Consider the following 238,153-nt stretch of genomic DNA (forward strand, 5'->3'; position numbering starts at 1 on the left):
TTGATGCTATAGTAAATGGAATCAATTCTCTAATTTCTCTTCCTGTATTTTCATTGTTAGTGTATAAGAAAGCCACTGATTTCTGTACATTGACTTTGTATCCTGTCACATTTCTGAATTGTTGTATGAGTTCTAGTAGCTTGGGGGTGGAGTCTTTTGGGTTTTCAATATAAAGAATCATGTCATCTGTGAAGAGAGAGAGTGACTTCTTCCTTGCCAACTTGGATACCTTTTATTTCTCTTTGTTGTCTGATTACTGTTGCTAGGACTTCTAATACTATGTTGAACAAGAGTGGTGAAAGTGGGCATCCTTGTCCTGTTCCTGATCTCAACAGGAAGGCTGCAAGCTTTTTCCCATTGAGGATGATATTTGCTGTGGGTCTTTCATAGATAGATTTTATGAAGTTCAGGAATGTTCCCTCTATCCCTATACTTGAAAGCATTTTAATCAGAAATGGATGCTGGATTTTGTCAAATGCTTTTTCTGCATCAATTGAGAGGACCATGTGGTTCTTCTCTCTTCTCTTATTAATTTGTTCTATCACATTGATTGATTTGAGAATGTTGAACCATCCTTGTAGCCCAGGCATGAATCCCACCTGCTCATGGTGGATAATATTTTTAATGTGCTTTTGGATCCTGTTTGCTAGGATCTTGTTGAGAATCTTAGCATCCATATTCATCAGTGATATTGGTCTGAAAATCTCCTTTTTGGTAGGGTCTTAGCATCCATATTCATCAGTGATATTGGTCTGAAACTCTCCTTTTTGGTAGGGTCTTTGCCTGGTTTTGGGATTAGGGTAATGCTGGCTTCATAGAAAGAGTCTGGAAGTTTTCCTTCTGCTTCAATTTTTTGAAACAGCTTCAGGAGAATAGGTGTTATTTCTTCTTTAAAAATTTGGTAGAATTCCCCCAGGGAATCCATCAGGTCCTGGGCTCTTGTTTTTGTTTTTTTTTTAAGATTTTTATTTATTTATTTGATAGAGATCACAAGTAGGCAGAGAGGCAGGCAGAGAGAGAGGGGGAAGCAGTCTCCCCGCTGAGCAAAGAGCCTGATATGGGGCTCGATCCCAGGACCCTGAGATCATGACGTGAACTGAAGGCAGAGGCTTAAACCACTGAGCCACCCAGGTGCCCCCTGGGCTCTTGTTTTTTTGGGAGGTTTTTGGTCACTGCTTCAATCTCGTTACTAGATATCGGTCTATTCAGGTTGTCAATTTCTTCCTGGTTCAATTTTGAGAGTTTATAGTTTTCCAGGAATACATCCATTTCACCTAGGTTGCTTAGCTTATTGGCCTATAACTGTTGATAATAACTTCTGATGATTGTTTCTACTTCCTTGGTGTTAGTTGTATCTCTCCCTTTTCATTCATAATTTTATTAATTTGGGCTCTCTTTTCTTTTGGATTAGTGTGGCCAATGGTTTATCAATCTTATTGGTTCTTTCAAAAAACCAGCTTCTAGTTTCATTGATACATTCTATTGTATCTCTGGTTTCTACCTCATTGATCTCTGCTCTAATCTTGATTATTTCCCTTCTTATGTGTGGAGTTGGTTTGATTTGTTGTTGATTCTCCAGTTCTTTAAGATGTAGAGACAGCTGGTGTATTCTGGATTTTTCAATTTTTTTTGAGGGAGGCTTGGATGGCTATGTATTTCCCTCTTAGGGTGGCCTTTGTTGTATACCATAGGATTTGGACCAAAGTGTCTTCATTCTCATTGGTTTCCATGAATTGTTTCAGTTCTTCTTTGATCTCCTGGTTGATCCAAGCATTTTTAAGCAAGGTGGCCTTTAGCTTCCAGGTGTTTGAGTTCCTTCCAAACTTTTCCTTGTGATTGAGCTCCAGTTTCAAAGCATTGTGATCTGAGAATATGCAGGGAATAATCTCAGCCTTTTGGTATACGTTGAGACCTGATTTGTGACCCAGTATGTGGTCTATTCTTGAGAAGGTTCCATGTGCACTTGAGAAGAATGAATATTCTGTTGTTTTAGGGTGGAATGTTCTGTATATATCTATGAGGTCCATCTGGTCCAATGTGTCATTCAATGCTTTTATTTCTTTATTGATTTTCTGCTTCGATGATCTATTTCTGAGAGAGGCATGTTAAGATCTCCTACTATTAATGTATTCATATCAATATGACTCTTTATCTTGATTAACAGTTTTCTTATGTAATTGGCTGCTCCCATATTGGGGGCATAGATATTTACAATTGTTAGATCATCTTGGTGGATAGTTCCTTTAAGAATTATGTAGTGTCCTTCTGTATCTCTGACTACAGTCTTTAGTTTAAAATCTAATTTATCTGATATGAGAATCACTACCCCAGCCTTCTTTTGAGGCCCATTGGCATGAAAGATGCTTCTCCATCCCTTCACTTTCAGTCTGGGTGTATCTTTAGGTTCAAAATGGGTCTTTTATAGACAACATATGGATGGTTCCTGTTGTTTTATCCAATCTGGAACCCTGTGTCATTTTATGGGTGCATTTAGGTCATTCACATTGAGAGTGTTATTGATAGATACGTTTTTATTGACATCGTGTTACCTTTGAAGTCTTTCTTTCTGTAGATATCTCTATATTTCTGTTCAATGCTTTTCTTAGGATTTTTCCTCTTTTATAGAACCCCCCTTAATATTTCCTGCAGTGTCAGCTTGGTAGTTGCATAGTCTTTTAAGCCTTGCCGGCCTTGGAAACTCTATCTCTCCATCCATTTTGAATGTCAGTCTTGCTGGATAAAGTATTCTTGGCTGCATGTTCTTCTCATTTAGTGCCCTGAATATATCTTGCCAGCCCTTTCTGGCTTGCCAAATCTCTGTGGACAGGTCTGACGTTATTCTGATGGGCTTTCCTCTGTAAGTAAGGAGTCTCTTTGCCCTAGCAGTTTTCAAGAGATTGTATCTACAATTATGATTCCTCAATTTGACTATGAGGTGCCTTGATTTTTTTTGGAATCTATAATCTTGGGTGGAGATCGTTTGGCCTCTAGCACATGAACGCTGGTTCCAATCGCAAGATTGGGCAATTTCTCATGAAGAACTTGTTCCACTATATCTTCTAGACTTCTTTCTTTCTCCTCCCCTTCAGGGATTCCAATAATTCTGACATTGGAACGTTTCATGGCATCATTTATTTCCCTGATTCTGTTTTTGTGGCTTCTAAGCTGTTTGTTCTAGGCTTCCTCCTGATCCTTTCTCTCTATCTGTTTGTCTTCCAGATCACTAATTCTATCTTCTCTCTCAGTTACCCTAGCTTTTAGAGAATTTAGATTAGATTGGAACTCATTGAGAGCACTGTGAACCTCATCCCTGGTAGCTTTCAGCTCTGCCCTAACATTGTGAACTTCATCCCTGGTCGCTTTCAGTTCTGCCCTAATCAATTCCATTTGGTCATCCATGGCTTTCTCCAACCTTGCTATTGCCTGGATAATTGTTAGCCTGAATTCTCCTTCCGACATATTGTCTATGTTGATAGTCGTTAGCTCTGTTGCAGAAGGCCCATCGTCTGTATTTTTCTTCTGTTGAGCATTCCTCCTCCTAGTCATTTGTGTGAGAGATGACTGAATGGATGTAACTGGATGTATCAACTGTGGTGCAGTCAAGGTGCACCCTGGAACACTTCTGAGCAATCAGTGTTCCCCACCCAAACAAGAGAAAAAAGAAAAGAAAAAGAAAGAAATAAAAAAGAGAGAGAGAGAGAGAGAAAAACAGGGGAAAAAGGGGGAAGATAAAAGATAAGGTTCAGCCCAAATGGGCCCCAAGGTAAGAATGATGAAGTATACAAACAAAAACAGACAAACAAAAAGACTGATAAAAGTATATGACAAGAGAAATATACATATACATATATACATATATATATATATGTATATATATATATGCAAATAAAGGAAGAACCTCGTCAAAAAGAACCCCAAGTATAAGATCTATATACTATCAGGACAAACACAAAAACATAGAAACACTGGCAGAAGAAAAAGATGGGAGAGTGGTTATAAATTCTCAGTGTGGGCGAGGAAGGTTGTTTTGATTCTTCTTGGATGTATCTTGATATCTTTGATAAAGGACTCAACTTTCCTAAGATAAAGGGGGATTAAAAATTGGTTTACCTATAGGGGTAGCATTGATTGGGGAAAGGGGATTACCTTGAAGTTTAACTCTATATGAATATTAGAAAAAAAATGAATAAACTAGACTAAGCTAAACTAAAATTTAGGGAAAAAAAATTAAAAAATAGAAATGCAAAAGAAAACCACAGGTGTATGTATCAAAAAGTTCAGGTTAGAAAGATATTATGGAATTTGATGTACTGGACATCTCACTGTGATGGTAAATAGGTTAAAAAGTTATCTACATAAGAAAAAAAATGAACCAGAATAGTGGGAACGAGTTAAAAGTAAAAGTTGTCCTATGAAGTAGTGGTGGTTGTTCTCTTGCAGTCTTTTTTTTTTTTTTTTTTTTTTTGTCCTTTCCTGGTTGGTTTTCTGGGGGAGGGGCCTGCCACGTGGGTTTTCAGTCAATGATGTTCCCTGAGTTAAGTCCTCCCGCCCCCGTCGAGGGGGTGGGCTCTGAGGAAACCGGTTGTTTTCAGGCTTTTGTTTTCTGGAGGCTTTTAATGTTTGTTCACTTTTTTTTTTCTCTTGCCTTGACGGCTTTTGATGGTTTTTGTAGGTTTAGAGGAAAGCAAATTGCACCCTGACGCCCCCTCTCAGAGAGCAGCCTCAATCTGGTCCCCTGTGGGTGTTGCAGAGTCCATATAAATTCCCCCTTGGCCTCTGACAGAGCAGGTTCTGAGTTCCGGTCCCTGGGGATGCAGGATCATCTGCTTGTACCCAAAACCACAGCAGAAGCAGCTGTCTGGGCAGCTCCAGACCACCAGAGAGGTTCCAAGCAGCGATTGCACACAGATTTTCCCGCTGGCCCGGGCTGGGAGTGCCTGGTCTTTCTGGGTCTAAGAGTGAAGGGCTTGTGCGCACCTCTCTCAGGGGAGGCTGTGGGTTGCAGGCACATCTCAGGCTCTGAGACCAGGGAGCCCGTCCGAGAGCACCAGGCTGGGCCTTCACGCACCTCTCTCAGGGGAGGGTAAGTGGCACGTGCATCTCAGGCTCTGTACCATGGCTCCGCGTTCTGCCGTCTGGCAAGGCTCCCAGCCCCTCACAGGAGCCAGACCCCACGTGTTCTCGGGAGCACTGGCAGCTCAGGGGCCAAGACCTGGTTTCTCCACCGCACCCTCTCTGGTTCAGCACCAGGGGAGGCTGTCCTGGGTCTGGGGACTTAAGCCCCTGTCCCTAGCTGCCCCGATTCCCACAATTCCTCCCCCCACTCCCCGCAATCCTTTGCTCTTTCTGAGTGCTTTCAACCAGTCTCCAAGTTAATGCTGGTCCCCAGATGCAGGGAACTCTCGTATTAGGGGTATTACTTTCCAATCGGTCACCTCTGGTGGCTCCCTCTCCCTTTTGCTTTTCTTCCAATATCAGTCTGACGTTCCCACTTGGCTTTACTTGCCCATTGGCATCTTCTGCCCCTGTAGAGATGCAGACGTGTGTAATTCTGATCTCAGGATGATTTCATGAGTGATCGGAGTTCTTTGGTAGGTAATCAGCTCACTTTAGGGTTAAAACGGCGCCTCCTCCTAGTTTCCTGCCATCTTGTCTCTCTTGGTTGACTATTTTCAAACAAGCCTACTTCTACATTTATTTGGGGGCACTTAGCAAGTGTAAGCACTGTAAAAAATCTTTTATAGAGACCATTTTTTAAATACTCCTTTTTTCCAGGATTTGGTTTATTTTCAGAGTGATGAGATACTTAAAACATACAAATACCACTGAATTAGTGGTAATCTGGTCATATTTAAACCCAACCCACAATTCAATCACAATAATCCAAGTTCAGAATGGATAAATCAAGAACAGTTCTTGATATTACACACTTTGGGCTACTTAAAGTGACCATATTGGTACTTTATGAGAACTTCTGGAGTGTTGACCTAAATTGCCATTATTGTTTTGTAGTCAGAAAATGTCCTCTCAACAACACAGTAGGCTTGTTTAGTAGGAGGCTAACCTGAAAGAAAATGCCACCTTTTGTGATAGAATAGAACATTTATTTCTGGGTATGTGTGTTTACAAAGATATTTGAATAATCACTAGACTGGAATGCGTTTATCTGCTGAAGCACTATGTTACCATTATAATACTAAATATTCTATTTGAATGAGCAATGCCAAAAGACCCCTTTGAATATGTATGAATGAATAGCCCCACCTACAGAATTTTTAAATCTATAAACAAGGATACAAAAAAAGAAAAAAGGTAAACAAATAGGTACGGAGAATGTATGAAAATTTGCCACAATTCACTGTGGGAACTAAAGTGTACCATAAACACCATGCTAGGTAATTTCCAGCAACTAGTCTCATCTCCTTCACCATTCACCTAGGAAGTTCAACTCTAGAGACTGCATTAATATATGACAAAATCTCTAAATTGAACCAAATAAAATTATTGATATTTGACCATTTTTGACTTGCAGATGCAGCAATATCATATTATTTGGTCTTAATGTATGCTTGTTTTATTCATGAACTCGTGATCCTTTAATGCTTTTGCAAGAAAATAGGTAACATCCATATTCCCTCATTTATATTTTGGCACAGGCAGACACCCCTAGTAAGAGAGATGGATTCTGGAGTCGTGGTCTTGGAAGAATAACCGCAAGTCCAAACCGTTTCTGATCTAACGATTTAATTTAGACCATAATTGCATTAACCAGAGTGTTCTCTTCAATTTTGGTAGACATGACTCTGCTCATTTTGAAGAACAAATTTATAACACTAACTTCAAAGAAGGTGAGGAGAGGGAAACAACGAGTCGTTGTTAAGAGCAGAGAGAAAACAAAGTGATTGTTGATAGTTTGGCTTACTTGTTTTAGTCACAAAATATTTACTTGAGCACCTGCTGTGTCCTAGTGTCCTCACCTATGAAAAAGGGATGACTAATCCCTCAGGGCTGTTTTGACATGAACAGTGTTGGAATACAGAAGGCACTTAGAACGGTGTCCGGCACATAGTGAGTGCCATGTGTTTATTGTTATTAACGGCCAGAGCATGGTGCTTAACACCAGAAAGACAGGCCTTTTGGACACGACTATTTCAACTCAAAGCCCACATGCGCCTCACCTGGTTTTTCTTACCCAAAAGTACCATCGTACTTTACTTCTTACTTGATGCCTTCAAACTGAAATCGCCAATGGTTTTGGAAAAGAGAATCTAATTCTGAGTGGCTTTTACATCTCTTGTCATTCTAAGCATGGCAGGAGTATTGAGCATTTCAAAAGTTGTGTTGCTTCTACCTCTTCCACATTAGGTAGGGTTTCCTCGTGAAAGCATCAAATCGTCACCCCACTTCCGGACCCCACGAATTCTACATTGGGGGAATGAAAACACACCCACTACAAAGCGAGTGAAGCCTAGTGTCACATCATGTGCATGGGAAGGAGGGATGTGAAGACGGACACTGACCCCTACCAGCCTAGAAGTCCCCAGGCTGAGCCAACTCCCAGGAAATCGATACAGAGAAAAACTGTTTGTATATCCCGGAGTGCAAGTATGCCCAGCATGGTAAATCTGATGAGAACATTAAACAGAGGGCGCCATCAGCACAGATGAGTGAACCTGGATCATAAATCACATTGTTTCTGGCCCACCCATTACAGCCCTCACATCTTGATGGGAATCTTTGCTAACCTATATTGGAAGAACTGGTTTTCCCTGTTTTCTTTGTGGTTCTCTTCATGATATCTTCCAAAAACCTTCTATCTACTGGTGCTTTCTGTTTTTTCCAAGACTGTGCAAAAAAAGCACGTGCCTCTTTTTTTTTACCCAAGAGTTCTATGGTCATAGGTATTTTAATTGCTCTTAATTTTCAGTATAGGAAATAAATGTACACATATTCACTGCAGAGTAACTAAAAGTGAAGGTGTGGAGGATAAAAATTACCTGCCAGACCCCCTCCCAGGTTTAACCACAGCAAACATATTAGGGAGAGAAAAGCTTCTCAACAGGGAGTGATTTTTCTCCCCAGAAGACATCTGGCAATGGCTGGAGACATTTTTGATTGTCGTGACTCAGAGGAAAGGTGCTGCTAGTGTGGGGGCTGGCGGGAGAGCCAGGAATACTGCTAGACATCCTAACATGCACAGGGCAGCCCCTCATAACAAATAGTTCTCTTGTCCATAATGTCAGTACTGCCTAGACTGAGGGCACCTGGGTGACATAATACTTGAGCATCTGACTCTGATTTCAGCTCAGGTCATGGTCTTAGTGTCATGAAATCAAGCCCTACATCATGCTGGGCCCAGAGTGGATTCTGCTTAGGATTCTCTCTCTCTTCCTCTGCCCCTCCTCCACTGGCACTTGCACTCTCTATTAAATAAATAAAGACTTTTTTTTTTTTAAATTTATTTGACAGACAGAGACCACAAGTAGGCAGAGAGGCAGGCAGAGAGAGGGGAGGAAGTAGGCTCCCTGCTGAGCAGAGAGCCCGATGCGGGGCTCAATCCCAGGACCCCGAGATCATGACCCAAGTTGAAGGCAGAGGCTTTAATCCACTGAGCCACCCACGTGTCCCTAAACAAAGACTTTTTAAAAATAATGTCTCAGTTGACAAACATTGGTGTGGAAATTTCCACTATCAATGTATATATGTATATATATTTTTTTATTTTGTTTTGTTTTTTTGTTTTTTTAGACATCTTAATTTTATTTTTTTTCAGTGTTCTAAGATTCATTGTTTATGCACCACACCCAGTGCTCCATTCAATATGTGCTCTCCTTAATACCCATCACCAGGCTCACCCAACAGCCCCCCATCCAAACCCTCAGTTTGTTTCTCAGAGTCCAGAGTCTTTCATGGTTCTTCTCCACCCCCAATTTCCCACAATTCACCTTTCCTTCTCCTAATGTACTCCTCATTATTCCTTATGCTCCCCAAGTAAGTGAAACCATATGATAATTTACTTTCTCTGCTTGACTTGCTTCACTATATATTTTTTCCAAAAAGAGGAATCATATTGAACTCTTCTATAGATTGTCATTTTCACTCAAAAAATATAACTAATGGGTCTTAAGAGTTTACATGGCTGAAAATACAGGGACTCTAAGCTTGTTTTGATCCTCAAACCCAGGGAGGTATTTATCAAATCATTCTGAACACCTAAGAAATCAATCAGAGCTCTGAGAGAACAAAAACTACAAGTCTACAAGTAGAAAGACAACCACATCTTGGAAGGTAGGAGATGTGGAGAATTGACTTGGGGGAGATATACTGTGGGTGCCTTATAGGTAGGAAGCCCTGCTTATATAGGCTACTACAAAGTAGTATATGCAGCGGGGGGCAAAATCTGAACTTTGAAAAGCCTGCTATGGGGGGTGACATGCCTGGTTTAAAGGTGCTCAGGTGACAAAGAGTGCAGAGTGCCAGGAATGACAATGTGGTCTGAGGATCCCTTGGGTTGCAAGAAGAATGGGTACCAGCATGATGCCCCATTTCCAGGCATGGGCATGGGGAAGGCAGCTGAGAGCAGTGCATCTTGGTGCCAGATTTCTGCTCTGTTTTGCCATAAACTGCAAACCACTGTGCAGTCACAAGGAACTGTGCTCCCAGGGCCAGCTGGGAAATGGCAAAAGCACAGCAAGACCCTTCCCCAGAGGAACAGTGTGGGTCCTCACCACACCTCAGTGACCTGCCTGAGATATATTTAAAAAAAAAAAAAAAGCATGGAAACAGGCAGGGAGAACAGAGTGTTCAGACGAAACCAGGGACACAACAGGGGTGATTTATTACTCTTCTGTGAGGACTCAGTGAAGAAGTGGGGACATGAACTTTTGGCTCTGGAACTACAGAGAAGAGTGCCTCCATACTCATCCCACCCATCCATGCTGAAAAGCCTTCAGGGAGAAAAACTGTGCCATCTCATGTAGGCCAGAGCCTCTTAACCAAGCCCCACCTCCCTGCACACTAAAGACACATTTCCACTAGGGCAAAGCCACCTGAGAATCAGCACAGCAGGCCTCTCCTACAGAAGACCAGCACAAACTCCTTGCAGGTACCAATTCTACTGAGCATACAGTGTTGCAAAGTTTTAGCTCTAGAGGAAATAGGATCTGGCTTCCTTTCTACTTTTATTCTTCATGTCCTTAGTATTATTTTTTCCTATATTTTCTTAATTTTTCAATTCTTTTTTTATTTATTATTTTTAAATTTATATATATACATATATACACTTTGCATATATATTTTTTGTTTTGTTTATTTTCATTTCATTTTATTTTATTTTTGATTTTTGGATCTAGATTCTTTTAACAAACAGACCAAGACACACCCAGAATCTAGCTTTCTTGGGGTTGTTTGTTTGCTTTTTGTTTTTATTTTCTTTCTTCTTTTCTAGAAAAACAAATGGCAACATAGAGAAATTCACCCTAAAAGAAAGAATAAGAAGTAGAATTCACAAGGCAGGGATTTAATCAATACAGATATAGGTAAGATGTTCAAATTAGAATTTAAAACAATTATTATAAAGATACAAGCTGAGCTTGAAAAAACCATAGAGATATTAGAGAATATCTACTACTGCAGAGATAAAAGAACTAATGTCTAGTCAGGCTGAAATTAATCCTATAACCAGGATGTAAACCCAAATGGACTGGATGAAACAGAGGAGTGACTCAGTGACATCAAAGATAGCTTTAAGGAAAGTAATGCAACTGAAAAGAAGAGGGAAAGAAAAGTAATGAATCATGAAGGTAGAGTTAGAGAACTCAACAACTTATTAAAACATAATAACATTTGTATCAAAGGAGTCCCAGAAGATGAAGAGAGAGAAAAGGGGGCAGAAGTTTGATCCAAACAAATTATAGCTGAAAAGGTCTCTAATCTGGGGAAGGACATAGACATCAAAATCCAGGAAGCACAGAGACCTCCCATTAAACTCAACAAAAGCCAACCATCACCAAGGCATATCATAGTCAAATTCACAAAATACATGGACAAGGAAAGAATCCTGAAAGCAGAAAGGGGGTGGGGTGATCCTTAACTTAAAGGAGAGACAGATCATGTTCACAGAAGAACTGTCCACAGAACTCGGCAGTCCAGAAGAAAGTGGCAGGAAATAATAAATGAGCTGAATGGGGAAAATATGCAGTCATGAATACTCTATCCAGCAAGACTGTCATTCAGAATAGAAAGAAAAATAAAGAGCTTCCCAGGCAAACAAAAACTAAGGGAATTCATGAGCACTAAATTGGCTCTACACGAAATTTTAAGGGAGACTCTTTGAGAGGAGAAAAAGTCCAAAAGCAACAGACTAGAAAGGACCAGAGAACATCACCAGAAACACCAACTCTACAGGTAACACAGTAGCACTAAATTCATATCTTTCAACACTCATTCTGAATGTAAATGGACAAAATGCTCCAAACAAAAGACATAGGGTATCAGAAGGGATTTTTTAAAAAGACAGAAAGAAAGAAACTCATGATTGATCTACATGCTGCCTACAAGAGATTCATTTTACAACAAAAAACACCTACAGGGACGCCTGGGTGGCTCAGTTGGTTAAGCAGCTGCCTTCGGCTCAGGTCATGATCCCAGCGTCCTGGGATCAAGTCCCACATCGGGCTCCTTGCTCAGCAGGGAGTCTGCTTCTCCCTCTGCCTCTGCCTGCCATTCTGTCTGCCTGTGCTTGCTCTCTGCCCCCCCCCCCCTCTGATAAATAAATAAAATCTTAAAAAAAAAAAAAAAACCTACAGACAGAAAGTAAGGAAATGGAGAACAATTTCCCAGGAAATAAAGCTGGAGAAGCCATACTCATATCAGAAAAACTAGAGTTTAAAACAAAGAGTATATTGGGGCACCTGGGTGGCTCAGTGGGTTAAGCCTCTGCCTTCAGCTCAGATCGTGATCTCAGGGTCTGGGATGGAGTCCCTGCTCGGCAGGGACCCTACTTCCTCCTCTCTCTCTCTCTCTCTCTCTCTCTGCTTGCCTCTCTGCCTACTTGTGATCTCTCTCTGACAAATAATAAAATCTTAAAAAAAAAAAAAAGAGTATAACAAGAGAGGAAGGACATTATATCATCATTAAGGAGTCTATCCATCAAGAAGACATAATTATCATAAATATTTATGCCCCCAATTCAGGAGTACCCAAATACATAAATCAATTAATAATGAACATAAAGAAACTCATTGATAATAATGTAATAATAATAGGGGACTTTAACACCCCACTTACAACAACAGACAAATCAGCTAAGCAGAAAATCAACAAGGGAACAATGGCTTTGAATGACACATTGGACTGGATGGACTTAAAAGATATTCAGAATATTTCATCCTAAAGCAGCAGAATACACATTCCTTTTTGGGGCACAGGGAACATTCTCCAGCATAGGTCACATACTGGGCCACAAATCAGCCCTCAATAGTTATAAAAAGATCAAGATCATACTGTGTACACGTTCAGACCACAACACTATGAAACTTTAAGTCAACCACAAGAAAAATTTTGGAAAGACCTAAAGTAAATGTAGGTTAAAGAACATCCTACTAAAGAATGAATGGGTTAACTAGGAAATTAAGGAACACATTAAAAAAAAAAACATGGATGCAAATGAAAATGAAAACACAATAGTCCAAAACCTTTGGGATGCAACAAAGGCCGTCCTGAGAGGGAAGTATATTGCAATACAGGTCTACCTTAGGAAGCAAGAAAAGTCTCTACTACACAACCTAACCTACACCTAAAGAAGCTAGAAAAAGAACAGCAAATAAAGCCTACCCCAGCAGAAGAAGGAAAATAATTAAAATTAGAGGAGAAATGAACATTATAGAAACGAACCAAAAAAAGGTTGTAGAAAGGATTAGCAAAACTAAGAGCTGGTTCTTTGAAAGAATTAAGAAAATTGATAAAACACGAGTCAGATTTATCAGAAAGAAAAAAGAAAGGACTCAAATAGATAAAATCATGAATGAAAGAGGAGAGATCACAACCAAGACCCCCAAAATACAAACAATTGTAAGAGAATACTACGAAAAAGTATATTCCAACAAACTGGGCAACCTGGAAGAAATGAATTCCTAGAAATGTACAAATTACCAAACTGAAATAGGAAGAAATAGAAAATTTGAAGAGGCTCATAACTAACAAAGAAATTGAATCAGTAATCAAAAACCTCCCAGTAGTCTAAAGTTCTGGGCCAAATGATTTCCCAGGGGGAATTCTACCAGCCATTTAAAGAAGAGTTAATGCCTATTCTTCTCAAAATGTTCCAAAAAAATAGAAATGGAAGGAAAATTTCCAAATTCATTCTAGGAAGCCAGCCTTACCTTGATTGCAAAACCAGACAAACTCGCTACTAAAAAGGGGAATTGCAGGCTAATACTCATGATGAACATGGATGCAAAAATTCTCAATAAAATACTAGAACATTAAAAGAAGGGACATTAAGAGAACATTAAGAGAATTATTCACCACAATCAGGAGAGATTTATTCCTGGGCTACAGGGGGTAGTTCAATATCTGTAAATAAATCAATGTGATTCACCACATTAATAAAAGAAAGGATAAGAATCATATGATCTTGTCAACAGAAGCAGAAAAAGTATTTGACAAAAACCCTCAACAAAGTAGGAACTGACAGAACACACCTCAACCTCAACATCATAAAGGCCATATATGAAAGACCCACAGCTAGTTTCACCCACAAGAGGGAAAAATTGAGAGCTTTTCCCTATAGTTATAAACAAGACAAGGATGTCCACTCTCACAATTACTATTTAATATAGAGCTGGATGTCTTAACCTTAGCAATCAGACAACAAAAGGAAATAAAATGCATTTGAATCAGCAAGGAAGAAGTCAAATTTTCACTACTTGCAGGCAACATGATACTTTATGTAGAAAACCCAAAAGAATTCACAAAACTTATTGCTAGAACAAATACTCAGCGATAGTCACATTAATGTGCAGAAATCTGTTGCATTTCTCTACACCAATAATGAAGCAGCAGCAAAAGAAACCAATAAATCAATCCCATTTACAATTGCATCAAAAACAATAAAAGAGGCCTGGGAATAGACTTAACTAAAGAGGTAAAAGATCTGTACTCTGAAAACTATAGGACCCTTACGAAAGAAATTGAAGAGGGCACAAGGAAATGGAAAAGCATTCTATGCTCATGGATCAGAAGAAAAAACTTTGTCCAAATCTCTATACTACCCAAAGCAATCTACACATTTAATGCAATCCCTATCAAAATACCACCAACATTTTTCACAGAGCTAGAACAAACAATCCTAAAATGTGTTTGGAACCACAAAAGACCCTGAGTGGCCAAAGCAATCCTGAAAAAGAAAAACAAAACTGGAAGCATCACTATTCTGAATAAAGAGCTATATTACAAAGCTGTAGTCATCAAGACAATATGGTACTGGCCCCAAAACAGACACATAGATCAATGGAATGGAATAGAGAAGCCAGAAATGGACTCATAATTATTTGGTCACCCAATCTTTGACAAAGCAAGAAAGAATAGCCAAAGGGAATAAGGCAGTGTCTTCCACAAATGGTGGTGGGAAAACTGAGCAGCCACATGCAAAAGAATGAAACTGGACCACTTTCTTACACCATATACAAAAATCAATTCAAATAGAATGAAAGACCTGAATGTGAGATGGGAAACCTTCAAAATCCGAGAGAACATGTGCAGCAAGCCGTTTAAGCTCTGCTGAAGTGACTTCTTACTAGACATGTCACCAGAGACAAAGAAAACAAAAGCAAAAATAAACTATTGGGACTTCATCAAGATAAAAAGCTTCTGCAAAGCAAAGGAAATCAACAAAACTAAAAGGAATCCTATGGAATGGGAGATGATATTTGCAACATCATATCTGATAAAAAGTTAGTATCCAAAATCTATAATGAACTTATCGAACTCAACCACCAAAACCAAATAATCCAGTTAAGAAATGGGCAAAAGACAGAAAGAAGGCTTTTCCAAAGAAGATATACAGAGGGATAATAGACACATGAAAAGATGATCAACATCAAAATCATCAAGGAAATACAAATCAACACCACAATGAGTTACCACTTCACACCTGTCAGAATGGCTAAAATCAGTAACACAAGAAACAACAGGTACTGGTAAGGATGCACTGTTGTTGAGAAAATAGCATAGAGGTTCCCCAAAAAGTTAAAAGTAGAACTACTCTATGATCTAGCAGTTGCCTACTAGGCATTTACACAAAAGATACAAAAATACAGTATTGAAAGGGTACATGCACCCCAATGTTTATAGCAGGATTATTAACAATAACCAAAGTGTGGACAGAGTCCAAATGTCCATCATCTGATTAACAGAAAAAGAAGATATCATATATACATACAATGGAACATTACTCAGTCATCAAAAGAAAAAGAAATCTTGCCATTTGCAATGATGCAGATGGAGCTACAATGCATATGCTAAGTTAAATGAGAGAAAGAGAAATACCATACAATCTCACTCATATGTGGAATATAAGAGAGAAAACAGATGAACATATAGGAGCAGGGGAAAGGGAAAAAGGAGAAAGAGAAAAAAAACAATGAGAGACTCTTAACCATAGAAGAACAAACTGAAGGTGGGTAGAGGGAGGTTCGTAGGAGATGGGCTAGATAGGGGATGATATTTGCAAACATTAAATCTGATAAAGGGTTAGTAGCCAAATCTATAATGAACTTATATACTTATATTCACTATATATGTAATGAATATATATGTATTATATATTATACGCATAATGAATTTATAAACTCAACACCCAAAAACAAATAATCCAGTTAAGAAACGGACAGAAGAGAAGAATAGATATGTCATCTCCAAAAAAGACATCCACAGGGCAATTGCTGAGATGAGTTCTGGGCGTTGCAAGTGATAAACTGCTGAATTCTGCCAGAAACTCGTATTGCATTGTATGTTAACTAACTAAAATTTACATTGAAAAAAAAAAAGGAAAGGAAAACAAAAATTGCTCTGTGAGAACAAATAACTTATACAGTAAAACATCCCAAATGAATTAAGAAACTCACCATGTCGGAGGTCTGACATGTTCGTGCATGTCCAAGATGGACAGAAATACAGAGCAGTGTCTGTCACTGACAGGGCTCCAAGCTCAGCTCCAAGGCCAAACAATCCTTGGTTTGCAGCCAGGCTGTCATCCTAGCCAGGTAACCTTGGGAAACTTACATATTATGATTTTACACTTTAGAGTGAAGTTTGTTTCCAAGTAAAAGATGACATTTTAACAACAGTTTAAACTCTACCTGCCAAGAGAATTTAATGGAGAAAATATATAGTGCATCACTGAAAACACAAACTCTGGCATAAGCTCTGAAAAGTAGTTCAGAATCCAGAAAGTGCATTTTCTCCTCCATCAACCTCTGTCATGGGAAGCTGCCCTGCCCCTGGCAGGAGTGAGGAAAGTGAGGGAGAGGGGATCCAGTGGGTGATGGTCGTATTTTCCAAACGCTAAGTCAGGAGCTGTTGTTGGACCATGAAATCAGTTTTGACGGACATAGCTAGCATTATTTTCAATGGAAAGGACTTGAATGGTGTGAAGTAGACTGGAGTGGAAAATAACTGAACTGGCATGCACTACAGTTTAAATAGAATCTTGTGAAACCTTTGTTTTAATATGTTAAATATGTGTATGTTTCTGTGAGCTGGCTCACAAGGTAAAATGGATTACATCTTTCAGCTCACAGACAAAAAATGTATGAAAGCCCTTAGGCAATGGGGACAAGGTCTTAACTGAGTTTCTAACGTCTTCGGGCAGGTATGGTACCTACGAAACAGGAGACAGTAGCCTTCAGAGATCTGTTGCCATATTCTGAAAGGAGAAGATCCCCTTAAGCTTGAATAATACTTGATAAAGTCCACATTTCCTCATTCTCAAGACATGCTCTTGCCTTGACTTACGTGATGCCTGCTTCTCCTACTCCCACTCTAGCTGCCATTTCTTTTCTTTTTTATTTTTTAGGTAGGCTCCATTCCTAGTGAAGAGCCAGTACAAGGCTTGAACTCAGAACCCTGAGATCAAGACCTGAGCTGACACCAAGAGTCAGATGCTCAACTGAATGAGAACCCCAGGTGCCCCTTTAATTGCTATTTATAACTGTACTTTGCATCCAACCTTTAAATCTTGATGATCCTGGAATTTTATGCTAAGCTTTGCTCTGGCTCCAGGATCATTTCATTCATACCTAAGCCTTCAATGAACAGTTTTGTGCCCTTGATTTCAAAATCACTGCCTCCCACTCAGCCCTCTTCCCTGAGCCCCAGGACCTAGTGGGCATCCATGCAGCTGGATGTCTTTCACATACCTGAGGCTCAATGTGCAAAAAACTGAACTTGTTACCTTTCCTTCCTCCCCACTTCACCCCATTTCCCAGACGTACTCCTCGATATTCCTTCTCTTGGGAAACATTACCACTATCCCAGACAGAAAGAGACACCATCCTGAACACCCTCATCTCCCTCATCTCTTACCTCCACTCAGTCACCAAGTTCTGTTTCCCCTAATAGTTCTTCCTTTTGTCTTGCCATTTCTACCACCGTCCTTGTTCAAGCCACCGACATCTTCCCAGCTGGACCACCATAGTATCTCTCCAAGTGCCCCAGGACTGCCACCCCTACCTCTCTGCATTCTCCATGCTACACCTGTTAGCTTTCTAAAACCCTGCTTTTCTAAAACCTGCTTTAATGCCTTCCTAGCCTCCCACACAACCCTCTTTCACAGGCTCAGCCTGGGGCACTTCAACTCTCTATACTTCAGTGTTTCCCACATGAAAAGTGTTAAAAATATTTCCCCCCTCTACCGGCTAGAGGTGTGTGTCTTTAATAGAAGAAAGGAGAAATCAGTATCAATGACCTAGTTGCTATCATCACCATCACTATAATTACTGTGGCATGCACTCCAACTACTGAATTTTCCCTAGACACTTCAGAGCAAGTAGATTTTCAAATCTTATGAAAATGTCAAGGTACTTTTTTTTCCAAGAAAAAATATGACTAATATTTCTTAAAATAGCCCATCAAATTGACCTTCATAGGCATAGTGTACTAAAATCTTACATAAATAATTACTAGAAGTATTAATCACATGGTATGTAAAATTTTTACTGTAGACCAAGAATAATAAAAGCAATACACTCTTTCAAAATGTACTACCCACATTATAATTCACAAAAAGGAGAGGTGATTGCAGAAACTCTGACTCATGCTCCTGAGTGGTAATTAAAAATGTTGCGGGCAGCAAACATGGATTCTTTTTTAACTCAATGACAAGCACTTTTGTTGCTCTGCAGTGAAGGTCTGAACTTCCATTGACTTTTTTGTCATTGTTTGAGTTTATTTTTTTTATTTTATTTTATTTGTTTGTTTGTTTTGATGGAGGGAGCTGAGAATAGGAGGCAGAGGTTGGCAGAGGGAGAAAGACAATCTTAAGGACACTCCATGCCCAGTGTGAAGCCCTATGAGAGGCTCCATCTTAGGACCTTAAGATCATGACCTGAGCAAAAATCAGGAGTCAGACCCTTAACCATCCAAGTCTCTCAAGTGCCCACATTCAGTTTGTATAATAATCGTTGTTGTTTTTTTTTTCTTACTGGAAAGCATAGAGAGCACCTCATTATTAATTCAGTTTATTTCTCACCAGATATGGGCAAAAAAAATTTGGTTGAATAAATCCGATTGCAGAAATATCAATAGGACCTGCTCTGATCTCTCTGTGGAAACTTCTGATTACAAGCATCAAAATCATGCCAAAGGTAAGGCCATCTGGGAAATGAATTATTCCAAATGGGCAGAAACCAGATAAATCTATCTATTCTTAGAAAGTAACAGAACTGTCTGAAAACACAGAAAAATACCAAATTCTTCTGACTGTCGAGTAGACTCCTCGGCCTTATAGCCTCAGTATTCCCATAGACATATAGGAATATAATACATACAGACAGGCCTCCTGAGAAATCTGTTCTGCGCTCTGTCCCTCAGCCGCTGGGTGAACCAGCCCACGATGCTCCACCTCACTGAATCTCTGAGTTTCATCTTTACAAAGAGAGTTTCCTCTGATCAACACTAAGATCTCTGCCAGAGCCAAAATTAACAGTGGATGCCAATAGTATCAAAATTCATTTTTGTTTCATTATTTCCTAGAGACTATGTAATGAGTAACTGACAGATTTTTTTTTATTGATGTGGGTTTATAACCATGGATATAGGTGCACAAGATTGGTTCAAGATTACTGTGATTGTCAAACTAAGTGTCTTCTTGTTCTGAACATGGTAATGTGATGACGTATTTCTAGATGTAACTCAGAATTCAGGCAACACCTTCCTGATGTTTGCTTCTTTCACTTTTGCACCCCTTGTTCTGTGGCTGATTCAGCCATAGAGCACCCACTCAGAGCTGCCATAATGAACTTTACAAGAGCTTCTCACTAGAGCCAGAATCTCTCCAGTGGTGCCCTTCTAGATCAGACTTCAGCAAACTATGTCTTCAGATCAAATACACCGCGGCCCCCTCTCCATTTGTCTACCGGCCGAGAGCTAAGAATGCTTTTTCATTTACGTAAATAAGAGCTACAACAGAGATCATATGACCTGTAAAGCCTAAAGTACTTCTTGTCTGAACCTTTATAGCAAAAGTCTGCGAACCTCTGTTCTAGACCATTCTAAGTTATTTAACACTGTATCATTCCTCCATGGCTGATTTCCACCACACATCAAATCATGTTAATGTTATTTATCACCATCTTTTCAAGTCACAGGAGTGTTGTAAACACTTTTAGTTGTATTTACCACCAGTTTACCCATAAGATTAGGCACCAAGTAAATACAAGACTTGAATTTTCTGTTTTCATATTGTATCAGGGAGTATGAAATGATCGTTTCAAGATGTGGCATAACTCAGACTCACATGAGAACAATCTGAGTCATCTCAACTAAGAGGGGGGCTTTAGACTTTGATTCCAGTAGGGTTATATTGTAGTGTTATCCATGGTGATTTCTACATCTGAGTATGATAACTCCCTCTCCCCTCCCCTTTAAGCACAAATTGGCCCACCGGGGATCGCTTTGACGACAGATGAGAGATCCATTTCCATTGTTCTGACGGCCCCGGAAAAGTGGAAGAGAAATCCAGAAGACAGTTCTCTTTCCATGCAACAGATATACTCTAATCTGAAGTATAATGTGTCCGTATATAATACTCAATCTAATAGAACGGTGAGCCTGGGATGGAAGAGGGGCCTTGAATCTGTGCCCTTCCTTCAGCTAGTGCTGGAACGAGCAGCCCAGGGGCAGGGAATCTGGGAAGGTGTGATATTCAAAGACATGCCGGGCAAGGTATAGTGGAAGCTGATACATAGACATCTCAACAATGTCCTTCGGATTTCCCTTACAGACCCTCTCCGTCACTGGGGTCTGATGTTGCTGTTGGGTGTGGAACGACTGTCCACCTCACTCTGATGGAAAGCTTCGACTTGCATGACATCTGTCAATCATTCTCCAAGAGAGAAAAAATGTCAGCAAGGACACAGGGCAAGATGAGCAAGAAATCCGTCCTTATGTTCTTATTTAGAATTGTCCCCAGAATGGTCCCAATTCCTGATCATGCTCTGCTGAGCTAAAGGAAAAGGGTATTTTAAAGCTGTTGTTAGGGAAAAAAAATTAAAAATCTTAACTCAAATATCCATTTATTAATATGGAAAAAATGTTCATAATTCTACTTAAATTTTAAAAAATGCATGATAGTATATGTTAACTAAATTCAATTTAAATAAAACTTAAAAAAAAAAAAAAGCCCAGCTTGCAGCAATAAAGAAGGATTTAGTGGTATCTCAGTGTTCTACCTCCTTCTAGAGCTGTCAGTCTGGTACTGGAATTCCGTGGCTCTAACTGCTGTTTGCCATCCCCTGCCCTAGTGGTCCCAGTGTGTGACCAACCACACGCTGGTGCTGAGCTGGTTGGAGCCAGACACTCTGTACTGCGTCCACGTGGAGTCCTTTGTCCCAGGGCCTCCTCGCCTCGCTCGACCTTCTGAGAAGCTGTGTGTCCGTACTTTGAAAGGTAAGCTGAAAAAGTCTCAGCTGGTCTGCAGTGGGAACTCTAAGGAAACTAGGAGAAGTGTGGCAGTTAAAAACAAGGTTTGGGTAAATCCACACCTACCAGGAATAGGTTGAGACAAAGGCAGAAACAATCATCACCATAAATGCATTGAGCAGCCTGGGACTCTGCCGTTGAACTTGGCCACCATTAGAGAGTGTTTGCATCTTCTCAAGGAATTCTCAGCACCTGTCCTGATATCTGCAGCCAACAAGCTTCTTCCATGGGAAAAAAAGCAAGTAGAATTTTACACACATCTTTTTATTTCTTAATTGTAGTCCCTTTCATCAAGAGAAGTTCTGTGGTCTTCAAGAACGTCAAATGTTAGTGCTAGAAACAAAACACTATTCTAACAACACTTGCAGACAACAGACTTTTCTCACCCCCAGGAGTACAAATTAGAGCTCTGCAAGCTGCCTTCAGCTATCACTCATGGGCTGCACGAGCGTCTGGGATCAGCAAATCCACACTTACTTCCCCACTTACATTGCTTCTACATTGTTTTCTGAGCTTGGCTGAAGAGTCTCATTTCTGTTAGGAAACATAGGGTTAGGAGCTTGGCATTTGTGTATTTGTGCTTCCCCAAAGGTCAGAGGACTTTCCACTCAAAACCTGAACATGGAAAATTAACCCTAAAGTTGACCTTCCTCGAATGGCCCCTCATCCATTATTCTTCCATCTCCCTCTTCCAAACCTGCTGGCCCAAGACAAATGGAACCCCTCTTCCCCTAGCCAGCAATGGTTCCATCGCCAGCTATAGGATGGCCATGGTGACAGGAGCCCCACTTTCCTCTTCCCTCACGCTGCACAGAGCACAAGTTGAAATTGCCCTAAGGAATCCAAAGGGGATTTTGTGATTTTCATAAGTGAAAAGCTATATTTTTGAATCTCTGTTTTCATACCTTCCCCTAAAATGAAAGGTTCTCTGCCATATGTCAAATAAAACTGAAATGCAGAGCAAGCAAAAGGCAAAACAAAGCAGACTGAAGAAATTGTTTCTGTATTTGGAAAAGTGCTCTGTTTACAGCTTGATCAGTGGCCAAGTGGTAGGAATCAATTTCCAGTGGAGAACATTTAAGCAGTTGGCAGACTGAAAGCAACTCAAATACGGATTCCATTAAATACTTCCCAGTAAGAGATGCAGCCAACTTTCTCACTAGTCTAGGAGAGGTGACAAAATAAGGACATATATTTTGGGGTTCTGAACTTTTCCTTGATAGCCCAGCTGGGCCACCTCTTTTGGGACATCTTCGAGAAATATTCCTTCTCCCCACAGTCCCCCATTACCACAGTACAATTATAGTTTATTAGGCGTATGCAGACATGTCCTGCTGTATGCTGAGTGCCATCAGTTGTCATGGCATGTTTTAAGTAGGGCAAGTTCAGAGACCAGAGACTGTATTCAGAGGACTAGGCTGAATTGTGGCATTACATAGGTGCAGGTGATTTTCACCCAAGAAGACATTCCTGGAAGGAACATTCACTGTAGAATTGAGCACGTGAGACTTTCTGAAACCAAAATGTTATGGGAGAATGAGCCTGAAGAACATACCCTATTTTGTAAATGTTCATTGAACTCACATCATGGGGTGGACAATGAGGATTCAAATTTAAGTCATGACTGGGCATCACAAAAGACACCTTCCACATATCCCCAGCACCATTTTAATCTCAAACCTGACATGATTGAGAGTTTCTCTATCAACCATGAACAGGCAGGTGGATTTCCCTTTTTGGCCCCATTACAGTGGGATTAGATAGCTATGGGGGAAGTGAGGGAAACCATCCCTACTCATGTGCCTCCTTCCCTCTTTGCATCCAGTTTGCATGCCCATCCACATTTCATGTCCAGGGTAGGGTGTATCCCAGCCAGGCCTGGGAGTCCAGGAAACCACTGCTAGTTGACAAATATGTGGTCAACAGTAATTAACAAAGCGAATTCCGAACTCTCTCCCTCAGCCCTTGCCACTTCTCATGTGGCAGAAATTCTGATTTTACACAATTAAAAATTGAGGCTCAAGAAATTGAGTAAGTGCCCTGAATTCCCTGGGCCAGTTAGGGGAGGGAGCAGTCTACCCTGATCCTGGGACAGGATACCCCCACGCTCCCCCCCAGGGACCACTGTTCACTTCCATAAGCCTTTGTGTGTGCGGGTCTCAGGTCTCTTGCCTCCATGTGAATGAGGCTTTCTGTTTATTCCAAGAATAACTGTCACTTCCATGAGTTGGTAAGAATAGGCTTTTAGAACTATGTGATGACAGTATAAGTTCTACTTAACAGCTGTTTTTCATGTCTCTCTCAAGTGAAAAGGTGAAAACCATTCTCTTCTCTCTTTATAGATTTTGATTTATGGAAATGAATTTGACAAAAGATTCTTTGTACCTGCTGAAAAAATTGTGCTTAATTTTATCACCCTCAATATTGTGGAAGATTCTAACACTTCTCATCAGGATGTAAATGTAAGGTTAAAAAGCAACGATGTATGGGACCTGAATGAGCCCCTCATTCATTTAAGTATGACTATTTAAAGTGGTCATATTAATATTTTATGAGAACTTCTGGAGTGTTGACCTAAATTGACATTACTGTTTTGTAATCTGAAAATGTCCTCTCAATAACATAGTAGGCTCGTTTAGTAGGGGGGCTAACCTGAAAGAAAATGCCACCTTTTGTGATAGAATAGTACATTTATGTCTGGGTATGTGTGTTTAGAAAGATATTTGAATAGTCAATAGACTAGAATGCATTTATCTGCTGAAACACTATGTTACTATTATAATACTAAATATTCTATTTGAATGAGCAATGCGGAAAGACTCCATGGAATATATCTGAATAAATAGTCCCACCTACAAAATTTTTAAATCTATAAACAAGGATACAAAAAAGAAAGAAGTTAAACAAATAAGTACAGGAGAATGTATGAAAATTTGCCACAATTCACTGTGGGAACTAAAGTGTACCATAAACAACACCATCCTAGGTAATTTCCAGCAACTAATCTCATCTCCTTCACTATTCACCTAGAAAGGTCATCTCTACTGACTGCATGAATATATAACAAAATCTCTAAGTTAAACCACATAAAATTATTGATATTTGCTGAACTAGCAATATCATATTATTTGGCCTTAGTATATGTTTGTTTTAATCGTGTACTCATGATCCTTTCATACATTTGCAGGAAAACAGGTAACATTGGTCTTTCCTCATTTATATTTTGGCACAGGCAGACACCCCTGGTAGGAGAGATGGATTCTGGAGTCGTGGTCTTTAGAGAGTATCCACAAGTCCAAACCGTTTCTGATTTACAGACTTAATTTAGATCATAATTACATTAACCAGAGTGTTCTGTTCCTCTTAATCTTGGTAGACATGACTCTGCTCATTTTGAAGAACAAATTTATAACACTAACTTCAAAGAAGTTGAGAAGAGGGAAAGAACAAGTCGTTATTAAGAGCAGAGAGAAAACAAAGTGATTGCTGATAGTTTGGCTTACTTGTTTTAGTCATAAAATATTTACTTGAGCACCTGCTGTGTCCTAGTGTCCTCACCTATGAAAAAGGGATGACTAATCCCTCAGGGCTGTTTTGACATGAACAGTGTTGGAATACAGAAGGCACTTAGAACGGTGTCCGGCACATAGTGAGTGCCATGTGTTTATTGTTATTAATGGCCAGAGCATGGTGCTTAACACCAGAAAGACAGGCCTTTTGGACACGACTATTTCAACTCAAAGCCCACGTGCGCCTCACCTGGTTTTTCTTACCCAAAAGTACCATCCTACTTTACTTCTTACTTGATGCCTTCAAACTGAAATCGCCAATGGTTTTGGAAAAGGGAATCTAATTCTGAGTGGCTTTTACATCTCTTGTCATTCTAAGCATGGCAGGAGTATTGAGCATTTCAAAAGTTGTGTTGCTTCTACCTCTTCCACATTAGGTAGGGTTTCCTCGTGAAAGCATCAAATCGTCACCCCACTTCCGGACCCCACGAATTCTACATTGGGGGAATGAAAACACACCCACTACAAAGCGAGTGAAGCCTAGTGTCACATCATGTGCATGGGAAGGAGGGATGTGAAGAGAGACACTGACCCCTACCAGCCTACAAGCCCCCAGGCTGAGCCAACTCCTGGGAAATCGATACAGAGAAAAACTATTTGTACATCCCAGAGTGCAAGTATGCCCAGCATGGTAAATCTGATGAGAACATTAAACAGAGGGCGCCATCAGCACAGATGAGTGAACCTGGATCATAAATCACATTGTTTCTGGCCCACACATTACAGCCCTCACATCTTGATGGGAATCTTTGCTAACCTATATTGGAAGAAGTGGTTTTCCCTGTTTTCTTTGTGGTTCCCTTCATGATATCTTCCAAAAACCTTCTATCTACTGGTGTTTTGTTGTTTTTGTTTTTGTTTTTTTTCCTAAAACTGTGCAAAAAAGCACATGCCTCTTGTTCTTTTACTCAAGACTGCTACAGTCATAGGTATTTTAATTGCTCCTATTTTTAGTATAGGAGATAAATGTAGACATATTCATTGCAAAGTAACTAGAAGTGAAGGGGAGGAGGATAAAAATTACCTGCCAGACCCCCTCCCAGGTTTAACCACTGCAAACATATTAGGGAGAGAAATGCTTCTCAACAGGGAGTGATTTTTCACCCCAGCAGACATCTGGCAATGGCTGGAGACAATTTTGATTGTCATGACTCAGGGGAAAGGTGCTGCTAGTGTGGGGGTTGGTAGGTGAGGCCAGGAATACTGCTAGACATCCTAACATGCACAGGGAAGCCCCTCATAACTAATAGTTCTCTTGTCCATAATGTCAATAGTGCCTAGGTTGATTACTTGGTAGAATTTTCCAGATACTTTCAATGTGTATATGTGTATATTTTTCGCAAAAAGAGGGATCACACTGAACTCTTTCATAGCTTGCTCTTTTCACTCAAAAAACGTAACAAACTCTTATTTTAACTATACTTAGATTAACTTTATGAAGCCTCAGTTTTAATGAAACTAGAACTATTTAAATGGCAGATTATGTGTTATTTTTTCTAAATTTAATGATTTAAATTTTTTGTTGTTGTTGAATAGTGACCAAAATTGGAGTTATTAAGAGGAAAGAGCGGTCAGTCCTTTATGGATAACTGAACCTCTCCAAAATGTTATTTTTTTAGGTGGTCACTTATTTCCCTGTGAGATATTGTCCTCCTGTACTTAGTTCCTATTACTTTCCTCCTACAGTCTTTGGGATCTTCAGTGACAGGTGCTTGAAAGCAACATTGGCTTACACCATAAATCCTGGATAAACATTCATGTTTATCACTGATATTCCTCCAGACTCATTTACCTGCAGTAGCTGCAAGATTTCTTTCTTACTTTGTTAGTTTTAGTTTTTAACAGATTTTCCAGTTGGTGTTCATTTCTGAATGCCAGAGAAGATGCCAGGTTAATGTTCCTATTGCTACAACCCAAGCTCTGTTCAGAAAGAGGTGAGAACTAGTGTGTTATGTTGTGTTTGTGCAGATAGAGAGGGGTTCCTTCTATCTTCAGGGATGGCTCCCATCCATGTTTTTACCTAAAACCTATCTCTGATGTTTTGCTAAATTTGGTAGCAGATGAGGTATTTTCTCCCATACCCCTCATCAGATTTCTTTTGATTTCTCAATCTCTCATTCTCCGGATTAGGTAGTGGTTGGAGGCTTCCCACAAACTCAGAAAATGGACATATGCCTCATGTTTATGTTTTCATACACAGGTCACTGAGACAATGAATACTGAGGGGGATAAATACTATCCACCATTTGTCTGTCCTTGGAACTGATCTGTGGGACATACAAATTAGCCAGTGCTCTTGAAAGGCTCATATGGTTAAGATAGTTTACATAATATTCTTTCTTCTCATGAATTGCATTCCTCACCCTTTCTGAAATTGATTCAAAATGCAGATACTTCAGAATATTTGATGTAAGGGGGACCAGAAATCATGGGAATTTTAATCCTAATTCCCAAAAAGGAGGTATGGGATATTGGATATTTATTAGATTTATTGGCTTTGTGCTTCTAAAAGAATTTACTAACAAAATTAACTAACAATTAACTAACTTATTAACAATTTGACTAAAAAAGGTATATACTGACAAATGAATAAAAAGCCCTGGAACGTATCCTATTGACTGAGTGATTGGTTAACAGATCAATCAGGGTAGTATACTGACTGAAAGTACAAACTGAAGCTAAAAAGCTTGGTTCAAAGTCCAGCCCTGTCTCTTCTTAGGCTTGTCACCTTAGGCAATTTACTTAACCTCTTTGGACCAAATTCCCTCAACTGTGAAATGGGAATCATAATTGTACCTACCTCATAGGGTTGTGGGAAGTTTAAATGAATCAATACATTTAAAGTGATTAGAGGAGTACCTGCCACAAAACGAGTACTTGAAAATGTCAGCAATGGGAAAAGCACCAGGAGGCATATATAAGAATTTCCATAGAAGCATTATTGTTGGAACACAACCCAAATTCGCCAATGTGACTGGGGTCCTGTCGGATCCTGTGAGAAAACTCCAGGAGATGGAGGGCAAGAGTCTTCCTGGGCCAACGCCCAGAATAAAAATGGGAGGATCTCTGGAGTGCTTTCATATCCTCCTTTAGATAGATCTGCTAAGTGTGGAGAATCCTTAACTTGCTCTTGTTGCTTCAAGCTAAGAGATCATCATTGTTGTTCACTTGTCACACTTGATTGCCTACACTAGCCCATGACCTGCACGTAGCTCACATCTCCCATGCAGTTCACGTCCTGCACGTAAATCTATATCCTGTTTGTAACCGGATCTTGTGTAAAGTACCAAAGTGATTGTAAGAAATAAAGTCGTCTACTGATCATCAGCGGTAGCACCCCCCCATCATTCCTGCTCCAATCATGAAGATCCCCACCTCACAAAGGTGACAATTATTCATTGAAAAAAAGAGACCTCAAAAAAGCACCAATATTTATTGGCAGGAAAAAGCTATGAAAATGAATCAAGTTTACACCTATACCTGAAACATGAATGAGTCTCACAAACATGTTAAGCAAAAAGAGTGATTCCCTGAAGAATGCAGAGGATAATTCCATTTACATAAAGGCCCAAAACTTACAAAATTGAACACTATTTATATATATATATATATATATATATATATATATATATATATATCATCAGCCAGGTGCCCCTTCCTTGTTTATCAAATTGTTAGAGTTTTTTGGGACTGCAAGTTTAAGCCCCAGGTTGAGCAAAGAACTTACTTTAAAAAAAAGGAGGAGGAGGAGGGGGAGAGAGAGGAGAGGGAGGAGGAAGAGGAGGAGGAGGAGAAGGAAGAAGAGGGGTTTTCAGCAAAGCCAAGGTTTTCAGCACATGCCCTTCACTGTGTAAACCCAGGTTTAAAAAATTTGTCAGTGGTTCTTTCCAGGTTTGGATTTTGGACATAATCAAAACATTGGAAATTAAGAAGCTTTGTAAACAATAAGAAACACTTACTGACTGTACGTGTACCTGTTTCTGACTTCCAATCGATAATGTCTAATAGCTCTCAGATTCCAAATGCCTTGACCAAAGGTATGAAGCTGACACTGATTATGGAACCCATGAGCATGACACAGAATTCGGGGACTCTGGGGCTCAGTTATCGTTTTGTTTTTACTAAACATACACACATCAGGGCCTGTATAATACATTAGACAGGGATTTGTTGCTTCAGAGAATGGAATTAAAACACCTATCCGGGGTTTGCTAGGAGGCAGAGCTCAGCTCAGTGCTTTCTGTAATTAATGAGCAGCTCTTAATGCTTGACCGTATGAAGCACTTAGCTTACTTTAAAAAAGAGGAGGAGGAGAAGGAGAGGGAGGAGGAAGAGGAAGAGAAGAAGGAGGAGGAGGAGGAGGAGGAAGAAGAAAAGGAGGAGGAGAAGAAGTAGAAAGGGAAGGGAAGGGAAATAAAAAAAAAGAAAAGGAAAAGGAAAAGAAAGAAAAAGACAAAGAAATGATTAATATGAAAGTTCAGGATCATGGTTCCCCCAAGAATGGGAGGCTATGGGAACACAGGGGGCTCACTGGGGCTTTGGTTCAATATGCTCTTTAAACGTGGGAGAAACTGGGTATTGCCTTTTTTTTTTAATTTTTTCAATTTATTTATTTTCAGAAAAACAATATTGCCTTTTGATTATACTTCTTTAAAAGGAGTATATATATTACCTGAGACCTGGCAGGAAGTGAAAAGGACATGTGATTCACACAAGCTTTAGAAATGCTAGCACCTTCTCCTACTCATGGGGAAATCATGAATTAACAAGTAATGGGATCTCAGGCAGGCAGGCAGTCCCAATAACAAAAATTATATTGTGTAGACAAATCCCTTCCTTATGTAGCAGCTAATAGTTGATCTCTGCTAACTGACTTCAGCATGCAAGGAAGAACATTAGGATTTCTAAACGCTCTGCCTTTACCCTTGAGCTAACTGTTCCTTTCTGTAATAAGCTTACCTTGATTACAAATGCTTAGTGATCATTAGCAAATAGAATGTGTTTGCTTTCCCTAAGTCACCATATTTCCTGCCAGCTTGCTGCCACCTGCTTCCAAAATGAACGATTAATGAAATTACAGATTTAAACAACACTTTCAAGTGGAAACACCTTTCATTCAGGCATAATGATGAACCTTAAACATTTAACTTTACTCCCCAAAAAAGTACAAACAGAAGTACAATAAAGACGTTTGTCGATCTTTCTTCCTAGCAACCTACCTCTTTTGAACCCTTAAAATCTGGAACGTTTGTTCATTCTGAGCACTGTGCTTTAACAAAGGCTTTAAAAACAGAAAACACCTCAAAGAGAGTCTGGTAGGCAGGACATAAGGGGAAGTCTGGGGGGAATCCAGGCTTCAGTGAAGCCCAGAGCTCTACCATATGCAGAGGACTTCCTATGAATGAGGATATTAGACAGGTATTTGTTGCTTCAAAGAATGGAATTAAAACACGAACAGGGGTTTGCTAGAAGACAGAGCTCAGCTCAGTGCTTTCTGTAATTAATGGGCAGCTCTTAATGCTTAACCGTATGAAGCACTTAGCTCCCTATTTCAGGGAGGGTTCAAACATAAACTGGTTTCTGCTGAGACTTCTACAGAGGGGATCCCTCCGTGGACACAGAGATTGGAATAGATGGTCCCTAATGTCTCTTCCACCCCCAAATGTTTACTACAGAAAAACAATATTTAGAATAAGCTTTATTTGCACCCCTCTCTTTTTCCTCCTTTTTCTGCCAGGTAGTTCACTAGCTAGTAACTCTGTTTTTCAAAAATCGTCATACACCTACCCTTTCTGTGTAGCTAAGGGGAGCCTAACATTTGCTTCAGTGGGATATAAGGAGGTTAGAAATTCTCCGGTAGACAGACAGTTCTGAGCCCTCACCCCTGCTCCAAATTAGATTGAGCCTAGAAATGGCAACTTTTTTCGTTTTTTGTATTTACCATTTTAACTGCTATCCTGCTTAGCAAGTATCTTTTGTTACTTTTTTCCTTAAGTTTTTGGGTTGTCAGAAGAGAGAATACTGCACACGAATAAGGCTTAGAAGACAACTTGATTCTGTAAATCTCTTTCTGACTTCTGGACCAGGACCAGATATTACTACGACAAATACATATATCTATGAAATTCAAATAAGTGATAGGGAAAGAGCAATTCACATTTTGGAAACATTGTCCAGAGCACCTGGGTGACTCAATGGGTTAAGCGTCTGTCTTCAGCTCAGATCATGATCCTGGATTAAGTCTGGTCATTGGGCTCCCTGCAAGGACCCTGCTTCTCCCTCGTCCTCTGTTTCAGTGCTCACTCTCTTCCTGTTAGTGCTCACTCTCTTTCTCAAATAAGTAAATAAAATTTTTAAAAAAACACCATTGTCTATATCACTCTTTAATCTGAATAAATATTATCTGTTCTCCTCTCAGTTATTCAAAAAACCCCAAGGCCATTAAACATTGGAATGGAGTTTATGTTCTGGAACTATCAATGTGAGCTGTGAACTTGGCCTGTATCTCATTTCTTACCGCAACTCAAAATCTCAGATATGCCTCAGTCTAAAACTATACTACAGTTGATCCTTGAGCAACACAGGCTTGAACTGTATGGATCCACTCATATGCACATTTTTTCAATAAACACAGTACAGTCATGTAAAAGCATTTGCCTTATGAAATTAAGAGCATTTTCTTTCCTCTAGCTTACTTTATTGTAAGAATACAGTATATATAATGGACAAAATATAATACAGTATACAATACATATAATGGACAAAATATGTGTTCAACTGTTTATGTTATTGGCAAGCCCTCTGGTCAGCAGTAGGCCATTAGCAGTTAAGTGTTGAGGGAATCAAAAATTATATTTGGGGAAGAGGAGTCAAGATGGTGGAGGAGTAGCAGGCTGGGATGACATCAGGTAGCAGGAGATCAGCTAGATAGCTTATTAAACCATTGCGAACACCTACAAATCCAACAGGAGATCAAAGAGAAGAGCGGCAATTCTAGAAACAGAAAACCAACCACTTTCTGAAAGGTAAGACCAGCAAAGAAGTGAATCCAAAGCAATAGGAAGATAGTCCGCGGGGGGAGGGGCCAGCTCCTGGCAAGTGGCAGAGCAACGAAGCACTAAATCAGAACTTTTAAAAGTCTGCTCCACTGAGTGACATCGCTCCAGAGGCTAAGCCAGGGGAAGCCCACATGGGGACAGCGTGGTCTCAGGTCCCACAGGGTCACAGAAGGATCGGGGGTGTCTGAGTGTCGCAGAACTCACAGGTATTGGAGCAGGGAAGCCGGCTACAGAGACAGAGCTGAGGAGTGAGCTCTCAACTCGGGTTACCTTAAATTGGGATCCGTGACACAATTAGGCCACTGCTCTTTGAGAAGGGACCCCACAATATCTGGGGAGACACCTCTGGAAGAGCGCAGGGATATGCGGGGTTCGGAGATTCCAGACGGGGCTGTGTCCCAGAGACAGAGATGCTTGGTCATAGGCTGGGTGAGCCCAGAGCTCAGCTGGAAACCAGGGAGACCGGAGTCATTGAGCGCTTGTCTCCAAGGGCACACCGAGGAGTGGGGCCCTGAGCTCTCAGCTCCTCTGCCCCGGAGACTGGAAGGCCACCATTTTCATTCCCGACCTCAAGAACTCTATGGAGAATGTTCAGGGAATGAAAGCTCTTGAAAGCAAAACCGAGAGAATTCTTAGCCCAGCCCCTGGTAAGGGCAACGAAATTCCACCTCCAACAAAGACACTTGAGAATCACTACAACAGGCCCCTCCCCCAGAAAATCAGCAAGAAATCCAGCCAGGACCAAGTTCACTTACCAAGGAGAACAATGGAATTCCAGAGGAGGAAAAAGCAAAGCATGGAATTCAGGGCTTTCCACCCATGATTCCTTAGTCTTGTAAAGTTAATTTTTTTAAATTTTATTTCTTTCTTATGCTAAATTTTTTTCACTTTTATTCTTTCCTCTTTTAACATTTCTTAACTAGTTTATCTTAACAATATCTTTCATTAAAAAAAATCTTTTTTGAATTTCATTATTATAGTCATATTTCATCCTTCATGTGTCTAACTTTATTTTTTTTTTTGTATTCATATAGGGTTTTTTCTTATTAAAAAAATTTGGGATACAGCTTCTACTAATACATCAAAATATACCCTAAATCTAGCACAGGGCTTTGTTCTAGTCTTCAGCCAACCAAATTCTCTTGACTTTATTCTTCTTTATTCTCCCAACTAACTTATCTTATCAACTCTTTTTATAGAAATTTTTTAAAAATTTTTCATCTTTATAGTCATATTCCATCCCTTCATCATGTTTATCCTTATATATGTTTTCCATTCATTAAAATTTTAGGAGGTATTTTCTTCTAGGAGATCAAAATACTCCCAAAATTAAGTAAGTGACCCTGTTCTATTTACCAGTATAATACATATATTTCCTTTTTTATATTTTTTCTTTTTTTTAAATTAAAAAAATTTTTTTCTGACCTTTTTACCCCTTTTCCTACCCCCATGATTTGGGGTCTCTTCTGATTTGGTTAAAGCACATTTTCCTGGGGTCTTTGCCACCCTTTTAGTATTTTATTCTCTCATTCATATATTCTTATCTGGGTAAAATTACAAGGCGGAAAAACTCACCACACACACACACACACACACACACAAAACAAACAAACAAACAAACAAACAAAACAAAAAACAAGAGGCAGTACCAAAGGCTAGGGACCTAATCAAGACAGATTGATAATATGTCAGATATAGAGTTCAGAATGATGATTCTCAAGGTGCTAGCTGGGCTTTAAAAAGGCATGGAAGATATTAGAGAAACCATGTCTGGAGAAATAAAAGCCCTTTCTGGAGAAATAAAAGAACTGAAATCTAACCAAATTGAAATTTAAAAAGCTATTAATGAGGTATAATAAAAAATGGAGGATCTTACTGCTAGGATAAATGAGGCAGAAGAGAGAATTAGTGATATAGAAGACCAAATAACAGAGAATAAAGAAGCTGAGCAAAAGAGAGACAAACAAATACTGGACCATGAGGGGAGAATTTGAGAAATAAGTGATACCATAAGATGAAACAACATTAGAATAATTGAGATTCAGAAGAAGAAGAAAGAGAGAGGGGAGCAGAAGGTATATTAGAGCGAATTATTGTAGAGAATTTCCCTAATATGGCAAAGGGAAAAAGCATCAAAATCCAGGAGGTACAGAGAACACCCCTCAAAATCAGTAAGAATAGGTCCACACCCCGTCATCTAATAGTAAAATTTACAAGTCTTAGGGACAAAGAGAAAACCCTGAAAGCAGCCCGGGAAAAGAAGTCTGTAATATACAATGGTAAAAATACTAGATTGGCAGGAGACTTTTCCACAGAGACCTGGCAGGCCAGAAAAACTGGCATGATATATTCAGAGCATGAAATGAGAAAAACATGCAGCCAAAAATATTATATCCAGCTAGGCTATCATTGAGAATAGAAGGAGAGATAAAAAGCTTCCAGGACAAACAAAAACTAAAAGAATTTGTAAACAACAAACCAGCTCTACAAAAAATATTGAAAGTGGTCCTCTAAACAAAGAGAGAGACCAAAAGTAGTAGATCAGAAGGGAACAGAGACAATATACAGTAATAGTCACCTTACAGGCAATACAATGGCACTAAATTCATATCTCTAAATAGTTACCCTGAATATAAATGGACTAAATGCCCCCCAATCAAAAGACACTGGGTATCAGAATGGATAAAAAACCAAAACCCATCAATATGCTGTCTATAAGAAACTCATTTTAGACCCAAAGACACCTCCAGATTTAAAGTGAGGGGGTGGAAAACAATTTACCATGCTAATGGACATCAAAAGAAAGCTGGAGTGGCAATCTTTAGATCAGATCAACTAGATTTTAAGCCAAAAACTATTTTAAGAGATGAGGAAGGACACTATATCATACTCAAAGGGTCTGTCCAACAAGAAGATCTAACTAACAATTTTAAATATCTATGCCCCTAACGTGGGAGCAGCCAAATATATAAACCAATTAATAACAAAATCAAAGAAACACATTGACAATAATACAATAATAGTAGGGGACTTTAACACTGCCCTCAGGGAAATGGACAGATCATCCAAGCAAAAGATCAACAAGGAAATAAAGGCCTTAAATGACACTTGACCAGATGGACATCACAGATATATTCAGAACATTTCATCCCAAAGCAACAGAATACACTTTCTTCTCTAGTGCATATGAAACATTCTCCAGAATAGATCACATCCTGGGTCATAAATCAGGTCTCAACCAGTATCAAAAGATTGGGATCATTCCCTGGATATTTTCAGACCACAATGCTCTGAAGCTAGAACTCAATCACAAGAGGAAATTTGGAAAGAACCCAAATACATGGAGGCTAAACAGCACCCTTCTAAAGAATGAATGGGTCAACCAGGAAATTAAAGAAGAATTGAAAGAATTCATGGAAACAAATGATAATGAAAATACAACGGTTCAAAATCTGTGGGACACAACAAAGGCAGTCCTGAGAGGAAAATATATAGTGGTACAAGCCTTTCTCAAGAAACAAGAAAGGTCTCAGGTACACAACCTAACCCTACACCTAAAGGAGATGGAGAAAGAACAAAAAAGAAACCCTAATCCCAGCAGGAGAAGAGAAATCATAATGATCAGAGCAAAAATCAATGAAATAGAAACAAACAAACAAACAAAAACAATAGAACAAATCAATGAAACTAGGAGCTGGTTCTTTGAAATAATTAATAAGATTGATAAACCCCTGGCCAGACTTCTCAAAAAGAAAAGAGAAAGGACCAAAAAAAAAATCATGAATGAAAGAGGAGAGATCACAACCAACACCAAAGAAATATAAACAATTATAAGAACGTATTATGAGCAACTATATGCCAGAAAATTTGACAATCTGGAAGAAATGGATGCATTCCTAGAGACATATAAACTACCACAACTGAAACAGGAAGAAATAGAAACCCTGAACAGACCTATAACCAGTAAGGAGATTGAAGCAGTCATCAAAAATCTCCCAACAAACAAGAGCCCAGGGCCAGATGGTTTCCCAGGGGAATTTTACCAAACATTTAAAGAAGAATTAATTCCTATTCTCCTGAAACTGTTCCAAAAAATAGAAATGGAAGGAAAACTTCCAAATTCATTTTATGAGGCCAGCATCACCTTGATCCCAAAAACAGACAAGGATCCCATCAAAAAAAGAGAACTACAGACCAATATCCTTGATGAACACAGATGCAAAAATTCTCACCAAAATACGAGCCAATAGGATCCAACAGTAAATTAAAAGGATTATTCACCACAACCAAGTGGGATTTATTCTTGGGCTTCAAGGTTGGTTCAACATCTGCAAATCAATGTGATACAATAGCTTAATAAAAGAAAGAACAATAACCATATGATACTCTCAATAGATGCTAAAAATGCATTTGACAAAGTACAGCATCCCTTCCTGATCAAAACTCTTCAAAATGTAGCGATAGAGGGTACATACCTCAATATCATCAAAGCCATCTATGAAAAACCCACCACAAATATCATTCTCAATGGAGAAAAACTGAAAGCTTTTCCACTAAGGTCAGGAACACAACAGGGATGTCCACTATCACCACTGCTATTCAACATAGTACTAGAAGTCTTAGCTTCAGCAATCAGACAACTAAAAGAAATTTAAGGCATCCAAATCGGCAAAGAAGAAGTCAAACTATCACTCTTCCCAGATGATATGATACTTTATGTGGAAAGACCAAAAGACTCCACTCCAAATCTGCTAGAACTTGTACAGGAATTCAGTAATGTGTCAGGATATAAAATCAATGTGCAGAAATCAGTTACATCTCTATACAGCAAGAAAAGACAGACGAAAGAGAAATTAAGGAGTCAATCCCATTTACAATTGCACCCAAAACCATAAGATACCTAGTTTTAAACCTAACCAAAGAGGCAAAGAATCTATACCCAGAAAACTATAAAGTACTCATGAAAGAAATTAAGGAAGACACAAAGAAATGGAAAAATATTCCATGCTCATGGATTGAAAGAACAAATATTGTGAAAATGTCTATGCCATATAAAACAATCTACACATTTAATGCAATCCCTATCAAAATCCCACCCATTTTTTTTTAAAGAAGGAAAAAGTAATCCTAAAATTTATATGGAACCAGAAAAGACCTCAAATAGCCAGAGGAATATCAAAAAAGAAAGCCAATGTTAGTGGCATCACAATTCCAGACTTCAAAAGCTGTGTTACAAAGCTGTCATCATCAAGACAGTAAGGTACTGGCACAAAAACAGACACATAGATCAGTAGAACAGAATAGAGAGCCCAGAAATAGACCCTCAACTCTATGGTCAACTAATCTTCGACAAAGCAGGAAAGAATGTCCAATGGAAAAGAGAAGGTCTCTTCAACAAATGGTGTATGGAAAATTGGACAGCCACATGCAGAAATATGAAACTGGACCATTTCCTTACACCGCACACGAAAATAAACCCAAAATGGAAGAAGGACCTCAATGTGAGAAAGGAATCCATCAAAATCTTTGAGGAGAATACAGGCAGCAACCTCTTCAACCTCAGTCACAGCAACTTCTTCCTAGGAACATTGCCAAAGGCAAGGGAAGCAAGGGCAAAAATGAACTATTGGGACTTGATCAAGATCAAAAGCTTTTGCAAAACAAAGGAAACAGTTAAAAAAACCAAAAGACAGCTGACAGAATGGGAGAAGATATTTGCAAATGACATATCAGATAAAGGTCTAGTATCCAAAATCTATAAGAACTGATCAAACTCAACACCCAAAGAACAAATAATCCAATCAAGAAATGGGCAGAGGACATGAACAGACATTTCTGCAAAGAAGACATCCAGATGACCAACAGACACATGAAAAAGTGCTCCACATCACTCGGCATCAGGGAAATACAAATCAAAATCACAATGAGATATCACCTCACACCAGTCAGAATGGCTAAAATTAACAAGTCAGGAAATGACAGATGCTTGGCGAGGTTGTGGAGAAAGGGGAACCCTCCTATGCTGTTGGTGGGAATGCAAGCTGGTGCAACCACTCTGGAAAACAGCATGGAGGTTCCTCAAAAAGTTGAAAATAGATCTATCCTATGACCCAGCAATTGCACTACTGGGTATTTACCCTAAAGATACAAATGTAGTGATCTGAAGGGGCACGTGCACCCGAATGTTTATAGCAGCAATGTCCACAATACCCAAACTATGGAAAGAACATAGATATCCATCAACAGTTGAATGGATATAGAAGAAGTGGTATAGATATACAATGGAATACTATGCAGCCATCAAAAGAAATGAAATCTCTCCATTTGCAATGACATGGATGGAACTAGAGGGTATGATGCTGAGCAAAATAAGTCAATCAGAGAAAGACAATTATCAAATGATCTCCCTGATATGAGGAAATTGAGATGCACTGTGGAGGGTTTGAGGGTCAGGAAAAGAATAAATGAAACAAGATGGGATTGGGAGGGAGACAAACCATAAAAGACTCTTAATCTCACAAAACAAACTGAGTGTTGCTGGGAGGAGAGGGGTAGGGAGAGGGTGGTAGGGTTATGGACATTGGGGAACGTATGTGCTATGGTGAGTGCTTTGAAGTGTGTAAACCTGGCAATTCACAGACCTATACCGCTGGGGCTAATAATACGTTAATTAAATAATAACAAAAATAATTTTTTAAAAAGGAAAAAAATATCTTTCAGCCATCTAACATGTAAAATCAACAGTGCATCACCCTAGTGGGACATGTACCATTAACATGTTGACAAAATATTGTTAAATGTTGTTGGACTCTAGCCCTTTTTTTTTTCTTTAGTAGCAGAAATTCAGTGGTACAGGCACCTGGCTGCCTCAGTCAGTAGAGCATGTGACTCTTGAACTCAGGGTCATGAGTTCAAGCCCCACATTGTGTATAGAGATTACTAAAAATAAATAAAATAACTTTTTTTCAAAAAAAAAGTTATATTTGGATTTTCAACTGTGCAGGGGGCTAGTGCCCTTAAATTTCTCATAGTATTTAGCTTTTCCAATGACTAGAAAGAGTGAACACAGAATAAAAGATAGGATGGGAAGGAATATCTTCAAATTCCCAGCACTTCGCACAGTGGAGTAGCATTCAGCTCAAATCTGTGAGAGCAAATGCTTTGAAAAACATTAACAAAGACACAGGAATTTAAGTGCATGCTATACTTAGTTGTGAAGAACATCTAAAAACATATATATATGTTATATATTACTTCACTTCTAGAATATAAACTCCATGAAATCAGGGATGGGCTTTTAGTTCTAACACCAATAGCATGATCCAGAAAGGAGGTGTGGGCTGAGGCAAGGGCAAGGGTTAAGTCCCTGAGATGTGTGCAACCTTGAACTTGAAGGGAAGGTCAGAAAGAAGGCAGGCAAGGCATAATGAACCAGAAGGAGCCTGGAAGGAAATGAAGGTTGGGACAGGTAAAGACCAGGCCTCATGGTGGCTGCAAAGTGTTTGGGCTACACCTTAATGCCAGTGGAAAGTCACTAGAGAGTTTTAAGCATGAGATTGTTATGATTTGATTCCATCAATAAATGTCAACTGACTGGGTCTGAACAACTGCGTGATGGTGTATAAGGGACACCCTTACCTTAAAAGAGAGAGCATGGAAGCAGAAAGTGAGTTGTTTGGGTTTTGGGGGTAGGGTTGATTTTACTTCTTATTTTTGTATTTGTTTTTGTTTTGCTGGGAGTTTGGAGTAAAACACAGGAGTAGCCTGGTGAATACTAACTTAGAGACACCCGCACATGTGGAGATGCCAAGGTGGTGGTTGGGAGTATATGTTGAAGAATTGTGGGTTAGAATAGAACTCAAGAATTAACCATTCTCAGAAATTAGAGGGAGAATTGGCTATGGGGGGTGTATGGACTACAAAGGGAAACCAAGCACAGAATCTTGGCAAATGCTGCATTTAAAGAGAAAGAAGAGGAACAATGTTGAGAGATAGGAGTGAGCAGAAAAATTTTAAATATAACTTTTACCAAGCTCCTTATGATCTCAGGCAAAGGAATAATAAATCCCAAATGAGAATTTTCTGGAGATAAGGAAACTAAAATGAAGACTTAAGGTCAAGGAACTAATAGGAAAAATATAGTAGAGGCAATACTGTCTTTCGTGTTGGCAAAATCAGGTCCCATGGAAGGGGGGCAAGTTAATGCCATGAGCAGAGCTAGGGTCCAAATGAAAATTGGGGTCCAGAAAATTTATCTTACAAAAATATTTGAGCAAATGCACAAGAAAATAAGATGTTCATTTGCCACAGAAAATGTTTTTAAATAATTTGAATCTCCAGGGGCGCCTGGGTGGCTCAGTGGGTTAAAGCCTCTGCCTTTGGCTCAGGTCATGGTCCCAGGGTCCTGGGATTGAGCCCACATCAGGCTCTCCACTCGGTGAGGAGCTTGCTTCCTCCTCTCTCTCTGCCTGCTTCTCTGCCTACTTGTGATCTGTGTCTGTCAAATAAATAAAATCTTAAAAAAAAATAATAATTTGAATCTCAAAAATAAAAGTTTAATTAAATTAATTTTATTATATCCATACAAGGCCAAATTGGGCAGCCATTAGAATGAAGAAACATATTCATGTTATAATAAACCAGGAAAATCTTAAAGTGATGAAATGTATCATATTTTTACAAAGATCCATATATATTCTCATAAATATATCCCTATAAATACATATAAATGCATAGCTTTTCTTTCAGCTTACATATTTTTTTCATTTTCATCATGGACATGTATTGCTTGTGACATTTTAAAAAGAAAAGTGTGGAAATTTTATTATGAGCACATTTACTCTCTCTGTTATCAGCACCACTCTCAGGAACAGAGAGGCCTGTAGGCTATTGAATTTTTAAAGACACAGTCTCCTAGAAAAAGTATTCGGATGAAATGGTGAGAATTAAACGAATGATATCTTTCCAATAATGTAATAAGGACAAACCCAGTACATCAGCTCAGAAGAAACATTCAAAAAGATATTTGTATTTGAAATAAGGGAGTCAAACCAGGATGTCGCTAAAGATGTGACAGCCTGAAATTAGGAAATAGTAGAGACTAAGACTATAGAATTATGATAGCTCTTCAACTTAGTCACACACACACACACACACACACACAGAGTATACAACCTTGTGAACCTTTACATTTTATTTTTTTAATTTATTTTTATTTTTTTATAAATACATAATGTATTATTAGCCCCAGGGGTACAGGTCTGTGAATCGCCAGTTTACACACTTCACAGCACTCACCATAGCACATATGTGCTCCCCAACGTTTAAAGGAACCAAAGTAAACTCTAATTGTAAGTGGGATGAATTTTATGAATATTTTAATACTGATAGGTATAGAACAATGCTTACCACGTTTGGTTTGTATAGAATCTGAAATAAGAATTGCAATTGTATAAGCAATTGTATAATCTTCAATAAGTCTGCCTTTTAAATACATTTGAGGTAACGTGGTAGATATGACAGAAAAGAATTATTAATGTTTCAAAATTTATAAGGATTTAGTAAAGACCCCACATAAACTTAAGGGGATAGTTGGTAAGCATAAATAGCTCCGTGCTGGGTCTGTATTTCCAAAGGAAGTGGAGAAGGCAGGGCCTAAGGGTTAAATTTTGAGACCCGTTTCCTTTCCCCAACCACATTTCCAAGAAGCTCACGATTTAACTCAGAATGCACGAACTCAGCACATCTCTGACAGAGGCAGCTCCTGGCTTTACTTGATATGTTGCCCTCAATTCCAGACCTGCCTGAGCAGCCTTCACACCCATGGCAGATGGTCTGCCCTCTGCCTACTTGAGTTCCACTCTGCTCTCCTGGTCAGAATTCCAGAGAGTCAGAGACAGCAGCTGAGAGAGGGGGAAAGAACCAGCAGGTACAGCCTCGGCCTCCTTTCCCTCTGCTCAAGTCTGTGATCTGCTTCAAGGAGGGTGGGTGGCTCGTGAAGGAAGAGGGTGGAGGGAGGGAGCACAGAGCAATTATGTTTTCCTAGTGAGCTGCTGCAGGCGAAGCCACTGACATTTATAACCAAAAATGGCTTGTTCTGATGCCACGGGCTTCCCAGAGGAAAGTCTGTCATGTCTTCTCCCTTCTCCACTAAGGGCAGGGGTTGCTCCTAACAGGGGAGTACATTATCAGTGACCCCTATCTTGCATTCAAAAATGCAGTAAGGTCCGTCACTGTGCCCAGGATTGCCACCCTTATGCTGCTGTCCCCCGCACATCTCCTTTGCCTGCCTATTTCCAGGAGACACTGCTCCCAGGGTTGGCTTTGGGTTGACCGTGACTTCTCACAGTGACTGGATCCTGGTTGGGGGCAGCAAGTCCAGGGAGAAGTGACAAGTGCCCCCATTCCTTTATGGGGTCCCACTGCCCCCAGGAGCTAGGCTGTGCACCCTCTCCTTGATGGCCCCCTCCCAGCTAAATATGTTCAGAATGATCTTCCAACAAAGTAGCTGGAATGGGAGAGGCTTACCTGGGAGTCTGCTATCTATGCAACTAGTCAATAACACTTACTGAACAACTTTGAGGTTTGCAGAAAATCATGGCTGCTTTAAGAGTATTCGAAAGAAATTTTTAAAAACATGCATTCTCTGATTACTTCCTCTGACTGACTTATTTCACTCAGGGCAATACCCTGCAGTTCCATCTACATCGATGTAAACGACAAGTATTCATCCTTTCTAATGGCTGAGTAATAATGTTCCTCTGTAATCAGAGAGGGAGACAAACCATGAGAGACTCTGAATTCTAGGAAACAAACTGAGGGTTGCTGGAGGGAAGGTGAGTGGGGGGATGGGATAACTGGGTGGTGCACATTAAGGAGGGAACATGATGAGATGAGTACTGGGTGTTATCTGCAACTGATGTATATGAACTCTACACCTGAAACTAATGCTGTACCATATATTGGCTAATATATATATTTAAATAAATAATTTAGGGCACCTGGGTGGCTCAGTCAGTTAAGTGTCTGCCTATTGGCTCACAGTCCTGGAATCAAGCCTCGCATTAGGCTTCCTACTTTGTGGGAAAGCCTGCTTCTCCCTCTCCCACTCCCCCTGCTTATGTTCCCTCTCTCCCTATGTCTCTCTCTGTCAAATAAATAAATAAAATCTTTTAAAAAAATAATAATTTTTAAAAGATGCTTTCTACACCGAAATAAATAAATAACAAAAACTAAAAAAAAAAAAAAAAAAAAAAAAAAAAAAAAAAAAAAAAAAAAAACCACATGGCTCTGCAACCAAGAGAACTAAAATTGAACCAAGACCACCGATGGCCCAGTGTAGTTTTAGTTTAAATACAAGTACCTTTGCAACAGGATGCTCGTCCAACCAGAGATTTTATAATGAGAAAATCTGCTATGTAAGCACAAATTTGGCAATCTGATATAATGTTGTATTCTGTATGCAAGGATAAGCATTCTTGGAAGTGTTTTTGGAATCTGGTTTTCCTTTTGCAATTTGGTTCTTGTTTTATTTTGTTTTTGTTCTTGCTTCGAAGCCAACTGAGATTTTTTCCAGACATATCAACCATGACTCACGGCTATTTGATAAAGGATAAAAATGCTTCTATTTCTCAAGCTTAGCTTTCAAAATTAAATATTCAAATGAAAAAATAACATTGCTCCCGTAGATGTCAGTGATTAAAACCATGAAACCGTTCTTTTCCAGAGAAGCTCCATAATGCACCTGGACTGTTTCTTCCCTTCATCCAAACCTGACCTAATTCTGAGCTTTTCATTTAAGTGCATCTTGACTTCATTGTTTACAAAGTTGCCCCTCAGAGATGAGCTTCTTTTCTGAAGAGAAACCCCTAGGGAAGCTTCTAAGGGGTCAGGAAAGTTCTAGGGGACATTTTGTTCTCTAAGGTAGGTGGAATGTGACCTCCTTTCATTTAGGGAATAACAGGCTTCTGCTGCGCACCCGTCCCTGGGTCTGGAAACATGCAGTGCCTGTGTGTACACAGGGCCATTCTCCATGCCCTGAGGTGCCACTGTCTGCCTCCCTCCATACCCCACAGCATCAGCATTAGGGAGCCAACTAGTGTCCATGACTTTTGTAAAAGCCCAGAAACCTGAGGAGATGGGAAGGCTGCTTGTCAGGCTCTTCAGAAGATCTGATCCAGTAAGACAACACAGACCTTTTGATGCCCGTAAGGAAAATTCTGTTTGAAAGAGAAATATGTCTGGAGCCAAGAGCTATCTGCTCAAGGACAAAAGACATCTATAAATTTCCTCAGACTTATCTTACTCCCTAAAGGGAGTTGGTTAGAAAAGGTCAATGTGATTTTAATTGGTTTCTACAAGTCAAATAAATAAATTGCTCTTCAGCATCCACCATATTTGGGCACCGGGGACACAAGAAGAAATGGCATGGGCCCTGCCCTCAAGGAACTTACAAGGTCTTCTCCATATTATCATTCATTTAGAATGGGCTGTTTTACTCCCCAACAGAGAAAATCACTACTAAATGGATTTCACACTTCTCTGACCTTTTGCCAGTGAGTCCCAGGTCATCTTTAAAATGTCAGCCCCAATAAGATCATGCCCTCTGGAAACATGGGAGCCCCTGTTTCTTCACACCAGCTAGAAATCTGAGAGACATCCTTGACTTTTCCTTCTCCCTCACCCCTCACATCCCATCAGTCATCCTGAACTGGAAATTCTACCTTTCACATCTTACTCATTTCTGCTTTTCTATTGCCACTATCTTTAATTAGGAATTCATCACATTTGCCTGGAATATTTTAAATGCATTCTGGCTCATCAGCCCGGCTTCAGTCTTATTCAGCACTTAACCATTCTCCACATTGTATCGTAACTGCCTTTTTCTTCATCCACCTTTCTGCTTAGATCATAAACCCTTGAGGACAGGGGCTGAGTCTCTGTCTCCTGGGTGCCTAGCACAGCAACAGACTTTTAATAAACAGGACTTCAGCCCGTGCTTATTAAATGATGCATGCGAGAAGGGTAGACGGAATATGTGTGCGTTGCATGTCTCCAAACTAGCGGGATTTTACAGTTTCTCCTGTTTCTTCTCTGATGTCAATAATCATTCTGTATGTTTTGGCAGCATCTCTGCTTTTCACTCCCTTACTTCCTCTACCCTAATAAATTGTTGGTTTTAATCTGTTGAGGCTAGCAAACCAGATCATCAAAGTTATTTAGAAAGTGTATAAAGTAAGGTGAATAGGCTCTGACTGGGTCCCTCTCCCACAATTAAAGCAAATGAGCTTCAGTGCTCTGATTTTGTGGAGCTGTTTCAGCACCTCGGGGAACCTTGTTCCATTGCTGTGTTCCAGATTGTAGAAGCCGTGAATAAGCCTGAATTCCAAGTAACTAAGGTGTTGCTGCATAATTTTTTTTTTTTTTGTAATCAGTGATTTTAAATTGTCCTCTTATTTCAACAGGAATCTTTCAAGTTTGCTTCTGAAAATGTGTGGCAACTCTTGAGGTTACTATATTTTTTTAATGATAAATATGAATCTTACAAAATATGTTATTGAAATTTAGCTCACTGGAAAATACTTTTCTTGCTGCTTTTACTTATATATTTGCTGTTTGACCCTTCCAAACACAATTTAATGTTAAATGAGATAGCAAAACCCATGTACAAATGACTTTAGAGTATCCTCAACTGCAAATACGTGGGCATTGCATTATTCTGTTGAAAATCCCCACCCAATCCTATTCTTAATGTGTTCTTTGTCGTGTAGAGCTGAGCCACCCAGCCCTGAAATACTTCCCACCACAGAGCACTGGTTTCTGCTTTTCCTTTCTAAACTGTGGTTGGTTATATTTAGGAGTGGAGATGCTGAACACCCTTGGAAAAAGAAGTTGAGTTTGGAATTGAGGCTACATTATCTTCCATGTAAGCATTTTAATTGCCTCCACTGAGAACACAAGACCAGCCCACAGCACCTCCTTGGAAATCACCTGCTACCTAAGCCCTTGCAAAGAAGGCCTGGCCAGGTACACATGTGTATCTCCAGCCATGTGGGGCCAATGACATCCAATTCAGCCCAACAAATAGGCCGGACTAAGCCCATTCCATTCTTTTTCCCAGCAGAATGAATGGGTTGATGCTGAACACTTGAAAAAACATCCTGTAGTCAAGATGAAAATGGCCTTGTTAGGTTATATGTAACCGGGAAAAGCTGATATATATAGAAAGGAAACAGAGAGAAGAACCATTTGAAGCCCTAGAAGAGGCACAGAGTGTGACCTCAACTCAAAGAAAAGCCAGCTATATAATTCAGGGCCTAGTGCAAAATGAAAATGTGGAGCCCGTTGTTCAGAAGCAAGGGGGAAATGCCATTAAAGGTTCTAAAATATGAGGACTATTTCTTTAAAAATACTTCAGTATTATAAAATCTATAGGGGCGTATTAGCTCAGGCTGCCATAACAGAGTACTGCAGATTGGGTGGCTGAAACAACAGAAACTTATTTTCTCACAGTTCTGGAGGCTAGAAGTCCACGATCAAGGTGCTCTCAGAGCTCTGGTAAGACCTCTCTTCCTGGCTGGCACACAGCTGCCTTCTTGCCATATCTCACATAACCTCTCTTCTGTGCACATTACACACATGCCCATACACACAGATGTCTAGTGTCTTTTCTTCTTGTAAGGACAACAGTTCTCCAGGACCAGAGCCCAACCCTTATGACCTATTTAACTTTAATTACCTCTTTAATGGCCCTGTCTCCAAATACTATCACATGGAAGGTTAGACTTCAACATATGAATTTGGCAGCGGGATACAATACAATAGGGGGAAGACTGATACATAGGTAACAATATAAACTTACAAAGTGAAGAAGATATTTTTGGTGTCATATACTGTCTTTATAATACAATAACACTACATTAGTGTGATAGCTGGACTGATCATAAGACTTCAGGCTTACTTCTGCAAATATATTTATTTGATTTATAAGTCATCAAAAGTTACACTCTCAGTAACCTCATTTTCAATCAATTTCATTGAAAGCAATGCGAGTTGTTCTTGGAAAATTCAAGATTGCAGACAATTTTTGAGAATTTTTAACCTTTTAGGAGAATCTGCTGATGCTACAGTTACTGGAGCTGTTAGGGGATTTTATAGGCTATGAAAACATTGGGATAAATTTCTGATTCGTTACTTTCAAATACAAATATTAATATATCTAAAGCTTATGATTCCTGAAAACGATTTCTTTGAAAAATCGGTTTTCCTCCAATTCAGTTTCAACTAAGTCTGACTTTAACTTTAAATGTAAATTTATACTATGGCATTTAAATATTTCCTTTTACATTTCCTGTAACTTTTGGAGGTTGTACAAGAAACTGATTTCATGATTTATAATAATTCAAATACTTGCTTATGCATGCTATCACTGTATCTCCTATTATAAGATAAAATTAATTTAAAAATCATCTCCATTAATAATTATTCATCTGATGCTTCATAGGAAAATAGCGTTCTTTTCTGCGAAATGTGACAATTGTTAAATTTAATTTCTATTTCTAAGCTTATGGATATTTGTTTTGCAATGTTGCTGCAGTTTTCAAAACCAGAGATTTTAAATTATAAAGAATACTATTTACTTCCTAGTAGGCTTTATGGCCATGTCGATGGTACTTTTTTAATTTTGTAATAATTTTGTTGATGAAGTTTTACTACCTGAGCTTCAAGAATTCTTGGCCAAAGATTTAGGATCTGTGCCAAAGTCCCAGAGACGACCTCCATGTAGAGCAAGGCAAACCAGCCTCCAGCTAGGGATCCTGGCTTTGGGGACCCTCCTTTCTTGCGGGCTGTGGCCACTGTTGCCACTACTGTGGTTCTGTGGCTGCCCTCACATCACCACAACCAATCCCAGCCCAGGTCCTAGCCTTGGCGTGTGCAGCCAAGCTAACTGTGTGATTATAAGGCATGCAGGTTGCCCACAGCTCACCATTGCACAGATTTGTGTGAGCACTTGTTTTTTACCTGTCTTCTCTGCGCATGTGCATGTTCCATTGTCCAATCTAACTTAACTTACAAAACACAAGCTCCTTATTGATCATTTCTGGTACCATCCCTGGTGCTTGTATCTGTCCTGGGATGTCTTTAAGATGGTCCGTTGTATTTTTGCAAAAACAACGAACAAAAATCCTCTATTGGATAGACACTGCTGGATGTCATCATTGCCCATTCTCTTTTTACTGAAAGAAAAATTGTTCTTTTCAGGGGAACCGTGTGCCACCTTCCCAGAATTCCTTACGTCAAGAGATAATCATATAAATCAGAGCCAATGAAAAATCATCAGGATTCTGATTGCTGGGAACTGGTTGCTGGGAACAGGGAACTAATATACATGAGCTTTTCTTCTGTCCATCCCTCTTCTTCTTCCTGCCAGGAACGCAGGCGTGAGGCTGGATGTGGAAGAGCCCTCTGGCCAATCACACAGCAGCAAGAAGAGCAGGAACACTCATCACTGATAACATCAATCCTAGGTTGCCAATCTCTAAACTTCTCATATTAGAAACATAACCTCCTTCACTTAGCTTCTGAGTCAGGATTCTAATACATGCAGCCAAATGCAATCTTAACTGAGCTACCTTTTACTGAAGTTGTTTGAGTCAGTTTTCGTTTCTTGCAATTTGCTGTTTGTGCTCCACACATATTCTGCGGGATCCCTTTCCCGTACAAGGGCCTTCTCTCAAGTGGCTTTCATGCCTACCAACCAGTACCTATCACCTTTTGTTACAGGGCTGCCCTCTGATTTTCCAGCCTGTTGGTCTTTTCGTTGTTGTTGTTATTTGAATTCAATTAGCCAACATAGAGTACCACATCAGTTTCAGATGTAGAGTTCTGTAATTCCTCAGTTGCATATAACACCCAGTGCTCATCAGGTCATGTGCCCTCCTTCATGCCCATCACGCGGGTACCCAGCCCCCACCCACCTCCCTCCAGCCACCCTCAGTTTGTTTCCTATAGTTAAGAGTCTCTCATGGTTTGTCTCCCTCTCTGATTTCTTCCCAGTGTTCCCTCCTTTCCCCCATGATCCTCTGTGCTATTTCTTATTTTCCACATATGACCAGCGTGTTGGTCTTAAGATCCCTAATGACATAGGAATGTACATCCCCTGAGTGCTATTTGTAACTCTTGCTGTAATCAGAGTTTAGTAAGGATTTTACTGCAGGATTGAGTAAGGGTTATGCCCTGTGGGCCTTATATATGATTCTCTTACATATCCTCATTCCTCCACGAGTTTCTCCTGGGAACATTTCCTAATAAACTGTCACATGACTCCTCATCTCAAGGTCCACTTCTGGGAAACCCAAACTAAGATGCAGTCCAAAGACCACAGAATAGACTAGGTATTACCAGGTACGGACTGAATGCCTTCCAAATTCCTTTGTTGAAACCCTACCCCCCACCCCCATTCGATGGCATGTGGAGTTAGGGCCTTTGAGAGGTAGTTAGGTCATAGCGATGGACCTCCAAGATGGAATTGGTGCCCTTATTTTTAAAAAGGAAGGGAAATGCAGTCTCTCTCTCTCTCTCTCTCTCTCTCTCCTCTCTCTTCCTCTCTTTTTGTGCTTGTGCCAAGGAAAGGCCATGTAAGAACATAATCGGGAAAAGGGACCCTCACCAAGAACCTGGGCTTGCTGGCACTCTGATCTCAGACTTCCAGCCTCCAGAAGCATGAAAAATAAAGGTTCATTGTTTAAGTCACTCAGACTATAATAAGTTGGTAAAGCAGCCCAAATTGACTAAGATATTAGGGATCTAAAAGTAATTTAAAAGCCAATCAGTTCTGACATTTGTGGTACAGATAGTTCAAATATAATGTGATACTTCAAATAAACATAAATTTCTCAGTTTAAATGTAACACAAATATAATCACCATAAGAAGAGAGTACCACTATCTGGATACCAAAGAGATGAACAAAATATAAAACCTATGCCAGCCAAAGTGTTGAATTGGGGCTTTCAAATGTTCCCCTAGTGGGAGGACCATCCCAGTGTGGCACTGGCTCCAGGGGGACACAGTTTATCACCCCCCAACCCCCTCATCACTTCCCAACACTGAACTTCCCCCATCCTCAGGTCCTAATTAGCTTGCTGCTCTTTTCTGTTGGCTATTTCAGACATGCATTTCAGAGTTTTGTTTTGTGTGTGGAAAAAATTTTAACAGATTTATTCACAGCATGATTATCTTTTATCTTGATGCTATGTGTCATCTCTTGATGTCATCAGGGGGTTGAGAATTATTTTTAAAGGCCTAAATCAATACTTTCATTGAGAAAATTGGACCACACTGGCTTGTAAGCTCAAGATTAAAAGCTGAAACCCTTTCCAATAGCTCACTTCTGAAGGCTGAAATTAGGGCAGATGGCTCAGTGTCCCTTGATATGATTTGATTATGTGTCACTGCCAGATGCCCAGTCTGAGGTACGTGAGGAGAAGCACAGACAGCTATAGTTACACTGTTTAGGAAGCAGAGGTACCCTTTCAATTTAATGGCTGACAAGTAAAATTCTCCTTCAGGTTTTAAGGAAACACAATGTTTTGAAAATGGGAAATGTCTTCCTGTCTTAAGCAGTCTCTCTCAACATATTCCCTCTCGACCACTGGTCTTAACTGAATCTTTGTCATTCTAGAGTTCTACCAAGCTAGATTTAGAAAATGTCCCAATAAAAAGTAACATTAATTTCATAGACAGGTTGAACTACATGGCTAAAAGGAAACTACTGAATCTTTTAGTGCTGAGTTCAAGCCCTTTGTTTTTTAGGAGGCCAGTGACCTCCTGGCATTCTGGTACTACATAGTCATGAAATTCAACCCAGCAAGATGATGTATGCATGTTAGCTTTTGGTTGCATAAATCAAAAACCTCCAACTACCTTAAATAAAGGAGAAGATATATGACTGAAAGAACTCTGGAGGTTCTCACAGAAACAAGGAGCAGAGAGTGTATCTAAAACCCACTCGAAATTTGAGAAACTCAAGTGCCCTTGGGAATCCAACCTATGCCTTCTACCTCTCAGAAACCACATGGTTTCCTGAATATCTGCTTGTTCATCCAGCAAGTGACACAATGTACCTTCAGCTCACATACCCACCACTGACTGACTCAATCTCTCAAGTCCCCCCAAACAGGAAAACCTCATTGGTTCTATTCACAGACAGGCCAGCCTGGTCATTTGGAAGTATACTGAGGGAACTCTGACCAGTGTCTCATTCTAGTGCAGTCATCTGATGTTTGTAATTGGGAAGGCAGAGTCACCTGCTCAGTTGTGGAAGAATCCCCAAGTGGAAAACAATTGGTATCGCTAATAAACACGACATGATTTGTTCTCCTGAAAAGTACTGCCAAATTCAAAGAAATCACATCATGTCTGAGGAGAGTTTATGAAATACAAGGACAGTCCAGTGTATGGTTTATCTTTATTGCTACAATGTATCACACCTATAGACTTTAAGATAAGGAAAATTATCAATAGGTATCAATAGACATTTCATAAAATTCAATAGCTATCCATAATTTTTATGTTTAAAAATTGTTAAAGCATCATAAAAAAGGCAAATGATAAGCTAATATATAGTAGAAAAGGGGTTAGAAAGAGTTCTTATAAGATTTTTTAATTAGCTTTTCAATAAAAAGTAATGAACAAAGAATGTGAAAAGACAATTCATACCCACAAAACATTGTTTCATGAGAGATTAAAATACAAAGTAAAACAGAACTAGAGTATCATTTTTACTCATCAAGTAGTCAAAGATTGAAATACTGATTATACCTAAGGTGTTGTTCAGGAGTGGTAACATATACAGTCTCATGCAATGTTTTTGGAAGCAGATATTGGTGGAACTTTCTGGCATTATCCATCAAAAGCTTTAAAACTGGTTATGCAATTTTAGTAGGAATTTATCAGATGTATTCTGATACTTATGTAAGTAGATGCGCATCACAGCACCCCTTAAAATTTAGAACTGTAAACATTTAAAATGTATAACAATTAGGAATTTTAATAATGCATGATATTATAAAAACAGAGATAACCTGAGAAGACAGAGAAGAGCAGAGATGTCAGTGCAGGGCCTTATAGCAGTGTCTACACAGAAAATCCACTCAGAGTGTATGTGCTCTGATTGTCTTGCAGATATCACACATACAATATCCAAGGTCATTTCCAGCCCGCCCCCACCACAATGGGGGAGTAAGTGGTGTTGTTTTCTAGAGGCAGCAGAGACAAGGGGGGCTAGAAGACATAACAGGATAGAGATAAGAGTATCTCAATAGAAAGGGGCCTCTAAGAGGGTAGGGTGGGGCCCTGTCCTAAGGGCGAAGACTGAAGGGCCATTCCTCATTTAGGAGCTGAAAGATGAGTTGGACAGTGTATAAGAGACACCCCTAACACCCACCCCCCCCATCCTAACACCCTCCTCAGGCTCTGCATTGGTTGGAAGACAAAAATTCAAACCCAAAGTCAAGAACTGTTCTGTGCCTGAACTAACACATATACCAAATAAAAAAGCAATACTAAAACAGAGAATCAGTAACAAATTAATAAAACAGTATCTGAGAACGTATTCCCAAATGTATTTTACCTATCTATTATTCTCTCCTGCTTGTCCATCAACAACTGGTTAAAAACTCAATTCCCTTTATATTTCCTCTGATGTATGTACTAAAAGCCAAACTGCTAGGCTCAAACCCCAGCCCCACCCCTAACTGCGTGATTCCCAAGACTACTTAACTTCATGACTCATTTTCTTCATCTGAAAAATAAGGATTAGAACATTTATTTATAGAGTTGCCAGAAAAGTTAGTGAGATAAGTCAAGGAAATCACTTAGAGAGTGATCACTCAACACATAATAATTGCATCATAAATGGGGTGTGTGTGTGTTTCTTCTAAGTGAAATGATATTTTGTTTTTAACATTATGCTTTGCAAGTTCCATAACATCACTAACGGTTATAACATAAATGGGATAAGATAGAGAAACTTTTAATCGCTAAGATTAGCTTTGTGGAAGTGCTATATTTTTATTTGAAAAAATATTTTGATAAACTGATGAGGATTGAGGGTAGGATCTCAAGGGGATGCTTCCGGTGAGAAAAATCTTAAATGGAGATTCAAGAGGCAAGTTGAGCCATGTGTTTAGCTTCTGAGAGAGGAGGAAGAGAAAAGAAGAAAAGTGAAATGAGAGACAAAGAGGGAAAAAGAGAGAGAGAAAGATACTCCAGAATTCCATGCCCAGGTTAACTAACAAGGTAAACACAAGGAGAGGGTCTCCATGGTTGGACTATCCAGTCTAGGAGAAACCCATCCCCTTGGGGGATTTTTAGGAAGGATTTTTACATGGTTTTGTGCAGGTTACTCATTTTCCAGGAAGACAAATGCCAGAGACAAATGCACAAGTTCTTCTTGTCTGGAAGCCTAGCCAATCAACACAACCATGAGCCTGGAAAAACTGATAAGGCCATGTGAGCTATGAAGAGCTGGAATGAGGAGAGGTACTGGCTGCAGATACTCACTTCCAGGTAGAGATGGCCAGTATAATTTGACTCAGCACTTTCCTGACATTTTGTTTTCAGCCTCCCAGAGAGACCTGTCTCTTTAGAGAAATCGAAGCAATTCAACAGGTATATGGGCACATACCCCATTAGTCCAGGGTATACTTGGCTTGCTCCTGAGCCCCACTGAATCAGCTTCTCTACCCCAGAAGCCTGACTTGATTTCAGAACACAGGCTTACCTTTGGTCATTCCATTTCTCTTGCCAAAACAGCAGAGTCAGTTGGGGAAAATGAACCCTTGTTTATCAATTTGTATTTAACAATTTATAGGTTGTCAACTAGCCTTGTGATGCCATTTGACTATATTAATTATATTCTATCAAGGCAAGAACTATGAAACTCAAGAGACAAATATTAAGTAGACCATTTGCAAGTAAAATTAAGATCTGCCCCAACTCAGTCACAAATCAGAGACTGCAAACTGAAGACACAGGAAGCCCAGAGTGTATTTTATCTTGCATGTCAGAAGGCATGGGGATCAAGTTACTCCAGACCTGCTGCTCTCTAAAATACAGGCACTGTGTAGGCACTGTGATTCCAAGTGACAAGATTCCAAGAATTACCTACCTATTGGTTTGGTTTTGTTTTTTGTTGTTGTTACTAATTTTTGTTTTGTTTTGTTTAGAGAGGAAGGGAAGGAATGACAGAGGGGAAGGGAGAAAGAGAACCTTAAGCGGGCTCCATGCCCTGCATGGGTCTCGATCCCACAACCCTGAGATCAGGACCTGAGCAGAGTACAAGAGTCAGATGCTTAACCGACTCAGACACCCAGACACACTTTACATTTTTTGAGGAGTAAAATTAGTACAACAGCAATGAGTACTACCAGGAATTTTTTTCTCCTCCAAAAGAAAAAAAATCTACCCACCCTCTATACAACGAACACACACATAGCTTCACACAGCCAAATTCCTTAGCACTCATTTAAGATACTATCAGTGACCCACACCAGTGATTAGGTGACTAGTTGCTTTGCTTTTTAGACTCTAGCCATATGCTCTGGAAAGGCAGGAACTGAAATTTGAAGAAAAAGAGAGAAATGCCCTATGAAGTACAGGAAAGGTACTCCAAGTTGGGGGATGTTATCTAGAAGCCTAGTTCAGAATTCTGCCTTGTATCTCCATCTACATATTTTTGACACTCATTCCCATAATCTGAGATTCTCAAAGGGAATCTCTCCTCGGGAAGCTGAGCCACTTAAAGATCCCATTTCAGGCCTCAAAACTAAAGCTGGTATGTAATATTTGTTGTGAAAAGGAAATTCGGAACATTGAGATACGCAAAAGAACAAAAATAAATATTATACACATATATCTCCCACATGTAAACAGTCTCTTGAGTTCCCTAGGACATTTTTGGATTTGTGTTACATCCATCTGGAAAACTAATTTAGTGTAGATCTGAAAGAAAAAAAAAAATTGAAATGACTAAGATTTTTCTTTTAAATATTTATTTATTTATTTTAGAGAAAGAGCATGTGAGAGTTGCAGGGGGGAACAGAGGGAAAGGGACAAGCAGACCCCGTGCAGAGCCTGACTCGGGGTTCAATCCCAGGACCCTGAGATCATGACCTGAGCTGAAGGCAGACGCCAAACTGACTGAGCCGCCCAGGCATCCCAAAGATCACCCTTCTGTACAACTTTTACTCCCATCTCACTTAAAATGTCTCCTTGTGATAGATTACTAGACATGTATCCAAAGGATACATAAGTATTCATGTTCTTAACACATATTTTTGATTCATTTTCCAAGTTAAAAATGGTGCTAATCAATGATGTCCACCGGCAGCCCCTATCAGCACTGATATTTAACAATTTTTTAAACTTTAATTTTTGCCAATTTCATATGTGAAAATACCTTGTTTTCATTATTCCTTTCAGTTAGTATTTATCAAGTACACCAAGGATAGTTGTCGGCCCTGGACATGCCATAGTGAACAAAGTACCTTCCTTATAGATCTTTCATTCAAGGTAGGGGTAATAATTGAGTTAACATAATCTCACGATAGAAGAAGGTTCTGAAGACAAATGAAGGGACAGAGGTAAGGATGATATTTTAAATAAGGGATCAGGGAGAGCCTCTCTAGTAAAATCACATCTGAGCAGAAACCCCACTAAATGAAGGAGATGAAATGGGGAGAGAGCATCCCAAACATAGAGAGTAGAGGCTGGAGGGGAGAACTGGCCTACTTTGGTCAAAGAGCATCAAGAGAGCCAACGTGGTAGTATGAAGCCGGTAAGGTTAAGAGATGGGGTGACCCAGGGCCAAGGCATGTAGGGTGTTGTAGACCATGTGAATTTTGTTCCTAGTTTTAAGGAACTGATCATTAGGGAGCTTTTAAGCCTTAAATCATTAGGGAAATCATTAGGATTTTTAAGCATTAGAGTAACTGATCTGATTTAGATTCTTAGCAGCTCTAAAAAAAGAATGCAAGATGTATACAGTATTGTATATAGTATTCTGCCATCTGTGGAAAGAAATGAATATAATATTGCGATAATGCTGGAAGGAAATGCAAGAAACAGGTTGCTTCTGGAGAAAAGAACTGAATGGGAGGGGACCAGAGAGGGTAAGACTCAGCTTTCACCTTGAGGTCTTTTATCCATTTTGAGTTTATCTTTGTGTACAGTGTAAGAGAATGGTCGAGTTTCATTCTTCTACATATAGCTGCCCAGTTTTCCCAGCACCATTTATTGAAGAGACTGTCTTTTTTTCCACTGTATATTTTTTCCTGTTTTGTCGAAGATTATTTGACCATAGAGTTGAGGGTCCATATCTGGGCTCTCTACTCTGTTCCACTGGACTATGTGTCTGTTTTTATGTCAGCACCATGCTGTCTTGGTGATCACAGCTTTGTAGAAAAGCTTGAAATCAGGTAACGTGATGCCCCCAGTTTTATTTTTGTTTTTCAACAATTCCTTAGCGATTCAGGGTCTCTTCTGATTCCATACAAATTTTAGGATTATTTGCTCCAGCTCTTTGAAGAATACTGGTGGAATTTTGATTGGAATAGCATTAAAAGTATAGATTGCTCTAGGCAGTATAGACATTTTAACAATGTTTATTCTTCCAATCCAAGAGCATGGAATGGTCTTCCATCTTTTTGTGTCTTCTTCAATTTCTTTCATGAGTGTTCTGTAGTTCCTTGAATACAGATCCTTTACCTCTTTGGTTAGGTTTATTCCCAGGTATCTTATGGTTCTTGGTGCTGCCAAACTGTGGAAAGAACCAAGATGCCCTTCAACAGATGAATGGATAAGGAAGATGTGGTCCATATACACTATGGAATATTATGCCTCCATCAGAAAGGACGAATACCCAACTTTTGTAGCAACATGGACGGGACTGGAAGAGATTATGCTGAGTGAAATAAGTCAAGCAGAGAGAGTCAATTACCATATGGTTTCACTTATTTGTGGAGCATAACAAAAAGCATGGAGGACATGGGGAGTTAGAGAGAAGGGAGTTGGGGTAAATTGGAAGGGGAGGTGAATCATGAGAGACTATGGACTCTGAAAAACAATCTGAGGGGTTTGAAGTGGAGGGGGTGGGAGGTCGGGGTACCAGGTGGTGGGTATTATAGAGGGCACGGATTGCATGGAGCACTGGGTGTGGTGAAAAATAATGATACTGTTATGCTGAAAATAAATAAATGAAGAAAAAAAAAGACTCAGCTTTCACATTATTTATTCTCTTCAGATAATTTTTAAATTGAATTTTTTTAAAAGATTTTATTTATTTATTTGACAGAGAGAGATCACAAGTAGGCAGAGAGGCAGGCAGAGAGAGAGAGGGGGGAGGAAGCAGGATCCCTGCTGAGCAGAGAGCCCGATGCGGGACCCTGAGATCATGACCTGAGCCGAAGGCAGCGGCTTAACCCACTGAGCCACCCAGGCGCCCCTAAATTGAATTTTTTAAATTCAAATATTAAAATTTTATATTTTTAAATTGAAATTTTTAATTTAGTTTTTTTAAATTTTTCAATTAGAAAAAATTGTACCTTGTGTTTGTACACAAGGTACAACTTCCAGCTGCTCTGTGCAGACTTACCTGAGGGTAACAAGACAAAGAGGGAGATGAGATAGGAAGCTGTTACAGCAGCTCCAGAGAGAAGATGGAAACCTGACCTGGGGTAATGGTGGTGTAGGTGTGGAGAAGCGATGGGATTCAGGATATATTTTGAAGGCAGACATCTTGCCAACAGAATGGATATCCTGGTGCATAAAGTAAAGAAGTCAGCGATGACCCCCAGGTTTGGGGCCAGTATAAACCATGTAGAAGATGACACCATGTAGAGAGATAGGATAAGGGAAAATGGTTGGCCAGGGTACAAACTAGGAGAGTACAGAGTTCTAGAATCCAAGTGAAAAGATTACAGAGAAGAGCATGGGATTAACATCAGACAGGTTGTAGATAAGTCAAGTGAGGTGAGGCCCAAGAACTGATTTAGCCCTGATGAAGGGCACAGGTCATTTTGACAAGAGCAGTTTCAGTGGAGAGCTAGAAACACAAGTCTGAATGGATATGTTAACTGCTCATAATTTCATTCTCTTTTCTTCTATTGATGTTTTAGTATTTTCTTCTTATTGAGCATGAAGAATTCTGGATATGTTTGTCATATTTATGGTAAATATTTCCCTGATAAAAATGTTTTATCATTGATTTTGACATTTTAACTTTTAATGTTTTTTGGCAGATTTAGATGTTTATAAACATTTATGATTGTTTTTAGAGTTAAGATGTTTTGATTCTATGATGAGGTAAATATGCACCTATTTTTTCTTCTGTTTTTCTTTTACTTGTTCGTATTTCATGTTTAACTTAAATCCACATTAAGTTTATCTGAGGCTACATTAAGTTTATCAGTTTCTGTTGTTTTAAGATGGTACTTGGGTCCAGCAGCCTTAGAAAACTAATATACCCTCTTTATCATGTATAAAATCCTTTTCTCAATTAATATCTGCTTCTTGCTTCTATTGATTTACATGTTATTATACCACTGTCATGTTATTTGTTAAGATTTCTGAATTGACTTTAATTTAATACTTTCCCTCATTATTTGTCTTTTCTGAATTGTCTTAGTAATTCCCCTAAATGATTCTTCACAGTGTTTTATGTTTAGAATGAATGTGTCAAGTCTGTTTCCTCCAAAACACAAATCTAGTAATTTTTACATATGCAGTGATCTATTACTTAGCAACAACAAATATTCACAATACAATTACATTAAATAAAATTTAAAGATTTAAATTTTTAAATGTTAATCATTTAAAATACTATTTAGATATTTAAAATTGATTCACATTTAACAATGTATATTTATCCTAGAAAACTGGACTAATACTCTCAATCTTAAAGAATATTAAAAATTTCATATTCTATATAGTTGAAGGAAAATATTTTTAAATAATAATGATGTTATTATCATTGATAAAAATGCATGTGTCTTTGATTTCCACATTATTTAAAATGTTTTCCTATCATTTACTTCAAGTAAATGATATAACTGACATTCTGCCTCAAGGATACTTCCACAGTGGGGAGGAGTCAAGATGGCAGAGAAGTAGCAGGCTAAGACTACATCAGGTAGCAGGAGATCAGCTAGATAGCTTATCAAACCACTGCAAACACCTATAAATCCAACAGGAAATCAAAGAGAAGAAGAACAGCAATTCTAGAAACAGAAAAGCGACCACCTTCTGAAAGGTAGGACCGGTGGAGAAGTGACTCCAAAGTGACGGGAAGATAGACCACAGGGGGAGGGGCCGGTTCCTGGCAAACGGCGGAGCAATGGAGGACTAAAACAGGACTTTTAAAAGTCTGCTCCACTGAGGGACATCGCTCCAGAGGCTAAACCGGGGTGAAGCCCACGCAGGACAGTGTGGCCCTAGGTCCCACAGAATCACAGAAGGATCGGGGCTCTCTGAGTGTCACAGAGCTCGCAGGTATTAGACCAGGAAACCAGCTACAGAGACAGAGCTGAGAAGTGAGCTCTCAGTTCAGGGTTACCTTGAACCGGTCGCAGCCTGGGTGAGCTCAGAGCACAGCTGGAGGCCAGGGAGACAGGAGTGACTGGGCTCTTTTCTCTGAGGGCGCACTGAAGAGTGGGGCCCCGAGCTCTCAGCTCCTCCGGGCCGGAGACTGGGAGGCCACCATTTTCATTCTAGTCCTCCAGAACTCTACGGAAAACGTTCAGGGACAAAAGCTCCCGAAAGCGAACCCAAGCAGATTACTTAGCCTGGCCCCTGGTAAGGACGGTGCCATTCTGCCTTGGGCAAAGACACTTGAGAATCACTACAATAGACCTCTCCCCCAGAATATCAACAAGAAATCCGGCCAAGACAAAGTTCACCTACCAAGGAGAGCAGCAGAGTTCCATTGGAGGAGAAAGCAAAGCATGGAACTCATGGCTTTCTCCCCATGATTCCTTAGTCTTGTCGTTAATTTAATTTCCTTCTGCTAAGTTTTTTTTAACTTTTAGCCTTTTCTTTTTTAACGTTTTAAACTAGTTTATCTAATATATATATATTTTCTTTTTTATATTTTTTCTTAATTTGTTTTCTTTTTTTAATTTTTTTTTTCTAAACTTTATCCCCTTTCTCCCTCCCATGATTTTTGGTCTCTTCTAATTTGGTTAAAGTGTATTTTTCTGGGGTCTTTGCCACCCTTTCAGTCTTTTATTTGCTCCTTCATATACTCTTATCTGGACAAAATGACAAGGTATATGCCAGCAAACTTGACAATCTGGAATTTTGACATTGACATTGACAAAATGGATGCATTCCTAGAGACATATAAACTACCACAACTGAAACAGGAAGAAATAGAAAACCTGAACAGACCCATAACCAGTAAGGAGATTGAAACAGTCATCAAAAATCTCCAAACAAACAAAAGCCCAGGGCCAGATGGTTTCCCAGGGGAATTCTACCAAACATTTAAAGAAGAACTAATTCCTATTCTCCTGAAACTGTTCCAAAAAATAGAAATGGAAGGAAAACTTCCAAACTCATTTTATGAGGTCAGCATCACCTTGATCCCAAAACCAGACAAGGATCCCATCAAAAAAGAGAACTACAGACCAATATCCTTGATGAACACAGATGTGAAAATTCTCACCAAAATACTAGCCAATAGGATTCAACAGTACATTAAAATAGGATTCACCACAACGAAGTGAGATTTATTCCAGGGCTGCAAGGTTGGTTCAACATCCGCAAATCAATCAATGTGATACAACACATTAATAAAAGAAAGAACAAGAACCATATGATACTCTCAATAGATGCTGAAAAAACATTTGATAAAGTACAGCATCCCTTCCCGATCAAAACTCTTCGAAGTGTAGGGATAGAGGGCACATACCTCAATATTATCAAAGCCATCTATGAAAAACCCACTGCAAATATCATTCTCAATGGAGAAAAACTGAAAGCTTTTCCACTGAGGTCACAACACGGCAGGGATGTCCATTATCACCACTGCTATTCAACATAGTACTAGAAGACCTAGCCTCAACAATCAGACAACAAAAAGAAATTAAAGGCATCCAAATCAGCAAAGAAGAAGTCAAACTATCACTCTTCGCAGATGATATGATACTATAAGTGGAAAACCCAAAAGGCTCCACCGCCAAACTGCTAGAACTTGTACAGTAATTTAGTAAAGTGTCAGGAAAGAAAATCAATGCACAGAAATTAGTTGCATTTCTCTACACCAACAATAAGACAGAAGAAAGCGAAATTAAGGAGTCAATCCCATTTACAATTGCACCCAAAACTATAAGATACCTAGTTTTAAACCTAACCAAAGAGGCAAAGAATCTATACTGAGAAAACTATAAAGTACTCAGGAAAGAAATTGAGGAAGACACAAAGAAATGGAAAAATGTTCCATACTCCTGGATTGGAAGAACAAATATTGTTAAAATGTCTATGCTACCTAAAGCAATCTACACATTTAATGCAATCCCTATCAAAATCCCACCCATTTTTTTCAAAGAAATCGAACAAATAATCCTAAAATTTATATGGAACCAGAAAAGACCTTGACTAGCCAAAGGAATATTGAAAAAGAAAGCCAAAGTTGGTGGCATCATAATTCCAGACTTCAAGCTCTATTACAAAGCTGTCATCATCAACACAGCATGGTACTGTCACAAAAACAGACACCTAGATCAATGGAACAGAATAGAGAGCCCAGAAATAGACCCTCAACTCTATGGTCAACTAATCTTCGACAAAGCAGGAAAGAATGTCCAATCAAAAAAAGATAGCCTCTTTAATAAATGATGTTGTGAAAATTGAACAGCCACATGAAGAAAAATGAAATTGGACCATTTCCTTACACCACACATGAAAATAGACTCAATATGGATGAATACCTCAATGTGAGAAAGAAATTAATCAAAATCCTTGAGGAGAACACAGGCAGCAACCTCTTCGACCTCAGCTGCAGCAACTTCTTCCTGGGAACATTACCAAAGGCAAGGGAAGCAAGGGCAAAAATGAACTAATAGGATTTCATCAAGATCAAAAGCTTTTGCACAGCAAAGGAAACAGTTAACAAAAATCAAAAGACAACTGACAGAATGGGAGAAGATATTTGCAAACTACGTATCAGATAAAAGGACAGTGTCCAAAATCTATAAAGAACTGATCAAACTCAACACCTAAAGAACAAATAATCCAATCAAGAAGCAGGCAGAAGACATGAACAGACATTTCTGCAAAGAAGACATCCAGATGGCCAGCAGACACATGAAAAAGTGCTCCACATCACTCGGCATCAGGGAAATACAAATCAAAACCACAATGAGGTACCACCTCACACCAGTCAGAATGGCTAAAATCAACAAGTCAGGAAATGACAGGTGCTGGCGAGGATGCAGAGAAAGGGGAACCCTCCTACACTGTTGGTGGGAATGCAAGCTGGTGCAACCACTCTGGAAAACAGCATGGAAGTTCCTCAGAAAGTTGAAAATAGAACTACCCTATGACCCAGCAATTGCACTACTGGGTATTTACCCTAAAGATACAAATGTAGTGATCTGAAGGGGTAGTGCACCAGAATGTTTATAGCAGCAATGTCTACAATAGCCAAACTATGGAAAGAACCTAGATGTCCATAAACACATGAATGGATAAAGAAGAAGTGGTATAGATATACAATGGAAAACTATGCAGCCATCCAAAGAAATGAAATCTTGCCATTTGCGACAACGTGGATGGAACTAGAGGGTATTATGCTTAGTGAAATAAGTCAATCAGAGGGGGTTAGGGGGTAGGAGAAGAATAAATGAAACAAGATGGGATCGGGAGGGAGACAAACCATAAGTGACTCTTAATCTCACAAAACAAATTGAGGGTTCCTGGGGGGAGGGGGAGTTGGGAGAGGGGTTGGGGTTATGGACAGTGGAAAGGGTATGTGCTATGGTGAGTGCTGTGAAGTGTGTAAACCTGGCGATTCACAGACCTGTACCCCTGGGGATAAAAATACATTATATGTTTATAAAAAAATAAAAAATAAAAAATTTTTTTTAAAAAGGGATATTTCCACAGTCACCACCAGCAGCTCAGTGCCCCAGCTCCAACCATATATGTTTTCCCAAAATCCTTACCTACCTCAAAGGCCCCAAATCTTCCCCCTCCCTCTGTCAGGAGTGGTTGGACGGCACCAATCCTTCAAGGACCCCTCAAGGGCTCCTGACACCTTGGAGCCTTGAAGCCAATCTAGTCAGAAATAATTTCTTTCCCCCATCGAGCTTGCCACTTTCTGTCTATAGTTCCTCTTGCACTTACCATGTATTGTGTAATAATGTTATCTTTTATCTATGTTCAAGATTTGAATTGTGATTTATTAAATCACATTCATTTGAGCAATATATGATATGACATTGTGTCCTTAAAAACATTTTTTTTTAATCAGATGGGCTAACTCCATCTACTCCTCCTAAATTTGTACTTCCAAATTACCTGTTCTTTATGTAGAAACAAGTGATGAGAACTGGCCTCACCTAAGACATTTTTATAAAGGGAAACACCCAGCATTTAAAATGTTTCTTTATGTAGGCCAGGGTTGGTCCCTACCACCGCTTCTCTACATACAAGATACAGCATCAGAATTCCAGGGACACCTGGTTGGCTCAGTGGGTTAAAGCCTCTGCCTTTGGCTCAGGTCATGATCCCAGGGTCCTGGGATCTACAGCTCTCTGCTCAGCAGGGAGCCTGCTTCCTCTTCTCTCTCTCTCTGCCTGCCTCTCTGCCTACTTATGATCTTTGTATGTCAAATAAATAAATAAAATCTTAAAAAAAAATAAAAAAAGAATGACAATGGTGTTTTCCAACATCATTTTCTCAGCGCCATGACAGAGGCACTGGGCAATGGGTCAGAGAGACAGGATTCACGTTCTGACTTTGTTCTAATCTTTTACTTGTCTGGTCCCCAATTTCTTCATCATATTGTAACATTATTGCAGGAGATCACTGGGAGGTCTTTGTTTTGGTTTTGGGTTTTGGCTTTGTTGTTTCTTCTGCTTATTTTAATTGTGGTGGCTATAAAGACTTGTAAAAAACTAAAGTGGGAAGAAGGGCCAAACTAGATACAAGGGAGCTGCTATGGAAGGAGCTGGAAGAAGGGGCTGAAGCCAGCCTCCTGACCTTTCCAACCCTCACAGCAGCCCCACTCTGAAGCTCTTCTGTGGCTTGGATCCCAGGATAGTTCCTGAGGACACACTTTGAAATGGTTAAACTAGGTCAGGGCTTCTTAAGCATCAGGCGTTCTCATACCAACATAGGACTTTTTACCAGAATCAGCATCTACTTTACACTGTTTGTTCATGTATCCATCCTTTCAACAAAGACCTCCTGAGGCCCTACTCTGTGCTGGGCTTCTGCAGAAACAAAGCCGCTCTGTCAGGGGAAGGGTGGGAATAGCATTCTATAGAGCCCTATCTCTGGGGAATCCAGACGCTAAATTCACACATATCTGGGTTTGCTGGGATCTAGACAGACCTGCCCATTTCAACTGTTTGAATTCAGGCAAGTTATGCAAATTTTCTTTGCTTTACTTTGGTTTCATCTAAAATGGAGTTCAGCTCCTACAGTGGTTGTGAAGAGTAAACCAGGAACCACCTGGGAAGCTCTTAGTATGAGCCTCGGCACGTGACACTTCCTAAAAGCTGTTATTCTTCTAATCTACTTCCCTTTTAGCTTAAGTGATTTCTTTCCCCTCATCCTAAGCAAACAAATTTGATATACTAATTAGACATTTCTAACACATTTAAGGATATATACATAACTCCCTTGGAAATGTTCTTCTTTGCACCAAAAGTCATTTTGGTTCCCCTGGGGGACGTGTGATGCATTGGGGAGGCATAATTGCCCGATTCCTTTTGGTACCACCAGCTCATTCTCAGGAAAAATGCAGTAGAAGGACCTCATTTTCCTCTGTGTACCTGCTGCCACTCCCATCCATCTTATGACAGCAGTCATCAGGTGCTTACTTATTGTGTTTTATATCCAGGGAAAGGTCTGCCCCCATTTCTTCATCCTCCAAATAATAATCCAAGCCACACCAGGTGTGATGAAACCACATTCCCAGGACATGCAGGCACCTTGACAAAGACAAGAAACCAGTATAGGGAGAGGTGGTGAAAACATGTGTCTTCCTATACTGCTTATGAGTGATTTTTCAGGGGTGGAGACAAGAATGGAGTTTGTGAAGTGGGCAAAAGAAGATCCACCTTCAGATCACAAGTAACCCACTCCCTCCGCAAGGGCCCAGGTGCTGCCCAGAGAAGTTGCAGTGTCCTTTTCTTTCTCATTTCCCCCAAGATAGGGCCTTGCAGAGTCCTCTGCAAGGGCAGAGACAATAGGGAATCCCAGACCAAAGACCTTGCTAGGCTCCAGTTGTGCCATCGCATACAAGCAGTCTTTCTAGAAGCCAGACCTTTCCTAGGGCCTGTCTTTCCAACCTCCATCTCGTCCAACCACACACAAACTTTCTGCTGCCATGAGTTACCTGCCAGTTATTAAGAGTCTTGTAGCAACCAAACAGAAATAGAGAGTCTCAGAAGTAAACCCAGAAGTCTTCTAGTGACAGGGCTATGACCAGCTCTCTGAGGGATTCAGGACACTCTCCATGGACATCCAGTTTCTCCTTCAACACTAAATAGAGACCACCACCCTCCCCTCCCCCCATCACCAGTATCCCTTAACAACCTGATTGGTGACCATATTTGGGTATAGTCAAGGGTCTGTGTTGTAGTCCTTTGTTACCAGCCACTTGTGTGACACTGAGCAAGTGTCACCCTCTCAACCTTATTTCCCCCTTTTGGAAATGGAGGAGTGTGTTTGATGTGATTTCTAAGGTCCCTTCCATAGCTAGGATTTAACCAATCTATTCCAACCACCTGTCTTTTCTATGACAGCCCTTCAAATACTTGACTGCAGGTTTCGCATCATCTCTTCCTTAGCAAACACGTCCCTTCCCTTCCACACGTCCCTGTCATGCCTGGTTTCCAGATCCCTCTCTGCACTGGTCACCCTCCTCTGGAAGGGGGCCAACTCGTCAGCTCAGTTCAGATAAGGGGCGCAGCAGAGGCTGCCTGGGACTTCTTCCAGAGCACCTGCTCATTGCCAGAACCGAGACTGTCTGCCTCAATTAGAATATCTGGTCACCTTCCCCTGTCCCCTAATCCTGTCACAAAACCACTGGCTTCACAGACACCAGGAGTTTCAGATTTAAAATACTTACTGTTAGGAAAAGACAGAAAAGCTACCCACTAATGCATAACCTCATCTTTTCCCAGACATTAATTTAAGAAAGAAGACACATTAAGAAAACTCCTGTAATAAGTATAGTGGAGCTCGTAAACTTGTCAGAGAGCAGCTTGTCTCTAAATTATAAGCAGGGAGAAATCTATCTCCTCCGCAGTGGAAGAAAAAGGCTAGGTTAGTGAGCACAGCCAAGAAGATGCTGCTGCCACCTAGTGGTAGAAGCTATTTATATCACACCTCTGTCTGTGAGCAGGACTTACCTAATGAATCGCTGAATAAAATATATACTGGTTCGTTTTCCTAGTAGGAGTCCTGACCCAGAGAAAACTAATGGAGCTAGCACACTTGACCACTTCACCCAGACTCTCCATTCTTCTCATCTCTCAGACCACTCACCTTCCTCTCAGCCCTCCTCAATCGGGAAGCTAATAGGGCAGACAAGCCCCCGGAAGCATCGTGTGCACCCCTTCCATAGAGGGCAGCAGCACACGTGACCGCCCTCTTCGGACTCCAGAGTGTGCGGCGATTTCAGGACCACAGCGGCTTGTCCTCTCGCATCTCCTTGCCCATGCGTCTCCACATTCCTCAACCTGGTCCCGTGCCTCAAATAACGCTCCTGAAGAGCAAATGCCTTTGTCCCCAGTCCTAAGTGCGGTAAGGAAGCCTCTGAGGTCTGATTTCTATCTCTGCAGGGAAGATGAGCTGCCCGCCACCTTAGCATGATGGCCATGGGATCGGTGTCACGTAAGGTCTGTGCGCAGAGCACTACCTAGGGACCTGCATCCTGGATGGGGACTCTGAGACACACAACCACATATTCCTAGGTTGGGCACTGCAAATTCCAAGCCCCACATGCCTGTCTCCATGAGGATCAGCAACCCCAGCCACTCCCCTTACAAATATGTCCCTTTTCCTCCCAAGTATCCTACTGCAGGACTGCGGAGGGGCTGGAGAATCAGCATGCAGGGAGCAGGGGTAACAATGTATAGCTAGTTTAGTGATAATCCCCCAGGGCTGATTTCAGGAAGTTTGGCAACCTCAAAATAACCTATTTTCCCCCATCACTAGCTCACAAGTTCTATTAACTGAAGAAAAAGTTGAGGGAAAGGAGGTATAAATTAATCAGCAGTAGAAAAGTGCTAAATTAAGCTTAATTTATAGCACAAAGTGATATTTACCAAAGCACCTTCTACAAAGAGAACTGCTGCTGTCTTAAAGAGAGAAAGGGAACACATGTTCCCGTTAAAAGGTGATGAGGAGGAATCAGGTTGGGAGGCAGATCCCAAACCAAATGGATTGTACAGCATATTTGCAGCCTGCTCTGGAGCAGAGGATAGAACCCCCTGCACATTATAAACCTGTAGTTCATGAGAAGGATTTGCACACCAACCAGTCACCAAGCACAGCTAGTTGGCCACACGCAATGTGCTGGTGTATGTCATAGGGTCATCCCTGTGGTGGAGCCCGGGGCCTGAAGGCACTCTACTGGTCCCTCCAGCACAGTGGGACACCAACAGCTGTATGGAATACCTAGAATAAGTTTCAGAACCATCCATGCCACACTGTGACTCTGGCTATCTTTGGGGGATGGGGGCAAGGAGACTAGGAACAGAGAAGGATGATTAATGGGAATATCAACTTGTAATATATTTTTATTTTTTGCAAAGAGAATACACTCATTTATCACATGTATCATTTTAAAATGCATTAAAATATATTACAAAAATCCCATAGACAGAGCACCAGCATAGGTTGCCCCACCAGGTGCAGGGCTCATCTCTCTTTGTTTCTTCCCACTAGTGTCTAGCATTGGGCAAGCCACTAAAACCCTTGAGCCTCAGTTTTCTCGTCTGTAAAATGGAAGAGTTAATACCTAACTCCCAGGGCTGTTGTATTGATTGAGATTGTAATAGGAAGTCCTTGAAATTCAGTTGGTCCTAAATAAGTAATTTAAAAAATCGATGATTGCCCAGACCAGAGGCAATGCAGGCTTGGAGGATGGTGGTAAAGAAAATGAGAACAGAAAGACGGAAAGACATTTCAGAGACATGACAGAAAAAAAGATGATTTACCAATAAAACTGAGGCTCATGACCTCAGGCCTCCTTGTCTACTATACCTGCTCACCCTCCGTGGCTGCCTCCTTTCTCTTCTCAGGCTTCTAGAAGCTGCTGCCACAGGAGAATCTGAAGGGAAAAGAGAGAAACAAATGGAACAGAATGAATTTAAAACCAAATAAAGTCCATGGTGATTCTTTTAACTATTTCTGTGTCACAGTGGCTATTTTGTAAAGAATTTGCAAAGCCCCTGCTTTCTGTAAATGAGGAGATGTCCCCATCCTGGAGACATCCCACGCACGTCTCATTGTGATGGCCTCCTTCCATCTCTCCCTCTAAACCATATCACCCCCAAGGAGGCAATAATTGCTTCTTGAGGAACAGAATATATATAATATACACACAGATATAGAGTATGTCTGTGGTATTAAATTTTCATGAAACAGCATTAGAAAAATGTATCTAAAAATGCTCCTGAGAGGGGATGATAATGAAAAAACAAAAAAAAAAGTTGGAAAGCCTACTCTACCTGGTAAGCACTTTGGGGACAAGGATTCTCAACTTCACTGTGATATCCTCCACGCTGAGAAAAATGCCAGTGCATAATAAAGGGAGAGAGGGAGGGAAGGGGCAAGGAGGGAGGAGGGGAGGAGGGGGAGGAAGGGATATACCTGCATTTGCAGCCATCTTGAGCTACAAACAAGGGACAACATTCAATGGGCTTAAACAATAAACACCAATGGCCCACTTCACTGTCAGTTCATGGATAGGTAGTGAGATGCTTCAGAAATCTCAGCCCTGACAAAATAATCTCAGAAGAGAGGGCATCTTCTAGAAATTCCTCCAGAGCCTTTAACAATGTTCCCTTCTTGGCCAAGTTGCCTGAGTCCCATGACTTTTCCCGAACCACCTCAGGCAAGGGCATGGACTCCTCCTTAGCCCTGAAGCTGGTCCCTCACTCTCCCCCTCCCTCTCTTGCTCCCTCCAGTATATTATTAATCCAAAGGGGCAGAGGAGTGGAAAGAGCCCAAGTAAAATCAGGATTCCGGGAGGAAGGAAGAAGGAATGGACACTGGTTAGACAAACAATGGAGTCTGCTTAATCACTCAATGTTTCTGAGCAGTTTCATTAAGAGAAATGACCTTCCACAGTGTTCCATCCATAGTTTAATCAATCTTAACAAAGCAAACCATTTTTTAAATTAATTATTTTGATCATATTTATTCTGGCTGACTATTTAACTTAGACACATGAAATATGGTTGTACCTTTTCAGGGCATATGCACATTTTACATTATATTGTGGTCTTTTATTTAAGCAACCTTTTTAAAAAGATTTTATTTATTTGTTTGAGACATAGAGTGAGCAAGCATGAGTTGCAGAGGGACAGAGGGAGAGGGAGAAGCAGACTCCCTGACAAGCAGAGAGCCCGATGATGATACTGGGTTCAGTTCCAGGACACCTGCCCCGGCCGGGATCATGACCTGAGCTGAAGGCAGTTGCTTAACTGACTGAGCCACCCAGGTGCCCCATATTTAAGCTATCTTAAATAAATCCTGGCTTTTTTCTGCGGGAGGGTGTATGGTATCAGAAAAGGAACACCAATCTGAGAACCAAAGGATCAGTGTTACAGTCTTAGCTTTTCTGAGTTAAGTGGGTGACACTGGGCAAGTCACTTCCTCTCACCAAACGTTGGTTTTCTTGGAAATAAAGATTATTAGAGTCTCTCCATCTCTAAGATTCAGTATCTTGGAATATACTTCTACTATATTATAGATTATCATGGTTTGTGCGGTTTTACTTATATTGGTGCTTTTGCTAAGTATTTTGGGTCCTGTTTATAATTTTTTGACATTGTGAACAGAAGCAAGCTCTCCATTGTAATGGTGTTTTAACAGGAAAATATAATCCATTTGACCATAAACCATGTCACATCATGGCTTCCATAAGGGAATATTTGTAGCAACAGAAGAAGCCTGCTGGATACAGTTTTAAATGATGGCACTCAATTGTTTGGATGGATGGATGGATGGATGGATAGATAGATAACTGAATGAACAAATGTTCTTGCTATTTAATATTAGGCATAATTCCCTGGTGACACTGAGAAAATTAAGTGGCAGGTATATATCTTCCAGCAATTATAGCCACTGAATATTGACCCTATTCTAATAACAGGCCAATGGAGGGCTCTGCAGCCCATGTCCATATTCATAGCACACTTTTTTGATAGCTTCCCAAAGAGCTCACTAGCCTTTTCATTAGACTCTCTGCTTTCTCTCTATTAACACATCTCAACAGTGTGTTGCCCTTGCTGAGGGAAGCCAGTGTCCACACTGAGGTCTATAATGGCCAGGAAAATCTCTGATGGTAGTCACATTTCTCTGGTCACTTTCCCCTAAAGGGTTATGAGATTTGGCGGCTCTGGATGGCTCAGCTTAAGCCTCCAACTCCTGATGTCAGCTCAGGTCTTGATTTGGGGGTCATAAGTTCAAGCCTCATGTTGGACTCCATGTTGGGTGAGGAACATACTTTAAAAAAAGGGGGGGGGGGATTATGAGGTGTAGAAGTTGCTACCAATGAGTCTGAGTGGGTTTTATGCACTTTCCCACATGAGGATAATAAAAAAAAATACACAGGTACAATTGCCACACACACCTTGAGCCACTTACAAAGTCAGCAAAAATTTTAGATTAAGAGTAGTGACAAATTGTCAATATTTCTCACACGAAATTGCCATCTAGGATTATTTTGAAAGCAGCTTTCCATTTTAGCCTAATAAATTAACATAATCAAATAGCTGTTGTCTTACTGCTTAAATATTCCCAGCTAATACATAAAGCCTAACTGACAAAAGCGAATTCTAGCAGCCTAGGCTCAGAAACTCTAGGACATATGCCTCCTCGAGTCCCCGGTCAACCCTACCCTGTGATTGCTGCTTTCGTGGCCACTTCCTGCAGCTGCCATCTGGCTGATTAGAAGGGGTAAAGAACGATGGTGACAAGCCCTCAGGGCACTACTCCAACCCTTTGGGAAACAGAAGGAAATGCTTGGGACTCTAATTAGAGACCCAGGAACCACTAATAAATAGTTCAAGTAGTCTCAAAGATAAGAGGGTACAGGTCTGGAAGAAGAGACCCCTTCGTGTGCCGTATTCCACATTCTCCGTTAGCGTCCTCCTTTCATTTTTAGAAGAGTCTCTAGCTTTTCTGTTTGTTTTAATTACAAATCTGAGTGTTCAACCATGTCCCTATTATTAAGAACCTAAGAATATCTGCTCTGTGTCAGGCCTATGAGCTATTCGGGCATTCATTCATAGTGTCTGTTATGCACCAGGTATGGAATAAAATTCTAGGAATTTAAGACAAATAAGATAAAATTTTGCCCTGAAAATGCTTGTAACAGCTGATCCGATACTCCCTCCCTCCCTGTGACTCCATGTTTATCTGTCTTTCTTTTTTTCTCATTTGTTTATTTTGGAATTCTTTTTTTTTTTAATTTTTTATTTTTGATAAACATATATTTTTATCCCCAGGGGTACAGGTCTGTGAATCACCAGGTTTACACACTTCACAGCACTCACCAAAGCACATACCCTCCCCAATGTCCATAATCCCACCCCCTTCTCCCAAACCCCCTCCCCCCGGCAACCCTCAGTTTGTTTTGTGAGATTAAGAGTCACTTATGGTTTGTCTCCCTCCCAATCCCATCTTGTTTCATTTATTCTTCTACCCACTTAAGCCTCCATTCTTGATCACTGCAGCCTACAGATCACAGGCTCTGAGCTCAGACCGGATTCGAATCCCAGCTCTACTTTTTATTTGTATGTGACTTGGACAAGTTATTTAACATTTCTGGGCCTCAGTTTCCTTAAGTGCAAAGTGGGGGGAAATGACAGCTCCGACTTTTAGAGGTGCATAGAAGATGTTAAATGGGTGGGACATGTTAGCCACTCTTACTAATACACCATATTCTCTTGTGCCATCAACAAAGGCATTATATTTAACTTCATCTTCATTAAAAATGTATAACTGAGATCAAAAAGACAACATTAGAACTGTTGTACAATATCAGAAGGTGGCTGAAACACGTTAATTCAGATTCAGATTATTACTTCAATCAATAGAGAAGTTAAATGCTTCTTTACACATTTATTATCCCTTGTAATAGGGAAGATTTTCTGAGTCCTCCAATGTGGGTGTTTCTTAACCTACTTTTGTGGATATCCAGGCAACCTCATTTGGTCTTTTTTAGAAAAAGAGGAAGTTTGTGCTTTCTTAAAAAATGGGATTACCTTCATTGTTCCCTCTGATTACAAGAGCAAGTCATGTTCATCACAAGTTTTTGGAAAATACAGCCAAGAAAGTATATATAGCAAAGAAAAAAAGTTCCTCAACTCCCAACTGAAATAACAACTGGGAGCATTTCACATCTCTCTCTCTATGAGTTTTTATACATATACAATTAATAAAATGGTAAAATATAAGTTAACAATGGTTGAGAATTTATCACATGCCAGACACTACTCTAAGTGCTCTATATGTACTAATTTAATTTTCACAATACCTTTGTGATAGGCTGCCAAGAGTAGCTCATTTTACAGCTGAGGAAACCAAACCACAGAGATATTAAGTAATTTAATCATGGTCACACAGCTCTTTAGGGGCCATGCCAGGAAAGGGTAGAGCCACGATTCAAAGACAGTCAGTCTGGGGACGCCTGGGGGCTCAGTTGGTTAAGTGCTGCCTTCGGCTCAGGTCGTGATCTCAGAGTCCTGGGATCTTTGAGGCCTCTCTCAGGCTCCTTGCTTGGCAGGAAGCCTGCTTCTCTCTCTGCCTCTGCCTGCCACTTTGCCTGCTTGTGTGCTTGCTTGCTCTCTCTCTCTCTCTCACAAATAAATAAATAAAATCTTTAAAAAAAGAAAAGAAAAGACAGTCAGTCTGGCTTCAGAATTCACACATAAACCACTATGTTTTACTCCTTTTCTAAACTACATGTTATTTTCACCTAAAAATATAATGAAAAATTCTTTCCAGGTTCTTTTTTTTTTTTTTTAAGATTTTATTTATTTGAGAGAGAGAGAGATTGACAGACACGGCAACAGAGAGCACAAGCAGCTAGAAGAGGGAGAAGCAGGCTCCCCACCAAGCAGGCAGCCCGACGCAAAGCCAGATCCCAGGATGTTGGGACCATGACCTGAGCTAAAGGCAGACGCCCAACAGACTGAGCCACCCAAGTGCCCCAGGTTCTTAATATATATCTCTAATTTAATAATGTAATAATCCTAGTAATATTCCATTCATATATATGTGCTCATATTTCTTATTTATCATAGAACAGTAGTATTTATACCTTTATAAATATATATTTATATACTTAACAGCCTCCCGTTGCTGAATGTTTAGGCCATTTATCATTATAAACAGTAACAAACAGTGAAAATCATCCTTATACACACGGATACATCCACATCCAAATATTTCCTCAGGATAAATATCTGCAAGTAAAATGCCAGATCAAAGAATACTGACTTTTTAAAACTTTCAAAGGTTGGTGCAAAGTTGCTCTCCAGGAGACCTCTAGCCAGCAGAGTGTGTTTCTTTCACACTTCTGCCAACACTGATAAAATTTTCCTCAGGCTAACTGAAAGGAACATTGCTTTTCAAATTTCTATGTCTTTGATTAATAATTGACTGTTTCTTTATTAGTTAATTACTGTGTATAATTCTTTGATAATTGCCTTATCCTGCTTTTTTCTAACATAGTTTGTGACTTTTTCTTACTGATTATAATTTGTATTTGTGTATCAATATTAACATTTTGTCTGCTATTAGACATTGAAATATTTTCTTCAGTTTTAAAAAACTTTTATTTTCACTTTTTTTTTTTTTTTTTTTTTTTGGTCTTTACAGGAAGAGGCTTTTTAAAAATGAACATTTTCACACAACCACTTAGGTGTGGCTAAGAAGAGCTGATACCAATTAAGGAAAGAAGGCATTCTTTAACCGAACGAGATAAAAATACTAAGTTGAAGGCCCAGGACTTTTTTTTTTTTTAGGATATGTATTTATTAGAGAAAGAGAGAGACAGAGTGTGTGTGTGTGCACCCACATGGGTAGGGACAGAGGAAGAGGGAGAGAAATCCTCAAACCTACTCCCTGCTCAGGGAGGAGCAGGAGCTGAGGGTCCATCCCAGGACCCTGAGATCATGACCTGAGCACAAATTAAGAGGCAGAAAGTCAGCTGACTGAGCCACCCAGGTGCCCGGAAGATCCATGTTTTATAATAATTGTAAAGATACGGAGAAAGCAAAATATCAGCTTGATAGAGGAGCAAGTTCCCAGACGAGGAACTGGATGATCAGAATCACCGAGGGACTTGGCTTGAGTAACAGTATAATTAATTGATGGAACGAAATGGAGCCGGGACCACCTGGCTTTGGAGTCTGAGCTCTACATCGCACAAGTTCTCTGAAAAACCAAGGCCACGTCTTCCTGCCCCGCCCCTTCAGGGCGCCTGTCCAGTCTGCCGCTTTGGCTTAACGTCTGGATGACTTCCCCCTCTCCCTTACTGGGGCCAGGGGAACCGCACTCACCTGCGGATACCAGCCTCCTGACCAGAGCGCTTTGGTTGTTGCTTACTTAGGGTATTTTACTTTGGCTTTGGGAGGCGCAGTCGGCTCTGGTGGTGTCTCCGTGCCCTGGCTCAGAGCCAGCCGCCTAAGTTTTGGGGCTCAGGGCAAAACGAAAATGCGGGCCCCTTACTGAAAATGGGGGAGTAGTGAAAACTACGGGGCGGGGGGGGGGAGCTTTTCTCTTTTCCTCACAGGTTGTTCGTTGGCCTTTCGTGGTGTTTTTTGTTTTATTCTATTTACTACCGCCCTCCCAGAGCACAGGGCAACTCGCAGGGCGACCGCAGACCCGCGCTGGTGCCGGGGACCCCGCGGTGGGCTCCACGCACGCACGGAGCATGCGCGCCCCCTCCTAAGCGGCGCCCCAGGCCCCGCGCGGGGCGAGGGGAAGGGGAGACAGAAGGGCCCCCGAGGTGGGGGTGCCCGGGGCCCAGGCAGCTGGCAGCCGGCAGCTCCCGGTAGGGGAGGAGGCGAGATGCTCCCCAGGCTCCCAGGCTATGATCCATGGTCCCACTGGAGTTTCCTTAAAAAACGCAAGTTCAAAGATCAAATCCGAATTGCACGATGGCCACGAAGCCAGCCCTGCCCTGGTTCGTCGTTCTGTGGGAGCACCTCCTTCCTGCCTGAGCTCGGGTCTGCGTGCACTGGGCCGCATTTATCTTTTTTCCTCCTCCCCTCGCCGCGCCAGCCCATTACCACCAAGCTGCTTGAGATAAGCACAGGCAGCCACCAGGAAAGATGTGAGGTCGGTGAGAACGCCCCAAGTGCATTCCACTTAATTACCAGGAGAAATTCTCTACAACTGCTTTTTATACTATTCCTAGAACCGATTAGCCGGAACCTTTCATTTAGATGCAACTTAAAGAGGCAAAAAACAAATAACTACGGTACTGTATATTAGCAGCTTAACCGGCTCCATTTGTTAAGTTTAAACAGATGAATAGCTTTCCAGAAATACAGAACAACACTTGGGCCCCTTGAATGCATAAGCATGACAGCTGCGAAGTCACAAAGGAAGTACCATTTAGGTGGCATTTGCTAAAAAGTTGTATTTGGGAGAGAAAGAAAAAAGTTGTTAAAGTAATGACAATCAAAACCAAAATAGAAACCTTCTCCTCATCTACTTTATTTCATGGATTAACAGCCCGATTATCAGTTTGGAATATGATGTAGGTGGGTCAGTAAGGAGCAGGTTACAGCATTTCCTAAAGGAAGGCTCTGTCTCCCGACTTTTTTGACTTATTTTTCAAGTGGAAATCATATACACAGGCTGCTTTTATAATCGCGTGACTGTAACATTTGCTTTGTCTTTCCTAAGGACATGTTAACTTGATAAATATATATACTTAAGAGAAAACAGAATTTCTGCAGACAGGCAGACGAGTTGCACAATTCCAATGACCACAGTTTAAAGCAGTGCTAAAAAATATACTAATTTTAAATATGATACTAATTTTATTTTCTTCTGTTTTAAAATTACGTATCGAAATGTTAGCGAAAGAGTTTCATGAACTTTGAACTCAAGCAAAGATTTTTGACTTTCATTTTGTTATGTCTTCCTTTTCATCTGTTCATTCCAAGAGTTTTTTCTTGTTTTTTTGTTTTTTTTTTTAATTAGCTTCATTGGGGGCTCCTAGATGGCTCTACATCTGACTCTTAATCTCAGCTAGGGTCTTGATCTCAGTGTCCAGAGTTCAAGCCTGGCATGGAGCCTACTTAAAAATAAATGGATGAATGAATGAATGAAAGAGAGAGAGAGAAAGAAAGGAGGGAGGGAGATAATTAGCTTAATTGCTTTTCCACCGAAAGAGCCTAATCTTAGCATAGGTGATTTTGAATTGTGTTGATAATAATGTAAGCTCCATAGCAAAATGATTCATACAGATCTGTCAATTTGCTGATGAATAGACTGATTGAGGAGTGGCCTGTTGCTGAATGACACTTGATATGTTCGCGTGCTACACACAAAATAAAGACACTTAGCAGTTCTGAAAGTGTCGAGAGATTGTATGCTCTGGTTGAAAGATAACCGAACTGCATTATTCCAGCTCTAAGGACATTTTAATTTAATTTGAAACGAGAAAGCAACATCTGCTGTGAAAACAGTGCAAACAGAAACCAGGGACACAGAAGCAACCTGCCCAGTCTTTATCCTCAGTCCTTTCTCCTTCTTCCAAATGGTACCCTTTCTATCTTCTAATTTTGACCTATTTTGTAAACATCTCATTCTAATCTTAATCTTCATTCCTTTCTTGACTGAAACCCTGAATAAATCAGTCTGTCCAACACACACAAGCAAGACAAAACCACTAGGTTCTGAATGTTGAGTGGGTGAGAGTGAGTCAATGCCCAATGTATGATACAGTGGGGCCAGCCACTCTCAAAATGTGGATTAATCCTTTGGTGCCCTGCCATTTCTCCGATAGTGCACTACTTGATTGGTGCTGCCTTCCTCCCTCCACCCCGCCTGTCCTCGCTACCTCCCACTTGAACAACCTACACCCACCCTTGTTCATTTCATCCTTCCAAAGCTTTCTTACATTCATCATACCCATGCCAGCGGCTCTCCAAATGAGCACAGGTAGTATTGTGGGAATTAGTTCCCAGTTCCTCATATCATATGGGCTTTTTATTAAAAACTTTCTACCAGAAAAAGAACCTGTGGTCCAAGCGTCCTTCTGGTTCTCTGTTCCCATCTCCCCTTTATAGGCAACCTCTCTCCCTTAAAAGGATAAAAGTCCACCTCTCCTCTATCAGGACTCCATATAGTTTGGGTTTAACATTCTCTCAGGCAAAAAAGACAATATCAATTTGAAATTGGTAGCACTGGTGCTGAGACTTTAATCACCAGCTACCAAACCCTTTTTGCAAGTTAGATGACCTCTGATTCTTTTGCAAAAAAACAAACAAACAAAACAAAACTGATAAATCATTAAAAATCTTTTTTTTTTTTTTGACCCATCACTCTATGATTTTGTTAGAACACATTTTGGAGAATCAAGTGACTTTCCTGCAACAGAACTCTTTCCATTACCATCTATTTATTCAATGACCAAAATTTCTCAACACATCTATAAAAATAATAAATATAATGAGAATAGGAGCTGAACCCTATCTTTTCTACCATAAGTAATATTCATCTATAAACATGTGTAATAACTTTATAAGCACCCCACATATCTCACTGAGATACATCTCTAAATAGCATCTTATTTTTATATTTAGTAACTATTAATATAATTTGTAATATAATGATGTTGAGTACTCATTGAGTACTAATAATACTTGTAATAACTCAATTGCAGAAGAAAATCTTTACACTTAGGGTCCTGTGGTCAAAAAATTAATTTTAATTTTTATACATATTTTTGTTTCAAAAATATATTTAAAATTTTAAAGCATAGAAAACACTAGGATAAAATTTCTATGAGGGAATAGAATATACATGTGATTTCATAAGAAATAAGGAAAAAAAAGTGTTGTAAAATATCCCCCCACATATGTCCATGTCTTTCATATCACCATGGAATTTGGGTTCAGTCAAGTATATTGAAAATTACATATCAAGTTTATTTCCAATAAAATTAAAGTGGAAATTACATTCTTTGCAACAATGTAAACTTAAGTCGAAAGTTTTTAGATATCAACTTAAACAGGTGCAAAATAGACTTTGAAAATTCTCTTTGGGGATCTGAAGACCACTGGACTGCCCTATTCCAATCTACACCTCTTCCATCCCCAGGGTTACCATCCAGAATGTCCTGCTTTCAGCTATGGTACAGTGATCAAGAGCACAGGTTCTGCAGTTGGGAAGACCTAAGCATAATTCCTGGGCCATCCAGGGTGCAAAACGTTAAGATGCTCACTCCCAGGTTCAAGTGCATCGACCTGCACTTGCACAAACCTGAGAGTTTGCCTGCTTAAAGTCTTCTTCCTGTGTGCCTCATTGCTTCACACTAGTCTTTTCCACTTATTACTGAGTAATCACAATAAATTATTTTGTTTCTCTGAGCCTCAGTCCTCCCAGTAACAGTGAAAATAATGCTGCTTTACAGAGGTGCTCAGGTAGGTTAAAGTAGAGAATATGCAGAACACTTGGCAAAGGGGTCGCCAATCAGATCGCCGCTGCCGTTTTCTGAAACTGAGGCAGGTGTCTGATAAACCAATCCATGATAAGACAGTGGTCACCGAAAGATTTTAAGGATTATCAATCCAAGAGGTTTGATGTTAGAAGGCCCTTGGAGAGGCAGTATTTTCACACGCGCGCATGCCTTCTAGCACGCATGCACACACATGAACACACACGTGCAAGTGCACACAGCAGGGGTGGAGGTTTTACCCCTTCCCTCCTATCTGTCCTCTCCTGCCACCCTCTTGCCTCTGCTTACACTGAGCTGTGCCCTTTCTGTGCTCAGGAACGTCCTGATTTTTCAAAACCAATCTGTAAAGGGCAGGGAACTTCCGTTCCCGTTTTAAAAGCATAGATATAAGCACTTAGCCCACATAATACTTCAAACCGAGTACAATACCACCTAGCAGCATGTTCTCTACAAAGGCATCATTCATGAAGATATTAAAAGGTACAGAAAGGTTGGCTTCCCCATGAGCACGATAGATAATTCTACGAGAAACCCAGTGAGTTTGGTCATCTCCTTTTCCTCCTCTGCCTGTCTTAGTCCACTGGGGCTACTACAGCAAAAATACCACAGACTGGGCGGCTTGTGAACAATAGAAATGTATTTCTCACAGTTCGGGAGGCTGGAAAGTCCCAGATCAAGGCCACTGTAGATTTGATGTCTGCTGAGGACATGCTTCCTGGTTTATCGATGGCTGTCTCCTTGCTGTCACCTTACACGGCGAAAAGAGACAAGAAAGCAGACAGTTCTCTGTGGTCTCTTTTATGAGATCATTAATCCTGCTCATAGGGGCTCTACCCTTATGTCCTAAACACCTTCCCAAAGCTCCACCTCCTAGTACCACCGCACTGAGCATTAAGTTTCAACATACAAATCCTGGGGGGCACAAACATTCAGACCAGAGCCCTGCTCCCTGGTCGGGCCCCCTGCAAGATTTGCCTCCACCCTGCAAGCACCCGTTACTGACACTGAGTGGGCTACACAGAGCACAATTCTGTACAAGATGCAGACCCGAGTAAACACGATGCTTACCTTCGGTTAGCTTCAAATTAAGACGATATAATTGTTTTCTTCTCTTTGCTGCTTATTTTCTCTAGTCTCACAACACCAAAACAGGTATTTTTCGCAATGCTGTCCTGAGTCATGCCCAGAGTCACAGAGATGCTAAGTGTTTAGTCAAGCCCACTAAGGAAGAGAATTTTACTCACTCAAATATTCATCATTCACAAGTGTTTCAGAGTACCTACTGTATGCCAGGCAGCTAACTGTAGATGTAGAGAATAAAGCAGAAGCCAAATGGGGGGGGGGAGGGGGATCCCTACTCTCATGATTTTTTTTTTTTTAAGAAGGTTGGGATGGGGAGGTGTCTTTCTTAATAAAATTAAAACTCAAACCCTCAAAGCTCAGGCAGCCAGGGAGATCCCAGCCAATCTCATAAGCTATTCGGTCATACGCTTCTCTTCTGTTACTTCAAGCAGCACTACCCTGACCTCAGGGATGTGTCATACCCGCTTTATCTATCTACAGCATCCTAAGGCCAGTGAACCAAAGCCAGCCTGCTGCCTGCTTTTGCAAATAAAGTTTTATCGGAACCCAGGCACACTCATTCATTCATGTGTTGTCTGTGGCCGCTTTTGCACTAAAATAGCAAGGTTGAGTGGTTGTGACAGAAAATACTTTGACAGGCACACAAACCCTAAACTATTTACTATCTGATCCTTTAGGAGAAAAGACCAACTCTTAGTACAGAGGAGTAAACCATGCCAGCACCTTTCCTTAGCCGCCCCCCCCCAAGCTTATCTGAAAAAGGCTCAAATTTTCAAAAAGATTTTACTAAATATTTTCAGAAAACAAAATGAAAGTGAATACAGAGACTAAAATAAGCATACAAACACTGTGACCCTGGACTTCAGTATCTGACCCCGTCATAGCTGACTTAGCATAACATGCTCTGCATTTCTTTAGTCTCTATAGTCTAACCGAGCCCTAAAGGCAAACCCAGAGATGCAAACTCATGATTTCCTCTCCTCCCAGTCTGGTTCTGTGTGGACACCTCCATCTTGTGATCCAACATGTGGGAGCTACTTCCTGGACATCTTGAGACCTACGGGTTAAAACCCAAAAAAACTCTCATTGCACAATTTTCCTGGGACTATTTTCTCTCCACTTTCCATAGCATTCCATGCTGCAGGTTCTCCTCTAACAACTGACCCAGTCAACGATCCCAATCCCTCAGAAAATAGTGTTGTCCAGACTACAAAACCAATAGTATAAAAACTCAGGATAAATACAATATCCCAATGCCAAGGCCACTTTAACAGACAGAGAATGATGGTCAACCGAAGGATGATTTTATCCATTTCTCAATTCCCAACTTAAGAAACCCAATCTCCTAGAGAATATACAAATTACATGAGAAATCAAATATGTGGATGGCAATAATCTGAAAACTACATGAGAAAAGTCCATAAATAGGTGGAAACGTAAATGCAGTTGCTGAGAGTGTAGAACCGAAAAATGGTCAGAGGAGTTGGAGGGAGAGGTGAAGAAGGTCTCTTTGAAGGATTAAACCTCAGGCAAATGTGAAGGAACCAACAGGGAAGATCTGTATTACTGAGAGACCCTCTACTGGCACTTGGCCCAACCTCAATCCTCCTCAACATTATCTCCTCCCTGCTAAATTATCTCAACAGCAGCGGCCACAGTGGCAGGTGACAGAGGGCCTGGTCACGGCAGCTGAGGCATTAATCTCCATGTTTACTGAAACTGAAAGAGAGAGAGAGAGAAAATTTGAAAAGATCTTAACTCTGTAGAAAAAAGGATCTTTTGACAATCAGCTGTTAAATACATCTTGCTCAAATAATCATCTCCTCATTCCCATTTTATTAGTAAAACATCCGCTAAAAATGGAGGAATTCTGTGCAGTAATGCACAGAAGCTTTCTCTCATCTGGACAGAATGAACTTTATAATGGCAAGGGAGCTGCGTATAGATGCTGATTTCCAGAAAACTTACAGAATCTCCTCAGCACTGCGTGTTCATCCACCGGTAACTGTGCTTTCACTCAGTGAGTTCCTTCAGCACTGTCTCATGAAATAAAGAACATTGTCCTTGTAACTTAAATTGATCTAGACTTTGCTGTAAAACAACAATAAATAGACTTATGAATATAGATAAGATTAAGATTAGTCATTTGCCTTTGGATTTTTATCTTCTATCTAGTATTTGGAGGTCAAAAATGTATCATAACTAGTATTCAGTTTTCTTCAAAGGAACAAAAATCTGTTTCTGTGGAGTTTTAGCATCCCTGTTCAACATCATTTCGTTCTAATGGACACTGTCTTCTGTTTTACAATTTACGTTTAAATGCTAAATATTCTACTTTGATGCATTTCCAAAGGAAGATTCAAATGAGTTGTCTGATTTTATTTTAAGAGTAATATTAAAGCCTCATTCTATGTCACTCATTGAGGTGCCTCATTAAAATCTTTAAAAAGTCATCACCTTTGTTCTATCTGTGGAGGCTTATTGAGGGGAGGGTGGTTGGAACAAGATGAAGGGGATGTTTTCACCAGAGGAAAATTGTTCCAGGATGAAAAAGCTCGCAGGAATATATAACATGTTTCAGAAAAATTTAGGAGGAAAAAGCAAAGGGTAGGAGGAATCTGATCCTGTAAGTGTCAGACCCACCAGAGAGAGACTGCTCACGCATGACATGTTTCAGATCATTTGACGCGGTCACGCAAGCAACAGAAAGTTATATGGTTTTTAGTCTTCGGGTGGCAGGGAAATGATAATGTGGGTGGATAAGGGGGGGGGGAATGAACACCTCTTTTTTTATTTAAATTACTTTTGCGCTTGTTCTAGACTGCAGAGGAGTTGACAAGCCACCCAGTTCACACACGCTCACACCTCCCCACTTCTCCAGGGCTACAGCGAAGTTTTCCACAGACCTGCTGGAGCCGCTCATCATCTCCCAGATTGCATCTGAGGAGGGGTGGGTCCGTGTGGGCATCGTGCCATATGCCCTGGGAAAACAGAGGAAAGAACACATTTCCTGTCTCTGACGAAAAATTCAGACACGTGGGCAGACAACCACAACACAGAGCAGAACGTCTACAGAGACTATGAGCCAGGCACCCATCCCAACTGGGGATGGGGTGTGGAGGGGGAGGGAGACCTCCCCAGAGGAGGGGACAGTGGACTGTGTTCGGAAAGACGGATGGAAGTTGTGCAGGAAAGGGGAAGGACATTTCTGGCAATCCCAACTGTCCCACCTCAGGAAAGAAGATACAGAACAGAAAAGGTAAGTTTGGAAATTAAAGCAAGGCCAACCACAAACTGTCTTGGAGGCTACCTGAGTTTGAATTTCATTCTGAAAGAGATGGGAAATGAGTACTGGGCTCGTGAAGAAGGGAATAATCGGACTTGCACTCATGGCTTCAGTGTTGTGCATAGGCTGCCAACTCTTCTCTAAACGACTCAAGTCAGGAAAACCAACTAGGATAAAAGGTACAGCTGGAGCAGAGAGTGTGAGAACAAGAAAAACATGTAAGGCTCAAAAGTATTTTTAAGAAAGGAGGATACCAAACATTCTGGTGGATTGGATGCCGGAAGTGATTGAGAGCGAAGGCAGGAGTAGAGAGGCTGGTGCAACTCAGGGCTCAGGAATGGGGGGGCCGCCTGGAGGAGAAGGAGGGAGTGGTGGGAGCCACAATGGTGGGCACAGGTGAAATGATGTGAGTTTAGTCACCGGAAATATCCCATGAGCAACCGATCTAGAGTCAGAGCAAGGTAGAAAGACACATTCGGCTAGCATACAGCAGGTAACAGAAGTCAGGCATAGGTGAAATGCTGGGGGAGCGGGGGAGAGGGAACCCCAGAGAACACCTGAGGGGCCATAAGGAGGAGACTGAGAAGAAAGGGACAGATGGGCTGAAGGGAAACCAGGAGAGCCTCATAAAAGCCAACAGGAAGAGTGTGTTTAGAGAGTGACCAATAGGAATGAAAGGAGGGACTTGGCTTTTGTAAATCTGCCATCTCGGAGGATCCTTGTAGATCATCCTCAGTGGAATCCTCTGGGTAGAGCCCGGATCTCAACGGAGCACTCAGTGGGGGAAGGGAAAACAAAAACTGCAGTGCGGACTTGAGTTTCAAGAGGCTTGACATCAAAACCACATAGGAAGGAGGGACAGAAAATAGGAGAGTTCAAAGGAGTATGTGTGTGTGTGTGTGTGTGTGTGTGAGAGAGAGAGTCTTGAATTTTGCTTCAACAGTGTGCCTTCTAATTCCTGCCTAAGGAGAACTCTGGGAGTAACCTAATCCACTTCTCAGCTTTTAAATTAAAAGAAAGCTGTGTGTGGTATAGGAATTTATGGAACACTTACCAAATGTCAGAAATTGTGTTTTTTCTTTTATTACCCCAGAAGTTCCACAACACAGACACTCGTATTTTTTCTCTCTTAGAACAACTGAGGAAACTGAGTCAAATGTTCACTTGTTTACCCACGGCCCATAGTATGTAAATGGTAGAGCTGGAATTCGGTTCCAGGTCTATCAGATCTGAAACACCAAGACTCTGAGAGAGAGAGAAAGAGAGAGAGAGAGAGAGAGAGAGAGAGACAGCAATTCTCCAGGGATTTCACTTCTGGATACTGTTTCCTTCTCAGCAAAATGAAGGCTTTGGCCTGGGAGGTCAGAGTCACTGTTTACTTGTTTTCTCGGGAGCGCCATGCAGTCAGGACCCAGTGGTTCCTCGGAAGAAGCAACCCCCTTGGTAAATAAGTCATGCGAAAATCCATCTCCTTCTCTTGTTGCCACTTTAACTCTCATCGACACACCTGAACACACAATTCTATTATTTTCAAGCGCTTAGACATAGGAGGAGCTGAGTTAGTTTTAGAATCTTTAGTGCCTGGCTCAGCATGCCGAAGGCCCATTACACAAACGCCCTTTCCCAATGGTTCCAGAAGAGCTAGACCAGTAAGGAGATTTTTCTTCATTCCTTTTATACCAGGTTTCTTCATATATATGTTTTTGTCATTTTAAATATTTTGATATGCAACAGACATTCACAATAGGGCACACACCCTAAATATTTATCTTGATGAAATTCATAAGATGAATCCATCCATAAAACAAGCACCCAATGGTTGACTCCTTTTGGAAATTATTTGTTCTTTGTTTCCACAGTTATAAAGCTTACTTAGAAATTCAACTCTCTACCTTACAGTGAATATAGAAAGGCTAGCTAATTATAGCTTTAACTGTAAAACACTTTGACAAACTTGAAGTAGTTAAAGAGCTGCTTAAATTGATTATAATGTCACATGGTTTCGACTTAAATTATTTCACCTGAGAGAATGTCAAACTGTCCTCATTAACAGATCACAAAAGAGATGTGCTTGAAATTCAATTTAATGGAGACTTGTGAATTTTAAAACTGTTGGTGGCTTGTAACCTGGAATATTCCTGTGCAAGTTCTCTGATTCAGCCTCATTCCCTTCCCATAACTTTTTCTGCATTCCTTTTTTCTGTAGCAATGGGAAATCTTGTGTTTGAAAGTCATAGTGGTCCCGCAAACCTCCATGTGTTACATGTTGGTCAAATGGCTAGCTGCCATTGGCCCTCAGTCTCGATTCTTGGTTTGCAGACAGCCTTAATGATGTTTTGTACAAAGCCATATTCAGATTCTAACTTTCTCCAGGCAAAAACCCCTTTCAGAGTCTGATCTTGTTCTAGATCATTTCTAATCTGGAAGGGCATGGTTCAAAACAGCTCAGGTGGATCTCTTCTTGGGGCAAGAATGAATAGGAAAGCAACTGGCCCCTTTTGAGGACTATGAGTCTACCTCCTTAAGGGGAAGAGGGGAGGGAGAACACTCTACATGACTAGGGTTAGGTAGAATCTAGAGAATCTCTGAGTGAAGAGTAAGAAGAAAGTTTGACTAAACTGTGCAAGATTTTGGTCCCAAGATGTCTATAGCACATTGGCATTGTGGTTATTCCACAACGATATGAACCAATAATAATGCTTTTTTTTTTAGATTTTATTTATTTATTTGACAGAGAGAGAGCACAAGCAAGCAGAGCAGCAGGCAAAGGGAGAGAGAAAAGCAGGCTCTCTGCTGAGTAGGGAGCCCGATGTGGGGCTCAACTCCCGGACCCTGGAATCATGACCCGAGCCAAAGGCAACTGCTTAACCCACTGAGCCACCCAGGTTCCCCAGTAATAATGCTTCGTGAAGCATGTGAAAAGGGGTCTCATTTATATTATTTATATTGACTCACACTTTGTAACCAATCAGTCCAGCATGACTGGGAATTGCTAGAATGATTAGTTCTCTTTTCAATAGTTAATTTTGGTAAATCTAGTCATTATATGTAATCTCTGGGAAGTTAGTTTTTCTTCTACTTGCTACCTGCCTGAAAGATCTGACTCATAATCTAGATTTGTACTGTCTGTAGACAGATAATTCTCATTCCCAAATTATATGCCTCCAATCTTTCGAGCTTAGAGACTTACTGAGGAAGTGAAATTAGACCAGCTTTGGTAGTTACTAACTTTATCCTGCCCTGGAGCAAACATCTGTAGTTAGCAAATTAAGGGTCTGTATTGTTTTATTTTGCTTTTGATACTGGCTTATGTTAGTTCACTTGCCATGTACATATGTCTTACCTTCCCAAGATGGATATTAGCTCCTTGAAGGCAGGAACTACTTTCTTTATATTTCTTTATATATTTTCTTTATATATTTATTTATATACATTTCTTCATATAATTTATATATTTATTTATATATTTTATATATATTTTTTTCTATATATTTTCTTTATATATTTCTTTATATGTCCAAAATGTCTTAACACAACATATTGCAGAAGACATATTTATTAATTGGAAGTTTGGTCTGAGAAAAGGGAAAAGCCTAATAGACCATATTAATATTTTTTAAATTTAGGAATATACAACTTAATTTTTATCTGTCATAGTCATTATATGAATCCAAAGAGCCTTTTTTAAAATCTTATATAATCCTTAACAAATCACTGTATTTTCGCCTATTTTTACTACTTTTGTATTTTAACCGTTATAGTAGATTTGTAAGTGATTAACTCACCACCTTTACATCAGTAGATTATTCTGAATTTTACTCTACATTTATCAAAACTCAAATAGTCTTTTGTGAATGTAAACCAGTGTTGCAGACAATGAATGAATCAACCATTCTGTAAGGCTGACTATCTCAGAGAGATCAGCATCTTTTCCATAATAATTCTAATAGCTTCAGATGAGGACCACTTATAATCCATCTTTGAAAAGGTAAGACTTTTTGCCTCTGGGCAGCTAACAGAGCCATCACAACCAAGCCAAATGCTTCTACAGAATATTTTAGATCATATTCTTATTCTCAGCCTTACCAATTTGTAACGTCTCAGAAAAACGTCATTCTATATGACAATGAAATTCATTCTCTCACCGAAGAGCAACAGCTCTCCCAAGCAAACCCTCAAGCATGACATGAATAGAAGGAATAAGAAATGTACTTTGAGATGCATGCAGATGAACAATGGAGGGATCTTGTTGACCTTCTCAGAGAAGAAAGTCTTTCTAAATCTTGAACGATGGTATTATTAAGCTTTTCAGAGCAAAATACAGATATAGCTGTTTTTCTAATTAAGGTGTCTGTTCAACACAAGTATTGGCATCTCATTTAAATAATTATCTGGTAGGGTATACTGCAATTCCATGTGGTATATTCAGAGCGTCTAATCAGGAGAAATTCTAGCCTGCTTAGGAATGTTTGTTAATTAAAAGATTTGGAGATTTCAGTGGAGTACCTCCAGCTTTGGGAAAATCCTCAAAATAAAGCCAATAAAAATTACAGCCCTTACTGTTCATCCAGAACTAATAGCATGCTCTGGCAGGCATCTAAATGCATCCTCAGCTACATAGTAGTAGCTCCATCAAATAGGCCACTTTTAGGAAGCCACCTTTATTATCCTTCCATAGCTGGATTATCCCTACTGGTCCAGCTTGGCTAGTCTCCCCAAGTATCTTTTTTCATTACTGAACCTAAAAACAAAAGGAAGTTTTTGGTCCCTAAATGTCCAGCTTACAGAACAGTGACTTGCCCAGGTTTTGAAGACAACATTGCTTGTAAGTAATATATAAATGGTCAACTTCATAAAAGGAGAATTAACTGGATGTCTGTGGTATAATTTGGTTTTGATATTTTGGACAACAATACCATAACAGAAAGTTCAGGAAGGAATGTCAGTGCATTACCTTTTGGCAAGGTCTGCCATTAAAGGGTCTGTGAACTTCTTCATTACAGGTGTTTCTTTTATTTTCATAATAAATGTGTTGTTGAAATTTAGTTTGGTTTAAACTAAACTAAAATAGTTGTGGGACTCCTGGGTGGCTCAGTCAGTTAACCACCTGACTCCAGTTCAAGTCATAAATCCAAGATCCTGGGATAGAGCCCCATGCTGGGCTCCCTGCTCAGCATGGAGTCTGCTTCTCCCTCACCCTCTGCAGCTCCCCCTGCTTGTTCTCTTTCTCTCTCTGATAAATAAAATATTTTCACTGCACAAGAACGGATTCATGCATTAAGCAAGCGCTTACTAAATGTCCACCTAGAAATCATAGTTCCTAGAAATACAAAGACAGAAAAACCCACGCCCTGCTCTGTGACAGCTCAGTCTAGTGAGGATGCAAACATAAATAAAAATACAATGTAGAGTGAAAGTCTCATAACAGATGTTGAAGTAGACCCTTCTGGGATAAGCTTAGAGGCAGTTGGGCAGGCTTTTCAGATATGGTAACTTTCTACCTAAAGAAACTGTGTTCAGAACACTCCTATAAAGCAAATCATTTATTTATTTTGTTAATTATATTTCATATATTAAGCTTTAAAAAATTTAACAGTAGTTAGTGTACACATTAGTACACATTAGTAATTAGTGTACACATTATTCTTAAAACAAACAAAACAACCTTATTCTGGATCTCTTTGGTCATCCCAGTTTTCAAAGAGGAAACTGAGGTCAACTCTTCCCCTGCTCCCCTATCTCATGTGCTCTCTCTCTCTCAAATAAATAAATTAAATCTTTATAAAAAAGAATCCTCCTGCATCCAGAACTTCTTCTGGATTCTTAAATAACATCTTTAGCCATATTCACTTTTTGCCCCTTGCATTTGAGTTAATAACTACATATTTTTCTTTTTACCATTGTGTCTTAATCAGAGGTTCTCTTGGGTGTGACTTAGATGTGTTAGCTCTGGATACATGCCACATAGCCCTGATGCCCCTACTATGTATGTATCTGAGATATCTTTGAGGTCACTGGTTTACTCTCTACCCAGCAGTTTTTCGTGGTTCTTAAAAAAAAAAGTCTTCCTTCCCAACAATAAGAAAACAACCCTGCTACAAAATGGACTAAAGACCTTGACAGACACCAAGGAAGAGATGCAGATGGAAAATAAGTATATGAAAAATACTCCATATCATATGTTATCATGGAAATTCAAACTAAAATGAGATACCACCACACATCTATTAGAATGAACAAAATTTAGGACACTGACAACACAACATGCTAGCAAGGATATGGAGGCCAGAAACACTCAAACATTGTCAGTGGAAATCAAAATGCTACAGCCCCTTTGGAAGGTAATTCAACAGTTTCCTTAAAAATAAGCATACTCTTAACCACACAGTCCAGCAATTGCACTGCTCAGTATTTACCCAAAGAAGTTGAAAGCTCGTGTTCATACAAAAACCTACACAAAGATGTTTATAACTGCTTTATCCATATTGCCTAAATTTAGAAACAACCAAGATGTCCTCCAGTAGGTGATGGATAAACTGATACATCTAGACAATGGGATATTATTCAGCACTAAAAAGAAATGAGCTATCAAGACATGGAAACTTAGATACGTATGACTAAGTGAAAGAAGCCAATCTGCAGGGACTACATACCATATGTTTCCAATTATATGACATTCTGGAAAAAAGTAAAACTATGGAGACAATAAAAAGATCAGTGGTTGCCAGAGGTTGGGAGATGGGAGGCAGAGAGATGGATAATGAGACGACAGAGGATTTTTAGGGCCATGAAAATACTCTGCATGGGCGCCTGGGTGGCTCAGTGGGTTAAGCCTGCCTTCGGCTCAGGTCATGATCTCAGGGTCCTGGGATCGAGTCCCGCATCGGGCTCTCTGCTCAGCAGGGAGCCTGCTTCCTCCTCTCTCTCTCTCTCTCTCTGCCTGCCCCTCTGCCTATTTGTGATCTCTCTCTGTCAAATAAATAAATAAAATCTTTAAAAAAAAAGAAAAGAAAATACTCTGCATGATACCATAATGATGGACACCTGCCACTATACATTTGTACAAACCCACAGAATGTAGAACGACCAAGAGTGAACCCCAGTGTAAACTACAGACTTTGTGTGATAATGATGTGTCAGTGTTGGATCATCGGTTTTAACATCTGTGTGACTGGTGGGAGGTGTTGATAATGGGGAAGGATCTTCCTGTAGGGGTGCAGGGGGTACTTGAGAAATCTCTGTAACTTCCTCTCAGTTTCACTGCGTATCTAAAACAGCTCTAAAAAATAGTCTATAGAGCCTAAATAGTCTAGAAAGGGTTGTCTGTTCATTCACCCTCTTCTATGGCTCCTTCTTCCATGATTCACTTGGTTCACTTTCTTGCTGTCTCTTTCCTTCATGTTATCCTTGTGTGTTGCCTACCTTCACTAAGATAACTCAGTGCTAACTTAGTAGCTGCTAACTGTTCTGTTCAGAACCGCATTTCTTCAAACTCAGCATGACCAATATCCTGGGATGTTTTCTATTATGAGACCCCATCAGGGAGACTGCTGGCCTCCAGTGGGCCCCATCTAGTCATTTGCTATTTATTAGTTATATTGATCACCACCCCCAGAGGGATGACAGAAATCCTGGCACAGATAGTAACTCCACAATACAGAAAAAATTTGTTCATCTGCCAAGAGCTCTTTCAAACACTGTTCAAAAGATTAAAGAAAGGGCAGGACAACTTCACCTTCCATTTTTTGTCTGACCTATTTCTACCTTCCCTGTCTGAATTGTTAACAATGTTCTATATCATTTTTCAAGGCAAGCATCCTAGCCAAAACACACACACACACAGAAGAAAGTTTCTTTATGAACATTTTTATTGGCTTGAGCAGAGCAAGTGTCCTAAAGCCTGACTGCATGGAGCCTGGGGGCACCAAGAGCGCTGGCAAGAGCCCTTATCCTAGGCAAGTAGACTTCCGAACAGCCTACACCCAGCCATCCTGCCTCTCTGCCTTTTATTCCTTATCTGGCAGATTCAATTTGCAACATTTTATTTTCCAAGAATGGCACTATAGGGAAATGAGGCTTACCTATCAGGCCATCTTAAAAGGAGCTTATAATCCACTGTAGCTTCCAATTGAATGAGAAAACTGAAGTTATACTTTGATTTCATGACTTTGATTTCTTTTGTCAGTCAGTCAAAAAGTATTTGCTGAGTGCTAGTCCATGTTGCAGGCATCAATTGGGCAGAGGGAAAGAGCAGGACAGATAAGGCAAGGGAATGGCTGCCTTTGTGCTGTGAGTTCTCTGGTCTACCGTCTCCCTTTCAGCAATCATCTCTCCATATGGTTATGGAATTGTACTTGCCTAAAAAGTCATTCGGCAAATTAAAGAGGTAGCGCCATCCTATGATTACAGCAGCGCTCTGGAAAGCTTAGGTAATATTGGGCAAAGTGAATTTCCCTTTATACCATTGCAATGACAGTAATTGCCTATGGAAATGGCCGCTCACCAAGTCAGTAATATCATTTATAAAATATATTGCAGATTTTGGAAGACAGCCACTAGGTGAATTGTAAAATATAAAACGTTTCCCTATTTGCCTACCCAATTCATTTGAAAATTGAACATTATTCCTTAAAGAAAAGTAGGGAACTAGTAATTTGAATTGGGTTGCTTATTATAGGCTGTTTAAGGGTAAGTGGAACCAGAAATTGTCGATGAGAGAAAAATGGTAGACCTCCAGAGAATTGGGCAATCAGTATGTAAGCACTCTACAGATACCCAGGACTTTTGACTTACAGTATTAACTCCCACTAATCCAAGACAGGAGTGCTACACAGCAGAGATTTATAACTTGTGGTGTTTTATTATGTCACACAATAGATTAGCACTGTAGACTCATCATAATTGTGTGAAAAGCCAGCCCCAAGACCAACAGCATGTCTTATTCATTAAGAGATCTTTGATAACAAGAAAACATACACACATTCTAGATAAAGTCAAATAGCCAAACAAAAAAAGCAAGAAAAAGAAGGAGAAGAAGAAGAAAAATGGTCCACTGTCCAGATAACTCTAAATTAGGTGTTCTGCATCAAGGCACAATAACATCAAGATGATTGGGTTTTTTAAATTTTTCAACTGGGTGCCTTGGCATCAAATGAAGCCCAAAGCATCATTAGAATAGCCTTCTAATCCAGATTTTTTTATTTATTTATTTTCCAGAAAGACATGTGCTTATGTAATGGAGGGCAGCCTTGACCATGGTGGAGCTCATATATTTTCATGATAATAAAAATGAAACTCCCAGAGTTTGATTCTACCTCATAAATATAAACTGTTTTCCTTTTTTTTCTCCAAAGAATTACTGTATGTTTGTCCTCTGCCACACAACATTTTAAATGCCATGAAAAAAAGTAAAAATAAATATGCAAGTCAGTCTTTTCAATGGAGACGTGATAAGGTAATAAGAATCTGAGCACTGGGTGTGGTGAAAAAAATAATGAATACTGTTATGCTGAAAATAAATGAAAAATAAATAAATAAAAATAAAATTATTTTTTAAAAAATCAAGCTTTCTCTCTCCTATCATACCAAAGAGAAGGTTGATCCAGAGGCAGGAAAGGATCAAACACATTGGGAATTACGTCATGTGGTGGGACAAAATCAACCACATGCCCTTTGCTAGTAAGTAATTATTCTTTCTGTTGCATCATCTCATGAACTGTTTTTGGAACATATCACTGAGGTTAATCCATCGTTAAATTTTGCAAACCTCAAAGCTCTACTGAATTAGTTTACAATATAAAGGAGAGATTCGATGAACACGATGGCTTCTTTCTCCTTTTGCTTTCATGTTCTGAAATCTTTTCTCTAGCAAAATAAAAAACAAATGACAAATAGGCTATACTCAGGTAGAGAAAATTGTTTTTGCCCTTTGAACATAGTTGATATTATAAATTGACTGTTGGCATAAACCACAAAGAAATTCTCATTTGAGTTCTACTGTAGAATATTGTCCCCACGGAAATGCTCTCAGCTCTTAATGAAATCAATAAAAAAAATTGAATAGTGTAGTTTATTCTTATATATGGTACTGCGCCTTCAGCAGTTCTGGAAATTAAGAGTGAAGTTACATAGCAGGTACGGGATGTGCAGAGTCCTGGGGCATCACTGGTTAGAAGATGAGTATTGGTCAGGATGAGGGAGGAAGAAGTGGAAGAAAGAGGACTGGACGAGACCTTCAATCCTCCTCTCTTGTTTTTCAAAATTACTGTCTTTCTCCATGTGTGAAGTGGGGTGGCAATGGTTTGGTTAGAATACCACAGCAGCTAAGCTGCTAAACTACAAAGAGCTACAAAGAGTACAGAAGCTCAACAAACAAGGCTAGTCTCTTGCAGGGGTTTGAAGGAAGGGAAAGGGCTGTGGTGGCAGAAAGCCTCACTCATGGGACTATTCACGGTCCTCATTCTTGTCTGCACGTGCTCTGCCTCCCCTGAGTTTTGTCACAGCTGGGTTAGGGCCTCATCCACAGTGGAGCTGTGAGGCTGGAAAGAGAGGAAGGAAAGGACAAGCAGGTTTCTTTGTACTTTCTTCACATGCCACACAATTCACCCATTGAGCGCACATCTCAGTGGATTTTGGGATAACTCATTATTCATTATCGATCTTTAAAATCGTGATAAAGTATATTGCTATGAACTGTAAGTGTCCTTCCAAAATTTATACGTTGAGATCTTAATCCCCGATGTGGTAATGTTTGCAGGTGGGACTTTTGGGAGGTGACTGGATTTGGATGATGTCATGGGTGGAGGCCCCAAGTGGGATCAGTGCCCATACATAAGGATGAAGAGTCCAGAACTCTCCCTCTTGGCCTTGTAAGGACACAATGAGAAGGTGACTGTCTACAAGCCAGCAAGTGGGTTCTCATCATGCTGGCACCTTGATCTGGGACTCGCAGCCTCCAGGACTGAGAGATACATGTGTGCTGCCTAAGCCACTACTGTGGTATTTTGTTACAGCAGCCTGAGCAGACTAAGACATGTAGATATAACATAAAATTTGTATTTTAACAATTTTTAAGTAAAGTTCAATGGCACTAATCGCACTCACAATTTTGTGCAACCTTCACTACTATATTCCAAAACTTTTTCATCAATAAGCAAGTTTCTTATAACCAAGAGATGTGAGCCTTGTCCACACCCCTTCCCTTCACTTTCCATTGGCTGCAGCTGACCAGAAAGAGATAGGAGAGTAGTCCAAGGTCGGCAGCAGGTACCCAGCTAAAGCACTGGGCCCTCCAGTACTGAGAGGAAGAAGAGAGGAGGAATGCCTGGGGAAAACTGCAGTTCCCACTGAAGGTATTTATCTAAAACTTGGTCTTAGTCTCTCTGGGCTGTCATAATGAAATACCACAGACTGGGTAGCTTAAAAACAAAGGAAAACATTCACAGTTCTGGAGGCTGGAAGCCCAAGATCAAAGTCAGTGGGCAGATCCAGTGTCTGGCATGACCTGGATTCCTGGTTTGCAAATGGCCATCACCTCTTTGCATCCTTACGTGACAGAGAGCAGAGAGAGGAAGCTAGCTCGCCTGTCTCTTCTTTTAAAGATGCTAATCCCATTTATGAGGGCCCTCATCCTCCTGACCTATTTCTCAAAGACCCCAATCTCCAAACAATATCACATTGGGCATTAGGAATTCATATGAATAGGGGCAGGGGGACCTACACACATTCAGTCCATAACAAGTGCTCTGTTTTCTATAGAGGTCCTAGCGACATGCCCACTCATGAGCCACATGAGAGCAGGTCAATTTCCCTACACCCTCAAGTATTTTTATTGCAGTTTAATTTGTTTTTCTCCTATTTAAATGAGGTTCAGAATCTTCTCATGCATGTAAAAGTATTTGATCTTCTTTGCTAAAATTTTTCTTTTCATATCTTGTGACCATTTTTATGAGGTATCTGGTTCATTTTTTATGAATGGGGCACTTGGGTGGCTCAATGGGTTAAGCATCTGCCTTCGGCTCAGGTCATGATCTCAGGGTCCTGGGATCGAGTCCTGCATTGTGCTCTCTACTCAGCGGAAGCCTGCTTCCTCCTCTCTCTCTCTCTCTCTGCCTGCCTCTCTGCCCACTTGTGCTTTCTCTGTAAAATAAATAAATAGAATATTTAAAAACAAATTTAAAAAAAAATTTGGGGGGGATGATAGGAAGCACTGTCCATTTTGGTCTATCAGATAAACTCCAAAAGATAATCTTTAGGGTTTGTATTGTCCTTTTAAGGAATGTTTGATGAGTCTTTATTACCAAACTAGCCCTTTTGGATATAATTCTTCATGTATATAAAACCACCAGTTACATTTATTATACAGAAATATTAAAAAGGGGAAATAGACTGTTGAGAAATTAGTGTATAATATATCCTAAACACATGTTTGTTGAGTCACTGCATAGATAATGGATGGATGAAAACTAATTTACAATGGGGAGAAAAAAGTGTTGCTTATCAAGTCTATTTTCTTTTTGAAACAAAATTGATTATCAGATTGATATTATAACAGTTGGGAAGCTTTTGATTGAAAGAAAAAGAATGCCCAACTGAAAGTGAGTTTAGGATAGGAATTTTTTCTCTCCTATAGCAAGTGTGGGCATAGGCAGTTCCAGTGTTGTTAATGCAGCAGTGAAATGAAGACATCAGTGAACAGGCTCTTTCCTCATTCTTTTTTTCTTTTTTCAACCGTTTATTTATTTATTTTAGAGAGAGAGACAGAGAGCCAGCAAGCATACAGGGTCGGTAGGAACAGAGGAAGAGAATCTAAAAGCAGACTCCCCTCTGAGTATAGAGCCCAACACAGGACTTGATCCCAGGCCCCTGAGATCACGACCTGAGCAGAAATTGGGAGCTGCGCACTTAGTGGACTGAGCACACGAGCATCCTTCTTTCCCTGTCGTCTTGGTTCCTCAGCACATTGCCCTTCATCGTCCTTAAGACTGTGTCCACTCTGGTTATGAAATGACTACCTTTCAGACATCACATCCTCACCAATGGCATGAAAGACAGGAAAAAGGGAGTTTTATCGTATGGAGAACTTACCCAGAACCCTTCCCTAGCACAGTTACTTATTTATCTCATTCACTAGCTGGGTCACAGGCCCACCCCTGAACCAGTGATTGGCAAAGAGATGTGAGTCTGCCATGATGGCTTTAGAAAAATGATGGTTAATCTGCTAGGGGACTAACCTGCCTTCCCTGACCACACTGCTTCTTTCATCTGAACACATGTAGAGTTCTTTGTGTAAGGAAGAATAGGGGTAGGCAGGCAACCAACTTTGCATTAGTTATAGAATTTTCCAGAACTTTCTCTCTCTCTTTCTCTCCCTGGAGTGGAACAGGAGAGGGAGGATTTTCTAATAACTCTGGCTTTTTTACATTCTAGGAAGTGGTGAAGAACCATATTAGAGAATGATTGTTTTTTAGTTTTAATTTTATAGAACAGTGTTATTGTCCTTCCTGATTCTTCTTGAGAAAAATATTGTGAAAACAAGGAACTGGGGGACTTCAGTCTTTTCCTTTGGGAAAAGGTACTGTTCTGAGAAGGAGGGCCCTACCACCTAGCAGGAGGGGGCAGGAGAGAGAGGGGCACTCAGAGATTCCAAGAGCAGGGACCTCTGACAGTGACCTTCAAATGTTCCTTTTTACACTGAAATGCCCCTTTGACTTCAAGCGTTCAGTAACTCTTGTCAACTGCATCTTTTTTTTTTTAATATTTTGCAATTTTATTTTTGTCGATTATACCTTAGTAAAGCTGGAAAAAAGAGTTTTCCTTTAAAGTATTTTATTTTTTTATTTTTTTCCTTTTTTCTAATTTTTTTAATTAATTTTTTTATTATTTTTATTTTTTTATAAACATGTATTTTTATCCCCAGGGGTACAGGTCTATGAATTGCCAGGTTTACACACTTCCCAGCACTCACCTCTTGTCAACTGCATCTTAATGTCAATTTCATATTAGCCATACCTTGTGTAAGGACAGGAGTGTGGGAGCTGGTAAGGAAAAGCCGTCTGAATAAACACTCTCAGGCTAGCACGAAACATCCGTCCAGAATAGACAAATTCACAGAAGCTATAAGTAGATTCATGATTGCGGGGGGCTGCGGGAACTGGGGAGGAATGGCTAGTGACTTCTAATGGGGACAGGATTTCTTTATGGAATGATGAAAATGTTCTAATGGTAATAGTTGTATGATTCTAGAAACATACTAAGGACTATTGTAAACATAAAATAAGCAAATTTTATGGTATATAAATTATATTTCAATAAAGTTATTTGATTTTTTTTGTTGTTGTTGTTGCTGTTGTTGTTTAGTTGTGTTTTTTTGTTTTGTTTTTTGTTTTGTTTTGGTTTGGTTTTTTGGTGATCCACACAGCAGCTGGGAGCAAGAAGTAATGAGCTCCCTGAGCATATTCAGTGAATCCTCAGAAACACAAGCGAAGGTCTAGACTTCCCACGGTTATATTCAAGGTGAAGAATAAGTGATTTTATTTGAATGTTATGAGAGAGATTGACCCAAAGGCTGGGTAGCCTGGGGATTCTTCATACTTTGCTTTTCAACAGCTCTGTGGGTTCCTTAGGGCTCACAAACAGAAAAGGATTTATACATACACATACATACAGGTTGTTCTAGAAATAAAGTTGTATCTTCTTCCTTTTGGAGGACAGCAGGAAAGAATTAGGGACAGAGTCAGGGTCCCCACTGAGTCGCAGGATCAATAGACACCATAGCTGCTCCCCACTACTCCCACTACCACCAGTCCAGCCCCATGATGTCAGACTTGACGCTCCTCACCAAGAAGAGCACAACAGGAAACTTAGTGGTCCCGAAGCCAACTACCTGGGTTCACATGTGAATCAAGATCTGTAGGTTACCAGCTCAGGGCAAGTTACTCAGTATCTCCCTGCCTCAGTTCACCCCTTTATATGATTGGGATAATATCAATGCCAACCTCTAGGGGTGATGTGCAAATGAAATGGGTTGGTACTCGTAAGACACTTAGAACCTCACCTAGCAAATAGGAAGCACTAAAATAAAGGCATCAGTAGTAGTATTGTAACAGTAGGCAGTACGTGAATGCTTCCAATATCTGGTGAATTTGTGAAGCATGAATATGGGAATCCACTGAATGGTAAACTGAAGAGAAAGACGGAGGCAGCATAGGTGGTTTGAGACAGTGGGGGAGACACACGTGTTAGAGCATCATTTGCAAGAGATCAGGGATCCAATCCAATCCAATCCAATTTGCAAGAGATCATATCCAATCCTTAATGGCGTCAAGGATTGTGTGGTGAAAATTCAAAAACAAAACCAAAACCAACAAATGAAAAACCTCTCTCTTGGTCCTTACTCTCCCTGTTGGCTGAGAATCGTTAATTTATGTTTGTGTCACTTGGGACTCTTTGGGTGGCAAGTGGCAAAAATCCCAGCTTGAAATGACATAAGCAAATAATGACAGCAACAAAAGGCTTTGTTGCATGGAACCGACAATCTGAGGGACAGTGCTAACCTCAGTGAAATCTTAACTTCAGGGCCACTTGGGGTCACCAAAACTGTTTCTCTATCTCCTCTACCTGTCTCGTCTACTTGGACTCTGTATTGTTTGTTTTCCATTATACCTTTTCCTTGTGGTGAGATGGTGACAGCAAATGTGCCCCCATTCCACTCCATACTCCTAGGTTCAAGTCCAGTAAGAAACAAATATAAGTAAGTCTTGCCAAAAGTATCCTTGCACTGCATCAGCTCTGACTGGTCCCATCACCATCCTGAACGAATTGTGCTTCCAAATGGAGAAAATGCTTTGATTGGATTGGCGGGAGTCACACACCAAGGGTAGAAGGATGAGGTCAACACTATCTGAATTCCATAAACCAGAATTGAGGAGGGGATGGTTCCCCATGGGAGATTTGGAGGTTCATTTTACCAGCTGTACTGCCAGCTATTCTATGTTCTACTCTGTTTTGCTCACCAGCTTTCTTCCAACCCTTGCTGTATTCTCTTGGGAACAGGACAGAACAGATTCGGAGAGGAATATACCCAGAATCAGAAGTACTTGTTATGAGTGTAAAGGGTGGTGAGGGTGTGGCCAGGGAAAACATACCAGATGGGATAATGAAGTCCAGCCTGGCAGACTGACTGTGGTCTCTAGAGACAGAGGCAACAGATGATGAGTCAGATCCACAACTATCCCTTAGAGGTTAACATGAAAGTTATGGGTTCCATAGCAGGTAGTTGGAACAGGGTAGAATAAAACCGAGAAGTGGAAGAAGTTTCTGTTATACAGAAGGGAAGCACCCCCAAGGTGTTGAAGGGGGGATTGATACTAAAGACGGCTGTCACGACATACCAGTCCGAATGCACAGTGACTCTTTGCTCTTGGATGTTTGCATTTTCTTTTGGAACCTTCCTCAGAATGTCTAACTTCCCTTCAAAACTTCTGTCTTTACAGAAATGGAGCAGGCTTTTCAAAAGTCTTTAGACAGGACTTCTGGTTTCAGCTCTAACATGTAAAGAGTTTGAAAGTTGTAACTCTCATTTCTACAACAAGGAAAAAAAGATCAATCAATGGAAAATAAATGATTTTCTAGGACCCATGGGAAAGCTGAGGTTGCAGGGTGAGCTGCCAGCCCCAAATCTGGAGAGACAGGTGAATCCAGGAGTTACAGCAGATTTTACCTGGAGCAGAAGCCACTGGAAATGTAAACTGATAAAGCCACTTAAATAGTAAATATTATGAATTCCTACAGACTGAATATGAACTATCATGATAGTGAGAAACACCTGAGGGTCCAGTTGGGGGGGGGCACCCATATTCCAAGGATTTGACTTCCAGGAATCCTTGGCACTCTGGCAGAGGGAGGAAAAGGGTAATTGCGAAATAGGCCAGAGTGTTCTCGGAGCAAAGGCCTACTCACCAGAGGCAAAGACTTACCAGAGCCTTATCCCATCCCAGGGGAAGTTTTTCTCCTTTGTCACTCTGTAGGCCCCTCTGGCCTTCCTGTCTCATGTAAGGGCAGAAAAAGGAAAAGACTAAGAAACACTCAGGAAGGTCACAACCCGGGACCTAAACTACTAAGAGTCCAAGATGTAATAATAAGATTGTAGAACACTTTTCCTCTCCTACCATTTACCAGCACAGCAACAAGACTCCTGTATAAAGAGTGGATGAGATTTGAAAGGTCTGAGGTGCATCAAACTGTAAGGAGGAAACCCCAAAACAACAAGGAGATAAAAGCAAGGACACCAGACGAATTTGGAGCCTCTGACACCCACGGTTTCAGCAAACATTAAACAGAGCACCTTGTAGCCATATTAACATGAAATCTCACACTAGAAGTTGATTTACTTCAGGTCCTGCTACCCCATACATCATCAGGCTTTCAAAAAAAAAAAATCATAAGGCATATTAAACAGCCAGGACAAAAATGGGTCTCAACAGACAATGCAAGCATCAGAACCAGACTCAGATACCACACAGGCTTTGGAATGATTCAACAGGGAATGTAAAATAACTATGACTAATGTGCTAATGGAGCTAATAGTAAAAGTGGACAATATATGAGAGCACATGGGTAGGTTAAGCAGGGAGATGGAAACTCTTAGAGCCAAAAGGAAATTCTAGAAGTTTCTAAAAGCCAAACATTGTGACAGAAGTGAAGAATGAAGGGTGCCTAGGTGGCTCAGTCAATTGTGTCTGCCCTAGGTTCAGGTCATGATCCCAGGGTCCTGGGATCGAGACCCACATTGGGCTCCTTGCTCAGTGGAGAGCCTGCTTCTCTTTCTGTCTGCAGCTCCCCCTGTTTGTGCTAGTTCTCCCCCCACCCCCCGACCCGACAAGTATATAAACAAAATCTTAAAAAAAAAAGAAAGAAAGAAAGAAAGAAATGAAGAGTGCCTTTGATGGAAAAAAAAAAAAAAAAAAAAAGAATGCCTTTGATGGGCTCATCAGCAGTCTGGACACATCCCAAAAAAGAACCAGTGAGCTTGAAGATAGGTCAATAGAAACTTCCCAAACTAAACTGTCAGTTAGTCGAGGCCTTCTTAGTCTTACCCAGCTTTGTCTGCATGAAGTATTGCTGTTAATCACAGAGATGACAAGGCCCTCTGACAACACGGGACCACCTTTGTAGGATGGGTAATCTTGCAGAAGTTTAGGACCCTCATTGAGCAGCTCAGCCACTCACGGTAGTGTATACACACACACACACACACACACACTGGCACATTCTGGGCAATGACTCCCCCCAGTGTTTCCATCTATGACTCAATTAAGAATAGAGGGCTAGACAGCATTTAGAGTTGGCCAGCAAGGAAGGGAGCATTGAGGTCTGTGTGACATCATGCTGTGTTGCACAGGCAGGTTCCAGTCAATAACTGGCAAGTGAGTGTGTGAGGAGTTGATAGAGGAACAGATTGTCCAGGCAGGGATCAAACACCCAATTACATGCAGGGTGAGGGCATAAGCTCAGAGAAAAGGAGACTCCACCTCATCCAAAATGGGGCAAAATTCCAGGTCAGTCAAGCAACAGTGGTGACTTCTAGTTGAGTTCCTCCCACTGTAATATCTTGGAGTGCCTCAGAAATTCCCTTCCTGACTCAAGACCTTGGCAGAGCCCAAAAGTCAGAGTGGACCTGCATCTGTTAGGTGGACGTAAGTGCTACTGCCAATAGAAGAAGGATTTAGAAGCCAGGCAAGGCCTGCCTCTGCTCATGTCCTCCTGTGCCTGAGCTCCCTGCACTGACTCGCTTTCTGACCTGCCTTTGGACTTATTTTCTTTAACCATCAAGAGACTCCCAAGCTTGGCCCAAACCAATGGATGTGACAGAACTTCCACTTTTGATCTTCCTTGGCTTTTTCCATCCTTGCACACTCCCCACTGTCCCCTCACACTGTAAGTGTCTGTGATGGTTACTTTGATGTGAGAACCTGGCCAGGCTGTGGTGCCCAGGTATTTGCTCAGAGAGTAGTTTAGTTGTTACTATGAAGACATATTTTAGATGTGATTAACATTTACAAGGTGTAGATTTTGAATAAAGGAGAAAGTCCTCCAGGAAGTGAATGAGCCTTGTCTAATCAGTGGAAGGCCTTCAGCTCAAAGACTGGGGTTTGCAGAAGCAGCAATTCTGCCTCAAGACTGTGACATAAAAACCCAGAGTTTCCCACCTGCCAACCTGCCCTACAGATTTTAGACTTTCCAACCCCCACAGTTGCCAACTCCCTAATCTCCTTTTCTCTGAGATGATGATAGATAGATAGATAGATAGATAGATAATCTCTTTGGTTCTACTTATCTATCTATACACACACATCTTCTTGGTTCTGTTTCTCTGGAGAACTCTGATACAATGTCTCTACAGAGACAGGAAAGAGTTCACCTATTTTCAATAAATGCAAACCCACATTTTTGGCCTAAAAGGAATTTTTTTTTCCATGAAAAACAACCATGCTCTCCATTTCTCTGACGATGGTATTAACAAAAATATATATCCTTTATTTAACTTTGCTGCTTTTCATTCTCTGCTTCACAGAGGTGCAACAGGTTGTGGTTTCCTGGCATGTGGGTGTCAACATTAATTCTTATTTTTAAGGAAGACATTTTTAACTGCAGACACATGAGGGCTCCTACATCTCCAATGGCTTGGAGAGGTACCTGTGGAAATGAGAAACTGCCTGGACCACCCGTAACCCAGCACCAATCACGTTGCCACATCACACTTACTCACAGGCTTGTGGAGTCAAACTGATGAAGCTGAAACTTCCATTTTTGAAGCTGCCTTTTGTTTCATTTTTTGAAAAATGAAGAAAAATATAGGATACTACCATCTGAGCATCTCAGGAACATGCTGTCAAATAATAAAAGTGCCTTGTCTCAAGTTACCTCTCTGGAGGATTCCCTCTGGGTGCACTCTCCTATTACATCTCAGGCACCATGTTCACTGACGTCAGCAGTGGGAGGCTCTCATTGTGCCACCTGAGACAGTATTTTGTTTTACTATATAATGGTTTTCTTGACTGGAAAATGAGACTGTCCTTGTGGTGGTTGGTGTGGTTTTAAAGTAAACTGCCCTGTTAATTGAAGAACTTCTCCATGGGGTGGCCCCCTACATAGCAACAGTAGAACATAAATGTGCCTGAAACAAATTTATAACACTTTGTCTTTTAGCAGAGAGGCTCATACTTTATTTTGACAAATGTAAGATAGAAAAATATCATAAAGTGAATATAGCAGTTGCTGTTTTTGTAACAGGTTTGGGATGGGCAGTGTGACTCGAAAGAGCTAGTTTAACGGGACGGATTCACTTCTGTTTGGGCTTCAGTTAATACCGAATTATTGTTCAGCCTTTGCATTTGCTTGAAAGAATATTGGACACAGTAAAACTGGCTTTTCAAAAGGTTACGGCATTCAATAATAAATATTATAAAGCAATGAACCCAAACAACCTTTAAAATAATTTTATAATTACTAAAAACCAGCTTTAAACTTCGGGTTTAAAGCTAAGAACTCATATATTCAAAATACCTTTAACGTTTTCTACCAATATACAATAGAATAATAGAATACTTTTTTAAGTGAAGAAAAATCAGAGCAAACATATTTCAGATGACTACAAACAGTAAACATCAATCCAGTGTATATATATGTCTATATACAGATGTATATAGATGTCTACATGTATACAGATGTATATAGACATATATATGTATATATATATTATTTCAATAATATACTCTTGCCAGCTGGCTATAAAAACTGTAGCTCTACTATCACTGAAGATGTACCTGGGTCCTCTTTGAGCTTTTTAAATGTGGGCATCCTGTCTATGCTCCAACTTTGGAAGGGGTGGACTGAGGAATTCTAAGTACATGCAGATATTTGGTTACGGTTCTAAAGACATACAATTTGTGTGCCAGGAGTCTTCAGCCAGAACCGCTGCTTTCCCTCATTAAGCACCTTCACATGCTTTTGTCTCTGTGATGCCTCAGGTAAGCTCACGCTAAATAATTCACACGGTGCTTATGCTGTTACTGTCAGTCTGTTACAGCTTCCTTCTTTGCTTCCCTTCCCCACTCCTCAAAGAATAAAATCAGGCAGCCCCTCATTAAAATACAGTATCTCTAACATACAAAATAAGTGTATGTACATATATACATACATGCATTTCCTTTTCAAGGACTGGGTAACTCCTCATTTTCTATCAAATAATCCTTCTTCATGTACTTGGTTCCCCTAACTAACCTCCACACTTGGAGGTAAGCATCCTTCAGTGACCTCTTGCTCACTTCCTCTGGGCCGGCGGCTGTGTTGTGTGAGCTCCTAGCCACCAGCGGGCCTCCTCTGGGGCTGCCCCTTGCCTCTTGCCCACTCTTCTGAGTGGAGCCACCTGCTGCCTTGCCACCTTCTGACCCGCCATTTCCATCCTCCGCGGGCAGCTCCTCCATGACGAATGGCAGCTGATCTCCACTTGGCTGTGCCTCCTCTCCCGCCCGCTGCGTCTCTAGGTCCTCGTAGTTGCTTTGCTTTCTGGTCTCCAAGAATTTGGCCACGCAGTAAATGATGGAACCCAGGGTGTTCACCACCACCCCGGCAATGAACAGAGAGGTGGGCTCCACATCGCTGAAGGCCACCATGCCCACTGTGATGGTGGCGATGCTCTTCACCACACCCACGAAGCTGGTGGTCACCGCCGAGTTGATGTAGGTGCAGTGCAGCGTGGTGAAGTTCATGGCGCAGCCGATCAAGATGCAGGCCACGAAGATGCAGACCATGGCAGGGTCCTTCCAGCCAGGGAAGGTCCAGGCGTGGATAGAGTCGGTGCTGGCGAAGGAGCAGACGATCAGCAGTGGGGTGGCGGACACGGCGATGACGTACTGAGCGGTCAGCGGCCCGTGCTCTGTGTCGGCGCTGGCCTTCTGGATGAGCACCAGGTAGGCGGCATGCACCAGGACTGCCAGCACGCCCGTGACGTACCCGATGGGATCGCCGGTCAGATCGCCAGCTCCTGGAGCGCCCCAGGAGAACCGCGGAGCCAGGGCAGGAAGGAAAAAGAGAAGACAGCGGGTTGGCGAGGGTGGGTATTACTGGGACAACGCGTAGGGTTGGGGAGTAGACAGGGTTCGCGTCCCAGCTCTGCCCACGGGTATAAAAAGAGCCAAGTTCAGCCAATGCCCAGTTCCAGGTATAATCGGTGGCGCCTTCCGGGCCATATCCTGGGGCACCCTGTCTAGTTCTGTCCAAGAGAAAGGCCCAGGAGGGCACAAGTGCCCCCGGGGTAGGCATGGAGGTCACCCAGGCTCGTGGTACCCTGGCCTTCTCCGTGGTGTTCCGGAAGAAGAGGGAACGCCAGCTAGTCTCTTCTAACCCCGGGGCGGGCTGGGCGCCGAGCGAAAGTCTCTCTCTCTTTCTCTCTCTCTCTCTCTCTCTCTCGACCCTTCTCCCATTCCCGCTGGCTCCCTTTGGGTTCAGTCCTGCAAGCTCAGCTCTCAAGTGGGGCTCAATCCGCCTTCTCAGCACCTCACGCGGCGCCAGAGACCCCCAAATTAGCCTCCGCGGCTCAGGCTTGGTTTCCATTGTCCCTCGTCCCCCATCACTCCAGCACCGCGTGACCCAGGGAAGTTCACGGCCCCCCTTCTTCCGACTCAGCCTGGGGGCTCCAGTTCCCAGGCTCTGGAGGCTCCCCCACCCCTCCTGGAGGGAGCAAGGGAGATAGGGTGGAGGAGAGGGGAGATTGGGGGAGGGAGGGAAGGGAAGGCGGAGAGGGAGATACCGGTTTAGGCAGGGGCGGGGGTCGGAAGCCTGGACTGGGGGGAGGGGTGCGCTCTGAAGGAGGAGGTCGGAGTGCTGGGGAAGGCTCGGCTTGGTCTCAGAAGTCCCGTTAGCGAGCCGAGCACTCTCATTCAAGCCTTTCTCTGCCTTCCATCTGGAAGTGAGGGCCTTGCACTAAGTGATCCCCGCCATCTCTGTCGGGTGGGGTAGGTTGGGTCGGGGGTGGGCGCGGGTCCCGCTCACCTGCCAGGGCGGCGCCGCAGGTGGTGATGAGCACGGCCGCGAGCACCCCGGGCGAGGGCGCGCCGTTCTTGAGCACCAGAACGCCGATGAGCATGGTGACCAGGGGCAGGCAGCGCTTGAAGACCACGTACATGGGCAGGCTGAGGCCGCGTAGAGACCAGAGCGTGAGGCTGGACTGCAGCGTGGAGAGCACTGCGACCCCCGCGAAGGAGCGCGCCAGGCTCAGGCCGAAGGGGGGCACGGCGATGAGCCCCAGGCGCCGCAGCAGCTCCAGGCTCAGCGCCGCCGTGGAGCTGGTCAGGCACTGCACCAGGGTCAGGAAGGAGAACTGGTAGCGGCTGATGAGGAACTTGAGCAAGATGTTGAGGGAGCCCGAGAAGACCCCATGCGCGATAGCCACGGAGATGCCCAGCACGCGGCCCCGGCACAGATGCCGCATCGCGCCTGCCGCGCCGCACCCGGTGGTGGCGGAGCTCCGGGACCTGCGGGAGGAGAGCGGGGAAGAGAGCCGCGAGCGGCAGAGCGAGGGCGGCGGGGGTGACCGCCCAACCCCGCGGCGAAGGGCAAGGGGCGCCGGCTCGCTGCAGAGGGCACCTCCAGCCAGGCGTCCTCGCGGCTCCGCGGCTCCGCGTCCGAATGCCCCGCAGCTCCCGGGAGGCAGTGATGAGGGCGGGGGACTCCGAAAAGTGGCGGGGCGGGGGGGGCTGGTCTGAGAGGAGTGGCGGGAAACCTAGCGACAGCGATTTGTAAGTATGTGACGAGCTGCGATGGGTTGCGTCCCGCGCGGTTTCCCAGTCAGGGCGGACGCTGTGCACCTGGAAGCCCGGGCAGCTGCAGCTAGCGGGACCCCACTCGCACCTCTCCCGCACCCCAGCGCCCATCCAGGCGGGCTCTCCGGGCGCCCTCCCCTCTCCTACCGCAATGTCAGCCGCTCGCGCTGGCCTCTTCCTTCCAGCTCCGAGCCCAGGAGAGCGGGGTGGGGGATCCCGGGCACAGCTAAAGATTGTGGAAACAGCAGCGCTCCAGGGTCGAGCTTATTAGCGGCAACAAGTGACAGCACCCTCCGCCCCAACCTTGCCCCTCCCTTCTGGAGCTTCAGAGGCTTTTCTGTCCGCCGCCCCTACTGGCACAGCCGCAGGACCTTGTCCAGCTGCCCGATCGGAGAGGGGGAAAAGTCGGTGCCAGAGGGCTGCGGGGCTTCCTGATGCTTGGGCGCCCGTGCCCTCATATTGGAGAAACCAACAGCCCCAGGACGCCTCCCCGGCGTGCTTTAGGACGCCAAGGCTGGCCTCTTCCCTGACGCGGGCAACACGCTCCCCAGTCCGTGCGCTTTTCAGGGAGGCAACTGGGATGACTGGCGTGGCTCTGGGGGAGTTTCGGGGGTGGGGGCTCTGTGGCCCTGCCGGACTGCGGAGCCTGGGACACACGTTCCAAGTGGGGTAAGGATGTGAAATAAGCATAAAAGCAAAAGCTAAAGTCTCTGGAGGGAGAACCTTTCACTGATCTGGTGGATCGCGGGGGCGACAGTGCCCCAGAGGTGGGCGGGAGCGACTGGCCACGCTAAGACTTGCAGGGGGGTGCGTTGCCGGGAGGGGTGGGGGAGGGCGTAGCGTGGGCAGGAACTCCCGGGCAAGACCGCGCCGAGACTAGATGTAGCTTTCTCTGGAACCTCTGGAACCGACCGCAGCCTGCCGGGCTGTCGTTGGCGGCTTTGGGGAGCAAAGCCTAACTCTTACCCCCCGGAGCCCCTGCAGGACTTGAGAGCTGTTCACCTGCATCTGGCTAAAAGAAAAAGGAAATTCTTATTTTCTGCGTGCACAAAGCTTCTGTGACCCTTCGGTCTGAATTTCGTTCCCTGGAAAGTAAAGCCCGGACGCGGCAACTCAGCAAAGGGGTTCGCTCAGCCGAAGACGCAGCTAAAAGCCAGACACGTTCAGTTTTCGCGTTGCTTTAAAATTATGGACTTGGCCAGGGTTTGGGAGCGAGGAAGAGAGCTTGAAATTGCTGCGCACCACCGCTCCCTTCCGTTCACTTTTCCTAGCCACCCACTCCCAGGGGGATCCCAACCTCCTAACCCTTATCTGCTGCACGAACTAATATACACGAACAGTTTCTTTAGTGATTGTTTTGTTTTCTCTGCGACACTTCCAGCCTGGATACTGAAGCAGCGATTATTTTTACCAGAGCAGAAAAATAATTTCCATCAGGGACTAGCAGCATCACTGCAGTCCTTATTCAGGGCCAGCTTTGCATGTGCTGGGAGATCATGTTGGTGGGAGAGATCTAGGTTTCAACCAGTCTGGCCCATGGCCTAGTAGGGCCACCTCCCTGCCCCCCTCAGGTGGACACTCAAGAAAATGTTTGCAAATGGCTCAGTGTGTCAGCTTTCCAGGAATAACACTGGAAAGCAATCTACCAAAGCCCGGGCTTCTAGTTCCCTGGGAAATTCTTTGTTTTTGTTGCTAACAGCTATGGTTACACACTGTTGGCTGGTTCATGGACTCTGTTTTTCAAGTGATGTTCTCTCTTTAGGAAATGGGGTCTTAAGTAACGTTACATGTATGTGTGTAGTATAAGCATATAAACAAAGTATAATCAGATTATTAAGAAACTTGAAGATGAACTTTTCAAAGAAATCAGCAAATAACAGATCTCTGCTTCTGGGGACCATTCCAATAAAAGCCACCTTAAATGAACACAATAAAGAACTGTCTGCACAGACCTAGTTTTGGAATGATTCATTTCTGCCAGCAATATAATTGCTTCCATTTGTGATCCTAACATTAGGTAAAAGATTTGGGGCTGATTCAGCTATCTTACCCTTCTCATTTAGGCAAGAAAATTTAGCTTAATACTGGAAACCTACATTGGCATGAAACAATTAATTTTCTCCACTTTATTGCATATAATTCTTTTCCATTAGGGCTTTCATTTAAAAAAATTAGTACCATCTCCCACACCAATTACTAGATAAGCCCTTAAAGAAAAATGGGAAAAACAAGAATACTATGTTTAGCAAGGTTAATTGAACAAGAATGTAGATCTGAAGGTCAAAAAGCTATTTGACCTACTGGTATCAAGCTCCATTATCTTTGGAGCTACTTAATACATATTGATGGCATTAAGTAAATCCTTTAGTTCGTTCATTTGGCAAACATACAGTGAGTATTTGGGGCCAGGCTGGTGGTTAGCCATGGAGAATTCAAAGATGAGCACTCATCTCAGTTCTTAGGGGTTCACAGGTGGAGGTGAGGCAACACAATGATCCTTATGCTACAGTGGGGCCTCCTGTCAGAAACAGGGGAGCAACAAAGAGGACAATAAAATCAGCTTTCTCAAGACATCCTGGAGAAGGAAATATGGTCTTCTTTCATTATTTTTAATTGCAAACATAACCCATTCTTATTACAGTATGTAAAAAGAAACAAACTTTAGAACAGTAACTGAACATGCTAACTTCAAGATCCCTCACCCCCAACCCCACACCAACATTACTACACAGAGCTGGCTCCTGGTGCAAACCTTTAAGTTCTTCTTACATATCTATGTATACATAATAATCCCCCTTTTAGGAGCCCTCCTACACTGTTGGTGGGAATGCAAGCTGGTGCAGCCACTCTGGAAAACAGCATGGAGGTTCCTCAAAATGTTGAAAATAGAACTGCCCTATGACCAGCGATTGCACTACTGGGTATTTACCCTAAAGATACAAACATAGTGATCCAAAGGGGCACGTGCACCTGAATATTTATAGCAGCAATGACCACAATAGCCAAACTATGGAAAGAACCTAGATGTCCATCAACAGATGAATGGATCAAGAAGATGTGGTATATATACACAATGGAATACTATGCAGCCATCAAAAGAAATGAAATCTTGCCATTTGCGACAACATGGATGGAACTAGAGCGTATCATGCTTAGCGAAATAAGTCAAGCGGAGAAAGACAACTATCATATGATCTCCCTGATATGAGGAAGTGGTGATGCAACATGGGGGCTTAAGTGGGTAGGAGAAGAATAAATGAAACAAGATGGGATTGGGAGGGAGACAAACCATAAGTGACTCTTAATCTCACAAAACAAACTGAGGGTTGCTGGGGGGAGGGGGTTTGGGAGAAGGGGGTGGGATTATGGACATTGGGGAGGGTATGTGCTTTGGTGAGTGCTGTGAAGTGTGTAAACCTGGCAATTCACAGACCTGTACCCCTGGGGATAAAAATATATGTTTATAAAAAAATAAAAAATTTTTAAAAATCCCCCTTTTAAAAAATGATAAAATTAGGATATCTACCTAATTGTGTATAATTTACTATTTTAAAAAGCATATTGTGGTGGGTTAGCCTCCAAGATCCCTGCTTCCTCGTAGTCACACCTTTGGTCAATCCCTCCTACGTTGCACCAGGGCTGGTCTGTGTGACCAATAAGACAGCAGAAGTGATGGCGTCACTTGCTAACATTAGTTTATAAAAGACTGAAGCTTCCATCTTGAACTTTCTGTCAGCTCAGCCTGGAGGAAGCCAGATGCCATATTATAGAGACACTCACGCAACCTGTGTAGGGTCCCACATGGTGGACGCCTGCTAACAACCATGTGAATGACTTTGGAAGCTGATCCTTTAGCCCCAGTGGAGCTTCGGATACCTCCAGCCTCAGATGACAGCTTCCCTGTCCTGTTCATGAAAAAAGTGGAGTCAGAACCACTCAGCTAAGTCATCTTTGGGTTCCTGACCTATGGAAACTCTAAAGTAAATGTATGTTATTTTAAGCTGCTATGTTTTGGGGTGCTTGTTGTATAGAAATAGGTAAATCATACACCTATTGATAACAATGTATTTATTTTCATGTCAGGACACATAGTTCTCCCTTATTCTTTTTGATGATTATTCTATAGTATAACCTTTCTTCTGTAGACAGGCATCTGGATGTCACCAAACAATGATGTAATGAATACCCTTGGGCATTTGTTCTTACATTCTCTGTACCTATTTGGAGTGGGAGCATACAGACAGAGAATTCTAGAACTGGAACTGCTGAGTCATTTAAATCTTCACTGCCAAACTGCCTTCCAAACAGGTGTATAACAGTGCTCTCCCCGTGCTTTTTTAAAGATTTATTTATTCATTTTAGAGCAAAAGAGAGCATGAACATGGAGGGGGTGCTTTAGCAGGGTTGGGGGGGCACAAGGAGAGGGAGAGAGAAACTCAGGCAGGCTCCCCTCAAATGCAGAGCCTGCCCAGGGGATTCATCCTACCACCCTGAGATCATGACCTGAGCTGAAATCAAGAGTTGGACACTCAACCAACTGAGCCAGCCTGGCGCCCCAACAGTGCTCATGTTAACTTAATATTATCAGTATTTTAGTGTTTGCCAAACTGATAAGCAAAAGAACAAAAAACAAACAACCCCCCCTCAAAATGCCAAACCAAACAACAACAAAAACAATGGACTCTCATTTTAATTTGCATTTCTTTGTGGCCTATTAGACAAAGTCTGGGCACTATTTTTGAAGGGTTCTAAACATTTGCATTTTTACAGCTGTTAATTATCTATTGATATCCTTTGTCCACTTTTATGTTTGGTCATTTTAAGTGATTTTTAGAGAGCTCTTTATAAATTATGGCTATTAATTTGTTACATATGTTGCAAATATAGCTTCCAATCTATCTTAGCTTTGCTAATGGTATATTTTTCTATTTTAATTTTTGTATGTTGTAATCTTTTTCTTTAGTCATTTCTCATAACTTTCAAATGAGAGATAAGAATTTGTCAAAACAATGTATACCTGAAACCAATGTAACATTTTGCATCAACTATCCTTCAATCAAAAAGAAATAACAATTCAGTGAGTCAAGAGCAGGGCAAACCAGGAAGTGGACTACCTTGGACAAAGAAATGAACACTTGCATTATTTATACGGGGAGTCTGTGAACACAGCCATGTTGTGGACCACAAAGTTGGTCAAAACGTGGAGGGAAGCAATGCTGCTGAGAGAGGCAGGGGCTAGCCCCAAAGGACTGCAGCTGTCTGATTAAAGAGCTTGAACTTTTCCTATAGGTGATCCTATATGCAGAGTAAGGTTTTACACTCAAATTGATGTAATCAGATCGCATTTTTAGATCTGTCTCCAACAGGTGTGTTGGGGAGGATGGCTCCAAGGGCACAAAACTAGAAATAGACCCCTCATTTAGGAAGGGACTGTCTGCTGGGATCGTCCAGAAAAAACTTAATAATGGCTTGAACCAGGGCAGTGGTGGTTGGATTGAAGGGAGGAGACAGAATGGAGACATATCGGCCGGGGGGGGGGGGGGGAGGGTGGAGATGGGGGGAAGGGGGGAAGGGGGGAGGGTTCAAGGGGCAGGACTTATGTGATGCGTCTTGGAGTAGAGAGGTGGGCAAAAGGGAAGGAACAAGAATGGTATTTAAACCTTTAGCTTGAGCCCCTGGGTAGACAGTACTGGCAACGAATGAGAAAGCATTGGCCAGAGGAGTCCATTAGGGAGCAAGACCAGTGTGTTTTAGAAGAAAATGAGCACAAAGGCTATGGGAGAGCTGGGTGGGGGAGGCAGGAGATAGATATTTGGAAGTTTTCAGTAAATATATGGAAGTAAAAAATATGTCTCACTCAAGAAGAGGCCTGCTAAGAAATTAATGAGTTCTTTTTTGGGAAGAGCCAAATGATAGCCAAGTTGGTCAGTTATAAAGTGCAAGAGGTATAAAACACAGTGGGCTCCCAGCCTGGATCTTCTTGGGGTGACATACCTTGGTAGGGTCGCTCCACACCCAGGGTCAGCTTCTTAGCAATTTAGACTTCAGATCCAATCACAGCAGATTCATATTCCAGCTCTATATTTGTTGGCTCCTAGACTCCTGAGAGCCTTCTTCTTTGTCTGCAAAACTGGGAGGGCTTCCTTGCAGGGATGTTATATAAATCAAAAGGAGTAACATACAGAAATCATCTCCCATTGTGCCCAGATCACAGAAGAAGTTGGCGGAGGCAGGCAGGAGGAAAGCTAAGAGCTCACTGGCCAAGAGACCAATGATGTCCTGAAGCTGCTTGGCTTGGGAACTACGAAGAATTTAAAAATCTTCAGAATTCTCTTCCAGGAGAGAATCCAGCACCTTGCCTTCTAGTTTTCCAATCCTATCCCCAGGGAACCCACTGGATAAACATTCACCCACACTCTTTCATCCTGAGGAACTCCAAGAACCTGAGTTAAGTATTATGGAGTTAGGGTTCCAGACGTCTCTCACATCCTCAAAATTGAGGGGGGTAGTGGAAATCAAGTTTTTAAATCACAAGTATATGTTTCAAAAGATACATGATAGATTATTTTAATAAAATCTCTGGCATTCTCAAAGGAAAGTAAGTAATTTTGTTTCATTGTAAATGGGCCCTGGGTGAGGTCTTTTTAACAGTCTGTGATAAATCCAGCTGCTAAAAGACCCCCACTGGGAACCTGCTTTTACTGAACTGCGTTTGCTGTGATGCCTCTTGTTCTGGAAGGAACCGAGAAACAGCTCCATTGGCCTTATCATCATGACAGCCCTAAGGATGTCTCCGACCATGTGATCCTTACATTATACTCACGTTATGACAGTTGTATCCTCTCCCAAAACAGTTTGTATTGATTGGTCTAAGAACTAAAAAGAGTTGTACTTTTTCCCGAGTGCATTCACTCATGAAACAAAAATTTCTTGACCAGATGTGGTACTAGGGCCACGCCTGCAACAGGACAAAGTCCCTGCTGTTAGGTCTTGGGGGCTGAATTGTGTACTCAACCAGGCTTCCCATTTTTGCTGCTGGGAGCAACTTTCTAGGACTCTGGGGCACAGATGTTCAAGTCCCACTCATGGCTTCACTTTCTGCTCCTTTTGTTTTATCTCTTATGTAGTCCTGTTTTTGTATGTTGTAAGCTGTCAATTTTTCTTTTTCTGGGACAAATAGACAAATATGTAATGTAAATACATACATACAACAATATACATATATTCTAATTTTTGTTGCATTATTACAAATATACTTTGCTCTTTAAAATTCTCAAAAACTTGGGGCGCCTGGGTGGCTCAGTGGGTTAAGCCGCTGCCTTCGGCTCAGGTCATGATCTCAGAGTCCTGGGATCGAGTCCCGCATCGGGCTCTCTGCTCAAGTGGAGAGCCTGCTTCCCTCTCTCTCTCTCTGCCTGCCTCTCCATCTACTTGTGATTTCTCTCTGTCAAATAAATAAATAAAATCTTTTAAAAAAATAAATAAATAAATAAATAAAATTCTCAAAAACTTGTTAAAAATAACAATTTATGCCATTTATATTTTATTGTAATATTATATAAAAATATAAATGTTATGCAAAGTTGTTTTACTAATTTTTCCCTTTCCACATATTTGGCCTCCCCCCCCCCAACAGGTCATCTGCACTTAGGGATTTTTCTAGGAGATTAAGGGAGGTACTGACTGAGCAGGGTTTATGGCATTACTTAGGGATAGTTTCAAGGGTAACTGCTTGAAACTTATTAATAGGACCTAAGACTTTTTGCCCAGTGACCAGTTTTTGTTGTTGTTGTTGTTTCAATTGATAATAGAGAAGTAGGAAGAGAGAAATATAGGGTGAGGTTGTAACATCTAAAAAGATATGAATAAATGTAAAAAACATGGAAGCTTTTAACTCACAGCATTCCATGTTCTTTTTTTTTGTTTGTTTATTTGACAGACAGAGATCATTAATAGACAGAGAGGCAGGCAGAGACAGAGGGGAAAGCAGGCTCCCTGCCAAGCAGAGAGCCCGATGCAGGGCTCCATCTCAGGACCCTAAGATCATGACCTGAGCTGAAGGCAGAGGCTTAACCCACTGAGCCACCCAGGCACCCTGCATTCCATGTTCTGAAAACATGCTATCAGTCCTTAAGATAATCTCATTCAGAACATAGCAGATGCTCAGTAAATACTGCTGAATAAATCAAATCTATATTACAGCACTCTTACTGAATCACAGATACCTCTATATTATAAATAGTATTGTATTCATATATATATAAACTATATTAGAAAAAGCAATATTGCTAGGATGTCATAAAATCATAAGTAATCAAGAGATATAGTTTATTTTAATTTTTACCAACAGCAGTGATTATATTTTACATCAAAAATGACAAATTAAAAATGAAATATATCACTATCAATATAATCTAGAGCTCTCCCATATTTTAATCCATTTCACAATACAGAGATCACATTTCAATCGACACTACAAGAGGTACTAGAACATCAATTATTCCTTAGGATTTTAAGAAATATGGCTTATGTACCAGGCTTAAATTGTGAACCAAAGTCTTTATCAGCTGCCTCAAAATGATCCCAGGGTAAATTTTTAAAATTTGAAATCTGAATAGCTCATAAAAGCATAATATCTATATTATCAATAGTTAATTTATTTCCTGTTAAGTAGCCTTCAGCCTGAGTCTCCTTTGCTTCTGACTGGGGGCGTCCATCTCAAGCAGGCATAGTAAGGCAAGCAGGATCATATATCTTTATTGTTTCATCCCAAGCACAATCAGCCACCTAGAAAACAAAAAGGAAGTAAGAAGCATAATTTACAAACATTCAAGGTTGGCAGCAAAAGCTGAAGTCATTGAGAGTGGAAGCAGATCACACAGTGGTAAACATTACTTTCCCTCTTAAGGATACACTTCAGGGATTGTTTCCAATTGATGGAAATTGCCTGTAAGGATTTCCTGCCTCACCATTAGCTCACCACAGTCGCACCTCACCCCAGAAGTACATCATCCCTATATGTCTCGGGATAAATGAAAAAACTGGGAACTGAGGCACCATGTTAGATATAGTGGGGACAGAAAGGAGATAAAGTAGAGCGCCTGCCTTCACAGAATGGTTCTTTCAAGACCTGTGGTGGGAAGTGCTCTAATAGAGACTCTCAGAGGAGGGACTATCTGAATCCAAGTCGGGTGGTATCAGAAGTCTTTAGAAAAGCTATGGTATTCACCCTGGCCCTCTTTAGGGGCAGACATGGGCGATAAAGACATTCAAGTCTACACGTCGTAAAAACATGAAAAGAGGAAAGGCCATGGTGCTCAGGAACTGGGTGTTAAAAGGTTTGTGAGTATAGCAATGTCTCAGAGACTAAGATTAATATATAAAATCAATTGTAGGGGCACATGGGTGGCTCAGTTAGTTAAGGGTCTGCCTTCAGCTCAGGTCATGATCCCAGAGTCCTTCTTCCTCTCCCACTCCCTCTACCTATGCTCTCCTCCCTTCCCCCACCCCCATCAAATAAATAAATAAAATCTTAAAAAAATAAAATCAATTGTATTAAATAACAAAGTACTTAGTAACACATTTAATAAAAGACATGCAAAACAGCCACACTAAAACCAAAAACACTGCTCAGAGAAATTAAAGAGGCCTAAATAAATGAGGAAATATGTGCAAAGGTTCAATAATGTTCCAAATTTAATTCTCCCCACAAAATTTATAAATAATTCATTATCTCAGCAGGCTTTTTAATAAAAATGGACAAGGTGGCTTTTAAAGTTTATGTGGAAATGCCCAGGACCTAGAATAGCTAAAGAATCTTGAAAATGAACAGCAAAAATGTACTTATACTTACTACCTGATTCAAGACTAACCATAAAATTGTAGTAATCAAAACAGTGCAATGTTGGTATAAGGATATACAAGTAGATCAAGGAACAGAACAGAGTTCAGGAATAGACCCCACACTTTTCATCCAATGTACCAAAACAATTCAACAGGGAAAAGAAGGTCTTTACAACTAATAGTGCTAAAAATGGATATCTATATGGGGAAAAAAAATGATCCTCAGCCCCAACTTCACACCAGAAACAAAATGTAATTTCAGGCGGACGAGCCATGAACCTAAATCTAAAAGCTAAAGGTATAAAGCTTTGAGAAGAAAACACCTATCTTCAATCTGAAGATAGGTGAAGATTTTTTAGACAGGACACAGAAAGCATTACCCACAAAAATTTGCTAGGTGCAATTGAAAATAAAACTTTTGCTCATCAAAAGACACCATGAAGAAAATAAATAGGTAAGAGACAGAATGGGAAGAAATGCTCCCAAAACCAATGCATCTGATAACGTGTATCCAGAATAAAATATATAGAACTGTAACTCAATAATGAAAAGACAATGAAATTAAAAACAGGCAAAAGCCTTTACTAACAGACAGAAAAAGATATATGACCAATAAGTAGATAAAAAAATAAAATGTTCAACATCATTAGGCACCAGGGAAATACAAATAAAAACCATAATACAATATGGCCACAGACTCAGAAGAAGGGCTAAAATCAAGGACAGACAGCATCAAATGTCAGCTGCCAAGCAGCTGTAACTTGCACACGTGGCTGCTACAACCACTTTGGGAAACTGGCTGTTTCTACGAAGTTAACCATATACCTATCTTTAAACTCAGTAATTCCACTTCTAGAGGTTTATCCTAGACAAATGAAAATGGCTTTATGTAACAATGCATAGCAAGAATGCTCACAGCAACGTCATTCACCGTAGCACAACCCGGAAACAACCAAAATCTCTCTGGACAAGAGCAGGTAACAAACTGTAATAAATTCCCGCAGCGGAGAGTTACAGAGCAACACGCAGAGGGTGCTATCAATATGCTCAACAATGGGGATGACTCACAGACATTACATTGGTGAAAGAAGCCAAAAACAAGAGTAACTTACAGGCACTTCCACCGTATATGTTTGAAAACAGTCGAAACTTAATCTAAGATTAAAACAAACAAACAAACGGAAAAGTTTTGTCTTGTTTCTTCAGCTGGAGGTTGAGGTGGGACTGGGGGAGGCTGGACAGAGATAGAAGAGAAGTTTGGAGGAAGAGGCAAATGTTCTATATTGTGATGGGTGTAGATTGCACAGTGTACCTGTCTGTCAATACACAGATCTAAGACTTGTACATTTGGATTTATATAACTGATACCCAAATCTAGTAAGAATAATAAAGACACTAATGATAATAACTGAACGGAGGTGGGACATGAGTAGAGGGATAAATAAAACAAGGATGTTGATCATTGTTGAAGCTGGGTAAGGGAAGAAGTTCATTATCTTATTCTATTAACTTCTAATATGTGTGAAATTTTTCATAATAAAAAAAAAATCCAAAAATGTAGACAGTGACATGAAGGATGAAGTGGCATGAGAGAGATTTTGACTGAAGTTATTTGTACTCTATTTCCCACCTGTAATGGTTAAAAAGGCTCAGAGTTTCACAAAGGAATTCATAGTCTTAGTGCACAGTCAAATTACCGGGCTGTCACCGTGTACAAGAACCACTCATATTGATCTGAACACATTAACTCCTTATCACTCACTAACAGTATTTTAGATCACAATCCACACTGAGAGGGCAGTAGAGACATAAGCGTTAAACACCAGGCTCTTCAAGATCTGATTGCTACCTACTTCTTTGTTTCTTACTACACCAGGCTCACACACTCAATCCCTGCCTCTCGTTCATGCCTCTGTGCTCTTGTCCTTTCACCGATCCCTCCCGAGTCACCTCTCTTCTCCCTCCCTGCCTCTATCCCCCTCGCCTTGTTCTGCCTGGAGAGGATACCTCTCTCTCTGAAGAACTGGGCTAAGCATTACTCCCTCTATGAACTCATTCACAGCACCTAGGCTATTCGGCTGTACTTACTTATTGACATGTGTGTCTTCGGCTCCTTGAAGACATGGACCCTGTCTTGCTATAACATCTAATGACTCAATAAATATTAGCTCAAAGAATGTATTTTGCAGGCTAAGACTGCAGAGAAAAACGGTTTCTCAAATTTATACTGAAGTAGCAGAGCTGCAGCCAGAACCAGAATCTGTTGAGTCTGTCCACCAGAAAAAAGTACCTCATAAAAGGCAAACTGACATTCATTATCTGCCTAATCCTGCCATTGGAAGTGTTTATATCATGGGACACAAAGATTATATTAATTTACCCCTGTCTCATCTGTGTATATTTTTTTCAAGTGCTAGACCTTTCCATATGTTATTTACTCAGGACTTATTTACTCAGAACTTAAATAACTAACAAGTATCAAGGCCAATGAATCAACAACTGTTCAAAATCTATGAATTAATTGGTAAAACCAAGAAGACCTCAAACTGCAATGATATATAATTATGAATAGTTGATTCAAATTAATGTAAATAGTATTTTTTCATTAACTCATTAACTAAACTCTGGCTAGTGCCACAAGTTTAAAAAAGCTTATGATAAAAAAAAAATTAATAATAAGGTAAGAAGTAAAGCGCTCTACTAAACTAACAGAGAGGGGCCAGACTCTCCAAGATAGGCACAGTGGACTTCCTGGTAAGGAAAGATGGTGGTGTGGTCCCTGGCAGTGTGGGCAGGGCTCCATGGCCTCTGCAGGCTCTGCTTCCCACTTAATTCTGTGGCTGACAGTAAACACAAGGCTCTATCTTAATGTCCCCTACTACCCATCTGAGGCCAGTCTGAAAGACATTAAAAAAAAAAAAAAAAGACTTCAAAAATAAATGTCAACAAAAATACTGAACGAGAAGCACAGTGAATGACATGAAAATAAACAATCTCCTTTAAAGGATGAGACAGACTCATTCTTCAGCTGTGGTCAAACAAAGCGAGGAATCTTTCCTAGCTCCTCTCCTACTTCTTCACAACAAAGTGATCTTTCTGTCCCATCTGCAGGAATACACTCCTAGCTACGAAGACTCCTTCAAGGCCAGGCTCGGGATCGAGAAGAAGAGATAATAGAGTGTCTCCTTTCTCATCTATGGAAGATCCTCTTTCTCAGTTTCAGTATCCTACACAGGGACTCACTTCTTTGCCCATGACCTTGTTGTCAGGAAAAACTGAGACTGCCATCAGCAAAAAGACTGCTAGGTGTTGTATCAGTGAAATGCTGGCACTGTCCTAGGGCCCCACAGGGTTACCTCATTATGTGGGGGTCTATGCCTTTCCCTGTCTTTGACCAGATTATTTTACAACTCTGTAAGTTATAGAAAACTGATAGTAATCAAATGATTCTCACCCATTAAAGTTGCAAACGAATGTCATCCTGTTGAGATGCAACTAATGCTTCTCCTTGTCCCCCAGAAAACATTTCAAATATTACATTTTATTGCCCTGTGGCTATTGCCCAGTTTTGCCCCTATGAGGTAAGTTCATTTCAGCCTTCAGGGATTGTCTGTTTCTGTCTTTTCTTTGGTTCCTCAGAACTAGTTGCAAAATCTTTCATGAGTTACATAAATCCTGGATTTATGTTCATTTATGTTCATGACACACTTATGTGAGAGTCATGATCGCAATTTTGAAAATCATCCTTTAACATGGCTCCATCCAAGGATATAGCTTATTTGCTTCAACAGGGAAATCAGTACTTCTGTGGAACAAAATAACCCTTGCTTTCTTACAGGAGATGACACAGTAACAGAAAAGCCATTTCATTTAAAAGAACAAACACGAAATGGAGAGAATGGGTAGATAATTATACTAGGAAAGAAAGCAAAGAATAATTGTTAAAATTGGGCATGAAATTGAGCTCTACATCTCCTGGCAGCAAAGGTAAAAAAAAAAAAAAAAAAGGCAAATAATGTAAGAAATGCAAATATCACAATCAGTTTACCAGTTCATCAGAAGAGATCAAGTTTTTCCTAGCACATCCCTGGTTATAAAAGAAATATATAATATGCTTCTATTATAAAAGTCATTCAGTGCTAAAAGAGTGGTTTTACAAGAGATAAAAAGTCATTCTTCCTATGGCTGTTTTTAAAATAAACATCTCAAAATACATCTCAAAATATAGTAGGAGTCAAATATTCTTGAGGGAGAATTCTCTTCCTTTCTTGAGGAGAAAAAAGAGTTTCATTTGCAATTAATATAATGGAAAACATCTTGTGCCATAGTTTCACATTTATTTGAAAGAAAAGTTTCAAATCTGATGTGCCGACGTATGGTAGAAGATAGTGAGTTGAGGGGAGGACTCAGGAAAAAAAACAACAACAACATGACTGAACCATCTCCAGAGAACAACAGCAGCCCTCCCTGAAGCATTCCTGCCCCCAAAGCTTGTGTAGCTTCCTGATCCTGTTCTATGTGAGGCAGTAGCCAAAATTTCTACATAAAATACATAAGAAAATTTTATTAATCATGTAAGCTGTGTAAGCTATGGTTAAAACCAATAGTTGATTTATTTTTTTATTTGATATTTGTACCCTGCTGAGTTCTAAATGGGCTTAAGTGGTTTATAGATTAATGCACAGGGCCAAATAAATACAGATTCAGGGGAAAATATCTGTTTTAAAGGGAACAAATGGAGCAAAAGCTTTCAGGCATCGGAGCTGAGCACATCACAACACTTAGAGAATAAATCAGGCTCTGGGCTTTATGGTAACTAGGGAGAAAATGAGAGCATACTGGGTAATATGCTTTCTGTTCTCTAATAACACACACATATGGATGTAAACATTTTTGTGTAATTAAACCTGAATAGGATTTTCAGCAATTACACATCTTGGTTAAACCTGTATTCTCATGTTTTGTATAGTAAACCTTTAGTAAATACTGTTGAATTAATGAATGAGTGAGTGAGTGAATCCAGATATGAGTAGTGGTTTTCCTCCTCCAAAGAATTTCTGGAGTAGGGTCTCACCCATGGTAAGGAGCACCTGGTCAGGTGTGAGTCAGAGATCTAGGTGAGGGCAACAAGTTGTACGGGAATGCAGAATATATGCAATTATTGAGCATCATGAATGTTATTTAAAGAGATTTCACAGGGAGGCTTCTTTTCTATCCCAGAAGCTCTTAGTCCAACATTCCTCTGCACTACAAAGCTATCTAAAACACAATTCATATATATATTACATATTTATATTCATCCATTTATTTAACAAATATTTATTGAGTATGTCTTCTGTCAGAAGCATGAGGAGGACACCACAGTAAACAAGATGAGGCTGGTATCTGACCCCACAGATCTAGAGTCCAGCAAAGAGATGGATAAATAGACAGCCACAATGCAGAGAAATATGGACAAAGACAGAAGAATTATAAGGTCCAAAGAAGTAGGGGGTCACCATAACCAAATGTGAGGAAAGTGGATATCATCTAACCTGTGGCTTAAAGGAGAAGGATGCCTCGGCCAGACAGCATTTGGTGTTGCTATTGCTTGGTGGGGTGGGCAGGGGCGGGGGACAGACACTGGAGAGAAGCAAAGTGCTCTAAGCAATAGAAAAAATAAAAATAAGAATAAACAAATAAATAAGAATAAGAATAAACAAAGACCTAAAAGTTCTAGCTTTAAAACAACTAAATTGCACTATAACTCCTCAGGTGAAACTCTTAATCTTTGGAGACAGGCTTTTTCTCTGACTCGTGCCTAACTCCCATCTAGGGTTTCTTGAGGGCTGGCTGCCAAGGCCTACCTTGTTTGACCCTCTCCCCTGACTATGACTGTGCACGTGGATACCACAGAGCAGGACTCTCCAGGCTCTACTTCTTCTGCCCAAGGATATTCAAGTGGAAGGTGTATTCCATAACCTGCACGCTTCCGCTGCAGTACATCATTCCTGTGCTCTCTGAATTTCCTTTCATCTCACATCAAAATGCAAATCTTTTCATTAAAACTCAGAATTAAAGTTACCAACATCATAGGAAAAATGGTTTGTCAAAATGTTACGTTTCTTTACTTATAAATCGTGACAGAATCTTGTTACTATTTTTGAAATCTTCTATCGTCTAGGTAGTGAACAACAACTAATAGGATAAAATTCCATTTAAGTTCGATTTTTAGTTATTTCATTTTCACTTTTAGTAGCAAAACAAACATTCCTGTTTTAGAAAAAGTACACTAATTAGAAATATGAATTTCTCGCTATGTCAATTCTTTAAAAAATAGAATGAAGGTTTCTGGAAAAATGGAATAGAAATTTCTTATCACTCTCAATTTTGGGGACAATTGTTTTTGCCCTTGGAAAATTTGTTCAATTTACTGTAATTATCTGCATGACATATGGCCTTTTTAGTAAAAGTGAACAAGAGGAACAGGCAAAGGATGACGAGAGAATGAAAGAAATTCCTAACAGTCAACTCTAGATTTGGAAAAGGCAGCCCAGTTATTATGTTGCAGTGTATTAAATTACGGGCTAACGCAAGAGCAGGTTTTACCTATTCGACCAACTTCCAGGAGGAAGTGACTATAAAGAACATGGCTTATTGTGTTAATGATTATGGAGTTTTGAGTAAAAGTAAGGAAAGAGTTGACTGATATACTAAACATCCTTTTCATTCATTCATTCATTCATTCATTCAATATTTCTTGAGTACATATCTATCAGGTAGTTTACATTAATCTACTTTCTATATCCTGGCACAGAGCTGGCACTCAAATATTTACTGAAGCAAAAAATAAATGGAGAGAAGGAAGAGAAGAACTTGTACTGGACTCTGAAAGGCAGAAATACTTTGTCCAGGGAGAAGGGGGGAAGAGTGAAAGAAATAGTGGCAAACACATGCAGATGACAAACAACAAAATATAATTGGTATATAACAGAGGGATTACATGGGATGCTGGGAAATAAAACTAGATAGCAATACAGATTATAGTGAATCTTTTTTTTTTTTTTTTTTTTTATAAAACCTATTTTTTTTTTTAAAGATTTTATTTATTTATTTGACAGAGAGAAATTACAAGTAAGCAGAGAGGCAGGCAGAGAGAGGAGGAAGCAGGCTCCCTGCTGAGCAGAGAGCCCGATGCGGGACTCGATCCCAGGACCCTGAGATCATGACCTGAGCCGAAGGCAGCGGCTTAACCCACTGAGCCACCCAGGCGCCCCAGATTATAGTGAATCTTAAAAGCAACATTAAAAATTCAGACTCAGAGCACCTGGGTGGCTCAGTTAGTTAAGCATCTGATTCTTGATTTTGGCTCAGGTTATGATCTTGGGGTCCTGGGATGGCGTCCCACCTCTGGCTCCCTACTCAACAGGGAGTCTACTTGGGATTCTCTCCTCCTTCTGCCCCTTCTGCTTATTCTCTCTCAAATAAATTAATTTTTTAAAAGTCTCTTATTGAAATACAAATCAAAACCACAATGAAATACCACCTCACACCAGTCAGAATGGCTAAAATTAACAAGTCAGGAAATGACAGATGCTGGCAAGGATGTGGAGAAACGGGAACCCTCCTACACCTTTGGTGAGAATGCAAGCTGGTGCAACCACTCTGGAAAACAGCATGGAGGTTCCTCAAAAAGTTGAAAATAGAGCTACCCTTTGACCCAGCAATCGCACTACTGGGTATGTATCTTAAAGATACAAACGTAGTAATCCAATGGGGCATGTGCACCCGAATGTTTATAGCAGCAATGTCCACAACAGCCAAACTATGGAAAGAACATAGATGTCCATCAACACATGAATGGATAAAGAAGAAGTGGTATATATATACAGTGGAATACTATGCAGCCATCAAAAGAAATGAAATCTTGCCATTTGCGATGATGTGGATGGAACTAGAGGGCATGATGCTGAATGAAATAAGTCAATCATATCATATGATCTCCCTGATATGAAGAATTTGAGAGGCAACGTGGGGGGTTTAAGGGGTAAGGAAAGGAAAAATTAAACAAGATGGGATCGGGAGGGAGACAAATCATAGGAGACTCTTAATTTCACAAAACAAACTGAGGGTTGCTGGGGGAAGGGGGTTAGAGAGAGGGTGGTTGGCTTATGGACATTGGTGAGGGTATGTGGTATGGTGAGTGCTGTGAAGCGTGTAAACCTAACAATTCATAGACCTGTACCCCTGGGTCTAATAATACATTATATGTTAATAAAAATAATTTAAAAAATTTTTAAAAGTCTCTTATTAAAGACACATAATTTCTTTATCTAGAATTCTGCATATTAAAAATTATTTTTCCTCTGTATCACACAAAAATACTTACACAGTTGTTGCCATGCAAATATAATTGTTCCTGTTTTATTTTCTAACCTGATTACTGGCATCTACATGATTCATTCTTGCACATTTATTTTTACTGATCTTATTGAACTCATTATTTTTAATAGGTTTAAAGTTGATTTTCTGGTTTATAACACTGATAATCATATTGAGTTGATATGAATATCTTTGTCAGTATTTCTACCTTTTAAAGATATTTATGTATCATTTTATTTTCTTCTATTACTAATTGGCTATACCTTTTAGAACATGTTGATTATCCTAGTAAAGATGGTAATTCTCATCTTGTTCCTACCTTAAATGAAGCTACTGATAGATTTCAGGTCAAGGACTAACAAAATTAGATTTGTATTGTGGAAAGCTCTCCCCAGAAGCAGCGCTGAGAATGAGTGGAATCATGAAGAGGGTTTAGAGACCAGTTAGGAGACTACTGCAGCAACCATGGCAGAGATGCTAATAAATGTTTATCTAAGGCAGAGGAACTAGAAGGCAATGGTCCAGACTTCAGAGATACTGGTGAGGAGACATTTATAAACTTGATGCCCATTTGAATTTAGGAGACAAGTAAACTAGGATGACTCCTCAGGTCTGGTCCATCATACAATCAATTGAGCAGTTAGGAATACAGGAGGAAAAATAAGACATCTACTGCAACCACACAGTAAATGCAACTGGATAAATGGGACAAGGATTACTAGCATATAATTAAATGAACTGGATATTAAAGGATGTCTACTTCTGTATGGATGGTAAGGAAGAAACTTGGAGATGAAGACATTGTTAAAGGGGTAAAGAAGATGAGGTTAGTATAGTTAACATTAAAGCAGTAAAATGAGAAGACTTTTCCAGAACAAATCTGAATTCTATAGTTAAAGAAGAAGGAAGTCTGGGAAAAGGTTAATTTGGTTTTCAGGAGTTTTCTGGTGACTTTCTGGTCTTCACTTCAACTGAATGATGAAAGGGAGACAGATACAAGGGTGTAAAAAGAGAATGTTGATTCTGAGAGAGTAAAAACAAGAGGTAAACCTACTAATTCTTAGTGTCTAATAGTGGAAGAAAAGCCAAGTTTGCTGGTAGGGAGATATGACAATGAGGTCAAGTGAGTTTTGAAAATAGAGAACAGAACTTGCTGAACATCTAAAGCACAGTGTACATATGAGGAAGCAAAGACCTAGATGAGGAAGCCAGTGAGAAAATCAGGAACCCACTGGAAAAGGGAGAAACACAGATAGAACATAAATATTGTAAGGTGACAGAGATGGAAGAAAATATTCATTTTTATCTATTTTCACAATGAAATAGCGAATGAGGTTACATGTCCAGAGTGTTAATGATATTGTGGGAGGATGAGAAAAGTTGGTATGAAGAATGGGCTAGAAAATCAAAATGAATTCAAACATAAGTTGAGTAGGACCAAGAGCCCAGATGAAATTTTTGTGAAAAATTAATTTGTAGTGTGCCAGCTCAGCACTTTTGCTTGGTTTCTAAGAAGTAATGACAATAAGAAAGTGGGTGATTCAGGATTGGTAGCTGAGGCAGCAAAGACTAAGAAGTCAGTAATTCTGGAAGCTCTCACTGCAAGAGTTATCCATGAAGCACAGCAGGCAATAGGTTAATACATCTGCCTTAGGGACGCACCAAGGTCCTACCAATCTGGGCGTAGCTGGGGAAAAACAGGCCCTTGTTATATAATTTTCAGCTAAAAATCACACAATTCTAAAAGCATTGACAAGGAAACAACAGAGACCAATGTCTGAGGACACTGGATGCTTCTGGCACATGTTCTTTTCAGCTCTAAAGCTAGTCCGTGACAGATGCAGAAAATACCACCTCATGTAAAAGGTGAAAAGGATTTAGTTATCTTAACTAATAATAATGCTGTCTTCTTTTAAAATTGAATTTTCCAATTTCATACTACAAAATATTTTTCTCCACTGTCAACCCATAAAGCTGGTATCTAAGACTGTGGGAACAGAGATTTGAATCAAAACATGAGCTGAATTTTTAAATGATGCTTAATTTTTAAAAATTTCCTTTTGGGGCACCTGGGTGGCTCAGTGGGTTAAGCCTCTGCCTTTGGCTCAGGTCATGATCCCAGGGTCCTGGGATGGAGTCCCGAACGAGGCTCCTTGCTCAGCAGGGAGCCTGCTTCTCCCCCCCACCCAACCTGCCTCTCTGCCTACTTGTGATCTCTCTCTCTGTCAAATAAATAAATAAAGTCTTTAAAAAAGAATTTTCTTTTTAAATTTATTTTTTTAATTGAGATTAACTAACATATAACATTACATTAGTTTTAGGTGTGTAGCATAATGTTTCAATCACATATATATTGTCAACATTTTTTTCTACTAAAATGTCAACAAAGTCAAAGATACTTTTAAAAACACATCTGTGGAACTGGTTTAAATCAAAGCCAAATCTAAGCATCTTCAATTGAAACAAAATGAAAATACACAAAATTTTTTTTGCCCTATTTAAAAAAAATTTTTATAGTGCATATGTGTTCCTATCATGGATAGTCTAGGATATTCACACATTAAAGATTATATTTACCAAGAATTTTAGGAGTCCCAGAAGATAGATTTACATATGTAATACAACCACAACTATGAAAAATATGCATATATATGGGAAACTACTGAAAGAATAGTTACTTTTAGGAAGGTTAGGGGGCAAGATGTGGAAAGATGCATGAGAGAGCTTTCTGGGATTTGGTAGGTAGGGTTCTATACCTTAACCTGAACGGTGGTTACTCAGGTGTGGTCATTTTTTGATAACTTATTTAGCTGCTCACTTTAAAAATGTGTATTTTCCAACAAGGATGTTACACTTCAAATAAAATTTTTTTTTAAAAAAAGGACTGAAAAGAAACATATTACTGTGGTATAACAGAGATTCTTTCTGAAGTGGCAGGACCATGGGTAATCTTTTCTCTTTCTTCTGAATGTAATTTCCCAATTTCATCATGAGAAAAAAGAGCAACTTTATTAAACACACAGAGATTCTATTTCAGAATGAACTACTAGACTACTTTAAAAGAGTTTAAAAGAGAAATAACTGTATCCCAAAAGACATGTGTAACAATATGTAAACCTATATCCAGATTATAAATACTAAATTAAATATCAGTGAGCATTCAAAGGAGTAGAGTAGAGTTGATACCGCAGAACACAAAGTCAGGAATTCTAAAAATATATTTTACAGAAAATCCCAATTATACAAATGCGTATATTACAGGTCCAGAATCATACGCCTAAAAACAGGAAAATGGTATCTGATTTAGAAATAATAAGAACAAGAGAGAAAAGAGAAAATGCCAGGGCTGTACAAATCATGATCAGAGGGAAGAAAAATCAAAGAAATATTTTCTGAACTGAAAGGTAACTTCAGCCTGGTTAACAAGAGAGGGGATAGAGCATTTCTCAGCAATTATCCTCAAAGAATAACCCTAGATACTTATTTGTCAAGTTTTAAACCTTTAAAGACAAGATCTTACATCTGTCAAGAAGAAAGGAGGCATAAGAATGCTTTTGGATCTAATTTTTCAGATCTCTAAGAAAGAAGAAGCTAAAAAGAAAAAAGGAATTATAAATATAAGAACTCAGATAAATCTCTTTTAAGATAGAGGATATATTAAGACACAAAGACCTAAAGTAACACCAGCAAAGTCCAACAGCTGTTAAGATCACAAGAGACAACAAGTTTTTGAAAACAGATGGAAAGGTACTTTCTCAAAGGTGAGAGGAAGATACTTTCTAAGAGAATAAAATATGGACAAAGGGTGAAATCAAAATGTAATCAGCAAACTTAACCTCATATTGTGAAACTAAAGGATAAATATGTCAAAAATAACTTAAACTACCGACTACACCAACAAAAGGTTAATGTGATAAATTTTAAATGGTTACAAATTCTTTGCAGCTACTCCCATCAAAAAGTGGAGTCTATTTTTCTTACTCTTTGAATCTGAGTTGGCCTCATGACTTACTTTGCAACAGATGGACTGCTGCGTGAATTTCTAAGTCTAGTACTGGAGATCCAGGGCAGCTTTTACTCTTGCCCTATTGGAAACCTATAGCCGCTAAGTAAAGGAGCCTGGGCCCACCTGGAGACACATGACTCAAGACGACAACCAGCAATGCACCCTGGACACGTGAGTGAGGCCTTCTTAGACCACTCAGCTCTAGTTAAGTCACTAGATGACTGGCGTCACATGAAAGACCCCAGGGGAGACCAACAGAACTGCTTGGCTGAGCCCAGCACAAATTGCTAACTCACAGAATGGAAGGCAAAGAAAACTGATGTTTAAGCCATTAAGTTGTAGAAGAGTTTGTTCAGAATAGATAACAGAGATTAAGTAAGTGAGAGAAAAATAGGGACATGCATCAAAAACTTGATCTCTTGTATCTCCCTTCAAAAGAGTTTAATGCTACTTGGCAAAAACATAAATACTACAAACAATACAAATGTTTGTGTTAAAATGTGTTCATCATTGTAGATATGCAAAGAGAGTGGTTGAAGTCATCATCCTTGTTTAATAAAAAAAGGGGGTGTCTGGGGGTTCAGTTGGTTAAGTGTCTGCCTTGAGCTCAGGTCATTATCATCCCAGGTTCCTGGGATCAAGCCCCACACTAGGGTCCCTGCTTAGTGGGGGGGTTCTGCTTCTCCCTTGCCGTCTGCCCCTCCTCCTTACTTGTGCTCTCTCACTCTCTCTTTCAAATAAATAAAAAACTTTAAAAAAAGGAAAAAAGAAGAAGAAATTTTTAAAGATAAATTTATAGGGAGAAGAACAGACAAAATTGCAACTGAAAATATTATGTGGAAAGTAACAAGAACCTAGATCTTAGGAGTTAGAAAAGCCTCTTCTTTGAGGGTGCCTGGGTGGCTCAGTTGGTTGAGTAGCTGCCTTCAGTTCAGGTCATAATCCCAGGGTCTTGTGACCAAGTCCTGCATCTGGCTCCTTATTCAGCAGGGAGCCTGCTTCTCCCACTGCCTGCTCTGCCTGCCACCCCCACAGCTTCTGATCACTTGCAGGCACACTCTTTCTCTCTGACAAATGAAATCTTTAAGAGAAAAAGAAAAAAAGAAAGAAAAGCCTTTTCTTTGAATCCCAAATCCAACAGGTTATAAAATCTGGATATTTTAGTCCAGATTTTTTAAAGTGAGTTTTTTTTTAAAGTCTTTCACATATCTACCACATTTACTCTGTCTTCTAATTTGGAGGTTCAGACCATTTACATTTTTCCTTTCTTTTCCCTTTCATTTCTTTTTTCTTTTCTTTCTCTTCTCTCTCCTTCATCAAGCTCTACACCCAACATGGGGCTTGAATTCACGACCCTAATACCCAGTCACATGCTCTACCGACTGAGCTATCCAGGCACTCCTAGACCATTTATATTTAATATAATTGTTGAAATAGTTTTATTTAAAGGCTTCCCACATATAAGATCATGTCCTGGCAAAGAGAGATTAACTTTACTTCTTCTTTTCCAATTTAGGTGCTTTTCATTTCTTTTGAATGACTGCTCTAAAACTTCCAATATTATGTTTAATAGAAATGGTGGAAGCAAGCACCATGTCTTATTCATGATCTTAGAGGAAAAGCTTTCAGTTTTTCACCACTGATGATGATGTTGGCTATAGGTTTTTCTAGATGGGTTTTATTATGTTGAGGTAGTTATTTTTTATAATTATCTTCATGATTGACTTAATAGTTATAGCTCTCTTTCTAAAACTTCTTAAATGTTAACATAGAGTTTACAAAAAACACCTTGAATTTATCACAAACTACCTTCAAATACTGTATTACTTCACATGTAGTAGTAACTTCATAATAGTGTACTTCCAATTTTCCCCTCATTTTATTATTGCTCTCAAAATGTATTGTCATAGATTTTGCTTTTGTATATACTATGATATACTATGTATATAGTTTTTGTATATATGCTTTTGTATATACTATGATATACATTTTATTATTGTCATACATTTTGCTTTTGTATATACTATGATATAACTCCACAATATACTGTAAGCAATAGTATACATTGCATACAATATACATACATACATGTATTAGTATTGTATGCAATAGTATTGAATGCATGTATGTATATTGTATATATGTATACACATATATGCATGCATACATACATACATGTATATGCATACAATATACATACATGTATTAGTATTGTATGCAATAGCGTTGTATGCATGTATGTACATTGTATGCATATACATGTCTACATACAATGTACATACATACATGCATACAATACTATTGCATACAATACTATTTTTGCTTTAGGCAAAAATTTTCAGAATGAAAAAATTAAGTTAAAAAGTGTCTTGTATATTTACTTCATTTTTGCTATTTCCAATTATTTTATTATTTTTTTCTTTCCTTCCTCCCTTCCCTTCCTTTTTCTTTCTTCTTTCCTTCCTTTCATCTTACCTTCTTCCCTTCCTCCCTCTGTCTGCCTCTTTCTTTTCATTTTGGTCTGCGTGTATTTCTTCTGACATTTCTTGTAGCACAGATATGCTCTCAGCTTTTACTTGTCTGAAGTTTACTTATTTCCTCTTTTTAAAATGATTTTATTTATGTATTTGTGAGAAAGAGAGCAAAGCATGTGAGAGAGAGCATAAGCAATGGGAAGTGCAGAGGAAGAGGGAGAAGCAGACTCCCCACTGAGCAGGGAGCCTGACAGGGGGCTGGATCCCAGGACCCTGGGATCATGACCTGAGCCAAGAGCAGACGCTTTAGCAACTGAGCCATGAAGAAGCCCCCTTTATTTCCTCTTTATATTCAAAAAGTTCCACTTTATATTCTTCATTTAGTACTTTAAAAAGACATTCCTCTGTTCTATGGCCTGCATAGTTTCTGATAAGAAATCTTCTATAATTTTTATCTAGATGCTTCTGGGTGGTGTTTCTTTTTTCTATCTGTCTTCAACATTTTCTTTTTAATCTTTGGTTTCCAGTCTGAATATGGGTCTTGATGTGTCAGTTTTTTGTTTAAATCCTGTTTATTAGGCTTCTCTAGGATTCTCAAACCTGTGATTTGACATTCATTATTTTTGGAAAATTCTCTTTTAAATATTTCATCTTCCCTATTTACACTCTCTTCTTCAGGACTCCAATTACATATATGTTAAGAACACCTGATACTATTCCACAGATGCTACATGCTCTGTTCTCCTGTATTTCCCTCATTCTTGTTTTCTCCTATTTGTTCAGCTTGAGTAGTTTCTAGTGACCTATCTCTAACTTCACTGATGAGTCCTCTGATGGGCATATTGAAGGACTGCATCTCTGACACTATACTTTTAAAAAATTACTATTTTCCTTTGACTCTTTCTTATATTTTTATCTCCCAGATGAAATCCCTCATGTATTCACACATGTCCACCTTTTCTACTTGATCCCATGTGTATGGCAGCTGTGTCTTCTGCCTGTGCTCTGCCAGACGCTGAAAAAAATTAAAAAAAAAAAAAACACGGAGCTGGCATCCCATCTCTCCTTGGAAAGGGGCCTCTGTCCCCCTTGGATCGGGGGCTCCATGTTTGCCCTACTATTTCAGCTTTCTAATGGGTTTGCAGAAAGTCTGATTTTGTAGTTTATCTGACTTTCTCTTATTTTTATAGTGGGAATAATGCTTTTTCACCTTCTTACATTTTAGGGAAATTAGAATGTCCATTCCTTTATGTAAAAAACATCTTCACTGAGATGTAATTTAAATACCATAAAATTCACCCATTTTAAGTGTAAAATTCAGTGATTTTTAAGAATCTTCACAGGGTTGTTCAGCTACCCCCATAATCCAGTTTTAGAACATTTCTATCACTCCCAAAAGATCAATCTGCAAATAATCCCCATCCTCATCCCCTACTCCAGATAACCACTAATCTCCTTTCTATCTCTATAAACTTGCCTTTTCCTGGATACTTTATATAAATGAAATTATACATTATACAGTCTTTGCATCTAGTGTCTTTCATAAGCATAATGCACTGGACATTCATCCATGTTGTAGCATGTATCAAACTGTTCCTTTTTATTCTGAACAGTATTCCATTGTATTGCTACACCACATTTTGTTATCTATTCAGCAGTTGATTGACATTTGGATTGCTTTCACTTTCTGGCAATGAACATTCATGTGCAAGTCTTTGTGTCAATCTGTATTTTCACTTCTTTTGGTTAGATATCTACAAGTGTAATTGCTCAGATGTAGGGTAAATTTACTTTAACTTTTTAAGAAACTGTCAAACTGTTCCAAAGTGATTGCAATATTTTACATTTCCATCAGCAATACATGGGAATGTCTCCTTTCTTGGACCACTTTCTTCTTTGAACTTCAAAGATACTATATATACTTCAGTAGTTCTTCTTTTACCTCCCTGACCATTCCTTCTCAACCCACTTTGCTGGATTCTCTTCTTTCAGACTTCTAGAGTTTCTTCTGTGCCTCTTCCTCACTAAAATCCTCTCTAGATAATTTTAATCTGCCCCCAAATTTTAAGATCTTTTTTTATGCCAAAACTCCCAAATTTGTATCTGTTACCCTAAACTCTTGCCTGAGGTGGATAGGTGTAAATATGTTTATCTAGCATCTCCACTTGAATGCTTAACAGGAGACCTCTCCAACATAACTCTTGATTGTTCCCTATCCCAAATTATCTCCTCTTCCCTATCTCAGTAAATTAAACCATTGCCCATCTGGTTTCCTAGGTCCAAATCTTAGGAGTACTCATTGATTTTTCTTTTTCTGTCATAGCCCATTTCTAACCCATCAGCAAATCCTACTCACTATCTCCAAAGCAAACCATGTGGAATTTCTAGTAATTTTATATGGTTCAATCTAATATATTATGAATCTTTCCATCTCAACATTTGTTAGATTTTAAGTCACCATTATCTTTTTAAAAAATATTTTATTTATTTATTTGAGAGAAAGAGAGCACAAGCAGAGGGACTGGCAGAGGGAGAGGGAGAAGCAGGCTCCTGGCTGAGCAGGGAGCCCAATGCGGAGCTCAAACCCAGGACCCTGAGATCATGATGTGAGCCATAGACAGATACTTAACCAACTGAGCCACCCAGGCATCCTTTAAGTCACCATTATCTTTTGCCTGGATTACTTCAAGAGACTCTAAGTTGCCCTCCCAGCTTTCAATCTTACCTGTCCTCTATTCTGCCTCAACAGACAGAATGATTTTTTTTTTTTTTTTTTTAAGTAGGCTCCATGTCCATCATGGAGCCCAATGCAGGGCTTCAACTTACAACACTGAGATCAAGACCTGTGCTGAGATCAAAAGTTGGATGCTTAAATGAGCCACCCAGGTGCCCCCAGAATGATCTTTTAAAAGCACAGATCACTGGGCAGCCACATATAAAAGAATGAAACTGGATCACTATCTTATCCCATAAATAAAAATTAACTCAGCATGGATTAAAGACCTGAATATAAGATTTGAAACAATAACACTCCAAGAAGAAAACACAGGTGGTAAGCTCCTTGACATGAATCTTGGCAGCAAGTTTTTGGATCTGACTCCAAAACCAAAGACAAGGGCAACTGCATCAAACTAAAAAGCTTCCATACAGTAAAGTAATAATCAACAAAATGAAAAGACTGAATGGGAGAAAATTTGTGCCAATCATATATGATAGGGGGCTAACATCCAAAATACATAATGAATTTATACAACTCATTAGCAAAAACACACACAATCCAATTAAAGAATAGGAAGAAGCTTTGAACAGACATTCTTCTGAAGAAGAAATACAGATGGCCAACATGAAAAATGCTCAACATTGCTAATCATCAGGGAAATGCAAATCAAAACCACAATTAGATATCACCCCACACCTGTTAGAATGGCAATCATCAAAAAGACAAGAAATAATAAGTGTTGGCAATTATATAGAGAAAGGGAACTCTTGTAAACTACTGGTGGGAATGTACATTGGTGTAGCTGCTATAGAAAACAGCATGGAGGCTCCTTAAAAAATTAAAAATAGGACTACCATATAATCCAGCAATTTTACTCCTTGATATGTATCCAAAGAAAATGAAAAAACTAATTTCAAAAGATATATCTACCCCTATGTTCACTGCACCATTATTTACAATAGCCACAACTAAGTGTCCATCAGTGAATGAATGGATAAAGAAAATATGGTAGGTGTATGTATATATACACATATAAATACATACATGAAATTAAGCTATAAAAAAGATGAAATCTTGCCATTTGTGATAATATGGATGGACCTTAGAGTCATTATGTTAAGAGAAATCAGAGAAAGAAATATCATATGATTTCACTCACATATGGAATCTTAAAAGATCCCAAAACCAAAAAACAAAGCAACCAAGCTCATATAGAGAACAGACTGGTGGTTATCCAGAGGCGAAGGGTAAGGAGTGGGAGAAACAGATGAAAGGGGTCAAAGGCACTAACTTCCAGTTATAAAATAAATAAGTCCTAGGAATTAAGATGGTACAGCATGGTGACTATAGTTAATAATGCTGTATTATATATTTGAAAGTTTCTATGAGAGATCTTAAAAGTCCTCATCACAAGAAAAACATTTTTTTTATAATTTTCTGTGATGAGAGATGTTAACTAGGTTTATTGTGGTGATTATTTTACAATATATTACAATATTTTACAATATTTTACAATATACAAATGTCAAATCATTATGTAATATACCTGAAATGTCAACTATACCTCAATAAAGAAAATCCACAAATCAATGTCAATCATTCTTCTGCTTTTCAATCTCCACTGACAATTACAAAGAAAATCAAACACAGTATGGTCTACATGTCCCTCCACAATTTGGCCCCTGTCTAGTTCCTATCACTTTCCCACTCATTCAGTAGACTCCAGCCACACTGACCTTCTTTCTATCCCTTAATCATAACAAACCCTTTACCATCTCAAGGACATGACTGTTGTTTTCTCTGTGAAAAACACTCTTTCCTTAGATTTTTGGATAACTGGCTTCATTATTCAACTATCAGCTCCCATTTCCCTTTTCTTAGAGTCTTCCCCAGACCATTTAAGCAAAAGTACCCCATCATTCTCAATCAAATTGCCCCAATTCTGAATAGCATTTATTACTATATGAAATCAAATTTTCATTTATTATTTGATTTCTCCCATATATGTAAGCTCCATGACAGCAGGAACCAAGTCAGCTTTGCTCACCGGTTTATTCTTAATGCCTAGAACAATGCCTAGCCTTCAGCAGGCAGCTGACAAATATGAATGAACACATATTTCCTACAGCATCCTTTGCTCCCTTCTGTTCTAGCATTAATCACACTACACTAGAATTACCCATCCTATACAGCTGTGGTAGATACTCAATAAATGTGACCAAATAAAAGAGAGAACAATGAATGTCAAAGAGCATTAAGAGAAATAGGAAAATAGATAATTCCATAATAATACTCTCCAAGGATTAAAAATACAGTAATAAAAAGAGATGCATTAACTAAAAAAACTCTTTAATATTTCATTTGTATGACCTATAATACATAGCAAAAGTTACATAAAGCAAAGTGGACTAACTCTGAAGAATGGGGAGAAACATAAAATTTAGTTGATAATCTCAATGCTCAATTTTTAAAAATATGACAGGTACATATATTTTCTTAAATTCTAATGTTGAATAATAAACCATAAATAAAGAAGAAACCATTTCTTTCATTCTCAAGTATTAGCCATGCTCCCTCCCATCCCAGGGTCTGTGATATACTATTCCTTTTGCCTGTTTATGATATTCTTCTGTCTGTTCGTGACACTTACTAGTCAGGTCTCAAATAAGCCTCACTGCCTTACGGATGTTGTATATAGGTCAAATATCTATCCTCATTATGAACCTTTGAGGAGCAACGTACTTCTCCTTCGTAGGCTTGTCTATTCGCATTATTTGTGAGATTAGTTGATAACAATGGTGGAGTAAATGTTTTATGAAGACAGGGCCCACATTTACTTTCACTCCTCACTGAATCCCCAGTACCTAATATAAGCCCAACATATGAAAACATCTGTGAAAAGAGTAAATGAATGAGAGGGAGTGGTCTTATTTTTACGGTGTTTCCTAATCCCAAGACTCTGTCCCACTATGAGTTAACTCGGTGGTGATTACTAATACAGTTGAACTGTATATTACGTCACTGAATCTGATGCTTCTCTAGAGCTCAAAGACCCCTGCTTCTCCATCCCTAATTGCTCTCAGTAGCAACTGTTTCCTTAGCACAAATGTAATTTGGTTATTAAACTGGAAGAGATGGGTGGCAGTCACCACGTTATAAATATATGACCAATACAAAATGATTAATAAATATGATTAATAAATCCTCTGAAAACAAAGTTCCTTTTAATAAGGTGGTCTATGCGTAGATGATTTAGAAAACACTTGACACTCTGGACGAAGAACAGCTATGACCATGTACATTGAGAAGGCCACAGTCTGGGATGCATAAAGTACAAGTTAATAGAACTATATGAGAAGGAAAATATTTACTCAGGGTTCTTTGTTTGGTAGTGCCACATTTCAGTAGGTACACTGCAACATTTTTTTAACTAGGACAGCAAACAAGTACAATCATTTTATTAAAAATCATCTACAATAAATGTATTTCTCAGAAAAGGAACTAGTTCATTGAAGCACATTGTACTTACATTAAAAATAATGCTATTTCACCCATCACTATTTCAGTTTCTTCTCGGATGCCATCAAATCATTTAAAAACACTTATTCTAATGTTAATGAAAATATTCTAATGTCTAAGAAGATTATTTTATGTATTTATTTTTTGAGAATATTTTATAATGAGAATTGTCTTAAGTTCCTAAAATGAAAAAAAAAGAGAACTATCCATTTAGATTTAAGATTATAGACAGTAATGAGAAATGGGATTTGCTTTTGGTCCAAGTTCTAAAATTCATCATAAAAACACAATTTCTCAGTCATACTCTAGAATTTCTACACATTACTTTGTTTCATGATTATGTTGGTATTTTCACATAGTCTGTGTTATAAAGTGTCTAATCACTCAACATACTGTGGTGTTTCTGACCTGAGTTTATAATTTCCAAAACTGAAACAGCATTAAAAAAAAAACCCTGAAGAATATTTAAAGTCCAAAATACTGACTGTCAAATCCTCAAGAGAACAAAAAGGAGAAAATATGAAGTTTATTAATTTTTTTAAGATTTATTTATTTTTAGAGAAAGAACAATTACGAGCATGAATGGGGAGAGGAGCAGAGGTAGAAATGCAGATTCCCAAAGAGTGCAGAACCTCACACTTGGGCTTGATCCAATGACCCTGAGATCATGACCTGAGGCAAAATCAAGTCCATGCTTAACTGACTGAGCCACCCAGGTGCCCCTTAAATGTAATTAAAACAGTAGCCATTCTACTCTACCTAATTCCCCACTGGAAGCCCCCCTCTCTCTTTTTCTTTTTCTTTTTTTAAGAATTTTAAAGATTTTTAAGATTTTTAAGATTGTACAAGGACATTTATTTGACAGGCAGAGATCACAAGTAGGCAGAGAGGCAGGCAGAGAAAGAGGAGGAGGCAGGCTCCCTGCTGAGCAGAGAGCCCAATGTGGGGCTCCATCCCAGGACCCTGGGATCATGACTTGAGCCAAAGGCAGAGGCTTTAACCCACTGAGCCAGCCACCCAGGTGCCCCTGGAAGCCTCTCTATTGATATGGGGTGTGGAGAGGATGGTATAGTCCTGAGAGGAAAATGACCTACCCATCATCTCAACAGCTCAGTGAGACAGCTGTATCTAGAACCACACTCCTGACTCTCACCAACCTCTGAGGACAAGCCATCCCCATTCCATTCTTCTCCTGTTACCCTTTCCACCGGGAGAGGTCTGCTCAAATGCCCAAGTTTATGTAACAAAAGAGATCAAGTTAATTAAGTAAATGTACTTTGTTCTGCCCTAAAGGCAAAAGTGTGCTACTGACTGCAGCACACTCCAGACACAGAGCTAGTTGCAAAACTATGTGGTAAGAAAAACATCAGCATCCATTACCTGAGTAGGACTCTGAAGACTTAAATCTAAACCACAAGTAAACTCTGTATGATGTTCCACTGTTTCAAGAAGAGGGTCAGGCTTTGAAAAGTTCCAGAATCTGTAAATATAAACAGAAAGAAATCATTTAAGTGCTAAACTACCCAAAAACATATCTAAGAAAAAACAGTTATTTACCATAGCAGGGTCTTTATCAAGGCAGCTTCAACCAATTCATAAATACAGAACCCCACTATTGATCTACAGAAAAATATCTAATGAAGAAAAAAATGTACTTCATTCTATCATATATAAAAAAAGAAATTATTACTCAATTAAAAGATTATTCCCATTAGGATACCTTGTAGGATAGAAGCTTAACAAGTTTTAGTTAAAAAAATTTTTTTATATTGTACAAGGACATTTAAGATGAGAGATACTATGCTTTTGTAGCAATTTCTTAAAGTATTCATGACTGTAAAATAAGGATATTGGATTACAAGAACTCTAACATTTTGTGATTTTTAAATACTTCATTTCTCAAGAACTGATATGAAAAGATCTTAGGTCTAATTTACATTTCAACAGGAATTCAGATCCTTAAAAAAGAATCTGTCCTCTTAAGAAAATCTTGGTAATTCTGAAAAATCTTTTCTTTCTTTCTTTCTTTTTTTTTTTTTTTTTTTTTTTTTTTGAGGCACAGCCTTTCTTACAGATTCCACATCAATGTAATTTCTGGAGTCAAGAAACTGAAATGTGTTTTCCTGGGCCAATATTAAGTATTCTATTTATCCTCTATAGACTGGGAGTGGTACTATTTACCATAATATGTCTCTGATTTCTATACAGATAGGAACTTGGCCCTATTTTCAATATACAAAATAGTACTTTATTTATAAAGCTTTATTTGCTCATCATCTTTCTTATTTGATTCTAAACGCTCCATAAAAATAGCACATTCAGGATCATAGTGTCATACTCCAACTCAGCCTCCCTAATGATCTGCAACATGGAACACACTGAAGGTTTAGCAGATCTCTTTGAAAGAAAGTAAATACACAGAACCAACAGTCACAGTTTGTTTAACCTGGTAGTATTATTTCCCTAATAAATACAGGGTTGGTCTTATTAAGTTTGAAAAGGATTGTTGCTATGGATAAACCACTGTGTGGGTACCAGAGAAACAATGAATAAATAGCTCATTTATCGGAAACTGAAATCTACAAAATATTTAAGGAGAGTGATTTTACTTTTGAAAATTTACTGTTCAAACAAATGAGGGAACAGGCTACAGTCCTCAGAAATCATAATAGTGGCCTCCACTGTCTTTGCATATTTGTTCCTTTGGTTCTAGAGACAAATATTGTACTCAAATCTAATTTTTGAGATTTTGATAATGTTTATATAAGCAAAAGTAAGTAAGTCATCATATAATTTCATTTCTAGAACATGGCTACCCACTGATTTGCATTATTCGAAACAGTAATCAAATTATTTTGTACATACCCACTATGTTCCAAAAAATATTCAAAATGGTTTTTTTTTTTAACAATGAGTATTTAATATGGTCAAAAGATGAATAAAGGAAAAGGATAGAAAAGTACATTTGAACCTGCAATGAGATTGATAAACAAAAATAAAGAACATCCTCAACATCTCTGAAGGAAACACAGAAATGTTACTCATGAGTCAATGGTATCACCCAAAGGACAGGGTACTAGAAGCATTCTACAGGAAGGTCAATTTAATCAAGGTATTCAACTTTCTGACTGCATTTGGGATTTAGATTTTTGTTTCAATAGAATGGATGAGCATTAGTCTTCAGACCAACCATAAAAATTGGCTGGTGAATTTCAGCAGAACTTTTTAAGGATAATAAAAGTAAAAGAATTTATTTGTATCCTCCTGACAAGTTCCTGGAATGCAGTGTTTATTATTATTTTGTTGTTTTGAGCTAATTAAGGAAAAGGTGGCACTGAGGACAAAACAGGTGGGCCTTATGAAAATGAGGATGCCCAATAAGAAAGCATGTGTGAAGACATCAAACTTTAGCTTTAAAATATGGTAAGGGAAGTCACATAAGCACGAGGGCTGAAATTCTACTCAAGAAGTCAAGCTGGGGGCACCTGGTTGGCTCAATCCGGACAGCAAGTGACTCTTGATCTCTGGGTCATGAGTTTGGAGCCCCGTGCTGGGTATAGAGATTACACCAATAAATAAAACTTAAAAAAAAAAAAAAAGTAAAGCTGAATTTGCTCTAATACATAGCTTAACAGGCAGTCAAAGTGCCATACCACTTCACACCAGAGTCACACCCATTCTAACTTTAACCTGGGAAAAACCATCAGGTATTTACCTGCAATCTGCAAAACAGTCACCAAATAAGATGCACGCTTACAACTCTAAGGATGCTATTTGGTGAAGGGAGGGTTAGTCTAGAGAATATCATAAAAGTGCTACTGGTCTATTACATCAGTTCACAGCTCTGATGGAAATTATGTAATATACAAATTATGCCTATTATGCATATGATAGTACAAAAATTATGAGAGGTTCACTTCCAGCAGAATGGCTGATTAGGTGTCTAGAACAACATTCTTACTGAAAAAAAAAAAAATCCTAGAACATAATATAAAAAGAATCACCACCACCAAAACTTCGTAAGAGCATCAGTGAGGTGCACTCAGGTCAAAAGTAAGACCAAAGCTCAGAGCAGGACATCGACCATGAGCCGGCTTTTGCCTTGAAAGGGTGTACTGAACAGGGAGAACTGGAACTTCAATTTTCTAAATCTCGGGGAGATCAGGAGCCAGAAAAATCAGCAAGATTAATGTTAATATTTAGAACTTAAAAATAATTTTCAATAGGCTAAAATATCTTAACAAAAATATTGAGTTAAAGACAGGAAAGGGCACAGGCTACATAAGTTAACAAAACCAAAAGCTAAGCAACGCATCTATACACTATAATTCATTTTTTCATCGCTAATATCTTTTTTAATAACTAAAGAAATGTATGTATTTTTTAATTCATTCCCATTCCCCAATGGCAACCACTGCTAACAGTTTTATGTGGATACTTCCAGAACTGTTCCATGTTTCTCCATCCCAGTTCCACCAGGAAGGATTGAGCAGTAAAGAGGAGGTGGGCATTTCTCCACATTTCCTCACATTTGCCAAGTAAGGGGATATGCAAGGTCTCTCCTTGCCATCTTCTGCAATCAAAGATCCCATAAATTCTATATATCTAAGGGCCCTCATGCGCTTATCACATAAGTAAAATAGGCTCCTTTCATTGGGAGAAGTCAGGCTCCATATATCATTAAGTGGTCAAATAAGGCATATTATTGTTAAGTGCAATGTTTGTTTTGGTCCAGCACATATACGACTTGGTGCCTTTTTGTCTCTTTGCTGATGAAATCACTGACTATTTAAGCTCTCTCATGGGAAATAAATATACTGGACAGGCTTCCACTGACTAAAAATATTACAAAACTGTAGGAACATTTTTCATTTAAATTGGAGATGGAGAGAGCAAAATTCATGACAGTACAAGGTCTTGTTTGAGTTCCTTTTTGTCTTCTGATTCCATACTTCTTTAACAAAGCAACTAAGTAGCACTATGTTAAATAAAACATCCAAACAATTTTGAAAATTAAGCTGAAATTATTTTTTACTTTACTAAAATGTAATTTGAAATCCCTAAACACTCTTGAAATTTAGCCAACATATAAGTTCAGTAGAAGATTTATGATATTTTTCAAAATTTTTCATTTTCCTTTCCTTTTCTCAAATTACAACTTGGTCCATAATTCTCTGTGAGTTTTTCCTAACTGCAATAAAAAAAGATGCGGAAAAAATGTTGGCTCCTTTTCCATGCCTTACATGTACGTTAATTTTAGTCAAGCTGAATTTTAATTAATTTTAGTCACACTAATTTTAGTTGTGTTTTTAAAATTCTTAGCAAATCGCCCAATTATAATTCCATTTGTACTGCTTTTGTCTAGTGTTCTCTAGAGTGATAAGCAAAAAAAAATTACAACAACTTGTTTCCTCATCGCTTAATTACTTGTTCATTCAACGATCTGTGAGTCCTTGGATGTGCCAGGTGTGGTGCTGGGATCCAGAAGCAAAAGAGATGTGGTCTCAGCATCCTTGTGGATCTGAGTTGGGGTGGATAGACTGACATTCTTTAAAAGACCACAGAAACCAAAACGTTACTACAACTGGACAAGTACCCCCAAAGATAATGTGGCATGCTATATATAATGACATGCTGGGGCACTTAGGTGGCTCAGTCGGTTGAAAAACTGACTCTTGCTTTTGGCTCAGAGTCATGTACTCATAACTCAGGTTCATGACTCATGAACTCATGAACTCAGGGTCCTTATATCAAGCCCTGTGCTGGGCTATACACTCAACATACAGTCTTCTTGAGATTCTCTCTATCTCCTGCTCAGGTGCACACATGCTCCCTCTCTTTTCAATAAATAAAAAAATAAATCTTAAAAAAAAAAAGAAAGGAATTATTGACACTGAACTGAAATCTGAAGGTTGAGGAGTTAGTCAGGTAGAGAGTAGCTGGCCTCTTGTCAGCGGGGAGCAGAAAGGGTCATTCACACAGATCTTTTTGCCCATGTGAGGAATTTGGGATTTTCTTTTAAGTATAAAGAACAAAACAAAATGAAACAAATAAAAAAAAAAAAAAACTGAAGGAGAGAGGTGCCTGGGTGGCTCAGTCAGTTAAGCCTCTGCCTTTGGCTCAGGTCATGATCCCAGGGTCATAGGATCAAGCCCGGCATCAGGCTCTCCACTCAGTGGGCAGCCTGCTGCTCTCCTTGCTTGTGCTCTCTCTCTCTCTTTGTTAAATAAATAAATAAAATCCTCTTAGAAAACAAAACTGAAGAGGTTTATATACTTGGCTTCACTTTCTTTAAAAAATTTTTCTTAGTAAACTTTTAAATGTTTTAATAGTTTTAAATCTGTAGAGAACTTGTGAACAAAGTAGAGTTAGATAGTTATCAAACCATTCTGAACACCTACAAACCCAACAGGAGATCGAAAGAAGAAGAGCAGCAATTCTAGAAACAGAAAATTGACCACTTTCTGAAAGATAGCATGAATGGAGAAGAGAATATGAAACGAGGGGAAGATAGACCACGGGGAAAGGGGCTGGCTCCTGGCAAGAGGTAGAGCAACAGAGCACAAAATTCTAACTTTTAAAAGTCTGCTCCACTGAGGGACATCGCTCCAGAGGCTAAGTGCGGGTGGAGCCCTTGTAGGAAAATATGGTCTCAGGTCCCACGGAGTCACAGAAGGATTGGGGTATCTGAGTGTCGCAGAGCTCGCCGGTATCAGAGGAGTGAGCTCTCAGCTCAGGATCACCTTAAACTGTGATCTGTGGCACAATCAGACCACTACTCTTTGAGCAGGAACCCCACAAGTAGCAGATCTGGGAACAGTCACCAGAAGAGCAGAGTGACAGGATTCTGCTGGGTTTGGAGACTCCAAACGGGGCTGTGTGCCAGAGACACAGACCTGGTGAGCTCAGAGCCCGGCCAAAGACCAGGGAGACAGATGGGAGTGATTGAGTGCTTTTCTCCGAGGGCGCACTGAGGAGTGGGGCCCCGAGCTCTTGGCTCCTCTGGGCTGGAGATTGGGAAGCTGCCATTTTCATTCCCATCCTCCAGAGCTCTACGGAAAGCATTCAGGGAACAAAAGCTCCCCGGAGTGAACTCAAGCAGATTACTGAGCCTAGCCCCTGGCAAGGGCAGTGCAATTCCAACTCAGCAAAGACATTTGAGAATCACTACAACAGCTCCTCCCCCAGAAGATCAGCAAGAACATCCAGCCAAGACAAAGCTCACTGATCAAGAACAGAGGAATTCCATAGGTGGGGAAAGCAAAGCATGGAATTCATGGCTTTCTCCACATGATTCTTTAATCTCACAAAGTTAATTTTAAAAATTTTTTTCTTATTCTAATTTTTTTAACTTTTCCTCTTTCCTCTTTTAACATTTTTTAACTAGTTTATCTTAACAATACCATTCATTAAAAAAAAAGATCTTTTTAAACCTTCATTATAATAGTCATATTTTACCCTTCATTGTATCTAACTTTATTTTTTGTATACATATATGGTTTTTTCTTCTAAAAAATTTTGGAACACAACTTCTTCTAAGAGATCAAAATATACCCTAATCTAGCACAGGGCTTTGTTCTAGTCTCCAGCCTGAACAATTCTCTCACTTTCTTTTTTTTTCTTTTCCCAACTTATCAATTTCTTTTTTAGAATTTTTAAAAAATTTTCATCTTTACAGTCATATTCCATCCCTTCATTGTGTTTACTCTTATTTTTGTATATATATAAGTTTTTCTTTCTTTAAAATTTTGGGACATAGTTTCTTCTAAGAGACCAAAATACACCCAAAATCAAGTGGGTGGCTCTGTTCTATTCATCAGTCTAATTATATATGAATATATATATATTTTTTTTAATTTTTTTAAGCTCTTTTTAAAAACTTCTTTTTACTCCCTTTCTTCTCCCCCCAATTTGGGGTCTCTTCTGATTTGGTTAGCATACATTTTTCTGGGCTCTTTGCCACCTTTTTAGTATTTTATTCTCTCATTCATATATTCTTACTAGGATAAAATGACAGGGTAGAAAAACTCACCACAAAAAAATGAACAAGAGGCTGTACCAAAGGCTAGGGATCTAATCAATACAGACATTGGTAATATGTCATATATAGAGTTCAGAATGACGATTCTCAAGGTGATAGCTAGGCTCAGAAAGGCATGGAAGATATTAGAGAAGCCCTGTCTGGAGAAATAAAAGCCCTTTCTGGAGAAATAAAAGAACTAAAATCTAACCAAGCTGAAACCAAAAAAGCTATTAATGAGTTGCAATAAAAAATGGGGGCTATTACTGCTAGGATAAATGAGGCAGAAGAAAGAATTAGTGATATAGAAGACCAAATGATGGAGATTAAAGAAGCTGAGCAAAAGAGAAACAAACAAGTACTGGGCTATGAGGGGAGAATTCGAGAGATAAGTGATACCATAAGACGAAACAGTATTAGAATTGGGATTCCAGAAGAAGAAGAAAGAGAGAGGGGAGCAAAAGGTACATTGGAGCAAATTATTGTAAAGAATTTCCCTAATATGGCAAAAGTAACAAGCATCAAAATCCAGAATGCACAGAGAACCCCCCTCAAAATCAGTAATAACATGTCAACACCCTGTCATCTAATAGTAAAATTTACAAGTCTTAGTGACAAAGAGAAAACCCTGAAAGCAGCCTGGGACAAGAAGTCTGCAACATACAATGGTAAAAATATTAGATTGGCAGCAGACTTATTCACAGAGACCTGGCAGGCCAGAAAGAACTGATATTATATATTCAGAGGACTAAACAAGAAAAACAGGGAGCCAAAACTTTATCCAGCTAGGCTATCACTGAGAATAAAAAGCTTCCAGGACAAACAAAAACTGAAAGAATCTGCAAACACCAAACCAGGCCTACAGAAAATATTGAAAGGAGTCCTCTAAGCAAAGGGAGAGCCAAAAAGTAGTAGACCAGAAAGGAACAGAGACAATATACAGTAATAGTCACCTTACAGTCAATACAGTGGCACTAAATTCATATCTCTCAATAGTTACCCTAAGTGTAAACGGGCTAAATGTCCCAGTCAAAAGACAGAGGGTATCAGAATGGTTAAAAAAACAAAACCCATCAATATGTTATCTATAAGAAACTCATTTTAGATCTAAAGACACCTCCAGATTTAAAGTGAGGGGGTGGAAAACAATTTACCATGCTAATAGACATCAAAAGAAACCTGGGGTGGCAATCCTTAGATCAGATCAACTAGATTTTAAGCCAAAGACTATAATAAGAGATGAGGAAGGACACTATATCATACTCAAAGGGTCTGTCCAACAAGAAGATCTAACAATTTAAAATATCCATGCCCCTAACATGGGAGCAGCCAACTGTATAAACCAATAATAACAAAATCAAAGAAACATATCAACAGTAATACAATAGTAGTAGAGGACTTTAACATCACTGAAATGGACAGATCATCCAAGCAAAAGATCAACAAGGAAATAAAGGCCTTAAATGACAAACTGGATCAGATGGACATCATCTGATCAATGGATCAGATGGAACATACCATCCCAAAACAACAGAATACACATTCTTCTCTAGTGCACATGGAACATTCTCCAGAATAGATCACATCCTGGGTCACAAATCACGTCTCAGCGGGTGCCAAAAGGTTGGAATCATTCCCTGCATATTTTCAGACCACAATGCTCTGAAGCTAGAACTCAATCACAAGAGGAAATTTGGACAGAACCCAAATACACGGAGGCTAAAGAGCACCATATTAAAGAATAAATGGGTCAACCAAGAAATTAAAGAAGAATTGAAAAAAATCCATGGAAATAAACGATAATGAAAGCACAACTGTTTAAAATCTGTGGGACACAACAAGGGGTGGTCCTGGGAGGAAAGTATATTGTGATACAAGCCTTTCTCAAGAAACAAGAAAGGTCTCAAGTATACAACCTACCCCTACACGTATAGGAGCTGGAGAAAGAACAGCAAAGAAAGCCTAAACCCAGCAGGAGAAGAGAAATAATAAAGATCAGAGCAAAATCAATGAAATAGAAACCAAAAAAATAGTAGAAAAAATCAATAAAACTAAGAGCTAGTTCTTTGAAAGAATAAATAAGATTGACAATCCCCTGGCCAGACTTATCAAAAAGAAGAGAGAAAGGACCCAAGTAAATAAAATCATAAAAGAAAGAGGAGAGATCACAATCAACACCAAAGATATACAATTATAAGAACATTTTATGAGCACCTATATGCCAGGAAATTTGACAATCTGGAAGAAATGGATGCTTTTCCTAGAGATGTATAAACTACTAAAACTGAACCAGGAAGAAACAGAAACCCTGAACAGACCCATAACCAGTAAAGAGATTGAAATAGTCATCAAAAATCTCCAAACAAATAAGAGCCCAAGGCCAGACGGCTTCACAGGGGAATTCTACCAAGCACTTAAAGAAGAATTAATTCCTATTCTCCTGAAACTGTTCCAAAAAACAGAAATGGAAGGAAAACTTCCAAACTCATTTATGAGGCCAGCATTACCTTGATCCCCAAACTAGACAAAGATCCCATCAAAAAAGAGAATTACTTGATGAACACAGATGCAAAAATTTTCACCAACAGTACATTAAAAGGATTATTCACCACAACCAAGTGGGATTTATTCCAGGCTGCAGGGTTGGTTCAACATCCGCAAATCAATCAATGTGATACAACACATTAATAAAAAAAGAACAAGAACTATATGATACTCAATAGATGCTGAAAATGCATTTGACAAAGTACAGCATTCTTTCCTGATCAAAACTCTTCAAAGTGTAGAGATAGAGGGTACATACCTCAATATCATCAAAGCCATCTACGAAAAAACCCATAGCGAATATCATTCTCAATGGAGAAAAACTGAAAGCTTTTCCACTAAGATCAGGAAGATGGCAGGGATGTCCATTATCACCATTGCTATTCAACATAGTACTAGAAGTCCTAGCCTCAGCAATCAGACAACAAAAAGAAATTAAAGGCATCCAAATCAGCAAAGAAGAAGTCAAACTATCACTCTGCAGATATGATACTTGATGTGGAAAACCCAAAAGGCTCCACTCTAAATCTGCTAGAACTTGTACAGGAATTCAGTAATGTGTCAGGATATAAAATCAATGCACAGAAATCAGTTGCATTTCTATACACCAAGAACAATACAGAAGAAAGAGAAATTAAGGAGTCAATCCCATTTACAATTGTACCCAAAACCATAAGATACCTAGTTTTAAACCTAACCAAAGAGGCAAAGAATCTATACTCAGAAAACTATAAAGTACTCATGAAAGAAACTGAGGAAGACACAAAGAAATGGAAAAATGTTCCATGCTCATGGATTGGAAAAGCAAATATTGTGAAAATGTGTATGCTATCTAAAGCAATCTACATGTTTAATGCAATCCCTACCAAAATGCCATCCATTTTTTTTCAAAGAAATGGAACAAGTAATCCAAAAATTTATATGGAACCAGAAAAGACCTCAAATAGCCAAAGGAATATTGAAAAATAAAGCCAATGTTGGTGGCATCACAATTCCAGACTTCAAACTCTATTACAAAACTGTCATCATCAAGACAGTAAGGTACTGGCACAAAAACAGACACATCGATCAGTGGAACAGAACAGAGAGCCCAGAAATAGAACCTCAAGTCTATGGTCAACTAATCTTTGACAAAGCAGGAAAGAATGTCCAATGGGGAAAAAAAACCAGTCTCTTCAACAAAGGTGTTGGGAAAATTGGACAGCCACATGCAGAAAAATGAAACTGGACCATTTCCTTACACCACACACAAAAACAGACTCCAAATGGATAAAAAACCTCAACGTGAGAAAGGAATCCATCAAAATCCTTGAGGAGAGCACAGGCAGCAACCTCTTTGACCTCAGCTGCAGCAACTTCTTCCTAGGAACATCGCGAAAGGCAAGGGAAGCGAGGGCAAAAATGAACTATTGAGACTTCATCAAGATCGAAAGCTATTGCACAGCAAAGGAAACCAACATGAACAGACATTTCTGCAAAGAAGACATCCAGATGGCCAACCACACATGAAAAAGTGCTCCACATCACTTGGCATCAGGGAAATACAAATCAAAACCACAATAAGATACCACCTCACACCAGTCAGAATGGCTATAATTAACAAGGCAGTAAATGACAGATGCTGGTAAAGATGCGGAGAAAGAGGAACGAACCCTCCTACACTATTCGCGGGAATGCAAGCTGGTGTGGCCACTCTGGAAAACAGCATGGAGGGTCCTCAAAAAGTTGAAAATAGAGCTACCCTATGACCCAGAAATTGCACTACTGGGTAATTACCCTAAAGATACAAATGTAGTGATCCATGTGTACCCGAATGCTCATAGCAGCAATGTCCACAATAGCCAAACTATGGAAAGTACGTAGATGTCCATCAACAGATGAATGGATAAAGAAGATGTGGTACACACACACACACACACACACACACACACACACACAATGGAATACTATGTAACCATCAAAAGAAATGAAATCTTGCCATTTGCAACGACATGGATGGAACTAAAGGGTATTATGCTCAGCGAAATAAGTCAATCAGAGAAAGATAATTATCATATGATCTCCCTGAAATGAGGAATTTGAGAATCAATGTGGGGGGTCTGGGGAGTAGGGACAGAAAAAAAATGACACAAGATGGGATAGGGAGGGAGACAAATCATAAGAGACTCTTAATCTCACAAACAGACTGAGGGTTGCTGGGGGGAGGAGGGTAGGGAGAGGATGGTTGGGTTATGGACATTGGTGAGGGTATGTGGTATGGTGAGTGCTGTGAAGTGTGTAAGCCTAACAATTCATAGACCTGTTCCCCTAGGGCTAATAATACAGTATAGGTTAATAAAAATACATAAATAAATAAATTCAGCACCCCCCCAAAATAGTATGGCGTGAGCCTCAAGAATTTGCTTTAGAGATTAAGCAATCCATCATGACAACAGTTAATAAATGGCAGCCCCAATAGACAGACTCTATTGGCACCATGTCCAGTACTTTTTCCACTGAAAGATGCTGCCATTTGCTTTTTCTCTGGGCCATGCCAAGGAATCCGGAATATAGGTGGCCCTCGGGGCTCTTCAGGTGGTCCTGACTGACACCATGAAAGTTCAAATGGCCCTGACCAAGTCAGGCTTCCCCTATACTCCTCAGACTATATAGAAAATTCCACTAGCCAAAGCCCATGCCAACACTCCATTAGTCTGCCAGTTTACATTCAAAACCAATACCCTAAGAAAATTATAAGCTAGAATAAAACTGAGCTCTTACAGCAAAGAGTTCAGAAATTTTCCTTTCTTCTAATATTTTTTTACATGCACTTACTGGATTGGATCTTCCATCTACCTTGCTGTCCCTTCCTGACTTTTGTATTTCTCAACTGATAGATCTTTCTGTAACCTCACAGATACCCATCTTTCTTAAGTGAATCCTCCCTGATCAGAGCACATGGAATCATGGGCTTCTTATTTTACTGTCTTTATTGCTTTTGGAAGGGATTAAACTTAGGAAATACAGACTGACAACACAATCTTATAAAGAGCTAAATTTCCATTCCTTACCTAAAAAAAGAATATTCACAGAGTGCTAATGCTCTCTTGTTTGCATGACTAGATGGAGAGTTGTTTATTTTTGTAACTGGCAATGAAAAAAATAATACTTAAAACTGAAAAATACTGTCTGCTAAATGAAAAAATAGGATTAATTTTAAGGAACTACAGAACAATTTTCAAAGAGCTTTTAGAAGTACTCATTCACAAAAATCCAGAAACCATATTTACAGACTTTCAAGGTTAAATTACAAAATTCTAGAATTAAGATTCTCTATCAAAAGAAATGCTTTTTAATATTTCATTTAAAACTTTAACTACATCAGTATTTTAGAGGGACTTATTCCACTTCATCACAATAAACATTAAGCCCAGGAGCCACATGTCACAAAGCCTAGCGTACTTTGCCAAATTAAAGAAAACCGTTAGCTGATGCAAGGCTTGCTCTGACAGTATTCATGGTTGCAACCCACCCAGATACAGGATGATTTTGTGAAGAATACCACATCTCAACAAGAGGAGGTAAAAGAGATTAAGAGTCACTTATGATTTTTGTGGGGAGGGAGGTTGGGAGAAGGGGGGTGGGGTTATGGACATTGGGGAGGGTATGTGTTTTGGTGAGTGCTGTGAAATGTGTAAACCTGGTGATTCACAGACCTGTACCCCTGGGGATAAAAATATATGTTTATAAAAAATAAATAAATAAATAAATAAATTTTAAAAAAGAAGAAGAAAAAAAGTAAGAACTCTTAGAGGCTTTGTTTACTGCTCACTGGTACCAACTGGAAACCCATAAAATTCTGTGATCAAGTTTCAAAGAACATCTAAAAAAAAAAAAAAAGAAGAAGAAGGAGAAGAAGAAACAAACTGTGAAGAATTCTATCTGGCATGAAATAGTATCAGTATCTCAGGGATGAGAATAGTCTATGTTCAACTGAACTGTAAAGGACACCAAAATGTGGCTATCTATGTTAACTACCTATCAAAATGTGGCAAAAGGTTATTTCACAGAAGTACAGACACAGTGTGACTGGATGAGGCTGCAGGAGAATACGGCACCTAAGTGTTGAAAAACTAAACTGACAGCAGCTGCTCCCCTGCTCCTGTCCTGTATCAGCTACATCCCTCTGAAATTCTTAATGTCCTCATCTCTGAAGCTAAGCATTTGTGAATAAATCCACTCAGACTGTCAGGTTGTGGGATGTCTACACAGCTTACAAGGATATCCTTTATGGAACAACTCTCTCGTCAATGGAGGATGGATATAGCGAGGGGATGAGGGAGAGACGCAGACATCCATAAGTGTGGGAGAAAGAAAAACACAGAGCTGACCAAATAATTCTGCTTCTTTTCTGGAAACTGGACATGAAAGCTTAAGGTGGGGAAAAAAGAGAAAAAAAAAATCAGTGCAGAAAGAGCAGAAACAAGAAGCAGGCACTTGAATCTAGCAGTTTCAGTACCTTCCCTGGCCCCTGCGGCGCTCCTGCCCTGGTGCTTGGAGGGGTCCCAGATCCTGAGTAATGTCTCTCCTCTTCTATAAACGCTAGCTCAAAATGGGTTCCGTTTACCCATGAGTCTGCACACAGTGCACACTCATGCAAACACACACATGTCCTCACAGTGAAGAAACTGAAGGGACACTGCTGAATCTAAAGCTGCAAATAGATTGCTCGTTTTTGGTGTTTATTCTTTGTATTAGGTGTTTATTCTTTGTATTTCTATTAGGTCAGATCTATTAGGTCAGATCTCTAAGATTCAAAGTTACAATATTTAGTGTTGTCAGATTAGATTGGGGCTTCAGGGAAGACTTCAAGGGTGAACTGTTGTTTGCTTGATTCTTTAAGATTTTATTTATTTATTTGAGTGGGGAAGGAGGGGAGGGGGGGGAGGGGGATAAGCAGATTCCCTGCTGAGCAGGGAGCCTGATGCAGGGCTCATTCCAGGACCCTGAGATCATGACCTGAGCTGAAGGCAGCCGCTTAACCATCTGAGCCACCCAGGCTACCCCTCAAGGGTGAATTATTTATTCTTGAGTTCTTAGGGGACAGAATAAAGTACAAACAGCTGGTGGGTAGTACCCAGTTGCTCTAAATAAACAAGCTCACTGTGTGTGCAAACAGGGATGTGGTGGGAACACTGAGGTTTTCTGCTCAATTACCTTTTTCTTAAAAATGGTAATTGCACAGATTAGTCCACTAATTCTACAAGGTTTAGAGCAAAGAACAGCAGCTTCCTGCACAGCCCCCTCAGGCCCTCACCTCAGAGGCCTTCACTTTCCATTCTTTTAGCTGTTCCTTCTGATACCCTGTATTCACTTCTATATTTCCAAATAATATGCTCACAGAATTCATTGATTATTTTCATTTTCACATCTTATCTTTTGGCTTCCTACTGTGGAGGATGAGGCAAAGCATTATCTACATTAGAAAATACACATATACGTGACAAAAGCCACTCAGGTCCTATTCAAACTGCACAACAGAAGTTGTTAAAAATTATAATGCAAATTAACTGACAAACTCCAGAAATTTTCTGCTAATCAACACAATTCAAAGTTCAAAGCAGTGACTGACACTACACTAAGCTAAGGCTTAACATTCCTCACTCCTTTTAGATCTATGTATTTTTTCATGTGCTTGCATTAGGTTATGAATTACACATGGATTTGGTTTGGTTCTTAATGAAAAATGTTAGCACTAAATAGTTCTGAAAATGTTCTGCAGTGACAAATCAAGGTATTTAACATAAAAATCTTACACATTCTTTTCTAATTAACGTACGTTGTTTCATTTTATAGGAAATTACTTTCATTTTTCACCTGGCATTTAACTTGCAAAATTATGCTTCACATCCTCAAAAGATCTTTCCAGTATGACAACAACGAACACAAGACTTTTCTAATTTAAACAAGTCAAATGGAAAAATTCTTTGGGACATATAAAAACACCAATCTATCAACAAACTTGGGATTTATTCCTTTATACATTCAAATACCTTAACTGTTAGTTGTACGACGCTCAAGGAGATTTATTAATAAATTGCATATGACAATTGATTATAGAAAAAAAAACAAAAAAAAATCTATCTGTAAATTTAGCTGACAATCAGAATACCAATACAATGGCTCCAAATTTGTTAAGTAGCAGAATTTTATGATCTAGTCAGTCCTGACTTATGCAATGGAACAGCAAATTTTACCTAGAAAAATATCACTTTCTTATCCCAACAGGACTTTCCACTTTAAATTCAGTTTGATTAATGACTACTTCAAATATAATTAAAGGGAAAGCTATATTAAAATACAATTGTTATAAGCTTTTACACTCAGGAGTGAGCCAAGGGTAATGTAATTTTTCATGTAATTTAAATTTATTCACATCTTAAACATTTATCTAGTATATACACATACCAGGTACTAGGGACAAAACAATGAAACAGACACCCATAGCCTGTAATCAGGTAATGTGCCTTATTAACACAAAATATATTCAGTATTAAAATATCCTTATCAGAGTTAAGCAAATAGGTGAGTGCGAATAATCTCATTCTTAAAAAGTACATCAAGGACAACCACATTAAGATGCTTTCCTAATATCAGTGGTGAAGTTTAGTGAACCTTTGCCACAAAGCAAAACCTGTGATAGAGTTACAAAGACACATGTGAGATATCTGAAAGGCACACAACGTTAAACAACTCTTTGATCATTTTCAGGATGCAATCACAGCTACTTAAATGTTAACAGCTGTGTCTTATCATTAGCCACATAATTTTTCCTGTGGTTTGATGAACAAATGCAGAGGAATTAACAACTGTCTGAAAAGATGAGGTAAAATAATCACTTGAAACAGCATCTGAGCTCACATTCAGCCACATTTCTTACCTATTTACTTTGACTGACCTTTTTTTGTGGGTAAGGGGGCCTAGGTAAAGTTGAAAGGAAAGGTTTGTGAGACAGAGTACATATTCAGCTATACTATCTGTTTACTTTGGCTGACCTTTTTTTTATGGGGAAGGGGAAGAAAGAGAAGTATCTGCCTGTGGAAATCTCTGTGCTAATAAACATAAGGATCAAAAAAGCCCATCAACCACACCAAAGTTAAGACACTTACTATATAAAGGAAAATCCCATGAGAGTAAATATGACAAAAAGTATTTCTGTGTCTGCTGCTTTGTTAAGATTCTAAGTTTACTACAATTAAAGACCATTTTCCTGCTTATGCAATATAATCAAGCTATTTATCTTATTTTATAATTAAACTGTATCACTAAATATCACATTTATGAAAAGGTATTAGTAAGAAACATTTTCAGTGTCTTATTTTACATGAGCAAATACAGCTTACTTTTTTCCTTAAATCTTGTTATTTTTAAAATCACCAACCCACAGAAAAATTTTAAAAATACAATGAACACTCATACTCATATATTCTTTGTCTAGTTTCACCAATTGTTAAAATTTTACATATGCTTTATCTTTCTTTATAAATACATATATCAAATAATATTTCTGCAGAACCAAATAAAAATAAGTTGCAGGAGTAATAAAGTTGAGTGTCTTTTTGTGATTCTGCTTCTTTTTTAAACAATTCTGATCAGAAATATAAGAACATATAATTAGTGACACAGTACTAAGTACAAAGTTGAGGAATATATATGTGGATGAAAAAGAGAAGAAACTATATTTTGTTGAGTGCCTGATATGGGCCAGGCACTATTTAAATCTCATAATAATATATTTTATGACTGAGGAAACAATGGCTCAGGGAGGTCAAGTGACTTTATAAAAGATTAAATACAACAATACCTAGTGACGGCAAATCTAGGATTTTAAACTATCTCTCTTTTCCTATTACATCATGTTGCCTCCCTAAGCAGTAATTTTAAAACAAATATATACATAATATATAATCGTTTAGAGAAAAATATAGGTTGAATTGAAGTAGAAGTGGTCATGTGGATTTTAAGAAAATGATTCACGTCTATCACCTTTGTCTATATGTACAAATATGCTCTGTTCTGGGTCATGCTACACTAAATTCACAAGGTACGCTTCCCGCACCCCCACCTTGACAATGGAACAAGAATTCCCATTCACAAAGCTCCTCCATGGTTTAAACACCATAATTATCTTATTAAAGTAATGTTAGGGAAGGCATGAATGATGAATACCTTAACTCTCCCTACCAGTACTTACACTTTAAAATAGAAAACTTATTATAACTATTCTCATTTAAAATATCGGCTATTTCTTTGAGCACTTATTATGTGCCAAGGGTGTTTACAATTTCATTTAATCTTTCGAACATCTCTGCAAAGTATCATTTCCTGTATTTCACAGCTAGCGAATGGAGGAAATGGCATTTCAACAAGTCTAATGGACTCAAGAGAGCATACGTTTACCGCACCACACAGGGGATTTTAACCCATAGAACTTTCCCCGTATGTCTCCAGAAACTAAAGGAAGGGGAGGGACAGTACTGCTTCTAGATAACCTTCTAGCCCCCCTTAGTACTTCTTTCCCACCTACTTATTAATGTAGAATTTTAGTAAATTATAATTTATGAGTAGATATTTAGAAAAGTTAGCAATTCTATCATATCTTGCTCTTAAACATTCTTTCTCAATGAAATAGTAATGAAGTCTTGGTCTTAGATTGAGACACTCTAATCTCTTCCAATAAAACCTTAAAATGATGTATGTTGAAGTTATAAACTATATTGTCTGGTCAGGAATGTATCGTATTTGTAACAGGACTGAAACATACTTCAATAGTTATTGAATATACTTCACTTAATGACAGACCATCTGCTAGTAACACTGCACTTATTTAGGAATCTTTGAGAAGAACAACATCCCAAAATAGAGAACCAAAAAAAGATCCAGAAAAGTGAGTGTACATGAAAAACGGCTATTTTTAAGTCTGTGAATTTTATTAAGTGAGCAGATTAAAAATAGTACATACAAAAGCAGAATAACATGTCACCTGGAAGTAAAGAAGGGTAGAGAAACATACAAAAAGCAAAAGAAAAGAAACTAGAAAGTAAAATTTTTCTGGAGCCACAGTTTCTCAGGACAGTTCTACCTTACACAGACAGTTTAATCACTTATACACTGTCATTCATACCTTGGCCAAAGAAGGTTAGACTTTTTTTTAAAGAAAGATTTAAGACTGTATACATACCTAAGTCATACGCCAATTAAAGAATTTTTAAAATTTTGTGTTAAGGTATCTGAAATCCCAACCATCAGCAATCTCCTTTAAATTCTTATTTTTAAATTATGTTATGTTAGTCACCATACACTACATCATTAGTTTCTGATGTAGTGATTCATTGTTTGCGTATAACACCCAGTGCTTCATGCAATCCGTACCCTCCTTAATACCCATCACCGGGGTTACCCATCCTCCCATCCTTCTTTCCTCCAAAACCCTCACTTTGTTTCCTGGAGTCCACAGTCTCTCGTGGTTCATCTCCCTCTCTGATTCCCCCCCTTCATCTTTCTCTTCCTTCTAATGATCACCATGTTATTCCTTATGTTCCACAAAAAGGTGACACTATATGATTGACTGACTTCTCTCTACTTGACTTATTTCACTCAGCATAATCTCCTCCAGTCCTGTCCATGTTGATGCAAAAGTTGTGTACTCATCCTTTCTCATGGCTGAGTAATATTGAAAAGAAGGGCCACATGGACTCCATGTTCATAGCAGCAATGTCTACAGCAGCCAAACTGTGGAAAGAGCTGAGATGCCCTTCGATAGACAAATGGATAAAGAAGATATACACCTTTAAATTCTAGTTACAGCTTTCCAAACACCTTTCAATGAAAATGTATATACAAAGGTGTATGTTGTATATATACTTAAATGTGTATCTATATATACTTAAAGGTGTATACACATAAAGCTATATCATAATGCTGAAAGGTTTTTAAATCCATAATTGTTAAGATAAAAGTATGGCACATAATCTTTTATGTGTCCATCATTGTCAAGACTCACTTATATAGAATACTTTAATCCCAAAATGATTATAGATATGACAGGCAATACTGTATTTTGGCAGTTTATTTTTTTTTTCAGAGAATTTATTTATCTATCTGACAGAGAGAAATCATAAGTAGGCAGAGAGGCAGGCAGAGAGAGGAGGGAAGCAGGCTCCCCACTGAGCAGAGAGCCCAATGCGGGGCTCAATCCCAGGACCCTGAGATCATGACCTGAGCTGAAGGCAAAGGCTTTAACCCATGAGCCATCCAGGCGCCCCTATTTTGGCAGTTTAATCCCTAAAGAGATAATGTTTAACATAACAGGGGAAACTATACTACTTGGAAATACAAAAAGGCCTGGGCTTACTAGAAGTGTTCAGGTATTAAGTAATATAAAAAGTACCAGCTTTAAAAATAAAAGATCTAGATTCAAGTTTGGCTTCATTACTTGCCAGCTATGTGATAACAGCCTACCCTTCCATCTTCGAGTCAGCCGCCTTCTGGATAAAATGACTACATGCCCAAAGCGGTGGTGTGTGAATGAAAGGAAATACTGTATATTAACATACCTCATAAACTAGACATGGCTAATCAAAAATAAGAACTTGCATCATTTTGAGCACTGGGTATTATATGTAAGTGGAGAATCACTAAATTTCTACTCCTGAAAACAACACTACACTATATGTTAACTAAATGGAATTTAAGTAGAAATTTGGAAAAAAATATAAAGTTAAATATAAGAACAGATACTGGTGTGGAAGATTTTGAGGCATAATAAAGACTCTTTATTTGGACCTATCCTGCTCAGTATTCCCACTGCCTGAAATCCACTGGGTAGGGCACTGCTGACCTTGGAGGAAGGGGAGTGAACTGCTAACTGGAGGGTCTGTCTTGGCCATTCCAGGACCCTATGCCCAGTCCCTGCCCATTAATGCCATAGGTGTCTGTCAGTACCGCCACAAAACCAAATATGGCCCCACTAAGAATTACTACAGGTTTAATTTAAAGTGTAACTATAAACTGGGAAACATACAGTGAGCCTCAGGTCCTTTTGCCTCCAAATAAATAAATGGATAAAAATGTTCTTCGACTGGCATAAAAGCCACGGAACGGAGAGGAAGTAAAGAACGCTTACGTGAAGTTTATCTGGTATATAACTTTCCAGACAATTTCCAATGAAAAATGCACACATATACATATATTACAATTACAGAAGCTTTTTAAAATCAGTAATTATTAAGATCACAATCACCTAGGTCTGGGCCAGCCCCAGTGGAATGCTGAAGCTAGCTCATTCTGGTTTGTGAGAGCTCGCTGAGCACAGCTACCCAACCTTGTGCTTATGGACATGGGGTCACACTGGCAGCACGATATTGGCCATGATGGGAGGACTTACAACACTGAACTCTTATTTCAAACATTACAAAACAGGTTACCCCCACCTGCCTAGAGAGTCAGTGGTTAAACATTTTTCTGGTTAGCCCTTATGGAATTATGTTGAATAATACACTATTAATAAACTGAAATGGGGTCATTACCTGGTCTTATAAAATGAAACGCACTGATAAAAATACTAGAATCAAAACCACAATAAGATACCATCTTATACCAGTTAGAATGGCTAAAATTAACAAGACAGGAAATGACAAATCTTGGCAAGGATGTGGAGAAAGAGGAACTGTTGGTGGGAATGCAATCTGGTACAGCCACTCTGGAAAACAGTATGGAGGTTCCTCAAGAAGTTAAAAATAGAGCTACCCTATGATCCAGCAATTTTATTACTTGGTATTTACCCCAAAGATACGGATGTAGTGAAACGAAGGGACACCCAATGTTCATAGCAGCAATGTCCACAATTGCCAAATTATGGGAGGAGCCAAGAGGTCCTTCTACAGATGAATGGATAAAGAAGATGTGGTTCATATACACAATGGAATATTACTCACCCATCAGAAAGTATTAATACCTACCTTTTATATTGACATGGATGGAACTGGAGCATATTATGCTAAGTGAAATAAGTCAATCAGAGAAAGACAATTATATTGTATCATTCATATGTGGAATATAAGAACAGTGCAGAGAATCATAGGGGAAGGGAGGGAAAACTGAATAGGAAGAAATCAGAGAGGAAGACAAATCATGAGAGACTCCTGACTCTGGGAAACAAACTGAGGGTTTCGGAAGAGCATGTAGGTGGGGCGATGGGGTAACAGGGTGATGGGCATTAAGGAGGGCATGTGTTGTGATGAGCGTTGGTGTTATATGCAACTGATGAATCACTGAACACTACCTCTGAAACGAATGATGTTCTATACGTCGGCAAATTGAATTTAAATAAATAATAGTAGTTTATACTTTTAGAGCTCTGAACTGAAACTAAATTTGAAAATTAGATATTGGAGAACATGTTGATAAAAAGTTGCACACTGTTAATAAGAAAATGCACTCCCAGGAAGCACAACAAAAGGCCAGGTCGAGGGTGCCTGCTTTTGTAGCCATAAAATATAAATTGTTATCTCACCCTTGAAGACGAGAGCTGAAATGGGCCTCGACCCCAAAGAGATGGTCTCCTGTCACCATCCATTCTGGCAGTGTAGTAACTTAGTAAGTGACCAACACTTTCACAGCACTTGCTATGTGCAGCCTTTGTGGACATTACTCATCTTGTCCTTACAGCGAGCCATTGTGGTAAGTACCTTCATTTTACAGAAGAGGACATTGCACATACTATTTTAAAATAGCATGTCCAAGTTTATGCAGCTAGTAAAAGGTGGCCAGGCTCCATAGGCTGTGGTCTTAACTCCTATGTTCCCAGGAATGTGCCACCCCACAATTAGTCCATTCAACTTGTATTTCCTAGAACCCCAGATCTGTATTTGTGACACATGTCTCTCTGCTACTCTTGCTAACCCCAACACAAATGACAGGCTCAGGACTCCCTAATGTGTTTCTACTTCTCTCCAGGCCTTTACTTTTATCATTTTGTCAGCAAGATATTCAGAACTGCCTATTATGTCTATTACAAGGGCTGTCAGATAACAGGCATTCTATAAAAATGCCTGAATTTTAAAGCAGGGTACAGTCCTACAATTTGCAACCGAAGTAAGTAGCTTAACAGTGGAATTGGAAACATTAACATTGCTGGTATAGGCAGAGTGTTTCACATCACACAAGCTTGGATGAGCACAGTTTGCAAACACTGGAATTAAAACTCCCTGTTTTTCCACCCAAAAATTATATAGTAAAAAAAAAAAAAAAGAAAGAAAGAAACAAAATACTGCTTGTTTCATATATTACTACCACTAAAGACCATTGACAAAGAATGTTTGGAAGGTTAGAATGTTTATAAAAGCAACATGAAGCTGAAGAGTATTACTCTGAGTTTAAATTTATCATATTAGTTTTATCAATTTTAGGAAAGTTAGATCTTTAAATAGCTGAGAAGTACTTGCTATACCTGGAAGAGATAAAATGTTGCTTTTTCTAATAAAACATAATTTTAACAGCTTTTACTTTTGTTTGGCTGCCATACATAGTGGATCTGCTGATTCCCAACTGCATTTACTGAACAATCCACTTAGTATGAAACCAAAACAGGCACTCAAAACTCAACTCATGCTAGGCACGGTCGGCATAGCAAACATGCCTCAGCAGAAAAAGAAATAACCTAATAGAGAGTACACCAGAAGAAGATGATGTGCTAAAACCTATGGTGACTACATTCACAGAAGAATGGAAATAATTTACCGTGAAATATTTTAGATTCACTACCATCTCTGAGTAAAGTTTAAAAAGAACCGATGTGTATTTTTAATACATTTTATTATAAATACATTTTATTATAAATACATTTAATACATTTTATTATAAATGGATATATATATATATATATATATATATATATATATATATATAATAGAGAGAGAGAGAGAAAGAGTGCGCACAAACGGGGTAGTGGCAGGCAGAGGGAGAGGGAGAAGCTGGCTCTCCACTGAGCAGGTAGACCTGAGCAGGGAGCCCGATGTGGGATTCAATCCCAGAATCCTGGGATCATGACCTGAGCCAAAGGCAGACACTTAACTAACTGAGTCATCAGACACCCCAGAACTGATATGTAATTTTATAGAGTGTATTGCCCATCAGCTAAAGGGAGTTTTGATATTTTTCATAAGGTTGGAACTTTTATTTAATCTAAACAAACTAATTTCAAGTGCTATGTTACACATGAATTTTTAGATTTTTATTACTTACTCTGTGAAACATAATGAACTACTACACAGGTAAAGAAGTTAAAGCATTTCTATTAGATATGATAATGACATAAAACAAAACTATGAAACTTGAATTTTTTAATACTAAAATGTCCTTAACATTGTCACTTTTGACATCATGCAAACAATATAAAATATGTTAAAATAAAATCTTAAAGGCTAAAAAAGCTAGACAAAATATAAAAATGGACAAGTAAATGAAAACTTATATTTGAAGAGCTTATGTTATAAGAAACTGGCCATCCAAAATCTAGAGGTAGTATCTGTATAATTATCAGTGCTGAAGATTGGACAGGTTATTATTGGTCTTTTGTCTTTAATCTTTTTCTTTTTACTAAAATGAGTTTTCTGACACTAAAAACATCATGAATCCAATGAGATTTAAAATTCTTCAGAGGATAAATTCAACTCATATCACATGGGATTAAAAAAAATCTACCAAAAACATATCTCTTCTGACCTTTCCAACGCATGGTCATCACACACAAATAATGAGAACTAAACTCACACAAGGCATTACTGTAGTTAAAGTTGTATTCTCAGCACGTTTTGAGAATTACAAAATACAGTACATATATTCAAAAATGAAATTTTAAAAAATTATTTTGTTTTCTTTTTCTACTTTCTCATAAGAAAGTCTTTGGTAGTACTATACTGAAATAATTAATAACCTCCAGTTATATTTAGTATGAAGGTAGTGTAGTAAAGTAGCCATAATGTAGGTTAAAACTAAAATTCTATTTCTGGTAAAAAGAAGATGCTGCTTCTACATACTGCCTGTGATGGAATTTGATTTAAATTTTTTACTTCACTTTGTACTGAGAAAATGATGACCAGTTTTGCAGGGAGGAGGAATAAAGAATTCCAGGCTTTAGGCTTGACTAGGAATAATATTCCCATGAAAATCTTAAAATGGCCCTGGTGAGTGGAGGCTTAAGGGACACTAAAAGCTTGGCTGGGAAGGAAAGAGAAATATCCAAGAGAAGTTAAAAGCAGATAAAGGAATAAGTTACAGGGTGAGGGGGAAATTAGGGAATTAGAGAACAATGATAGAGGAGGGAAAAGGGGGTGACTTCATGGAGTCCTGAAAACAAGAGCATATGGGGTTAAGAGCTCTCATGCCCAATGGTAGCAGAGAAATGGATAGGTACAGATTTAGATCAATCCTCAGGCTTGCAGTGGGAATTGAGATAATTTGTGCTTGATCCCTACAGTTTTTTTTTTAAAGAAATATAAAAGGCCTTTTAGTGAATAAGGTTGGTGAGGTGTCTTGAGAAGAGAAGCAAACGTTGAGACAGTGAAAAATTAGCACAGTAATTTCAAGCAGGTCTTTTTCTGTAATTCTTATACTCAATTTGTGAGGAGAGATATTATTAATTCCATTTTACACATGAAGAAACCTGGACTCGAAGTTATATGGGAAAACTGCATTAAATGTTTTTTTTTCAGTTATATGTTAAGGATCTCTTATTACTCACTATAATTTCACTTTTTCCAAATGCTTACAAATACAGCAATGACGCTTCTGACCTTGCAGCATGTCACCGAAGCCATTCCTCTCCCGAAAAGCATGAAACATCTATCCCCCAATCTCCAGTCTTGCTCAGGGTTCAAGAAAAAAGCAAAACCTAATTCTTAGAAATGGAAAAGTAAGACTGTGAGCCTCAAATTGCGATGATTTTTGAAGACGTTTAGCTACCTACAAGACTCTGGAATACTACAGTTTGCATTCAAAAGTCCAGTCTTAACAAATACTTCTGAAACAAATTTACATCTACAAAAAAAAGGCATTTCCCAAGGGGGTCCTCAAAGATACTTAAGGATATAGATAAAATGGGGCATGGCCAGTAGGATTAAGAACATGATAACAGTTCTGAAAAGAAAGTATAGGTAAGTTACTAGGTTTTCCCTTTAATTAAAAACAGGACAGAAATGGATTTAATATGCCCCTTAGTAATACCTCGAAACCAGAAAGACCCAATTAAAATTCTTAGAGACACTAAAATGAGATCAAAAGATTAATGCCCCATCTCATTTGGTCAAGTCTCCAGTGATCAGTTTCAAAACACCAGAAAGGTCTTTGAAATCCAAAGGCTAGATTCTATATCCAGAATCCCTTTTGAGCCCCAAAGTGACACCATATAAAGAGAGAAAACTGAAAGTTCAGCTCTTCATCCTGCTCACCCCATCCAAAGGATCTCATATCACTGGCCATACACATCTGGCTGAAATCCTCTCCTGACACTTCCATGACATACTGCATGCTCTCCTTGTTAAGTGGGCTGGTCCTTTCTTTATTTCAACAGTAATTCTCTCCTGCGTTTTGCTCTTCTTTCTCTAAATGTATTCATTCTTATGGACTGATCTGTCAGTAAGTTAATGATCTTCTAATCCATATTTATAGACCAAACCTCTAGCCAATAATCTAGCTCCACAATTCCAGTTTGGAAAAGTTTGGGGTAGATAGCAAGCAACTGCCAAGTTTTCTTCCTGTCTGCCATGTTGCCATTCTTTGGCTCCCATGCCAGAAGTTTTATATGGGCTATTAAAAAAAACTGGTTATGGCACCCCTTTAATTGATATTTGGAAGCCTCAGTATGATTATGTTTCCCAGTTTATCTGCATGCTTGTATTAGATTTTTTAAAAAAAACAAATTAGGGCATGTAATTTCTCCCAAGGCATTGTTGTAAATAATTCTATTCCACAGTACATTCCACAGAAACAAAGTTATATAGCTTCTGCCATATCAATTACTGACTCAGAAATAAAGGAGAGAAGAATTCTGGGTAGTTGAGGCAGTGAGGCCATACAAATCCAAAACTCCTAGTGCATCTTCACAAAAAAACTAATACGAAAGAAGAAGAACAAATAAAACTACACAAAACTTGGGGTGCCTGGGTGGTTCAGTCGGTTAAATACCTAACTCTTGATTTCAGCTCAGGTCTTGATCTCAGTGTTGTGAGAATGAGCCCCTTGACAGGCTCCATAGTGGGTATGGAGCCTGCTTGAGACCCTCTCTCTCCCCCCTCCATCTACCCCAGCTCACATGTGTGAACTCACTCTCTCTCCATCTCTTAAAAAAAACAAAAAAAAAAAAAAAACAAAAAAACCAACCTATACAAAACTCAAACTTCCAACACACGTGAAATTCTAATTACAGGTTAAAAAAAAAGAAAAATAAAACAATCACAATGCGCCATCTCTCATGTTTCAGCTGTAAGCCTAATTGGACACTTTAATCTATAGCAGGGAAAACTGAATTGCAACAATCAGCGTCCCCAGGGAAAAAAGATCAAATAACTTACAAGGACAAAAGAATTAGACTGGCATTGGAATTCCCAAAAACAAGACAGAAAGCAAGGCAGAAAAAAGGTAGCATTTTCAAAAAGCTCCAGAAATGTAAATCAAAGAGTTTCTATTCAGATAAGCTACACTTGAAGAGCAAGGCTACAGAGAAACAGTTTTAAACATGCAAGAGGGGTGCCTGGGTGGCCCAGTGGGTTAAGCCTCTGCCTTCAGCTCAGGTCATGATCCCACGGTCCTGGGATCGAACCCCGAATCGGGCTCTCTGCTCAGCAGGGAGCCTGCTTCCTCCTCTCTCTCTCTCTGCCTGCCTCTCTGCCTACTTGTGATCTCTCTCTCTGTCAAATAAATAAATAAAATCTTTAAAAAAAAAAACAAACCTGCAAGAGCTCCTGAGAATTCTGAACCCATCAGGTCTTCTTAAGGAATCTACTAGAAGATAAACTTCATAAGACTAAGACATGATGGGGAAATTTCAGCAAAAAGATTGATGATGAATATTTAATATATTTAGTCATATATCTAAGACTAAACCAAATGTGAAAACGAGAGTGGAAAATAATTTATGTTAATCGTTGCAAGGTTTGACAAAGTATAAATAAAATAATTCAAAATTTGATGGAGAAAAGGAAGGAGATAAAAAGGAAAGTAGAGTGAATTCACTGCTTGTTGTACATGCAATAAGCAGGTGTTAAAATACCATTAAAAACTCATGAGTCGGATAATGGTTACATTTTTTTAAAACAGGGGACTAAAGGTATTAGAAAATTTAAAATGCCAAAGGCAACCACTAGTACAAATAAAAACTTACCTAAATATTACAAAAATTTAAATAAAAGAACAAAATAAACCTTCAAAGCACAACCAAAATACATCACATTCAGAAACAGCAAGTCAAACATAAGACACATAACAATCACCACATAAAATGATACAACAGACTTGATACCAAACATGTTTTTATCAAAAAATATGGATAGGTTAAACTTGACTATTACTTAAAAAGACTTTTTATTTAGTTCACCTAGCAAGACCCAAACATATGCTCTATATAAAAGACATACCAAAACCAAAATGCTTCAAAAAAGCTAAAAATGAAGGTATGGGAAAAAAATGTACCTGGAAAGTGGAAACACTATGAAAGCAGGGGCAGTGACACAGGTAAGAGACAAAGCACAACTAAAGCTTTTGAAAAGGATCAACTGTGATAAAGAAGGATTCTCTTTGATGCTAAAAGTCTCAATTCACTAAATGGCCGTTATAAATATCTATGCACCAAATAACAGACTACACTATCTACCTTTATGAAATCAAAACTACAAGAGTTGCAGGGAGACAGATAGAAGTCCACTGATAATACTTTTAACATCCACTCTCAGTACAAAACAAATTAAATGGACAAAAAAATAAAACAGGATACAGAAAATCTAAACAACAATCAGTAGAGCTTATGTTACATATTGGACTTTACAGCATAATAATACAGAATATACCTTCTTCTTAATTGCTTATGAAACATTCACAAACATTGATAATTTATTAGGTCCCCTCAAAATCAGTATGTTCTATAAAACAATGACTAAAAATTGTATTCTCAATTCACAATGCAATAAAACTATAAAGTAACAAATTAACAAATTAACAGATTTTTAGAAATTAAAAAGCCCTTTCATCTGGAAATTAAATAACTTCCTATTAAACAACTCTTGGAAGAGAGGGAAAATACAAACAGAAGTTACAAATCTTTTAGAAATGATAATGAAGGGCGCCTGGGTGGCTCAGTTGGTTGGATGACTACCTTCAGCTCAGTTCATGATCCTGGAGTCCTGGGATCGAGTCCCACATTGGGCTCCCTGCTCAGCAGGGAGTCTGCTTCTCCCACTGACCTCTCTCCTTTCATGCTCTCTCTCTCTCAAATAAAATAAATCTTTTTAAAAAATGATAATGAAACTTTATGTATCAGAATCTATGGGCTAGAACTGAAATAGTAACTAGAAGAAAATTCATAGCCTTAAAAACTTTATTAACAAAATGAAAGAATAAAAATATATTCCTGGCTCAAAAGTCAAAAAAAGAACAAGATAAGCCAAAAGAGAGTAACAAGAAGGAAATAATAAAGATAAAAGGAGTAATTAAGTCATGAATAGAAAAAAATAGTTCAATTAATAAACCAAAATCTTATTTGCTGGAGAAAAATAACAAAATACATATTTTATTAATATTTTGTTATTTGTTATTATTTGTTATTAGTTGTCAATATCTGTTATTATTAATATTTGTTAATAACAAAATACATACCATTAAATAACTTAAGCAAAAATCACAAACATACAAAGTCAGAAATAAAAGTGAAATAACCATTGAAACAGGAGAAATTAAAAAATCATGATACTATTTAATAGACATTTGTAACAAATAAATTTAAAATTCTATAAGGATAATTTCCAAAACTGATCCCATTAGAGATGAAAAGTTTAAATAGACCAATTTTCAAACAAGAAATACAGGCATCAGGAAAGTACTCCACAAAAAGAACCATGCCTGGATGGTTCCACAGGGGAATTCAACCAAGGCTTCAAAGACCAAATAGCCTCAATGCTGTATAAATTGTTCCAGAATTCTGAAAACTAGGAAAACTTCTTAATTCTTTTTTATGAGGCAAGTAACACTCCGATACATAAATCAAAAAAAAAAAGAATGAAAGGAAAAAAGGAAGCTGTAGACCAATATCACCTTTGAATACTAATGCAAAAATCTGAATAAAATATGAGCAGACCAAATTCAATACCACATAAGAAAATAATACACAAAGATCAAGAGAGATTTAGTCCAGGAAGGCAAGGCTAATTCAATTCATTAATAATTCCTTAATAGCTCTAAGAAGAAAAATCATGATCATTTCCACAGATGCTGAAAAAGTCTTTGACACAACTTAACATACATTCCCGACTTGAAAAAAGACTTAAGAAAACAAGAATTGAGCACACTTTCTTAGCATGACAAACAACACAAGTTTGGACTGTGTGGGGTCACTTACACGCAGGTTTTTTTTTTCCCCAGTAAATACACATATAGTATTGCAAATGCATTTTTTTTCTTCCTTATGATTTTCCTTTTTTAAAAAAATATTCATTCATCTGTAATTTTATTTATTTATTTTTCAAGATTTTACTTATTTATTTGACAGAGAGAGAAAGCAGGAGCAGGGAGTGAGGCAGAGGGAAAAGCAGGTCCCAGAAAAGCAGGGAACCAGATGCAGGGCTCAATCCCAGGACCCTGGGATCATGACCTGAGCAGAAGGCAGATACTTAACTGCTGAGCCACCCAGGTATCCCTTTCTTATGATTTTCTTAAGAACATTTTCTTTTCTCTAGCTTACTTTAAGAATATAGTATATGATACATATGACATGCAAAATATATGTTAATCAACTGTTTACATTATAGGTGAGGTTTCTGGTCAACAGCAGGCTATGAGCTAAATTTTGGGGGAGTCAAAAGTTATGCGGGGGTCGGCACGCATAACCCTGGGTGTTTGAGAGTCAACTGTACTTTCACTTAAAGCCAACACCTTACTTTTAACAAGGAAACATTAAAGGCACTTTCATGAATATAGAATTAGACATTATAACACTATTTAGCACTTTAATAGAGGTATCTGCCAATGCAATTAGAGAAATCAACCAGAAGCATCAGAATTGAAATTGAAGATACATGACCATCTTTCTTTGCAGATGCTTTGATCAGGTACTTGGCAAACCCTAAGGAATCAATGATCTTTAGATGGTAGAGAAACAGGCATTTTCAAACACTTGCTGCTTGGAATGGAAATTGATACATTCCTTTTGGTGGGAATTTGGTGCTATCCAACAAAACTATATGTAGGCTTACTAAAATTTTAATTCAGCAATCTCGCTTCTAGGAATATACTCTGAAGTTAGTTCTCTAATAATGTGCACATACATACATACAAGGTTATTATCCACTATACATTGTTTATTTACAAAATATTTGAGGACAAGCTAAATCCCCATATGTAGGAGAGTAGTTGAATAAACTATGGTACATCCACATAATGGAGTATTATAAGAATGAGAAGTATCTCTGTGAATTGACATAAAGTGATTTCCTGGATATATTTTATATGAAAAAAAGTAAAATTGAAGAGAATATCCAGAGCACTCCATTTTTGTATAAGAAAGGGGGAAATAAGAAAATAGACATTGTCTACTTATCTGAGTAATAGAGATTATTATAGGGTGAAGGACCCTACAGAATGGATTGGAAAGAATAGAGGAAATAGCTCTTGACTTTGGAACCATGTTACTGTTTTGTCTGCTCAGGAAAATAGACAAAATTAATGAGGATGGTAGAAAACCCTAAAACAAACTACAAACAGAAGCAAATGAATCAAACTGTGTTTCCAAAGAATGACACAGCCACACTGATGGGAGGGGAACAGAATTAACCCAGATAACCTTTAAAACACGTATTTGGACTAGGAGGGAAAAAGCGCTAAACAAACGTGAACTCTAATTAGTATAACTCTGTTTCAGAGAGGAATGGCTCCACAATTCTAAAACTACTTTCTGAGCATTCTAGGGTTCGCAAGTAAGTTAATGTATTATGTACATGGGAATTAGGAGTTACACATCTGGAAAAGGAGAAAAAAATAGAATAAACCCTGTGCAGTGTGGGATTGGAACTGGGATGTATGGATAGAGACACACACACACACTATATATTCATACATAGCTGTGGATGTACACACACGTATAAATACACACACTCATCTATATATAGTCACAAACATAATAATAGCCTTGCTAGTTTTTTTCAACTATAACAATCTCAGCCTTAAGATTCATATAATTAGACCTGAAGACATGGAATTTCACAATTTTTAAATTCTAAGTTTAAGAAGTACTGGCTATGCAGCCTATTGTGTGAAAAGTCGTTACTATAGCAATAGGTATCAGGAAAAAAGGCTTTTAAGCAGAACAGCCAAGCTACCTTTAAATAGCAAAGAATTTATGTACAGGGCCAGATCATAAAAACAGAAAAAATATAATATTAATCCTAGTGCAAATATTCAAATGTGCTCAGCTCAGATTATTTTCAGATTACTATAATAAAAACATTGTTTTTCATAAAAGTTGAAAAGATGCTACTTGGTATTTCACAATGAAACTTATCAAAATCTACCGTACCTTACAGTGAAATCATAGGAGCAAGAGGCCAGAACAGAAGCATGAAATGGTGAAAACTACAAAAACAAAACAAAACTTTTTAAAGTTAGCTGTAATTGTAACATGCTACTTCATAAGGTTATTCGCATGAGCACTACAATAAAGTTTAATCAGGCCTGTCACTTAAAATTACGTTTCCCCAAACTTTATATGCTTTAATTTAAGGCAAAAATCTTCTGGCATTTTAAGCATCAGCTGTAGGAAACAAATTTACTTTTATATTCTCCAAAGAAAAGTCATTCCTCAAGCTTTTTAGCACTTATTTAGAATAAAATATTCCCAAAGGGTTGCCCTTCTGGAAAAATTAAATACAATTTTGCAATGCCTATCCAAAAATGACTCCTAAGAATTTAAGGGAGTTAAGTGATCATACAATATGTAATAATATAATTTACCAATTTTATGAATACATAACTACAATTGCTATATGTACAAGTATCAATTTATCAGTTGTTAAATAAAAACATCTTTAAAGAATTTTTATGTTATTGGTATATCACAATTAATGCAAAGGATATCAAGAACAAAAACTGCAAATTTAAAGATAAATATCTTTTAGATAAGTAATCAACATACCTTAATAGGCTGCCCTTTGTAATTATATTTCTTTAGTTTTTATTTCTTCCCAGTACTTTAGTGGTTATATACATACATATAACTACATTCAAATATGCTTTATAGTTTGCAAAATACTTTCAGTAAATTACCCAATTTCATTCTCAAAAACACCATGAAATAAATACTGAAAATATCTTTCAACTACTATAACCTGTGTGCCATTAAAACAACAACATGGCACCAGGTGTCACATGCTGAGTTACAACCAGTAAAATTTTAAATATTAATTTAACTGAAAAGTCAGAATTTCTGAAATAGGAATAACCCAGTAACTTATTTAAAAGATGAATAAAATACTTCTTTACCCTTAGTATAACAAAACAAAGAATGAAATTGGGAGATGGCACTTAATAAGGTTTTCCACAGTGACTTAGCAAAACCCACCAATAAATGCTGGGAAGCTAATGTAAGTCCCCTTAGAACTAGGCCCATTTCTCAGAAGTGGTAGAAAAAAATTACCTTCATCTCATTGTCTGCTGTTGGCAGAGTGGAAAATTTTCTATACCCCAAATGTTGTGAACATTCATACTTATTACCATGTTAGAGAAAAGAAACCTCTCTGTAGCTTCAACCACTGAATCGGAAATTACGAAGAATACTAAAAGCAAATTACCACAGTTAAAAACACACAAAAAGGAATAGTAGAAGAATGGAAAGAACAGAATGAAAAAAAATTTTCTATTTAAGCTTAAGCACTGATCGTCTACATTGTCCCAATTCATTCAACAATTATTCAAATATTTTTACCTAATTTTAGCTTTCATTGTTCATCACCAACTGGCTAACAGAAATATGCACAAAAAGCACCCATAACCCCAACTCCTAAACATGTTTTCTATATACTTCATTATGTTTTTATTTCTACTCCACAGGTAAAAATAAAAGAAAAACACTTACTTTCACTCTCCTAATAGCATAGGTATGACCAAGAAGTTCAAACACTGGCTGTCGTACATTCCTCAGGTCCCAGCCTCTCAAACTACAATCCACAGCCCCTGTCACAAGCAAATTCTGCAAAAAAATTCAGAGAACAGTGAGCAGTGCACAGGACAGAACAATGTGCAGTCTCAAATGGCACTGTGGGTTCTCCAATCTACTTGTAGTAGTATCAGTAAGTATAAAGGGGTTAAAAATTACACCCCTCAAATGAGCCCACCTTCCTCTTGAGTGTATTGTGAGGCTTTACCAGGCTTTAAAAGGCAAGAGGCCTGTTAACTGAGGAATATGGGGGAGAAGGAAAGGGTACCAATTTGATTTTTATGCTTTTCTAAATCTAATTCAATCATTGTTTCCCACTCTCATGGACCATGTCTTAATACAATATCTAATCCTATCTGAGAACCTCTGTAAATAGTGATGAGTCTCCTATCTGGTCAGGTTTTACAAATCTCTCTATCTAGAGCTCTCAGTGAACCACAGTTCCTAGCTGAACAGGCCAAGTGCTGGGCCCACAGTCAGCCCCCTCCCATGTCAACCGGGGTAGTAATTCATTGTCTGAATGTGCTAGGTTTAAGCATAAGCTCATGGGAGGGAAAATTTCAATAATTTAAAACAAAAACAATTTTAACAACTCTCAATTATGTATCAGCCTTTTTTAGAATTCCCCAAAGTATAACATATAGTCCACAATTCATTTTCCAGATGGAAAACTCATTTATGATGACAGAGATTTGAAATGCAGTTATCAGCAATGAAATGGTTATTTAGATCAGGTATTATTATTGAATATGTACTCTCTTTTCTTTTAATTGATTTTATTTCTTTTCAAAAAACTCTGCCAATAAAATGCTCTCTTAACTTCCTTTAGTTAATTGAAAAGTGAGAAGAAACAAGGAGTATGTTTTACCTGTCTGTCCCAGGCAACAGACCACCTCAGGTATATAAATAGTATCTCAACACACATTTAATCCATTTCTATTCTGAATTCATATGCTCATGTGGTTAACTAAAGCTTTGCAAAGAGTTAAAATAGACACTGTTATCTACAGAAGCATGAAGTTTGGTTAGGCTTATATGGGAAGATCAAACAAAATTTTTTAAAAAACTGGTAGACCGGGGCACCTGGGTGGCTCAGTGGGTTAGTCCTCTGCCTTCAGCTCAGGTCATGATCTCAGGGTCCTGGGGTCGAGCCCCGCATCAGGCTCTCTGCTCAGCAGGAAGTTTGCTTCCCCCTCTCTCTCTGCCTGCCTCTCTGCCTACTTGTGATGTCTGCCAAATAAATAAAAAAAAACTTTAAAAAACAAACAAACAAACAAAACTGGTAGACCATCAAACTAAAAATCAAATTACAAATAGTTCAGCAGCCTAACCAGCAAAGTGAATGAGAAATGCAAGCAGACGATACAAATTGGTGGGGTTAAGAGCAATAAAAAAAAAAAAAAAAAAAAAAAGTACATAAACTGTAAAGCAGCTTCCCAAATAAGCAAGTAAGCCTGCACTGTTGAACTTTGAGAATTTCTATTTCTTACTCTGCCCGTTTCATGTGCACTTAAATCCAATTAATGCTAATGCAGGTCACTCACAATCATCAATTAGAATTGAAAGGGACTGAATTCAACTTAATGGTCCATAAACACTACCAAAGTCCACATAAAGGAAGAGAAAATAAAATCCAGAACATTTCAACAAAAAGAAGGGCTCAGCAGCAAGGGACAGATCCAGACAGGAGGGTACCTCATTGTATTTACACCAGTCACAGCTCAAAATTTCTGCCTGATGTGCAGGAACCACAATTTTGACTCCTGTTGACTTCACATCCCAGATTCTCAGAGTTTGATCACCTGGTGAGAGATGAAGACTTGATCACTTTCCATTACACCACTTGGATGCTTAGTGACACTGTACTCATGATGATAAATTAAGGGAAAATACATTGGTTTGCTGGGAGGTTACTACCATTTATATAATATATATATATATATATATATATATATATATATATATAGGTTTTGTTTGTTTTGTTTTTTGAAGACTTAGAGAAAGAGTGAAAGCCATTCCACATGAGTGGGAATGGCAGAGGGACAATGAGAGAGAATCTCCAGCAGACTCCGCAGTGAGGCGGAAGCCCAATGTGGGGTTTGATCTCATGGCCCTGAGATCACTACCTGAGCCGAAACCAAAAATCGGAGGCTTGACTGACTATGCCACCCACGTGCCCCATGATTTTACATCATTGATTTTAACTATAATAATGTATAGGAACTACTAAAAGTGAGGAACTACAAAAAGTAATGTGTTACAACAATGTTTATACATCTACTCAAAGCAGGAAAATCTGAATTTCACACTGAAACAAGGACAGTGATGACTATATACACACAAAAACACATAGTGCATTTCTCTTCAGGACAGGAAAAATGTCCTGAAAATCATCGGTTTCTAGTCTATAAGAAACCGAATGCTAACAATTTTATTGTTAAATGTGGGCAGTCTACCAAGTCAAAATAGAGAATTTTTCATCTTTTTTTTTTTTTTAAAGATTTTATTTATTTATTTGACAGGCAGAGATTACAAGTAGGCTGAGAGGCAGGCAGAGAGAGAGAAGGGGGAAGCAGGCTCCCTGGCGAGCAGAGAACCCGATGCGGGGCTCGATCCCAGGACCCTGGGATCATGACCTGAGCCAAAGGCAGAGGCTTTAACCCACTGAGCCACCCAGGCGCCCCGAGAATTTTTCATCTTTGTGTTTATGTTTACTACATTTTAACAGGCCAGCCAGAGGTATATTTCTCTCCTTGGAAAAAACAAGTTGAAAAGTTTGGGGATTATATCTTGCATTATTACAAAAATGGTTCACATTGCTTAGCTTCACAGTTACCTCATTAAATGTTTTATATGCTGTTTGCCTTTGATCTTTATAAATTAAAAGAAGACAACAAAATGACCTGATGAATAAAACTCAGGATATATATATGTATTAACATCACAGCCAACTAGAAACAGGCAGTGATGCTGAGAGTAAGCTGGTACCGTTGGATGTAAGAACATGGTCTACGGTGTGATGGCAGTCAGGGTCTGAAATTCTGTTTAGTAGCTGTGTGACCCTGCACAAGTTATATAATAACTCTGAAACTGATTCCTCATTTCTAAAAAAGCAACAGAATGCCTGCATTCAGGGTCGTACAAGCATATAGTGTAAAAAAGTTTCTGGCACTTAGCATGGTCTCTGGCACAAACAGATACCTTTATATATGGTAAACGATAATACTAAAATTTTAAATTATCCTTTGCTTAATTACATATATTTTCCTGCATTCCCAATTCTAAATCATATTGTCATGTAGCTACATTTGCAATTTTAGATAGTGCTTTTTTTTCTCGATTTCTTTGGAAGTTGTTTAAGAAAGATAAGCATTAAATTGTCAGTGGTAGATGTAGAGGTTAAGAATGTGGGCTCCAGAGTTCTGGGGCCTAGTCCTAATCTAGCTCAATCATTTTGTACCTGTTGATATTTAATCAAGTTCCTTAACTTACCTGAATCTCAGTTTCCTTACCTGTGATAAAATATTTACCTTATCAAGTTTAAATGAGATAATATACTTGAAAAAAATAAGAAAGCATACCCATGATTAGAAGTCATTCCCACTCCTATTCAGAATGCTGTGAATAATGGCCAATATTTATCGAGTGTTTATTTTATGCCAGGTGGTGGTCTAAACATTTTGTATGCCTTAACTTTTTAAAACCATAAAAACTGAGGTAAAAATTTTGATAATATAACAAGTAATTTTTATAGTAATTTACAAATGAGGAAACTAAAGATTAAAGTATCAAAACATTACAAGGAATACGGGCCAGTCCATGGAGAAGTAACTGTTATTCTAGCAACATTATCGGAGTCTCACAAAACATAATGAACAAAAGAAACCTGACACAGGAGTATAAAAACCACAAAGCTAATCTATGCTATTAAAAGGCAGGACAGTGGTCACCCACCCTGGAGTGGGGTAGGGGAGCCTCTCAGAATGTTCTGTTTCTTGATCTGGGGGCTACATACACACCTGTATGTGCTCACTGTGAAAATTCTTTGCATTGTACACTTAAGATTATGCACTGTTCCACATGTGTATTATACTTCACTAAAAGATTAAGCAATTGCACTACGAAGTGATTCGAAGGGGCACATGGACCCCAGTGTTTATAGCAACAACACCTATAATAGCCAAACTACAGAAAGAGCCCAGATGTCCACAGACAGATGGATGGATAAAGAAGATGTGGGGTGTATGTGTACATCTATCTCAGCCATCAGAAAAGAACGAAATCTTGCCATTTACAACAACAGAGATGGAACTAGAGGGTGTTCTACTAAGCAAAATAAGTCAGGCAGAGAAAGACAAATACCATATGATTTCACTCATATGTGGATTTAAGAAACAAACCAGATGAACACAGGGGAATGGAAGGAAAAATAAAATAAGATAAAACAGAGAGGGAGGCAACCCATAAGAGACTCTTCGCTCTAGAAAACAAAAAATGTTGTCGGAGGGGAGGTAGGTGGGAGGATGGAGTAACTGGGTGATGGACATCAAGGGCGGTGGTTGATGGGTTTTATATGCAACTGATGAATCACTAAATTCTACCTCTGAAATTAATAATACACTATATGTTAACTAAACTGAATTTAAATTAAAAAACACATGTCTACATGTATTTTTATATGACATGCATATTTACATAGGAAAAAAAGATTAAGCAAAACACCCAATAACAAAGACTGGGTGGGTGTCCACTCCACATCTCTCTGGAGCAATATTTTGGTTCCTTACCATCACAGTCAAGCAGCATTCACACACACAGAAAAGCCATTGCCTAGGTTGTCCCATCTTGCAGTTAACTTGAAAGACACCAGAAGAAGGGAACTGCTCTGAAGGAGCTAAGAATTCCATTTACTTGACAGTCACTTCTGTTGCACACATTTGTCACTTCATCCTCCTCACTCTATTTTCCAGGTAGGAGAGACAGCTTCTGGCCCAACAGTACCATGACTCACTCAACTCTGAGCCACTGAGATATCTGTACTTATGTTGGTTTTTTTTAGTAATTGCATTTTCCAGACAACTGACCCTTCATTGACAGCCAGACGTTGACCAGGGCCCTATGATAGTGCCACCATCTTCCCCTATCAGTGGCAGGCCAGCCACTGGCAACAGAACCAGCGAATCTCGGTGCATAGTGCAGAATAGGAAATGTTGGATGCTACTATGTTGAATTTCAAGCCACAGCAGGTAAGAGTAAGGTGAGGAGGGAGAATGAGTGTCAACATTGGATCTGACTCTGCAAAGAACTGAGCAGCAAAAGGATGCATATTGGGCCCAAATAATTGAACTGAATTGAAATGTCAGATGCTTACCAAATGTAATATGACTTTTTTCTTAGAATAGAATGAAGTGTGTTTGTTTGTTTGTTTGTTTTTTAACTACCAGACCCATTCATTCAGGCATGGCTATGACTTATGCAATTATATGGAGTCTGTAATAGCAGTAACTTAGTTTTCATGGTTCAAAAGAAAGTTTACTTCATATTAATGTTCTTAATGTAATGAGCTTAAATAGTCTTCCCTTCTATCTCATGTAATTTAGAAATATGAATTCTGTCCTACTAACAACTTTCATGAACTAGACAAAACACAATGTCCTTAGAGAACCTTAGAATGCTTTGGAAAGTAAATCTAGATCTAAATCTCTAAAAATTCCCCCCTTTTGGCCTGTCCTAACTTAGCCAATGCTAACAAATTTAGTTCCAGATTTGTAAACACCATCTAACTTCGAAGGTGACTCAATTCTTGGAATGACTTCAATGCTATAGTCTCCTGTATTATCTTTAAAATATAAATGGCTATAAGAAGTTGAGTGACATAATTAACCATATGACTGCCTATCATGTAAGCTTCTGCCATTTGTAATATTTGTAAAAACAAATATTTCACAACTTTGGTTTCCATAACCATGAAATTTACAGTTGAGATTTCTTATGCAAAGATTGTAGTAGGTTTCATAGCAGGCTCCTGTCTGTAAGCAAGAAGACAAAGTAAGAAAATTGATGAAGACCATAATACAACTCAAACAACACACTTGGGCGGGAGGGACAACTAAGGCATTCTCAAACTACAGAAACCACTTCCTCTCTGAATTCAGCACTGAAACCATTCTGTGGGTTTTTAAAGAGAGATGAATATTAAGCATGCAATTCCCATTGCACCAGCAGGAATAAACTATTAGTTTGGCATCTCAAACAAAGCTATGCTGTAGACTAGAACAGCGTTTTCCAGAAGAGGCTGATCGCTAGGTTCAGCTGGGGTAATTAAAAAATGTGCCTCCCAGAGATACTTGATTCATCAGGACTAAAATGGAGCCCAGAATCCTGTTGCTTTTTTAAAGCTCCCCCAACAATTCCAGTGGCCAGCCAGGTTTCAGGATCACTGACCTTGTAAACCATCACACAACCAAGCATTCCAGATTCTACCCAGAGCAAGTTCCCCAGAGGAGCACTGGTAATTCTTACAACACAAACACATGCCACGGTCATTCAGATACTCCCCAAATATGCTCTGTTCTTGCCACCTCCCATTCCTTTGCTTCCCAGCTCTCATCTCTTAACGCTTAGTTACTGGAGCAACAGCTTGAACGCTGTTTTCTCAGAGTGGAGAACTAGCTACCCTGACCAGCCAACTTTGCCAAGCTCAAGAATCCTTACCTGTGTTCTAAGACACAGAATTCTGAGCACACACGTTAATCATAGAAGGTAACATTTATAGAGCCCTAACTCTGTGCCAGGTACTGTTCTCAGCCTTTTGTACATATTAACTTACTTAATCCTTCTCAAAACTTCCATGAAATAAGTATTACCGTCATCCTTGTTTTCCAAGTGAGGAATGAAGAGACGGACATTAAGCAGCATGACCTGAAGTCAGGTCATAGTGGTGAAAGAAGAATTTTGTCTCGGACAGTGCAGTGTAAATTGTGTACAGACAATGTTCATGAGATTAAGGAATTTCCTGGATTCTACTTACTATGTTACCTCTCCAGAGAATTTCACACTCCTTGCATTATCCATTGCTAGTTTGTTTTTCCACAGGATCTCTCTTTTCCACTGGATTGCAGCTCTAAGAAACAGGAACCCTGTCTGTTTTCTTCTTCCTCAATGTCTCTTCAACGGCTTTCAATGTATCTTTCAGAAAACAGTGTTCATTCACTTAATATCTGACTGACTCACTGCCAATGTCCCTCTCAACAACCAAAATTAACCTCCAATAGGTTTTCAAAATTCTAATAAGATGCTTACTTCCTATATCTTATATAATAGTAATTAAAAATATTTTAGTGTTTGCTTGTGTAAGGCACTCAGCTATGTAAAAGAATACACATGCCTGATAGAAAATGCATGAAAACAAGTCAAGAAAATATGCAAGGATGTTCACTAGCCTCCTAATACATTGTATACAGCTTGGTAAGCAAATTTCCTCATTTCACTTGAAATGGCAAAAGCACAGTGAGAGCTTCAGAGTGTGCCCCATCCTTTACTGAACCACAAACCCTCCTCTTGTAGAGTGGAAGAAAAAACTTCAAATCTTTTCAACTTTATTAAGGAGGCTATTATTTGAAAATCATTATGAAGGAAAATGGCAAATGCTTAATAAATAAACCTTCTAAAGAGTTTCTAAAATCATAAAAGTTGGCAAATGGCTTTCCTTTATCTAATTTTTTTAAAGTATATTTTATACCTCACAGGTCCATATTTTGTGAAATCCCTTTGATTTTAGTGTTGGATGTGCATAGAGTCTAGTGAATATAGGCCCCGTAGAACCACTCCCACCTAATCACTATTCATTTTTTCCATTCTTGGTGTAAGAGATGGACTACCACCCTCTCTCTCATTTCCCATTCCCAACGGTAGGTGTAAGCTGGGCCCCAACCAACACATCACATCCTCCTCTCCTAGGCACCATGATCAGATTAGAAACATTCACGTGGGTCATCAGAGAGAAAATGGAACTTTCTTAGATGTCTGAGAAGGAGTCTCACACGTTTTCATACTGGACGGAAACCAGAAAGGATAGAGGGGTTGAAGCTGCTGCCATCTTACTTTCACATGGTGCCTGATACAAAACTAACTTAACAAAAACAGAAGAGATGGCAAGAACATCCTCTAAGTCCTACATCCAGCCATGTGTATAAATCCAGATGTAATTTTGGACATTTCAACCATGCAAGCAAATAAATTGTCTTCTTAAAGTGGTTTGGTTCAGAATTTCTTTGACTTTCAACAAAAGAAATCCTGGCTGCTATTTATATTTATTTCTAATATAACACATGAAGATGATGTCATTAAACAGATAACCTTTTTTTTCTATTCAACTAAATGGACATTGTGATGATAAAAGATTGTTTAAATAATACCTATTTACAATATGCAGATAGTTAAGTTTTGTGATTATATTGCTAACTCTCCACACAATAAGCCTTTTCATGCTATTCATTCTCATACACTGAATATTCTTTATGCAACATCCAGACTCAATATTATGTATACCATGCTACACAAAAGACCACCATAAAAGCAAAAGGAGTGTGTGTGACTCAGCCCAAATAAAGGGTGTTTGTTACATTTCTTCCCTTAGATTGCCAAGTGGATCTTTTTTGTACTTCTTGTATCATATGGAAACCAATTTTTATTTGCTTATTCTGGGATTTCCTACATCTTACATGGCCTACCATACAGTACATGTTGTATACTTGTTAAATAAATGAGTGAATTCTGACAGGTACAAAAAAAAAAAAGGCTAATACACAGAATTTTGCCTGACATTTAAATAAACACAGGTGTATTAGTTCAAGATTTTGTCACCATCAGATTTTATATTTGGTCTCAGTCATAAAAAGAGCAATGATTAAAAACAAATGAAGATAATTTTAGAACCTTAAATAATAATATACATCAACAAAATTACATGCAATAGTAAGGTAAAGGAATTTTTATAAAATATATCAGTAGTTCAAGGAGTTTTACTTATTAATATTTGTCCAAATATATAAAATTATACTCATTATTAATTTCAGCTTATTATGGATGTTGCCAATTAGAGCTTGCACCAGACATGTCTTCACTGCTTCACCAGAAAGGAAGTTAAGTTTCAGTTCATTTTGAAGATAGATCTATCTTATACCATTAATTCATGAAGGGTTTGAAATGACTTCTTTGAAACTGTAGGATATAAGGCCAAAGGGCATCCCTACTCAAAGAAAATGATGCTAATGTCAGTCTAATTCACATCCTTAAAAGAATTTTAATTGAACTTGTACCAATACTTTCTGTATTAGGGCTTTTCACCTATAGTAAAATTATAACCATTATGCTAAACTGTGGTCATCTTACAGAACTGACTCACTATAAGCATGAAATTCATTAGCATTTACACTAAATTAAAAGCACAAAGATGACTAACTCAAGTTACATAGGCAGGTTAAAGGGTTAGTTAATTCGAACAGCACATCAATATTGCTATCACTTACTTAATATCCACCCAGCCTTACAATTAGCTATGCCACAGAAACATTTTTAAAAATCCAGTAAGAAATTTAGGCATGGAAAAGGAAATGTGCCAAGGAAAAATATATTACTAGTTCCATCCCAAGAGATTTAATATCTTGGGAAAGATTTAACTCAGATTATGGACAAAACACTCTAACTCAGACAACTTAGAAATTTAGAAAATAACAGTAATAATCTTAAAAGTATACTGTTTTTCATTCTAGAAAACTATGCTGTTAATTTCAAACACTGAACATTTTTTACTTAACTGAACTTCTATACACAGAATTTACTATTACTTTCTCCTACCTTAGAATCCAGGAAATTCCTTAATCTAATGGACATGTTTGTCTGTACACAATTTACCTGAAGATTTCCAGTTCTGAGTGTCTTCAACCTAATAATGCTTTAAAATTGAGGGACATTTGGTCATTTAAAATTTTTAAAATAAAGAAAATTATAAAATAAACAGAAGGAAAAGGGTTTCTGTGACGTTGTATTTACTATGGAACCCATTCAACATAATTCAACAACTCAGGGCATTAACAGAGTTTAGTAGCAAGTAAAGAACAATTATCCTTCTGATAGCCTATTTGGAGGATGCTAGATAATTAAATGAGGAGACAACAGTAGACACACTCTACCTCTTCCTCTAGCTATTTTCTTCTCTCTTCCCCTAAACAACCAAACTGCATGAAAGGGCTTCCATTGCTTTATGTCCCCTCAAGACTCTTCATACAAAGCGTCAGCAAACATTTCCTGTGAGGGACCCAACATAAGTAATTTTGGCTTCAAGGGCCATTCACCTCTGCCACAGCTACTCACCTCTGCCATTATGGCACAAAAGAAGTTACAGACAGACAATCTATAAAAGAATGGCATGGCTGTGTTCCACTAAATCTTTGTTCACAAAACCTGTCAGTGGGTCATTTTGATCTGAGGGCAATAGTGTGCCAACCTATGCTCTAGTCTAAGGTTTCTTCTGTTTAATCTTTCCTGGGGACTCTGACTTACTCCAATGGCTTTAGTTATCATTTATGAGCCAATGACACAATTTATTCACGAGGCTAGATGTCTCAGCTCCAAACTCGCCCTACTCATTGACAACTCCCTTGTCCCATGAGCTCAGTGTGCTCTAAAACTAAACTCAAGATCTTCTCTTTCAAACGTATTTCTTACCTCAGTTATGACATTAACCACCCACCAATTTATCCTTGGCAGGAATCTAGGTGTTACTCTTTACTCATCCTTCTCTCTTCACCTATTGTACATATTATAAAATCATCTCTAAATACCAACTCGAGTCAGCCTAATGTCAGCCAGCCCTTCTGCAGCCATCCTTATCCATACCTTCCTTCATCTGTCAGTTAATCTTCCCACATCCACTCCCGCTCACCTCCCAACTATTCTCTACACAGAGCCAGAAGGAATTTTGTTAAATGCAAGTCTAATCATATCACTCCTCTGCTTAAACCTCTGCAGTGCCTTGCCCATGTCCATAGGATAAAATCCAAAATCTTGAATCCAGTACATAAGGTGGGCACCTCCTCTACTGCCCAACCTCATTTTTACGACCTTTTCCTCTTAACCAGTGGTCTCCCGGGTCTTCTTTCAGTACCTCAAATGTGCCAAGTTCTTACTTTTGGACATCCTATTCTCTCAGCCTACAATGGCCTCTCTTTCCATGCCATGCAAGGCCTCCTACTTTTCACTGAGCCAACTCCTTGTCATCCTAAATGAAAGCCAAAAACCTATCAAGCAAAAAATTGACAGTTTTGAATACCAAAAAACTTAAATGCATATACAACATACATACAACATAAAAGAAAATAAAATGGTTAAAAAACAAAAAATTGGGAAAATATATGTAAGATACATTAGACCAATTCTTAAATATAAAACAGAGCTCACACATCAATACAGAAAAACAACAACAAACAGTTCTCAGTAGAAAAATGGGCCAAAAACATGAACACAAGACTCACAAAGGAAAAACTGTAGTGGTAAATGAACATACAAAAAACATTCACTATCCCTAGTAATCAAATACACAAGTCAAAACAAAATTAGGTATCATCTTCCATTCATCAAATTGGAAACCATTTAAAAGATTAAAAAGGTACATTTATTTATCATTTCAAGGTCCAAATCTTAAAATAATTATTATCTTCATATTACCAGATTCTCACTATCAGAATTAACTGACATCATCCAGACTGGGAAGGTTGTTGTCATTGTTTTGACTAATCTATAAGGTGTTGCTGCTCTATAAGAAACACTTTTAAAAGTCATTAGTGTCGGGGCACCTGGGTGGCTCAGTGGGTTAAAGTCTCTGCCTTCGGCTCAGGTCATGATCCCAGGGTCCTGGGATCGAGCCCCACATTGGGCTCTTTACTCGGCAGGGAGCTTGCTTTCCCCTCTCTCTCTGCCTGCCTCTCTGCCTGCTTGTGATCTCTGTCTGTCAAATAAATAAATAAAATCTTTAAAAAAAAAAAAAAAGAAAGGAAGGAAGAAAGTCATTAGTGTCATACAGGCTGTATTTATGAATATATTCCCCCCAAATGATGTAATTTAATAAATCCTCACGTTGGAATACTCAGAGACATCAGTTTGCCTTCCCACTATTTGTTCATAGAGGCAAGGTCAAAGTGACTTGAGGAGGCAGCCTAGCAGAGCAACCCGGCCTTGCCTGTGATAATTAGTTGTTCACCTTTGTTTCATTCCTACACTTTTTATAGCTTTAATGGCACTCTGTACACAACACAAATCATCTAAAAGAAAAATGAAGTAATGTATATTAAAGTGTCAGAGATTTTAGGAAGGTATTCAGAAAATCCTTTAGCCAAGTGTCTATTGGTGGTAGATCAAATAAAAGAAACATGGTGTACCTCTTTTTCTAACTTAAATTTGTGTTGATTCCATATGTTTAAGAATATAATATAAATTCATATATAATTTATAAAATATAATTGATGAATGTTTTTTTCCATCAAATTTATTTAAAACTAGAGTCTAAAAACTCCTGAATGGTCGCATGAGTCACCCAATTCAACTATAATACTGGACTAAGCTACTAAAAAATTGTCACAATCAAAAGCTTTTTTACAATGTTTTCAGCAGGGAAAATGAACTTGGGATGGGAGATTTTCTGATTCACAGTTATATTATTTTCCTGTATAATTTCAACAACAACAAAAACTTTATAGCTATAAGCACATAAAACTTAACATCCCTAAGCAAATTCAGCCCTTAAAGACATCTGACTTTTTACTCGGGCGTATTCCCCACAAACGTTATTCATTTTTTTAAGATTTTATTTACTTGAGAGAAAGAGAGAGCGAGGGGGAGGGGAGCGAAAGGAGAGGGAGAAGCAGACTCCCCACTGAACAGGGAGCACAACTGTGGGGCTCCATCCCAGGACCCCAAAATTATCACCTAAGCTAAAGGTAGATACTTAACCAACTGAGCCACCCAGGTGCCCCAAACATTTTTTACTTTTGTACCATATATTCTGAAATAAGAATAAGAATTTGGGGGGTACCTGGGTGGCTCAGTGGGTTAAAGCCTCTGCCTTTGGCTCAGATAATGATCCCAGAGTCCTGAGATGGAACCAAACACTGGGCTCTCTGCTCGGAGGGAGCCTGCTCCTGCCCCACCCCTGCCCCTGTCTGCCTCTCTGCCTACTTGTGATCTCTGTCTGTCAAATAAATGAATAAAATCTTAAAAAAAAAAAAAAAGAATAGGAATTTTTATGGAGGAATACAAAAAAAGTTAACCATGGTTCTATGAAGGGGGAGGCATGAGGACTTTTTATTTGGCATCTTTATGTGCTGTTTGAATTTCCTCACTGTACATATGGTAAGTCTAGTAGAGGGATTATGTAGGATACCATTTTTGGTTTTTTCTTTATAAATTTATATTTTTCGTAAGCTACAAAATTAGCAAGAAATAGAGTGATAATTTTACTTTGTCATTCACCATAAATACTTGTCATTAATTAGCACATGTTATACCTTTTGTAACTGTTACTCAGACTTAGCCACCTTTATTCCAATAAACAAACCAAGGATAATGCCACCTAAAAGAAGGAACTCAGTGGCTAATAAAAAGAAGTAGATGAGTTCCCAATTTTGGAAGATTTATAACCAGTTATGATATGCCTAAGACAAACCATATTTGTTCATTAATAGTTGGAAAGTAGTCCAGGCCTGGCTAAATCTTATCTAGAGGTTGATGAAGAATGAAACCATCTAAAGAGCACAAAGGATAGAACTGTGGTCCCTTTTTCCCTCCAAATAGCAAGTACACAGTGCCACCTGCTGGGGAAAGCAAAGCCATCACTCACTACAAGTAAGGCTTTTTTGATAAATTCGGAATTATTTACCTGAGGCTGAAGCAAAACAACCAGGGATGTGGGGAGACCAGATTGTGCTATAAATGACACTTTCGTGGCCTCTAAAGGTGCACAGAGACTTTCCAACAGTTGGATCCCACTATAAACAAATGAATAAATCAATTACTTAGAGGTAAATTCAAATTTATGTTTATATACATAATATATACAATACACCACCTATGTATTTATATGTACACATGTAACAGTCAGACATATCTCAAGGATTCTTTAAAGTCTATTTTCATATAAAGCAGAACAGTATTTAAGGGACCAAAATAATCAATGCTGAGCTAATGGTTAGTTTACAGCCAAAAGGTTAAAAATGTTTAAATTCTAATAAATGCTTTACTATAGTTTTTTTAAAAGAAAATTAGTTGTATAATTGAAACGATATAGAAGTATGTTCTAGAAAAGAAAAAAACTCAATGAAAGTGTTATGGAAGAGACTATTTGGTTTTAAATACAGTAATGCTAACATACCAGCTTGACAGTTTGATCCCATGAGCCAGACACCACAAGCTGTTCACCTCTGGTTTGGCTCCAATCAACACTATAGACCTAAAAACATTTTAATGTGTCATTTAGAAAGTAAAGGAGCATGAAATTCAATATTATATTTTATCTCTTTATAACAGTGATAGCCAGTTAGAACAACTAATTCACTTCATTGAAACATCAAATGAAGTCCTACAAATCTCAACATGGTGCCTAAGAAATGGGAAGGTCATTTTGCCCATTCTTCCAGACATACTCCTTACAGATAAGATTCCCTTCTATTTTAACAGAATGCTACAGATGATTTCCAAACCTCCTTCACTAAAACAAATCATATATATTTTTAACCTACCATCAAATCACTGTTTGAAGCACCCTGTAGAAATGTCAAAGCAGATTAGAAAGTTAGTCGTCTAAAAAAGCTTGCCAGGTCAGTGTTTATCAGAAAGCATTAAAATTCAATTAATATCCCTATCTGGCCTTTCTTAGAAAAAGCTTATAGGAACCAGGTAATCCTTTCAGATCTCTTGGTAAACAGCTTTAGTTAGCCAATGCTACTATTCTAATCTATGCTTTACTGCTTTCAGTGAACCATTTCAAACAAGCCATTTGAAAACTTATGGAAATATGTTTTATTCTGTCATCTTACACAACAGATTATATATAGATCGCTACTGTAAGCTAAGTTCCACAAAATATGTGCATAATTGTTCTTTATTAAAGTAGTACTGATGTGGACCTGAGTATACATCATTAAATGTGACCAGCCAGCAGATTCTTCTGAATCTTAAAAATTCTAGCTACCACATTTATGTAGGAAGCAGAGGGTCTGCAGTTTGCTGTAGCTTAAGTATGGGTTACCTCTTCTCTGCTGTCTTGTACATGTACCATGGCGAGCCATGTTGGAGGCTCAGTTTTAAAAATATCAGTAATACTAATCCTATCTTTGCTTAAAACTGATATTTTTATCATCATGGATTTTTTCAATTGGGATTTTTAAAAAATATTGCATCAAGACATTATTTGACTACTGAATTTTTTGGGGTCCTCCTTAATCATGTAACTAAGGTGAGTGCCCCACCCACCCTATCCTAGTCCCAGCCCTGCTGCTGTCCATATTCATGCAGAAGAGAAAGCATCAGCTGGAACACTGAAGAAGCCACAATCCAGCAGTGAAGAGCACCTCTTACAGAAGGGGCAGCAAAAGCCAAAGAGCTGCTATGGCCATCTGTTATGGGCGGAAATAGTCATAGAAGTTCTTGAGAGCTAAAGAGCTTGATTTTATCCTCTAGGCCAGGGCATGGCAAATTTATTCTGTAAAGAGCAGTAATTTGGGGCTTTATGGGCCACTTGGTTCTGTATGTCAGCCTGGGAGAGCACAAAAGTAGCTATAGGTGACACTAGATGAGTAGGCATAGCTGTATCCCAATAAAACTTTATTTACAAATCAGAGAGCACACTTGGTTGGCCACATCTCATGAGTAGAAGTCTGCCAACTGCTACTCTAGGCTGATGTGAACAGTCAAAAATAACCACAATAGGGGCGCCTGAGTGGCTCAGTGGGTTAAGTCTCTGCCTTTGGCTCACGTCATGATTTCAGGGTCCTGGGATCAAGCCCCACATTAGACTCTCTGCTGCTGTTAGCAGGGAGCCTGCTTCCCCTCCTCTCTCTCTGCCTGCTTCTCTGCCTACTTGTGATCTCTCTGTCAAATAAATAAATAAAATGTTAAAAAAAAAAACACAACAGCAAATGTTTATTGAGCACCTACTGTGTGCCAGATACTGTCATAAGGATTTTACATGTTTTATCTCATTAATCTTCACCTCTATGAAGTAAATACTGTGCTAAAACCCAAGAAGTTTAAATAAATTGTTGAAATTCCTAAGGCTAGTAAGTTGCAGGGCTGAATTCTGAACCTCAGCAGCCTCACTGCAGAATCCACTTTTAATCATGACGCCAGGCTGTCTCTACATCATGCTCCATGAGGGCACTGTGGAATTGGAATGACCTTGGGCTGCAATATCAAGGAAATAAAAGTCTCCCTTCCTTGCTGACTCACTGGTATCACCCTTCATTAGAGCCCAGATTGATTCCATTTTGTTTTCATGAATTATCCAAATCCAAGGACTTAAAGCCCCTGTGAGCTTAGTGAACTCCTATTCATCCGCCAAGTCTTGGCCCCATTACATCCTTTATGAAACAAGCTTCCCCTCGACAAAACCCTCAATGACTGAAATGCTTCATTCCATGCATTCTGATAGCATCTTTCTTGTACCTACCTAAATTTTACATTTACCATATTTTACTACAATTTGTGTTAAATACCTGCTAGATTCTGGAAGATCCACCATGTGAGCAAAACCATCCTATATGTCTGTCTACATCCTTTGCAATTTAATAAGCATTCAATAAATGGGAGTTAAGTAATTTATCCAGCAAAATTAACCTTTACAATCTGTATCACTAAGTAGTTATAAAGAGCTTTTGTTTTCATTTCAGAGGATAACAACAGATATAACTAAAAACTAAGATCAACACCTCAGATACCACTGCCTCTACACGTGTCCAGCATGATACAGAATTTGACACCTTGTGACTTCTCACCTTTTAAAACTGTGAGAGCCCCCACAGGCTTGGAGAGAACCCATCCCTAGTGAGAATAAAAGACAGGAGGTAAGAGAACTATGGCAGTGTCCCATCAGTCCCATAAGAAAGTGCAAGCAATAGGACTAGGACAAAACTAAGGACAGGACGCACATGGTGATGTTAAAAATGGGACAACAGAGAAGAAAATAAAGGCAACTCAAGTATTTTATGTGTTTTACTGTGTTTACAATTTAGGATATGGGTAAGTGACTAACAGTACAAGCCAGGATATTGTTTAAAAAAAAAAAAACTATAGACATAAGTATAAAATGGCACTGGGATGGAAAATTCAGCTTGATGCCCAGAAGAGAGGATCTAAGCAGGGCCTTGAGGCCTAGCTAAAATGTCAGTAGCAGAAAACAGAAATGAAAACAGTGATCATAAACTCCCCCAAAGACATACAAGGGCATGGATAGCACCCGAGGGATTAGGACTAGAGAACACTGCAGGATAACACCAAGGTTTTGTGCTTGGGGACTGTTGGTGGTGGTGGCATTAATAGAATGGGAAGACTGGAGGAAAGAAGATAATGTGTAATTTTAGACATAACTGACTTTGAAGTGACAGCAAGATAGTAAAGTGGAAATGTCTAGCGGAAACAGGGTTTGGGCACTGACCTCAGGCTCTGAAAAAAAGTTTACAGCCAGGGAAATGTTTGGGAGACAGTCAAAAAAGGATGAGTAGATTCCATTATCCCAACTTCAAGTTACTTCACTAGTCCATTCAAGCAGTATTTACTAAGCACCTATTATGTACAAGGAACAGGGGAAAGAGGGGTATAATGTTAGACAAGCCCGATAAAGTCCCCACCCTCAAGGATTATAGACAGGCTATAAGTAAACAGTTTCAGATCATGATTTTAAAGAAAAGCTAGAGAGTACAACAAAACCAAGGAAGGAGACTGGGAAACAACAAGAGGGAAGGAGGCACTTCTTGATAGAGTGGCAAGGGAAGATCCCACTGAGCAGAAACCTGAGTATAGCGAAGACAGAACTCTGCAGGTTTGAGAGGAAAGGCTTTGGCAGAAGAACAGGAAAAGACCCTGAAGCAGGAAACAGGCTTATCCCTTTTGAAGAACAGAAAGATCAAACAGGGTTTGATCCCCAAGGACCATGGTTAAAAGTTCGTATATAATTTCTCTTAAGAGGCTACAGCCATCAAGCCCACTCTAGCTACCACCTAGACTGTAGGCAGCATCCTTCCACAGGCCTCCCCATCTCTCCTTGCTTACCTCCAATCCATGATCTGCACTGCATAAAAACACACATATCATTCCCCTGTAGGAAGCCCTTCGACGGTTTCATACTATGGGTTTCCTGCAACTTACCATTACCATCTCAACTTACCAACATTGAGATTTGTCTGTGCTGCTGCTTATTACCCAAAGGTCAAAACCATGCAAAACTATAAATGGTTTAGGGATGCATACATGAGCAGTAAAACTAAAAAGAAAAGCAAAGAAAACAGAAACAGAAATTCAGAATTAGTGGTTACTCCTGGGAAGAAGGGAGTAAAGATGAAGGGAGAGAGAACTATAGAATCAGAAAAAAAAAAAAAGTAGATAGAAGATAGCATCTGTAAGCAGTGGCTCCAACAGTATAAGGGATGTTTTATTTTTAAGTCAGATGATGAATATGCAAGCATACATTTTACAGCTTACATTTATTTTATACGCATGAAATATAAGAATCTTCAGTGTCTTTCCACTAATTTGAGCTTAACAGCCAAGGCTCCAACTGTTCAGGCCTGCAGGCTCAATCCCTCCCCTTTTAGCCTACACTTTCCTTTGCCTCCAATGCTATTCCTCTGGCATCTCCATCTGAATAGTTAATTCCAACTCCCCCTGTAGACCTAAGGATGCCCTTGTGGCCCCTCCCCAGACTAGATCTTTCCCTCTTGCTGTACTCCATACATTCCAGCACTTATCACATTATCAAGGAGATACCCAGCAGCTCCACCACTCCCCCACCCCCACGGGTGAGGATTCAAACAGGGCAAGGAGGACCACGTCTGATTTGTTCATCTCCCCCCCAGGCTCTACACCGTCCCTTGTGCACTGTAGGGTTAATCAAAGTTTCTGGAATGGATGAAGGGGCAGAGAAACAAATATGAACGAAGAGCACATCTCACATTAGTCCAGTCTTCTACCCTTTCCCTATTCCCAATTCCCCCCTCCACTCCTGCTCAAACAGTGGACATGGCTTGATGGTTAGATTAAGGATAAAAAAGAAGAGGGGTATGCAGTTATGCTTTAAAACCAGGGTCCTCTAAAGGCCTATGTCATGTAATTACTCTTGGCAGTGGTGAGAAAATTAGTTGAGAAACTACAAAAAGAAAAAAAAAAAAAAACCCTGAAAAATATTTTGTGCTGCCTTATGAAATCTGAACTTCATCAAAATCACTGTTTGAGAGGACAGATTTTATTACTGAAAGCAATTCCCAAAGAGCTCATTTTTAATCTGCTGTATAGCATTGCCCTTTTTAAGTTGGTCTATTTAATTAAAAATCATCAAATAGAAACTATGTCCAGAATGTTCATACTTATCTGTATCAATACAAAGGAAAGGGACACTGACTTTTAATTACTGAGTGATTAGAAAAGGATACATATTTCTTTTAATGTGAAACAAGTTTTTAAAGTTTATCATTATAAAAATTTTTAAATGCACATAAAAGAAAAATATCATAATAAATCCCCAGGTATCACATCACATACTTTCCAAAATCATCAACATTTTGCCACCTTGTTTTATCTGTCCCATTAACGATTGCTGGAGTATTTTAACATCAGAACACTTCACTCATAATTAAGCAGGTAAGGATGTTTTTCTTTCTTATAGAAGCACAAGGCTATTTTCACCTAAAAAGATGAATAACAGTTCCTTAATATCATCCAAAACTCAGTCCACATTCTTATTTTCCCAAGTGTCTCAAAAATGTCTTTTCACAGTTGGTTTACTTGAACCAGAAACCAAACAAAATCCATTTTACATTTAGTTGTTATGTTCCTAATCTAGGAAAGTCCTCCTCTCCCACCTTGCTTTCCCCACTCACCCTTCCCATGACATTTATATTATTGGAGACACAAAGTTAATGGTCCTGTAGAATCTTCTACACTCTGGATTTGGCTGTTTCCTCATGGTGTTACCATTCTCCTTCACCCTTCCCATTTCTTTAAGCTGGAAGTTAGGTCTAGAGGCTTGATTACATTCAGTTCAATCTTTTTTTTTTTTTAAGCTTCCTTTTGTATTAGGTGTATACTTGCCGGTTTACCCATTTTTAGTGATCCTGAAACTATTCAGAAGATGGAGCAATGTAAAATGAATGTTTCAGCATCCATAGATGGCCTTTGTCTACAGTCATTACTTCATCTGAGGAAACTCAATGGTGGGCTTTCTAATTATGCTATTCCTTCTGTAATTATTAGCCAGGATTCTGTTATGAGAAATTTTCCACATCAAGCATCTGATTATTCCACAATAAAATTCATTTAGGAAAGCCAGATAAGTGCCTTGATTCTTTATCTTAACAATTTTCAGAATGAGTCCACTGTCCTAGTAATCTTCAGTGGTGTCCTACTGGTTGTTTCTTAATGATTACAACTGCATGTAATGGGTGGAAATTTAAGTGTATCATCTCTCTACACATTGTCTCTTCTAAACTTTTGATGTTCATTCCATTGGCCTTTCATAGTTTTCTGACACAAGAGGAGGTCTTAGATTCATCTTGTATGTTTCTTCTCATTCCTGGAATCAACCATCTGTGCAAAGATCCCAGTTCCTCGGTATTTAGAGGCAGTAATCTGGGCACTAGGGATATTCACTGTGACTGAGTTGTCACTGCTTTTTGGTCTTTATAGTCCAAAGAACCAGGATATATGTACTTTTCTAAACATAGAAAAATAAATGAGTCTGTACAGATATGTCTCAATTTTAAAATAAAATCTCTTTTTAACTTATTTATTCTCATCATTTTCTCTTACATAAAAATTTTTGGTTTCTGATAACATAATTACTGTTATGCTTTAACCTATAATTTAATATGAGTTTTTTAAAATTTAAATAATTAGCCAACATACAGTACATCATTAGTTTCAGTTGTAGAGTTCTATAATTCATCAGTTGCGTATAACACCCACTGCTCATCAAATCACGTCACGCTCTTCTTAATGCCTATCACCCAGTTAGTTTTTTAGAGTGAAGAGTCTCTCCTGGTTTGTCCCTTGATTACTTCCCATTCAGTTTTCCCTCTTTTCCTATATGATCCTCTGTGCCTGTCTTCAGTTTACATGGTGTCTGTATATTTTACCCTTTGGTAAATTCCTTCACATATTTCCTCTGTGCTGTTTCTTACATTCCACATATGAATGAAATGAAATATGATAATTGTCTTCCTATACTATAAGAGTTTCAAAATAATAATACTGATCTTTCTGAATACAGTTTACAACTTCTTTGCAATTCTTTTTGTTTATCAGACATATCTCATTTGGTTATAGACAATCACAATACTGTATTTTAAAAGTAACATTTCTAGTTAATTATTTTCAAGACCTAACTATGATGCCAGTTTGATATACCACTAGATTAATTTGTTTGTTTTCAATTTTTAGCAATTGCTTTTTTCTTTTTTAATTAAATGGTGATTTTTAATTTTGTAAAATATTTCAACTGTTCCAAGACCAAAAGTATAATACAAATTATATTGGAGAAATTATCCATCCTTGTCCTCTCTTCCCCGATTATTTCTTCCCCAAATCCTTTAAAGGTAACCACTTTTATTAGCTTTTGGATTATCTTCCCACTGTTTCTTTTTGAAATATATACAGAGATAATTATATATATAATTATATATATTATATATATAATATATATACACATATACATACAAATATATATACACATATATATCCATGTATATATAAAATATATATAAAAGTCCTCCCTGTCTCACATAAAATGTAAATTCTAAATATACTTAAATAGCTCTGCCAATAATTCCATAGGATAACTTCACTGGATATCAGATCATAGCTAAACTAAAAAAAACCTTCTAGTTTCATGTGATTCAAAATTATCAAATAAGACTGTACATATGTTATCTACGTATGTTTCCTTCCAGATCTAAAGTAGGAGGCATGGGGTTCTAAGTTCTAGACATGATTCACTCACCAACCTACTTTGGAGACAAGCACAGAGTTTGAGACCCACAATGAGTATATGACAGGAGACTACAGATAGAGCAGTAGTAGTCATGCATGAAACTCATTCTTGACCCAAAAATATTCCATTACAGTTTTCATCTATTTAAATCTATCACTTCCTCTTCTTTAAAAAAAAGTTCTAAAGCTTTGAGTTTACCCCTTTGTAAAGCAAATCAAATCATGCTTTTTATTAAATATTTGTTAATCTACATTTTGAATCTACAATCCTCAAAATATTAAGCAATATACTTATTAAGGTCATGAGAACGGAATGCCTACTGAGTTATAGAACTATTCTTTTTTTTTTTAAAGATTTTATTTATTTATCAGAGAGAGAGGGGGGTAGAGAGCAAGCACAGGCAGACAGAATGGTAGGCAGTGGCAGAGGAGAAGCAGACTCCCTGCTGAGCAAGGAGCCTGATGTGGGACTCGATCCCAGAACGCTGGGATCATGACCTGAGCTGAAGGCAGCTGCTTAACCAACCGAGCCACCCAGGCGTCCCATGCCTACTGAGTTAAAGCAGTGGCTTCCAAACATCGCTGCATGCTAGAATCATCTGGGAAACTACATAAAGCTTGGTTCCAGCCCCCAGACATTGAGACCTGGGTATGAAGATTTTTTAAAGGCCCTTAGGTGATTCTAGTAGGTTAGAATCAAACACATACACCCTAGGCTCCAGTCACACCAAGGGACCTATGGAGTGCCCGAGCACGTCCTGTTCTTTCACAGATCTGCACCTGTGGAGATGCTTCTCTCCACCAGACATTGGATTTCTACTAATTGTCCAAGACTCAGCTCAAATGATATCTCTCTTGTGCCCTCTCTGTACCTTCTAGACACTTCTTTTCAATATGATCACACTGAATTAAATGGTTTGCTTGAATGTCGAGAACATAAATTAGCACCTGAGTCTTATTCATATTTGCATCTTCAATGACTAGAATATGCCTGGTCCATAACATGTGCAACCAGTATGGACAGATCTAGCTGCTTCTTTTTTGAGAGAGAGAAAGAGAAAGAGATGTGGGGGGGGGTCTTTTTTTTTTTTTTTTTCCAAGAGAAGGAATGTGAACAGGGGGAGGGGGAAAGGAAGAGAGAGAATCTTGGGTAGGCTCCATACCCAGTTATAGAGCCTGACGTGGGACTTGATCTCACAACCCTGAGATCATGACCGGAGCCAAAACCAAGAGTCAGATACTCAACTTACTGACCCACCCAGGTGCCTCCAGACCTGGCTTTTTAAATACAATTAAAACTTTAAGATATTAAACAAAACAAACAAAAAAAAGTGAATGCTTTAACAACATAAGGATTACAAAGTGAAGGATATCTATCACATCCTATTTGTAGTAAAATCCATAAAGACTCAACAGACACATGATTGGAAACTAGTTTTCTCCATAATCACAATTTTGGGGGGGAAGCTTTACACTTATTTTAAATTGTAATAAAAATCTTACTGCAGTAACCTACTCCAAAATTTAGGAGACTAAATACCCACAAGGAACTATATCAAGTCCAATTGTGTCCTGGAAGAAAGGAAGAGAGGAGGAAGCAAGGGAGGGGAAAGAAAAGAGATCTCTTTAGCTGAGAAGTCTGTTGCACAATTAAACATAAATGCAATTTCTAAAGGGAACAAATTGGTGTTAAATGCATGACTCACTGTCAGTCTGCATTAATATATTTATGGGCATCCATCTTATAAACTTTTCAGCTTCTATCTTATCATAGGAGTAAGTCATTAATTTTTTAAAGTAAGCAGATCTTAATCATATAGCACATCTTTACCGCAAAACGTATAATTAAATACATTCTCTACCCAATGAGATACTAAGTAAGTATGCAATACTTACTTCAAAGATAAGTTTTCATAAACAAAAACTTTAAGTAGATCAAATCTTTAAAAATTAAATTCAGCAAATTGATAAGATTACTTTTTGACAATGAAGACAAATGTTAACTATTTTTAAAAACCGTAATAAGTACATGGGAAACTAGATACTGATATAAACATTAAGCTGAGTCAATGTCACCTTGAAAGTCATTCCTGACTTTCAATAGACTTTCAATGGCTTTCAATAGCACCATGTTGTAAGTCATGAAGTACAGAAACAAAATTCTCAGTTCACCCTTTCTTCTTCTTGCTGAGTCGTTTTTAAATTTTCCTATTCTTCCACTGCTATATACTCAGCCAGGCTAAGCCACAGGTATTTAATGGGCTCAAAAGACATAATGGCCTCTGCGGACAGCAGTTAAACAATGGAGAGAAGAATCGGGTTCTTGCTTTGATGCTAAGTTTAGAAGCCATGCACACAGATAATGTCCGTGTTTTTCTTTCTTTCCATTTCACCAAGCACTTCATTCCTCAGGCCTAAAATATATCTAGGTCCCAGGTCTTGGATTTCTCCTTTTCACTTCAGCACCTTCTCATCTGATTATCTGAAAATTGATTAGACATTTTCTCAGTTATAAAGTGATGAAATGGGTAAGTGCAGGTTTCCTAACTTGTTCTCTATCTAACTCTAGTATAATAAGATATAATTATATATAATAATAATAGCACATATTTGTTTATAGTGTTGGTTCTGTTCTAAGTACTTACAACAACCTTATGATATAGACTACTCTTATCCTCAGTTTGCAAATGAAAAAAGCTTAGGAGAAATAAGTAACTTGCCCAAGGTCCCACAGCAGATAAGTTACAGAGCCAGGATTCAACTCAAAATTGACTGAAACTAAGCTGCTCATCCTTATTCTATACTATATTACCCATGGGAAAAATAACCCATTATTTGCTATTCTTGAACATGTTGGTGGGAGAAAAAACATAAAAGGAAATCAGCTATGCTTGTTCACTTACTTACTTATTTAACAAATTTTTATTAGCTCTTAATAATAAACTCTCACTTGCCCTTACATCCTTTTAAGTGTTTCTGAGTATTTGTTATAGAGACATGCTTTGAATATATGCTGTATGACTCCTCAATGAAAAAAATTCCAAATATTTATTATGATACTAAGCCTTAAGTTAATCACCAGAAATTCTTCCTCTTCACAGTCTTTCATAGTCTTACAGAGGGTATCCTACAGTTTCTTTATTCATCACGCTGCTTGGCATACTTCGATTTTTACTAATGAATGTGAGAAGGACAAGTATATTGTAGTGGGGCCAATCCTCCTTTATTCCTTGCTCACAGAACCCTAATTTTATCCTTTAGGGGAAAAGCTCTGTCCCTTCCTTGCTTAGATGAAGGCAGGAATGGTTGCTTGTCTCCTCATAAGTGACACGGTTAGGACTGGGCATACTATGCTCTTCTAGCTACACAGATGTGAAGAAGCATGTCTGCTGGAGAACTATGAGGAAGTTTTTCCTCAAAAAAGTCCCTAGACAGGGACATTCACTTTTTTTGCCCTTTGACCTTGAAAGGTGATAAGATGATATTTGCAACTATAAGCAGCATAAGGAGAAAAGAATACCCACTGAGGATAACAGTGCAAAGGCAAGGACAACTTGGGTATTTGATGGCATTGTCAAGATTGAACAACCAAGCCAGCACCCATTCCACCTCCACATACTTGGTTGTGTGAGATAATAAACTCTGATTGTTGGACATGCTTTTAGTTGTAGTCTCCATTACACACACAGCCAAGGCACCCTAAATGATGTAAGCACTTATCAAAAATTGCACCTGAAAAGAAATTAAGGGGGAAAAAAGCCTGAAAGAAAAAAAAACCCAAAAGAGGTCTTCAATTCAAAAAAAAAAAAAACCCAGTTACATCATTATAGAATGATATAAAGCTGACTTCACGGCAGTTCAAATAGCAGAGATGAAGGTGCCTTACCAGTGGATTCAAAGTAACCCAAGACTATCACAAGGCCAAGAAATGGACAGGAAGCCAGGTTAGGTAATATTAGAGCCAGAGGCTTAAGATTATGGTGGCAAAGCCTTAAAAAGCTCAGCACTGATCATCACATTTCTAGAATTAAATAATGTAGGCAATGTCAGAAATGACTATGAAAAAGGGAAATATGTGAAGGAATTTACCAAAGGGTAAAATATACAGACACCATGTAAACTGAAGACAGGCTAAAAGAATTACAGACATAGAATCTGGAAGAGGAAAGACTAAAAGGGGTCATGGTGGCCATTTTCAAGGGTTCCCTGGAAAAGGGGACTGGACTCACTCTCATCACTTCAGAGTAAAGCATTAAAAAATAGTTGCTTGACAGACAGTAGATTTGGGCTTAAGATGGCAATTTTTCTTAACCATTAGAGCAATCTAAAGTCAAATAAGTTATTTCATGAGATAGTTTGATCCCCTTTCACTGAGATAAGTAAAGGCTGAGTGACTGTCATCAGCAACACTCTAGGGCAGTATTTCCCAGAGAATAGTAGTACCCACACCACTGGATGTATAACAGATGGTTTTAACTGGTACATACATTTCATTTCATTCATTACATATTTATTTTAATGTACATTAAAAACTAATAAATGTACCTTTTAAGTTAGTTATCAGTTCCACGGCTTCCTAAATATAACAGTTTTAGGATAAGTGAAATAACAAGTAAGGGTTATTTAAAAAATATATTAAATCAATATACCTCATTTAAGATAATTAGACTTATTATTTTATGACCTGTTGGCTATAGTCCTAGAATTTATAAGACAAACAATATAAAGCACCAAGGATTTTTTAAAAAAGAAAAAACCTTTTGAGAGGAAAAATGTTAAAGCAAAACAAAACAAACAACAACAAAAAAAGTGGTATTAGAAAAAAGCAAAAATCATGAAGGTACCACAAAAATGTCCAAATTGTGGACATGATGCTTTGTGGGGATTCTTGCATTGACAATCCTGAAACTAAAATTTCTTCTTTACCAAAGTTGTTTTCAGTGATTCTATGAAAACATGATCATTTATAAGTACATTTATTCAAAGAGGCTTCACCATAAAAATAGAGGAACTAAAATTTTCCATTATTTTCAGTCATAATCTTAGAGATACTGATTTTTAATAGTAATAGCTACACAATGATTTCTGGAATCCTCACATGACTAATCTTTTTACTTCAAAAGACTAATATTCTTGCATCTAATAAGCACTGACGGGAGGCCTTCCATGGGCCAGACACTGTGGCAGACACAAGTTTGAATGTAAATGTGCAAGTTTTCATTTGAAGGATCTACCGCTACCTGGAGGAAAATTTTTAAACATTTAAACTACAACACCAAAAGGGATTATCTTTATCATCACGTCCATTAAAAATATATATATAGTTCTATATGATTGAAAACCAAACTATTTTCTACACTACATATATATACATACATACATAACACACACACAGAGAACCTACACACATGAACTGGCTTTCGATTCCCAACTTCTTCAGTAAGCTGTCTCATAATCAGTAGTTGATGTTCTTGCTCCAGTATATTCTGAAAATCCTTCAGAACCTTCCTGAAGTCCTAGAGGCAATCTTGTGAAGTCTTTGTGAAAAGTCCGCCTACCTCTGTCTCCAGGCAGTCTTAGGGCAGGCATATCCAGGGGTAGGAAAGTGACAGGCCTCTCTAGAGGAAATGGGGCCACAGCATACTTACAGTACTGGAGGCATTCTCACAGACTAATGAGAAGACTGACCTTTTCTTCTTTCCTAGTTCCTTGGGCCAAGATGTACTTTATGTTTCAATAATCAAATAATAAATGACATCCAACATGTATAAGAAATACCAAACTTAAACTTCCTGTCCCCATATTTGCATCCCCGAGTGGATTTCATCCAAAGAAAAATAATCGGCCCAGGAAGACTGCCTTCCTACCTCCTGAGTGTGTTCCTTGTAGACTTGCAGGGGCCCCGTGGCCTTGGCAGTGTCCCACAGCTGCAGCGAGCCATCACCACTACAAGTGACCAGGACATGTTCGTTGTTCTCACTCCAGGTCACGTCAAACAAACCATCGTTCCAGTCAAAGCTACATCAGAAAAAGTGAAAACAGAACATACAGCTACTCGGGCAGCTGAACAGAAAATAACAATCATAATTTTACAGCTTTTCTTCAAGTTTATCACATACTATTTCACAAAGTCTTCATATTATGGAAGATAAGCACAGCAAACACTTGACAGATAAAGAATGCGTTCAGAGAGGTAGAAAAAACAGCCCAGGGTGCCTGGATGGCTCAGTGGGTAAGCATCTGCCTTTGGCTCAGGTCACGTTCTCATGGTCCTGGGATGGAGTCCCGCATTGGTCTCTCTGCTCAATGGGGAGCCTGCTTTCTCCCTCTGTTCCTTCCCCCTGCTCGTGCTCATTCTCTCTTTCTCTCTTTCTTGCAAAAATAAATAAAATCTTAAAAAAACAGATTAATAAAAAAAGAGAGAGAGAAAAGAACAGCCCAGGTCATACATAAAACAGAAAACTGCAGAGCTAGATTAAAATTAGGTCTCCCATCTAGAAATTGGGCACGATTTATGTGAGGCCGAGATGCCATACCTAGGTCCTCACTGGTTTTTGTGGTCGATAGGAGGGAGCAGTAAGCACTTCATAATACTAATTTAGACCAATTATTTCAACTTTCCACATAAAATTTTCACCTCAGCTATGAGCAGGTAATTATCTTCTGATAGGATTTGCTTTCTTTTCTCTGACACTGACTAACCCTGCCAGAAGAGTTAATATGTCCAACAGTCAAGACAGTCATAGAAAGAAAAAAGGGCAAGAAGTGCTTAGGTAACTCACAAAATGGACCATCAGCTCCTGAATGAGTAAAACTAAACTATGTGAAGAAGACAGCAAAGTTAAAAATGTCCCACAGTATACTAACCAGTTTACACACTTTTTAAATGTTTGAGCCTCATAGTTTATAACTTGGCCCTAAGAAACAAGGCCATTAGAAGAAAAATTTATATAATCACAACTTACTGGCAAAAATATGTTCTGTACCATGCAAATGCTGACTTTTTTTTCTACTGCAAATCTAAAAATTAAAAAATCTTTTACTCATCAAAAAAGATTCAAAATCTAATTGTATTAAGGCTTTAATAGCAACAGAGAATACACGTAAGTTTAATCCTGAGAGCCACCTTACCTTCTAAAAAGTCTAAGCCCAGATTCATTTTGATCCAGTATTAGAAGGGTCCCACAGCCTAAGGGGGGGTGGAAAATCAAAGTTATGCTGTTGAACTTGTCAGGAGAGCATCTAAGGTCAAAGGGGATGGAGCACTGAGCACCTAATTTTACTACCACAAATTCCTCCCTAGTTATTGAGACTATGTATACAAAATGATCAGGACTGTGCTTTCCATTTCTTTCTATACTATGCCTCAACCATGAAATATTAAACTTATCTTACCTATGTCTGGAATCCAGACACAGCTCTAACAGAGAGGAGAGATATTTGAATTCATATTCTGTGGCCAGGCAGGCTGTGAGGCACATCAACTCCCACACAGGTGTTGTCATCTGTTTTTACACTTGAGAAGCCTTTGGCCTACAAACCCCAGAAACTCCTCCTCTCCTTCTACTGCCTTACACTGCCTCACCAATAAACCTAAAATACATTCAACATGGGATTTTAAAACAAAATACCTAGTGGAATTTACCACATACTAGGCGGTAAAGTGCTGAATACTATGTTATCTACCAAAAATGAATTATTTCACTTAAGGGACAAGCATATTTTAAAACTTGTACTTGTTATACAGACTAAGGGAGTAAAAACACTCTATTTACACACGACTGATTTTTTTTTTTTTAAATATCAACTCCTTGTAAGTTTTTACGAAGGATTTAATTTAAAATAACAAACTCATGAGTTTCAACCTAACTAGTGGGCAAGTATTGTAAATCTGAATGTGCAAATGCAAGCAGTAAAAGCTAAGTGGTGAAAACATAATTAAATCTTTCTTGCCCTCTGAGTTTTAGAAATCACATTCTTTTTTTCAGCTGTTAAGATCAAAACAAAACAAAAAAACCTATCAAAGGCTGACATTATGCACGGAGCTTCAGTGCGTAAATAACAGCTAGGATACAAATTAAAAGTTGCAAATTTACGAATGGAACCCCGCCTTTCAATCTAGCCCTTGAAAAGAGACAATGAATTTGAACCTCCAGCAACTGCTTGCAACTGTGGGGATTGCTCCAGAGACAACAAAAGTTGGGGCAGAACTTGGATCAATTGTTAGAAGCCAAGAGTCCGCTGAGGGCCACCCAAACATCCTGGAGATGCAGACTGTGGGGATGGGGGACTCATTAGCAGGTAGTGGGAGGGCCCGCAGGGGTGACCTTGCAGACCGTCGCTTTCCAAGGAGGGATCACAAACGCCAAGCCGACTCCCTACAAGTGGCTTGTGCCTGGAGGTGGGAGTAGGGTATTGGATCAGGTGGCGGTGGAGTCGGTGCGCTAAGTAATAACGACACGAGCCAGGAGGCACCTCCCACGAGCTACTTCCGCACCGTAACTGGGAAAAAACCATGGACTTCGGTCTCCAGACCCACTTCCCACGGTGGACAAAGGAGGAAGCGGGAACTGGCCCGTTCCCAGGCTCCCCCTGGTGTTCATTTGTAGCACTGTCTACTGTCGGAAGTGATTTTCCGACGGCAGCGTGAAGCTGGGGCTCGACGAGAACCCGCCCCCGCCCCGGCGACGCGGCCTCACCCGCGATGCCGTAGTGCTGGGCTGCGGCGCAGGCAAGCCGACCCGGCAGGTACGGGGAGAACTCGGCCGCGTAGCCGTGGCGGCCGGGCACCCGCAGCGTCCGCACCGCTCCACCAGGCGCCCCGCTCATCCCGCCCGCCGCCTCCGGGCCTCGCCGCCCAGGGACCGCCACAGCCGTTCCGGATCGGAAGCGGACAGTCCCGGCACGCCAAGTAGAGAGGCCCAGGAAGACGAGGCGGAAGTGAGGTCACCTGGAGCCCTGAATGATAGATTTCGATTGGTCCGCAAAGGAAAGGGCATTGACTCCGACAGAGCCCATTTTTATTTGGGGCAAAACAAAGCGATTGGCGCCACCTACCCTGAACTGTGATTCTAGGATTAGGTGATGATTCTGACAACTTCTGTTTTTGTGTATCAGCCTTCTCTGCGGAGTTTTTTGGCTTTTATTAGTTCATTGAGATTTCGGAAGACTGGCATCAAGAAGTGTTTCTGACGATTACAAAGTAAGACAAGATACAGCAACTCTGAATCCAAGCAGCAAGCAAAAAGGCAATTGAGTGCTGTGTTGTCAAAGGTAACTTGAAGCAATGTCAAGCGGGAGTTAAGCTTAGGAAAAAAAGAGATCATAAGCAGTTAACTTTTTAAAAATTCTCACTGTGCATATTGTATAGTAACTAATGCTCAGGTGCGAGGCTAAGGAAAATTAAAGTTCATTCATACATTCATTGAAACATTTACCAAGCATGTGCTATAAAGAAGGTGACTATATATAATTTATTTGTCATATATGACACTGTTGAGAGTGAAAGAGAATGCAATTAATAATGAAGCCAGGGAAACCTGCTAAAACCTTGTCATATGGGTCAACTTAACTATACACCAAGTACAGTTTTAGGTACTTAGGGTTTAAAAGCTTTAGGTACTTGGGGTTTAAAAGCAATAAGATGTCCTCTGGAGATCGGCTAACCTGTCAACAATTAACTGTGATCAAAATACTGTAGGTGCTATTAGAAATAAATACAGGTATTTTTTAAAAGGAAGTTGTCAGTGCTGAAAGAACAGCTTCAGAAAGAAGGTATTTGTTTGTGATGAGTAAATGATGAGGTTTTCTTTAAACAGACAAGGAGATGGAGTAATTGTAGGATCAAGAATAACATGAGCAATGCAAGAGATGGAAAGAAAGAAAAAAAGAAAGAGAAAGAGGGAGGGAGGGAAGAAGGAACATGATCCATAGGAGACTGTAGCTGCCAGGACTCAGCCTAGCCAGATAGAGAAGGGCTAAGGTGAAGACTTGGGTGAAGAGACTAGAGTATTGTACTGGGGCTGGATCATGAAGAGTCTTGCATGCTATACTAACTATACTAATGGAATTGGATTTCTACTGGAATTTAAACAATGGGGAAGCATCAGAGTTTTCAATGTGATAAATTACATGTTCATTCTAAAAGATCTTTTGTGTCAAAAAGTTTCCTGGTTAAATGTCCAAAATATTACTCTAAGTAACAAACGTCAACCCCACAAGCTTCCATACTGTATTATTTCATTTATATAATGTTCTTGAAATGACATTATAGAAATGGAGAACAGATTAGTGGTTGCCAGGGGTTACAGATGAATGTAAGTGGTTGGCCATAAAAGAATAATATGAGGACTGCTTTGGGTGATGAAAAAGTTCTGTCTATTGAATGTCAATGTTAATACCCTGGTTGTAGTATTATATTGTAGTTTTGCAATATATTACCATTGGAGGAAACCGAGTGAAGGATACACCAGAACTCACTGTACTGTTCCTTATAACTGCACGTGAATTTAAAATAATCTCAAAACAAAAGGTTTAATTAAAAAATAATAAGAGATCTTCTGGCAACACTAACTGGGAGGACAGAGATCAGAGATGAGGAGGCCAGTTAAAGGACTTTATCATTTGTTCAAACAAAAGATTATAGTAAGGGGAGTGAAAAGTAGAGTCAGATGAGATTTTAAGGCAGTAACTTAAAATAAATTATACACAAGGAACAGGGAGGTGTCAAAATGATTTCCAAATTTCTGACTTTGGTGTGTGAGTCCTTCAGTGAAGGACTCTTCACTGAAATAAGGACCATGGGAGGAGAAGCAGGTATGGAAAGAAAATGAGCTCCAGTTTTAACACATTGAATGTGAATTTCTTATGGACTATTGGACATTGCAGTCAGAGACTAAGGCAAGAGTTCTATTTGCATGTAGAAGAAAAATAAGTCATGGAGAGAATTGTCCTCACTCAGGAAAAGAGTTTTTTTGAAAAGAGAAAATGGCCAAAAATAGAACCTTGAGGAAAACATGCATATGTAAAAGTTATCAGAGGAAGAGGAGTTCGGGACATATAGGGGAGACACACAGATGGATCCTATTATAATTAATCACTTTGTTCAGAAATACAGCTTGAATTAGGAGGGTTTGTGTACGACACATACCCTCTAGTGTATTTGTTTCATTATTTTCATGACTTTTGCCCTTGTGGGAACCTGAGACCCCAAGATGGTTGATGTCACTTCACTCTCATCTCCCATATTTTGTGTTTTTGAAAGTGGCCCAAGATGGCTTGTGAGCTTCTGAATCAGTGTCAACGTCGTGGCTGCAGTCACTTACTTTATTAGACACAGACCATTTACATTCCAATTTAAACTACATCACCTTGACCAAATAAACACAGAGTGGGAGCCCTCAAGTTCTTTAAACTCACAGTCACAGAGAAGACAAGAGACCCAGACAGCTAGTCATCCATGAGTGTCTGCACCTGCAAACAAAAAGGAAATTAATAAGCCAGTCCCCAAACTTTCCTTCTAGGAGTAGCCACTTCACGTGGAAGGGTGTGCGGAAGAAGCACCAAGTGTGACCATCTTATTTAGTGCTTTAAGCACAGTGAAATCCTCAACATTAGTTAGAATTAAATAAATTCCTATAAACTTAAGAAAAGTTGTAATGTCATTTAAAGATGTTAACATAATGGCAAGGCCTAGAAAACCTTCTTCTGCCAGAAAGTAAGGAAGTGCATGAAAACATTATAAAGACTGTGGAAAGGTTACAGGAACTCTCTGGAAGGGGCCTTTCCTGGGCATATATGGGTCAGTTAAAATATTGCTTATTACAGATCATAACTTACTAAATAAAGTAATAATCTAAGAAGCCAAGACCGGAAAGAATAATAGGAGAGGAGGCAGTTTTTCTTTATGGTAGAGCTCCTATTGATAAAGGTAGAAGAAATGACAGAAATCACAAGATAATCATTTGGCAATCACCATAATAATTATTCTAAGCAAGAATCGTCAATGGATGTTAAAACTAGTGGGAGGAAGTATGAAGAGAAAAAGGATGTTTGCATAATCTCAAAGTATCTCCCCACTAGATTCTTATTAGTTAAAAAAGGAAATTTGGTAACTTTACAATGAAGACACCTAGCAAACACCACCCTTGGCCAAGTGATACAACATCACCCATAATGGCTCAAATAACATCACGTGCCTCCTGACTGATGCACTGGGAAGAGCACAACATCACTTTTGTGATGTTTCTGCCCAAAACACTGTATACCTGAGGAATGCAGATGATGAGGAAACATCAGACAAACCCAAACTCACTGACATCCTACAAAATAACTGGCCTATACTCTTCAAAAATATTGAAGTAAAGAAAGACTGAAGAATTGTTGCCTATTTAAGCACACTAAAGAGACGTCGCAACTAAAGCAACACACAATTCTGAATTAGATCCTGGACTAGAAAATGTTTTTCTTGTGCTGTAAAGGACAGCAGGGGATAATTGGCAGAAATTGAAAAGAGTCTGTGGATTAGTTAGTAGTTTTATACCAATACCAAATTCTTGATTCTGATCACTGTATTGTGTTTATGTAAGACTGTGTTCTTGTTTTTAGGAAATATGTACTATGTCTCAAGCACTTAAAAATTAGAAAAATGGATACTTAAACAGATGGTTACATAGATAAAGCAAAGGTGATAAAATGCTCATATTTGGGAATCTACATGAAGTTTATACAGGATTACTTTGAATTGTTTTTCCAACCTTTCTGTAAATATGTAATCATTTAAAATAAAAATGTGTGGCTTTTTTTTTTAAACCTATACTCCTGGTTTCTGATTTTGTACATAAGGAGACTGGAAGTCACTACTCTGTCCTCATAACAAGTAAACAGCTGTAAATTAACAACTCTTCTTAGATCTTTGACAGGAGGACACATAGCAAACCTCTACCCTCTTGACTGGAGAGTCAGACAGGTGAATGCAGCAAGTCATGGCTTACCAGAGCCAAAATTCAGTAGTGGAGACTTGCACAGAACCCAGTGCCTATGTAAGAAAACACAGACTAGAATTCATAAATTACTGGAGGCTCAGTGCAGAGAAGTCTAAGAGTTAAAATCTCTAAGGAGACCCCATCAGAGGGGGGACCCAAAATATGAGAGTTACTTCCATGAAGCCAACCAGGTTCCCACAGCAAATATCAGAGAAAAATCACCCCCTGCTTCTGGCAGAGAGTGCGGTGGTTGAGGTCGGGGGAACCATTTTGGAACTTGCCAGAACACTCGGTTCTTAACAAGGCCTGCCCCTCAGAGAAAACTAGTTAACTAGAGCCTAACTGACCTGAAGGAAGAGAAATAGCCAACTTTAGCCCATTCTAGACATCCTGTCCTAGCTTAACAGAGAGAAAAACAAAAGCAAAAAACAAAAACAAAAACTGAGAAACACTTGGGAAGTTCACACTCGAAATGTACAAGCAAGGCTCAGTAAAAGACTGAGACCTAATTGTGGGAACAGAGAGTGGCTCCCCTGCCCCCACACCTTACCACCACATTACTAAAGGCTTATTTATTGGAGATCTGAAGGGTACAATTCCATCGTTTGACAAGTGCATGTACCTCCCTATCAAGACAGAAATTTCGATCAACCTCAGAAGAGTTCCCCTGTGCTCCTTCCTAATCAAACTTGCCCCTACCTGCACCCCTACCCCTCCTGCCCCAATAACCTGATGTGATTTTCTGTTTGTTAAGAACCGCCTGAAATTCCAGGACTAGAAATTTATTCCCTGTGAGTTTTTTAATTAACTACTTGAAGATTCCTCTTTTAAATGCAAATAGGCCACACAACAAAGAACACGGAGGAGAATGCTGGGGTTTGATCTCAATTTTCCCTTTATTTCTCAGTTCTACTTTCCCTAGAGTTTTGTACAGAGGAAGAGTTTCGGCTACATGAATCATGTCTAGCGAGGAGGCCTTGAAGACTCTAAGAGGGTGAGATAAAGTATCCCAAACATTTCCAAAGCCAAACTGGAACTGCACACTGATTAATCTGCAGAGAGGCCAGCCTAAAGCTCCAACTCTTCAGGTTTGTTTTTAGGCTGAAAGTATAGGCACCCAAGGTGCTAACACTTGTTCTTTGGTGTTGATGTTAATTTCTGATAGCTTATGAAAGTATAGCATTTCTGGAGCTCATGAAGGTAAACATCTGAAAAGGTTCATAGGTTTTGTATGGGTTGATCTTTAAGGGTCTGCAGCAGCAGTTTAGCAAGCCCAAATGGACTAAGGCATAGAGTTGCTCTCTGTCATACACACCTTATTGGGATAATTGAAAACATATGAATGGTTCATTAGACAAAAATATTGCATCATTTTAAATGTCTCAAATTTGATGACTATACTGTGGTTATGTAAGAAAATTCCTCTATTCTTAGGAAATACGTAAGAAATAAGAAGAGATAAAGGGAATTATAAAAGGATAACCCTTCAAATGGTTCAGAAAAAAATAAGGAATATGGGCATGCACAAATAGAATCATAAGCAAAAATGGTGAAAATGTTGAGAATTTGGGAATCTGGATAAATGATATACGGGAATTATATGTATCTTGTAATATTCCTATAAGTTTAAAATTTTTATAATTGAAAGGTCATCTGAAGTATATGACTAAAGCTTTTGCTAATTCAGATTGTTCTTGTCCAATTAGTTTGAATTAGTAGGAAAGGGCTCTAATTTGTTAAGTAGTACCTGGAAGCCTGTGAAAACTTCTTATACCAGTGCCCACAGAGCCCCTGTCAGAGAACCATATGCCCGAAACACCTGTTGTATGATTCTGTTGCTTCTGACTTCTATAAATTTGAGGATGTATGTTTGGGAAAAAGAGCAGAAGTTTCTTGCTACTTAAGTCAGAATGAAACAGAACTCATGCACTTTATATTTCAGAGCTAATCAAGTGGAAACACATTGGGGAAATCCAGGTCAACTATAATTCCCATCATGACTAAGCAGCATAAAGACTCTGACTACAGTGACCTAGAACTGACCTCAGGGAGAAATCAGTCAAAACAGAATCATTCATTTCCAGGATTCTTGGTAAGTTTCACTCAGCAATTCATAAATCTTACCATTTATGATAAGCATAAACTTTGGTCACTACATACATTTTACATTTGGACAAACATAGTACAGGACCAAGCTATTTCTCTGGACCGTATGTGTTGTTTATATATTCTTAAGAAAGAAAAGTTTAGACAGAGAAACAATTTGTCAAGTATTCAGGGAATGTGTATGATTGTCTTAAATCTGAGCATCAGACGTTAAAAATCTAGCATGCTCATTATGTGCCTCGGATTTCTTAGCTCTGGAAGACAGCATATTCTGCAAACTTGCCCTTTCAGGGGCCCTGGGTGGCACAGTCGGGAAAGTGTCCAGCTCTTGATTTCAGCTCAGATATGATCTCAGAGTGGTGAGATCAAGCCCCATGTCAGGCTCACATGCTGGACATGGAGCAAGCTTGAGATTGAATCTCTCCCTCTCTCCGTCTGTCCCCCCCCCTCCAAATCTATCATTTCATTTTTATTAACTAAGAAAAAGAACAATATACTGGTTTCCTTCAAACCTGTTCAATCCTTTTGGTCAAAAAGGCAGGCATGCTTTCATCTGAAAAATGAAATCTTCGAAGTTGTCTGGCATTCTTCTCAGAGTATCTGAGATCCTTGATGTTTTGTAGTACGGGTTTTTTTGTTTGGTTGGTTGGTTTGGGGTTTCTTTTGTTTGCTTTTCTTTATTTCTTTGTTCCTCAAACACCCCAAATAGTCTCCAGCCTGAGGCTCTTTGCACTTGCTATTGTGTAGTTTGAGTCTCTCTCTTTCCTTCCTTTCTTCCTTCCTTCTTTATATTATTCACAATAAAAAAGAAGTCACTACACTGTAAGTCAATTCATTTTAAATAATGATGAATAGAAATTTCATCTCTGATGATGTTGGCTGTATGATTTTCAGCAAATAGTTTATTTCTGAGTCTCAGTTTCCTCATAAATAGAGCTTCCTAAGAAGGGCCAGTAGAATAGTGAGGGATCGAGAAGGCACATGACTGAGAGAATTATTTAGGAAAACTGGAATATCATTATATACCTATGAAAATGGCCAAAATCTGGAACACCAACACCCCAAATGCTGGTGAGAATATATGGAACACCAGGAACGCTCATTAATTGCCAGTGGGACTGTGAATGGCACAGCCACTTTGCAAGACAGTTTGGTGCTTTCTTACAAAACCAAACAGAACCCTCACCATAGGATGCAGGAATTATGTTTCTTGGTATTTATCCACCAGAGCTGAAAACTTAGGTTCACAAAAAAACCTGCACATGGATGTTTATAGCAGCTTTATTTATAACTGATGGAATGTGGAAGCAGGTTGTCCTTCAGTAGGTGAGTGGATAAACTGTGGTACATCCGAACAATGGAATATAATTTAGCGCTAGAAAGAAAAGAGCTATCAAGCCATGAAAGACATGGAAGGAGCTTAAATGCGTATTACCAAGTGACAGAGGACAATCTGAAAAGGCTCCATACTATGTGATTTCAACTATCTGACATTCTGGAAAAGGCAAAATTATGAAGACAGTAAAGACCAGTGGTTGCCTGGGGTTGCATGGGGGAGGGGGGCATGGTGAGAATTGGGAGAGATAAACAGGCAGAGCACAGAGAATCTTTAGGACAGTGAAAATATTCTGTATGATACCATAGGGATGGACACATATCATTTATACATTTGTCTAAACCTATAGAATGTACAACTTCAAGAGTAAATCCTAATGTAAGTTATGAACTTTGGCTGATGACTATGTATCAATGTAGGTTTACCAATTGTAACAAATGTACCACTCTGGTGGAGGATGTTGATAATGGGGGAGGCTATGCATGTGTGAGGACAGGGGATATATGGGAAATCTCTTGTATCTTTCCCTTAATTTCTCTGCAAACCTAAAACTGCTCTTTAAAAAAAATAGTCTTACTTTTTAAAAAGTCTGGTGCATAAAAAACAAACTTTAAGGGCAATTAATGTTCTTAAGTAAGTTGAAAAGTGTTAGAATTCAGTTTTATTCTCCACTACCCTTCAAAGAGAAAACTTACAAGAAGCTAAAAAGGAAAATGAAATCTCCCCTCCCCCATTCCACTAACATGGATTGCCTATGGATTTCTTCTGAAAGATTCTTTTGTTCCCTACACCCACTGACTTTTCCCCCTACGCAGGAAGAATCTTTACCTCCTTATCCCATAAGCTAACTCTGTGTCCTCTTTCAGATTTCCCCTTAGGGTTGACTTCTTCCAGAAATTCTCACTCATGTCTAAAATTTAACTTCCAAATTTGAAAAGAGCTTGCATCTAATATAGTTTGTAAGAACTGTAATTGCTTTTCTTATTTTTGCCCTTCTGAGGATGATACACAGCATATCCTTTTTGTGACAAACTCAGTGAATAAGATATTTATAAGAGAATTATTATTATTTTTTTTTAATGAAGAAAGCAATGAACTGAATGTCAGGACTCTGCTTTGTTTTTTGAGGCAATTGCTTTCCCTTTTGGTACTCTATTTTCTCAACTCTAAAATAAGTATGGTGGATTCTGTCCTTTTTATCTCTTAATATTAGGACTCCAAGACTTGCTATAAAGAAAAGTGATTATAGTTGAAGGCTATTTTTATTCAAACTAAAACCACCAGAGGGTGGCCAAGCTTTATCCCAAAACCTGGATTCTATATTTCACTAACAACAGTAATGTTTGCTTCAGAGTCCAATCCAAAGCTGAATTCAGAAAATAAATGTTGCTAAAAATCATGCTCCACAAAAAAGTTAATGGTGTCACAATATCAAAAGAGAAATCAAGGACATTGGGTTGATTTTCTTTAATATATTAGCACTTGACGATAAGATCTTTATCCAAAGACTAAGAATATGCAGTAGTTTTCTCGCATTTATGCATTATAATAGAAAAAAATTAACACACGCCCATGGTTAAAAATTATTCAGAGTATACAGTGAGTCTGTATACTGGATACTGTATCCAGTTCTGTATAGGTAAGTCTCCTTCTGTATACATAAGTCTCCTTCTGACTCCAGACCCTCTAATTTTTTCAGTTCCCTTCCTCAGAGAGAATATATTGCATACTGTAAAGAAAGCAAAGTGCAGGACAATGCTTAGAATTAGCCACCATTTGTGTTTTTAAACTATGTGTATAAGTGTATATATCCTGCTTATAAATTCATAGAATGTCTCTAGATAGAAATACAAGGAGACTGGTAATAGTGGTTGCCATTGGGAAGAAAAATGGAGGCACCAAGAGACAAGAGAGAATCAAGACTTATTAGTCACTATAAATGTATTTTTTTACTTTGTGAGTTTATACCATATACAACCACCAGTTAAAACTTCCCACACTGTATCTTGGAGATTATTCCATATCTACACATACTTCTGTCTCAAGCTTTTTAACAATACACAGGATTCTTAATCTCCTGGAAATTACATATATTGAGCTTTACCCAAAATAATATTGCCGAGAATTGGCTTTGGAACTAAGAAGATGACGATTGAAATCCAGGCTTCATTACTGACTATGAGTACAACTATGGTCAAGTTATCTTTAATTTCATTTCCTTCTCTGTAAGTGGATATAATAATAGTGTTTAGGGCTGCTGTGAGGATTTACTGAGCAAATTATGCAGAGGACCTAGGATTATGCCAGGCACAGAGTAAGTTCAGTGAAGTTTAGATTTCTTCCTCTGTTGGTTTATAGAAAAAAAAAAAGATTAAATGCCTAAAATAGAAAGACAAAGTTGTGTTTTTATTTTATTTTTATTTTTTATTTTTTTTGCTGGTGCAACATTTTTTTTTATTTTTTATTTTTTATAAACATATATTTTTATCCCCAGGGGTACAAGTCTGTGAATCACCAGGTTTACACACTTCACAGCACTCACCAAAGCACATACCCTCCCCAATGTCCATAATCCCACCGCCTTCTCCCAAACCCCCTCCCCCCAGCAACCCTCAGTTTGTTTTGTGAGATTAAGAGTCACTTATGGTTTGTCTCCCTCCCAATCCCATCTTGTTTCATCAATTCTTCTCCTACCCCCTTAAGCCCCCATGTTGCATCACCACTTCCTCATATCAGGGAGATCATATGATAGTTGTCTTTCTCTGCTTGACTTATTTCGCTAAGCATGATACGCTCTAGTTCCATCCATGTTGTCGCAAATGGCAAGATTTCATTTCTTTTGATGGCTGCATAGTATTCCATTGTGTATATATACCACATCTTCTTGATCCATTCATCTGTTGATGGACATCTAGGTTCTTTCCATAGTTTGGCTATTGTGGACATTGCTGCTATAAACATTCGGGTGCACGTGCCCCTTTGGATCACTACGTTTGTATCTTTAGGGTAAATACCCACTAGTGCTATTGCTGGGTCATAGGGCAGTTCTATTTTCAACATTTTGAGGAACCTCCATGCTGTTTTCCAGAGTGGCTGCACCACCTTGCATTCCCACCAACAGTGTAGGAGGGTTCCCCTTTCTCCGCATCCTCGCCAGCATCTGTCATTTCCTGACTTGTTTATTTTAGCCATTCTAACTGGTGTGAGGTGATATCTCATTATGGCTTTGATTTGTATTTCCCTGATGCCAAGTGATATGAAGCACTTTTTCATGTGTCTGTTGGCCATCTGGATGTCTTCTTTGCAGAAATGTCTGTTCATGTCCTCTGCCCATTTCTTGATTGGATTATTTGTTCTTTGGGTGTTGAGTTTGCTAAGTTCTTTATAGATTCTGGACACTACTCCTTTATCTGATATGTCATTTGCAAATATCTTCTCCCATTCTGTCAGTTGTCTTTTGATTTTGTTAACTGTTTCCTTTGCTGTGCAAAAGCTTTTGATCTTGATGAAATCCCAATAGTTCATTTTTGCCCTTGCTTCCCTTGCCTTTGGCATTGTTCCTAGGAAGATGTTGCTGCGGCTGAGGTCGAAGAGGTTGCTGACTGTGTTCTCCTCAAGGATTTTGATGGATTCCTTTCACACATTGAGGTCCTTCATCCATTTTGAGTCTATTTTTGCGTGTGGTGTAAGGAAATGGTCCAATTTCATTTTTCTGCATGTGGCTGTCCAATTTTCCCAGCACCATTTATTGAAGAGGCTGTCTTTTTTCCATTGGACATTCTTTCCTGCTTTGTCGAAGATTAGTTGACTGTAGAGTTGAGGGTCTATTTCTGGGCTCTCTATTCTGTTCCATTGATCTATGTGTCTGTTTTTGTGCCAGTACCATGCTGTCTTGATGATGACAGCTTTGTAATAGAGCTTGAAGTCTGGAATTGTGATGCCACCAACGTTGGCTTTCTTTTTCAATATCCCTTTGGCTATTCGAGGTCTTTTCTGGTTCCATATAAATTTTAGAACTATTTGTTCCATTTCTTTGAAAAAGATGGATGGTACTTTGATAGGAATTGCATTAAATGTGTAGATTGCTTTAGGTATCATAGATATTTTCACAATATTTATTCTTCCAATCCAGGAGCATGGAACATTTTTCCATTTCTTTGTGTCTTCCTCAATTTCTTTCATGAGCTTTATAGTTTTCTGAGTATAGATTCTGTGTCTCTTTGGTTAGGTTTATTCCTAGGTATCTTATGGTTTTGGATGCAATTGTAAATGGGATTGACTCCTTGATTTCTCTTTCTTCTGTCTTGCTGTTGGTGTAGAGAAATGCAACTGATTTCTGTGCATTGATTTTATATCCTGACACTTTACTGAATTCCTGTATAAGTTCTAGCAGTTTTGGAGTGCAGTCTTTTGGGTTTTCCACATATAGTATCATATCATCTGCGAAGAGTGATAATTTGACTTCTTCTTTGCCGATTTGGATGCCTTTAATTTCCTTTTGTTGTCTGATTGCTGAGGCTAGGACCTCTAGTACTATGTTGAATAGCAGTGGTGATAATGGACATCCCTGCCGTGTTCCTGACCTTAGCGGAAAAGCTTTCAGTTTTTCTCATTGAGAATCTGTGCTTTTTCTCCATTGAGAATGATATTTGCGGTGGGTTTTTCATAGATGGCTTTGATGATATTGAGGTATGTGCCCTCTATCCCTACACTTTGAAGAGTTTTGATCAGGAAGGGATGCTGTACTTTGTCAAATGCTTTTTCAGCATCTATTGAGAGTATCATATGGTTCTTGTTCTTTCTTTTATTGATGTGTTGTATCACATTGACTGATTTGCGGATGTTGAACCAACCTTGCAGCCCTGGAATAAATCCCACTTGGTCGTGGTGAATAATCCTTTTAATGTACTGTTGAATCCTATTGGCTAGTATTTTGTTGAGTATTTTCGCATCTGTGTTCATCAAGGGTATTGGTCTATAGCTCTCTTTTTTGATGGGATCCTTGTCTGGTTTTGGGATCAAGGTGATGCTGGCCTCATAAAATGAGTTTGGAAGTTTTCCTTCCATTTCTATTTTTTGGAACAGTTTCAGGAGAATAGAAATTAGTTCTTCTTTAAATGTTTGGTAGAATTCCCCCGGGAAGCCGTCTGGCCCTGGGCTTTTGTTTGTTTGGAGATTTTTAATGACTGTTTCAATCTCCTTACTGGTTATGGGTCTGTTCAGGCTTTCTACTTCTTCCTGGTTCAGTTGTGGTAGTTTATATGTTTCTAGGATTGCATCCATTTCTTCCAGATTGTCAAATTTGTTGGCGTAGAGTTGCTCTAGTATGTTCTTATAACAGTTTGTATTTCTTTGGTGTTAGTTGTGATCCCTCCTCTTTAATAATGATTTTATTTATTTGGGTCCTTTCTCTTTTCTTTTTGATAAGTCTGGCCAGGGGTTTATCAATTTTATTAATTCTTTCAAAGAACCAGCTCCTAGTTTCGTTGATTTGCTCTATTGTCTTTTTGGTTTCTATTTCATTGATTTCTGCTCTGATCTTTATGATTTCTCTTCTCCTGCTTGGCTTAGGATTTCTTTCTTCTTCTTTCTCCAGCTCTTTTAGGTGTAGGGTTAGGTTGTGTACCTGAGACCTTTCTTGTTTTTTGAGAAAGGCTTGTACCGCTATATATTTTCCTCTCAGGACTGCCTTTGTTGTGTCACACAGATTTTGAACCGCTGTGTTTTCATTATCATTTGTTTCCATGATTTTTTTCAATTCTTCTTTAATTTCCCAGTTGACTCATTCATTCTTTAGAAGGATGCTGTTTAGTCTCCATGTATTTGGGTTCTTTTCAAACTTCCTTTTGTGGTTGAGTTCTAGCTTTAGAGCATTGTGGTCTGAAAATATGCAGGGAATGATCCCAATCTTTTGATACCAGTTGAGACCTGATTTAGGACCAAGGATGTGATCTATTCTGGAGAATGTTCAATGTGCACTAGAGAAGAATGTGTATTCTATTGCTTTGGGATGAAATGTTCTGAATATATCTGTGATGTCCATCTGGTCCAGTGTGTCGTTTAAGGCCTTTATTTCCTTGCTGATCTTTTGGTTGGATGATCTGTCCATTTCAGTGAGGGGAGTGTTAAAGTCCCCTACTATTATTGTATTATTGTTGATGTGTTTCTTTGATTTTATTATTAATTGGTTTATATAGTTGGCTGCTCCCACGTTGGGGGCATAGATATTTTAAATTGTTAAATCTTGTTGGACAGACCCTTTGAGTATGATATAGTGTCCTTCCTCATCTCTTATTATAGTCTTTGGCTTAAAATCTAATTGATCTAATATAAGGATTGCCACTCCTGCTTTCTTCTGATGTCCATTAGCATGGTAAATTCTTTTCTACCCCCTCACTTTAAATCTGGAGGTGTCTTCAGGCTTAAAATGAGTTTCTTGGAGGCAACATATAGATGGGTTTTGTTTTTTTATCCATTCTGATACCCTGTGTCTTTTGACAGGGGCATTTAGCCCATTAACATTCAGGATAACTATTGAGAGATATGAATTTAGTGCCATTGCATTGCCTGTAAGGTGACTGTTACTGTATATGATCTCTGTTCCTTTCTGATCTACCACTTGTAGGCTCTCTCTTTGCTTAGAGGACCCCTTTCAATATTTCCTATAGAGCTGGTTTGGTGTTTGCAAATTCTTTCAGTTTTTCTTTGTCCTGGAAGCTTTTAATCTCTCCTTCTATTTTCAATGAGAGCCTAGCTGGATATAGTATTCTTGGCTGCATGTTTTTCTCGTTTAGTGCTCTGAAAATATCATGCCAGCTCTTTCTGGCCTGCCAGGTCTCTGTGGATAAGTCAGCTGCCAATCTAATATTTTTACCATTGTATATTACAGACTTCTTTTCCCGGGCTGCTTTCAGGATTTTCTCTTTGTCACTGAGACTTGTAAATTTCACTATTAGGTGACGGGGTGTGGGCCTATTCTTATTGATTTTGAGGGGCGTTCTCTGAACCTTCTGAATTTTGATGCTCGTTCCCTTTGCCATATTGGGGAAATTCTCCCAATAATTCTCTCCAGTATACCTTCTGCCCCCCTCTCTCTTTCTTCTTCTTCTGGAATCCCAATTATTCTAATGTTGTTTCGTCTTATGGTGTCACTTATCTCTCAAATTCTCCCCTCGTGGTCCAGTAGCTCTTTGTCCCTCTTTTGCTCATCAGCTTCTTTATTCTCTGTCATTTGATCTTCTAGATCACTAATTCTTCTGCCTCATTTATCCTAGCAGTGAGAGCCTCCATTTTTTATTGTACCTCATTAATAGCTTTTTTGATTTCAACTTGGTTAGATTTTAGTTCTTTTATTTCTCCAGTAAAGGCTTTTATATCTCTCGAGAGGGTTTCTCTAATATCTTCCATGCCTTTTTCGAGCCCGGCTAGAACCTTGAGAATTGTCATTCTGAACTCTAGATCTGACATATTACCAATGTCTGTATTGATTAGGTCCCTAGCCTTCGGTACTGCCTCTTGTTCTTTTTTTGTGTTGAATTTTTCCGTCTTGTCATTTTGTCCAGATAAGAGTATATGAAGGAGCAAGTAAAATACTAAAAGGGTGGCAACCACCCCAGGAAAATATGCTTTAACCAAATTAGAAGAGATCCCAAATCGTGAGGGAGTAGAAAGGGGATAAAAAGAGGTTCAAAAAGGAAGAAAGAGAAAAAAAAGAAAAAAGAAAAAAAGAAAAGAAAAGAATTTTAAAAAAAGAAAACAAATAAGAAAAATATAAAAAAGAAAATATATATATATTGGATAAACTAGTTAAAAAACGTTAAAAAAGAAAAAGGTAAAAGTTTAAAAAAAAATTTTACCAGAAGGCGAGAAAAAAAAACGAAAAATGAAAAAGAAAAAAATTAAATTAACTGCAAGACTAAAAAAAATCACAGGGAGAAAGCCATGAGTTCTGTGCTTTGCTTTCTCCTCCTCTGGAATTCTGCTGCTCTCCTTGGTATTGAAATCGCACTCCTTGGTAGGTGAACTTGGTCTGGGCTGGATTTCTTGTTGATCTTCTGGGGGAGGGGCCTGTTGTAGTGATTCTCAAGTATCTTTGCCCCAGGCGGAATTGCACCACCCTTAGCAGGGGCCGGGGTGAGTAGTCCGCTCGGGTTTGCTTTCAGGAGCTTTTGTTCCCTGAGCGCTTTCCATAGAGTTCCAGAGGACGGGAATACAAATGGCGGCCTCCTGGTCTCCGGCCCGGAGGAGCCAAGAGCCCAGGGCCCCACTCCTCAGTGTGCCCTCAGAGAACAGCGCCAGTTACTCCCGTCTGCCTGACCTCCGGCCGCGCTCCGAGCTCACCGAGCCTGCGACCGGTTCAAGGTCACCCCAAGCTGCGAGCTTACTGTCGGCTCTGTCTCTGTAGCCGACTTTCCCGTTCCAATACCCGCAAGCTCTGCGACACTCAGACACCCCCGATCCTTCTGTGACCCTGCGGGACCTGAGGCCACGCTGACCCCGCGTGGGCTTCACCCCGGTTTAGCCTCTGGAGCGATGTCCCTCAGCGGAACAGACTTTTAAAAGTCCTGATTTTGTGCGGCCGTTGCTCTGCCGCTTGCCGGGAGCCGGCCCCTCCCCCCGGGATCTATCTTCCCGTCGCTTTGGATTCACTTCTTCGCCGGTCCTACCTTTCAGAAAGTGGTTGTTTTTCTGTTTCCAGAATTGCTGTTCTTCTTCTCTTCGATCTGCCGATGGATTTTCAGGTGTTTGCAATCTTTAGATAAGCTATCCAGCTGATCTCCGGCTAGCTGAAGTAGTCTCAACCTGCTACTTCTCCGCCATCTTGACTCTGCCCCTCCCAAAGTTGTGTTTTTATTGTCATTCTTAATTATAATTGTCTATGTTGTTTGTAGCAGACTTCTACTCTGAAGAAATAAATACTGGAGAGTGAGTGTTGAACTAAATGTGTACCCTTTGAAAGGAAGTTTTTCTTTTCATTCTTAGGCAGTTAAATGAGGGAAATCAAAGAGCTTGGAGACATTACCCAGTCTTATTGTCAGCTGAGCTATACGATTTGAATAAGTTAGGTCCCAAATAAGGAAGCTATGTGAGACTTTAAAATGACGTATAGCATATGTAGCTTATCACCTGTGTCACCACAATGATCAAGACAGGACTGTAGAACATTGTGCTTCATGTTACTATGTGTGAATGGTGTTCTTTCATCCCTGAATTTATATGTTGAAGCCCCAACCTTGGAGATAGAGCCTTTAGGGAGTAATTAAGGTTAAATGAAGTCACAAAGGTGAGGCCAAATCCAGTTAGACTAGAGTTCTTTTTTATTTTTTTTAATTTATTTAATTTTATTTTTTCAGTGTTCCAAGATTCATTGTTTATGCACCACACCCAGTGCTCCATGCAATGCCTGCCCACCTTAATACCCACCGCCAAGTTCACCCATCCCCCAACCCCCCTCCCCTCTAAAACCCTTAGTTTGTTTCTCAGAGTCCACAGTCTCTCATGCTTCATCTCCCCCTCCGATTTCCCCCAATTCACTTTTCCTTTCCTTCTCCTAATGTCCTCCATGTTATTCCTTATGCTCCACAAGTAAGTGAGTCCATATGATAATTGACTTCCTCTGCTTGACTTATTTCACTCAGCATAATCTCTTCCAGTTCCATCCATGTTGATACAAAAGTTAGATATTCATCCTTTCTGATGGAGACATAATATTCCATTTTATGTATGGACCATATCTTCTTTATCCATTCGTCTGTTGAAGGGCATCTTGGCTCTTTCCACAGTTGTGGCCATTGGAGTTCTTATAAGAAGAGGAAGAGGGGCACCTGGGTGGCTCAGTCATTAAGCATCTGCCTTCAGCTCAGGTCATGATACCCGGGTCCTGGGATGGAGCCCACATCAGGCTCCCTGCTCGGCGGGAAGCCTGCTTCTCCTTTCCCCATTCCCCATGCTTGTGTTCCCTCTCTTGCTGTTTCTCTCTCTGCCAAATAAATAAATAAATTCTTAAAAAAAAAAAAAAAAAAAGAAGAGACACCAGACACTCTCCTTCTTGTGCAGTCACAGAGGAAAGGCCATGTGAGGATGCAGCAAGAAGGTGACTGTCTACAAGACAAAAAGGGACGTCTCCCAGAAACTGAATTTACTGGCACCTTCAACATGGGCTTCTAGCCACCAGAACCATGAGAAAATAAGTGTCTGCTCTTGGAGCTGCCCAATCATAGGTATTTTGTTATGGAAGCCCGAGTTGACTAACACTACTGAAGGAGTTTCCTCTCTGTCAGGACAACTGGAAAATGTGCTGTTGCTCTATTGAGATATATATACATCTGTATATATATATATGTATATAGATATATGTATATATCTACACATCTATCTATCTATATAAATATATATATATATATATATATATATATATCTGTCTGTCTTCAATCAAAATTGTTTCTAAGACCAAAAAAAAAAAGGACACAGATAATGCAAATTCAGAAAGCTGTCAAGGAGTGATTACTTTTTTTTTTTTTTAAGATTTTATTTATTTATTTGACAGAGAGAGATCACAAGGAGGCAGAGAGGCAGGCAGAGAGAAAGAGGAGGAAGCAGGCTCCCTGCCAAGCAGAGAGCCCGATGTGGGACTCGATCCCAGGACCCTGAGATCATGACCTGAGCCGAAGGCAGCGGCTTAACCCACTGAGCCACCCAGGCGCCCAAGGAGTGATTACTTTAGCAATAAAATACACAGCTGTGACAGTAAATAAAATCACCTTCATTTTACAAATTAGAAAACAGAGGCCAAAAGAAAGGAAGTCGCTCATTGAACATGGGGCCAGATCTTTGGATTGCTGTCTTCTTCTCAACCCGAGCCAGGCCTACACGTAAGCAACCATGTCTAAGGGACCATTGACCTTGGCACCACCTACTCCTGCGTGGGTGTCTTCCAGCACAGGAAAGTGGAAATAATTGCCAATGATCAGGGAAACTGGACCACCCCAAGTTATGTCACCTTCACGGACACCGAACGATTGATCGGTGATGCTGCCAAGAACCAAGTTGCGATGAACCCCACCAACACAGTTTTTGATGCCAAACGCCTGATTGGACGGAGATTTTATGATGCTGTTGTCCAGTCTGATATGAAGCATTGGCCTTTCATGGTGGTCAATGATGCTGGCAGGCGCAAGGTCCAAGTAGAATACAAGGGAGAGAGAAAAAGCTTTTATCCAGAGGAGGTGTCTTCTATGGTTTTGACAAAAATGAAGGAAATCGCAGAGGCTTATCTTGGGAAGACCGTTACCAATGCAGTTGTCACAGTACCTGCGTACTTCAATGATTCTCAGCGTCAGGCTACCAAAGATGCTGGAACTATTGCTGGTCTCAATGTACTTAGAATCATCAATGAGCCAACTGCTGCTGCTATTGCTTATGGCTTAGACAAAAAAGTTGGAGATGAAAGGAATGTGCTGATCTTTGACTTAGGAGGTGGCACTTTTGATGTGTCAATCCTTACTATTGAAGATGGGATCTTTGAGGTTAAGTCCACAGCTGGAGACACCCACTTAGGTGGAGAAGACTTTGACAACCGAATGGTCAACCATTTTATTGCAGAGTTCAAGCGCAAACATAAGAAAGATATCAGTGAAAACAAGAGGGCAGTTCGTCGTCTCCGTACTGCTTGTGAACGTGCTAAGTGTACACTTTCTTCCAGCACCCAGGCCAGTATTGAGATTGATTCTCTGTATGATGGAATCGACTTCTATACCTCTATCACTCGTGCCCGGTTTGAAGAATTAAATGCTGACCTGTTCCGTGGCGCCCTGGACCCTGTAGAGAAAGCTCTTCGGGATGCCAAGTTAGACAAGGTCTCAGATCCATGATATTGTTCTGGTGGGTGGTTCTACCCATATCCCCAAGATTCAGAAACTTCTCCAAGATTTCTTCAATGGAAAAGAACTGAATAAGAGCATCAACCCTGATGAAGCTGTTGCTTATGGTGCAGCTGTCCAGGCAGCCATCCTTTCTGGAGACAAATCTGAAAATGTTCAAGATTTGCTGCTGTTGGATGTCACTCCACTTTCTCTTGGCATTGAAACTGCTGGAGGAGTCATGACTGTTATTATCAAGCGTAATACTACCATTCCTACCAAACAGACACAGACCTTCACTACCTACTCCGACAACCAGCCTGGTGTGCTTATTCAGGTGTATTAAGGTGAGCATGCCATGACCAAGGACAACAATCTACTTGGCAAGTTTGAACTCACAGGCATACCTCCTGCTCCTCGTGGTGTCCCTCAGATTGAGGTCACTTTCGATATTGATGCTAATGGTATCCTCAATGTCTCTGCCATGGATAAGAGCACAGGAAAAGAGAACAAGATTACCATCACTAATGATAAGGGCCGCTTGAGCAAGGAAGATATTGAGCGCATGGTCCAGGAAGCTGAGAAGTACAAAGCTGAAGATGAGAAACAGCGGGACAAGGTGTCTTCCAAGAATTCATTGGAGTCTTATGCATTCAACATGAAAGCAACTGTTGAAGATGAAAAACTTCAGGACAAGATAAATGATGAAGACAAACAAAAGATTCTTGACAAGTGCAATGAAATCATCAACTGGCTTGATAAGAACCAGACTGCAGAGAAGGAAGAATTTGAACACCAGCAGAAAGAGTTGGAGAAAGTCTGCAACCCCATCAGCACCAAGCTGTACCAGAGTGCAGGGGGCATGCCAGGAGGAATGCCTGGAGGCTTCCCTGATGGTGGAGCTCCTCCCTCTGGTGGTGCCTTCTCTGGGCCCACCATTGAAGAGGTTGACTAAACCAATCTGAGAATAAATAGGTTGAGCATTGTTCCACATACAATATTCAAGGGACCCAAATTTGTAGCAAATTCCATGGCAGTTGTAATGTTGAGCTGCTATAGCAAAAAAACTGGGCATTCTTGATACTTGAATATGGAATATGTGCACAGGGAAAGGAAATAAACATTGCACTTTATAAGCACTGTATTGTTAAGTGGAAAATGCAATGTCTTAAATAAAACTGTATTTAAAATTGGCACCAAAAAAAAAAAAAAAAAAAAAAGAAAAGAAAAGAAAAGAAAGGAAGTCAGCTCCTTCACAACTTCAGGTGCCCAGAGCTCTCATCCCATTACACCTGCTGCTTTAGTGCCATGGGTCTTTTCAGTTCCTAGAGCTTCAGGGCATGGCAAAGGAGAGGAGGGGGCAACTGACTGCAGTCTCATGCCCCACCATACCACGAAGGGGCCAAGGATTTAGGGACACACAGTATCTTCCCTGAACCCAAAACAGGACTCCTTAGAGAAGGGCTTTTTTTCCCCCTCTTATTTAGGACATTAATGGAAATTTTTATTTTCAATTATAAGTACATTAAGGAATTTACAGATTGTTTTGAGAACCAGGAATAGTGCATTTTACTCAATAATTTTACTCATAACCATCTAGCTGAGATAATTAGCCCTCTAAATATTTATAGATGGATAGAAGTTTAACATTTAAAATGAGGGTCATAGACACGATTTTTTAAAATGCATTTGCAACAATCCCCAAAGTACTATATAAATATAATTCCCCATATGATGCTTTAAAATTTCTCTTTATAAATCTATCTATCTATCTATCAGTCATCTATTTATAGGTAGATACACACACGTGCAGACACACATCATATTGAGTTAAGAAATCTGTGACAAAGACTGTTGCCTATCCAATATCCGTTTTCCCTTTCTTCCCTGGTAATAAAACCCCTACATTGATGGTTGCATATAAGTGTCCTGCTTTAAAGCTACAGTTTCCAGCCTCCCCAATGGATATCCTTTCTCCAAGTAGAGTAATTGGATGAAGATTCTAGGAAAGCTATTTTAAAAACAGCTGACTAGCGATCAGACATTCTCCTCCTTCCTGCTGCCTAGAATATGGGCATGATGGCTGGATTACAACAGCCATTTTCTAATCATGAGGTAACCACGAGGATGGAAGCACGAGATAGGGATAAGAAATGAGAAACAGTGAAGGGGTTTAGATCCTGGGTGACAGTGGACCCACCAAGGGAGTCCTGGACACCTAAATCTGGACTTATTTTACAGAAAAGAAAAATGTGTATCTATATTGAGCTCAATAACTTTGGATTTTTATATATCTACTAACTGGAGTATATGTTTTATGAAGGCAGGAATGTTTGCCTTTTATGTTCACTGGTATATCCCAGGGACCTGAATTAGGTATTCAAGAAATATTATTGAGTGAATCCCATGTAATATAACCTAAAGCCTCACTGTATTTTTTGTAATACTGCAAAGGGTAAGCTGAGAAAATTCTGGAGTTTTTGCAATGCTAAACAGAGATTAGCAAACAAAAAACAGCTGGAACCTTGGCAAAGAGTGGCACAGGAAGATTTTTCCAACCTAAGCTAAAAATAGTGTGGTCTCTCTGGGAAGGACAGAAGCTGGTTCCAGCTGGGGTAAACTGTTTATGGTGATGCTGATCATGGAAAAAAAATTCTGAGGGGCTCTGAGATATTAGCCACTCTTTACCTTGCAATATAAGACTATAAAGTTTTAAAATATTTCATTCCATCAGCAAGGTTTTCTAGAATATAAATGATTAAATATATTAATAAGTAAACCACATTCCAATACTGGATTTGGGGCATCTGAAAGTAAAATCCAGGTCTAATTTACTTTGTCTCCAGCACCTTAAAGAATGCTCAGTACATAATAAATCTTCCATAAATGTTGCCAACTTGAGTTGAATTAGAGAAGTGGGATAGGAAACATGAAATATTACTTATCTTCTCCTATTTCTCCCTTTCCCTTTTGCTATACCCCTCCTCACACCTGCACTTCTCAGGTAGAGTCCAAGTTTGCTAGAAGTGTCAATGGAAGTTGATTTAAGGACTGCCTGAAATTCTAGTACTAGAAATTTATTCCCTGTGAATTTTTTACATGATTACTTGAGGATTCTTCCCTTAAATGCAAGTAGGCAATATGACAAAAAATACTGAATTTTAATCTCAATTTGCCCTTTACTTCTTAGTTCTACACTTTCCCTAGAGTTTTATTTCCTCCTACGTAAAATGGAAGTTTCCATTACATCAATCATTTCTAGCTAGGAGGGCTTGAGGACTATAACAAGGCTAGATAAATTATTCCAAATATTTCCAAAGCCAAACAAGCATTGTACATTTGTAATTCTGCATCAGAAGCCAGCCTAAAATTCTAGTTTTCCTTGTTTTTAGGCTGAAATTATAGGGAGGCAACGTTGTTACCAATTATATAGTTACAAACTGGCTCTCTGGTGTTGATATTAAATTCTGATTGACCACTTATGAAATCATGACTTTTCTGAGCTCATAGAAGAAAAGTCTTTAACAAAGTTTGTAGGTTTTAAATGGGTTGATGTTTAAGGTTTTGCATTGCCAAGAAGACTAAAGCATGGAGTTGGGGTCATTCACACCTTATCATGCATGTGTCTTTTCTTCAGCTTTATTGTGGTATAACTGATAAATAGAAGTTGCATACATTTATACATGCTTTGCTATATCTATATATTGTAAAATGATAAATACAATCAAACTTAACATACCCATCACCTTATATAGTTACCTTTGGAATTTCAAGTACACAATACAGTATGGTTAACTACTAGTCATCATGCTGTACATGAGATCCCCGAACTTAATTATCTTGCATAAATGAAACTTGTATCCTTTAGCCAATGTTCCCACATATTCCCCACCTCAGCCTTGGCAACCACCATTCTACTCTGACTCTATGAGTTCAACTATTTTAGTTTCTATATATAAGCAAGATGGTGTGATATTTGTTTTTTGTGTCTGGTTTATTTCCCTTAGCATAGTGTCACAAATCATAGGCTTTCCTTTCTTTTGTAGGGCTGTATAATATTTCCTTATTGTGACTTTGAATAGAAGTCTTTAAAAAGAGGGAAGATACCAGGGAATTCAAAGCCCTGCAGAGAGACCATTTACAAAACTTAGGGTACTTATAGCATTAGTATCACTTAGAAAGGACTCCCATTCTTCTTATAAGATGCCTGTCTACTACCTGTCCTCATTATCTTTTGGGGGTACTTGTTTTTTCTCAACTGAGAAATGGTTTTCATCTCAATATAGATCAAATCTCAGAGTTGCATAACATCTAAACTTGGCCAATGCTGTGAAAGAACATTTAATTAAAATAATGTAGGTGGGGGGCGCCTGGGTGGCTCAGTGGGTTAAGCCACTGCCTTCGGCTCAGGTCATGATCTCAGGGTCCTGGGATCGAGTCCCGCATCGGGCTCTCTGCTCAGCAGGGAGCCTGCTTCCTCCTCTCTCTCTCTCTCTGCCTACTTGTGATCTCTCTGTCAAATAAATAAATAAAATCTTTAAAATAAAATAATGTAGGTGGGCATGGCTAAGGATCTGTAATTATATATTTAAAAATATAATTTTTGTTTTTATAACTGCTGTGGGGGCCTCATAAAGACTCAAATTGGAAATACTTAACAACTCACATCATTTTGAAACTAGTTTATCTTTCCCATGGAGATAGACAAGAAGTAAAATAATTGAAATATGTGGTCTTTCCATCCAGGTGAATAGGTTGCTGTGTCTAAGGCTGCATATGATAGTTATGTGAAAGAATTTCAGAGAAGGGTGAGATTTTGGGTTTTTTTGCTTTTGTTTTTGTCTTGCACAGCATTGTGCTGGGCACATAATAAGATTTTAATCAATGTTTGCTAGAGGGTAGTATAATAATCACTCAAATAGTTCAATCATTATCTTCAAATATATGATAGATATTTATTTATTTATTTATTTAAAATATTTTATTTATTTATTTGACAGACAGCGATCACAAGTAGGCAGAGAGGCAGGCAGGGACAGAGGGGGAAAGCAGGCTCCCTGCTGAGCAGAGAGCCCGATATGTGGCCCGATCCCAGGACCCTGGGATCATACCTGAGGCTTTAACCCACTGAGCCACCCAGATACCCCTATGATGGATATGTAGACTGATGTACTTTAAGGGTCCTTCAAGCTCTGGGAGTCAATAATTATGGGCCAGTTGTTTACCTCATTCATTTTATATCTTTCATCACTTATTTTAGTTAGACTTTGCTCTTAAAAGTTTTAGTATCTTGTAGGAATGTCAAATGGGGCAGCTGACATGGAAACAGGATACCAGTTCCTTAAAAAAATTAAACACACAATTATCTTATGATCCAGAAATTCCAACTCTGGATATATACCCCAAATAACTGAAAACAGGGACTCAAACAGGTATTTGTAAACCCATATTCATAGTAGCTTTATTCACAGTAGCCAAAATGTAGAAATGGATCCTGTGTTTATTGATAGATAAATGGATCAACAAAATGTGGTATATACATATAATGGAATGCTATTCAGCCTTAAATAGGAAGGAAATCTACATGCTACAACATGAAGAGTCAACTTTTTGTTTGTTTGTTTTTTGTTTTTTTAAATACTTTATTTAGTTGTCAGAGAGAAGGAATGAGAGAGAGAGCACACAAGCAGGCAGAGAGGCAGGCAGAGGCGGAGAGAAAAGCAGGCTCCCTGCTGAGCAAGGAGCCCAATACAGAACTTGATCCCAGGACCCTGGGATCAGGACCCGAGTCAAAGGCAGTAGCTTAACCCACTGAGCCACCCAGGCGTCCCAAAGAGTAAACTTTTAAAGACATTATGCTAAGTGAAGTAAGCCAGCCAAAAAAGGACAAATAAAATATGATTCTACTTATATGAGTTAGCTAGAGTAGTCAAATGTATAGAAACAGAAAGTAGAAATGGTGGTCATCAAGCAGGCTGTGGAGAGGAGACAATGGTGAATTAGTGTTTATTGACTGTAGAGTTTCAGTTTGGGATAGATAGATAAATGTTTTGTACTAGAGATGGATAGTGGTGTGGTGAAGGTTGCACAACAGTGTGAATGTACTTATTGCCACTGAGCTGCATAATTAAAATGGTTAAAATTGTAAAATTTATTATATATATCATATATACATACATATACACACATATATACAATACATATATATATTGGCACAACAAAAATGTTTTTGAATCTTAACTAGAGTGTTTGTGTTTGGTCTAAAATATATATTTACTATGGGATTCCTATATTACTATGCTTCTATGTAGAAGGAGAAACAAGACTCTGTGAGTGATTGATATAATCCGAACACAGCATAAAGTGCATTTAATAATTTTCCTTGTTTTCTGGAAAGACAGATATGTCAACTGCACCGGCTTTTGGAATCAGTCTTAGGATTTTACCTAAGCCTCATGTTTTTTACTTTTGTGATGAGGATAGTCTAACATCTATTTGTATACTTTTAGCTCTTGGGCAGGATTAATATTTATGTGATGCTGTAAATGTGCTCACAGCTCCTTGATTATGTATTGGATACATTGGACAAATGGATAGTTGTATCCTTTAAATGAATATTGGCTCTAATGGATAAATGGCTGGATAAATAAATGGGTGCCTTGTCTGTAAGCCCAACTCAGCCAAATGACATAGGGTATGATGACGACATGGGCTAGGATCTCCTCAAAACTCCAGATAAAATCTCCCTCAAGGATTTGTAGTGATGATTAAATGAGATAATATGTGTAACTGTAAACTCTCGATCACTGCAGATTCTTATTTTGGTTGTGCTTCCTTGCTCTGGTCAAGTACTAAACTTACTTCTTCAAAGCAGAGAATTTACTACTCTCATTCCTATTTCACTCTTAATCTACTCCCTTAACCTCTTTCACTATCACTGAGGAAGGAAGGCTTCCCAGTGCTGTCAGGACATTGCTAATTTTTTGTTCATGTACTCTCCAAAAATATTTGGAAAAATCATGAGCCCCCCACACACAGTTGCCCTATAAATGTTTTCTCAAAGTTTAAATAGCTGCAAATGATGTATGGTTACAATTATTGAAAAATAATGTCATTTTAAAATTCAAAATATTTTGTCACTCTTAAATGTAATCGATGGGTTCTAGAAACAACAGCTATTTGATACAATTATTTTATTAGATATCTAATGCGGTGTAACAAATTGTCCTTATGCTGAGCAGTTGAAAACAACCATTTATTTTCTCATTTTCTCTGGGTTAGGTCACTCAAGATCTCTCACAAGACTGCAGTCAAGGCCAGGGCTCCAGTCTCATCTGAAGACTTGACTAAGTAGAATTTGCTTCTAAGTTCGCTCACATAATTGTTGGCAAGATTTACTTCCTTGTGGACTGTCAGAGGGAGGGTCTGGTTCCCTGCTGGCCAAAGGCAATAGTCCTTCCTCAAGTCCTTGCCATCGGGGTTCTCATAAGGCAGTTCACAATATGAACTGTGTGTGCATGTGTGTGTGTGTGTGTGTGTGTGTGAGAGAGAGAGAGAGAGAGAGAGAGAGAGATGGGGGACAGGTAGGGAGGAAAAAAAGAGAATGAGCAAGATGGAAATCACAGTCTTTTTGAAATGTAGTCTTTAATTTTTTCCCATCTTTGTGTATTTTATTTATTTATTTGCCATATAATGTATTATTTCAGGGGTACAGTGTAATGTGCTCTTGAAAGCTACATCCCAGCCCCTCTTTTGTATTTTCTTTGTTGGAAGCAAATCATTAGATCAAGGCTCTCCTGGGATGACACAGAGAATGAATACCAGGAGGAAGGGATCTCTGGGGGCCGTCTTGTAGAGGGTGCCTATCTTTTTACTATTGTTATCACTTTTTAAAAAATGTTTGAACAAGGTCATCATTGTTAGAAAATTTATCATTTCTTTTTGTCCTTGAACTCATAATTCCATTCTACGAATTTCTCCTGAATTTTGTTTTAATCTAGTATATGTTTATGCCTGGAATTATTTTATTGATTTCCTTATCATACATCACAAAGAAAATTATGTATATAAGTTGAAGTTTTAATTAAAAAATTTCCTATAACCAGTTGGCTTTAGGGATTATTTTTTCCTAGGATGCATTATTACTTATTAGTAGTAGTTGTAGTACTAGTATTATAATTAGTGTTATTGATCACAATTATATAAACACTTAATGAAATTTAATAATTATTAAATACAAAAAGTAAAATGTCATTCGAAATATATTGCTTAATGTGACAAGTTTCTTTCTTTTTTTTTTTTTTCAGTTAGTTCATTTATCCTTTCTCAAGTACAATTTATTCTTAGAATGAGTCAGGGTCACTGGTACCTGAGGCGCTAATAATGTTCATTAATGATAATTGTTAAATATCTTATTTTCAGAGGAATGCATACTGTATTCCCATTAAACCACTCTAAATTTAATAGGTGCATGAGTGAAATAATAATGAGCAGAGATGTGGTTGATCAATGACAGAGAGTTCAAGTAAAAATTAATAGGATTTAGAAATATATAACAAACTTCTGGGAAAGGTTAACGAAAATGTTTCCTCTGCAAGTCTAACTAAATATTCATGTAAATAGAAACACCCACTTGCTAAAAAAGATAAAAAATGCTGAAAACCTTCCCTCCACCCTAGCAGCACAATAAAGATGCATTTGTAAAGGACACAGACCGGAAAAATGTGTAACAGAAGAAACCTACATTTCAGAGTTCATCTCTTTTCCCCAACAAATTTGTAATAACCAGGAGGAGTAGAAGTGATTAACACAATAGAAAGTGCATTATTTGCAGAGCTCTTCTCTACTGAAACTGAATGCTTTGGCTCAGGATAACAGGTAAGAGGGACTCATCTTCACAGACACTGGAAAGTGATGCAATCAACGTCATGTTCACACATGTGTGACAGCACAGTAATTTCTGCCTTTCATTATAAATGGCCATGATTGGTATGATAAAGATGTCTCATTTGGGAATAAACATGGAATGTTTGTATTTTCCAATTATTGCCAACAATTATTTCTTTTTTTTTAAAGAGTTTATTTATTTATTTGACAGAGAGAGAGATCACAAGCAAGCAGAGAGGCAGGCAGAGAGAGAAGGGGGAAACAGGCTCCCCTCTGAGCAGAGAGCCCGATGTGGGATTCGATCCCAGGACCCTGGGATCATGACCTGAGCTGAAGACAGCGGCTTAACCCACTGAGCCACCCAGGTGCCCCCAACAATTATTTCTTATATTTAATCCCCTTCATGCTAGGTAATAGGACTGTTGGTAAAAACCAACAGGTTTTTTTTTTTTAATTTTTACTTAATTAGTTACCATACAGTACAATATTGGTTTCTGGAATAGAATTCATTGCTTATGTACAACACCCAGTGCTCATCAGAACAAACCCCCTCCTTAATACCCATCACCTATCTTGCCCAACCCCCACCCACCTCCTTCCATCAACACTTAATTCTCTATCATTGAGAGTCTGTTTTCTTTCTTAAATGCCACATATGAGTGAGATCATATGGTATTTGTCTTTCTCTGACTGACTTACTTCACTTGGTATAATATACTCTAGCTCTATCTGTGTCATTGCAAATGGCAAGATTTCATTCTTTTTGAAGGCTGAATAATATTCCTTTGTTTTATATATATTATATATGTAAGAATAATATTCTTAATATTAATATTCTTAATATATGTAAGAATAATAATATATAAACACACACACACACACACAAATATTTATAAACACACACACCCCACATCTTCTTTATCCATTCATCGGTTGATGGACATCTGGGCTCTCTCCATAGCTTGGCTATTGTTGATAATGCTGCTGTGAACATCCGAGTATAATGACATTGTCTTTCTCATGGGATTATGATGCTTGAATACTTACAAAGCATTCTTAGTGTCACAGAGCTAAGAATGGGGGAAGAACTGATAGGAATAGTGCTATGGAATTCCTGCAAAAGCAGTTGAGGTAATTCCTTTCAGTCTTCAAATGAGAACTTTAAAGCCCTGCAATCACTGATTTTGTCTGTCCAACATTCCTTCCTCCCTTCCTCATATCCAACTTCTGGTCTCTCTTCCTCTCGCTTGGCAGTCATGGGTTTAAGAGCAAGGCTGAGCCTCCCACAGTCCCCCGATCTAGATGTAGTGTGGTTCCAGAACTACACAAATGGATATAAAGCAATTATCTCCCCTCTTCTTGGGTAGAAGAATGATTTATAAATTTCTAGGTTTTTAACATTCCAAATTTGGGTATTTTGTATTAAAAATACTTTAAATATCTAAAAGGACAGGGGTGCCTGGATGGCTCAGTTGGTTAAGCATTTGCCTTTGGCTCTGGTCATGTTCTCAGCATCCTGGGATCAAGCCCTGCATCATGCTTCCTGCTCGGTGGGGAGCGTGCTTCTCCCTCTCTTTCTACCTCTCTCCCCTGCTTGTGCTCTCTCCCTCCCTCTGAAAAAAATAAATAAATAAAACTTTAAATATCGAAAAGGAGGGATGCCTGGGTGGTTTAGTCAGTTAAGTGTCTGCCTTTGGCTCAGGTCATGATCCCAAGGTGCTGGAATCAAGTCCCACATTGGGCTCCTTGCTCCTCCCACTGCCTGCTCCTCCCCCAGCTTGTGCTCCCTTGCTCTCTCTCTGACAAATAAATAAATAAAGCCTTTAAAAAATAAAAATCTAAAAGGTTAAATATTCTACAATGAATCTGGGAGATTTAATTTCTTGCCTTAATTTTTAAAGAATATAGCTTTATTGGTTTTCTCAATAGTGATAAGTACAGCTACTAAATACCAAATTGGGAACTGAGATATGGCATGTTTGGTTGCATGCACAAATGTACAAATTTAGAATTGTGTTCCAACATTAAATAGTTATATTTATGTAAATTTAATGTAAGTATAGGGTTTCAAATGTATTTTTATACATTTATACAGTTTGCAGGGTTTCAAATGTATAAAGCAGAAATATATTATGCCTGGAATGTGTAAACATTTGTACATTTTGTGAATTACTTCTAGCATGAGTTAGGAAAATTGAAAAATTCCAGAACCTATAGAGAAGTTTCTGCTATGAAATTCTAGGTAAAGTTTAAATGTTTTGCATTTGACACTTTTTTTTTTATTAGTGATTATATCAGTCAGGTGTGTGTGTATGCGTATGTATGGCAGGGGCAGAGAAAGAGACAAAGAGACGCAGAAAGAGCAAGAGTCAGGGAGATATTTTAAAGAACTGGCTCATGGGATTATAGGGGCTGGCAAATCCAAAGTACATAGGCAGGATAGTGACTCAGAGAGGATTTCTCTCTTACAGTCTTGAGGCAGAATTCCTTTTCTAGGAAACCTCAACATCTTTGCTCTTAAAGCCTTCAGCTTATTGGATGAGGCCCACACACACTATGGAGGGTAATCAACTTTTCTTAAAGACAGTTGTAGTAAATGTTAGTCATTCTACAAAATACCTTCATAGCAACATCTGGACTAGGGTTTGTACAAACTGGGAAATCTAACCAAGTTGACAGACAAAATTAACCATCACATGGCCAATGTACACATGAAAAGATGCTTAATATCACTAATCATCAGGGAAATGCAAATTAGAAACACAATGAGAGACCACCTCATACCTGTCAGAATTGCTAAAATCAAAAACATAGGAACACATCCTGGTAAGGATGTGGAGAAAAAGGAACCCTCATGCACTGTTGGTGGGAATGAAAAGTGGTGTAGCTACTGTGGAAGACAGTATGACGGTCCCTCATAAAATTAAAAATAGAACTACCATGTAACCCTGTAATTCCTATTGCTGAGTGTTTACCTAACAAAAATAACAACACTAATCTGAAAAGATATATGCACCCCTATGTTTATTGTAGCATTGTTTACAATAGTGAAACTATCAAAACAGCCCTAGTGTCCATCAATAGATGAATAGATAAATATGTGGTATATATACACAATGGAATATTACTCGGCCATAAAAAAGAATGAAATCTTTCTATTTGCAACAACATGGAAGGCTCTAGAGTATTGTGTCAGTCAGAGAAAGACAAATACCATTTGATTTAACTCCTATGTGGAATTTAAGACACAAAACAAAGAAAAAAGAGACAAAGCAAAAAATAAACTCTTACCTATAGAAAACAAACTGATGGCTATCAGAATGAAGGTGGGTGGGGTGAAATAGGTAAGGATTAAGAGTACACTTGTGATGAGGACTGAGTAATGTATGGAACTATTGAATCATTATATTGTACGTGTGAAACTAATATAACATTGTATGGTAACTACACTGGAGTTAAAATATTAAAAAATTAACCAGTAATCAATTTAATTAATTGATATTATCCAGATAAAATATGATTTTTAAACATTTTCTTTGTTGGCTTTTGAACATTTTAGTTCCCAAACTAGTTCTCAAACTAGTAAGACAATAAATATTTCTATTTGACCAAATGTCTCTTCTAAACTGGTATTGTATATTAGAGGTAAGAGATATTTGTAATTAAAATAAAGGAGAAATAAATGTGACATTTTGGCCCATACATCAAAAGAGGATTTCACACAATCTCAAGAGTAGCCTATATTTATATGTATCAATCTTAGCTATTCTTATGGAATTCTAAGATATCAAGATTATCTTTGATCATCCCGCTGGAAAATGAAAGACTATAACTGATACGGGGTCAAGATATTTATTAACTGGGAGAATCATTTGAGTTCATAAAAACATCCCCTTTTAATATAATAATGATACATAACATGATATAAAGTTGGTGGGGGAGAGGTTTATCTTTTTAAAGAAGAAAAACTTCGGCCCCGGCGGAGAAGCTGACGTCATCACTGAATTTTGAAGTATTTTAAGTGGATACAAAACTGTTTCAGCAATGCAGACAATTAAGTGTGTTGTTGTGGGCAATGGTGCCGTTGGTAAAACATGTCTCCTGATATCCTACACAACAAACAAATTTCCATCTGAGTATGTACCGACTGTTTTTGACAACTATGCAGTCACAGTTATGATTGGTGGAGAGCCATATACTCTTGGACTTTTTGATACTGCAAGGAAAGAGGATTATGACAGATTACGACCTCTGAGTTATCCACAAACAGATGTATTTCTAGTCTGTTTTTCAGTCGTCTCTCCATCCTCATTTGAAAATGTGAAGGAAAAGTGTGTTCCTGAGATAACTCACCATTGTCCAAAGACTCCTTTCTTGCTTGTTGGGACCCAAATTGATCTCCGAGATGACCCCTCTACTATTGAGAAACTTGCCAAGAACAAACAGAAGCCTATCACTCCAGAGACTGCTGAAAAGCTGGCCTGTGACCTGAAGGCAGTCAAGTATGTGGAGTGTTCTGCACTCACACAGAAAGGCATAAAGAATGTATTTGACGAAGCAATATTGGCTGCCCTGGAGCCTCCCGGACCGAAGAAGAGCCGCAGGTGTGTGCTGCTATGAACATGTCTCCAGAGCCCTTTCCGCACAGCTGGTGTCAGCATCATACTAAAAGCAATGTTAAATCAAACTAAAGATTAAAGATTAAAATTCATTTTTGCAAAAAAAAAAAAAAAAAGAAGAAGAAAAACTTCCAGCTGAGGAAAGGGAGCAATGTAAATTTAAAAGTTTCACCTGAAGAATCTCCTTTAACTTAGAATTCTGAGACTCGAATTACATGTATTTTAGATCACTTGATATTATCCCACAGATCACTAGGCTCTCTCATTTTTTCATCAGTGGTTTTTTTTTTTTTCCTGTGTGTTTTTATTATAGCAGGTTCCTTGGTCATTTCTTCCATGGTGTCTAATTTGTTATTAACCCCATCCAAACAAACTTTAAACTACTGTTTAAAGTAGTTGGCTGGATGGCTCTTCAGTTAAGCATCCAACTCTTGATTTCAGTTCAGGTCATGATCTCAGGGTCATGAGATTGAGCCCTACGTGGGGCTCTGCTCTAGGCATGGAACCCACTTGAGATTCTCTCTCTCTCTCCCTCTGACTCTCCTACTCACGTGCTCTCACCCTCTCTCTCTCTCCCCTCTTAAATAAACTACTATATTTTTCATATCTAGAAATGCCTTTTGGTCCTTTGCTACATCTTCCATTTCTTTTCTCATTATGGCCTTGTGTGATTTTGCATTCTTGAGAAGTTGTGAATATGTATAATATCTGTTATAATGTTCCCAATCTACTAAGTGCATCATCCCTGTCATTTCTGAGACTGTTTCTACAACTGATTTCTGTCCTTGTTAAAAGTCCCACTTTTCTCTCTTCTTTGTTGTCTGGTAAGTTTTGCTAGGATGGGAGGTGTTCTGTGTTTTACTTTATTAAATGTTATATTTATGTTATTTTTCTTTAAAGGGTATCTAATTATTTAAATAATTACTTATTTATGAGTGAACTTGCTTGTTCCTAAGCTCATTCACGGCAGGGCTAAATCACCTTTATGCAAG

The 238,153-nt window shown here is 39.0% G+C and overlaps 3 protein-coding genes and 1 pseudogene across 3 annotated transcripts; 2 read left to right on the forward strand and 2 right to left on the reverse strand.

Moving 5' to 3' along the window:
* Window positions 1-103,799: 103,799 nt before the first annotated feature.
* Window positions 103,800-106,957, reverse strand: SLC35D3 (solute carrier family 35 member D3). The gene is made up of 2 exons (XM_004740286.3): window positions 106,419-106,957; window positions 103,800-105,411 (listed from the first exon to the last, which is right to left on the reverse strand). Exons 1-2 carry the CDS (start codon window positions 106,855-106,857, stop codon window positions 104,579-104,581), a joined length of 1,272 nt encoding a protein of 423 aa, XP_004740343.1. The 5' UTR covers window positions 106,858-106,957; the 3' UTR covers window positions 103,800-104,578.
* Window positions 106,958-115,502: 8,545 nt separating this feature from the next.
* On the reverse strand, window positions 115,503-204,308 carry PEX7 (peroxisomal biogenesis factor 7). The gene is made up of 10 exons (XM_004740285.3): window positions 204,073-204,308; window positions 202,505-202,562; window positions 201,241-201,391; window positions 187,551-187,628; window positions 187,059-187,167; window positions 174,821-174,927; window positions 173,045-173,158; window positions 171,491-171,546; window positions 139,491-139,590; window positions 115,503-115,975 (listed from the first exon to the last, which is right to left on the reverse strand). Exons 1-10 carry the CDS (start codon window positions 204,200-204,202, stop codon window positions 115,907-115,909), a joined length of 972 nt encoding a protein of 323 aa, XP_004740342.1. The 5' UTR covers window positions 204,203-204,308; the 3' UTR covers window positions 115,503-115,906.
* An 18,459-nt stretch (window positions 204,309-222,767) lies between these two features.
* Window positions 222,768-224,795, forward strand: LOC101690492 (annotated as a pseudogene).
* An 11,699-nt stretch (window positions 224,796-236,494) lies between these two features.
* Window positions 236,495-237,277, forward strand: LOC101689170 (cell division control protein 42 homolog). The gene has a single exon (XM_045066318.1). The coding sequence runs from the start codon at window positions 236,587-236,589 to the stop codon at window positions 237,160-237,162; it is 576 nt and encodes a 191-aa protein (XP_044922253.1). The 5' UTR covers window positions 236,495-236,586; the 3' UTR covers window positions 237,163-237,277.
* Window positions 237,278-238,153: the final 876 nt, after the last annotated feature.

Source organism: Mustela putorius, unplaced genomic scaffold (assembly GCF_011764305.1).
Source record: "Mustela putorius furo isolate JIRA1106 unplaced genomic scaffold, ASM1176430v1.1 tig00003863_pilon_pilon_pilon, whole genome shotgun sequence".
Lineage (NCBI taxonomy): Eukaryota > Metazoa > Chordata > Mammalia > Carnivora > Mustelidae > Mustela > Mustela putorius.

What these genes read in the sequence shown, in the direction of transcription:
- SLC35D3 (XM_004740286.3), bottom strand. Translation starts at nt 106,857, where the DNA reads ATGCGGCATCTGTGCCGGGGCCGCGTGCTGGGCATCTCCGTGGCTATC. An exon ending in CTGCGGCGCCGCCCTGGCAG is followed by an intron (nt 105,412 to 106,418) that starts GTGAGCGGGACC and finishes GGGGCGCTCCAG; the next exon opens with GAGCTGGCGATCTGACCGGC.
- PEX7 (XM_004740285.3), bottom strand. Translation starts at nt 204,202, where the DNA reads ATGAGCGGGGCGCCTGGTGGAGCGGTGCGGACGCTGCGGGTGCCCGGC. An exon ending in CCAGCACTACGGCATCGCGG is followed by an intron (nt 202,563 to 204,072) that starts GTGAGGCCGCGT and finishes ACCCCCCCTTAG; the next exon opens with GCTGTGGGACCCTTCTAATA. An exon ending in ACTGGTGTAAATACAATGAG is followed by an intron (nt 173,159 to 174,820) that starts GTACCCTCCTGT and finishes ATTTTTTTGCAG; the next exon opens with AATTTGCTTGTGACAGGGGC.
- LOC101689170 (XM_045066318.1), top strand. Translation starts at nt 236,587, where the DNA reads ATGCAGACAATTAAGTGTGTTGTTGTGGGCAATGGTGCCGTTGGTAAA.